The 202,106-nt window shown below is 42.1% G+C and overlaps 1 protein-coding gene across 4 annotated transcripts; it reads left to right on the plus strand.

Annotated features, from left to right (window-relative positions):
- Positions 1 to 34,002: 34,002 nt before the first annotated feature.
- Positions 34,003 to 168,292, plus strand: MAP2K6 (mitogen-activated protein kinase kinase 6). Of its 4 annotated transcripts, none has more exons than XM_036836778.1 (13): positions 122,047 to 123,226; positions 123,351 to 123,417; positions 133,677 to 133,725; positions 134,303 to 134,416; positions 135,766 to 135,885; positions 136,703 to 136,819; positions 137,492 to 137,543; positions 140,244 to 140,371; positions 141,525 to 141,602; positions 143,049 to 143,188; positions 150,636 to 150,681; positions 156,629 to 156,744; positions 163,555 to 168,292. In XM_036836778.1, the coding sequence occupies exons 1-12, from the start codon at positions 123,046 to 123,048 to the stop codon at positions 156,704 to 156,706; spliced, it is 1,170 nt and encodes a 389-aa protein (XP_036692673.1). In that variant the 5' UTR covers positions 122,047 to 123,045; the 3' UTR covers positions 156,707 to 156,744; positions 163,555 to 168,292. The 4 variants fall into 4 exon arrangements, with proteins under 4 accessions (XP_036692674.1, XP_036692673.1, XP_036692672.1 ...); XM_036836777.1 differs by lacking the exon at positions 163,555 to 168,292 and having other exon boundaries at positions 122,047 to 122,544; positions 122,641 to 123,226; positions 156,629 to 156,966; XM_036836779.1 differs by lacking the exons at positions 122,047 to 123,226; positions 163,555 to 168,292 and adding an exon at positions 34,003 to 34,284 and having other exon boundaries at positions 156,629 to 156,981.
- The last annotated feature ends 33,814 nt before the right edge of the window (positions 168,293 to 202,106 follow it).

The raw sequence follows: 202,106 nt of genomic DNA on the forward strand, positions 1-202,106 counted from the left end.
TTGACAACATTTTTCATATAGAATTTTAAAAAAAATTTCAGACTATCTTTTATAATAAAACCATCTTTGAGATTTCCTAGAGGGCCTCTGGAAAAGCACAAAGGTTTGTGTTTTTATTTTATGAAAAGAGAGATGCTAGAAATAATTGGGTTAAGTTTGTTTGATGTGTTACAATAGTAAGAGCTGCATAGGAATATTTTTCAAAGTAGAAAGTGCACACAGCCTAGCCTAGGTTAAATATGTCTAGGTAAACCCTTATCAGTATAAATATTTCAGAAATCAAATATGGTAGAAAAGCCTGGAGAGTCATTATGCCTTTGCTGATAACGTTTTACACTCAGAGTGAACACAGACAATCAAAATTCTTTTTTAAAAAAATAAATTTATTTACTTATTTTTGGCTGCGTTGGGTCTTCGTTGCTGTGTGCAGGCTTTCTCTAGTTGCGGTGAGTGGGGCCTACTCTTTATTGCGGTGCACGGGCTTCTCATTGCGGTGGCTTCTCTTGTTGCGGAGCACGGGCTCTAGGTGCATGGGCTTCAGTAGTTGTGGCACACGGGCTCAGTAGTTGTGGCTCACAGGCTTAGTTGCTCCGTGGCATGTGGGATCTTCCTGGACCAGGGCTGCATTGGCGGGGGATTCTTAACCACTGCACCACCAGGGAAGTCCCAAAATTCTTAAGAAATAGTAATTTAATGTTCCCTGATAAATTCAGTATCTTCCATTATGATATCACTGGTTATAGTAATAAATTAGTGGGACAATGGCTTGGACCAAGGTGAGGTAGAGGTGACAACAAAAGTCTGTTTCTAGATAAATGTTGAAGGTGGAGCCTACAGATTTATTCATGAATTGGATCTCATTTGTGAGAAAAAGAAAGGCTGTATGGTCTACGTCAACTAAACATGGAACTCAGGCGGTCTCTGCATTTACTGAATCACTAACTCAGGATTAAAAATAATTTTTCTCTTCTCTAGATTAAATCCCAGTTTCATTTAACCTCTATAGTCTGTATACTCAAATCCCAATTTGCAATTTTAATAAAGTTTTCGACAGACCCAAAGTGCTCAATATGACATTCAGATGGTGGCGTCTAAAACTCGTCGTGGTGCTGGAAGGAGAACCAATTAAAATTGCAAGTACAGTGAAGAGATTTCACAGCAGTCCCTCCAACATTTTTGATTTTTCCAAATGCAAGATGTACCTGAAGAGAAAATCTCATTATGTTGGGAATGTTTATGCCTTTGCCAGCACAAGTAATTTTTTTAGCCAAGCATGTACTAGCCCAGGACAGATGATCTCTATTCCAAACAAGAGATTGCAACACTTTTTCCTTGTTCACCAGATATGCTCCAGCCTTTAGGTCATAAAAGACCTAAACAATCTTTCTCCGACACTAATGTTGACTGATTAGTTGCTACTTTGGTCAGAGGATTGCTTTCTCAAAGTCAGAGTGAATGGTTTTGGAAAACGGACATGGATTAAGTAGAAAAAACATTTATGTGATTCAGTCCCATGCAGGAGCCTTTGCTTATTTCCCACAACAGTAAGTTATGGTATCTGTTTACTTACTGTTATACAGGCAGAGCTTGTTTTATTGTGCTATGCTTTATTGTGCTTCACAGATACTGTATTTTTTAACAAATTGAAGGTTTGTGGCAACCCTTCATCAATCAAATCTGTTGGTGCCATTTTTCCAACAGCAATATTTTTAAATTGTTATCCACATTATTTTTTTAGACATAATTTTATTGCATACTTAACAGACTATAGTATAGTGTAAACATAACTTTTATATGTACTTATTTTTTCATTTTTTCACATGAAAAAATTCATGTGACTCATTTTATTCCAATATTCGCTTTATTTTAGTGCAACTGAACATGCAATATATCTGAGGGTCTGCCTGTCTTGACAACTACAATATGAATAAGCAGATCAATGGATCTCCAGGACTTTCCCACTTCTGAAAGTATGTTAAATCAAGCTGTATTGATTACCTATACGTGCATTTCAGTAGCTTAAGTAGCAAAGAAACACTGTAACAAACTGATATGTTTATATATACATATACTTATATATATATATATGTACATATATATGAATCAAATCTGAACATGACTTGATTTTTAATTTAAATATTGTAGCTCTCAGGTTGCTTTTCTGTTGGATTAAATGTCAAGTACATCCTTAATTTACTAAAGCAGTGTTCAAGTCTATAACTGAAGTAATCTCTTTGATAATGTGTACTTAAGGCAGGGGAATCCTTTGACTTAATTAAAAAGAGACCATCAGGTGATGAGCATGCCTTTTCAGAGAATGTCTCCTGGCAGATATATTGAATCAAAGAAATAATACTCAGTTCAGTGAAACCTTACAGTTAAAGAAAATATTTGTAATCTTAAAATGAATATACCATTTTTGTCATTAGGCAATGTGAGTTTGTCACTTTTGCCCTGATGGGAGAAAATAGGTTTTCTGATACCAACACAGTCCCTGATCTTATCCTGAACTATGATCTTAGGGAACTTTCCTAACTGATATTTGCTTCAGTTCATTTTTATCATAGTGAAACTGAGTCCCCCTAAAACCGATTCCCCTGCCAAGTTTATGATTAACTTCTCTATCCAAAACTGTATTCCTTTTCTTGTCCCACTCCTGGTCCCCCTAGGATTGAGGAATATCAGAGAAAAGGGGGGATTAAAACTGACCAGGACCCTGCAGGGCCCCCCTGGGTACAAAAGGTCCTCCATGTCCCCTGTTTCTTGTTTGGAGAAAGAGGCTTAATCTTCTAGGCCTTCCCTGAGTTCCATAGAGCAGACCCAAGCAGTTACTAATTAGGCAAGTGAGGGAATGCAGAAACAAAGGAAAAGCAGCCAAGCAAGAAAAGGAGTGATGGTTTAAACAACAGTTCAGTGATGAAGCAGAGCCTTACTTCCCCCTCAAGGTCTATACATAACAATCTGACACTTATCTTTGAGTTGTTCTGCAGAAGTTAGCCCCCTACCCAGGTGGAGGGTGGTGACTGCATGCTGACCACAAGCACATGGACCCCAGCCTGGCTGGAACCAGAAGGTTGATGATTAAGATTCCAGAAGCATCACCCTGTTACCTCACCACCCACCAATCAGAAGAAAGTCATGCACCCTGCAACCCTCACTGAAAACATGGCCTTTAAAAACCCTTCTGTGAAAGCCATCAGGGAGTTGGGGTCTTTTGAGCACGAGCTGCCTGTTCTCCTTTCTGGGTGCCCTGCCGTAAACGCTGGTCATTCCTTCACCACTGCCCAGTGTCAGTAGACTGGCTTTGCTGTGCCATGGGCAAGCAGACCCCAGTTCATCTTGGTAACGATAGAGGGGTAATTTTTTTTTTTTCGGCCGTGTGGTGCAGCATGTGGGATCTTAGTTCCCCGATCAGGGATCGAACCCGGGACCCCTGCAGTAGAAGTGTGGAGTCTTAACCACTGCACCACCAGGGAAGTCCTGAGGGGTAATTTGTTAAATGTAATATATCTAAAGGTAATTCTAACACACAAGGTTTTAAAATTTTTTTGTTTCTCTTTATTTTAATAATACTCTAGGAGAAAGTCCTGGTTTCTCTGTTCTTCTCTTGACCTGCCAACACCCAGCTTTATGACTTTAGGCAAATTACTTAACCTCAGATTCTCTCACGTATAAAATATCAAGTTTTATCTGCAACGTTTGATCCAGATCTAATATTCTGTGATTACTTGCTTTATTTAAAGATCATCTTTTGTTTACCAAAAATTTGAAGATTTTATTTATAGTAAAGTGATCTTTTATTCCTATGCACTGAGTTCTAAAACCTCCAAAGTTGGAATCATACTGTCAGGAAAACACTGAAACAACAATAGTAAAAGACTTTGAAATGGATGAAGAGTATTGGGTGACCTGTCTAGCACAACCTTCTGGGTTATCTCTACCTTTCATTGTCCTTGAGCTATTTTTTTAAATTTAATTTTTATTTTTTATGGAGTATAGTTGATTTACAATGTTGTGTTAGTTTCAGGTGTACAGCAAAGTGAATCAGTTATACACATACATATATCCATTCTTTTTAAGACTCTTTTCCCATATAGGTTATTTCCTTGAGCTATTTTGTAACTCCACAAGATGTAAAATACTGATAGTAATTCAAATGAGTCTTGTCCATATGCAAACTGTCTACTGAAATGTAATTGATCATTGTCTTTGGATATTAACCTGTTTTACATTTATTTGTAAGTTCATTTCAGTATTCCTAATTGACTACATGTGTGTAGTTCTTTGAACTGTTCTTTGAATCAGTTATAACACCTTATTGGTTTCCTCATTTATTAATAAGTTATCATTAAATAAAATACGTTAAATAAATAAATGGACATGTGTGCATTTTATATTTGTATTAGGGTTATGATTTTAACCTTTAAAAAATTACCCTTCTAATTACCTAAATAGATTTCTGGGGGGGTTAAATGAGATGACACATGTGAAGTACTTGGCATATAGCACCTGAGACACAATGATGATGATTTTTCATGTTTAGTCTAATGATCAAGTGAGCTTTGATTCTAGTGAACAAGTGTCTTCAGAGTTAACTGGTAAGAGTTCAAAATAACACAAAGGATTTAGCTGAGGTGGTTTGAAGCTAATAAGACTACAGAGTTCTTGAGAGACAAACCTATGTATCATTAAACTACATATATTTTGGTTATGAATCTTCAAAATCAGTATCTCACTTAAAATCGTGTTTTGATTTCATATTAAATACCTTCAAAATCTGCCAAGGGGCTAGCAGAGATTTAGTTATCACCGAAAGTGCCTAAGGATGCAGAGGCTCAAGAAAAAACACCTGGAAAAATATGTAGTGGAGTCTGAAGGGAACCCCCTCCTCACTGCTCGTAATTCTGCCACTCACAGAAGTCACCCACTTGCCAAAGAGGCATTAATAATGTGGGGGAAATAAAAGAAGGAATGGCAAATAAATGAATCAAAACAAGGGAGTTAAAATAAACTTCCGGGGCTTCCCTGGTGGCCTGCCAATGCAGGGGACACGGGTTCGAGCCCTGGTCCGGGAAGATCCCACATGCCGTGGAGCAGCTAAGCCCGTGTGCCACAACTACTGAAGCCCACGCACCTTAGAGCCCATGCTCCACAACAAGAGAAGCCACCACAGTGAGAAGCCCGCACACCACAACGAAGAGTAGCCCCTGCTCGCCGCAACTAGAGAAAGCCCATGCGCAGCAGCAAAGACCCAAGGCAGCCAAAAATAAATAAATAAAATAAATTTTAAAATAAATAAACAAAATAAACTTCCAACTGCCCTATCTTTCTCCTCCTAGACTACCTTACCACCAAAATAGATAGACCTTGCAATGCAGAGAGTGAAGGATATTTTATTTCGGTATGTATTTCTACGTTACTCCATTGAACAAAGAAACCTGAGCTGAGATGCTTAAAAATGTAGTTGGGTAAACTGCTCTACAAGGAAGGAATCCTGCTTAAGAGCTTATTACACCCTGGAACAGGTTGACTGCAAGCTTATTACACCCTGGAACAGGTTTTCTAGAAACAAGACTGCCTTTCATCAAGATATATGAAATAGGTTGTTGGAGAAGACTGAGTGAGAAGGATGGAAGGGGCAGGAGAAACATCCTCAAAGAACTTCCCTCTCTCGATGTCATGAGCAAAATAAAACAAACAAAACAAACAAACAAATTCAACCAACGTTTATGAAATGCTGTGTGCCAGGTGCTATTTTAGAAAATCTCTGCCCTCGTGACGCGTATCTTGGGAGGGAGAAGAGCAGCAGGACAATCTGTAAATAAAATGAAGAAGGAAACGATGCCGTGTATTAGAAAGTGACAGGTGCTATGGAGGAAAACGAAAACAAGCAGGGGCAGAGCTGAGGGCTGTAGTTTCAATGAGCTCGGTCAGAGGTCACTTTGAGGGGATATTTTAGCAAAGATTTAAAGAAAGAAAAGAAGCAAGCCCTGAGGATATAGGAAGGGGTGGAAGGAGGGAAGAATGTTCCAGGTAGGAGACCCTGAGGCAGGTAAACACCCGGTGAGCTTGAGGACTAACAGGGAGGCCAGCGGGTCTCAGCAGAAAGAAGGAAGAGGAGAGAACTGGACCAGGTTAGGGAGGTACTGGGAGTGAGGATGCAGGCAGAGCCTTACGAGCCCAGAGAGCCAGTGAGAGACTTCAGCTTTCACTCTCAAAGAGGTGGGGGGGGGGCACTGGAGAATTTTAAATGGAGTGATATGACCTGACTTAGATTTTAAAAGGACCACCAGGAAAAAAAAAGAAAATTCAAGAGTCAACACGAAATAGAAGCGTCTACAGAAAAAGAGAGGGAAGTACTGAGTCTAAACTGGCTCCTGTGCTTTCGCCACCCAACCCCCTACAGCCAAAAAGCCATATTGAAAGATTTCCTTCCCCCCAAACCTGGAGACAATCAAGTCGAGCTGGTTCACTTCACTTTTTTCTCTGAGGATTAGTAAAACAGTTTATTTTGGGTTCTGGACCCAATTCCAATGTGAGGAGGGGGGCGTTTCCCCTACGCCACCAATCAACGCTCAGGATACTAGCTGGGTGTACTACAGTTCAACCCAATTCTGACACTACAGGCATACCTGCTTTTATTATACTTTGATTTATTGCCCTTTTTTAAAAATACATATATAAATTGAAGGTTGTTGGCAATCCTCCATCCAGCAAGTCCATCAGCACCATTCTTCCAACAGCATTTGCTCACGTCATGTCTTTGTCACGTTTTGGTCATTCTCACAATATTTCAAACTTTTTCATTATTATTATATTTGTTATGGTGATCTGTGATGAGTGATCTTTGATGTTAATGTTGTAAAAAGATTATGACTTGCTGAAGGCTCAGATGATGGATCGCAATATTTAACAATAAAGTATGTTTTATAAGGTATGTGCTTTTTGTAAGACATAATGCTATTGCACACTTAGTAAACTACGGTAGTATAGTGTAAACATAATCTTTATATGCACTGGGAAACCAAAAAATTCGTGTGACTCACTTTCTTGCGATAATCGATTTACTGCGGTGGTCTGGAACCGAACCTGCAGTATCTCTGTGGTCTGCCTGTATCTACCTGGAGATAGCCTGAGATTCCATGAGATTCTACAGATAAAGGACTCAGTCCCACAAGACTGCCCTCCACTTCAGGTGCCAATTGCAAGCCCAGCTCGTTACTTGTTCTTCTGACCCACTGGCTACAGATTTGAGGTTTCCAAGACCCCCTCCTTGGGTTCAATTAATTTGCTAGAGCGGCTCACAGAACTCAGAAAACCCATTGACTCACTAGATTACTGGTTTATTACAAAGGATATTAAAGGATTTGAGTCAACAGCCAGATGAAGAGAGAGATACACAGGGCAAGGTCCCGAGCAAAGGAGTGTCTGTCCTCCTGGAGCTTGGGGCCTGGTGGCACGTGAAAGCATTCTGGTTCCCCCACCTGGAAGCTCTCTGAACCCCTCCTTTTTTGGGTTTTTATGGAGGCTTCATTACATAGGCATGATTGATTGGATCACTGGCCATTGGTGATTGATTCCTCCAGCTCCTCCCCCCTCCCCGGAAATCAGGGAGTGGGCTGATTGGTTTCCCTGGCAACCAGCCCCCATCCTTAGGTGCTTTCCAAAAGTCACCTTCTTAACATAAACCCAGTTGTGGTGGGAAGAGGCTTGCTATGAAAAACAAGACACCAATTCCACTTTTATGACTCTGAAGTTTTGCAGGAACTGAGGACAAGACACCAAACATTATAACAAAAATGCTCCCATTTCTCTTATCACTTAGGATGCTAAGTCCAAGGATTTGGGGAGTTGTGAGCCAGGAATTGTGGACAAAGAACAAATATATATGAGAAATATATTTTGGTCATCTGAATGATCAAAAATATATATTTTCCATAAATCACAATATTGCACTGCTGCTGGGGGCGAGGAGTGAGATCAGAGAAATGAACAATGAGCCTCACTCTGGCTGATGGATACAAAGGATCTAGGGCTATACTGTGAATTAAGGGAAGTGGTTCAAGTGTTGAATAAACAGCTGTAATGCACGGTGGGAAAAAGTCAAGAGGTTACCTCATTATATCAGGTGAGACAGAGGTACCCAGGCCTTCAAAAGCAGTCGCCTCCTAACTATGCAAATATCCTGTAAGGGGAGAGGAATGTAGCTTGCAAGAGGCACGGAGCTGCCTTAGAGGAAACATAGCTCAAGAACAGACCAAAAAGGGGTATTATTGACCTAAGGAAACCCATCACAAGCTTCAGTACAATGTAATTAGAGAACTAAGTAAAAAAATTTAGAAGTAACAATTAATAGAATAGACACTACTGAAAATTGAATTACTGACATAGAGGAGCTTCAAATAATCAGAGTGAATGCATATAAGAAATACAGAGAATAAAGCAATAAACAAAGCTAGAGATCCAGTTACTGGGGGCATCGGGAGATAAGGATAAACTGGGAGATTGGGATTGACATATACACACTACTATATATAAAATAGGTAACTAATAAGGACCTACTGTATAGCACAGGGAACTCTACTCAATACTCTGTAATGGCCTATATAGGAAAAGAATCTAAAAAAGATTGGATATATGTATATGTACAACTGATTCACTTTGCTGTACACCTGAATCTAACACGACATTGTAAATCAACTATACTCCTTAAAAAAAAAAAAAAGCTAAGAGGTCCAGAACGTAGACCAAGGTCATTCAATAAGAATAATTTCTCCCCATGAAATAGATGGACCCCATCAGATGGTACAGAAGATGTATTTTAAATTATAATTCAAGAAGCATATCCCATAAATGAAGAAAAAATTGCATCTCCAAATTTAAAAACACATTTTTTTTTTCTACTTAAGTCTGATAGAGAATGCTCAAATCCAATGTGATGACTGAATCTCAGGATAGACGAATTCTTCAGGCATCCAGACAGAAGAAGCAAATCATTTTTAAGAGGGGAGAAGTAAAGCAGGTGTTAGACTTCTCTGTACCAGCATTTGGGATCCAGAGATAATGAAGCAAAATCCACAAACGTGGTAGCATGAACAATAATACCTGGGTGCCTGTTAGAAATGCAGAATCTCAGGCCCAATGTCAGGCCTGCAGAATCTGCATTTGTAACAAGTTCCCAGGTAATTTCGATTGCAGATTAAAGTCTGAGAATTAGTAATCTACAAAGATCTCACAGAGAGAAGGTGCTGTCAGGAATATCCTATTGCAGTTAGTATGTCATTCTATTATAAGGTCGTATTTTCAAATATGAAATTATTTAGAGAAATAGCACCCAGGAGCCTTTCTGAAGTCTTGATAACAAAATTCAGATGTCTCAAAGAATTCAGGAACAAAGAAGCAAGAAGTGAAAGCCCGGTGTTAACTCTGAATCCATTTGAACAAAGAGCAAAACAACCACGAGAATTATGGTAAAGAACTGAGTTTCAATGCAGTAACCTGGATAATGTAAAAACAATATAACTCACAATGGGGAAAATGGGAGGAAGAACACCCTATCTTGCATATCTTTCACAGCAGACAGGCTATAAAGACTTTCTAAATTTGAAGCATGTAATGTTTTAAAAAAGCATAATGACTCATATCTTTATGTTTTTAATGTTTACATCTCTGCTTTTTTTTTCTTTTATATTAACCTAAGAGACATATTTTAGGAAATGAGGTTCCTTGTGGTAAAGAGACATGTGAAGTTCAACAATTCCCTCACTTTCACTTCCTTTTATTTTTCTTACACTAAATTCAAGAAAATCTAATATTTTAATTACAATAACATTTATAGTTACCATCTTTACAAAAGTAATTTTATCTTTCTATCTACCCATCCATCATCGATATTTTCTCTTACCCTTATGCAGAAAAAAGTTGCACATGCGTTAGCAGTGTCTAGAATGTCGGTGAAGGTTGACAACACAAGTTTTAAAATGCTCATATATTTACATTTCTTTGTTGTCTAAATTACTTCAAAATAGCATGAATAATTTTTAAAAAGTAATATAGCGAAACAAATATGAGAGGGTATAAACAGTAATTAATTGTAGGTGGTGGAAATGAAGTTGATTATTTTTTTCTTTGGATTTTTATGTATTTTTTACTTCAAAGAAAATTTTTAGCTAACCTTTACATTAGAGCATCAAAGACATTTTGGATCTAAAGAAGATATTTGCTGATCCCTCGTACTTGGGCTTCAGTTCCTTTGCCTTAAGTGGAGTAAAGGTAGATGCCAATGACCAAAGTACATCTAAAGTAGAGTGCTTTAGAAAGAACCCTCTCTCACTATATGAGCTGGGACCCCCATAAGGGTACATTCTCAGGGTAAAGATAAACTACAGCTGATCTCCCCAGGGCCCCAACTTTAGGGCTGCCCTGGCACGAAGGCTGCCCTGGCATGTCATGGGGACAAAACTACTATTCTCGCCACAGACCAGCCTCACGCAGATCTGCACCCTGGACATGCAGAGCTGGGATGGGCCAGGGAATCCCAAGCCTTGAAGTCAGTCTGAGGTGGTCCTCAGTTGGTAAAATACACTCAGGTATTTTGGCAGATGTGAATGGCAAATCTCTTTAGAAGGAGGCCACCATCATTAGAGGCATTGGAGAATCCCTACCAAGTTTTTCAAAGACAATGACCAGTATTCCATCAATGATGACCAAGACACAAGGTAACAGGGAAACATGAATGATGACCAGCAGAAACAAGAGACAGCAGAAACAGCCCCACAAACAGCCAGATACAGATTATAAGACAAACATCCTCAGTGTTTAAAGGAATAAATGACAAGCTTGGAAAATATCTGCAGTCAGCAGGAAACTAAAATCATGACCTTGCAGTTTTTCAAAAAGAACCAAGTGGCGTGTCTCAAAATAAAAAATATATATAATAGCTAGAATTAAAAGCTCAATAGGGAATTCCCTGGTGGTCCAGTGGTTAAGACTCTGCACTTTCATTGCTGAGGGCCCGGGTTCAATCTCTGGTCAGGGAACTAAGATCCCACAAGCTGCAAGGCACAGCCAATAAAAATTTAAAATAAACTAAAAGCTCAATAAATGTGTGAAGAAGCAGACAACACAAAGTAGAAGAATTAGTTAATGGGAAGATTGAAGTATTTACCCAGAATTTTAATACAGAGTAAAAAAAAATGTGGAAAATTACAGAAAAGAGCTTAAGAGAGGCAGAGAATTCTAACATATGTTTGATTAGTTATAGAAGGAGAGGAAAGACACAGAGGCCATATTTGAAGAGATAATGGCTGAGAATTATCCAGAACTAATGAGGTCACTAATCCATAGACTTAAGTGGCTCAGTAAATCCCAAGAAGGGAAAATAAGAAGCTAAATATACTCATATGCATTTGAGTGTGTAAACCACAAGGCAGCTGGGGTAGTCAGATTGATATAAAAAAAATGTAGATGTTAAGATAAAAAGCGTTACTAGGGATAAAGTGGACCACCTCATAAGGATAAAACATTTAATTAAAGGAAGGTAACCATTTTACATTTTGTGTATACCTAATAACACAGCTTAAAAATATATAAGGAAGAATGAAGAACCACAGAAGAAAGAAAAAGATCCATAGATCATATTGTGGGACAAAAAAAAAAACACTTTAAGTAATTGATGCAACCAAAAAATTAAAATGTCAGGACAGATAGAAGATTTAAACAACATGATTAACAAAACTTGAACTAACAGATATTTGCAGAACAGTGCTCAAAACAACCATGGGATGCGCCTCCTTTTCAAGAGTAAAGCACTCCTTCAGAGTGTTGATATTTGCGTTTCAGCAGGCAATTAACTGGGTTTTCCTCAAACTGCAGACTGTCAGCCCTGTGTTAGGTGGTGCCTCGGCCCTCAGTCCATACGGACTTAAGTTTGTTCTGCTCATGTGTGATCCCAGGCTGAGCCCTGGACGTGGCAGGTGTTCACACAGACGGTGGGGTCCTGCATCTCTCATCCTCTCCTTTCTGGGATTCCCTCCCCACTCTCTGAAAGCTCTGACTGCCCTGAGTCCCTTCCCTGGTTCCCCTGACCAGAAAGAGGAGGAAACTTCTATGAGCATTTCAGCCTTCCTGTACTTCCAATGGGACTGCCCATGCCCTCAGGGTAAAGCGACAAAAACAAAAAAACAAAAAAACCCAAACAAACAAACAAACAAAAAAATGGGAGCCTTCCACCAAGCCATACACTACCTCCAAGTATTGACTCTCTTCCAAAATCTGCCTGCCTTGGCTTGTTGACAGTTTTTTGTATTTTGCTCAGAGTTTATCTAAAGGAAGTCTGGGTGGGCTGTTAACGCCACCATGTTCAAAGCAGAAATTCCCTGGAGGGGAACTTTGGTGTGCTAGTTTTACATAAGTTTATGTAGGCTGGATTCCTCAAGTATCATTCGACATCCTTAGAGCTTATCCTATCACGGACTCTTGCACACACTCGTGAATTGAATCCAGTAGAATCCCTGCCAGTTTGGGCTGCTGTTCTCAGTGAGTACCTGTTCATGATTGGCGGTCCTCCTGTTACCAAGGTCATTAGATGCTACATTGCTTCCCTTGCTTCATCCCACACAGATGGTGATTCCATCTGAATCTCGCAGGTTTCTGTGAGACGTAACACCCAGTGTAGGACTGTTATAACAAATGACCACAGACTGGCTTCAAAACAACAGAAATTTATTCCTTCATGGTTCTGGAAGCCATAAATCTGAAATCAAGGTATTGTTAGGGCCATGCTCTTACTGAAGGCTTTCTTGCTTCTTCTTTACTTCTGATGGTTGCTGGAAATCCTTGGCATTCCTTGGTTTATAGATAGATACATCACTCCAAACTCTGCCTCTGTCATCATATGGCCTTCTCCCTGTGTGTCTTCTGTGTGCCCCAATTTCCCGTGCTTTACAAGGGTACCACTCATTGGATTATGGCCCACATTAATCCAATATGACCTCGTCTTAACTTGACTGCATCTGCCAAGACCCTATTTTCAAATAGGTCAACTTCACAGGGGTTAGGACTTGAGCATATCTTTTGGGGAACACAATTCAACCCACAATAGGTGATCTGCCCCCAGTGGATCCTACTGGGAGTAGAAAGAGTGGGGATAATTTGTAATCTAGTTTTTTTATAGAGGTCAACTGTGGATCTTTGGTCTGCTTTTCTAGTTTTTTTTGTTTTGTTTTGGTCAGGAAATTTAGAGAGATTCCAAAAAGGTGAAAATGTCAGATATTGAAGTAAGAGAGTGAGTTGCATGGGTTTTGTAAGTGGGAGGAGGGGTGTTGTTACAAGAGGACAAATGATAAAGAACAAGATGGCAGGACTATAAACAGTTTCCCTTCAGCATAAGTATCACCCAAGACATGAATTATAGTCTGACTTCAAACAGGCTAGAAAATGCCTATTTTAAAATTAATGAAAGATTGAGGTGAAAACATTTAAAATATATATCTTGGGATCCAAATTTCTAAATTAGGGTACTTATTTCATACATAGTAAAAATACTCTAAATGTACAGAATGAAGTGACTTGTGTAACACCACATAGACAGTAAATAGTTAGAATCCAACCCACTGTGTTCTTCTATGAATGAAATAGTAAGTTTCACTTACTTTACATTTGTTTCTTTTAAAAATTGGAAACCACTAAAACAATACTGAACATTTGAAAAAAGGGGAAAAAGCATCCTGGCTCCCCTGCTCTCCTAAGACCAAAAATATTTTCTTTTTTTGCCTATCACCTTCCAGCCCTTTTCCACGTGCACCAATATTTTTACATATTTGCGAGAAATCAGTTAACCTTTAAATAAAAATAAATAAACAACAGAAAGCATGTATAATTAAGGAATTCAGTTACAAGAAAATTAATTGCCTTGCAGTTTCACTTAAAATTAAATCCATAATGCCCAGGGGAATTTTCAAAGTCTTGTCAGTTGCTTCTTGGAATCATCCTTCAGGAACTGCTGATACTGGTCTTCCAACTGTTCAGTCTCATAAAGGCACATTATGTCATTAAATATCAAGGCTCCAGTACACCTGCCCAAGCTAACAATTAGGCCACCATTATTACCAGCCATTTCATTAATCTCAATGAGTTTAGGGTGTAACGATTACAAACTGAATAAATAATTTCTGTGACTAACCATGATTCACGACACATAGATTACCATCAAACTCTGCATGCACTTGATGTAAAAGATGATCCTCAATTCAGAAACCAATGCCCTGAAATGAAATCACCCAGAGATGCAGCACAGAGGCAGATGTGCATCGTAGCTAAGAATGAGCTTTGACTTTGGAACAAATGGCGTTCGGGTCTTGAGACCTCTTCTTGCTGGCTGGTGAAGGTGCTTGAACCTCCCTAAGTGTCAGCTTTGTTATCCTTAAGTGGAGAAAATACAACTTAATTCATAGGTTCTTGAGAATGTTACAAGAGCAGAACAATGCCTGACACTTGGGCCTTCAGTTACTGAATTATTCAACTGAATGTTGATTGAATATTGAATTATTCAATTATTGAATAAACAGTCAAGAGTAACAGGTACTACAGAGATGCCATTTTATTTTATTTTTTAATAAATTTATTTATTTATCTATTTTTGGCTGCATTGGGTCTTCGTTGCTGCGCGTGGGCTTTCTCTAGTTGCGGCGAGCAGGGCCTACTCTTCGTTGCGGTGCGCCGGCTTCTCATTGCGGTGGCTTCTCTTGTTGCAGAGCATGGGCTCTAGGCGCGCGGGTTTCAGTAGTTGTGGCACACGGGCTTCAGTAATTGTGGCTCACGGGCTCTAGAGCACAGGCTCAGTAGTTGTGGTGCACGGGCTTAGTTGCTCTGCCACGTGTGGGATCTTCCCGGACCGGGGCTCGAACCTGTGTTCCCTGCATTGGCAGGCGGATTCTTAACCACTGCGCCACCAGGGAAGTCCCCTAGACATACCATTTTACAAAGCATGCTGCTCACCCAACTGGTTCGACTCTGGTCACTGGAATCTTGATTGTAATCACCGCTCTGGTCTGCCTGATTGAGGTATTTACCTTTAAAAATACTCAGCGGGGCACTTTCTATCCACGATTTTATCACGATAATAGGAATAAGTAGTTATAGATTAAAAACTCAAAACATGAAATAAACTTTATATAGTTTACTAAGATAAATATATAAATTGTATATATACACAATTAACACGTAGTCATAAGCATAGTATAGTCCAGAACTTAATGCCCAGATTAAACTTCAGGCTGAAGAGAGCTATGTTTTGATCTGGTACCAACCTTCCTCTTCTTTTATTGTCCGGGCTCTGGTCCTGTTCTGTCTCCTTGTTTACACTGATCTATGACAGGTCTGTCACGTCTTTGCTCCAGGAATGGGGATCTCAGACTACAATTACTCCAAGTTGACGCACAGTCTTGACTGACGGCATTTATTTTTTGGTACCGTTTTCCAAACCTCCAGACTAGGTTCATACTCTTCAGAAATGCCTACTCTTCCCAGCTGTCTGACGCAGCTGCCCTTGGCCTTGGGTGTGATAATTTGCCCAGATGGAAGATGACATCCAGGAAGGCTTCATAGAGGCTATTCCATTTCAGCAGAATCTTTTTTTTTTTTTTTGCTATTTTTAATAAATTTTTCAGTTAATTTTTATTGGAGTATGGTTGCTTTACAATGTTGTGTTGGCCTCCACTGCACAACAAAATGAATCAGCCATACGTGTACAGATATCCCCTCCCTTTTGGACTTCCCTCCCATTTAGGTCACCACAGTGCATTAGGTAGAGTTCCCTGTGCTATGCAGTGTGTGCCCATCAGTTGTCTATTTTATACAGAGTATCAATAGTGTGTGTGTGTCAATCCCAGTCTCCCAATTCCACCCACCCCACCACCTTCCCCTGTGGCATCCATACATTTGTTCTCTACCATTTCAATGGCATCTTGAAACATGCCAGGTGCAGCAGGCGGGGCTCGGAGGGCATTCCAGGAGCAAGGGCAGTGTGACAGAGAAGTGTGGGCAGGTGAGCCATTTGACGACCAGCCTCACACACCACGCCCAAGAGCAAGCGTTCCAGCCGGCAGGGGAAGGTGTGCAGTGACGAGGGGCCGCTGGTAGAGCAGTGGCTTAACGTTGCAATTCCCGCTCTGTTTGCTTGGCAGCAGCTACACAGATAACGGAGTGAAACCGACTGGGAAGAAGGAACGTCTTAAGTATGAGCCCTTCACTCCCCCAACTTCCTCCTCAACACACTGCAGTCCTTCATGATCTACCACCGGCTCCTCTCGGCCGCACGCGCGCATCCCGTCCCTCTCGGCCACATCCCTGCGTCCTGTCTCTCCCTGCCGCATCCCTGCGTCCTGTTCCTCTCCGCTGCACTCGTGCATCCTGTTATCTCTACTGCATCCGTGCATTCTTCTCTTTACTGCAGGCCTCTCACTCTGCTGTTGTGATTTATTTACACGCATGTGTCCTCTACGAGATCGTAAGCTTCTCTCTTTTTTCCCCCCTCACAGCTGAAAGGTTTTATTAATCCATTCTTTGAAAAGGCAGCTATACCCACTGCAGACCTACCAAATGAGAGGATGTTAACCTATTCAGCGGGTTGTACGTTGGGGGCTGTGGCTGGAATTCAAGCTCACGTTAGGGGCTTGGCTCGTGGTTGCAATTTACACCGTTCATCAGTACGACTGCTGAAGTGCTAAGGAGAGCGTAAGCTTCTCAAGGGCAGGGGCAGGGCTGCACTCACTTTCCTATACTCAGTACTCAGCCCGATGCCTAGAGGAAAGTAAGTAGTGAATACATTCATCATCACATTCCTTCAGTATTTTTTGTGTGCCTACTACGTGCTTCCTAGGAAAACTGCTAAAAGCACTGATTGCAGGACAGTGAACAAAACAGAAAAATCCCTGCCCTCGTGGAGTCTGTGAAAGAATTCTGAGAGACACGCAACAAATCAGGAAGTGAGTCAATAAATAAATGGGTAAAATTTTAGTATGTCAGATAGCGATAAAGGCGATGGTAAAAAATAAATCAGAGGAGATGAACTAGGGTGTGATTTGAAATAGGGTGGTCAGAGAAGGCTTCACTGTGAAGCGGATCTTAGAACGTAGACATGGGAAATGAGGGAGGAGGCTGGGTGGATACCTGAGTGGGGCGAGGGGGGAGGTTGCAGGCACACGGACTGACAGCAAGGCCCTGAATCAGGACATGCCGGGTGTTCAAGGCGCAGCAGAGGCCAGTGTAGCTGCAACAGCGAAGGGACAGTCAGAGAGGCCAGCCAGAGCGGACGGTGGGGAGGAGAGCAGGGTGGGGGAGGCGGACCTTGTGAGGCTACGTTGAGGCCACGGTAAGGACTCCGGCTTCTACTCTGAGTGGCACGGGGAGCCCCTGAAGGATTCCAAGCAGAGCAGAGGCATGGCTGGACTTGCTAATTAAACAGGACAGCTTTAGCAGATTGATGAGGGACACGTACTTCTGGGTGACAGAGAAGGTAGCCGGGACCAGTGTGGCATCAGTGGATGTGGAAAGAAGGGCCGGATCCTGTTTGAAGGTGGCTTTCTTCAACTGGATTTGCTAACGGTGGACCGGGGTTATGAGAGGGTGGGCAGAGCTAAGGATGCCTCCAGAGGTTTGGCGTGAGCAACTGGGAAGGTGGAGCTGCTGTTTACAGAGACACGCTGGCTAACAATTTAATTCCCTGTCCAAATTAGGACACTTCTGAGAGAGAAAGGGATGCTATATATTTGGGAAAACATGTAAACTTGGATTATCTTGGAGCATCTGTTCACCCTAGAGCAGTGGTTCTCAATCAGGGGTGAGTTTGCCCCCAAAAGGGGCATTTGGCAGTGTTGCAAGACACGTTTGGTTGTCACAACAAGGACGCTGCTGCCAGCACCCAGTGGGAAGAGGTCAGGGATGCAAAGGACAGCACCCTGTGACAAAGAGCTACCTGGTCCAAAATGTCAGTAGTGCCAGGGTAGAGAAACCCTGCCCTAGAGATGGAGAAAAGAATGAGAAGGCCAGGTTTGCTGATGTGAACTGAGATGAAGAGCGATGCAATCGAAGAGATAAACTATGAGGGTGCTTGTTTCTTCATTTGTTTATCATTTCTATCCAGCCTACTTCTACAAAATACATAAGGTCCTTCACCAAAAAAACCCAAAAAACAAAAAAAACCCAGGCATATACCCTTGAACACAGCAGTGTATTAAGAAATTGCACAACTGAAAGAATCTACGGAACTCATTAGCCTTAACATTAAAGAAGGTTTGAAAAACAGTACAAAGAAATAAACGCCATCAATTACTATTAGGATCAGGGTTTTACTGGGACCCTCACCCACTCCCCGGCTACCCTTTCCTTTGCCCAAGGCTCAGTTCAGCTACAGCATCATTGTTGGCTTCTTGGATTTCCAAAGTAGATATATAAGGAAAGGAAGTTTGAACGCAACCTTAAGAAAAATGATCGCCGTGATCACCACCCATCTGAATACGGTTCGCTGACACTGATTTTACCAGCAAAGTTCTTCCTGTTCGCCACAGACGGGTAAATCTCTCAGGAGGGTGATCAAGGGAGATAGCCAGGCTTGTTCTCATCCTCACTCCATCTTCCCTCCAAAGCTGAATGAATGAATGAAAACACCATTAAAACGAGTGGCTGACTGCCAGATCTCTGTAGCCATCCTTTCTCCCCTTCGTCTGTTTGGACCATCTGTGAAGTTATAACAAAAACTTCACCCTAGCTGACCTAAAAGCATCCTTTTAGTCCCAGTTTAGGTTCTTGCATTTTTATTCTCCCCTTCGTTTTTTTTGGCCAGTTAAATGTAGTCATAGAATGAGGTGACTCCGATAGTTGGATATATCTGAATAAGCCTGCTGGCTTCTGAGCAGCCAGAAACGAAGAGTAGCAGCTCAACCATTAAGCTAATGAAAGAAATGAAAACTTTCAAACCACCCCTCATTTTCTGCACTCAGGTCTAACAGACAAGGGTTTAGGATCTCAAACCCTTTCCTGTCTCATTTTCCTCTGTGATCTTATAATGGGGTCCCAAGCTTTAGCAAAAGGAGAAAAAGCACCTTTCTGCCTAAAATACTGAGACCACAATGTTTTATTTCTGGCAGAAATTGTATCAGGGCTTAGTTCTGCACCAGCCCCTTTCTCCTGGTGGTTTATATGCAGGCACACAAGAGCATTTACAGCTATTATATAATGTGACCAGTGGGCAAGGGTTTGTGCGTACACATTTGAGAACTCTGCCCTCGGTCTGGAATGTGACAGAAACAAGTTGAAGCAGGACTGTGCCCCCGAAGACAGGGGCACCTGAGGGGGGGCACGTGGAGACCGTCAGCAACCAGTGTCTGTGTTCTGTTCACCCAGGTGAGATGTCGCGAAAAGGCAGGAAAGCTGAAAAGGATCTGTGTTTCTTGCAATCTGTGGATTTCCACATTTGATTATCTGTCAGGTAGCTATGAACGTGTTAGACACAAACACTGTTTCTACCTACGTCGTGAGGGAAATAGTTTGCCCATAAGGCACCCTTGGTGCCTAGAAGAATAAACAAACCCAGTAAACATTCAAGGAAAAAACAGACAAGCAAAGATACAGGCCTGCTTTTGAACTTTAGAGGCTCCTGGCTACCACAGGCTCAGAGGCCACAGTCACGGGTAGAATCACACGAGGGGGTCCAAAGAGGTGGCATTTCTACTCTCAGCCCTACACGTCTCCCCAAAGTACAACAGAACAAGCAGCCCGGCTAGGAGGTGCCAGAAGGATTAATACATTGTCCTTACTTGACCTTTTCCTCACTTCCATTTGAAGAGAACAGGTGGTTCGGTCCAGCGACGCAGAGATTCAAGAACCGATCCGGAAACCTAGACTGAGGATCCTCACAGATCAGCTGGATACCTGTTTTCTCAAGAATAAAAGACACTCCTGTTCTGAATGGTGCCAAACCCTTCCTCTATCTTGCACAGCACTCACTGTGAACCACTACTTGTCAGTGCTTGGTAAGAACTGCCTGCATCCACTTTCTGAATCTCGGAATAAAATAGATGCACGGCGGGCACACTTCCTGAGGCTCCTCGTGCGCGAACCCAGCACGCTTCGTCATCTCAACGTGACAACATGAAAATATATATATACATTTTTTGGCATCTGTAAAATCCAAGAGTGCTCATACCCTTCAGGGAAATTGGTCCTTGTTCTTGGAGTCTCACAAGTGCACTGCATAAATTGCCCGTTCCAAGGGATACGGAAATAGAATGAAGAGGATGCACATAGAGTCTCCTGAAAAGTGATTTCACGTTACTTGCTGTTCTGCTTCCAAAGCGTGATACAAAATTGACTGAAGAGACAACTGGAGCAGCATCCACCACGGCTCGGCTCTTCATCTCCCTTAAGACTTATTTTAAAAATACTGCTTTTTAAGATACGAGGCTCAATTCACTTTTTGGAAGGTGCTCTGATATAGATGTTTGCTCAGCTCTTGCTGCAGAAACTTTTTTCTCTGAAGGAATCTCAGTCACTGTGAACATGGGATCTTAAAAATACTTTATTTTCTTCACTTTCTATCTACTCAAAAGCAGCGCTGACCATAAATGGCTAAAATAATTCACCCATATCAATTAAAGTTAAAAGGTTAAATGTATACTCTCTTAGTAAGGTCAAAAATTTAGCTTTATGATTCATAATACCTGGAGAAAATAGTAATAATATTATGGAAAGAAAGCAATAGCACATCCTACTTACAAGTCAGACTTTAAAATTTTTCTGAACTCTGAAAACTTCAGTATAATCCTAGGTATCCTTTTGAAATCTCTGCAGATTCTTACAGGATGATTTTCATGTCTGGACCTCTCTTAACACTGATAAAGGAAGAATATGCACTTATTTTTTATGTTCATTTTTTTAATTCACTATGACGGAAAAGAAAATATTTCGACTAATAAAAAAATTAATTTGTCTTTGTTTTCTGGTTCTTTTCTTTTACCCCTGCCTAATTCCAAACTATCCACATGGATCACTTTGGATAGGTAGTATTGAACAGTTATTTTAAACATAGACTCAACTAATAAATGAGAATTAAAATAGACTCAATAAATGAGAATTTCTCCATTTTAAAATTATAAAATATCTCCAGTACATGCTTAAACTCCTCTACTATTTAGTTATTAGGTAACTAGGCCACCACAGAAAATGTATTTTGGTGGTTTAAAAAATATGCCTAAGGTAAATTTTAAAATTGAGCTAATTAGTTAATTAGTAAAAAGGTAGCAACCAGTAGTAACGGTCACAAGAAAAACGTTAGCACAAAAGCAATGAATAAGAAACATGCAGATGGAATAAATAAAATGGAAGGACTTAGGATAGTAAGGTCCTAATGCGTTCAAATGATTGGAAAGAACCAAAATGTTATCAGTCTATTTCTTTCATAAGGAAAACCATATCATAAAAGCTGATCACTGAAGTCTGACAACCATTTCCACCTCTCATTAACTACCACTCTGCCCCCTGCCGTTTGCTTTCCAAGGCTGTGACACGCTATGGTCAAAAGCCTACATCATTCATGCCCTAGCTATTCAGCCGTCCTTCGATCCAGTCCACACAGTGGAGTGGAATTGTTTCCTCCAGATGGTCTCCGTTCCTCTTCACAAGCATCCAACAGAGTTCTGATTTGCCACAATAATAAAATATGTCTTCTCCCTTTCTCTTTCATTAAACTAAGCATTTCTGTTCGTATGTCCTTAGGTCGGTGGAAACATTCCTCTAAGATCATAGCTTTCTTATCTCCTGTCTTAAAAGGTTTTTTTATTACCATTCGGTAGGACACATGTTCTTACATCTCAGTGTTCTTCTTCTATTTCAACTACAGTGTCTTCATTCTCAAGAAAGGGACCAATGCTTGGAAATGTAATAGCCATAACAGTAAGAAAAGCTCCAGTAGCTAATAGCCACTGAGCATATATCATGGATCAGATACTCTTCTTAGAGCTTTAAGTGTATTAATTCAGTTGGTCTTCTCAACTACCCCATGAGGTAGGTACTACTATCATTGCCTTTGTACAGGTAGGAAACTGAGGCATAGAAAAGTGATCTGTTTAGCCTGTCACAGAACTAGTAATTGGTAACTAGTAATTAGTAACAAGTCACAGAACTAGTAACTACAGCTGGGAGTCCAACCCAGGCAGTCTGGCTCCAGAGTCTGTGGCCAAACTATGTAGGTATAGCATAGTCAAGTTACACCTACGAACAACTAGAAGAAGATAATGGAAACTGGAATTGATCATAGAAGCAAGGACTAGAGTTGTCAATTTATCTGCTTCTATGGAATACTGTACAGAAAAATATATATTCCAATGGTATATTCTTGGCATTTGACACTTTACTATTTCTACCAAAGTCTTCAGAACGTAAAACTGGGGCCCAAAATTCACATTTACTTGAATGTTTACTGCACCTAATTCTTCACAATATTTACAGCCTAAATCACAACGAATGGTATCCCATCAGCTGAACTGTCTTTAAGTCCTCAATCAGCAACTGTTCAGTTGAATGAAAACGATGTCGATTATCAGTGAGATAACAGAGAAGCTTATATACTTTTCCACCATATATACCTGAAATAATTTATTTAATCTAAAATTGATGACACTGCTTTTTTTGTGTATGAATTTAGTGTTTGAGGTATAAGTTATAAATAGATCAAATACACTCCAAATTATCCGATTCCCTTTCATTTTTCTCAGAGTCTGACCATATTTACTAATTCTCATGAAATACTTATATTGTAATGTAACATGTGAACATTCTGAATCTTTCTATCTCTTCCAAACTAAATTGGTTTCAACAGAACACTTGAATTTAAGAAACAGTCATCATATTTGACTCTTCCATTAACATAACTTTTAAAAACAGGTAGGATAGGTATTAATTTACTTACTCAAATTCCCTTCCCAATTTAAATGTGAATGGCTGAGAAAAGAGCTAGCAGGAATCCTTAGAATGATTTTTTTTTAAATGTAATATCTGTTGATACACTATCAAAAATGGGTATGGAACAGAACACATGAAACACAGAATGAGAAGGGCACTTGAATGGCATCACTGGCCAGTAAATTCCATATTTCAGAATCATCATTGCCCTTGAAAAATAGTCCATGGCTACTGGTTATAAAAAGACTTGAACGTGAAATAATTAAACAACTTTATAGAGCACAAGCTTTATGTATCTGAGTTGGGAGGTGTATTGATATGTCGGTAACATCCAAATAAGTGTAATCTTGTTTTAATCATATTTTGGAAACCTCTGCTTCTCTGGTACTTAATTTTAAATATAACAGCGAAAATAGCTAGTAATGGTTTCAGTTTCACCTTGGTATTGCTCCCAGGTCAACATCATATAAATTAGGTCACTTAAAACTGTGACAATGAGGGTTCTCAGTCTGCAAACTAACACAGTGCCTTCAGCTCACCAAACTAAAATCTGAATTGACTTGACTCCTCCGATGTTGAGGAAAAAAGAAACAGGCGTTAACAGACACAGGAATACCCAGAGCAATGCATTTTACATTTGAGGTGTCTTTTTACTCACTTCCTGTGAGTTATAATGTTTTTTATCCTAGCTTAGTAGTTAGATGTCATAAGTATGTGTAGAAGTGTTCTGCTTCCTTTCCTGATTATACCTGTAACATCACAAACAAACACATATTATGGATGTACTTCAGTTTCCCTAACTTCAAACTGAGAGGCGCTTTGCTTTGCTACCTCATTAAGATAAGAACTAAAATTACGATGTAGCATATGCTCTATTTTACACAAAATTAATGAGTCATTAAAAGCTAAGAGCCAAGCATTGTATTTTTCACAAAGCACTATCTGGGTATTAAAAAAAAAAAAAAATCATTGAAATGTCTGTTGAAACCCTACAGAATGAGTTTCCTAAATCATGGGTCTCCTGGAAATACGTTTAAGAAAATTATACGGGCTTCCCTGGTGGCGCAGTGGTTGAGAATCTGCCTGCCAATGCAGGGGACACGGGTTCGAGCCCTGGTCTGGGAAGATCCCACATGCCGTGGAGCAACTAGGCCCGTGAGCCACAATTACTGAGCCTGTGCGTCTGGAGCCTGTGCTCCGCAACAAGAGAGGCCGCGACAGTGAGAGGCCCGCGCACCGCGATGAAGAGTGGCCCCCGCTTGCCGCAACTGGTGAAAGCCCTCGCACAGAAACGAAGACCCAACACAGTCAAAAAAAAAAAAAAAAAAAAATCACAGAGACTATGAATTAAATAACACAGAATGGTTAAAAAAAAAAGAGAAAATTATACACAAAATCTCCTAAATTTTCCTTTGAAGTTTCCACAGCATTCCAAAGCTCACTCACAGTGCCAGACGGTGTGACCGTAATCCACAGTTTCCTCACGTACAGTAGCATCCGATTTGGCAACATGTCCCCAACACGTTAATAAATGCATTTTGATATTTATTTGGATTAAAAAAAAAAAACAGCAACAGAAGGAGAAATAAGGCCCTGTGAAATGGAAACCTCTAGTCTTCAGCGAATGAGCAGGCTTTGGGGTTCACTTCAATTCCCATCTAGGTAAATTCCCAGTAGGTAAGCCTGCTGGAAAGGGCTCTAGAATAATTTCCAAAGACTTCCAGCGGCAGTAGACTACTGTCTCATGTATCTCTGCTGTTTCACTCCTTATACTGTAGGAAACAAAGTTACGGACAGGTTCGAGGCATGTAACTCACGCCAGTGCCCAATCCATAAAATACCATCAGGTGTTCATTATAGCCTCAAATAGCTTATTTCTAATATTATACAATTTCATAATACTTATACTATTCAGTTATGCAATATATTAATTTAAAGAATACATTGAACCCACTGTTTTTAGGAGTTTGGCTGACAAATAAAATGATTAGTCTACCCACCTCAAAAAGAGAGTAAATATGAAAAATCGGTAATATTTTCCATGATCCTGCCATAGGCTGTTACTAATAAAACAATCCCTTTGGACACTAATCCAAATGGAATAATTTAAGAACAAGCTGATTTATTATATTGACTATAATTTTTTCTACACCACTGTAGTTCAGACAGTTTCTTAATTTTCTGTGGACTTCTGAACTTTTTCTATAACTTGCATATATCACCCATCTAAAATATTTCCCAGAATATTTTATAGTTTTTTAAAGCAGTGCAGCAGGTCAGTTTGGCCTGAATTATTCAGGCCTGTGACTGAAGCCCAGAACCATCTATTAATATCAATGTAAACAGATCAAGGAGCCTTGAAGGGCACAACACTGCCTTATATCAGTGTTTCTAACTCATCCTCAAATAGTCCAGCATTTACCGAATTTTCAGTGTATCGGCTAAGGTGCAGCGTGTAAAGGAGATATACTGATGTACTAGCGACTTCGTAAGTCCTGAACTGTGCTTGTCCCGTTAATAACGCATACAAAATGAGGCAAAATGTTACCAGACTACACTTAGCCTGGGGAAGGCACATATCTAGGGCATTTATTAAAAGTCACTTAGCTTAAGACAAGACTGGACCGCTTAAAGGAAGGAACTTAAAGGGATCAGAAGACAAGTTTTTACATCTGCAGTCAGGACAGTTTTAAATCACGTTCTTCCATCTTGGCCAAAGGAAGCAACGACATGAGGTGATCAGGATAAACTGAGATGTTGGGACAATGCATTTCACAGTGTCATTGTAAGGATAAAATGATGTAGAGAGGACGGGAAGAGCCTGTAAACCTTAAAATATTACAAAAATGTTATTAAAATGAGCCACAGGATTTTAAGCTTCTCAGACCAGGGATCATACTTTGTCCATTTTCTTTCTTTTTATAAAATTTTTTAAAATTACTTTCGCATGTTTTTTATTTATTTATTTTTATTTTTTGGCCACGCCATGTGGCATGTGGGATCTTAGTGTCCGGACCAGGGATCGAACCTGAGCCCCCTGCAGTGGAAGCGCAGAGTCTTAACCACTGGACCGCCAGGTAGGCCCCACTTTGTCCCTTTTCTTCACCCATACCATACCTGTCATAACTGTAAGCCTTAATAAAAGTCTATTACTTCTTAAAATGAGACATGATAAACTGGGTGCTTCCCTCTTCTGTTTTCTTTTGGTCCTGGGGATAAAAAGATTTGTGAGGTGTGCGTTTTATAGCTGGCATTGCCTGTATTTTATATTTTGATTTTTCCTAATCCTTCTCTAGTACATAGACATAGTATTTAAAAATGTTAGGACTTGGAACATTCTGAGAGATAGGTAGGGAAGGCAAAATAGGTGGAAAGTTGGATACATGCAAAGAAAACTGAGAGCTAATTTTTTCTTATGTTACAAGATTCAAAATTCTTACAATAAATGTTCAATTTAATCAATCTATCAAGAAATATTTATAACAGCCTTGCTATGCACCCACTGCTGTGCTCTATAGGATTTCCGGGGTATACGAGAGTATTCTCAAGGATTTTGCAGTATAATTATGGAGTTAAAACTGTTGTATTAGAAACAGTTAAGTACAGGGTGATTCCAAACGAACTGAATGCCAACAAAAATGCACTAATCAGTACCTGGGGTTTACAGGAATACGGAGAAAAGACCAATTTGTAAAGCTGGGTCTGCACACTTACTCTGTAAAGGGACAGACAGTCGCTGTTGCAATATTTAATTCTGATGTAGTATAAAAGCAGCTATACACAATACATATGAGAATGTGTGTAGCTGTGTTGCAATAAAACTTTGTTTACAAAAAACAGCAGACCAATGGATTTGGAGCAGGGGCCATAATTTGACAATCCCCATTGTAAAGAAATTCTCCCAGGTGTCTCTATAATAAATGTTCAATATACCCCTTTCATGTCACTAGGGCATGCGTCAATCACCTTTGACCCCTTTGTAATACATCACCTTTGACAAATCAAATGGCAGCGGCAACAAGATTCTCATTTCTTTAAGGTTAAAACAATGAGGGTGCCGTACAAACACGAAGTGCTGGAGGTATCTTCCCTGGAAGAAGTTTCAAAGTGAGATATCTGGGGATCTGGGTGGCCAACGTGCAATTCTTTTTGAATCTTCAGACTTTCAGAAGCCAGATGAGGCAGGACCAGAGAAGAAAATGAGTGAGTGTTGTATGAGAGAAAAAAACCATATAGGCACACACAGACACATACACATACACGTGTGTGTGTGTGTGTGTGTGTGTGTGTGTGTGTGTATGGAAAAAGAGACTGACTGATTTGCTTACGGTAGAAGGCGGAGGAAAGTATACAATTGGCACTCCATATTGATGGGTTCCACCCACATCCTCAGGTTCAACCAACCTCAGATGGGAAATATTTTTTTTTAAATTCCAGAAAGTTCCAAAAAGCAAAACTTGAATTTGCCACACACCCCAGCAATTATTTACATAACATTTACATTGTATTTACAACTGTTTACATAGCAATTACACTGTATGAGGTATTATAAGTCATCTGGAGATGATTTAAAGTATATGGGAGGATGTGCGCGGCGCCATTTTATATAAGGGACTTGAGCATCAGAGGCTTTGGGTGTCTGGGGAAATGGGGCAGGGGAGGGGGTCCTGGAACCAATCCCTGACAACTGTATGCATAAGTGAGATTAGACAATATTCCAATTTCCTCTCTTGATTTAGCAGGATTTGAAATCTTTTTTCTTCCCTGTATTACTTATATCTAATGATCTAAAGTAGTTACTACTAGCCAGTGCTTTAATGCACCATCCAGATAATCACTAACACCGTGATTCGGTTAATGCTAGGCTGGAATCATTTCTAGTCTTGCCTTCCTAGAACGTACACTTTTTTTGTCAGTCAGCTCATGCTAATAGGTCTGGCCAAGAGTCAACACTGCTTGGGGCAAAGGTTGAAGCAGCTTCCCACTGGGGCTCTATATGTCCCTTCATTGCTCAGAAACAGTGAACATTCATATTACTTATTTTTTATTCAATGAGAATGCAGTCCAGTAAGGATTCTGGATAGTTGGTTGGCATTTCCATAAGATATATCAGACACTATTAATTTTATTTTTATTATTTTTTAAATTTTTATAGATGTATAGTCAATTTACAATGTTGTGTTAGTTTCAGGTGTACAGCAAAATCAATCAGTTATACATATATATATATATATCCACTCTCTTTTTTTTTTTAAAGATTCTTTTCCTGTATAGGCCATTACAGAGTACTGAGTGGAGCTCCCTGTGTTACACAGCAGGTTCTTATTAGTTATCTATTTTATATATAGTAGACTCTATTAATTTTAAAGGTTATTCATATGGTTTGAAAATCTAGAATCTTAATAGGAGTCTTAGTAAAGTATTAGCCAAAACAGTTTTTAGATAATTAGATATCACAGTTAAATAAAAATTCTTCTTCCTAGAAAATCCCTATGCCAGTATTTCTTTAACTTTCAACAAAGAACTCTAAGATAAGCTAATTAACCTGTTCTAGATGAACTCATTCATCAGTAATAAATCCATCCATCAGATAAACAGGTATTGACTGAGCACATATCATGTGCAGGACATATAGTAGACCTGGGGCTACAGGATGAAGATGAAACTGTCCTGCCCAAGTTTAGATTCAAGGGCCAAACACAGATGAGCAAAGAGGGTCTGCTCAAGGGGAGTGGGTTAGGAATGTGCAGGGAACAAGAGACTTAGCAGAAGAGGTAAGATTGGTACTCAAGTAATAGTACTGCAAGTTATATTGGACATACGGCTCATAAGAGCAAACAGATGCCTTCAGAACTTAAGGGGAGGGATGCTCTTTGACAAGACAGGAGGATGTGATCAAAGACAACTTCAGGGCAGAGATGACCTGGAACCCTCGAAAGGTAGAATTTGGAAAAACGAAGGCTCAGGTGGGGACCAGAGAAGGGTGAAGACAGAGAATAGCACAAGTTAACAAACAGGAATGGTAACATGTAAACTCACGTCTCCAGTAAGATAAGTAATCCTGTTTTGATCAGACTGTTTAAACAAACGAAGCGCAGAGTAGATGAGAGAGAGAGAGAGAGAGAAAAAGAGAAGGCTAAACAGGTATGGTTGCACCATACTGGGGAGGACAATGGAAGCCAAGCTGAATCTATTTTGGGATTTCTAGAATTTCTGCCAGTAGTCATAATTCATTGTGATATTTTGATACAGTAAAAAAAAATGTCCTTAAAGATACTGTAGGGCTTCCCTGGTGGCACAGTGGTTAAGAATCTGCCTGCCAATACAGGGGACACGGGTTTGAGCCCTGGTCCAGGAAGATCCCACATGCCGTGGAGCAACTAAGCCTGTGCGCCACAACTACTAAAGCCCACGAACCTAGAGCCCACGCTTTGCAACAAGAGAAGCCACCGCAATGAGAAGCCCGCGCACCGCAACGAAGAGTAGCCCCCGCTCGCCACAACTAGAGAAAGCCCACACGCAGCAACAAAGACCCAACACAGTCAAAAATAAATAAATAAATTGTTTTAAAAATTAAAAATAAATAAATAAATAAAAAGATACTGTATAAGCACAACTCATCATCCAGTCCCCTAAACCAATCCCCCATGCGGGGAGATCCTCAACAGACTTCATTATATATTATACATAACATACCTATTTGTACCACAATTTTCTAAAATCTAGAAAAGCAGATATTCAGACCTGAACTCTTAGCTTTACCTTTGGTGCCTTCCTTTCCCTTGTTCCTGAGACCTAGTGGACACTGTTGGAAAACATTCACAAATGTCACATGCAGGTGAGTATTGCGACCTGAGCGGCAATGTTTCAAACTGTAATAGGAGTATTTCCTGTCTCACCTCCAAAGTGATATCGTCATGGTGCTCACTGGCTGTCTTGCTAGAGCAGGGGATCAGGAACCCTTCTAGTTCCTGAACAGAAGGACATGTAGCCAATGTGAAAAACGGGATGTGTGATCACGACTCTCTTCAAATCATGAGTGGTCTTAACCAGACATGTGAGCTGGGTTCACAGACATGAACTGTTAGAACAGGAAGGGGCCTTAGTCTGACCCCCCCTTATTTTAGTGGAACGAGAAGAGGTCCAGAAAGGTGAAGAGCTTGCCTGAGAAGGCACAGCTAACTTTTCTACAGCCAGGACTCGAATTCACATCTCCTAGATTCTAGGTTTCTTACGTCAAAAGTTACACCTTGGGAATTCCCTGGCGGTCCAGTGGTTAGGACTCAAAAGTTACACCTTGGGAATTCCCTGGCGGTCCAGTGGTTAGGACTCCATGCTTTCATCACCAAGGGCCCAGGTTCAATCCTTGGTCGGGGAGCCAAGATCCAATAAGCCGTGTGGCTTGGCCAAAAAAAAAAAAAAAAAAAGTTACACCTTACCAAATCTCATTAGCTTTAAATTAACTTAAAAAAATAGAGCATAGGTAACTTCTCATGGTACTACTACCCAGCAGGGTTTCTCAAATGCAGTACCAGATGATTTGGACCTGACGATTCTTTGGTGGTGGAAGCTTCCCATGTACTGCAGTACAACTGCCAGCATCCCTCATCTCTACCCACTAGATGCCACAACCACCACCACCCCTTGGCTGTGACAACCAAAACCATCTCCAGACATTGTCAAATATTCCCTGGGGGTCAAAAGTCACCCTCAGTTGAGACATTCTACCCCCACCCCCCGCCTTCTCCAGCTCACGTAACCCTCTAGAGCAACTCCTTCACAGCCAGTCGGACCTAACCTAAGGGCCTCCTTCCAAGCGTCTCATACCTCTAACCTGACAGCAAAGGGCTCTTCCCAGGTGTTCCAGTTTCCCCTGCAGGTGTTAACTCTGTCGCTGGAATCTAGTTATTCCAGGTCGTCGAGGTGACAGGCCCTCTTCCATCTACTCCATTCCCTACTTCAGCGTGCACTTGAGTGAGCATTGTATGCTAGATGCTGGGCACGGGGAACACAGAGATTAGTCTCTGATCTCCAGCAGTTCAGTCTCCTGGGGGAGACACATACGAAAGTGAACACCTGCCTGCCTTAGGGTGAGTGTTGCGAGACAGCTGTGGGCAGGGTGCTACAGAATTAGGGAGTACTCTCATTCACACTGAAGGTGGCCACAGGGTGACGCATCCCCGGAGGTGACCAAAAGGAGGTGCCTGCTAAGCAGAGTCTTCAAGGACAAATGCGAAGGAGCTAAGAAGAGAATGGATAAGGCTTGCCAGGCAGAGGGAGCAGTGTATCTGGAAGCAAGGAGGGAGCAAACCTGGCTTCTGGCTGTAGCATCAACACAGGGTGAGAATGAAGTGGCAGAGTAAGCAGGAACCAGGTCTTGAGGAGCCAATTATACCAAGCCCGAGAGTTTGGCAGTGATCTCGAAGGTAACTAGAAGCTGGGGGGAGAGTGCATCAAACTTGCATTTTAGAAAGATGGGAAGTACAGACAACTTCAAAGATGAGGGATTCGAAGTAGGAGCACAGGTCACCTCAAGATAAACACCTAATGTGCTGCAGATTTGGCTCTTGCCATTCCCACTGTGGGAGGGATTCTCTTCCTAGGAGCATTGCCACAAACGGGCAAGAAGAAGAAAGGCTTACATCTGTAGGGAGGTACAACCTCTTCTTCCACCCAGGAATGAGGTGGAGGAAACCTTTTACCACCAAGGCAAGAAGAAGAACAACTTTTTCTCTGGGAATCTAAGACTTTACAGAGAGGTTGAGGTCCCTGTGGAAATTCAAAATATGTTTTTCCCAGAAAGAAAAATGATACATGTTGCAATTTTTAAATGTATGGTTCAGTTTATGGTCAAAGGTATTTTGCATAGGTGTGGGTGTGTGAGCGTAGACGTGCACTGGCTATTAAACATATCACTGTTTCCATGGGAAAATGAATTACAGACTCACTTGCAGGACACAAGCCATTTGCCAGCTGTGAACCGTGCACGCCTGTGCAGAGAAACTACAAGCACAATGGCGGCAAAATGCACCGGACATGATGTGATTAGAGCTCTTTCATAGATGGGAGCCTGGGGCGATTTAAGAGCAATGCTTTTGAGCACATAAAATGCAAATGGAAATGAGTTGCAGGCGGCTGTTCAGGCCTTGCCTGGGCTGAGTCTCTGAGCAGCTCCAGGAGCGGACCCAGGGCCCGCGCACAGCAGCTGCTCCGTCGATGCTTAGGAAACTGACCTGGATGCATTAAAGTGGATCTCCATGCCCACACGTCTCCTGCTTAAATGAGACTTAGAGGAAAAAATACTGCTTCGATGAGGCTGAGATTGCGTGTGTAAGAAAGGGAGGAACAGACAGCATGGATTCGCCCAGAAGGAGAGGGAAAGAAAGTGAAGTAGCAAGTCTTCCCGTCTGAGCTCAAGGAACAGAGATCTCTGCCTTTCTGAGGCAGAAGCTAGTATGAACATGACGTGACCTTGATTAATTCTCATTAATGTCAGCAGAGGGGATCAACTTAAGTAAATTAATGTTAGTTCCATGACCTATTGCATATTTGTTTTAAGAGCTGATTTGCTGATTTGTAGCTGAAACATGGTAGCCTTCTTCCCTCTGATTCATCCATTACTCAGAAGGCCCTGGCTTCTTAGAATTCTTAATAAAATTCCAACAGTGTTCATCAGCAGTCATCAAATACAGCCGAACCCTCTTTCAAAGTGCGTATTTTGCCTTTTGCTACTGACCTGACCTATCTCCAGCCTCTCCCAGTTTCAACTCACCTTGATCGCTGAGGGCAAATTTACCTTCTTAAAACAATTCTTTGATTCAGTTACACCCCTTTTCAAAGCCCTTTCACCACCTTGCAAGTATCTGCAGAATAAAGTCCAAACCTCTGGCCTGACTTTAAGGCCCTGTTCAGTCCCCACTGGTAAATTCCACCCACTCCCACTTCTGCGTACAGTGCAGCAGGCAGCCTTGCCGGCCCCTGAAGAGGTGCTCTGCAGACTTCCACTGTGCTTATTCACTCCTTAGCAGCCCCACACCCTCAATTCCTCCCTCTGTACCTGACAAGCACATTTCTGAGTCCGGTCCACTCGATGAAGTAGAAGTCTGAGCTCATTTCAGCCCAGGGCCCCTCACTAATGGAATATTCTATGCCTCTCTGCTTCCCTGAGAAGGGGTGACCCTATTCTCCGCCAGGATGGTGCCCAGGCCCTAGCTGTGAGCAATACATGACAGTGGGACGACCCAAGGTCCTAGAAAGGTGCCTGGCACACCCTGGGAGCTCAACAAAAGTCTGTAAATTTTGTTGAATAAATTCAAGATATTTGATTTTGTTAATTTAAGATGACCACCCACTTTCTCCCTGAGGCCAGGGACTTTCCTCCCACCCAGGTGAGAAAAAAACATGGAAACATTTGAACTCTGATAAAGTTTGCTTTGACACACCAACAGCGGAACTTTCTCTTTAACCCTTCAAGAAATGAGAACTCCCCGATCCCCCCACCTCCACTCGGCCCCGGGACTGAACTTCAGATTTCTGGCTCGTAACCGACCCGGATCCTTTGCATCTCCTCTGCAGTAACCCCCGCCCAGCCAAATCACCAGCGAATTCTCCAGGCAAGAAAAAGATTTTTTTAAATGCACGTTTAAGAGGAATACAACGTCTACAGGCAGGAACAGTCCAACAGGTGCTGCCCTGCAAACACTTGAACCCCGAAACTGACTTTCTGAGCGGGCCGAGTGGTTTTTAGCCAAACTGATATGTTTTTTGGCTGTTGTTTCAGGGGCTTTTGGAGAACGTAAATGCCCGCTCCCCTGGGCCTTGCCTTTTTCTCCCATCACTTAGTACCCAGTGCGTCTATGACTTGTTTACCTGGATGCAACCTATGTTGCTCCCAATCACCCCGCTCAGCGACCCGCGCGACCACGTGTCCTTAAATCAGAGCCCCGTGGACTCCGCTCGGGAACTACATTTCCCAGCGGCCCCCGCGCCCTTCGCAGGAAGGACGTCTGCGCACTAAGATACTCAGTTCCAAGTTTGGAGCTTTTAGCTGCCAGCCCTGGCCCATCATGTAGCTGCAGCACAGCCTTCCCTAACGTTGCAACTGGGGGAAAAATCACTTTCCAGTCTGTTTTGCAAGGTGTGCATTTCCATCTGGATTCCCTGAAAGTCCATCTGCTGCCTCGGTCAAGAGAAACTCCACTTGCATGAAGATTGCACGCCTGCAGCTTGCATCTTTGTTGCAAAACTAGCTACAGAAGAGAAGCAAGGCAAAGTCTTTTGTGCTCCCCTCCCCCATCAAAGGAAAGGGGAAAATGTCTCAGTCGAAAGGTAAGAGCCTATTTGCATTACTTGCAAAAATGCAAAGGGTTGTGCATGCATTTATGAATGCATGGATGCAATTTTCGCCTGGCGATTGCATTTTTAAGTTTGAGGTTTTCCACATCTCAGTTGCATTTCCTGTTTAGTATGTGTCTTTTTTTTTTTTTTTTTTTTTTTTGCAGACACAGAGAGTTCCTGTAAGGCAGGGCTTGCAGTTCAGCTGTGCATTGACGTTATTTGCATTCTTCTGCTAGGATTACTGAGCTCTTTTTGCCTTTTGCACAGTCAGGAGAGATAGAACAGGTTGGTAGCGTCTAAATGTGCAATGCTTTATATAATTGTAAAATTCTTTAGTATGCACACATATAATAGGTAATTTTACGTGCAACAGGAATACAAACTTTTAAAAAGTCTGTAGATGAAAATGAAAGGTAAAACTTGAGTTAAACTAGTAGGAAATTAATGTAATCTTATATTCCTTTGGGAATGAATTGTTGGTGCTAGTATTTAGTTAAATTTCCATTGGTATCGTTTTGAACATTAAGCAACTTCTGATCTTTAAAGGAAGTAAAGGTGAATAATAGCATTTTACAAAAAAGCAGACAAGAAGTCTTTCTCTTCCGAGATTTTGCACTTTACACCAATTGCTTATTGGTTCGCAGTATTTAGAAGCAGCAATGAGGACATCGAGGTTTTATGTCTTCCCATTTGGGAGATGCTTTGCATCTCGAGGGAAAATACTGGGAGAAAAATTGTACTTTTAAGCATTACGCCAATGTGGGAGGACTGCACTGTTTCATTGACAACCATAATGAAATCTTTTAAGTGTGTAATTGCATATATTTAGTCAGCTGTAATAGGTCAGAAGTTCAGGGTTATGGTTGTTTTCTTTCTTTCTTTTTTTTTTTTGTTGTTCTTAAAAATATTCTTTTTACACAGTTGTATTTTGCAGGCGTAATGTCATGCTGGGGAGGGGATTAAAAATATAAAAATCCTGACATGGCATTAGAGAGCTGAGGGGGTGTTGTCAGGTGGCCCTAGGACTGTAAGTCACTTGTTTTAGAACAAATCCCTATTGAGCATAGAGAAAGCATATGCCCGGTGAGAATGTATGGAAAGGCGAGGTGAGCTCAGCACAAGGTGAGATAGGCTACCCAGGGCATTAGGTAAGTAAGATCCAGTGAAATTCAAGTGTCTCATCAGCGTTCTGCTACTTTTGGGAGAGTTGTTGTGTCACTTTTTAGTTCTACCTGATGGGAATCAGACATCTCAGCCCCAGAAGGAAGTAATATATATTCTCAAGAATTCAAAGTAGGGCTCTTCTTTTCTTTGGATATTAGGGGGAAAAAATGGAAATCTGAAAAGCTAAGAGTGCCGAAGTACCTAGGAATTGGCATTATGAGCTTCCAATGTTCCTTAATATTGGGAAAACCGACAATCTTTTAATTGAGCAGAGAAATAATCGCTTAGGAGGGCATTCCAGGCTTTGATGTGTGAGAGAGATTGCATCTAGTTACTTTGTATTTGGTGTGCATTCACTCATTCATTCAGGTCAGTTTAATATATGAGTAAATATATTACGAGATGTGTGTGTGTGTGTGTGTGTGTGTGTGTTTGTAGTGCACAGGATTTGGGGACATACAAAAATATTTTATATGTAGTTGTTTCCTTCAAGGAATTTACCATGTAGTTGGTGAAAGAAAGCACGTATGCAAATCATTGTGATATAAGATAATTGCATAGATAGTGAAGCAAAATGGTGCATTTGGAGTTTAGAGATGGCAGTGATCTCTCTGGGAGAGAGAAAGGGGGTGCTCTAGTGATCTTATCTTTGGACCTTAGGGTTTAAACTCAATCAGGTTTCTTTGTGCATTTTGGGGGGCTCGCTCCTAAGGCGGCTCTCTCCTAGCAGAAGAAGTTGGGAAACTGAAAAACATATTAGCATGGCACTCTTCCATTATGGGTGCACCCATAGTAGATCAGGTACTGGTGGTTCTTTACATTAATTCCCATTTATCCAAATAGTTTTCTTAATTGGGTCCCCTTTGGAAGGTGCATCTGGTGTGAACATGGGATTCCTGTCCAAAAGGAAAGTTTTTGATAGAAGGAAGTGTGTGATCATTTCAGAAATGGCAAAGACTTTTGGCCTGGGCTTTAAATGTGGAACTGGCCTAATTCAGCTACGGTATTCTCAAATGGCCAAGATAGTGTTTTGTTTTTGTTTTTGTTTTTGTTTTTTTGCAGTACCAAACTTCTTTGTAATACTATAAGCAAATGAAATGGAGGAAAAGTGAAAGGTGGTTATAACCTCATAGTATTGAAGAATTTAACAACATGTTCAATTCAAGGACCTTTATGAACTTTCTAGATCACTATAATTCCGTTTTACAGACCTCTAATTTAAGGCACAGCAGAGGCAAAAGAATTACAGACTCCCTGCGAGCTGGAAGGACTGGGTTACTTCTTTCCAGCCTTACCAACAGTGAGATTCCGAGAAAGAATTTCTTAAAAAGAAATTTTGTTTTCCACAGTTGTAACTTTAGGTGGTATGCTTTTCAGCTTGTTTATATTAGCTATCTGGGGTTGAGCTGACATTTTTCAAATATTAAAGTGGTAGAATGCCTTTTGAGGAAATCTGAAATGTAAGTTAACAGGAAGGGCACCCAGAAGGTGCAGGAATTCCTGCACTTTACAGGAAGACAGGCTACAGGAAAAATGTGTCATCTACATTACCCGGGAAAGTAAAACTATTGTTATCAGCCATAATGATCTGAGGGAGGGAGGGTCGGGGGAGAGAGGTCTGGCATCCCCCGGTTCACCTGAAAATATACAAAGAGTTTGACCCTGTTACAAATGCACTTTTTCTCACTTCTCCTTCTATTCACCTTTAAAAAATATTAGTTTATCTTGGTTTAAAATAGTAATAGGTACATTGTGTCATGGGAACTGTGTATAAGGCATAATTCAGAAGCATGTAGGAGAGTGACAGGCAAGGACTTAACCCTACTGTGGGTTCTTTGCTTCTGTAATTCATTCTACCCTGGGAAATGAAATGTGTAAATTTCTCATTCTGTAAATTCCTTTGTTAGGTTGCACCAGAGGGACTTGTCATGCTTAGCCTGTAATCTGAGCCAGTATGTTTTATAACCTCGCACATCGCAGGACACAAAATCAGAATAGGTACCCTGGGTTTCCTGAGTTTGTTTTGCATCAGTGTGGCATTCATTACTTTACAACATGCTGCAGGTCAGCTGCAGGGGCTTTCCGGGGGTCTCTTGGTGGTAATTTGATGCTGGAGCAAAGGGCTGAGATTCTCATTCCTTTGTTTTTCACAGATTAGTATCATTATAACTACTTTGCATTATTTTAAAGTCTGAAAGGTCTGTAAGGGATGTTTTTAAAACTTAAAAGAAAAAAGTACATAAATAATACTTGTTTATCGTGGAAACATTTGAAAATGTAGGGAAGAAAAATAAGAATCACTAGTTACAACAGTATACATTTTGGCATATATCCTTTCAGACTTTTTTCTATTCTATATATATGTGAATATGAATAAATCCAAAATGTGTATAAAATTATTTAGTTGCCTTTTGTTTCACTTACCAATAATACTGTGAAATATTCCAAGTTAATATATTTCTACATTAATAATATCTAATTCTAATGTATTTATTTAAATAGAACATTAATGTTTATTAACTTTCAATATTATGAATATTGCTATGATAATCATCCCAGTTCATACATTATTACGTATACTGTGGTCTTAGAGTAAATTCCAGGACACAGAACTACAGGTTATGGATATCTAATTCTTCCTCATGCCCAATTCTTTTCTTCACCTTTTAAAAATAGTTTTTTTATCACTATAAAAACAATATATACTCACTGAAAAGAATTCAAGCTGAAGAGAAATTCATAATAAGAAAATAAAAATCACTCAAAGTCACACCACCCACAGCTACCTACTGTTAACTTTTTAGTGACTCTTTGCATTTGTACATGCATACATATGTTTGCATACGTGCTCTTTTACACACTCTATATGATATTTTGCAACTTGCTTCATACTCCATATATCTTGGACATCTTTCTATACTCATGCACATACAGTTTCCTCATTCTTTTTAGCAATTGCTCATTTTAATTTGTAAGAATGTAGCTGTTTCATCAGTCTCCAACTGGACTTTCACAGAGTTCCACTTTTTTACAGCTATAAACAAAACTGCAAGGAATACCTTGAACACACATTTTTGCACATTGGCCCAGTTATCTCCTTAGGAGGAATGAATTCCTAGAAGTGGAAGTGCTGAGCAAAGGGCGGGCATGGATGTACTGGCCTCCAGAGTGCCTGCAACTAGTTCTCATTCTCACCAGTAATGTGTGGAGGTGCCCATTCTCTCCTCTTAAGCATCCTGCTAAGTACTGCCAAATAAATTACTCTTCAGAAGGGTTACACACACTACTATATATAAAATAGATAATCAACAAGGACCTACTGTAGAGCACAGGGAACTCTACTCAATATTCTGTAATAACCTAAATGGGAAAACATTTGAAAAAGAATGGATATATGTGTATGTATAACTGAATCACTTTGCTGTACACCTGAAACTAACACAACATTGTAAACCAACTATACTCCAATATAAAATAAAAACTAAAAAAAATAAAAATAAAAAAAGAAAGAAAAAGAAAGGTTATGCTCACTTTCCTTCATCCTGGGTATAATAATTTGAAAAAATTTTTTTGCCAATTTGATAAAAAGTATCAATATTTTACTATTATTTGCATTTCTTAGTGATAAAGAAGTTGAATTTTTCTTTTCTTTTGACATTTGTGTTTCATGTGTTTTTGTTTCTTTTTTTCCTCATAAAATGTATCTTTAAAAATTTAATTTGGGGATCAAATTATTTTCAAAGTTAGGCCAGAACATTCCAAGATGGCAGAGCTTAGGTAATCATGGGTTGAAAGTTGGGTTCAGCTTTAATGCATCTAAACACTTTAATTCCCTGGTGAGTTCTAATTTTAATTTTAACCAAAATGTCTTAAGTAAACTTCTACTTTATAAACTCATTTGTTATACTAACTATAGCTATCCAGATCTTATGAAAATAATAAGAAAAGTGTAATGATTTGATTTAAATTCCATCTGGAATTTACTAACTTCTGGACGTTTCTGCATTTTCAGTTATCTCTACAGGCAAAAGTAGTTTTTCTTTGGTTTCATAAATAATTCTCACATAAGCACCTGGTTGTGTTATGTGCATTGTTGCAGAATAATTCTTTTTTTTTTTTTCCCGCTTCATGTGTAATGTCTAATCATAAAAGGTGGCTTACTTTACTAGATTTGTTAGAAGAATTAAGGCAAGGATCGACTTTGATGACCTCAGAAATTCTATCAAGTCAATCACACTTCACGTATTCTTAACATAGCCTTCCTTAGTAAACGTGCCTATGTATGCATCTTGATATTAAGTAGTAGAGTTTACAGCTTTGAAAGGAGTTTTATAGTCTAATCATCTCATTTTACAAATGAGCAAACTGAAGCTTTGGAAGAAAGTGATTTGCCTGAAGACAGAACCATAGGTGGAACTCACATCTCCTGATTCTCTGCCCCAATGTTCTTTTCACTAAATCACACACAAACACTAGTAATCCACATTCATAAAACATTTTTCCCCCCAGAATCTTTAGTATATTTCACATTTTTTGTTTTGTTTGTTTTTGTGGGGAGCAGGCTGGTAAGGAAGGCTGACAGTACAATCAGCAGGGGTTCTTTTTCTGTGCCCAAGAAATGGTGATACATCAATCATGGTGGTGGGGTTTCTTACCAATTTTCTGCCAAAGGATATTTTGCGAATGCTCTCATTTTAATTCCCAATGCCTACACTATACAGCTGCAAGTTTTAACCACTGTAATTGTTGTTTGCCTTTTATGGACCATCTCTGAGAGTCCCTGCTGGGTAGCTCATATTTCTTCTTACACATCTTTGCAACTCTGCCTCCTTGAGCATTGAGCTTATAAATACTAGGTGCTCAATAAATGTCTGACAGTGAAAGTATTTTTCATCCGTGGAGATGTCTGTCATTTTGCCCCACATTTCATAAAAGGTGTGGGGTAGTTAAATTATAATGCAGTTTTCCTGTGCTTCCTTTTTTTGCATTAATATTTCCATTCTATCTTTGCTTGATGATTTGGAAGTTGCAAGAACAGCAATAAAAAGCAACTTAACAATGGCTGAAGAAGTGTGATTTCTCCTGCCTAGGCCTTCTAAACAGATTTAAAGGTTGCATGAGCCTTGGCTAACTCTTTTAAAGATATGCAGAGCTAAGGTGAGCTGTCTGAAGGGTCCAGTGGGGTAGGACTGAAGTGAACTCCTCCACACTGTGCTGGTTTTAGGGGCTGGTTTGTACGTTACCTTTGAACTTGAGCCTCTGAAGCGTTGTGAGAGATAACCTGAAAGTTTTTAACAGCTGGCTGCCCTATGACAAAACAGGGAACTCTGCATGGATAACCCCCCAATGAAACAACTTCCTTCTCGACCACCTACCACTGTCTCTGCCGCCCCCTCCACGCACCCCGCCCTCGGTTCTGTTTCCTACTCTGCTTCCTCAGATGGTCTTCCTTTCCTGAGCTGGTCCATAATGTTTGGTACACAGGTCATAAAACCCCCTCTTTCTGCAGTTGAAAGGGTAGTCAGGTTATAACCTACACACACGAAGTCTGTTACAAATCATCGTAATTTAGTCAACTCAGTTCTGAGTTGAAGCATTAAACAGGCTCTTGCTGAATCTCTCTTCATCTGTTTTATTTTCTAGTCTGTATATCCCTCCTTAAGTTGGATTGGGGTCAGCCTAGGTTGTTTTTTTTTTTTCCCAGAGACAATTAGCTATAGATCTGATGCCATCACGACCCACACCCAGACACCTAATTCTATCACCATCATCATCATCACCACTTATTTTATGTCAGTCACTTTTCAGGTGCTATGCTTTTGAACTTCACATAAATCCTAGGGGGACAGATACAGTTATCGTTAACTTACAGATGAAGAAGCTGAGGCTCAGGTGAGTTCACTAACTTGCCCACGGCTGGAGAACCAGCAGGCAGCCCAGGCAGGATGCAAAGCCAAGCCTGTTTGGCCACGGGGCCCAAGCTCACAACCGGGGGCCAGCAAACTACAGCCTGGGGGCCAAATCCAGCCCCTCCTGTTTTAAGTACAGCCTGTGCGCTAAAATGATTTGCACATTTTCGAATGATTGGGAAAAGAATAAAAAGAATAATATTTCATGACACATGAAAATTATGTAAAATTCGAAGTCAGTGTCTACAAATAAAGTTTTATTGGAACACAGCTCTGCTCATTCATTTACAGGTTGTCTAGGGCTGCTTTCCCCCCGCGGCTGTACAGTCCAATAGTTGTGATGGAGATCGTATGTCCCGCAGGGCCCAAAACATTTACTCTCTGGCCCTTTTCAAAAAAAGTTTGGTGACCTTGCCCTTTGTGACTTTCCTCAATCACGTAATGACTCCTGGTCCGTATTACGTTCCTCTTTGGCTTTAACTGGAAGTTGTTAACCTGGATAACTACTCGCCCATGACTCAGCCAGCGACCTCTGGGGCCCAGCCCACAGGAAACGTCTGAGTGGTGTTTCTCCTGGTTGTGAGATTGGCCGGCCATTGCTCATTTCCGCTCAGCGGAGCTACCCGTCTCCTTTGGCCCATCCTGGGGTCCTTTCCCCTCAGCTGCACTCTTCCTGTTTGCTTGACGTTTCTTTGCCTTTCTTGCCTTTCTTTCCTCTCCCGTTGAGAGGCTGTTCATTCGTTCTTCTCCTGGTCCCTTCATCCTCCCCTTCTTCGTCCCATAGTGTGTTTAAAAAACAAACGAACTAAAAACACCTCTCATGCTACCACCATTGCCTGGCTTTGTTGATTCCTGCCATGACCCAGGTCAGAGGTGCCATCATGTCGTCTGTGTGGAATGAGGATGGAAGCCCCCCTTCATTGTAGGAGCCTCCATCTCACCCAGACGGGTTTCCGGTTGTCACCTCCTACAAAGTCTAGAGCCGTTTTCTCACATTAACTGCCCCAGCCCTGGGGACAGTTTTCTTTTGCGTTATGAGTATCCTTTTGCTTTCCGAGTCACTGATATTGTGGGGATTGTGCATATTTAGCAGGGAAGGTCCTGGCACAGGTTCTGGAAATGAAGGGAAGGGAGGATGGGGATGGAGGCTACCTGAGGACAGAGTAGCTTTGGTAGGATGAGCCCAGATTTGTTCACCGTCTTCCAAATGAGGTCCGTTCAAGTCCCATACAAGGAGGTGCCGTCATTCCTACCATCTTAGGTGGTTGCATTGCTGGAGAGCCCTTCTCTATGCCAGATACCGCGCTTAGTGACGAACATGAGTTATCTCATTCTCCCCTCACTAGGGCCCGATGAGGTGATGCCCCATTTTGTATATGAGCAAACTGAGGCTAGAGGTTAAATGTCAAGGTTGATCATGGCAGAGCAGTTGCTTTAATCAAGGTCTGTGTGACCCCAGTACCTGAGCTCCTGGCTACTCCACTTGAGATGTCACTCCATAATAAATGTCTGAACCCATTTCCCAAAGGACATGGTTGGAGATGGAAAACCTGAATGGATGCCATGGGAACTTGTGCATACCAGGGCCAGGTATGGTAATTAGGAGGGGCTGACCTGTGTCTACCTATACATGGGTTCCTTTTGACTTGTTCCTTTAAGCCTCTGTTGATCATAGAATATTGAGCCTGACTCATTCTGAGTTTTAAGGTTGAGTTCCAAGTACAAACTGCCCATTGGTTAAAGGAAGCTGGTTACAACTGGTCTACTGGTAGATACGGGTGTGTACAGACAGGAAGTTTATGTTAAACGTCAGTAATGAATGTTGATTCCATTAGCTCTCTGAGAGGCTGTAACTAAGCAGATCTAAACTTTATGTGTTTCTCTGCACATCCAAGTTGAATTGTTTTAAAACAGTAATGAGAACATGGCCCGTTTGGTAACATACCTACGTAGAGGAACAAGCCTCTTTGGCTTAGCGATTTCCTTTTTTCTTGGTTATTTCTATGTAAAGGTAACAAGTGCAGTTTCCTTGCAACTGGGCCTGAACCCGCATCTTCACTGTTTCCCTCTTCCCCTGGACACAGTGGAGGAAACCGGAATCACGTCTTTTTCGTGTACAGGAAACGGGGGTTTCGCAAAGAGTTTTCTCTCTCTTAAACCGGTGAGCCCTCTGCCAGCTGTCTCTCCAGCCACGCACAGCAGCCAGCGCCTGTGTGTGACTCCTTCCCTTGATCCCTCACAGAAGCCATGGGAGTAGGCGGCCTGGGTGTTGAGTGCCGAGTTACTTACGCCCCTCCTCACTCAGGCCCACTCGGGAGGGATGAGTTCGAGATAAGGGAGAGGCTGGAGTCTGGGCAACCAGTGGGGACAGAATGGCAAAGAGTCTGGGAATTATTCCGTAGTGAATGTGCAGAGACAGCCTTTCTGTGACATCTGAAATCTTTATAGGAATCTTCTCCCCACTTTATTTACTCCTTCCTGTGCCCCAAACTTCTTAGCCATTGGAAAAAACCACCCCAAAGACTCCAAACACATCTAAAGAGAGAACGCGGATAAAGGGCCTGTCCGTATCAGTTCAGCAAATAACTTTTTACCGATTGCTATGTTTAAGATACTGTGCTAGATGGAACTAAATAAAAATGCATGCTGCTCTACTTTCCCACTTACTAGCTATGAGCCTTGAAAAATCTACTTGACTTCTAGCTTCAGTTTCCTGACCTGCTAAATGGAGAGACTGATACTCATTCACAGGATCGTTATAACGATTAAGCAAGGCTATGTATGTAAGGTGCTTTGGCCAGTGCTTGGCATTCATTTGTTCAGGAACTATTTATTGAGAGCTCTTCTGGGTTTGAGGCATTGAGCTATAGTAAGCTCGCCATAAGCAATAACTTTGCTTTACTCTTTCTTTCCCTCTAGCCCTTAAGGAGCTTAGAGTCTAGTAGGAGGTAAGATTGCACAGAAATGCACAGAATACAAGCTAGAATCCTAGATATGCTTAGAATAGATACTATGGGTTAGAAAGCCCTGCAGGTGAGGGGGATCAGGAACATTTTTTACAATGAGCGCGCAAGTATCAATATGATTTTCAGAGCTGTTGAGGAAATGGTGTCCTAGATCCAAAGTAAATATGGAGAAGGATCTTGACTTCAAGATCAATAAAATAACCAGCACAATGTTGATAGAGGCAGAACAATTCCTTAGAAGAATAAAGAAGAGAAGATGCCCTAGGAAAATCTCTGGAGCTTCAAAGACCTTATGTGTCTTTTCTAAGAACTTCCTTTTCTTAGCAAGCTCAATATGGTTTTATCACTTATGATCACAGTAGGTTAATAAATGGAACATGTCATATCTCATACTTCTAGGTGTTTTTTTTTTTTTTTTTTGGATTGTGGAAACTCCAGGAAATCTAGAGGTTAATAGTTAAACAAGTATATCATATCTACTGGGTTTATAGGCACACTGTAATTATATAAGCAAGCTGTTGGTTCAATAATCAACGTCTACCTAGGTCAGGGAATAGTTTCCAGAGCATGGCCACGGCTGTAATTTTCATTTTTTATAACCCGCCAACCTGCCTTTTCCACTTCTTAGTTCCTTTTCTCTTTTCTAGAATTAGCTGAAGTCAGTTGAAAAGAAGGAAAACTGCACTTCTGAATTCTCATTTTACTTTTACCTGAAGAGAAGTGCTCCAGAAAGTTCTTTTTTTTTTTTTTTAAAGATTTATTTATTGATTGATTGATTACTATGTTGGGTCTTCGTTTCTGTGCTAGGGCTTCCTGTAGTTGCGGCAAGCGGGGGCTACTCTTCATCGCGGTGCGCGGGCCTCTCACTATTGTGGCCTCTTTTTGTTGCGGAGCACAGGCTCCAGACGCGCAGGCTCAGTAGTTGTGGCTCACGGGCCTAGTTGCTCCGTGGCATGTGGGATCTTCCCAGACCAGGGCGCGAACCCGTGTCCCCTGCATTAGCAGGCAGATTCTCAACCACTGCGCCACCAGGGAAGCCCCTAGAAAGTTCTTTGTTTTACCACACTTACTTTCTCAAGCATGATACCGGGTACTGGCAAGGGAGTTCATACATTTTTGTGTGTATTTTTAATTTCAGAAAAATTCCATTTAAAAGGTGAACAGATTTAATACAATTGATATTTTAATACAATTGTTAGATTAAATCCGTGTTTCTTTCATTATCTTGGTTTCAAAAACACAGTGACCTACAGCTCTGGAGCCCACAATAGGCTGCTTCTCAGTGTAACTATACTAAGTCACCTTTTTCTCCTTGGTGACCTCATTCAGCTCAGGGTCCATAGAGTGAGGTGAGTGGGCTGAATCACCCCCAGTCTGAGTCAGGAAAGCCAGGGGGCAGTTTTTGCCTCACCTTGCTGGGCAGTTAAAGAGAACATACAATCAGCCAGGGGGCTAGGACCGACCTGCCAATTCTGTCATCTCCTTCAAGTGGCTTGCTAAGTCTCCTTGCTTGGGACTTTGATCCTGAATGAGCTTCTATTTTTATAGGTAAAGTAGGGGGAAAAATGCAGATTTAGTTCTGGAGTTGATTTAAGAATGAGATTGAGAAATTTTGATACACTAGGGTTAGGATGACTTTTTCTGTCTTAAATTTCAATCTTTCTTTTCTGGTGTGACCTGTCCTTAGGCAAGACCGACAGCAAGTCAGTGTTGGCGGGGCAGGGGGTGGGGTAGATGCGTGAGATTGTGTGTCGGGGGCAGAGGACCATATATTTCTTGGTTGAATTTAACAAGCGTTATTGAACAATCATATAAATAACCTGCACCTTGCGCTGTGCTCAGTGGCTACAAAGGTGCATAGAATTCCATCTCTACCCTCAAGAAGCTCACCGTCTAGGAGGATGTGTTAGTTTGCTAGGGCTGCCATAACAAAGTACCGCAAAGTGGGTGCCGTGCACAACAGGAGCTTGTTGTCACACAGCCCTGGGGGCGAGAAGTCTGAGCTCAAGGCGGCAGCAGGGTAGATCCTTCTGAGGTCTGTGAGGGGGAGCCTGCTCCGTGCTTTCCTCTTGGCTTCTGGGGCTTTGCAGGCGATCTTTGGCATTTCTTGGCTTGTAGAAGCATTGCCCAGATCTTTGCCTTCATCGTTACACGGCCTTCTCCCAGTGTGTGTGTGCCATCGCCAAATTTCTCCTTTTTATAAGCACACCAGTCCTATTGGATTAGGGACCCACCCTAATCCTGTATGACCTCATCTTAATGATATATGCAACCACCCTATTTCTAAGTAAGACAAATTCTCACGTTCTGGGGCGCTGGAGGCTAAGTCTTCAAGTTAGGAATTTGGGGGAGGGGACAGAGTTCAACCGTAGCATGAGAAGATGAGCACGCCAGCAGGTGAACGCTCCTGGGTGTGATGCGCGTGTAGCTTTGGTACAAGGTGCGGCTGGGGTACGGAGGAAGGAGGAGGGCACCCTTCAACCTGGGTCAGGGCCTGTTGGTAGAGGGAGGACATTAACTTGGCCAAATGGAACTTTCGGTGTCGTGCTTCTCGGGAGAATAAGCAAGTAAAACGGGAGACTTGCCGTCTGGTCCTTGAGCACACTACCGGCTCTTTCTTCTGATTTTCTGTTGTTAGTGAGAGACTGGATGCTTCTAAACTGGGGGGCGGCGGGAAGGGGGTTGTTAAATTCACACACGCACACATATACGCACACACACGCATGCACACACACACACGCTGTTGCTGTCTTGATTCCCAAACTTAATTAGTGTTTGCTAGTGAATCGGCCGTGGCTGTCACATGCCCCTTCCGTGCACACAGACGGAGGCCTTTCCCTTTGTAACAAATGGTTCCAGTCCTAATGGAACAAAGCTTAAGAGGGAACGGCAGTGAGTAAGAACCAAGGATCTGTAGCCGGGCAAAGCTTATTTTTAGAAAAGGCCTGTAAGCCTCAGGAAAAAAAAAAAAAAGTACTACTCGAGTGTTAGCAAGCTCTTCCAATATTGATTATTAACAACAGGTCTTTTCAACTTGTGTGTCTTACTTATTCGTGTTAATAGGCAGCTTTATTTTATGTGGTCTGAGTATGTTTAGCATAAAATTCTGGATAAAAATATCCGCATCAGCTTCAGGAAGAGGGGACAGTAAGGGATGAAAGTGTCAGGATGTGTCATATGGGGTGGTCAGGGGTAAGGCCAGTGGGAGGGAACTTTCCCAGCTTAGGACAGATGTCCATCGTCGGTCAGATTGTCCTGCCAGGGTATTGAGGGCAGCCTCCTTCAAGCGCACGGCCAGGTGGGCAACCCAGAACAGGCCACGGGAAGGTAAGGCGTCCCTCAGAGCTGGGTGGACGGTCCCGGGGCAGGTGATCCAAACAGCAAGAGAGCAGGTGGGCAAGCAGTGGTGAGGCAGAAAGTCAAGAATGACATGAGCCAACATGGAAGAGGAGTAAAGAAATCAGCAGCAGGGAGGTCAGCTGGAAAGCGGGGATCAGAGAGAGAAGGGGTCTGAGGGCCCAGGGCGCAGAAGCCAGGCATGAATGTAAGTTTTTATTCCATATTGGCCCTGCATACAAGAGATAAGCATCCACCTCACCTGTTTCCTGCAGCTTCGGATGCAGTCTCTGTTCACCTGCCTACGGTGTGATGCCGCCTGCCTAGGCAGCCAGGGTGTGTGGATATGAGGAAGAAGAGCAACAGGAACTAGCTTGGGGCTTGTTTAAAGCGAGCCCAGACTCCTCTCCTCGCTGAGTACCTGCACACAGCTCTCCAAGTGGGACCAGCAGAGTCAGAGGAAAACAGGAAGTAGTGCATCAGTGGATGGTCAGACCACTGGTTTTAGAACTAAAAGCAGCCTCTGATTTTCCGTCTCAGATTTGGAGGCGAACACGATCTCATGTGGAAAAGCAGCCCTGACTCCTAGACTTCCAATTCCAAGGCAAAGCTGGGAAGGAGAAATGAAACTTCTAGAGGAAAGTTTGTGCTGCTTTTCTGTTTTAAAAAGGGTATCGGTGTGGGGGGGGGGCACCTGAAACTAATATAATATATGTCAATTATAATTCGATTTAAAAAAGTATATCGGGGGATGCAGAGTCTTTGTGAAAGCAATTGGGCAGTGTCGAGAACCCGGACAGTTTCGTTCCCATTTATGAGACTCTATCCTAAATAGCGAGTGATTTTTGAGTGCCTACTGTGTGCAAGGCTTTGTGATAAGCACTAAACTTACTAGGGCTAATCTTCATAAAAACCTGAGAGGTAGGTAAAATTATCCCCATTTTACAAAGGAGGAAATTGGAACTTGGGTTAATAACTTGCCCAGAATCATACAGTTAGTGCTTTGCAGAGCTGGGATTTGAATCTAGTTCACTGAAATCCCAAAGTTCATGTTTTTCACTATGTAACTGCCACGTGAAAATAGTGAAAAACAGAAACACCCTATTGCATAATAATAAGGGAATAGCTGAAGTTACAGATGCCTACCTGATGTAATAGGTAATGAAGGCGGACGAAACCACTAATGGAAAGATGCTTATGACCTAGGAAGAGTGTATACAATATACAGGTAGAGTGATCACAGGTACGTGTATGCATTTGTGTATTTGTGTGTGTTTTGTTTTCCCTCCAATAAAAGAGTCTTTATGAAGGAGAATTTTATTGAGTCCAGTTGCAGGAGGTACAGCAGAGCCTGGTGGGAACTGAGAAAGGCATCTTCTGACTCCTTTCTCTCTCCCTTTGCAGGGGCCTCGTTCTGCTTTTCTAGAAGAGTCTTTACTCTTCTCCCCTGCAGACCAGGCTTTGCTACCTTATCAGTGTGTGCATGGTGTAAAAGAGCCCCTAGCCCTGCATCTGTGTGACTTTGTACTTGAGTCCCCACCATTTTTTGACTAGTTGCAGTCTCTGGTCTGAGATCAAAATCTCTATTTTGCAAAAGAAAAGATAATCCTGACGACGAGTGGGTGCTGGATTGAGTGGATCTGAGTCAGATGTTCACATACACCAGAGGCACGAGGATTAAACACGTGGCCCGCTGCCCACTTAGAGGGGCTGTAGGAACAGGTTATCTGAGTACGGGCCTAAGTGAGACAAACGGATCGACATAATAAATCAGGAAATACATGAGAAAATAAAAACAGCGAACACGGCCGTTTAGCCTTAAGCTTGAATGGAACTTTGACAGTATTGTGACCTGTGGCATTTTACATTTGCGTAATATTTTTAAAATTTGCATACTGTTAATGATGAAGAACTTAATTATTAAGGAAGGAGCTGTGTCTACTCATATTCCCTCATATTCTCTGTGAGGGGAGGAGACTCAGACCGTATACACCATCATTTGCCTTTATAAGGAGGCCAGTTGAGCAGTGAAAAGAGCAATAATACCATCTGGTGAACAAACTGAGTCAATGCCCTGGAAGTGAAGAACAGCACAGAAAAGGCGCCCTGGTGCTCTCTAATGGCTGAGTGATAAACACATGATTAACTTTCTGCTGATGTGACAGCTGCCCAAGTATATTGGTACAAAGAGTCTGGGCGGTAGATAGATACCTGGCAAAACGTAAAGAGTTTAGAACCATGGCACGTTACATCTAGCGGGGACCCTAGAAATCATGTAGGCCAAGCACTTCATTTTATAGACAAAGCAGTTATGATCAAGAGGGATCAAGTCACTGGGAAATCCAAGGTGACGGTGGATCAGGTCGGGAAGACAATCTCCTGACACTCACAGGGGCTGCTGTTAGCATCCTGGGCACATCCTGACGCTAGGCCAACCTCTGACTCTCTGGGAGGCCCTTATGCTCATCCTAGAAAGGCAGAAACTAACGAACCCTTGAGGCCTAAAGATAAAAAATAAACGAGAGCACCAGGCCCAGGATATCAGGACCTCTGTTTATTCAGTCGGTCATCAGATGATTGAATGGGTCCGTTCAATCCTGCACGCAGTCATTCATCCATTTATTCATTCCCTGACCATTTATTAGATGCTCTTGGTGGGGTTCACGGCTGGGTGCCAGGGAGGGTGCAGAGAGATGATTCCTACTGGCAAGAAGCTCACGTTCTAATGAGGGACAGACGTGTGTACCAACATTTGTGACTTCATGAGAGCTCAGAGGAAAGGCTGAACAACTGCTTAGATCTTGGAAAGGGAATGGGAGGCTTGGAGACTGGGTGGGAGTCAGGAGCCTGAGCAGACCCAGCTCTGGTCTGAGGGGCGGCGTGTGCAGGCAGGAGCGTCCAGGAGATCCTAAAGCCTCTTGTGGCTGCAGTGTAGGGGGTCATCTAGCAGGGCAGTGAGGTGAGGGAGGAGAAAAGGCAGGGACCAAGGTAGGGAAGGCCTTGCAACTTGGGAGCCGCTCATTGCCGGACTCAAATCCACAGTATGAAGTACTGCTGAGAGAGGGTTTCTTCCAGCAGCTAGCTGAATATAATTTTTTGTATTTTAGACTCAACTCTGCATCTCTGTCCCTTGGCAACAGGTTTTGTTAATATCCTGAGCTGGGTTTAAAGTGGAGAGCCAAATTGGCCATGAAAAGCTTTCCTTTGGCAAGTCGACGACTAACTTTCTCTATCAGTTAGGAAAAAAAAAAAAGATATTGAGCTTTATGGGAAAGAGTTTGCAAGGGTTGATTAGTATTGGTAGTTTTCTTTCACTACCATTTGATAACTCAACTCATAATGACATTTTGTTGGTAGTTCACCAGCTCGCGCTTGCCTCTGCACCAGGGCATGCCCGGAGGCCTGATTCTACGGTTTTCGTTCATAGGAGCATGTCTCCCACCCTGCTGTTTTTAGTTTTTAGCTAATGAACTTGACATTCCTGCCTGCTAAGCCCCGGGGAGATTGTCTGCTTACCCCATTCGCTTTCCTCCGTGAAGGCAGGCGAGTGCTACTCACATCTGAGGGCCTGACATTCTGGAGGTTTTACCGACGGAAACCCCAGTCTCGGTTCTAGAGCCTGAGATTCTAACCATCCGGACCTCTGGAGGTGGGTCCTGCTCTCTGAAAAAGGAAAACTGCTCCATGGGTCCCAGTGTCTTAACAAAAGTGCTAGAGGGAGCACCTAGGAAATGGAAAATCAAACCTAAGATGGTTTCTTCCAAAGTTCATGAGCAGTTAATATTATTTTTGTGTTATTTTCAACTTGCTTTTTTTTTTTAACTCAAAATTTCCAAAGTCTACATCCACAGCGTTGCATAGTTCTTAGCAACAAACTTAGCAACAAATCAGAGAAAAAAAATTAACCAGTTTTCTGTATTTTTTCACTAGATGTGTAATCTCATCTATTTCCTCTTACCTCCTTGGGGCTTGGTTTCATCTTCTTGTAACTAGATGGTCGCTAATTCTGTTGTTTTAAAGAAATGCCTAATTTGATTGGGAAGATACACGAAGGCTGAAACGTGCAGAGAATACAGAGAGATGGTGCAAATTCAGAAGCGTGAAATTAAGGCAGGTGCACCCTAGTGGGTGAGGTATCAATATTTCAGACATTTCACCCTTCCTCTACTCCGTTTGGGCTCAAGGAAGTCATCCATGCTTTTACTGTTTGTGGTAGAAGTTTGGGAGAAATTAACTACTTAAACCATACTCTAATAGTAACCTGAATTTGTATGTAACTGGACTCATTTGTTTTCCAAACTGCATTTATCCATTTTAAACGCCTCTGAGAATAAAGATAAATATGATCCTGCAATCCCACTCCTGGGCATATATCTGGAGAAAACTCTAATTTGAAAAAATACATGCACCCCAGTGTTCACGGCAGCACAATAACCAAGACATAGAAGCAACCTAAGTGTCCATTGACAGATGAATGGATAAAGAAGAGGCGGTACATGTATACAGTGGAATATTACTCAGCCATAAAAAAGAATGAAATAATGCCATTTGCAGCAACATGGATGGTCCTAGAGATTATCATACTAAGTGAAGTAAGTCCGACAGAGAAAGACAAATATCATATGATATCACTTATATGTGGAATCTAAAAAAATGATACAAGTGAACTTATTTACAAAACAGAAACAGACTCACAGACATAGAAAACAAACTTATGGTCACCAAAGGGGAAGGAGGGGGGAAGGATCAATTAGGAGCTTGGGATTAACATATACACACTACTATATATAAAATAGATAAACAACAATGTCCTACTGTATAGCACAGGGGACTATATTCAATATCTTGTAATAGCCTATAATGGAAAAGAATCTGAAAAAGGATATATATGTGTTTATACATATATATGTATAACTGAATCCCTTTGCTGTACACCAGAAACTAACACAACATTGTCAATTAACTATACTTCAATTAAACAAAAAAAGAAAAAGATAAATAGTGGAGATTGAGGAAGAACTTTGTTTTTCATATAAATTGTAAATGCAAGAGTATATGATCAAGAAAGGTAAGGAAGTCTTTAAAAAAAAGGACAGACTCAGCTTTATGGATTGTTTTAGATCTGAGGTTCCTAAAAGTTAAAAAAAAATCTAAAATGTATTTTCAATCATTTGGAATTGATTTAAAAACAAAATACACGTGCTGCCAACAGTGTTAGCTTGTTAGACTGCAAACAGCACTTTAAAAGAAGTACAGCTGTCACATTTTCTGTCCTTTGTAGAGATTTAGCCTCGGGAAGATAACAAGTTTGCAAATTAACAGATCTCATCGAAATTCCATCCTTCTTCCCTGGAGCTTCCACTACCCCAACTCCACCGCCCCCGCCCCCCAAGAGCACAATCCTGTGGTTCTCTTGATTCAAAGAACATTTTTTCCTTTTTCTCACTGTTGGATATGCTAGTTATCAGGCAGGTTTAAAATGAGAATCAATGAAGAAATGCTGTCATTTTAAAAACGGTATAATAATGACTCTACAGTAAATATTCTGCATATTTTTTTTTGCAAAAATAACTGGATGGGGGCTTTTGCTCCAGTTAATTATAGACTGGAAAGAATTGTAAGAAACACTTTTCTTTCTTGTTTTCTGGTTTATCCTCAGAGCCAGGCTCAGTGCCTGGCACGTGGTAGGTGCTTAACAAGTACCGTTTGAATAAATTGTGGATTAGCGACATGCAGAGTGAGCCTGATGCAGACTTGTAAGGTTGGCTGAGACGGGCTTTGACGAATTCAGTCTCCCTTTTCTAACCTTTCCTCTTGCTTCTCACAGGAGAACTTCTTATCACACCTGTGGAATCCTCATGTGTCTTCTTTATATATGTATAGTTTTTATTGTGGTCAAATATCAATACATATAACATAAAACGCACTATTTAAATCATTCTAAAGTCTACAATTCTGTGGTTTTACTGTCTTCACAAGGTTGTGCAACCGTCACCACTGTTTAGTTCCAGAACATTTTTGTCACCACAGATGGAAAGCCGTCACTCCCACTCCCCGCCCCTGGCAACCACTGACTTTCTGTCTCTATGGATTTGCCTATTCTAGATATTTCCTGTGAATGGAACCATACAACATGTGGTCTTCGTATCTGCCTTCTTCCACGTAGCCTAATTTTTTTTCAAGGTTCGTTCGTGTTGTAGCGTGTTGTCAGTACTTCATTCCTTCTTACAGCTGAATAGCATTCCATTGTTTGGATATATCACATTTCTTTCCTCTTTTTACTTCCTATCAAAATCTAGTGTCTAAGAGAACCTCTTAAAAAGTAGTTAATAAACTACATAATAAATATAACTTAAAAACTCATCCAAGGGGAATTTGCGTTGTTCAAGTGGAAAACAGCTGAAAATAAAGTAATATATTTCTGATGGGGGAATCTCCAAGATGGGAAGGCATTTCCAAGGGGATAGGGGATTTTTTTTTTGTGCCACTGAATTACATATTCATGAACATCTGACTTCTTGTAAAACCAAGTCTCCCGGTGGTTGCAGGACTGGAAAAGGTATTGAACTGAGTAGATGGGCACAGGGTTCTGACCCTGGGTTCACTGTTAGTTGACACTATGTTGCCTAGTGTTTTCTGTTTGTTGTTTTGGTTTGATTTTGAACCAGGCCTTCTCCTCAGCTCTTTTACATACCTTTTTATCTCATGTAACCCTCACAGAAATTGCGTGGAGTAAGTCTACTTTGTCTCCACATTTTATAAATGAGCAGTCTGCGTGTAAGGAAATGTAGGAAGACTAGACACCAAAGCTGAAGTTTCACCTGTAGTAAACTGGGGTGCAAGACGCAGGCTCACGTCTGATTATCTGTAGCCTGAGCTCAGAACCACTTTCTTTTACATTATTATTATTCTTTTTTATTTCTTTGGCTGCGTTGGGTCTTCACTGCTGCACGCAGGCTTTCTCTAGTTGTGGCGAGCGGTGGCTTCTCTTGTTGCGGAGCACGGGCTCTAGGCACACCGGCTTCAGTAGTTGTGGCGCATGGGCTTAGTTGCTCCGCGGCATGTGGGATCTTCCCGGACCAGGGCTCGAACCCGTGTCCCCTGCATTGGCAGGCGGATTCTTAACCACTGCGCCACCAGGGAAGTCCCTCAGAACCACTATATGGCAGGGGTTGGCAAACTACGGCTCACTGTGTGTTTTTGTACAGCCCACGAGCTAAAATGGTTTACACATTTTTAAATGGTTAAAATGATCAAAAGGAATGTCTCATGACCCATGAAAGTTATACAGAGTTCTAGTTTCTGTGTTAGAACAGTCACGCCTGTTTGCTTTATGTATTATCTCTGCTTTCATGCTACAATGGCAAAATTGAGTTATTTGGACAGAAATTATGGCCCACAAAGCCTGAAATATTTCCTATCTGGCCCTTTATGGAACACATTTGCTTGTTTCCTCACCCGTAAAATGGAGACAGGGAAAGAATTCAATTAAATTATCCTTCAGGTCCCTTTCAGCTTTAATGTTCTGAGAGTTGCAGAGAAAGTTGTTTAGGTCTTCTGCTTTCCTGGGAGGTCTCCAGCCCCCTCTGCCTTCCTCACTGTCAGCAAATGCGTTTGCTTCTTTGAGGAGAAAGACTGAGTCCATCTGGAACAGACATTCCTCCCGCCCACCCCACTCCTGGTCATACCCATCCGTGCCCTGACCTCACATCTCTCTGTGCATCTGTCCTTTCACTGATTCATCTAGTTTGAGTAATAAACAAGGTTATGGTTTATCCCATGCCTGTCATACTCAGGCACTCCGTGGGACAGTGAAGAAGGTTCAGAGATGATACGTGTCAAGTCAGGTGTATTATGTCCATTTTAGGGATGTGAGAACTGAAGCTTAGGGCGGTGAAATTGCTTCTCCAGGACACATCGGTTAGCAAGTCGTGGTGCTGGCAGAGGGACCCCAGTCTTCCTGACCCCAGGGCCGCTACTTCTCTTGACCGATGTGACCTTGGCTCTCTGTCTACCTAGTTATCTCCCTGACCCCATACGGCCCCCAACCCTCTATGTATACCCTCATTCCCCCACTTTTTCTAATGTTCTTTTCCTTTTTGTATTAAGCTTGCATCCTGAGAACAATATCCCCTTGGGTCAGCTCTTCTTCTGACCATACCTGCCAGCCCTACCCCAATCCCTACCCTCATGAGATTCCTCTCCTCTTGGGTGTAATTAGGGCAAAAAAGCATGAGTTCAGTTTGGTTCTGTCATTTGTAGCCATGTGACCTTGAATACTTGACTTCCCTAAATCTGGGTGTACACATCTGTAAAATGGGATGGTGATCATAGCAGTCACAGAGGCTTGACTCGAGAATTAAACGAGATCACCTATGTGCTGTACCTAAACGTGCCTGTGCCTAACAGACACTAAGAACTGCAGCTCTTGGTCTTCTATTATTATAGAACGGTATTTTCTATCCTTTTTTTTTTTTTTTAAGAGTTTTTACTTTTATTCCAGAAATTTAACACTTTTAATTTGTATGCTTTAAAAAAATTTTTTTTAAATCGGGGTATAGTTGGTTTACAATGTTGTGTTAGTTTCAGGTGTACAGCAAAGTGATTCAGCTATACATATACATATATCCGCTCTATTTTAGCTTCTTTTCCCATATAGGTCATTACAGAGTATTGCATAGAGTTCCCTGTGCTGTACAGCAGGTCCTCATTAGTTATCTAGTTTATATATAGTAGTGTGTACATGTCAGTCCCGATCTCCCAATTTATCCCTCCCCTGCCCTTACCCCCAGGTAACCGTAAGTTTATTTTCTACATCTGTAACTCTATTTCTGTTTTGTAGATAATTCATTTGTACCCTTTTTTAGATTCCACGTGCAAGCGATATCATATGATATTTGTCTTTCTCTGTCTGACTTCTATCCTATTGCTCAGTCCCAAGCCCCCCAATTACCTCACTCGGTTTTCTGGGGTGTTTCATGGTCTCTTTCCACTCAAACCATCCAATTTATATTCAGCTTGTTTTTCCCTCTGTCACATGCATCCTCTCCTCTAGCCTCTTATTGTCTTTTCCCTCCAGCATCTCATACCCCTCCCATAGGCAGTGCCTTTTCACAGACTGACCATCTTCCCCGCCTTTCCTTCAAGTCCTATGTGTTTGTCAGGCCTCACCTAAGAGCTAGAGCCCCCTGTGACTGGCCCCTCTTGTCCTGGTCTCTTCCTTTATGAACTTCCTTTGAACGGGGAGTCACAGAGTCATCAACTGGCCACAAAAGGCACCACGTTGTTCTTCCCACTTGGCCAGGTTACGTGACTTCAGGAAGGTCATCCAACCCGTTGGTGGCAATGTCAGACACTGCCTTCTCTATTTTCGTATAAATAATCTCTGAATCATGTACATGTTCTTACACTATTCACCATTCAATCCACAGAGTCTCAGTACTGATTTTATGATAGGCTCTGAACTGAAGAAAGATAGTAAGGACACGTTTCGTGCACCTACACTTGAGAGCGAGTGCCTCCTGAGGCACCTGGCTTGCCCTGACCTACTCCTGGTCCTGGTAAGACCTCCACTTGTCCTGGGAGCTGATGATCAGGGTGGGGTGGGGTCCGGGGAATGACTAACCACACCAGAGGCTCCAGCAACATAGAGGAAGTAGTGATTAATTTGGAGGCTATTAGGAAAGGCTTCACAATGGAAGTGACAGTGGAGCTGGATTTTGAAGGATGAATAAGAGTTCAGTAGCAAGGGGAAAACATTTTGGTCAGAGTGAAGAGCTTAGGGAAAGCAAAGGAGGCCTGAATACACATGTCCTGTATGGTATGTAAGTTTTGGGTACAACTGGGTTTTGTCTGGGGGGCAGTTTCTTAGGGAGTTGGGGGAGAGGAGGTGATGGAGTGACCAAAATTCAGATTTTTTTTTAAATTAAAAAGTCCATGCTCTTCTTCTAGTACCTCATTGCACTTCCTTCCATATAAAAGGTCTGAATAGATTTGGCCCTGAAACCTTTTGAGGTGCTGCAACGTTGTCTGTTTGTCTTTCTGTGCCCTTGAACTACAATTTTGTTATTTTCAGGCTCCCCCCCCCCCCACCTTTTTTTTAATCCTTCTGCTTGCTGTGTGATGCACATTGTGAATGCAAAGGTCGATAGGGTCATAAGTTTAGTGGTGCCTCAACTGGAAGTTTCTGGATGGAGGAGGGTGCTCTGCTGGTTGATTTCTTAGCCTTGAGGATGATTTCTGAATCAATGCGAGTTCGTTGTGAAAAGGTACAGAAATTGATTCTTACTGATCTTGGCAGGAAATGAATCCATTGAAAGAATTTGGGGTAGTTCGTAGAAGATGCTTAAGGGCCAGAGAACTAGAATCAGACAACAGAGCTTGAACAGACACGAAAATATACCAAAGAAGGGGGCTGGTGCCGACACCACTGCTACCACTAGTGGGTACGGATTCCTAGCTTGTACCACTGCTATTGGACCTGGGGTGTGGTCCTCATGGTAGCTGCTCCAATAAGGCTTCCCTTATTGGAGGGAAGGAGCTGCCACTGCTATTGTCAAGTGCCAGAGTGGATCCTGTGCTGCCCCTGCCTGTTTACATCACTAGGGGCAAATTCCAAGTCTACAGTGGTTGTGCTGGGCCCAGACTCTAGCGCAAAGGGTGCTGAGAAAGTGAGTATCCAGCTCTCTTAGCTTCCGTCACGGGTAGCTGGCTCCGCCTCGTGAGGTTGCAGATTCTCCAAACATAGGAAGGGGACTCATGCTAAATGCAGGACCAGTATCTACTGCCATCTCTAAGCTGGCCATTGTATGCATGCCACCAACTTTCAGACGTATGGGAAATTTAAAGTGTATTTGCATCGGGAAAAGATTTTAACCAACAGTCTGAGATAGAGGAAGGAAACTCAAACTCGGAGGAGTTCAGTAGTGGAGTGAAAACTCTCAGTCTTAGATTACTTACTGACCTCAAAAGCAAAAGGGCTGGCTCAGCCTTAGTTAGGTCTGTCAGGGAGCTAATTCTGTTTCACTTAAGAGAAGTGAGATTTGAAATGTGAATGGCATTGCCTTGATTTGTGAATGATTTTCAGAAATCATAGACAAAATCAGAGAATAAAGTTTGTTTTATCCTTATTAAAAACTTGAGTAGTAGAATAGGTGTTTTTCTTGTTTCACAGAAGGGAAAACTGTTGCATGTTTGAACGGAGTAGCTCGTTTGGGGTTACGTAACGACCAGGTGGTCGACCGGAGGAGGCTAGGACCTAGTCTTTCCCTTTTGCTTTCTGTATTTTCACCACGCCTTGGGTATTTGCCTGTAGGAACTCCATTTTCTTTGGGTAACAAGTGAATTGTCTGTAAATGCCCGAGTACCATGAAGAGTATTAAAAGAACTCTGATTTTATGCCTAACAGTTGGGTTGGTAGGACATAAACAGTAGCTTTACTTCTCAGGGTGGTTATTTGGATGGGGGATATGTTGCATCTCTATACCCTGGCTTGAAAAAGTAAACCTCGTGGAGGTGTCTCCTCCTTATTTTGAGAAATTTATACCATCAACTTCAGTTTCAAATGTATCATTCTGAGCTTTGGTTCACATTTATTTCGAGTCATTAAAGCATGCGGGTCAGGTGGCCCAAGAAATCAGATAGGTACACACACAGCTAAGGAGTTAAGAGTTTAAGCAAGAAAAAAATGTTGTTTATTTTTTACCCTGCAACAAAGGTATTTTGGGTGTGTGCACGTGGTCTCACCAGCTGCCGTCTCCCTCAATGTTAGATTAGCTTTCATTGCTTTCATCTCTTCTGGGGACGAATGGAAACGGAGCCGGGGGGAGGGCAGATCTATCACTTTGCCTAAGAATATCAAGTTTGTATAATCTAGCCGGTGATTGACAGTTGACTGTTCAGGGGCTGAACGCTGGCGTTCTCCTAGGGAATGAGGGCCCAGTGCAAGGATACAGCCTGGATTTACGTTCGTCAACAAGTGTTTGGAGTGACGCACAGGAAGCCTAAACTCTACTAAGTGCTAGAGATTGAATTGCCGCATATTCAGAGTCGTGTTACACGGGCTAAATCAGTAGCAGCAGGACCGGCGGAGCCAAGTCACTCTCTGTGCCTCAGTTTCTCCTACGGTGTTTAGAGGTATAGCCTAAATCCCAGACCCCTCATGTGTGGCTAGGCTTGGAGGTGGGTGTTTTCTCTCTGTCGCAGGTGAGGAAACCCAAGCTCGAGGAGGCTGAGTACTTCCCTTGGAGGTCACGGAGCTAGTCGGTAGCAGGGTGAGGATGCAGGGATGCAGAGTTACATCCGGGGCCCCTCAGCCTCATGGCCTCTTCTGATCCCCTGCCTTTCAGCATCACATCAGTGCCCCCCACAGATCCTGAAAGACTCGTGTGCACGCCTCCTCCGCCTTTTCACAATGGCTGTGTTTTGAGCTTGTTGGGGAACAGGTGCTTGAAAACACAATGGCTAGACTTCGTCGTGATTTCTTTTTAAAGATATTGAATTATTCAATTCTGTGAAGTAGTCACTGAGTTCGATACCCTTAGCAGGTTCGATGATGTGGGTGATTTATATCACTTCATATTTTATTGTCATCTTTGTTTCCTACCAACAAAGGAGTCCTATGTAAAGATAGGTTCGGGAAGCGGAAATGGGTGATGGCACGGAAGGCAGTTTCGTAAACAGGTAGGGCCTGGAGGAGGGGGGAGATGACGCAGGGAAGAATTAGGGCAGCCGTTTCACCTGGGGCCACTGGGGCATTCAGAAGGGTGAGCGTTAGCCGACCAGAGGGAAGTCAGGTCCTAAAGGCATGATGGGAGTGAACAGGGAGCAAGGTCCATGTTTCCCTAGCAGGGAGCCCGGAGCAGGGAGACTTGGAAAAGAGGGGACGGCTGAGTCCAGGGAGATGCAGACCTGCCAGACTGTTGAGGTCAGCTGGGAGCCAGGGCCCTTTCAACCTGAAATTGAGGGACTTCCCTGGCGGTGCAGTGGTTAAGTGTCTGCGCTTCCCCTGCAGGGGGCACGGGTTCAATCCCTGTTCGGGAATCTGAGATCCCGCATGCCACGCGGCCAAAAAACAAACAAACAAACAAAACCAAACCCAAACCCTGAAATCGCGGGGCAGCGCATGGCTCGCCGCAGAGAGGAGACCTAGGGGCTCGGGGTCGGGAGCAGGCAAGCAAGCCAGGCAGCCGAGGCCTGGGACAGGGAGCCATCCGTAAACGCGTGTTCCCGCGGGAAGCAGGACAGATGCACCAAATATTGTCACAGCGTCTCTCTCGTTTGTGTTGCTCTCCTCATTTGTACGAGGACTCCTTACCCCACCGTAAAACCAAGCAACTGGCTCAGTTATCTAGCTTTGTGGGGAAATATTCTCAGAGCATGTTTTTAAAAAACTAAAGTCCTCTCAGCATGCAGGCCTAATTGAACCCTCTTCTACATGAGACTCTTTCTGAAAAGGCACTGTCTTTTCTTCTTGTCACTTAAATGCAGTCTAACTTCTTTGCGTCAGAAACATGACCACCTTGCTGGCGTGTGGTGCGCGGAGAGCCCGGGAGAGGCTGCTTGGGCGCTGGGCCCGGGTGTCCCCAGCGGGGTGGGCAGCTCTCCGTCTCCCGCTGCTGCCCTGCTGCCCTGCTGCGGCCCCTGTCCCCGTCCTGGCCTCGCGCCCGACGGCAGCCAGCGCTGGCCACTGCTCTTGCCACTCTTCTTCGTACGCTGCTTCTGTTTTTTCCCTCGGCCACGTGCCGACTGTCGGCCCCTGCGGCTGACTTCTGTAGCATCTCCAGGTAACGCCAGGCTCCTGCCTCTGGTTGGTGGATGGGCTGCTTGCAGGGCCGGATGTCCTTTCGGTGCTTTGCTTCATCGTGGCTCTTTTCAGCATGGTTCAGAGCATTTGTTTTCGTTGCTGGCGGTGGAGGTGCTTTCCTTTTCTTTTTCGCCTCTGGTGTCTTCTGTCCTCGGGTTTCACGGCTTTTTTCCACATGGTGAAGTTGCTGAGTGAAAGGCTCCCCTCACAACCGGGGTGTTTGTAGGAGTTGCAGGGCTGGCCGAGCATGATCAGCCATGCGTGCTGTGTCAAGGTCTAGGGCAAAGGCCGGCACTCCTGGGTTACAGCTTTGAAAGTGACATCACCAGTCCTTTGATGACAGTGGTGAAAGGAGCCTGTTTTTCTCCTTCTTTTAGCATGATTAAGAGCATCGATTTTGGAGCCAGGCTGCCTGGGTTTAAATCCCAGCTCTCCCCTAATTAGCTGTGTAGCCTTAGGCACATGACTTAACATTTTTGTTTCTCAGTCTGTAAAATGGGGATAATAGTAGTACTCCGGAAATAAGGCTGATGTGAAGCTTCTATATTATGTGATATATGTTTTATATATTTATAACATACCACATGTAAAAGAACATCATATGTCAATACAATGTATTGTTACAGTTATTATATAACATATATAATAATATATTTATAACATATATGTTATATAATAGTATATTACTCAAATTATATATAATATTATAATATATAACATATGGTGTATAAACCATGCATATAGAGTTAATAAATTTAAAGCCTTTAAAACAGAGCTGGTATACAGCAAGCAGGTGCTGTGCGAGAGTTTATTATGATTGTAACAACATTTAATGGAGTATAATCTGTAAAAATACTGAGTCACTATGCTGTACATCTGAAACTAATATAGTGTTGTAAATCAACGATACTTCAACAGAAAAATAAATAGAAAAAGAGAGTCTATTCTTCTGTGTTTCTGTGGAGTTTTTTTTTGGGGGGGAGAGGGGAGTGCATTTTTGGTTTTGACTTAAAACCAAGGCTGATTATTATTGCTCAGACTGTCCTGAGTGGTTAGTTGTCATTTCTATCCTTAATTTAAAGATGTAGTGTTTTCCTAGGAGTAGGTGCAGAGTGAATATGTATAGCTTGATCTAAATCTGAAGCACAGCAAGCACCTGGACGGCTCTGGGTCTGGGGCAGTAGCATTTGGAAAGCCTGGTCTCCACGTTGTCTGGCCAGAAGGTAACCAGTCGGTCACCTGCCCGTCTCCCTGGGCCTCCAAACGTCTCTCTTGTTTTCAGTGCTTTTCAGCTCCCGTCCGAGACTCTTGGGTTTGGGATGCCGCCGTGGAGGTCATGCTCTGGCCCAGCCTTCACCCATGCTCGGCCTCTCTGTAGCATTTCGGAGGTCGGGGGCAGGGGGTCAAACCCATTGTTCCAGTTTGGGGTAACAGAGTATTTTTTCCTTGAGAAAAAACTTCTTCCAGAGTACTTTTTCTCTTAAGATCTGTGTTTCATGATAAAGTTGAGCTAGGAAGTTGAGGCCAGTTTTTTAGTTCCGTCAAAAAACACATTTTGTGAGCACCTTCGATGCAAGAAAAATATAAATACGATCCTGCCCTCAGAGTAATTACAGTCTAGACAGTACAGTTTTGTAAATACACACATGTACATATAATGAAATATAATAGGAAAGTATTTTTGGTACTTGTGAACACAAAACCAAGAGGGTTCTAGTTAACCTGTGAGTGAAACGGGATGGGTAGGGGTGAATCTTGAAAAACGTTTATGGAAGGGACTTTATTTGAGCTGAATCCAGAACACGTGGTCGGTTGGCGTGAGTCAGTCAGGGAAAGGAAGCATAGTCCAGACAGAAAACCACGTGAATAAGGGCACAGAACCTCAGAGCCTCCTGGTGGCCGGAGAATGGCAAGAACTCGCCCTGGCTGAAGTGGAGTGTGAGTGCAGGACAAGGAGAAGGAACAACAGTGTACAGTCAGGGAAAGGAAGCATAGTCCAGACAGAAAACCACGTGAATAAGGGCACAGAACCTCAGAGCCTCCTGGTGGCCGGAGAATGGCAAGAACTCACCCTGGCTGAAGTGGAGTGTGAGTGCAGGACGAGGAGAAGGAACGACAGTGTACAGTCAGGGGTTATCAGCGGCATGCTGGCGCTGGCTTGTGTCTGGTTCACGAAAGCCATTTATTAAGTAGCCAGTAACTTTGCAATCTGCTTGTTAAACTGTGGGTAGCTTGAACTCGACAGTGGTGGGTATATTTACACCACGGAAATCGGCCAATATCAGGGCTTTTCTCCCCCCGAGGAGGGCTTTCTCAGTGCCCTGCTGATGCTGATGCCCTTGTGTGCCCCTCCGATCGCTATTCTTTGGGGCCCCTCCGTGTGGGCCATGGGAGCCAGTGCAGGCTGCTGGCAGGGGAGGGGCACGACCAGCTTTGTAACTTAGAAAGAGATCTCTGTGTCTTTGGTTTTGTCCCTCAGGAAACAGACCCAGAGAGGGAGCTTTTCATGCAGGAGGTTTCTGGGGAGTGTGCTCGGGACTAGAATTGAAGGGGAGTGAACGGAACATGGGTGGATAGAAGGAAGAGGGGACCGACTAAGCTGATGAGGCCCGGGCCACAGGGATGCTTCGGAGCTGGAAGCGTTCACCCCAGGGCTCCCGCCCAGAGGCCCGGGGTCGGGCCTTTATGCGCCCGCCGTCACTGGACGAGGCTGGCCCTGTGGACCCGCCGTCACTGGACGAGGCTGGCCCTGTGGAGGGCGCGCAGCCCCTGGGAGGCGGCTCTGCAACTGAGGCCGCTCCCAGGAGAGGCTCCGCCAGCGGGGAGGGCGTGCCTCGGGCCTGAAGGCCACGCTCGGTGCTGCTCCACCCCGGCGACCACTGCTCCCCAGCGGCAGCTTGGAGGGTCTGTGAGCCCCACGGGGGGAGGGCGGCCAGGAAGCCAGACGGGAGGGTGTTACTGTCGTCCAGGTCAAAGGTGATGAAGGCCTAGACAGAGGGGGAGCCCCAAGGACGGAGGAGGTGGGGGAGGGGCCGCCAGTGCGCAGGGAGGTCTGTGGGACCGGCTCCCCGCCCGTCGTGGTTTCCAGCTGAGGGCCGGGGCTGCCCCCGAGGCGGCCTTAGGCCGCGTCCGGAAACAGTCTTGGTTGTGTAACTGGGAGGGGCTGTGTGTTTGTGTGTGTGCTCTTGGCATCTTGGGAGCAGAGGCCAGAGAGGCTGGCGAACATCCTACAGTGCACAAGACAGCTCCACAACAGGGCCATTACCAGGCCCCAAATGTCGGTAGTGCCAAGGTCATCGATGTGGTATTATGAGCAAAGGAATGCTATCAGGAGAAGGGGAAAGGAAGAGTGAGATGCCTTCCTTCTCTGTCTCTGCCCAGGGCATCTGGGTATTGCATCCACAATTCAGTACCAGATTGCAAACGTGGAGACAGTCCTTTACTGATGGGCAGAGGAGAGAAGAACTTTTATCGTAGAAGCAAATACACATCATATTGTCTCTAAAACCCTTCCCGTCTCCTATGGAAACTTTAATTCTAGATAGCAATAGATTCTCATGTCTTTCCTTTCCATCTCCCTTCCGAAAAGTTCAATTAGAGCTTCACCCTGTATTTAAAAATACAGATGTGAAGGCAAGCAAATAATAATAAAGGGGCTTTTGGAATCACCCCTGGTTTTTGCTACCATGGTAAAAGTTTTGCTAAGAAATAGTAGAACTATGGGGATAATTGAGAAATGCGTTACTTAGGTTTTAGCAAGGTAGTAAAAGCAAATGAAGAAAACGAAATTTAATCAGGGAAAACCAGAAGCTGATAAGGGAGGTTTGAACTCAGGTTGTGAAGAAGGGCATGTCAGATATCTTAGCTGGCTTCTAGCATGAGGACATTCAATTATAGCAAATTGGTAAGGACTTTGGTGCTTTTTTTTTTTTTTTCTTTTTTTTGCCTGAAAGCTGGTATTGCACAGAGTGACGGTCAGCCAGGCCTCTAAGGTGTCCTGGTCAGAGCCGAGGAGCGGACTCCAAGCGAACTGGAACAGAGGGACCCCTGGAGCTGCTGCGGTGCCCTTGGATGGGCCTGAGCAGGAGAGCAGAGGACTCTGGCAGGAGCAGAGGTGCAGATTTCTAGGATGTGCACGGGTGGGAGAGGTAGAAAAGGCAGGCACATTAACGCCTGGTCCGTTAATGGACAGGATGATGGACAAGAGCGGTGGGCTGAAAACTGCTCCTGTAAAGGGCCAGACAGTAGGTTCTGTGGGCCTAGGGTTTCCTTGGCATCTCTGCTGTCAGAGAGTGAAAGCAGGCAGATAATGAGTGAGTGTGCGGTGTTCCAGCAAAATTTTATTTACCAAAACAGGCGACAGGCCAAATCTGGCCCATGGGCGGCAGTTTGCTGAGCCCCTGGATTAGGGTCTTGAGGAGCTGGGTGCACTTAAGAAATGACTCCGATGTGCAGTTTAAGGAAGGTGCAGACAGGGAGGCGTAGGTAAGATTTACGACCAACGGGGCCCGACGCATTCACCCTCCTTCCTTACGTCTGGTCTCCTTCTCCTAGCCACCTCTCTCCTGTCTCTCTTTATTGTTTATTTGTTTATTTTGGCCGCACCACACGACACGCGGGATCTTAGTTCCCCGACCAGGGATCAAACCCGCGCCCCCTGCAGTGGAAGTGCAGAGTCTTAACCACTGGACCACCAGGGAAGTCCCTCTCTCCTTTTTAAAAATAATTTTTAGTGTGTGTGTGTATTTTTAGCTGCTTATTGATTAACAATAATTGATTTCCTGTTATTTTGGAAGTGTTAAATTGTAGGAGGAACCTCTTCTAGTTCTCTCTGTTAGCCCTTTGTAAATGCAGTTTAGCTATTTTTCTCTTGCGGGTAGCTCTTTAATTACATTTTCTTCTATTTGCCACTGACCTTGGGTCGGTGTTTCTCAACTTTGACTGTATGTTAGAATCACCTGGGGGATCTTTTAGACATCCCAATACCCAGGCTGCATTTGGCACAATTAATCAGAACTCCAGAGGCGGGCCCAGGCATCATTATATTCTAAAGCTCTCTGGGGATGCCAATGTACGGCCAAGGTTAAGAACCACTGCCTTGGATTTAAAGGAAAAAAATGTCCCCGACACATTGTCCTAGATGCTGAAATGAAGAGGGAAATTTAACCTGCATAGATAACCATTTATGGCCCACAGGTTGTAACTATGAAAATGGAATTCTTCAGATTTTAAGGGCTGTATTCAGACAAACTTATTTCTCAGTGCCACAGTCGGAATTCTTTGTTGTGGCAGAGGCAAGAAAAGAAAGATCAGGAAGGTATTGTGACTTGGCTGACGTCTGCATTCCTAGCCAGAAGCGCTTTTTCCATCACCGGGTGCGGTGACAGCCTTTGAGCACGGTGAAAGCTTCCAGGCTCCAGTGATTAAGTCATTATCCACAGGAGCCAGTCTTGACCAGAGTAAATGATCAGGACAGATGCGCTGACTGTGTCCAGAGGGAATAACCTTCTAACGTAGTCATGGCGCGTACATATTTGATGATGTTTCTTACAGAGAACCTACGTGACCGCTCAAGGTGATTTTTGTTTCATGTAGGGAGACCCAGGGCAATTGAAAAGGTAAATTCAAGGAACTTTTATTAAGATATGTCAAAATTATTTTGAAAATATGTATCTGGGGATAATAATACTTTGTAAGTAGCAACATTTTTAAGGGATTGTGTCAACAGCATATGGTTCACAAATTTTTTTTTTTTTTTTTTTTTTGCACTTTATAAATGCAAGATTCTAACCTTGTGATGCTGGAATTGCTCAAGTATTTACTATTCAAGGCTGAACTTCAAAGATTTAGAACTTTCTTTCCTAAGCGAGAGTTAGGCGAGAATCATGATTCTGGGGGGCGTGGGGGGCAGCCTACAAGGTTCTGAAGAGTATTGCGGCTGGGAGCAGAGAGTCTAATAACTACTGCAGCTTCTCAAGTTCCATTATATATGCTGGGGATGTGACTTCGTTTACTGAGGGACCATGGAAAGAGAATAGGATTCTGTCCACTGCAAGTAACGGAACACCAGCAAAAGTGGTTGCACAACGGGGGTTTCTTACTCCGTCTACAAGAATACCTGGAGAGGCATCCCTCCAGAGTTGGTTAATTGACCACTTTAACCCTGCCCGGGCTTGGGAGGGTATCTCTTCAGTTCGTGATTTCCTTGACTTTTTCTTTCTGGTCACAGGATGGCTGCTCTGTAGCCCCAAATATCATGACGTCACATGACAACATCAAAAGGCAGGAAAAGAAGGGGACATTTCTCCCCTGGGTCTTATTATTATTTTAATCAGGAAGGAAAAGCTTTCCAGGAGCTCCCAGAAGACTTCTCAGATTTCAAACCTGGAGCCAAAAGCTGTGTTACTTATTCCCCCTCAAACCCATATTGGCAAAAGGCGTTAATTTACCGCGGTTGGCATAAAATAGGGGTTAGCAAACTTTTCCTGTAAAGAGTCTGATTGTGAATATTTTGGCTTTGTGGGCTACATATGGTCTCTGGTCCATGCTCCTCTTTTCCTTTTCTTAACCCTGGGAAAACGTAAACAAGCATGATTATATCTAGGGGTGTGTGCCAGGCATACACTAATCAATTGCTTTTCATCTCCTGAGGCTAGTGGAGGGGCCCACCAGCCCTGCCACCCATTTTCAGAACAAAACTGTGATTTTGTTAGCAAACTGAGTGGGCAGCCAACTGTGTTTGCCTCAATATCTAATTTGTAAACTTGTTGTAATGATTATTACATGTCATAACTAAATAAAGCAAATAATGTAGTTCTGGGCACATCTTAGGCCCGCAACCAAAATACTTATATTATTATTGTTATTTTGTATTATTGTCGTTGTTTACTAATCTTGTTTCACCCTGTGGAATTCTGTCATCTAAACTCGGCTTAGATGCATGCATGGAATTCTGATTAGACTGTAGTAAAACATTATTTGGTGATTTTTTAGTTGATTCAGTTTTCCTCTATTGTGGGGAAGTGTGGCCTCTGAATTCCATATCTCATCCATTTATACAAAATTTTAAAGTTCTGAGATTATCATAGTAAGTGAAGCAAGTCAGACAAAGACAAGTATCATATGACATCACTTATACGTAGAATCTAAAAAAAATGATACAAATGCACTTATTTACAAAACAGAAACAGAGTCACAGACATAGAAAACAAACTTATGGTTACCAAAGAGGAAAGGTGGGGGGCAGGGAGAAATGAGGAGATTGGGATTAACATACATACACACTACTGTATGTAAAATAGGTAACCAATGAGGACCTACTGTAGAGCACAGGGAACTCTACTCAGTACTCTGTAATAACCTATATGGGAAAAGAACCTGCAAGATGATAGATATATGTATATTTATACTAAAGCACTGTGCTGTACACCTGAAACTAACACAACATTGTAAATCAACTATACTCCAATATAAAACAAAAATTACAAAAGAAGTAATTTGGCAATGGGCAATTTGATGAAGAAAAATTGGGATTTGAATTCTGAGGACTTTAGTAGCCTTTTCATTGGAATGGAGGTATTATTCTTACTATGTTCGTCAGCTTAGACTAGGTTGCAAAACACCTCCAAATTTCAGTGGCTTAATACAAGAAAAATATTATTCCTTGCCCAGGCTCCATGTCCCTAATGAATCGCCAGGAAACCCCACCCCTCTCAGAGACTCAGTGACCTGGCCCGATGGAGGCTCTGCCATTGATGGTTGTGCCGTCTGGAGAAGATGGCCTTGTCACCAGTCTCCATGACGAGGGAGCGCCTCCCTGCCTCAGCCTGGAAATGACATATTTCACATCTCATATTTCAGTGGCCAGAACCGACCACATGGGTCAATCCAGCTGCAAGGAGGGCTGGGAAATATGGGGGAGCAAATGGAATATTGGGTGCGTATTACTGACCCTTTCACCATCCCATTGCTCTATTCATTTTCTTCAGAAGGAGAGAGTTGATGAAGTCGGACCATTTTAACACGTGTAATTCCTAGTCCTTTACTTTCTATCTTGTCTTACACTCTTGTGTATCCCATTCTCACTTGTTTTCTCTTTAATTTTTTTTTTTCATTTTTGGATTACATTCTTCTTTTTCCCCACGTTTTTTTCCCTTTTCTTATACAGTTTAGAATCTTGTCAGGAGTTTCTAAAGGTCATAATGAATGAATTAGAAAGTGATAGAAGTGAGAAGGTGTGTCCCAGCTGGGTAACTACAGTGTGGAAATCTGACAGGACTTATCATTGCAAATGTCAAAAGCACCTTCTTTTGCTCTCTGCACACTCCTCTAACCCAGGGAGTCTCAACTAGGAGAGATGTTGTTCCCTAGAGAATATCAGGCAACATCTAAGAGCAGTTTTGCTTGTCACACAGGATGGGGGTTGCTGCCAGCAACTGCTGGGTAGAGGTCAGATAGGCTATTAAACCTTATACGATGCACAGGACAACCCTCGGCCGCAGAAAATTATCAGGGCCTGATATCAACACTGTTGAGATAGAAAATGCTGCTTCTGTGTGGTACGTATATATAATGGAATATTATATAAAAATAAAAAAGAATGCAATCATGCCATTTGCAGTAACATGGATGGATCTAGAGATGATCATACTAAGCGAAGTAAGTCAGACAGAGAAAGACAAATACCATACGACATCACTTACATGTGGAATCTAAAATATGACACAAATGAACTTATCTACGAATAGAAACAGACTCAAACTTATGGTTACCAAGCGGGAAGGGGGGAGAGGGATAAACTGGGAGATTGGGACTGACACATACACACTACTATATATAAACTAGATAACTAATAAGGACCTACTGTAGAGCACAGGGGACTCTACTCAGTACTCTGTAATGACCTATGTGGGAAAAGAATCTAAAAAAGAGTGGGTATAGGTATATGCATAACTGAGTCACTTCGCTGTACAGCAGAAACTAACATAACATTGTAAATCAATTATACTCCAATAAAAATTTAAGAAAAAAAAAAGAAACGGACTCAGACATGTAGTTGTCAAGGGGGTGGGGGAGGGGTGGATTGGGAGTTTGGGGTTCGCAGAGGCTAACTATTATATACAGGATGTAGAAACAACAAGGTCCTACTGTATAGCGCAGGGAACTATATTCACTATCCTGTGATAAACCATAATGGAAAAGAATATGAAAAAGAAGGGATATATATATAGGTATATCTGAATCACTTTGCTGTACAGCAGAAATTAACACAATATTATAAATCAACTATATGTCAATAAAAGAAAAGAAAATGCTGCTTCTTTCTCTTACTAATTACTATCTTGAACCTACTTATTCTTGAGCAGCCTTTACGTATTTACATGAGCCTGACTTACTTCACACCTTTGTGGACTATATAAAGGTAAAAATGTAAACCCCCCCTCCCTCCCCACCAAAGCACAAGTAGCTAGTTGATTCTTTTACAGACTTTGTGATTATTAAGTAGACTTTCTCAGGGTTCGGGTAGAATCTCTGAATGCAGTTTTCAGTTTTACTTTTGTCCTTCTCAAACTTTATACGTCTGTGGAGTTCTAGAATATTTCACGTTGTTTATCCAAGTCACCATTGTCAAAGTACGATTTCTAAATGGTTAAAAATGTGACTCATACAAATACGTAGGGAACATATATTGAATAATTATGTAATTCGTTAATGAGGACAGCAAAGCTGGTTCATGGGAGAAATCAAGACAATGAGGCTTTATAGACCCTGAAGAAAGATGGTTGGCATAGGGTTGATAGTTCAGGTAAAAAACTTGCTGATCTTTCAGGGCCATAAGACTGTAACCGTTGAGGTTATTTTTGGTACCAGACAGAAGTCATTTGCATCTGTACAGATGTTAATGCAAGTTAACACACAACTTCATGGAGTCTGGGCCTTACTCAGTAGAAGATACCATGTCAAACAGTTAGAGAGTGCTCTGGAACAATGGTTCCCACATCTGAGCCTGCGTCAGCATCACCGCCAGGGCTTGTGGAAACTAGATTTGTGGGCGCAGCCTCAGTTTCTCCTTCCGTAGGTGTGTGGCGGGAGCCCCTGGCGTGTCTAACGGACTGGTGATCCAGGGGTCACGCTTCAAGAACAACTGCTCTAATGTGTCACTGAAAGACACAGTCGACCTTCCGCCTTCTTTTAAATTTGGATGTTTTTTTCTTAAGACCCACACAAGAAATATCATAATTGAGAGAAAAGAAAGAAAAAAAAAGAAAGTAGCCAGGGTAAGCTATCAAAGTAACTGGCAGCTCTCAGTGACCTAACACAAAATGCTGTTTCACTCATTTTGTATCAGATAAAATTGGATGAGTCTTAGACTACCCTCCTTCAGCAATGCCATGTAGGACACGTGGATTTTGAAGGTGTTTATGGCAGGAGAAGAGAGAACCAGAGATCCCAACGTGGGCTTTTCACTAACTAATTCCTAAACCAGAAGTGGCACCTGTCACTTCTACTCACATCCCATTGGCCAGAACAAACGGCAAGGGAGGCTCAGAAATGTGGGGGGAACTCATGTGTATTCAGAGAGCATCTGATGTCTCTGCTGCATGTTTCAAAAATACAAAAAAGTTTGTAAATGTGTGCTTACCGTTCAAAGGACCCAAAGTATTTTAATGATGGTAATGATATTCTTGCTAAAATTATATTTGGATGTGCATATTTCACCCTTAAGAATTTAGATTTCTAGGAGAGCAAGTAAGGGATAGTATAACCAAAGAAAAAGATGAAGTTGACTTAGGGAAGATTCTAATGTTTGAAATTGCTGTTAATGATTTAAAAAATATGTCTGGGGAAGAATAGTGATTAATTACATAGACAAACATTGGTAGCCCCAAGTAAAACATACTTAAAGAGAGAGAACCATTAATTCTCTTACTATGATGATAAGCTTTTCTATTTCAGGATGCAGCAGGCTGTAGGTTTGGTGTTTGTAGGATGGGGTTCTAACTCTTGCCCTGCCCCAGTTTCCCTTATGGGAAAAACCTCTGCACTCACCAAACATTTACTTAAGGATTACAAGTTGCCATACTCAAGGTGAGAGGAATCAAGTGATTCTTAAAAGCTTTCCGTTTGGGACTGGTTGTTATGTAGCCTTGTGCATCACTCAGCTTTCTTATTCTCAGTTTACTTATCTTTAAAATGGACCCCATTGAAATACTGTGAAAGTTAAATGGACACGAACACAAAGTTCCTAAAAATCCCTGATCTAATGGTTCCTTTGTTCTTCTTTATCTTATACTTGTTAACATAGGCTAGAAAATCTATCATCTGGATCTTTGTTAGTTGTGGGAGGACCAACTGTATAGATCTGCCTGGGACTGAGTGGGTTCCCAGGGTGTGGATTTTCAGTTTTAAAGCCAGGAATGTCCAGGGCAATGTGGAATGAGTTGGTCACCATATTTAGTGGAGCATTTTGGAACCTGACTGTGGTCGGCCTGGGGGAATGCCTATACATCTGATCTCTGGGGGAAAATAGTATCCAGGCTTTACGATGACTCTCCTGTTCTTTTACAGGGAAAGAACTTGGTTGGGAGTGGCCTGGGATTTGTGTTGAGTCTTATTTTAAAGTAGGGCAGCCTTACGTCTTTAGAACTTTAAAATAATTGATACTAGAGACTGTCCTGAGTTAACCTTCTCTACTGTAATAATCAGATCTTTGAACTCATTCTAGTTTGGTCTGCTGAGCACTACACACCTATGACTTTCCTAACGCAGAGCTAGTCATCTGCGGGTGAGAAGTTGCCGTCAGTGTTCACAGAGATATGCTTGGTGGGACCGAGAGCTCTCCCTGCGAGATACAGACATCTGGGGTGGTGTCTGTCCTGAATGATCTTCCCCCTCGCTCCTGCCCACTAAGTCCTGCTATTCTGCCTTCATGTCTCCCCTGCCCGGCCTTCTGTCTTCATCTGAGTTAACTGCTTTGTTTTGGAGGCTACCATCTCTCTTGTGGGTACTCTGACACCACCTGCTCCCTTACACTGCCGCTAAGTACCTTCCTACAAAACATTTATCGTCATCCTCCTGCTCTAAGATTGCCGTCGCTGTCTCCTTCTGGCCGCCGCGATGAAAGCCAGCTTCTTAGCTCGGAAGCTCTGCCTGACCTACTGCTTGACGGGCCGCTGGCTCGAAGCCCTTTCACAATCCACACCTTTGCACCTGCCGCTCCCTTTGACAACACCCTTTTCCTTTTCCACCTGGACATTATGGACCCATCCTTTTGGACCCAGTTCAAGTGCTCTCTTCCCTGGGAGACTCCCCAGCAAGAGTTCCTGCCTCCGAGAGACCTTAGTACCTTTCTGTAGTGGTGGTTTCTTTTGTTGAAGGATACAGCTTGGGGATTTAGAGAGTGAGCTTGTGACTCCCTACTCTGCCTGGAATTACCTTTGTGCACCAACAATGAACACTTCAGGAAGGACTCCCATTGCTAAGCCCTGTAATGGTGTTTCCCCTCTCTTATCCAATGCCTGTTGGCATGTTTGTCCCCCATGTTGAGCAGTATTCATCTGGGAATCCTCAGTGCTTGGCCCACCGTTCTGCATGATGCTTGAGTAAATGAAGGAGCCCAGTCTGGCACTTTCACAGGGCTTCCTCTCCTTTTCAAACTACATCCTTTGCTGGGGCTTTGTTATCCCTAGTGTGGTCCCTGGACCTGCAGACTAGCAGCCTGGCAACAGCAGAGAGCTTGTTCGAAATTCAGGGTCTCCAGTCTCCCCCGAGACCTGCTACATCACAATCTGCATTCTACCAACATCCCCAGAAGATTCATAAGCGTGTTAAAGTTTGAGAGATACTGCTTTAGGCTGGTTTCAAGTTATGGTCCCATTACCTCCTCTAACACAATCACCCCTGAATGCGGGGTCCTTCAGAAAAACTTACAATTCTTCCTTCCTTCCTTCCTTCCTTCCTTCCTTCCTTCCTCCCTCCCTCCCTTCCTTCCTAAAATGCACATTCATAGGAACTGCCCTAGACCTACTAAATCAGAATCCCAGGGAACAGGGCCACAACCTTTGAAACAAATACCCCAGGAGATTTCTATCACCCTGAAGTCTGAGAACCACATCCCAGGGCATTTCTTAGCTGTGTAGCTGTCTCTGATTTCCACCAAACTGTGGCCTTATGAGGCCTGTCCTCATGCTTAGTGTTAATTCTGCTGAGGTCTGCGTCCCTGCTGCTCTCGGCAGTGCTGCCCTTCTCCTGTTGCCCCCAGGTCTCCACCTGGCTTTCATCCCGTTACTGGAGTGTTCCTCTATCTTGCACTAAACAGTGCAGCGTCTCCCGGTTCCAGGGAAAGAAAGAGACGCTTCTGTTTCCATCTGTTGCCTCTTCTGGTCGTGGCCCATGTCTCTGCGGGTGTCACTCCTTTTAAGTCCATCCTATGTTGCCACTGTCTCTGTTCTCTTCAGTCTCTCCATTTTCTCTGCGCCCGTGCAACTTTTAGTGCCTCTGGTCTGGCTTCTCTTCCCACTTCACCACCAAAACTCTTCTTACAAAAGTCACCAGAGACGTCTTTATTTTCATATTCACTGACCTTTTTGAGTGCTTTAAAGCAGACCTCTTAGAGGTTGGCAGCCCCATTAAAAAAATCACGTATCATGGTTCTGACTTGCTTTGCTGGTGTGCGAAGCTGAGCGTGAGTATCAGCCCCTAAGCCAGGGAGAAAATGGACCTCACTCTCGCTTTCCTTGCCAACCCTCAGGGTAGGAGAGTAGTCAGTCACTCAGGGTTTTTATGCTTAAAAACCCTACAGGTTTCCAGGGCAATTAGAACTTCTATGTGGGGCTGAGACTCTGTTTGTGAATTATCATCTTTGGTTATTTTCAGTGATACAGATTAGTGTGTACGACCAGGGGAGCATGTTTCCGAAGGAATATAAATTAAAAACTGGTTGACATTCACAAACTAATATTTTGTGAATATAATAATATTTTGGACCCTTAAATATAAAATGACTAAAAACATAGCAATATTGTTACATACGGGCTATATGTTAACTCTGTTTGAAACATACTCGAGAAAAAGAGCTGAATTGCCTTGATTATTACAGTATGGTATGCATTAAAAAAAATCATGTTTTACAAATTCAGGTTTACTGCAAAAACTTCTTTTTAGCATTAAGCTAGTTATTTTAATTCCTAATTCATTTAATTACCAAATTTCTTCAGGTAAATTCTTGCCTATATTATTCTTGTAGAACTGATTCTGACTAAAATCTCCCCTTGTTTTATAGAATGCACTCATATTTGGGGGAGCTAAACAACTCATTATCTTCTCTTTGAGAACTGTAAACTAAACCTTTAAAATTCAATGGAAGAGTAGGTACTGAGGTTGAAAGGAAACAATAAGAAGGCACCAAATGCAGGACATCTTTCTTTTTTTTTCGGGGGGCACCTTTCAAAAAAATATATACATATTACCTTCCTTCTTCCTTCTCTCTCTCCCTTCCTTCTTTCCTTCTCTTTTTCACATATTCAGCAGACATATTCCAGGTGGTCCATTCGGTACAGTACAATGAAACAAACATGGTCCTTGCATTTAAGATACTAAGGGTTTAGCAGGGGGCAGTCTTGTCACCAAATAAATGACACAACTTGCTAAATATACAGGAAAGGTGAGGGTCCGATGGCCGGGGAGGGAGTGATGCAGATGGGGTGAGTGGTGAGCAGGCGGAGACGTAATAGGAGGGATCCTCCTGGAGCTGAATCTTGAAGGGTGAGCAGGTGTCCTGGGCTGCAGCATCAGGAGGGCAGAGGCAGACGTGTTTCAGGTACTGCACCCTCACCAGCAGGACCCCGAGGTGTCTTGAGGGAGTACTGACAGATGAGGCTGAGGAAGCCAGGGGGAGTAAGGGGGACCACAAGTCTGGATTTTAGTGCCCACACGTCTGTCACAGCTACGAGGACCGTGGATGGGAGAAGCGCGGTCCTGAAAGGTGGGAGATCATTGAGAAGATCCGAGCAGGCCGCAGCTCAGGCTCACGTCTAGCCTGGGATTCGGTGTTGAGAAGTGGCCGGGCGCCCCGGAAAACGTGAGCGCGGGCGAGGGGCACAGAGAGAGGACAGGCTGGGGATGGACTCTTAGGTCAGGGCAGACTTTGATGGGGAGAGTCGAGGCAGAGTCGCTTAGAGAACTAGGAGGAAAACCTGTGTGGCACAGATTTGAAACGCCCACTACCTTGTCCAGCTACTGGTAAGAAAGCCCTTTTTCTAGCGACACAACTCCTGCCCCCTCATTCCTTCACCTCCCGGCGGCACGCAGAAAGGGGAGCAGCGCGTTTCGCCGTGACAGCTGTTGAAATGACGAGACGAAGCCTTCGTGATTTCCCACCATCGTTTGCCCCTGTGTTACCGGCTCCCCGTGGTCCCCACGGGCCCGCGTGTGACATGGTTTCTGAACCTCCAACCTGCACCGCGGGCGCAGCCAGCAGCACGTGGTCGCAGTGAGACGGAAGGAATGAGAGCAGCGACTTCCCCTTGACCTCATCCCTTCCGCCTTCCACAGACGTTTCTTTCTTCCACGTTTTACAGCCGACTCTGCGTGCATTGTTGGGTCCCTGCTCCCGAGGGGTGGGAGACACAGCTCCGGGGCCGCTGAACGGCCTTGCTTTGTCCAGAGGCATGTTTGTCCGACTGTTTCTGGTGCCCGACAGGGTCGTCTTTGTTCTGGGGAGAGCTGCTTTGAGAAAGCGGGCTGCTGAGAGGGCCGTCTCCGGGGCTCCCGGGAGCTGCCTTTCACCGCCCCGAGGCGGCCCTCGCCCGGCAGAGGTCATCCGAGGTCGCTGCAGTCTGTCCCCAGCCTAACTCTGATAGTCACGGAAACTGTCACCAACTGAACCGGCTTCGTAGTAGCCAGGAAGGAGCCCAGGCCAGCAAGGTTCCGTTTTAATTGTCAATCACACATTACCAAAAAAAAAAAAAAAAAAAAACCCATCTGTGTACCACCTTTCAGAACTTTTCCTCCGTGGTTGGCAGTCAAATTGCTTTCTTTTGCAGAAAGCACGATGTCAGTTTTAGTCAGAATTTACGTGTAGCAATTTGAAATCAGGCAGTTTGGAAAGGAAGGTGACCTTAGTGAGGTTTTCAGCTCGCGTTTGGAATGAATCACACACGTTTGGGATCGCAACGTGCAAACATCATGCTGAATGTTCCTTCTCGGGCCCTCCTGCTTCCTCGCAGACCCCTGGGCACATTGCAGAACCCTTTACGGGCTGGCTTTGGATACAGCCAGGAAGAACGTGAGGCCCTCTGCCTCAGCTACCAGCAGGGAGCAGGTCAGCATCTTCTTTATGGGGGCATGGACTCTGGTCTGCTGACCTGTGTCGCAAGAACACTCCAGCAATGAGGAGATGCTTGGCTGCTCTCCGTGGATTCCAGAACACGCAGTCCTACCGTAAAATGACAGCAGAACACAGTGTGCTATTGAGTGCTACTGGGTTTGTGTTGAGCCATCTTCTTTTCCCCCAGGGCCATGATAAGGATGGTTTCTTCCAGTGAATTCTAGACCCGCAGCCTAAAGGACTTTAGGTTCAACTCCCAGTTCTACCCTGTATTAGTTTGATGGCCTTGGGTAAAGTTCTTAACCACTACGAACTACAGTTTCATCTTCTTTACGTCTCTATGCCAGGGATGTTTTTTCCCTGTATGTGTCGCCCTGTGTGACTGAGTCCCGGCCTCGTTTCTGGGCATCTCTTGCCCTTCATGGAGTCTGGGCTTCCTTCCACTTAGACTTTCCTCCAGTGCCTCACTTCCCCACATCTACGCTCTTGTCCTTACTGCTTTCCTTCCCTTTCCCCTTAGAATGTTCTGCTCTCCATATTTGCCTTTAAGAAATCATGTTTTTAAGACTTAGCTCAAATGATATCTCATGGATACAGTTTTCCCCAAAGGCTCCTTACTATTCAGGAAGACATGCTGAACAACGTACAGATGAAATTATATGATGTCTGGGATTCACTTTCAAGAAGTCTAGTGGGGGCAGGGCTGTAGATGAAGCAAGACAGGCCCAGAATCGATAATTGTTTCATCAGGGTGATGGGTACTTAGGGGTTCATTAGATTGTTCTCTTTTGTGTATGTTTAAATTTTCTTATAATAAAAGGCAAAAGAAAAGTTATTTTGATTACCCAAACCAGGGGTGATCTACTCCCGCACATGTGTGACGCTTGCTTGTGGCAGTTCCTTCTGACATCTGCTTCCTGTTAGGGCAGTTGATTAACTCGCTCAGTAGTTAGAAGACCATGCATCCTCATTTGTTCAGGACAGTCTTGGACAACTCCTTTGTCCTGCATTCCATCTGGTTTAGCATTTACCCCAGATTTTTTATTTTTATTTTTTAAAGTAAACCATCATTATTTAGTAGATGCATTAACACAAGCCAGGATGAGTTTTACAGGCGACCACTTGTAGTTCTGGCTTCTGCCATGATCTCAATTCGTGCGTGGGGTTTAATGCAGCAAGCGGGATTTTATGTTAATGCACAGACACAGCAACGACTTAGGTCTCTTGTCCTTGCCTTTTCACGGAGAGAGAGCCTGCAGGGTGCTTGCTTCCTGGTAAATCCAAGCGGTCAGGGTTGGCTAGTTCCTGCCCGTCCTGGGGGGAGGCGAGCATTTGTCATCACTGTGGTCCAAGCTGTGGTCTGTGAGGCCTAGCGTTAGAGGCTTGAGGGCTCAGAAACTGACTTTTAAGTGAACACGTGCCGAGAAAAATAATTCTGCTTGTGTCATTTATAGTGTTCGGCTAATCAGTATGAAGTATTTTTCTACATTTTGCTTTAATGTACATATGTATATACATACATATGCATTTTAATATATATTTCGCAAAAAAACAGGTTTGAATTGTATAGGTTCACCATCATGAAACCCATCTGCTGATCAATAAACAAATATTAACATATTGTATAATTTTTATTGTTTTTCATACTATCTTTCAATCACAAAAGTGTCCCTATTTAGGTGATAAAGTACGTGATCACCATACTCCACAGTCAAGAAAATGGACTCTGAAATTAAACTTTTGACCCCAAACCCCAGCTCTGGGGCATGTGAACTGTTTCCCCTTAGAGACTGGTTTTCTCATTTGTAAAATGGAGATGGTAATAGTTGACTATAGAATTTTCATGAAGATTAAAGGAGTTGTTACATGTATAATATTTAGTATAGTGCTTTCCCATTTATAAACACTCAATCACTGCTAATTATTATTTTTAGTTTGGTATCTCCTCTGCTAGATTATATGCTCACTTAAGAGAGGAGACGTTTTGTTTACTTTTAGAGACCCCCTCACAGAGCCCGGCACGTAATAGCTCCTCCTTGAAAGTGTTTGTTGATTGAATGAATGAACGAATGAATGAATGTCAGACAGCTGTTTTAAATGACTGGGACCATTTTTGAGCCGCAGTCTGTGCGTGTGAGATTGAGCAACGTCCACGCAGGAATTCCAGATTCATTCCATCCTCGTTGGGACCCCAGCTGAGCTAACTGAACTGACTACCACAAACACCAAGTCTTAAATAAAATGCTGTTACTACATTCTATAAATTGACAAGTTACAGCCTGCCCGCTTAGTTCCCTTATTTACGTTTTTACCATCCTCTTGCATTTTCTATCAAAAGCAGCCTCATTTGACCTTTAAAGCTCAGCAGAAGCAAACACTTCTTCATCTTGCTTTAAGATCCCCAGTGTATGTGCATTCATTCAGATGTTTGCTAAGCACCCTACGATCTAATTAGCAGCAGGCTGGAAGAGGAAAGGCCACCTTCTGATGCCTCCTCGTTGCTGGTTTTGCTGATCACACAGGGGAGGAGCAGGGGCTCAGGCGGGGGGTCCACCCATCCTGGTGGTGCTGCCCGGTGTTCCCATTCCTCTCGGCCCTTTTCTCTTCTCCTTAGACCTAGGCTGCCCTCCTCTTTTACCCCCTCCCTGCCAGCATTTCTTTGCCTCTTATGTTAAAGGCATTTCATAAACAGTGGTGCTAAAAAATTGTTAAGAGGATAGTTAGTATGGTTACTTTTATTAGGATCTCTGCTTTCCCAGCAAGTTTCTGGATCTTTCTCCCCATCCCGTACCTCGATTCCTCGGCTGATTCCTTTCTGGAATTCATTTCTCAAGCCATCCGTGCCACATCCCTTCCAGTGGTTTGAAACTAGGAAAGACCTTGCACCCACTGTCAGAGCAAAAGCAAAAATCCTGTGCTCTCAGCATCCCACGTTGAAATCTCACAGACTTGGTGTATGGGTTAAACGCATTATTCACAGGACTAATTATATGTCCTACGACAGCCTCAGTTTGCTCATCTGTGATGGATAAGATGACTTCCACTCCCTTAAGGCCTGTTTCAGCTTCAAAGATCTATGACTCACTTATGTTATCAGTTAAATGGGCATTTTGTAGCAAACTCCCCGTTGGAATATTGTGTATCTATAAAAGTAGATTCAGAGTTTTAAACAATCAGGTTAACAAGTGAACTCTTGATACACCATCTGTTTTGTTAAGGTAGATTCTGCCATGAAATCTGTTAAAGGTACTATTATCAAAGCAGAAAAGTGCATCCTAGTATTTACATGGATTTCAATAAGAATCAGTAATGACTCATGAACTGATCATCTGACTGGACACCATTCTGTCCTTCTGGTCACTGCTTTACTTGAAGCTGGATGTTACTCAGCCAATTATTTCCTCATACCTGCATTATCTGGCAGGTATACATGTTGCTCAATCAGGCAAAGAATATGGGATTAAGAAAAGGAAGAGTGATCATATATAACAAACACACATAGGAAGAGACTAGAAAGTGTTGGCATCTGTGTTTCCATACCTCTCAGGGGGGAACCCTGAGCTGCTGTTGTATCTGATACTGAAAAGTATCTCCTTGGTCTGCTCTGCAGGCGTCACGGCCATTTGGTGCTTACGGGCTGATGTTTGTTAGGAAGCGGGAAATCTGTAGCCAGGAAGGTTTGGGATGATCGAGGGGGAAGAGGAGGAAAAGGGGTTGTTTGGAGCTCTGAAATGCCATTGTGGTGAGTTTCCTTTCATTGTGTAATGATTGGTTCTTCTAGAGGAAGGCTCTGGGCTGAGTCCCTTTCCATGTTCACTGCTGCTAGGTTGACGATGAAGCCACGGTTTTAGACTTGGACTTTTTGGTGAGACAACTGGGACCATCCTGGAAACACTATACTATAGAAATGTGAATGTGCTCATATCTGTGAATAGCAGTAACTCTCAAATCTTGGTTGCCTGTCCAATCCTTTCCTGAAGTTTTAGATTTAAACAGACACTTGTTTGCTGGGTCTGTTTACCTGGGTGCTCCCTCAGCCTCACTCTACTCCAGCCCAAGCTCATCTCTTCCCATCTTTTCGAATTTGCCTCTCCTGTGTTCTTGTTCTCAGTTGGGACCTGCCATTCCTCTTAGGAAGACCTTTTCAGTGCAGTTCATTTTTCCGGCTCTCCATCTTTACGGTTTACTGATCAAGTCCAGGCTCCTCTCTTCTCTCATTTGGACCTCCACGGTTATCTCTCAGCCACTTTTTCTGTCTCCAGTCTTGTTCCCCGTCTCCATCTGCTCTCCATGTGCCACCAGAATGATTAAAGAAGTAATTCAGCAACCACTTACAGACCAATCGCTCTCTTTTCAGGGCTAAGAATGAAACAGTGAACCAACCACTGTTTCTGCTCTCACGGAGCTTATTTTTTAGTACTGAAGACAAACAAAGCCATGTCATGTACACAGACAAATAACTAACATGTTTATAAACTGCATTGCATCACAAAGGAAACAAACAAGGATTCGAGGTGGAGGATAAAAGGGTGGACTTGCTTTGCTGTGTAGATAAGCAAGGCTGTCCTTGACGATGACATTGAAGCTGAGATCTAAAGCATGAGGAGGAACTAGAATGGAAAGACGTGGGGAAATCAATGTTCTGGGCAGAAAAATGGTTTGTGCAAAGACCCTGAGATGTGTGAAAGTTTGGGGGGGGGCTCAAAGAACTGGAAACTGGAAGAGAATGAGAGTAGTTTAAGGTGGGATCAGAGAAATGGGCAGGAATTGGATCACACAAGGCCTTGTAGCCTATAGGAAGGAGTGCATTTTACCCAAGTTCCATGCAAAGCCGTTGAGGAACCCTAGGCACAGGAGCAGTCTCATCGAATTTACATGTCATGATTGCTCTCGCTTCACGGAGCATGGGTTAGGGGAGGATGAAAGGAAAGTGCGGAGGCCAGGTAGAAGGTGGCTCCAGTCCAGCTAAGAGATGACGATGGTGCAGACTGAGGCGCTAGCCAGCGAGGTGGAGAAAGGAGCAGATCTGGAATCACTTCGGGAGGTAAAGTCAGTGGGATCTCCTGTTCGACTACGCATGAGGACAAAAGAACAGGAGGAGGTTAAGGACAGCTGGGTGTCCTTAAGAAACTGGGTGGAGGAGGTCATCTCTTGAGATGAAGAAGATTTTGACCCTTCTGTCTTCCTCGTCCACTTTTAAGGACTCATGTGTTTAGATTGGGTGAATCCAAACAATCGAAGGGGTCTCCCTGTCTCAAGGTCTTTAACCATCAACACAGCAGCAAAGTTCCTTTTGCCGTGTAAGGTCACATGTTCACAAATTCTGGGGATTAGGACCTGGAAGTCTTTGGAGGGTGGGAATTATTCTGCCTACCCCAGCAGTTGATTAGAGTAAAATGAGAAAAGTATCCACAGTGGTGTTTGGTGACCTTGACAAGAGCCTTATTAGGGGTGTGATGGCAAAGGACAGCAGATCGTGGTGGGTTGAGCAAAGAAAAGAGAAGTTAGGAAGTAGAAACAACGCAGTACAGTGCAGACAGCAGTACTGTGTAGACAGCTCCTAACCAACTGGAGTTCTGACTGAAGGGGGATGTGGAATAAAGAGAAGCGTTTTTTACGGCAGGAGCAGGCACCTGGTTGTTTATTTACAGGCGTAAACCAGACAAGAGTAGCATGATGGCAATGGTGGGGAGCACTGTCAGAGAAGGAACACCTGAGGCGCTGGACTCCTTCCTAGGACGGGAGTGGATGGATCCAGAGCCGAGTGGAGGAGGGGGCCTCAGGTGGAAAGGACTTGCCTACTTTGTAGAGAAGGGAAGAAACAGCAGATGGATGCTTCGTGACCCTGTGATGGGAGACAGGTGAGGTCTCATCGTGCACCTTCCATTTCTTCAACGACGTAGGACACAGGGTCATGGTTGAAAACAGAATTGTGACCGTACCAATTCGTTGCTTCTAACTTTTCCGTGGTTCTGCCTGCTTACCTCTGTTTTCGTTTCCTGGCACCGTCGCCTCACGTGCTCCTTAGAGCCATACCTCTCCTCTCTGCTGTTGACCAGTGTTTGCTCACTTCCTTTACTGGAATGCCTTGCCTCTTCTTTCTCCCCCGCCCCCTCCCTCGACCTCCGATGCACACTTCCTCTGCGGGAACCAGCCTTGAGACACACCCTCACTTAGGTGAGTGAGTTGCTCAGGTTCTCTCAGAGCTCCCCCTCTATGCTCCTGTCACTCCTACTATAATTACTTGCTGTGTGTCCGTCGTCTCTACTAAAATGTGAGTTCCCTGAGGGCAGAGGTGTGTCTCTTTCATCTTTGTTTCCATAGCACCTAGCACAGTGCCCACACATCATGAAAGTGTTGGTTGCATTTGATAGTCTCCTAGCAGGTGAATTGATTGAACATATATCAAAAAATATCAAAGGATAGAAAAATAAATCCATTCACTGTCCAGGAACTGTTATGCTGCTCTTCACTGACTTGTTATAACTTCATTCTGCCCACTCCTCACAGCTGGATCTCAGCGAGCTCAAGCATCCAACTAAAGATTACGGCTTTGTCATCTTTGTGTTGCCGTTACTTGGCACATGGCAAAGCCTGTCGGAAGCTAAAAATGTTTAATGATTTCATATTATTTTAAAATTATTTTCTGTTTCTCTAGAAGCTGTAGTATCTAGCAAATCTTCCTTTCCAGGGCATGTTCTCTGATCAGCCTTTAGAGAAAATGTGTCTGATACAACCCTCATTTTGATCTCTGTTCGTTTCAGAGGTCTTGGTTTATTCTAAGTGGGTTGACTATTAAGTTCTGTGAAGCTGAGTGACTTAGCATATTGTTTTTCAGCTGGTTTTTTTTTAAGAGTCAAACATTTCACCCTTGCTACTAAGCCATGCTAGCTATACAATTGGTCACTTAATAATTACGTATAAATAGACACCTTCACAACCGGTGTTTGTGGTGCTTTGAATGAAATATTTTGCAACTAAAAAAAAAAGTTTACAAAACTATGGTTAGTGTCTGCAGAAAATATTCACAATAAAATGCTAAGGGATAAAAGCAGTATTAGAACTGCATACACAGTGGGGTCTTAATTTTATGAAGAAACTCTATATCTGTGTTAGTATATATAGTTATAAATATGTGTACCAAAATGTCTGCAAAGTCATGCACCAAAATATTAACATTGGCTTTGCCTGGGTGGTTGGAATTCATTTGGGTAATTTTAATTTCCTTCTTTGCACTTTTCTTTATTTTCTAAATCTTTATAATAAATATTTTCTACTTTTGAACTCAGGAAACCTATGGTATTTGTTGTTAAAAGTAACCTATTATTCTTTAAATCTTCATGGTAAGGTATCTTTTTAAATTTACTTTTATTTTTTATTTTGGCCAGTGATGGAGAGAGCAAGAAACCAGGAGTCCTAGATTTGAAATGTGTTTTTAGCCAAGAGGACTTAGAGAATGAAGGTTAATGTACATAAATGATTTTTGACCCAGGAGAGGATTTGTAGGCGACTTAAAATATAAGAATATGATCAGGGCTCAAGAGATTTTCAAGCGGTGCCTGATCAGATCTGCTGGATTCCCCAGCCTCAGCAGATGTTCCAGTGGTTTCTTAGGAGGGCCTCTGTCTACCCTGGTATGTGTGATTGCAGCAAGACTGTCTGAATACAGCTCGATTCCCAAGACCAAAATAGTCCAGTGAGTCACTTGGATATATTCTGAACCAAAGATTTAAAAACCAAAGCATGCAAATGGTCCTCATGCCTTAGCTCAGAGCAAATGTCAGTTAGTTTTGATGGCAAGGCTACCAAAGTGGCTATTGCTCAAGACAGTCAGAGTCTTGTTGGAGTGAAGATAGATGGCTATCAACTATACTTCAATTAAAAAAAAAATTAAAAAAATTAAATTAAGAAAAAACATTAAAAAGAAAGATAGATGGCCCCTTCCTTGTGGGTGAGGACTCCATGTTACAGTGTATTATGGTATGCTATGTTATTTTCATTACTTTTTTGCATTCTCTGTGATGTTTAACACAATATAAGCAACATGCAAAGCGCCAGATGAAGGACAGACACCAAAGCAGAGGGGAGCAGTGTTAGCAAGTGCGGGCTGAGCAGGGTGCCATGCCTCTGACTGGCTGGGACTGCCCGTCTTCACACCTCTGGTCTTGGTTTCATCGCGAACAGTATCCTCTTTCACTCTCCAAAGTGTCCCGTTTGGGACGGTCATTTTATTGGGTCACCCTGGGGCCGAGGTGGCTAAGTAAAATCTAGAGTCCATGTTTTCATCTCTGTCTGAACAGCAGTGGTCTGCCTGGCAAAAATTTCAGAGCCATGCCCAAGGGCACACGCTTTTTAGTGCCGCACCCTCCTCCCTACCCCTCACTGACTGCAGTAGATGCCTTTGTATAAAGCCTTTGCAGATAGATAAACAGAACTGTTGAAGGAACCCTGGAAGATTAAAGCTCTGGACAAGTTGATCTCTTTCTGTAACCACAGCTGTGCCAGATGGTGGTCATACTTCTAGGACTCTGAGCACTGCATTTGGAGCCAATGGGATAAAACCTGAAAACACATTGAAACTGACAAGCTGTCTTGACTTTTGTTCTTTGGCTTTTAAACCATAGATTTTCTTCTTCTTCATAACAATTTGCTCTTCTGTTTCCTCCATTCCTTTGTAGACTCCCTCTCGGTCCCCTTTTCCTTTAGAAGAATGAGTGTTGAACAGCAGCACGGCTAATTCGCTGAGGATTTAGCGTCCCTTAATTGCCCTAGAAGCCAGAAAAATCAGTCTCTAGGAACAAGCTCAAGGAGGAGTCACACTGAGACAAGCATTTGTATTCTGACAAAGCCTGTGCACTTTTCTGTTCCTGCCCTAGGAGCAGAGGTGTAATAAATGAGATTGGGGAAAACATTTGCATATTCTGAATTAGGGTTTAAGTTCCTGGAAACCTCTTGTGCTCTGTAAATTTAAGGTTAATAAGGATTGTGCTAGTTTAAAACAAAAATCGTTCTAAAATTTTCTTGGGTCCATGAGCCCTCTGAGAAAAGATGATTGCTGAGGATCCTCGCCCTGGAAAATTATGCATGTGACACACAAAGAAAATTCTTTCTATAATTTCAGAGGATTTGTGTTGCCCAATCCACTCTATGGATTGTAGGTTAACGCAGCAGATCCAGTTGGCTGCCGTTCGGATATCCATGCTATGTCGCCGCCCTTCCTTCTTTGTATCAGGAGCCCTATTTTCTTCTGGTATGTCACCTCCTCCATGTGTTTTGAGGGGAGGCCCTGACCCCAGCGCCTGGGTGGAGGTGATAGGGAGGATGGTTGTTCTAAGCCAATCACGACGGTCCCACGTCTTTTTCCAGAGATGGTTCTGGCACAGGTTTGTGACACTTTGTTGGCGTTTTTAGGCTGGGGAGCTTTGGGGCAAAATTTCATCTCTCTTAAAATGAGAAACATACAGTAGTATGCAGAAAGCCATCTTGACACTCTTTCTGAGGTATTATAGGATTGAGCAAATGAGAGAAAGCAAGAAGAACTCTGTGGGAATGGATTGGAATAGGCCATATTGGTGTCAATTCATGATTTCTAAAAGATGCACATGGATGTGTGTATGTGTCTTCATATGCAGAGGTGAATACATATGTGATTTTTTATGTCGGGGTGTATGTATATTTGTATGTTTGTATCTGTATATGTGCATACACATTCATATATTTCCTGCCTCTGACCGACTGATTGATGAAAGGGCCAAGAAGAAGTGATACAAAGTAACAGTGAACACACCTAGTACCCAGATCTCAACACCATTGCCCACTGACAGGAAGCAAGTCTCCTTGCAGAAATTCCAGGGATGGGTCTTTACGGGGAGGGGGAAGGATACGCTGGGACGAAGTGAAAGAGTAGCACTGACATATACACGCTACCAAATGTAAAATAGATAGCTAGTGGGAAGCTGCTGCATAGCACAGCGAGATCAGCTTGGTGCTTGGTGACTACCTAGAGGGAGACACAAGAGGGAGGAGATATGGGGATATACATATGCATATAGCTGCTTCACTTTGTTATACAGCAGAAACTAACACAACATTGTAAAGCAATTATACTCCAATAAAGATGTTAAAAAAAAATTCCAGGGATGGGGCATGAATTGAGGTGTAACTAGAGGAGCAGGTAGTTTTTCTCAGGCTGGGGCCATAACTGAGCCTTTAAAAGGCCATCCCACCATTCAGCTAAGTGGCTGCTTTTGAACAATGAGGTTTGTGATCAAGCCGGTGGATCCCTTGGTCACACACTCATTGTTGCACCTCCTTGGACATAAAATCAGCCCCTTGGTTTGCCACAGTGTGGTGTGGGCTACCATGCTGGTAGGTCAGGCATTCTTATGTCCTTGGGTTGTGTGCTTGCAGAGGCGTTCTGTGCAGAGAAGGCAGACCTGCATTTGGCGTAGGTAGGTATGGATTCCAGTAAGCATTTTGCTCTCTCCTCCTTCCCTTCAGGGTGCAAGTGGTCTGTCAGTAATTAACCTTCCACCAGGGTGCCGGCTGACACCCGTGAAGGTGCTGTAGGGATTGACATCCGTCTCTGCTGCTGGTTGGTCAGACATCCCCAGTGGCAATGGCTAGGTCGCTGGTAAGCGGGGGCCCGTATTCTGGACCCAGGCATAGCCTCCCTCCCTGCCACCTGAGCCGTCCCATTCACGGGTCCCTTGTGCCAGCACCGGAGAGACTGAGAGCGGGAGGCTGGCTGACGTCCACAGGTGAGTCGCGCTTTCTTCCAAGCGCCCCTCAAGCACCGGGGCTCTGCTGATTCCCACGGCTCCAGGGCAGGTCCGACTGCACCACAACCTACACATACTGACTCTGAACTCAGAGCTTGAGATAGAGGCTTGTGTACAACAGACTTGTTTGTCAGTGTGATCTCAGTAAGTAGGAGGGGCTGGCGGATGGAATAGGGATGGAGGGAGAGCAGCCGTCACCGCTGGAGACGACTGATGTTTAACACCATCTTCTAAGAGCCTTGGAGACGTATCTCAGAGTCGTGTGCCCTGGGGACGATAGGGTTTTCATCACTCCTGTCCACCGTGGTTCGCTGATCACAGGTGGCCCCAACATGCTTGAGCCCCAGCTTCTGCGTGTCAGCAGGCCCAGCAGCTTCCTCGGGTGTCAGAGAACTCTTCGAGCAGGAGCCCAGAGACAGAAGAGGAGGTACTTTGGCTCCATCCGTTTGGAAGCTGGTCAAAACCTGTGCTGAACTGGAAAGCCACATGAAGAAAGGAAGTGGGGGGGAGGGTGGAGAGAAATGGGAGGGGGCGCCAGACTTGTCTCATGCACACACTCCACTCCAGATGGTCAAGCAAGGAAAATTCAGGGTTTGAGCAAAGCACACCTTCCCCCGCTCTTATCTAGCCGTGATACCTTGGATTTTTCCCCGGCCATTCTGAAGTTCAGTCGTGTGGCGTCAGGCAGCCCGCAGCCTGGCTACCACGGAGCTAGGATATCCTCCTGCGTCCCGAGGATAAAGACCGGAGGGGTTTTGAGCTGAGCTTCATGTTAAATGTATGTGTCTCCATTTTTCCTCCTGGGTCAGATCAAGCTGTGTTTCAGCTTGTGCTTGCACACATATTCAGTTCACTGAGAAGTGATGTGGTCGGTGAATGTGCAGAAGGGAGTGTGGCGTGGCCAGCAATCACAGCCTCCGCCAGAATATCCAGAACAGGTTGCTTTCTGCAAGGAAAGAGACTACTCCAGTAGCCGTAGCGATTTATTCTATTTCAACAGTAAGTCTCAGCCCTAGTTAATGGCCTACGTATTCAAAGCAGTGTTAAATATGACAGAATTTCAGTACCGCCTTCGAATGTGAACAGTTTCTCGGAGCCATATGTAACAGATTCTGACTGATGGTGAGACTATTTGGGGAGCTAAGCCCAGGAAATGTGCTTTTACTTTCTATAATATGTCTTTGGCTGCACAGTTACTTGGTGTTTGCTCTTCCCCAGCACAGAAGGGTTTGGAGAGTTAACCTGATATTCCCAAGTTGAAAGTTTTCATACTTGATTTTGCAAAATTTAAGAAAAAGTCATTTAAAAGAACCATTCAGCTGTCTATGGGGCTTATATTCTTGATAGCTAAGCGTTCTAAAGGACTCAGTGTCGTTTCCTAGACTTTTGCGTCTCCCTTTGGCCCCTTCATTTTCTTTCACTTTCATTCCACATCACGTGGAACACCGTGGTTGCTTGTGGCTATCTCTGTGCCCCTCCTCTTTGTCATAAGACATTCCATTCCTCCCACCAGCCCCAGCCTGTTTGCACCTTGGCACACGGGGAGAACAGGACTCTTTGCAGAATCTAACCCCTGGGACGGTACTAGTTTCAGCTTTTCAGAGACCAAAGCCCTGGCCCAACAGCTTTTGGATACTGAGGCAATGGGGACAAGTAGCGATGCATTTAACTTCAGAGATGGTAGTCTGTGGCATAGAAGGAGGAAGCTCTCGTGGCATCTTTCACTATATAGCCCCTGGGAAGTTTGGAAAAGTTCCATTTCATTCTTACTTTTTTGGATCCTGAAATAAGAGGCTGTAGTACAAGTCAGGAATATAGAGATTGACAGGAGAGACAAAGAAAGGGAACAACTCAAGTCTCCCTGGAGAAAACTTATACCTCCAGAGCAGGTAAACAAAAATGCTTGTTGGGAAAACAAAATCATCCGAAAGTAATATGAAAAAAAGAATCTAAAAAATAGCATTTCTTCCTGATTTAAAATAAAAAGCAATTAAGTGTTAGGGTGGAAAAGTTGGATCTCTAGCTTCGGCTTTGGGTTCAGACCTGGATGGGAATACATTCCTCTGTGTTTGAGTGTCCAAATTTCCTAATGACCCATCCACATGACCATATTTTAACTTAATTACCTCTTTAAAGACCCTGTCTCCAATTACGGTCTGAGATGTTGGGGATTAGGACTCCAACATATGAATTTTGTGGAGGGTGTCATTCAGCCCGTTGTACCCTCTGCTTTCAGCTGTTTTGGGTATAAACTCAGAAGAATTCCTAGGTCATACAGTAATTCTCTTTCTAATTTTTCGATGACATAGCTTATTTTTGTAGAGTGGCTATGAGATTCAAATGCATATAAAGGACGTGGCATAGGGTTGGGCTCAGAAAATGTTGACTGTATTAGTTGTATAGGCCATAAACTAGTCTGACCACAGAATTTTCCGGCAAAGAAATTGAGTCCAGAAAAGTTAAGCAACTTATGACTCCAAGTTTCTAGTTAGCAGCAGACTCAGAAAAAGAACCTAGGTTCTGACAACATCAAGAGTCTGGATACCACCACGCACCACTTCTTTCTAGTCCTTTAAAGACTGTTCTGTTACTTGTTATTAACTACTTACTGGCTTTTATGGCATTTGATTTTATTCTTCATTTTTTAAACTTAGTTTTCTGAATAGGTAATATATTTACATGGGTCAAACTGAAAAAGTATACAAAGGTTTAAAGTCTATTGTCTTTCTCCCACTTTCGTCCTCCAATATCCTGGCTGCCTTCCCATTTGCAACCAATATTGCTATTTTCTAATGTGTTCTTCCAAAGACTTGATGCATGTACAGGCAAATCTGTTTGTGCATTTTCTTGCCATTTTTAAATACAAGGGAGCATATAGTCTTTTGCATCTAGATTTTTTCACTTAATGTATTTTGGAGGTATTTCTATATCAATATATTAAAAATTCCAAAATTTTTTTTTTTTAACTACACAGAATTTCATTGTTCGAATGCCCTACTCTTCACTGAGTCCATCCCCTATTGTTGTACATTTGATGTTACAGGGAGTGCCGCATTGAATAAATTTGTACATACATCATTTCCATAAGAGGGAGGTGTATCTGTAGGATATAGGTCTAGTGGTGGAATTGCTAAGACAAAGGGAATGTGCATTTGTAAGACAGATTTTTGTCAAACCACCCACAATAGGGCTTACACCAATTTACACTTTTACCATCATCTTAGGGAAATTTAAATAACAAGGAGAAATTACTATACTATACCAGACCCTACTTTATTTATCTAGTGATGGTTGTCTACATGAGGCGTTGGCAGGAGTCAAGGCAAAATCAGAGGACATTCCCCTCAGATCAGGAACAAGTCAAGGACGTTCGATTTTGCTGCTTCTATTCAACAGTATATTGCCAGGGCAGTTAGGCAAGAACATGAAATAGAAACCATCCACATTGGAAAGTAAGAAGTAAATATATCACTGTTACACATAGAAAATCCCAAGGAATCCACTAAAAAACTATTAGAACTGATAAGCAAGTGCAGCAAGATTGCAGGATACAAATTCAATACACAAAAATCAATTGTGTATTTGAAAAGCAATTTGAAAATGAAATTAAGAAAAACAATTCCATTTATGATAGTGTTAAAATGATAAAATAATTGGGAATAAATTTAACAAAATAAGTGCAAGTCTTATACTCTGATGAAAGTTACATTGTCAAGAGAAATTAAAGAAAGCCTAAGTAATTAGAAAGATATACCATGTTCAGGGATCAGAACATGGAGTATTGTCAAGATGGCAATACTCCCAAATTAATCTACAGATTCAATGCAATCCCATCAGAACTCCTGCTGGCTTCTATGCAGAAATTGACAAACTGATCCTAAAATTCATATGGCAATTCAAGGGACACAGAATAGCCACACAACCTTGAAAAAGAAGAACAAACTTTGAGGAATCACACTTCCTGATTTCAAAACTTACTGCAAAGCTACAGTAATCAAGACAGTTCATACTGGCACAAGGATAAACATAGATCAATGGAATCAAATTGAGAGCCCAGAAATAAACCCTGATTACAATCAGTTGATTTTCAACAAGGGTCCCAATATAATTCAATAGGGAAAGAGTAGCCTTTTCAACAAATAGTGCTCAGACAACTTGATAGCCACATGCAGAAGAGTGAATTTAAACCCCCTCCTCACACCACATACAAAATTACTTCAAAGTGAATCAAAGACCTAAATGTAAGAACTAAAACTCTAAAATCCTTAGAAGAAAACATAGGTGTAAGTCTTCATGACCTTGGATTAGGCAATGCTTTCTTAGATATGACAACAAACCCCCAGGCAACCAATGAAAAGAGAGAAATTGGACTTCAGCAAAATTGAAAACTTCTGTGTGGCAAAAGACACCATCAAGAAAGTAAATAGACAACGCATGAAACAAGAGAAAATATTTATAAACTATGTATCTGATAAGGGACCTGTTCTAGAATATATAAAGAACTTTTACAACTTAATAATATAAGACAAGTAATCCAATTAAAAAACAAGAATTTGAACAGCCATTTCGCTGAGAAGATATATAAATGGTCAATAAACATGAATTATGCTCAATGTCATTATCAGAGAAATGCAAATAAAAACCACATGAGATATCACTTCATATCCGCTAGGATGACTGTTGTCCAAGAAAACAGAAAATAAGTGTTGGTAAGGATGTAGGGAAACTGGAACTTTCATACATTGCTGATGAAAATGTAAAATGGTTTAACTGCTTTGGCACTTTCAAAAAAAGGTAATGTCTGGACCTATTGTAGACCTTGGGGTTTGCAACTCTGGAGATTAAGAATTCCAACTCTTTAGTAGCAAACTTTCTAAAATTTATTGAAGAGTAAAATGCATCGTGTACTCACATATGGCCTTTGAGACTCATGGATGGTTCTTGAGCTGGGAACCACTTCTGACTCTTTTGTTTCCAGGTTTTATGATGAGCAGCTTTGGAATGGGGAGGTTCTGAGAAGAAAAAAGGAGGGTTTAGAGCACATCTGCCTACTTTCCAGCCTTACATAATTGAGTTGCTTGTTGGAATTTTCTCTTATGTTTCTCATAGAATATTAGCTGCTTCCTCAGGAGCTCATATACTGCAAGAGTCCTTGGTAAGATTTCATTTGAAACTACAGGAACTCCTCTGCTGACCTATTCTGGCTGTTTCTAATGTTTCTTGGCCTCGTGTTTCCTGGACCCCATGGGAAGTCGTGGCAGAACCCCCGTTATGTGTCAGTACTTCCCTTCACATAGAATTTTGTCTTTGTTGTCACTCTTAATGTCCTTTTTTCTTGTCTTAAAGAGGGACCCTCCACTCCTTTCTCTGGGTCTTACCTCTCTCCTCTGGGCTACGGATCCCACCACCTCCCCTGGGATTTTGCCCCGTCGGTGCTGTGTGTTTGTGTGGTCTCTGTCTCCCACTGGCTTCTTTCTTTGGCTGGATTCTTGGTCAAATTTCCCATCATTTTTTAGAAAGCAGTAACAAAAGTACAAAAAACCCCAACACCAAAACTTCCCTTAGATCCTGATTTCTTCCTTAATATACTATGTTCTCTTTTTTCCCCCCATAGTAACCTTTTTTTGGAAAAGTCTGTGTCTTTTCCTATTTTCATTGATGTGTACTTTTGATGAAGAGCCTGAGGTTTCAAAGTTACCAGCCCTGTGCATACCTAGAACAATTCTGGGTGGGAAAGTAGAATGAGACTGCAGCAAGGAGGAGAGAGAATTCTCTAAATGGTTTTCCCAGGCATTGTGCTAGAAGCCCAATGACCACACGTGGACTTGTGTTCTGGTTACATGGACAGATGCAGGGAGAGTGTTATTTGGTATAAGCCCTAGTTTGTTTGTTTATTTATTTTTTAGGCATTGGAGAACAGAGTGGTTTCCTGGAGAGAAAATACTATCCTTAGTAAGAGACAGGAGTTCTTCCTACGCAGAAAGTGCCCCAAGATGGTTGTGGAGATGTATTTGGTTTTGTGCATTTATTTTATTTTGAATGTTAAGGTTTCTGGCATGTAGCTAGATTTAAGAGGCTCAGTGGCCTCGAGTGTTTAGTTTAGCCTGAGACTGGTGAATCCGCCAGGAGGAAGTAAGAAGCACGAGGTGAGATTACTGTCAGGATGAGGTGATCAAGGAATTCACTAGTGGACTAAGAGCCCCTTCCTTGTTATTGAGAGGAATATCACCACACACAGCACAAGTATCACTGAGACACAGCATTTTGCAAACAGCAGCCACAGTCACAACTTTGAAAGAGTCACTTGACCGATACCCTCCTGCTAAATGTAATTTATGGGAATAGGGAATAGGCTTATCAATTTCAACAGAAACCCCCTTAGGGAAGGGGTGTTAGTTTATAAACACACCACCGAGCTCTCTCATAGTAGGAAACTTTATGATGTTATCAATAAAGCTGGAATAGTGCTCCTGTCAAATACCAGAGCGCCATTTAATGAGAAAATTACCTAGTTTACAGATGGAATGTTTTCCATTTTAGCATCAGGGGAACTAAAGTCCAGAAAGGTTAAAATATCTTGGGCAAAGTTCATGGCAATATGGCTTTTCAGTTGAGTCTGGATCTCCCGACAGACCTAGGTCATGTCACAATAGTTCCTGGTAAACAGCTTTATAGCTTGCATTTCTTGTCTAGAGAAGTCTCCACACAGAAGTAGAAAATCTGTATAGGAGATTTAATCCAGGACTTTTCCCTCTGTCTCTCAGATATTTTTTTTCCCTTTTTTTATTTTTATTTTTTTTAACATCTTTATTGGAGTATAATTGCTTTACAATGGTGTGTTAGTTTCTGCTTTATAACAAAGTGAATCAGCTATACATATACATACGTCCCCATATCTCCTCCCTCTTGCGTCTCCCTCCCACCCTCCCTATCCCACCCCTCTAGGTGGTCACGAAGCACTGAGCTGATCTCCCTGTGCGAAGCGGCTGCTTCCCACTAGCTATCTGTATTACATTTGGTACTGTATATATGTCAATGCTACTCTCTTTGTCCCAGCTTACCCTTCCCCCTCCCCATGTCCTCAAGTCCATTCATTCTCTACGTCTATGTCTTTATTCCTGTCCTGCCCCTAGGTTCTTCACAACCATTTTTTAAAAAATTATTATTCCATATATATGTGTTAACATACGGTATTTGTTTTTCTCTTTCTGACTTACTTCACTCTATGTGACAGTCTCTAGGTACATCCACCTCACTACAAATAACTCAATTTCATTTCTTTTTATGGCTGAGTAATATTCCATTGTATATATGTGCCACATCTTCTTTATCCAGTCATCTGTCGATGGACACTTAGGTTGCTTCCATGTCCTGGGTATTGTAAATAGTGCTGCAGTGAACACTGTGGCACATGTCTCTTTTTGAATTATGGTTTTCTCAGGGTAGATGCCCAGTAGTGGGATTGCTGGGTCGTATGGTAGTTCTATTTTTAGTTTTTTAAGGAACCGCCATACTGTTCTCCATAGTGGCTGTATCAATTTACATTCCCACCAACAGTGCAAGAGGGTTCCCTTTTCTCCACACCCTCTCCAGCATTTATTGTTTGTGGATTTTTTTATGATGGCCATTCTGTGAGGTGATACCTCATTGTAGTTTTGATTTGCATTTCTCTAATGAATAGTGATGTTGAGCATCCTTTCATGTGTTTGTGGGCAATCTGCATATCTTCTTTGGAGAAATGTCTGTTTAGGTCTTCTGCCCATTTTTGGATTGGGTTGTTTGTTTTTTTGATACTGAGCTGCGTGAGCTGCTTGTATATTTTGGAGATTAATCCTTTGTCAGTTGCTTCGTTTGCAAATATTTTCTCCCATTTTGAGGGTTGTCTTTTCGTCTTGTTTATGGTTTCCTCTGCTGTGCAAAAGCTTTTAATTTTAATGAGGTCCCATTTGTTTATTTTTGTTTTTATTTCCATTTCTCTAGGAGGTGGGTCAAAAAGAATCTTGCTGTCAAGATCGTTGATTGATGTCATATAGAGTGTTGTGCCTATGTTTTCCTCTAAGAGTTTTATAGTGTCTGGCCTTACATTTAGGTCTTTAATCCATTTTGAGTTTACTTTTGTGTATGGTGTTAGAGAGTGTTCTAATTTCATTCTTTTACATGTAGCTGTCCAGTTTTCCCAGCACCACTTATTGAAGAGGCTGTCTTTTCTCCATTGTATATCCTTGCCTCCTTTGTCATAGATTAGTTGACCATAGGTGCGTGGGTTTATCTCTGGGCTTTCTATCCTGTTCCATTGACCTATATTTCTGTTTTTGTGCCAGTACCATACTGTCTTGATTACTGTAGCTTTGTAGTATAGTCTGAAGTCAGGGAGCCTGATTCCTCCAGCTCCATTTTTCTTTCTCAAGATTGCTTTGGCTATTCGGGGTCTTTTGTGTTTCCATACAAATTGTGAAATTTTTTGTTCTAGTTCTGTGAAAAATGCCATTGGTAGTTTGATAGGGACTGCATTGAATCTGTAGATTGCTTTGGGTAGTATAGTCATTTTCACAATGTTGATTCTCCCAGTCCAAGAACATGGTGTATCTCTCCATCTGTTTGTATCATCTTTAATTTCTTTCATCAGTGTCTTATAGTTTTCTGCATACAGGTCTTTTGTCTCCTTAGGTAGGTTTATTCCTAGGTATTTTATTCTTTTTGTTGCAATGGTAAATGGGAGTGTTTCCTTAATTTCTCTTTCAGATTTTTCATCATTAGTGTATAGGAATGCAAGGGATTTCTGTGCATTAATTTTGTATCCTGCTACTTTACCAAATTCATTGATTAGCTCTAGTAGTTTCCTGGTGGCATCTTTAGGATTCTCTATGTATAGTATCATGTCATCTGCAAACAGTGAAAGTTTTAATTCTTCCTTTCCAATTTGGATTCCTTTTATTTCTTTTTCTTCTCTGACGGTTGTGGCTAAAACTTCCAAAACTATGTTGAATAATAGTGGTGAGAGTGGGCAACCTTGTCTTGTTCCTGATCTTAGTGGAAATGGTTTCAGTTTTTCACCATTGAGAACGATGCTGGCTGTGGCTTTGCCATATATGGCCTTTATTATGTTGAGGTAAGTTCCCTCTATGCCTACTTTCTGGAGGGTTTTTTAATCATAAATGGGTGTTGAATTTTGTCGAAAGCTTTTTCTGCATCTACTGAGATGATCATATGGTGTTTCTCCTTCAATTTGTTAATATGGTGTTTCACATTGATTTATTTGCGTATATTGAAGGATCCTTGCATTCCTGGGATAAACCCCACTTGATCATGGTGTATGATACTTTTAATGTGCTGCTGGATTCTGTTTGCTAGTATTTGGTTAAGGATTTTGCATCTATGTTCACCAGTGATATTGGCCTGTAGTTTTCTTTTTTGTGTTTTGTCTGGTTTTGGTATCAGAGTGATGGTGGCCTCGTAGAATGAGTTTGGGAGTGTTCCTCCCTCTGCTATATTTTGGAAGAGTTTGAGAAGGATAGGTGTTAGCTCTTTTCTAAATGTTTGATAGAATTTGCCTGTGAAGCCATCTGGTCCTGGGCTTCTGTGTGTTGGAAGATTTTTAATCACAGTTTCAATTTCAGGGCTTGTGATTGGTCTATTTATATTTTCTATTTCTTCCTGGTTCAGTCTCGGAAGGTTGTGCTTTTCTAAGGATTTGTCCATTTCTTCCAGGATGTCCATTTTATTGGCATATAGTTGCTTGTAGTAATCTCTCATGATCCTTTGTATTTCTGCAGTGTCGGTTGTTACTTCTCTTTTTTCATTTATAATCCTATTGATTTGAGTCTTCTCCCTTTTTTCTTGATGAGTCTGGCTAATGGTTTATCAATTTTGTTTAGTTTCTCAAAGAACCAGCATTTAGTTCTATTGATCTTTGCTATTGTTTCCTTCATTTCTTTTTCATTTATTTCTGATCTGATCTTTATGATTTCTTTCCTCTGCTAACTTTGGGTTTTTTTTGTTGTTGTTGCTCTTATTTCTCTAACTGCTTTAGGTGTAAGGTTAGGTTGTTTATTTGAGATGTTTCTTGTTTCTTGAAGTAGGATTGTATTGCTATAAACTTCCCTCTTAGAACTGCTTTTGTTGCATCCCATAGGTTTTGGGTCTTTGTGTTTTCACTGTCATTTGTTTCTAGGTATTTTTTGATTTCCTGTTTGATTTAGTCAGTGATCTCTTGGTTATTTAGTAGTGTATTGTTTAGCCTCCATGTGTTTGTATTTTTTACAGATTTTTTCGTGTAATTGATATCTAGTCTCAAAACGTTGTGGTCGGAAAAGATACTTGATACAATTTCCATTTTCTTAAATTTACCAAGGCTTGATTTGTGACCCAAGATATAATCTATCCAAGAGAATGTTCCATGAGCACTTAAGAAGAAAGTGGATTCTGTTGTTTTTGGATGGAATGTCCTATAAATATCAATCAAGTCCATCTTGTTTAATGTGTCATATAAAGCTTGTGTTTCCTTGTTTATTTTCATTTTGGAGGATCTGTCCATTGGTGAAGGTGGGGTGTTAAAGTCCCTTACTATTATTGTGTTACTGTCGATTTCCCCTTTTATGGCTGTTAGCATTTGCCTTATGTATTGAGATGCATAAATATTTACAATTGTTATATACTCTTGGATTGATCCCTTGATCATTATGTAGTGTCCTTCTTTGTCTCTTGTAATAGTCTTTATTTTAAGTCTATATTGTCTGATATGAGAATTGCTACTCCAGCTTTCTTTTGATTTCTATTTGCATGGAATATCTTTTTCCATCCCTTCACTTTCAGTCTGTATGTGTCCCTAGGTCTGAAGTGGGTCTCTTGTAGACAGCATATATACGGGTCTTGTTTATGTATCCATTCAGCCAGTCTATGTCTTTTGGTTGGAGCATTTAATCCATTTACATTTAAGGTAGTTATCGATATGTATGTTCCTATTACCATTTTCTTAATTGTTTTGGGTTTGTTTTTGTAGGTCTTTTCCTTCGCTTGTGTTTCCTGCCTAGAGAAGTTACTTTAGCATTTGTTGTAAAGCTGGTTTGGTGGTGCTGAATTCTCTTAGCTTTTGCTTGTCTGTAAAGGTTTTAATTTCTCCGTCGAATCTGAATGAGATCCTTGCTGGGTAGAGTAATCTTGGTTGTAGGTTTTTCCCTTTCGTCACTTTAAATATGTCCTGCCACTCCCTTCTGGCTTGCAGAGTTTCTGCTGAAAGATCAGCAGTTAACCTTATGGGGATTCCCTTCTATGTTATTTGTTGCTTTTCCCTTGCTGCTTTTAATATTCTTTCTTTGTATTTAATTTTTGATAGTTTGATTAATATGTGTCTTGGCGTGTTTCTCCTTGGATTTATCCTGTATGGGACTCTCTGCACTTCCTGGACTTGATTGACTATTTCCTTTCCCATATTAGGGAAGTTTTGAACTATAATCTCTTCAAATATTTTGTCAGTCCCTTTTTTTTTTCTGTTCTTCTTCTGGGACCCCTATAATTCAAATGTTGGTGCATTTAATGTTGTCCCAGAGGTCTCTGAGACTGTCCTCAATTCTTTTCATTCTTTTTTCTTTATTCTGCTCTGTGGTAGTTATTTCCACTATTTTATCTTCCAGGTCACTTATCTGTTCTTCTGCCTCAGTTATTCTGCTATTGATTCCTTGTAGAGAATTTTTAATTTCATTTATTGTGTTGTTCATCATTGTTTGTTTGCTCTTTAGTTCTTCTAGGTCCTTTTTAAACGTTTCTTGTATTTTCTCCATTCTATTTCTAAGATTTTGGATCATCTTTACTATCATTACTCTGAATTATTTTTCATGTAGACTGCCTATTTCATTTGCTTGGTCTGGTGGGTTTTTACCTTGCTCCTTCATCTGCTGTGTGTTTCTCTATCTTCTCATTTTGCTTAACTTACTGTGTTTGGGGTCTCCTTTTCGCAGGCTGCAGGTTCGTCGTTCCTGTTGCTTTTCGTGTCTGCCCCCAGTGGCTAAGGTTGGTTCAGTGGGTTGTGTACGCTTCCTGGTGGAGGGGACTAGTGCCTGTGTTCTGGTGGATGAGGCTGGATCTTGTCTTTCTGGTGGGCAGGACCGCGTCCGGTGGTGTGTTTTGTGGTGTCTGTGAACTTAGTATGATTTTAGGCAGCCTTTCTGCTAATGGGTGGGGTTGTGTTCCTGTCTTGCTAGTTGTTTGGCATAGGGTGTCCAGCCCTGTAGCTTGCTGGTCATTGAGTGGAGCTGGGTCTTAGTGTTGAGATGGAGATCTCTGGGAGAGCTTTCACTGTTTGATATTATGTGGGGCTGGGAGGTCTCTGGTGGACCAATGTCCTGAAGTTGGCTCTCCCACCTCAGAGGCTGAGGCCTGACGGCCGGCTGGAGCACTAAGACCCTGTCAGCCATTTGGCTCAGAAGAAAAGGGAGAAAAAGAAAGAAGGAGGGCTTCCCTGGTGGCGCAGTGGCTGAGAATCTGCCTGCCAATGCAGGGGACGTGGGTTCGAGCCGTGGTCTGGGAAGATCCCACATGCCGTGGAGCAACTTGGCCCGTGAGCCACAACTATTGAGCCTGCGCGTCTGGAGCCTGTGCCCCGCAACAAGAGAGGCCGCGACAGTGAAAGGCCCGTGCACTGCGATGAAGAGTGTCACCCGCTCACTGCAACTAAAGAAAGCCCTCACACAGAAACGAAGACCCAACACAGCCAAAAATAAAGAAAAAAAAAAGAAAAGAAAAATAAATAAATAAATAGTTATTAAAATAAAAATTAAAACATTATTAAGAATAAAAAAATTAAAAAGTAATAAAAAATAAGAAAGAAAGTAGAGAGCAACCAAACGAAAAAACAAATCCACCAATGATAACAAGCACCAAAAACTATACTAAAATAAAACAACAACAACAAAAAAAAACTGGACAGACAGAACCCTAGGACAAATGGTAAAAGCAAAGCTATACAGACAAAATCACACAAAGAAGCATACACATACACACTCACAAAAAGGAAAAAATATATATATATAAAAAAAGAGATCAACCAAATCAATAAACAAATCTACCAATGATAATAAACTCTAAATACTAAACTAAGATAAACAAAAAGCCAGAAACGAATTAGATGCAGAAAGCAAACCCCAAGTCTACAGTTGCTCCCAACGTCCACCGCCTCAATTTTGGGATGATTCATTGTCTATTCAGGTATTCCCCAGATGCAGGGCACATCAAGTTGATTGTAGAGATTTAATCTGCTGCTCCTGAGGCTGCTGGGAGAGATTTCCCTTTCTCTTCTTTGTTTGCACAGCTCCTGGGGTTCAGCTTTGGATTTGTCCTCGCCTCTGCGTGTAGGCCGCCTGAGGGCGTCTGTTCTTCGCTCAGACAGGACGGGGTTAAAGGAGCAGCTGATTAGGGGGCTCTGGCTCACTCAGGCCGGGGGGGAGGGAGGGGTACAGAATGCGAGGTGAGCCCGTGGCGGCAGAGGCCGGTATGATGTTGCAACAGCCTGAGGCGCACCATGTATTCTCCTTGGGAAGTTGTCCCTGGATCACTGGACCCTGGCAGTGGCGGGCTGCACAGGCTTCCAGGAGGGGAGGTGTGGATAGTGACCTGTGCTTGCACACAGGCTTCTTGGTGGCTGCAGCAGCAGCCTTAGCGTCTCACGCCCATCTCTGGGGTCCGCGCTGGTAGCCGTGGCTCACGCCCATCTCTGGAGCTCGTTTAGGCGGTGCTCTGAATCCCCTCTCCTCGCGCACCCCAAAACAAAGGTCTCTTGCCTCTCCGGCAGGTCCAGACTTTTTCCCGGACTCCCTCCTGGCTAGCTGTGGTGCACTAGCCCGCTTCAGGCTGTGTTCACACAGCCATCCCCAATCCTCTCCCTGAGATCTGACCTCCAAAGCCGGAGCCTCAGCTCCCAGCCCTCACCCGCCCCAGCGGGTGAGCAAACAAGCCTCTCAGGCTGGTGAGTGCTGGTCAGCACTGATCCTCTGTGCGGGAATCTCTCCGCTTTGCCCTCTGCACCCCGGTTGCTGTGCTGTCCTCCGTGGTTCCGAAGCTTCCCCCCTGCTGACCCCCCATCTCCGCAAGTGAAGGGGCTTCCTAGTGTTTGGATACTTATCCTCCTTCACAGCTCCTTCCCCGAGGTGCAGGTCCTGTCCCTATTCTTTTGTCTCTGTTTTTCCTTTTTTCTTTTGCCCTACCCAGGTACATGGGGAGTTTCTTGCCTTTTGGGAAGTCTGAGGTCTTTTGCCAGCGTTCAGTAGGTGTTCTGTAGGAGCTGTTCCACATGTAGATGTATTTCTGATGTATCTGTGGGGAGGAAGATGATCTCCACGTCTCACTCCTCCGCCATCTTGAAGGGCCCTCTGCCTCCCAGATTTTATGTATCGTCCTGACACAGTTCAGCAAGAATCCTTCTACAAGCCAGTGGAAATAAGACTCGTACTAAAGAGTAATTGTGGTTCAAGGACGAAATGTAGTTACATGGGAAAGCTGACTGGTCAGCTCTGTGTAAGCTCTGTGTATCGGGACAAGGCCCTTGAAGTGGAGGTAATACTTATCCCTTGGAGTTGTAGTGACCATTAAATTAAGAATTTATGAGAAATGCTGAGCACTGTGCCTTGCATGTTATACATTCTCAGTAAGTATTAGTTGCGTTTATTATTCTCACGAGCTGCTACTTGTTAAAAAGAAAGCACCTGCCTGCAACATGGATGGACCTAGAGATGATCATACTAAGTGAAGAAAGTCAGAAAGAGAAAGACAAATACCATGTGATAACTCTTATTTGTGGAATCTAAAATATGGCACAAATGAACTTATCTATGGGACAGAAACAGACACACAGACATAGATAACAGACTTGTGGCTGCCTAGGGGGAAAGGGGGTTGGGGAGGGGTGGATTGGGAGTTTGGGATTAGCAGATGCAAACTATCATATAGAGAATGGATAAAGAACAAGGTCCTACTGTAGAGCACAGGGAACTATATTCAGTATCCTGTGATAAACCAGAATGAAAAACAATATGAGAAAGAATGTATATGTATGACTGAATCACTTTGCTGTACAGCAGAAATTAATACAGTACAACACTGTATATCAACTATACTTCAATAAAATAAATTAAAACAACAATAACAACAAAGAAAGCACTTGCCCCAAATAGCAGTGCAGCTGACCTGGCAACTTTCAGTATTTATTTATCCAACACATGTTTATCCTGTGGTCCTGCCTATATTGCTTTTGCTCCTTCAATCCCACCAAGGTAGATATTGGTATTCTCATTTTAAGGATGAGGCTTAGATTAATAACTTCTTAAGATCTTACAGCTAATGAGTGCTATGGCCTGGTCCCTTCCCACAAGTCCTCTTTTTTAACAGTGCCATGTTGAGTTGTTTTCCAATTTAACCATCTAATTATACATAGATATGAGTGGGCACTTCCCTCAGGCCTTCACTCTGCTCCCCAGTAATAAAGACTTGTGAGAAATGCCATCCATACTCTGCAATTGAAATCAATCCAATACAGACTTGTGAACTAAAGAAAATCTTATTTATTTACTTTTTGGTTGGTTAGTTTTTTTGTTGTTGTTTGTAGATTTCCTGATGATGCCCATTCTAACTGGTGTGAGGTGATACCTCATCGTAGTTTTGATTTGCATTTCTCTAATAATTAGTGATGTTGAGCAGCTTTTCATGTGCTTCTTGGCCATCTGTATGTCTTCTTTGGAGAAATGTCTATTTAGGTCTTCTGCCCATTTTTGGATTGGGTTGTTTGTTTTTTTAATATTGAGCTGCATGAGCTGTTTATATATTTTGGAGATTAATCCTTTGTCCAATGATTCATTTGCAAATATTTTCTCCCATTCGGAGGGTTGTCTTTTCGTCTTATTTATGGTTTCCTTTGCTGTGCAAAAGCTTTTAAGTTTCATTAGGTCCCATTGTTTATTTTTGTTTTTATTTCCATTACTCTAGGAGGTGGGTCAAAAAAGATCATGCTGTGATTTATGTCAAAGAGTGTTCTTCCTATGTTTTCCTCTATGAGCTTTATAGTGCCCGGTCTTACATTTAGGTCTCTAATCCATTTTCAGTTTATTTTTGTGTATGGTGTTAGGGAGTGTTCTAATTTCATTCTTTTACATGTAGCTGTCCAGTTTTCCCAGCACCACTTATTGAAAAGACTGTCTTTTCTCCATTGTATATCCTTACCTCCTTTGTCATAGATTAGTTGACCATAGGTGCGTGGGTTTATCTCTGGGCTTTCTATCCTGTTCCATTGATCTATATTTCTGTTTTTGTGCCAGTACCATATTGTCTTGATTACTGTAGCTTTGTAGTGTAGTCTGAAGTCAGGGAGTCTGATTCCTCCAGCTCCACTTTTTTCTCTCAAGACTGCTTTGGCTATTCGGGGTCTTTTGTGTGTCCATACAAATTTTAAGATTTTTTGTTCTAGTTCTGTCTGTAAAAAAATGCCATTGGTAATTTGATAGGGATTGCACTGAATCTGTAGATTGCTTTGGGTAGTATAGTCATTTTCACAGTATTGATTCTTCCAATGCAAGAACATGGTATATCTCTCCATCTGTTGGTATCATCTTTAATTTCTTCCATCAGTATCTTATAGTTTTCTGCATACAGGTCTTTTGTCTCCCTAGGTAGGTTTATTCCTAGGTATTTTATTCTTTTTGTTGCAGTGGTAAATGGGAGTGTTTCCTTAATTTCTCTTTCAGATTTTTCATCATTAGTGTATAGGAAATGCAAGCGATTTCTGTGCATTAATTTTGTATCCTGCAACTTTACCAAATTCATTGATTAGCTCTAGTAGTTTTCTGGTGGCATCTTTAGGATTCTCTATGTATAGTGTCATGTAATCTGCAAACAGTGACAGTTTTACTTCTTCTTTTCCAGTTTGTATTCCTTTTATTTCTTTTTCTTCTCTGATTGCCATGGCTAGGACTTCCAAAACTATGTTGAATAATAGTGGTGAGAGTGGACATCCTTGTCTTGTTCTTGATCTTAGAGGAAATGCTTTCAGTTTTTCACCATTGAGAATGATGTTTGCTGTGGGTTTGTCATATATGGCCTTTATTATGTTGAAGTAGGTTCCCTCTGTGCCCACTTTCTGGAGAGTTTTTATCATAAATCAGTGTTGAATTTTGTCAAAAGCTTTTTCTGCACCTACTGAGATGATCATATGGTTTTTATTCTTCAATTTGTTAATATGGTGTATCACATTGATTGATTTGCGTATATTGAAGAATCCTTGCATCCCTGGGATAAATCCCACTTGATCGTGGTGTATGATCCTTTTAATGTGTTGTTGGATTCTGTTTGCTAGTATTTTCTTGAGGATTTCTGCATCTATATTCATCAGTGATATTGGTCTGTAATTTTCTTTTTTTTGTCGTATCTTTGTCTGGTTTTGGTATGAGGGGGATGGTGGCCTCACAGAATGAGTTTGGGAGTTTTCCTTCCTCTGCAATTTTTTGGAAGAGTTTGAGAAGGATGGGTGTTAGCTCTTCTCTGAATGTTTGATAGAATTCACCTGTGAAGCCATCTGGTCCTGGACTTTTGTTTGCTGGAAGATTTTTAATCACAGTTTCAATTTCATTACTTGTGATTGCTCTGTTCATATTTTCTGTTTCTTCCTGGTTCAGTCTTGGAAGGTTATACCTTTCTAAGAATTTGTCCATTGGCATAGAGTTGCTGTAGTAGTCTCTTAGGATGCTTTGTATTTCTGCCATGTCTGTTGTAACTTCTCCTTTTTCATTTCTGATTTTATTGATTTGAGTCCTCTCCCTCTTTTTCTTGATGAGTCTGGCTAATGGTTTATCAATTTTGTTTATCTTCTCAAAGAACCAGCTTTTCATTTTATTGATCTTTGCTATTGTTTTCTTTGTTTCTATTTCATTTATTTCTGCTCTGACCTTTATGATTTCTTTCCTTCTGCTAACTTTGGGTTTTATTTGTTCTTCTTTCTCTAGTTCCTTTAGGTGTAACGTTAGATTGTTTATTTGAGATTTTTCTTGTTTCTTGAGGTAGGCTTGTATAGCTATAAACTTCCCTCTTAGAACTGCTTTTGCTGCATCCCATAGGTTTTGGATCATTGTGTTTTCATTGTCATTTGTCTCTAGGTATTTTTCGATTTCCTCTGACTTCTTCAGTGATGTCTTGGTTATTTACTAACGTATTGTTTAGCCTCCATGTATTTGTGTTTTTTACGTTTTTTCCCCTGTAATTGATTTCTAATCTCATAGCGTTGTGGTCAGAAAAGATGCTTGATATGATTTCAATTTTCTTAAATTTACTGAGGCTTGATTTGTGACCCACGATGTGATCTATCCTGGAGAATGTTCTGTGCACACTTGAGAAGTGTAATCTGCTGTTTTTGGATGGAATGTCCTATAAATATCAATCAAATCTACCTGGTCTATTGTGTCATTTAAAGCTTGTGTTTCCTTATTAATTTTCTGTTTGGATGATCTGTCCATTGGTGTAAGTGAGGTGTTAAAAGTCCCCCACTATTACTGTGTTACTGTCGATTTCCTCTTTTACAGCTGTTAGCAGCTGCCTTATGTATTGAGGTGCTCCTAATTTGGGGGCACATATATTTATAGTTATATCTTCTTCTTGGATTGATCCCTTGATCATTACATAGTGTCCTTCCTTGTCTCTTGTAACATTCTTTATTTTAAAGTCTATTTTTTCTGATATGAGTATTGCTATTCCAGCTCTCTTTTGATTTCCATTTGCATGGAATATCTTTTTCCATCCCCTCACTTTCAGTCTGTATGTGTCCCTAGGTCTGAAGTGGGTCTCTTGTATACAGCATACGTATGGGTGTTGTTTTTGTATCCTTCAGCAAGCCTGTGTCTTTTGGTTGGAGCATTTAATCCATTCACATTTAAGGTAATTATTGATATGTATGTTCCTATTACCATTTTCTTAATTGTTTTTGTAGGTCCTTTGCTTCTCTTGTGTTTCCCACTTAGAGAAGTTCCTTTAGCTTTTGTTGTAGAGCTGGTTTGGTGGTGCTGAATTCTCTTAGCTTTTGCTTGTCTATAAAGCTTTTGATTTCTCCATCAAGGATCTGCATGAGATCCTTGCCGGATAGAGTAATCTTGGTTGTAGGTTCTTCCCTTTCATCACTTTAAGTATATCATGCCACTCTCTTCTGGTGTAGGGTTTTTGCTGAGAAATCAGCTGTTAACCTTATGGGAGTTCTCTTGTATGTTATTTGTCGTTTTTCCCTTGCTGCTTTCAATAATCTTTCTTTGTCTTTAATTTTTACCAATTTGACTACTATGTGTCTCGGTGTGTTTCTCCTTGGGTTTATCCTGTATGGGACTCTCTGAGCTTCCTGGACTTGGGTGGCTATTTCCTTTCCCATGTTAGGGAAGTTTTCAACTATAATCTCTTCAAATATTTTCTCGGGTCCTTTCTCTCTCTCTTCTCCTTCTGGGACCCCTATAATGCAAATGTTGTTGCATTCAATGTTGTCCCAGAGGTCTCTTAGGCTGTCTTCATTTCTTTTCATTCTTTTTTCTTTATTCTGTTCCACAGCAGTGAATTCCACCATTCTGTCTTCCAGGTCACTTACCCGTTCTTCTGCCTCAGTTATTCTGCTATTGATTCCTTCTAGTGTAGTTTTCATTTCAGTTATTGTACTGTTCATCTCTGTTTGTTTGTTCTTTAATCCTTCTACATCTTTGTTAAACATTTCTTGCATCTTCTTGATCTTTGCCTCCATTCTTTTTCCGAGGTCCTGGATCATCATCACTATCATTATTCTGAATTCTTTTTCTGGAATATTGCCTATCTCCATTTCATTTAGTTATTTCTCTGGGGTTTTATCTTGTTCCTTCATCTGGTACATAGCCCTCTGCGTTTTCATCTTGTCTATCTTTCTGTGAAGGTGGTTTTTGTTCCACAGGCTGCAGGACTGTAGTTCTTCTTCTGAAGAAAATCTTATAAAATTAGTGTATTCAGGGATCATTATAAATTATCTCCTTGAATTTTCGGTTAGCCATTAAAACCAGTTTGGGGAAACTGTATAGGTAGCTGTGTGTAAGGCATCATGATGCATATTTAAATTTATACCTTTCACTCCCATTTCTGATCACATAGGCAGGTGGATCATTCTATGGATGCAACAGGGAATTTATGTACAGTTGACACTTGAACAACGAAGGGATTGGGCACTGACACCCCCTGCCCCCACCCCCCACACAGTCAAAAATCTGCAGACTGCTATCTCTGCCTGAAAAACAAATGAACTGATCGGTGACTCACCCAGGGGCAGGAAGCTCACACAGTTTGGATAGAATCAGGACTCAAACCCTAGTTCTTTTGGTTCCACATATTGTGAGCTCTGAATGAGCACAAACTTTCCCCCACACTTAGTTCATTTAAAGAACTATAAAATGAAAATACAGATACCATATTTATTGAAAAAAATCCACATATAAGTGAATCAGTGTAGTTCAAACCTGTGTTATTCAAGGGTCAACTGTACTTTTTTTTTGCAATTAGTCTTAGAGATGAACTGATTTACAAGTTTCAAGGTGACTGTCTGCAACAATTTCTAGACATATTACCAAGACACGAGAACTCCACTTCTTTGACACCCAGAGTTATGGCACTGCCTGAAGCAATATTTGTTAATTATGGTGAGATAAGGACCTAAGTCCTTCTATAGGACTGTGGAATTTTCCCTTAAGGGTTCCATGAGGATCTGAAATAGTAATGAAATATGAGTAGACATGCATAAAAAAAGTTGTTTGCTTTCTCTTTTCAGAAAACCTCACATTTATGTTTTGTGGTTTTCTTGAAGCTATTTCTTAGTCTTTGTTTTTTTAATCAACCATCCTGAACCTCTAATCAGAAGCGTCACCAGTGGGGGATGCATGAAGCCAGCAAAGTATGTGGCAGAACAAAAGGCAGAGGCCACTGGTTTTCTGCCAGGCTGTGGTTTGTAAAACATGACTCTCAAAAACGTCCAGTCTCCCTGGAGAGAAAAGTGAGAGATACTGCAGAGACAGCCATGGGGCAGAGGATGATCCTGAGTTTTTTGAGGCTGCAGGGTTGGAGTGTCAAGGTGAGGAATCTTGCCATATTTTCCGAGATTGCTTTGGCCCTGGTTTCTTTACCTTCTTGTTTCTTGTTGACAGGGGACATGAAGAATTTCAGAATGTGCCACAGGCCTGGGGAAAGGGTGCATTTCTTCCTTGGCACCAAGCTAGAAAGAAATGAAAGGAAGCCAGCACCATCTCCTTTGTTCCAGAGAAAGGCATCTACCAAGGACCATTTACTAATACCTATTCCTTCTTGTTTGCATTTCATTTCTTAACTTTGTTTTGCCCCCTTTTATTGTCAAGTTAAGACTTTCTAGATGTTTCTTGACTCCAGGGATTAGCAGGTTCTAAGTTTCTACCACCACAGGCAATGCAGGAACACAGGATCCTCAGGAAGGCTTAGTGGCAGAAGCTGCTGAGGAGGAAATAAAGAGAGTGAAAATGAGTTGGTGAAAGAAAGAAAACAGAAAGGGAAAGAGTAAGAAATCCATTTGTTAGAGAGCGTGGCAGCTTGGGTATAATAGGAAGGACACTGGATTATTTCAATAAATGTTCAAAGGGAATTTGGTAAAATTCAGCATCCATTTCTAATACAGGCATACCTTGTTTTTATTGGGTTTTGCTTTATCGTGCTTCACAGATATTGAATGTTTTACAAATTGAAGGTATGTTGCAACCCTGCATCGAGCAAGTCGATCGGCGCCATTTTTCCAACAGTATTTGCTCACTGATGGTTGGCATTTTCTAGCAATAAAGTATTTTAAATTAAGGTATGAACATTGTTTTTAGACATAATGCTGTTGCATGCTTAATAGACCATATTGTCAACATAACTTTACCATGCACTGGGAAACCAAAGAATTCGTGTGACTTGCTTTTTTGCGATATTTGCTTTATTGCCCTGGGCTGGACCGGAACCCACAATATCTCAGAGGTCCGCCTGTAGTGTACTAGTTTCTTGTAACTGCTGTAACATAACAAGTAACCATGAACTTGGTGGCTTAAAACACCATAGATTTATTCTTTCACATTTCTGGAGGCCAGAAATCCAGAATCAAGGTGTCAGCAGGTCAGGCTCCCTTCAGAGGCTCTGGGGTAAAGAATCCAGCTTTCAGGAGCTGCCAGCACTCTTGGCGTTCTTCAGATCGTGGCTGAATCTCTCCGGCCTCTGCCTCCATCTGCTCCTGCTCCTCTGTGTGTCTCATGTCTCTCAGCCTCTCTGTTATCAGGAAGCTTTTAGGGTCCAACTGGATAATCCACGATTATCTCCTCATCCCAGAACCCTTCCTTTAATCACATCTGCTGAAACCTGAGCATGCTAACACTCACAAATTCTAAGGATTACGGTATGGGCAAGTCTCTGGGAGCCTTGATAAGACATTTCACTCAGTAAATATGGATGGCTCTATACTTCTTCTGTCAAACTGAATCTAAAACCAGCATTTTTTTTCTTATTGGAGCATAGCTTTACACTCCTGTGTCAGTTTCTGCCATACAGCAAAGTGAATCAGCCATATGGATACACATATCCCCTCTTTTTTGGATTTCCTTCCTACTTAGGTCACCATACAGAACCGAGTAGAGTTCCCTGTGCTATAGGGTAGGTTCTCATTAGTTATCTATTTTATACATAGTAGTGGATATATGTCAATCCCAATCTCCCAATTCATCCTACCCCACCCACCCCCCTTTCCCCCTTGGTATCCATATGTTTGTTCTCTACATCTGTGTCTCTATTTCTGCTTTGCAAATAAGATCATCCATACCATTTTTCTAGATTCCACATACATGCATTAATATATGATATTTGTTTTTCTCTTTCTGACTTAACTTCACTCTGTATGACAGTCTCCAGGTCCATCCATGTCTCTGCAAATGACACAGTTTCGTAAAACCAGCATAATTTTTTTAAGGTGAAAAGCTAGAAAGAGTTCTCTTAAAGTCAGGATTGAGTGAAGTTGCCTTTCAATGCCATGAATATTTAATAACTTTTAGACATAGCAGCCAATGAACTTATATAAGAGGACTATATAAGAGGTGTAAATATTAAAAAGATGTGTAAAATTAATGGAGAAAAAAATGGACAGATTAATAGGTGGTATTGGGACAAATATCTAGCTATTTGGGGAAAAGGAAAGAATGTTCCTGCCTTGTAAAAGTGCAGAGGCCATGAAGTAATGTAAAAGTTTTAAATTCTGTACAATCAAAACCCAACCCAAGTGGGTAGACACACTCACATGTGTGTGTTCTGTGATTCCAACTACAAAAGGGGCAATGTCTTCTCTTACAAATAAAACAACAATAATAACCTAACATGAAAATGAGCAAATGGCTTGAACAGGCAGTTCATAGAAACATAACTACCGATGTCAGTGGACATGGTAAAAATATTCAACTTCATTAAACATTTTTAAAGGGTGATTAAAAACAATGAGGTACCTTTGTTTACTTACCAAATTGACAAAGATTAAAAAGTTTGTTGACTACCCAGTGTTGTTGAGGGGTTATTCATGTATTTATTTATTTCTTCCTTTTTCCATTAAGAGTTTAGGAGCGTTTACTAGGATGCAAAGAATTCAGCAATTTAGTTAAAAGTAGGTGAGGCCACCTGTGATGCCGCTGTGCCAAACAGAGCAGTCGAGTTTCCGTCTGATCGCGCTCTAGCTAACAAAGGGGCACGCAAGCCCACAAGGCGCGTGCTCAGCAGAATTAGTGGGGAACTGTATAGGGCAAATGACCAGATTTCTTCAGCAAAATAATCGCATTGGGTGGGGAGGGGTGAACAACAAGAAATGGAGGGAGAGCTTATAGATTGACAGGGACCTAAGAAATTCTATCAACTAATCTTAAAACATTGTATTTTGACTTCTGTGTGCACTGCAGTCTGCTCACCATCAAAATTTAGTTTCCATCCATCAGCATAGGGTGGATCCCCTTTACCCATTTTACTCTCCCCTTCCTTTCTGGTAACCACTGCTCTGTTCTCTGTATCTACATGTTTGGTTTGGTTTGGTTTGTTCATTTGTTTTTTTGTTTCTTTGCTTTTATTTTTAATTGATGTGGACCATTTTTTTTAAAGTGTTTATTGAATTTGTTACAATACTGCTTCTGTTTTATGTTCTGGTTTTTTGGCTGCGAGGCATGTGGGATCTTAGCTCCCCAACCAGGGATCAAACCAGCACCCCCTGCATTGGAAGTTGAAGTCTTAACCACGGGACTGCCAGGAAAGTCCCCTTTGCTTTTTATATAACAAGGACCTAATTTTGATCCTGATTCAAACACAGCGTAATTTAAGAGTATTTAGAATATTTATAAACAAGATAATTATTTATCTTATTTATAAGGAGACAATTAGAATTATTTATTTATTGGAGTATAGTTAATGTTCTATTAGTTTCAAGTGTATACATAGTGATTTGATATTTTTATAGATTATACTCCATTTGAAGTTATTACAAAATTTTGGTTAGATTTCCTGTCCTATACATTAATTACATTCTTGTATCTTATTTATTTTATACCTATGGTTTGTACCTTTTCATCCCCTTCTCCTATCTTACCCCTCTCCCAACCCCTCTTCACAAGGCAATTAGAATTTTGAACACTGAGTACATATTAAGAAATTACTTATTTGTTTCCGTGTGATAATGGTATGATGGTTATTTTTTAATAGTCAATTTCTTTTAGAGATATTTGATAAAATAGTTATGGATGGAATGATTTGATGTCTGGGAACGTGGGTGGGGTGTAGATGAACCAAAATTGGTCATAAGTTGATATTTGTTGAAGCTGGGGAATAGGTACACAGAGGTTGATTATAACTGTTTTGTTTACTTTCCCATATATAAAAAATGTTCCACAATAAAATGTTATTAAAAGGGTGGGTAAGACAGAAACAGAGCCACAAAAAACACTGAGTCAGAAATGAGTATGAATATGAGTCCAGGTTTGGCCTTAAGCTTTTTAGCCATCAACCCAAAGAAGGAAACACATTAGAGGAACATTCACATCATCCATAGGCAGAGATTATACAGGAGAAACCAACCCTTCTTGTTATTGATAACACATATTTTTACCCCAAGAACCTTTATAAAGAAGACATTATGGTTATCAAAGGGGGAAAGGTGTGCGGGGGAGGGATAAATTGGGAGATTGGGATTGACATGTACACACTGCTGTATATAAAATAGATAACCAACAAGGACCTACTGTAGAGCACAGGGAACTCTATTCAATATTCTTTAATAACCTAAGGGAAGAGAATTTGAAAAGGAATAGCTATATGTATATGTATAACTGAATCACTTTGCTGTACCCCTGAAACTAACACAACATTGTAAATCAACTGTAGACCAATAAAAAATAAAATTTTTTGAAAAAGAAGACACTATATAAGGTAATCAAAAACAACCTTACAGAGATGATTTCAGAGTCCCCTTTTTAAGGTGACCTCAACATGGGTCAATGACATCATGGTAGAATGCAGCTCACTAAAAGAAATTAGGTAAATCTGGGGGAGAAGCAGAATGGACTGTACTGGTAGCACTCTTAGAAGACATATAGATCAAGAACTTTCCTCTGTATTTCTCTGCATTTCTTAGTCTTTAAGCAGCTGGTTGAATCAAAATTATGACCCTGTAGTTTTCCTTGGCTAAAGGGAGGTGATCACAGTGCTATTAAAATTGTGATCTTAGACTCTATTCGATACTCTGTAATGGCCCATATGGGAAAAGAATCTAAAAAAAAAAAAAAAAAAGAGTGGATATATGTCTATGTATAACTGATTCACTTTGCTGTACACCTGAAACTAACACAACATTGTAAATCAACTCTACTCCAATAAAAATTTTTAAAATATTGTGATCTTAGACCAAAGGGAAAAAAGAATCCACTTCTCCCAAGAGAAAAATGCAGTCTTCTTACTATCCCTCTTTTTTAACTATTAAAAGAGACTTTTCTATGATTCAGTAGCTCTTCAAGAAAATCATTATATTTTGTAAATTTTCAAACATACTCAAAGACAGACATATAGTGAACACCGTGTATCCATCACTCAGCTTTGACAATTACTAGCTTATTTCATCTCTATCTCCACCCCACCCCACTCCCATATTATTTTGAAGCATATCCTAGAATCATATTATTCCACTTGGGAGACATTTCAATATTTATCTCTAAAATATAAGTGCAATTTTTAAACCTAACCAGAATGGAGCATGCATTTTGAAAAGATGAGACACATCCCTCAATTTCTTTGCCACTGCTGCCATATTTTTATTGTAAAGTGGTATTTTTAACGCCCTGTGACTGCGTTTCCTTTTGATAAGACTCATGAATGAAGCGGCATGTAAATGAGGAAGGAGATGAGTACAGACGGTGGGCACTCCCCGCCTGACCCCCACCCCCACCCCCTGCTTTCACTGGGCCCCAGACCACAACGGGAGGGCCTTGCCTGCGATTTGCTTTTAGGTTCTTTCAAGAGCACAAAGTCAGCACCAAATGGTTAACGTGACTAAGCATATACTTCAGCTCGACCGGGTCTGAAAAAAGAACTTCAGTCCCAGGAAGCTATAAGAAAACTCTCTGAGTGCTCTCATCCTTTGAAAATAGGACCTCTTCTGAATAGTGGATGGTGGTGCTCTGAACTCGCTGGTTTTTCTCCTTGGACTCCTCCAGAGATTCTTGGTGTCCTTCGCTGATTCTTCATTTACATCTCATTCTCTCAAAATGTTCTTGCATAGGCTGCTTTCCGTTCTCTTTCTCTTCTTGTTTCCCTGCCTGTCTCATTCACCTTTCTACTTCTCTGTTTGTCACTCACAGATTTCCATATTCCCACCCCCCCATCCCTCTCTGAAGCTCCACGTGCTGCTTGAAATCTGCCAGGTGTTCCTTCAGCTTATCGCTGGCACATCTAAGGACTGGAGCTCATTACCTGCCTTCTCCCGCCTCCCACCCCAACTGGCCTGACTTTCCTTTTTTACTTAATTTTATCTAGGCGGGGAAAAGCCAGATTGCTTCCACTGTTACTACTACAGCTTAGCTTCTGGTCTTCTATACTTCTTATCCAGGAAATTACCAGAGCCTATAGATTTTGCCTCTGCGAAGTTTAAGCAACTTAAATTTATTAGCCAAGTTGCTGTGGTCTCTGCCTCTCATTTTTTGGGTCTAGTGCTTACTCTGCGCCTGGAAAAGGCATTGGGTCTGGCTCTGAAGAGCTCGCCTTCTAGTGGAAGAGATGGGTGAGCAGGTAGGTTCAATCAATCAGTGTAAGAAGGAAGACACGGAAGATAATGTGTAGAGTCCTGTGGCCACACAGATAAGGGACATTTATTGCATGTTTTTCATGGAAGGTTTCCTGGAGGAGAACACACTTGAGCTGAGGGTGTTGCAGCTGACCAGGGGAGAAAGATGATAACACTTCAGGGAAAATATGAGCAAAGACCCAAAAGCTTAAACCACCAAGGTGTGTGTATGTGGATTTGTGAGTGTGTATGCAGGTGTTGTGTGTGTGCATGTGTACCACAGTTTCAAAACATTCTGCAGATAGTAGATTAATCTTGTTACATTATTTGTTTTTAAAACATAAATAACATGGCATGATACTCCCCTACTAAAAAATGGATGACTTCTCTTCCTAAATCTGAAAATTAAAAATGGTTAGTTACAATCTTTCAGTCTTTGGCTCCAACCTATCCTTCTCTCTACCACCATCCTTCACTTTGTCCAAAGTAGACAACTCACAGTCTTTGAAGATACCACAATATCCTTCTCGCCACCATTGTGAGCTCCTCCTCCTCCTCCTTGGAATCTTACTGTTGCCTGTTCATGTTTTATTATGGAAACATTAAATATATATAAAAAGAAGACATAATAGTATAATGAGCCATCATGTACCCTCAAATCCTACCATTTATCAAAGGACCATGTAAAACACTACTTCCTCTGTGAGACTTTTTTTTTCATTTCCTTTGCCTGATTTTCTCTCTCCCTCTTTGAACCTCCTGTGTATTCATGGTGCGATACTTTTACTGCACATCACACATGCTCTCTGATGTTACAGGAGTTGGTTTGTCTTATTCTCTAGCTCTTTCAATACAGCAGTGACACTACTTACGTTCGTACAAAAACCTGCGCACAGATGTTTATAAGCAGCGTTATTCATAATTGCCAAAACTTGGAAGCAACCAAGATGCACTTAAGTAGGTGAATGGATTAGTGAACTGTGGTATATCCAGACAATGGAATATTATTCAGTGCTATAAAGAAATGAACTATTGGGCTTCCCTGGTGGCGCAGTGGTTGAGAATCTGCCTGCCAATGCAGAGGACACGGGTTCAAGCCCTGGTCTGGGAAGATCCCACATGCCGCGGAGCAACTAGGCCCGTGAGCCACAACTGCTGAGCCTGCGCGTCTGGAGCCTGTGCTCCGCAACAAGACAGGCCGTGACAGTGAGAGGCCTGCGCACTGCGATGAAGAGTGGCCCCCGCTCGCCGCAACTAGAGAAAGCCCTCGCACAGAAACGAAGACCCAACACAGCCAAAAATAAATAAATAAATAATTAATTAAAAATTAAAAAAAAAAAAAATGAACTATTAAGTCATGAAAAGACATGGAAGAATCTTAAATGCATATTACTAAGTGAAAGAAGCCAATCAGAAAAGGCTATACACACACACACACACACACACACACACACACAGTATGATTCTAACTATATAACATTCTGGAAAAGGCAAAACTATGGATACAGTAAACAGATCAGTGGTTGCCAGGGGTTGGGGGGCAGGAGGGATGAACAGGGGGAGCACAGGATTTTTAGGACAGTGAAACTACTTTGTATGACACTATAATGATAGCTGCATAGTATACATTTGTCCAAACCCCTAGGATGTACAACACCAAGAGTGAGTGGGTGATGATGTGTCAATATAGGTTCATCATTTGTAACAAATGCACCACTCTGGGGGGATGCTGATAATGGGAGAGGCTCTGCATGTATGGCAACAGGAAGGTATATGCGAAATCTCTGTACCTTCCCTTCAGTTTTGCTGTGAACCTAAAACTGCTCTAAAAAATTAAAGTCCTTTACAAAAAGCATGGATTCTGAGGGTTTGCTCTCAGAGATCCTGATCCTATAGAGCTTAAACAATTCCCATAGTCAGTGGGAACCAATAGAATACGGTTCACGATTGATGAGATGTGTGAAAATGTCATTTTCACATAAATAACACAGGAAGGGAAGAACAGAGATGGCATTTGAAGAAATAACCTGCCCACAGGGGGGACATTGTTTCGTTCCTATTTGAAAAATGCAAGCACAGACGTGGAAGGGAGAAAAGAAACTGCTATCTGGTGAGTACCTGGTGTGTGCCGGACTTCTTCCCATAGGTTATGCCAGCTAAAGCTCTCAGCAACCAGTCTCCGTCTCCAGCTTGTCGCTGTGGAAACTGAGTTTCAGAAGCATCCTCAGGGTCCCAGTGTTAAGTGGCACAGCGGGGACTTAAAACGAGCTCTTACGTATGCTCAAGGTTGAACTATTTCTACTCCATTCTGTGCTTTTTTAAAAAAATTATGGTTGATATACAATATTATATTAGCTTCAGATGTACAACATAGTGATTCAATATTTTTACAGACTACACTATTTAAAAAATTTTTTGAAGACCTCAATACCAAAGTTCAAAACAGCTGAGAAAGAACAACAAATGTTCAGTCAACAAATACTGACGGTGTACAAACCCTGGGCAAAACTGCTGCCATAGCTGAACGTTTCTGGGTGAGACAGATAATAAATAAGTAATAAATAGATTCAAAAATGAACACATAAATGCAGAAGTGATTCAAGATTGTGAGACAAGGTATGAGGAATATAAATGGAAGACGGTCGTGGAGATCTGTCTTAGGTAGAGTGGACATTTTAAATTAAAATAGTGGGAGTTTAGTGAAGTTGCGTTGAGTTCGTATTGTGTTCGAGACGCCGGCCTGTGGAAGCTGGCGGGTGTGGCATGAGCTCCTTAAGTAGTGTCTGGGAAGGTCTGGGAAGGTTCTGTGGGGCGTGTGATAAATGAACTGAACTTAGAAGGTTGAGCTCCCGTCCACAGGAGGGCTGGAGCCCCCTAAGCCCAGGGACACAGAGGTAAAGCTGTGGTTTCAGGAGATGCATCTGCCTGCTTGAAATAAAAATGACTGCACGTTTTAAAATGAGCTTTGCAGCTTTCCTTCTCTAAATTTTCTGTAATTCCAAAGAAATCTGGCATCCTGGTTGGAGTCTCAGTGGTGGGTGAGATCCAGTGGTTTGGGGGAATTTTCTGTGTCCACTTCCACGTGGCTGTTGTTAAGCCAGCTCTCTCTGTTCTCCCTTCGCTCTGCCCTGCTCCGTGAGCTGCCTTACATCTGATCATTGTGACTTAATAACATTTAATGACACTTCTCCGCCACTTTTAGTGCCAGCTACCCGTGGAACTGAAGCCTAGATGCAAGTATGAAGGCAAGGGCAGCCAGGGCCTTCAGGTTGCCAGTTACTTGGCTGGAAATCCCACTCACATTGGGAAACAGATTTTTAAAATAAATTTGGCGCCAGGAGCAAAGCCATCCTTTTGTAAAGCTGTGTCAATAATCGTAAACCCTCATAATCATGTCCCAGGACCCTTGGCCAGGCTGACAAACATTTAGGTGTCAGGAGAGCCTCCGGATTCCACCCCTCTGGTTTCTCTTGCTGTTTGGGTTGGCGCTGGAGCGCGATCTTCTGTTTTATGTAATAAGGCACATGAGAGAAGCCCTTTGTGCTTAGCTTCTCTGAGCGGCGCTGAGCAAGAGGTCTTGTGTACCCCATCATTTTCAGTACGGTCAGAGCTGGTGAACATTTCTGTGGCTTGGTAAATGTTTTCTAACTACTGGCAAGGTTTTTTTTCTTTTTTTCCCTAGTGCCGTTGGGGAAAAGCTTTGGTTTAAGATGAATTTTGCAAATACATGTGTGTAGTGGGACTAGTATATTTTTGGAGAAAAAAGGCATGGGTGTGACACAGGCTGATGTAATATGGTACCACATATGCTCCATCAGGCCAAGGAGGTTTTTACCCTTTGCAGATTGTGCCAATAAGAGGGCACAGCTGGTTGAGATCTGCAGACGTATACAGAATTCTCTCCTTCTGAGAAGGCTTGTTACTAGCATGTGACATAACATAGAGCTTATTTTCTGACGTATTTTTCATTTTTGCTTTTGAATGTCAAGCAAAAAGGCCACTTATCATAGTTGGTCACTTAGTTTTATCATTCATTTTGCTGCCTCTAATTTTTTTTTAACACAGTGTTAAATGTTAACAGTCAGGTGTTGGCAGCCTTGCCAAGGGGAACAGATTGCTTTGAAATAAACACAGCTGGAAACTGATCACATATTGTTTTCCTTTCTTTTAAGAAATGAAAGAGGCATTTATAGAAAAGCTGGAGAATGCTGTGCTATCCAGAATTACTTTATAGATTTATTCCTCCAAGTCTGGTTAATGATTAATGTCACACCTTGGTGTTCAAATGGACCCACTTAGACTCTCCCTTCCTGAAGTGGGAGTTTCCTTGGGAACAATAAACTTGCAGAGGTTTGGGGTGATCGCACTGCAGGAGGGGCGGAGTCTGTGCAGCTCTGTTTTGCTCGGCTGAAGTGCGGTCTTCCGAGCTGAGTAAAGAAGCCTTCTCTGGGGTTTTCTTCTGCTCGCTCTCCCAGCAGCCCTGAACCCTTATTAGAGGCACCTCTGCTGGTGTTTTACGGGGCTGTTCTTCCAGTGATGGTCAAGTAAGTGAATTATGGAATGTTGGTGCGTGCCTTTGTGATTTTTGTTTTATTTTATTTACTGTTAAAAAATGAAGGCAGGGTGTTTTCTAATGGTGATTCAACTAGGTTTTGTGTCTGCTGGAACTCTTTTTCTTGTTTTTTTGTCAGTGGAGAACCAGGGGTCTTCTTTTCCCACACCTAGAATACTTTATTATCGTTTGGGTCATTTCTTTCTTTAGTCTCTGTGCCAAAAGTTTTCTTTCTTTTGCTATTTCTTTGTATAGACGTTTTGATGATTTGTTGAGTTATAGCTTAATAGTCGATTGCTATTAATGAGCTACGAATAATTAATTCCTAAGGTGTAATAATTCACTGCTATGTTAAAGTTTTTCAAAGGTGTTCCTCCATAAATAAGTATTTCTCTTGACATCCATCTTGTAAGAGCTGAGTTAGAAATGAAGAAGAGAGATGTAGGAACTTAACAGTAACGTTTGCTTTTGGCTTGCTTAAATGGCATCTGGGGAGGCTTTTTCGCAGGAAAAATATATTTTAGTTTCATTTTGTTTCGTTTTATCTGGGAGAACTAGAGGGTTGTATTTGTCGGGATTACCTGAATTCTCTGTCACCTGTGTTAGAATCTGCATGATGTTTAGACAAGTCAAACTTGTTCATTCTTCCTTAGAGTATCTCATTTAAAATAGCCTTCCCTATGTATTGCCTGAGGCCCATGGATGGGAATTGTTGGAATTAGGCCATTTATCTATTTGGATTCTCACAATCAGATCCAGCATAGTACAGCTCTGTGTATTGTCAATAACTAACTCAGTGACATGTGCTCAATGGCCATATGAGCTCCAGGAATAGGAAGGTAAATGGTGAGTTTTGAATTTTTGTAAAACGCACAGGTAAGTCCAAATGAGGAGAGAACTGAGAAGACCTGTTACAATGAAGGTGGTTCTTTTTTTTTGAATTTTATTTTATTTTTTTATACAGCAGGTTCTTATTAGTTATCTATTTTATACACATCAGTGTATCCATGTCAATCTCAATCTCCCAATTCATCCCACCCGCCCACCACTTTCCCCCCTTGGTGTCCATATGTTTGTTCTCTACATCTGTGTCTCTATTTCTGCCCTGCAAACCGGTTCATCTGTACCATTTTTCTAGATTCCACATATATGCATTAATATACAATATTTGTTTTTCTTTCTGACTTACTTCACTCAGTGAAGGTGGGTCTGAAAGGCTTTCTCTGTGTTGATTACTGCCAAGCATGTTGCTTCCTGGCTTTATGCAACTTGGCAGAATTGATCTAGATTTTTGGATTTTGAAGGCATAGAAAGATCGCAATTATACATTACATTGGACTATGATAATATGCCAATTCTGTTCCTGAGTTTCTAAATATTTATTTATTTATTTTGGCTGTGCCGGGTCTTAGTTGCGGCACACGGGATCTTCGTTGCGGCATGAGGACTCTTGGTTGCGGCATGCATGCGGGATCTAGTTCCCTGACCAGGGATCGAACCCGGGCCCCCTGCATTGGGAGCATGGAGCTTTACCCACTGGACCACCAGGGAAGTCCCTGTTCCTGAGTTTCTTAAATGACTCATTTTCTTTTATGAGACTGTGCAGCTTGTTTTTAAAAAATGATTATAATTATTATTTCATTGCTCTTTCATATGTGTTATCCCATGGTTCTCACATCAGTCCGATAAGGTAGGTATTGATGTTACTACACCGTTTTATAGTTGAGGATATCCAGAGTCAGATGAAAAGTGACCCTGGAGGTCTCTTGGTGAGTGAAGGAACTGGATGTAATCTGGTTTTTAAAAACTCATAACCCCGTACTCCCCTACCTCATTCTCTCTGGTCACCTCTAAACTTCATCCATTGTGGCACAGAGGAAAGAGTTCCCACCTGAGTGTTTGGAGACCTGGATTCTGATTCTGACTGGGTCATTGCTGGCTCTCTGGTGGTGAGCAGTCACTGAAGTCTCTGGATGTCATTTTCCTGCAAGAGGCTACAGAATTTGATTTCTGCAGTTTCTATGCAGCTTCAGAATCTCTATTCAGAGCCTTAAGCAGGGTTTGTGTCAGCTCTGTAGTGCTCCCTGCAACGTAGAGAAGAGGTGAGAAAGAATGTTCCCGAGCCTTTACAAGACTGGATTCTCTGATCGCTTCTTGAGCCGTCATTTTTCAGTCTGTTCTTTTAAACTCATCAACAGGAGTATTTGAGCCAAGCTCTCCGGTGGTTTCAGCCCGGGACTGATGGACACGCTGATTGCATCCCCATTTGCCCCCAAAGAAGCGACAGCCTCCTCGCATGGGCCCGTCCGTTGTCATCATGCTTTTTGGAACAGGGCAGAAGTGAACAAGTATTACTCTACCCTTCGCTTAGGTGTTTTAACTTACGGCAGGAGGTTGAGAACAGGAAGGGGAGAACGGTGGGAAAGTATGTTTTAGTCTACCTCCGTGGTTAACTCTGTCAGCTAATCACAGATCAATTTAGAAAACTGTGGTATACTAAGACAAGTGTGAGTACATCTGACTAACATTATAAAGGAAAAAACCCTATAACTAACACCGTCTACCATTACCATTGTTGTGTACAAGAAAATAAAGAAGTTGGAATGCCGAACTCCCAGCAGGGAGAAAAGGGCAGGTCTTCCTGGGTAAAGAGAATTGGCAGCCTTATACTGACATTTCCCCCTGGACTGGTGAAAAACCTCACCCGTGACCTCAGCCTGCACTTGGGAAGCTCTGCTCAGCCTGGTGACTGGAGCTTGTCATTCACAGCCGTCCTGGTAGGAGGTGGGGTTCTGAATGCAGAAATGAGACCTGCGTTCCCAGTTCTGCCCTTTTTTCTGCTGGTCTCTGTCCCTGCTCTCATACTGTGACTTAGACCTTAACTGTATCCTTCCATCTTTCCCAACAGGCAAGAAGCGAAACCCTGGCCTTAAAATCCCGAAAGAAGCATTTGAACAACCTCAGACCAGTTCCACGTAAGTCTGGCAGGATCATCGTCTTAATCCAAATGCTTGCACTTTACAGATTTCCAGGGAATGGGAGTTCATTTTTGGACTGGTGAGCAATACCTTGACTATGGAGATAGTTGTTAGAAAGGAGAGCCTTTTAAAGGCGGAAGCCAAGTACTTACTGTTCTGAGACCTGAAAAAAATAATCAGAGTCGGTCAGTCTATATGGAATGGGTAGCTTTGAACTCATTACTAGTTGGCTAAAAATTCTACAAATGCGTTCAGCAGATGGGGTCCTATGTAAATCCAAAAAGGTCACTGGACATGGACTTTTTACCTTTTCCATAGAGATCTGAGCAAACAAGCAAACCCCTGAGAGAGCCACCACTATAAAATTTGGTTTGAGGTGGAAAGATGGTATTTGGTGAGAACTCAGCATCCTGCCACCTAAATCCTGCCCATATAAACAGAAGGCAAACATGAGACGAAGGACCACTCCTTTGTTAGCTGAGCCTTTGGCCCAAATCCCTAAGGGAGCTCAAGTCCTGGTGAAGCAGGGCACCCTCTCCTGGAGCCTCCATCTTGTTTCTTTGTCTCTCTGTTGGGTGGGGAGGGTATTTCCTGCCTAGCTGTGGGTATGACCACCTATCAAAGCATCTGCATGGGAGGAATGGAAATTCCAAGAAAAACAATTACAGCAGAGCAAGTACAATGAGAGGCCATCCCAACGGAAACTTAAATGTTTCAGGCTTCTGCTCGTCTATAAAAAAGCACCTCCCTTGGCAGAGGTTTCTGACCTTAACCGTGATCACTCCGTATCGGACAGTGCACCCCTGGTGTTGGAATGTGCTAATAAAAATGATCATGCTCTGTAAGGCTCTGGTCATTGCATCTTGTGCAGCCATGTAAGCACACTTTCCACTGAAGCACCTCTAGGGACAGAGCAGAGGGGAGGGCTGTCCTTCAGCGCCCGGGGCTGCAGAGCCAGATTCAAGCGAGAGTGCTCCTGTCACGAGGATCTGCAGGAGGAATTCTTTCCGTATCTACCACCAAGATTGGGGTTTCTTTTCTTTTCTTTTTTTTTCGGTCCCTCTGGTTATTTTTCTTCCCTTGGACCTATGAACTATGTAATTAATAACTTTTCCTCTCTGATTGGTTTCTTCTCGTGAGCTTAGGATCAAACACGTGGCTTCCCTATACGGGACTTTAGGGGGTATACTTTTAAAACTTTATTTTGAAGTAACTGTAGATTCACAGGAGGTGGCAAAGAAATGTACAAAGTCCCCTGTACCCTTCCCCCATCTGTGTCCCCCTCAATGTTAACATCTTACACAACCCTAGTATCATATCAAAACCAAGAAAGCGGTATTGGTGCAAACTGTAGAACATGTTCACATTTCACCAGCAATATAAGCCCTCGTGTGTGTGTGTGTGTCGCTCTGTGCAGTTGTATCACACGTGCAGCCTTGCATAATGACTAACGCAATCAAGATACCCAAGTGTATGGCACTACAAGACCCTCTCCTTTTACTCCCCACCTCTGACCCCCACCCCTGCCGTCCCTAATCCCTGGCAACCACTGATCTGTTCTCCTTTTCCATTTCATTACTTCTTGATTGTGGTGCACATGGAATCATGCATCTCCTTTCTGAGATTGGCCTTTTCATCCAGCATCATCTCCTTGAGGTTCATTCAAGTTATCGCATGTATCCATAGTTTATTCTTTGTTGTTGCTGAATACCATTCCATGGTATGGATATACCACAGTTTGCTAAACCCTTTAGCCTTTGAAGGAGATACAAGTAGTTTCCAGTTGGGCTGTTATGAATACATCTGCTGTGAACATTCATGTATAAGTTCTTGCACAGAAATAAGTCTCTGTTTCTCCGGGATATATGTCCAGTAGTGCAACTACTGGGTCATATGGTAAGTCCATTTTTAGTTTTCAAAGAACTGCCAAGTATTTTCCAGGGTGATTTTCCCCATGTACATTCTTACCAAAAATGTATGAATGACCCAGTTTCTCTGCATCCCTGTCAGTGTCATCACTGTTTTACATTTTAGCCATTCTGGTAGATGTGAGATATCATTGCAGTTTTAATTTTCATTTCTCTAATGGCTGTTGATGTTGAATACTTCTGGCATTTATTTCCCATCCTTATATCTTCTTCGGTGAAATGTCTGTGCACTTCTCTGCCTATTATGTAATCAGATTTTTTTTTTTTTATGTTGAGTTTTGAGAGTTCTTCATATATCCTAGATGCACAGAGTTTGTCAGGTATATGATTCAAGAACATTGTCTCCCAGTCTGTAATGGGTCTTTTCATCTATTTTTTTAAAAAAACTAATTAATTAATTAGTTCTTGGCTGCTCTGGGTCTTCGTTGCTGCACGCAGGCTTTCTCTAGTTGCGTCGAGCGGGGGCTACTCTTCGTTGCGGTGTGCGGGCTTCTCACTGCAGTGTCTTCTCTTGTTGTGTAGCACAGGCTCTAGGCAGGCGGGCTCAGTAGTTGTGGCTCGTGGGCTCTAGAGCGCAGGCTCAGTAGTTGTGGCGCACAGGCCTAGTTGCTCCACGGCACGTGGGATCTTCCTGGACCAGGGCTGGAACCCGTGTCCCCTGCATTGGCAGGCCAATTCTTAACCACTGCGCCACCAGGGAAGCCCTTGTCTTTCTATTTTGATGAAGTCCAATCTATCAGTTTTTCCTCTTATGTGTTATGTTTTCGGTGACAAGTTTAAGAACCCTTTGCCTAGTCCTGGGTCCTACAGATTTTCCCCTATGTTTTTTCTAGAAGTGTTTTAGTTTTACATTTTAGATTTAAGGCTATGTTACATTTCAAGTTTAATTTTTGTACAAGATGTGAGGTTTAGGTTGGGCTTTATTTTTTTTTGCCAATGGATTTCTGGTTGCTCCAACACCATCTGCTGAAAAGGCTATCCCTCCTCCGCTGAATTGCTTTTGCGCCTTTGTCAGATATTAATTGGGCGTATTTGTGTGGACCTATTTCTGGGTTCTCTATTCTGCTCCATTGGTCTCTGAGTCTGTTGCTCTGCCAGTCTGTCATACTGTCTTGATTCCTGCAGCTATATAGTAAGCCTTAATATTGGGAAAAGTGATTCCTCGCACTTTGCTTTTCTTTTCAAAACGATTTTGGTTACTCTAGGGCTCTTCTCTTTTCATATTAGTTTTAGAATAAGCTTGTCTATGTCTACAAATAAGCTTGCTGAGATTTTTGGTAGGAATTGTGTTTCACCTACAGATCAGTTGAGCGAGCACTGACATCTTCACTGCACTCAGTCTTCCAGTACATTAATGTGGTAGATTTCTCCAAGCATTTAGATTTTCTTTGATTTCGTCCAACAGTATTTTATAGTTTTCATCATACAGATTCTCTCCATCAGGTTTTGTTAGGATTTATACCTAAGTGATTCCTTTTTTTGAAGCAATAAAAATTGTATTCCACTTTTGATTTTGATTTGCATTTGTTTATTGTCAGTATTTAGAAATGCAATTGGTTTTTGAGTTGATTGCATACTCTGTGACCTTGCTAAACTCAATTATTAGTTCTAGGAGCTTTTTTAGTAGATTACTTAGAGTTTTCTGTGTAGACAGCCATACCTTCTGCAAAAAAGATAGTTTTATTTCTTCCCTTCCTGTTTTTTTTTTTTTTTTTAACCTTTATTTTCTTACCTTATTTTAGTGGCAAGGATATTCAGTACTATGTTAAATAAGATTGGTGAGAGCAGGCTACCTTGCTTTGTCTCCCATCTTAGAGGGAAAGAATTCAATCTTTCACCATTAAGCATGATGTTAAGTCCTCATAGATGTTGTTTATGAGGTTGAAAAAATTCCTCTCTGGTCGAAGTGTACTCAACATTTTTATCATGAGTGTGTGTTTGTGCATCAATTGATGTCATCTTGGAGTTTTCTTCTTTGTCCCGTTGATATGGATTACACTGATGGATTTTTAAAATATCGAACTAGCCTCGCATACCCCAAATAAATCCCACGTGGTTGTGGTATACTACTTTTTTATACATTGTTGGATTTAATCTCCTAAAATGTGAATATTTTTGTGAAGATTTTTGTGTCTTAAATTCATGAGAGATGTTGACCTGTAGTGTGTGTGTGTGTGTGTGTGTGTGTGTGTGTGTGTCTGTGTGTCTGAGCTATTATGTTCTGGTTTTGGTATTTAAAGTAACACTGACCTTATAAAATGAGTTGGTAAGAGTACCTTCTGTTTTCTGGTAGACATTGTATAAGATAGGCGGTAATTCTTAAAAAAATGTTTTTGAGCTATAACTGACATATAGCATAATATTAGTTTCAGGTGTACAAAATAATGATTCGATATATGCAATTCTTTTCTTTTTTAATGTTTGCTAAAATTCCCCAGGGAAACAAAGTGGGCTTATATATTCCTTTTTCTGGAGCTTTTAAATTACCATTTCATTTTCTTTAATAGTTATAGGGCAACTCAGATAATCTATTTCATTGTGGCTAAGTTTTGGTAGTTTGCAGTTTTCAAGGAATTTCTTCTAAGTTGTTGAATTTATGAAGGTAAAGTTGCTCATAGTATTTCCTGATTATTCTTTTAATGACTGCAGGATATATTGAGATATCCCCCTCTTTTTTTGCTGATATTGATAATTTGTGTCTTCTCTCTTTTTATCTGTGTTGGTCTTGCTAGAGGTTTATCAATTTTTATTGAATTTTTAAAAGAGCCAACTTTGTTTTCTTTCTTTTCCTGCTTTCAATTTTATTGATTTCTGCTTTTTTTCTTTGACTTTTCAAATTGACAATTTTATTGAGATAATTGTACAGTCAAATTCAGTTGTAAGAAACAATATAGAGAAACTTTATATTCTCTGCCCAATGGTAACATTTTGTAAAACTATAGTATTATAAGCTCAATTGATATTGACAGTGATACAATGTACCCATCTTATTCAGGTTTTCCAGTTTTACTTATATTCACTAGTATGTGTGATCTTAAATTTCTGTACCATTTTTGTCACCTGTGTAGGTTCATACATTCACCACTACAGTCAAGAAACTAAATGGTTCTGAAACCAACAGATCCCTCACGTTGCCCTTTTATAATCACGACTGCCTTCCCTCCTCACCTCTCCCAATACTGTTTCTGACCCCTGGCAACCACTAATCTGTTGTCTATTAATTTTTCTCATTTAAAAAATATTATTATATAAGTGGGATTAGTGTGTAACCTTTTGGGATTGGCTTTCATCACTCAAGCATAATTTCCTGAAGATTGATCCATGTTGTATACATACTTTGCTCCTTTTAATCGCTGAGTAGTATATCTTGCTGAGTTATGCATGTACATCTGTAAGTGTGCATGCAGACAGCAGAGTTTAACCATTCACCTATTGAAGACATATGGGCTGATTCTAGTTTTTGGCTGTTATAAGTAAGGCTATGAACAATCATGTACAGGTTTTTGTGTGAACATAAACATTTATTTCTCTGGGAGGAAAATACCCATTAGTGGAATTGCTGGTGGCAGTGCGTGTTTAGTTTTTAAGGGATTGCCCAACTGTTTTCCAGAGTGGCTATATTATTTTGCATTTTCACCAGCAATGTATAAGTGATTCAGTTTCTCCACATCCTGTCCAAGATTTGGTGACGCCACTATTTTTTGTTGTAGCCATTTGAATGCTGTATTGATATTGATTTCTGCTCTTTATCATTTCCTTTGGGATATATTCTCATATGCACTTTCCACCTGTCTTTTATTCCTTCCCTTTAAAATTTGCTAGTCTTCACCTTATAATTTATATTAATTTTCTGTTTTTTTTAATGAATTTTTGAAAACCACCATAAATCCTTGCTTGGTATAAAAAAGTGAATAAAAATTTATGCAAAGGTAAAAGTAGTTTCTTTGTTGTCTTTCCCTCATGTGGTAGAATAAGCCTTGAACGTACTTTTCTGTTTCATCCTGTAAAGCCAAGGTCCCTTCATGACTGTAGACTATCCCACGTTAGCTCATGGACAGGATTACTGCTGTTGTTATTATTATTATTTTAATACTGAGGCTGAAATATGTACTCCTAAAGAAGAAGCTTCCTCATTTTGAGTTTTTCTTGGCAATTTTGTGAGGTTGGCTTGGTGACTCTTGCCATTTATATATACCCTGCCGCCTTCTGCTGGACTACACACAAATAAATAGACCGGGACAGAGCCCCATTCTTTTTAGGGCTGCGTGTGTGGTCTCTTCACTTGAGTTTTTTCTTTGAGTCACTGATGCCAATGTGTCTTTGACTCAGGTTTCTGGGCTGTTCCCTCACTTGATTGGCAGCAACTAATTCTAAATCGATTCCATGCTAGTCAGTATTCTTTCACTTAATCCTCACAAGAAACTCAGAGGCAGTTGTTATTCCTCTCACTTCGTAAGTGAGAAGACAGACCCGTACATGGGTCAGGGGCCCTGCTCAAAGCAGTTGAGCTCCAAGAGCCCAGGTTCTGGTGCTGGAATGCCTGGGTTCACATCTGAGATCTGAACTTCCCCAGTTGGATATCTTAGGCAAGTTACCTAACCCTTCTAAGCCTTAGTTTCCCCTTGTGAAAAACGGGAACAAACATTGATGGGGTTGCTATGGGGATTAGATGTCACAGTCCACATTAAGTGTCAAGTTTAGTGCATTTTCCAATGTAATTTCTCAATGAATGTCGCTCTAAGTGTTGTTGTTATTATCATTATTATTTCACTTAATAAGTGGAAGAGGTGGCATACAAACTGAGGGTTCTCTGACCCTCAAGCATGTGCTCTTAGCCACACGTTAGACTGCTCGTGACTACAGCCAAATAGCCCATGGCTATCCATGAGAGGCAGGACCTTTTACTTCTGCAGCTGAGAAGACTTCGTGGCGTTGCTCTGTGTTCCAGTGTCACCATCTCTTTGATGACCTCTCTTAAATTATTTAGTCTGTTTCAATGTCAATTCTTCACATTAAAATAGAGCTAACACCTCTAAGAGTTGTGAAAATTAAAGAAGATATTTGATGTAAAGGGTCTCGCATGGTCTCTGGCCCAAGTAGATGCTTAATAAATATTACCATTAGGTAATAAGTACATATTGTTATTAATAAACATTATTATAGGTGAATAATAATTATAATAGTAACCAGTAAATTCATTGCTCATGTAGAATTATAAATAAATAATTATTTTAATACACCGAAGCTGGTTGTTTATATAAAAAAGTAATAGCAGATGACCTTTGGAATACCTTTGGCCTTCCAGGGTTAGGAGTTTCGTAATAAGTTTGGTTCTTTCCCCAGAACACTGAAATAGTGAATAAGCAACAGAGAACGTCCACCCACAGTTTAAACCTCCTGCACAGACTTGGTGCCCCAGGCAAACGGATATGCCCAGCCCTGGACAGGATACAGTGTCAACTAACCCAATACAAGCTGTCTGTCTCAGTCCATCATTTGATGCTTTTGGCAGACTCGCTGAGCCCGCAGGCCTCATGGCGGGTGGGTGGTCATTTTCATTAGAGGGGGCCTGGGTGTGGGGGAGGTTTTCTCTGATTCAGTCAGACTTGCATTGAATCATAGCTTCACCGCTTGGGAGCAAGTTAGCTCAAGTCGACGCCAAACAGGTTTTCATCTGGAATATGGGAACAATGACACTTATAGGTAGGTGTGTGTGTGTGTGTGTTTTAATGACAGGAGAAGAAGGTAAAGCACTTAGCCCAGTTTTCAGCCTCTACCCCCTTCTCCTTGGGTCAAGGCCGAGACTTGGGGGACATCAGTTTTATCTTCCGCTCTGTTGAGGACTGTCTGTTCAGCATATCACTGAATTTTTCTGGGTTTCGTTTTTCTCTTTCTGGAAAATGGCATGAAACCCTCCTGTTAGGTAAAGTTGTCATGCAAGGTTAGAATAAAGCTGGAGTCAGCAAACTTTTTGTGCAAAAGACCAGATAGTAAATATCTGGGGCTACCCAGGCCACCATGGCCTCTGCCGAAGATGCTTTGTTGTTTGTTTTTTTCCAACCCTTTAAGTGTGTAGAATTCACCCACAGCTGGGTCATGGACTGTAATTTGCAGAGCCCTGGTATGAATATTGGAATGTCAGACCTGGAGGAGGTCTCACCCAGCACTTGCGCTGGACGGCAAGCACGTGGACGTAGCCCCGAATAACTAGTGACCTTTTCTGTTACTTCATTCTTTTTAAAAGGAAGGGTCCGAACAATTGCAAAGGATTTTTTACTGTTTAGATTAGTCACATGTTTCAAATAATATTTGTCTTTATTTCAAGGTTCCATTGCAATTACTACAAACAAACTGTGACAACTAAAGAAAAAGAGCTTTGGAGGTTTTAAGAGTGAGAAATCAGGTTTTCAGAAATTTAATTCCTCTGGAAAGTGTTTCTGAAGAAAAATCCCCTGCTCAGAAACACAAGATATATGAAAACATCACTGCCGTGTGTGTGTGTGTGTGTGTGTGTGTGTGTGTGTGTGTGTGTGTGTGTGTTTCTCTTTATTCCTCCCTCTCAGTCCTGGTTTTAAGTTATTATAGAAAAACTTTACTTTAGGTTTTCTATACGTTTCAAAGAGATTTTTAAGGTGAGGGAAGGCTTGCCATTAAAACCTTAGATTCATGTGTGTATCTGTGTTTTTGTTCCTACATTTTCCTTATTGTTTTATTTAGTCAGTTTCAGCAGGAGGGGTAGAATTATAATACACTAGGGATGGGGAAAATTGTCGTTGGCCAAGGATTTTTTTCTCTCTTCCTTTCTTCTTCCCTTGTATTTTTCTGTATAATTCTGACCTGGAACGTCCCCTTGGGGACACCTGCATTTCCACCCTTTTTGGTCGCCCTTTGTTCAGGCAACACCGGGATTCTTTTGTCTTTAGCCTCCTATCGCTTTATTTGTTTGATCATATTAACAAGTTTGTTATGTTGTGTTTGTTATATGTGTTCTGTTTGTTGTATGTTATGTTTTCTGTGTTTCTTGGCATTTACTACTTTTGTCAGGATGCTTTTGGTGTATTTATTTGAAGAAAGGGCTTCTCTAGGCTCATAGTCAGGTGCACAGCCAAAGCCAAATATCTTTCTCGTACGTGGACTGTTATCAGCCAAGGTAGCAATGAAGTAGGGGAAATAAATACACATGCGAAGACCGTGTTTTCTCTAATCGAGACACAAAAGCAGCAAACCTCAGCTGCTGAGATGACCCCTGGATAGTGAGTACACTATGTATAGAAGAAATACCACAACTGGGTATGCCAGCCTAGTAGAACAGAAAGGATTCTGACCTGAAAATCAGGAGGCCTGGGTTAGTCGTGACCTTGGGCAAGTCACTTTACCTGTCTGGACCTTTGTTCCATCTTAAAGGCAGGATTAGATAGATTTGGAATTCCTGTGATCTATGAATTTTGTGAGTTAACAGAACCATATTATTGTTTCTTTTTGTTAAAACAGTTGTGGAAAAAGTGGTGGGATAATTGGGCACATGGATGCTCTCGGATGAAAGAAGAGTCTAGTACTTTTACTTCCTTATAAGAATATAATTACTTATACAGGGGCTTACTAGAGTAGTGTAATTATCCACATAACTATATATATATGGCTCATATTTATTGAATATTTACTGTATGCCAGGCATTCTGCTAAGCATGTTACTTAGAATATCTCATTTAATACCCACTCCTACTCCATGAGGTAGTGTACTAATATATTTGTATTAAAGAAGAAACGGGGGCTTCCCTGGTGGCACAGTGGTTAAGAATCCGCCTGCCAGTGCAGGGGACATGGGTTTGAGCCCTGGTCTGGGAAGATCCCACATGCCGCGGAGCAACTAAGCCCGTGTGCCACAACTACTGAGCCTGCGCTCTAGAGCCCGCGAGCCACAACTGCTGAGCCCGCAAGCCACAACTACTGAAGCCCGTGCGCCTAGAGCCCGTGCTCTGCAACAAAGAGAAGCCACCGCAATGAGAAGCCCGCGCACCGCGAGGGAGAGTAGTCCCCGCTCACGGCAACTAGAGAAAGCCCGCACACAGCAACAAAGACCCAACGCAGCCAAAAATAAATAAATTTAAATAAATTAAAAAAAAAAGGAAGAAATGGAAGTTCAGAGATTAAGTGATTTAAATGCAAATGTATTTTATTCCAAATCCCACACTATTAACCCCTTTATGCTGCTTTATTTTACTCATGAGCTTTCACCTTATTCCTAAGATCTCTCCAGTCGCATCTGATTTGGGAAGGTCATATTTGACTAAATATCTCATGTTTTTTTCCTCCCCTTCTCTTTCTTAGGCCACCTCGAGATTTAGACTCCAAAGCTTGCATTTCTATTGGAAATCAGGTGAGAAAAATTATGTCTGCCAGTTAATATCGTGACCATTTTACATGGATGCTTTCCAACTGGCCAACGAAAAAAATGCATTTTCTGTAACAGGCTGTCAGGGGCGGTGGGTCAATAAAGTTTGAATGTAAACGCAAGTGGTCTGTGGAGCTCTTGCTGTTTTGAATGTCGAACTGAAATCGGGCTGTTGTGGTCCTGAGGGAAGGTATTTGAGGCGAGTAGGTGGTTCTCTTTGGGGTAGATTTGTCGAAGTCCAGGCCTAGATCTAGCCGCCATCCGTCAGCAAGCGAGGGGCAGGGCTAAAGAACCACGGTGCAGAGTCAGCCTTCACCAAGCACCGTGGAGGCTGAGTCGGAGCTGGATCTCTGTAGTGCCCGTGACAAGCGGTGCACTAGGGTCTACCCATCTCCCATGCACTTCTCGCTTTCAGTGGCTGCTTGGAAAAGCTTCTAGACCAGAAGGTTCTGGACTAGAAAGAACCCTTAGAATGCTGGGAGAAACCAGAGAGAGGACAAGGTAGCCTGTGTCCAGTTTATTTCCCTTTTTCCTATTGTATTCTTGCTTTTCTCTCCTGCAGAACTTTGAGGTGAAGGCAGATGACCTGGAGCCTATAGTGGAGCTGGGCCGGGGGGCGTACGGGGTGGTGGAGAAGATGCGGCATGTGCCCAGCGGGCAGATCATGGCGGTGAAGGTAGAGTTCCCCTTCCCCAAACATTTTCCATCCCTGACTTATGAGTTTGTCCATCTCAACTGCAAACCAGCTCTTTTCATATAAGCAAAACAATCCTCCGTGGGGTGAAACAGAAAAGCTTATTCGTAGGGAACAGTATTTCCCTCCAAATATGTGAAAAGTGCTTCCTTGGCATGAGCTGCATCAACCAGGTTTTTTTAACTGATAAATCCGACCCCTCCTTTCAATTTCCTGTGCAGCCACCGCATCATCATCACACGCCAAAGAATCGATAATAGCTCTTCAACGTCATCTAATAGTTGTTGCTGTTTTTTCTCCTGCTGGTTTTTCAAATCAGAATCCAAACAAGAGCTCACATATGTCATTTGGGTTTTGTGTCTCACAAGTGTCTTTTTAACCCTTATTCTGTTGCTTTTAAAGCATTGTCCCTGAAAATCAGGAAACCCGAATTGAGGGAGGAAATTGTCTCCGTTTGTGGGAAAAAGGAGGGTAAAATCATCTTGAGCAAATTTGCATAGCTTTGGAGCTATAAAAAGAAATTTAGAATCATTGCAAATTTCTTGAGTAGATGTTGGCAGGACCTTGGAGAATGACCCATGTATTAATTCTAGATGAACTGTTAGGAATGTGGGTGGCCAGATGACTGGGATGCCTCTTTTTGTGGAGAATGGAGATATCTTTCCCTTACCTTGTAGATTTTTCAGTTTCTTCTTCTGCAGGCTCTTTGCTACATAGGCAAAAAATGTGAAAGCCTCGTGATATTATATCGTCTTGTCATTTAATGACATAAGCGTGTTTCTATAAGGCTACATTTGCTGGTGTGACAGGTTTCTCTTCTCTCAGAAGCCCTGGGGTGGGAATGGACAGTTTCTCCATTTCGCTTTGATTCCTCCTCTTTCCTTTCCTGAATCAGCTCTCTTACAGTTGCTGTTTAGTCCAAATATTCTTACTTGTTCACAAAGAGGGGCTTTTGGCTTTTTTTATAGGACCCCGAATCAGCCCCAAATCAATTAATACTCTGACCTCTTTGCACTAAACCCACATAATAAATCAGACTGTTTTTGTAACTTGGAGATGCATTCCCAAACACTTGCATACTCTCCAAAATATATTATCAGTTTGCTCCTTACTGGGGATTATTCGGGAAATCAAATGAATAACAGTCTTCCTTACTTTTCATTCGTTACAAATAGCTAATCCTTTAGGGTAGATATTTGAAGGGTTGTTTCTGGAAGTTGTGCCGTGGATTTTGGTACTATTCTCAGGATGTGACGCTTCAAGGTCCCTGCCTTATTACCAGACTCATCCTCGGAGCAGTAACCATACATTTTTCATGCATTCCCATTCAGCGGATCCGGGCCACAGTAAATAGCCAGGAGCAGAAAAGGTTACTGATGGATTTGGATATTTCCATGAGGACCGTGGACTGTCCTTTTACGGTCACCTTTTATGGCGCACTCTTCCGTGAGGTAGGTGATCCTTCCCTTCAAACTCCAAGGACAGCAGTAGCTTAACAAGAAGTTTCCCTGATCACATAAACGCCATACACAGTCACAGCGCTCTTTCTTGTCTGACATGTCTTCTGTAGAGTTTCATGCTTGTGAAATGTTGGTGCAAAGTTGGCTTGAAACCACGATACTTTCAAATGCGTTTAGCCCTTTTAAAATGCTGAGGCCCCCTTTCTCCTTTCTGTTTTGGTTTGTCTGTTTTGCCAGAACTGTCTCTATCAAGAGTCTGTAGACTGATTTGGATAGATTCCTTAAAATCTGAAATCCTCTGGTCTTTGGCCTCTTGCTATACTTCAGGTAGCCTTGTGTACCATGTGGGCTTACATTTACCTCTTTGCTCTGCCTCTCTTTTTCACTTCACGATGATGTGGGTTACGATGCTTCATCTCCCTCTTAAAAGCAGCCTTTTGATAAACTACCACCAGCGGTCAGCATGGGAGGTCAGACCTGGAGCAGGTATCTGGACTTAACTCCCGGAGGGCAGTGACAGTAAAGGCTTAGACTTCTGAGTTCTATTGCTTGTGGCTATTAGTGTGTAGATCCTCCTTTTCATTAAGGAGTGGGTGATCACCGGCAAGTCGGCTTGGCTGTCTGCTAGTTTGTTCTTTGGAGGTAATCTTGCCTGTTTGTAAATCCCTTTGAGAGCTTGAAGGGATTAGTACATTTCCTCCAAAACTCAAGCAAGAAACGGTCCGTTCTTCCTGACAGGTGTTAACTGTTTCCGCCTTTTTTCCCTTTTCCATCCTCTCTAACCACCTCTGAACCGACCGGCCTCTAGGGGGATGTCTGGATCTGCATGGAGCTCATGGACACGTCCCTAGATAAATTCTACAAACAAGTGATTGATAAAGGCCAAACAATTCCAGAGGACATCTTAGGGAAAATAGCAGTTTCTGTGAGTACCTCATGAACCCTACTTCAAGGAGCATGTGAGGAGTCTGGGCCTTATGTGTCCTTGTACCCCCAGTATGGGCAAACACTACCTGGACCATAGCTCCCATCCCGTACGTGTCTGTTGAAGGCATGAGTGCATCTGTGGATGGATCAACTAATGCTTTCCTTTCTGGGCATTATGTAAAAGAATCTACTCCTGACTTGGTTGGGTAAACTCTCAGTTAAAGTGCCTCTAAGCAGTACATTCATCTGTTATGACCACGTTCCTGGTGTCACTGTCCTGATATTGGTTGCTTTTGATTTTCATTTGTAGAGTTTTAAATGTTTTCTTAGGATCAACAGGCATAGGAGGAAGCAGAAGAAAATGAAATGAAGGGCTGCTCCCTTTATGGTTCCTGAGGCCCAGGAGGGTGGAGAGAAAAAAATGCTGGAGGCCAAATGAAAATCAAAATGTATGAGTGAGACATCCTCTCTGCTATGGGGTATAGTCCTCTCTGGTGTGCGGAATCCAATTTGTATGACTTCCTGTGTGTTTTGCTGGATAGGAACACCACTATCTGAGAAGATACTTCTCCTTGTGACCTTAAGCCAGGGATGATAAACCTGGATATGCTTAACATTCAGTTTTTTCCAGTGATGGGGGGAATAAACCCACCTTGTGTTTCTCTTGCAGATTGTAAAAGCATTAGAACATTTACACAGTAAGCTCTCTGTCATTCATCGAGGTAAGTATCCATGGAGCTGCCTTGGCTGTTCCTTTTATCAATTTTATTTCTTTTACCTGAGTTTTATCTTTTTTTTTTCTTCCCCAGTGGATGGAATTGAGTCAGGCAAGAGAACGGAGGGGCTTTCCTTTGGGACTGGATAGCAAATCATATACGAGTAGCTGTTCTTTAACTTGTCTGAGGGCATCAGAAGACGTGGGCTTTATATTAAAACTTGAATATAAAATGCCTGTTACGAAGCAGAGCTGTGGTATTACCCATTGAGAACTTTAGAGAATAGGATAAAAATTCACCTAGTATTGGCCGTCACTCGAGAGCTTGTTAGAAAAGCAGAACCGTGGGTCCCAAGACCAACTGAATCAGAATCTGCACTTTAACAAGATTCCCAGGTGATTCTTGTGCACATGAAAGTGGTATAAAGCACAGCCCTTTCAGACAGCAGGAGTCAGGATAAGATGAAAAAATTGGAAGATATGGCTCTTCCTCTTCTCCCTCCTTCCTTTTCTCCCTTCCTGTTATCTTTTCATCCATCCATCCCTCCATCCACCCATCCATTCTTTCTTACATCTTTCTGCCATGCCTTCAACCATCCGTATACCTTTTGTAATCACTGTCCAACATTTACACAGCACTATGTTTACACAGCACTATAATAGATGCCCTGACAGGTATCTGAGAAGAAAATATATTCTTATTCAAATTCTACATAGGGATTCTTGATAGGGAAATAAGACAAATATATAACAAACACCTGGGGGAAAAACCACATTAGAAATATGAATGTACCACATATGGAAGTAGTAGAGGTAGAATACAAAACAAGGAAATGATTAGTACTGGGTGACCATAGTCAAGGAAAGCTTCTTGGAAGAGATATGTTTAATCAGGTCTCTGAAAAAATTTATGGAAAGCACTGATCGCTAATAGGGTATTGTGATTTGATAATTCTTACACTCTCTGAGCCTGAAAGTAATGTAAGATGCTTTAAACAGTATGCCTATTATGATTGTTATTATTATTATTATTCATTGTTATCATTAAAAATGGGGAAAATATGGAGGAAGAGGAAAAGAAGAAAGTGGGGAGGAATTCAGATAGGAGGAAGAATGTGGATTATCCACAAATGTGAAACTGACTTTTAAAGGCTTATTTCAAAATTATAAAATATTTCATTCATAGTAGAGAATGTTTATAAAGTATAAAAAATAATAAAATGAAATTTGTATATCTGCTGTTTAGTTTAAGGGAAAAATTATAAAGGATAGTTTTTAAAGTTCTTAGAATAACTTTTTTCTTTTGAGTACATGCCCTTTGTGAAGAGTGTCACTAGGGAAAAAATTAACTGTCATTTCTAATTCCATTATCGAGACATAACAATGGTCCATCTATTTGGGGAGTGCGTTAGCTCTCTCGAGACTGAAGGGTTCATTTAAGAACTGCAGAATGAAACCTCTTTATCCACATGTATATTCTGTGACCTGCCTCCTGGTCTGGAATATCTGGGTTTACGATGAGTTAACACCTTGTGACCTCTGACACACTTCCGGCAGAAGCATCCATCAAAACTGGTTGCTTTGATCGTATTTGGTGTAATGTTATGTCACAGTCTGCCTTTTCATTCCACTAAATGCGCAACAGATCATTATGAACCGGGCTTTTAAAACACTCTTTTACTGTCACAAGAACACTTAGCATGAGCTCTACCCTCACAACAAATTCTAAGGGGCACAATATAGAATTGCTCATCACAGGGGCAATGTTGTAACGGCCGATCTCTAGAACTTATTCATCTAACATAACAGAGATGATTGGCCCATGGGGCTAGGCGTTTGATTCAATCATCAATTTTTAAGTTCTTACTGCATGTACGAGGGCAATGAAGATGAGAAATTAGATAGAGGAAACAGTTTTTTCCATTGATGGATTCCCAATCTGACAAGAAGGACACAACGTGAAATAGAACAGGGGTCCCCAACCCCCGGGCTTTGGACTTGTACCGGTCCGCGGTGCGTTAGGAACCGGGCCGCACAGCAGGAGGTCACCAGCGGGGGGGCGGGCGAGCGAAGCTTCATCTGCCGCTCCCCATCGCTCCCCACGGCTCGCGTTTCGGCCTGAACCATCCCCGCCCACCGCCATCCCCCCCGTGGAAAAACTGTCTTCCACGAGACCGGTCCCTGGTGCCAAAAGGGTTGGGGACCGCTGAAATAGAAAGCAGACTACTAACCCAAGATTCAGTAGAACAAGAATTAATGACATAAGACTGAATGAACTAATGAAAAACATTTTTGTGACTATTCATTTTGAATACTGTTGATATCATTTTATGGTCTATCTTCCATGTATATAAGAATGTCCTTTCTCTTTCTTCCTAAGCTTTCCGTAATCCAAATCAACTTAGTAAATTCTACTTTTGTAAATTGAAATAAAACATTTGAAAATGATTAAAAAAAAGAAAAGGAAGAACATCAAGTTGATTTTTTCCCCCTTTTCTTAGCTTTGATGTTTTTCTTTTTTTAAAAAAAATTTTTATTTTATGTTGGAGTATAGTTGATTTACAATGTTGTATCACAGGGGTGGCGGTTACTTCTGCACTGGGTCTTGAGGAGAAAGTGAAGGGGAAGGAGGAAGGGAGGTTCCGGGGCCCCTGGTGGTAGAGGGATGCTGCTACCACCCTGGGCTCCTGACTGTTCTTGCTTTCAGATGTCAAGCCTTCCAATGTGCTCATCAACACCCTGGGCCAGGTGAAGATGTGCGATTTTGGGATCAGCGGCTACCTTGTTGACTCTGTCGCTAAAACTATTGATGCAGGATGCAAACCGTACATGGCTGTAAGTACAGCAGCTGGGGGTAGCATCGAGAATGTAATTGCCTTCAAACCATGCCAGGAAATAGGAAAGGGACAGCCAGGGAGGGAAAACAGAGATGTGCCTAAGATGCAAGAAATATTCTGCATCTTCTTTTTTCTTAGTATTTCCTGTCTGAAATACTGAATCCCTTGCTTCATATGTATTCTTTAAAAAAAAAAAAAATCAGGTAAAGGGGACTTCCCCGGCAGTCCAGTGGTTAAGACTCCACACTTCCAATGCATGGGGTGCGGGTTTGATCCCTAATTGGGGAACTAAGATCCCACATGCTGTTCGGTGTGGCCAAAAAAACAAAATAAAAAACCTTACACAATGTTATATGTCAAGTATATCTCAATAAAGCTGGAAAAATAAAATAAAATAAAAAAATATGCAATGAATTACGTTGCCTGTGTTTCTACAAATTACTCTTTTAAAAAAATCAGGCAAAGAGGTATATTCTTTGAAAAAGCAGGTGGGTAATACATAGAGCCCACACAATTTTCCACACTGTGTTGCAGGGAAGTGCTGCCTTGTTTGTTGAGAACAGAACAGAAAAAAATTTAAATTCCCCAAACAAGTCAGTTAAGTTAGTCCTGAAGGAACCTCATAGCTATGAAGGTTCATTGTCATTAGCAGAGACCTTGGGACTCCCTTTAGCTTATGGGACTTCTACTGTAAATATTCTACTTGGAAATGAACTTGCTCTTGGAATTTGAAAGCTTTCTGTCCATGTTTAGCTAAAAGTTGTTGAGGTCTATTAACACCAGACAGTAGCCCAGTGACTCTGGTTGACTCTTTTTACTGAGTTCTGGACCGTTGGTCTTTTAAACAAGGAAACTTCTAGGCTGACAAAGTAATTTTATAATGTATATCATGTTCTTCATAAGGCAGAATTGAAATTGCTTTTGAATTGAGAGGGGACTTTGATCCATTATTGTCTCCAATAAAAGGCGTGTGGAGAATGAGGAAAATCCCATGGAGACGCTGTTATTTATTGCAGTTAGTGAGCCTCTTGGCCTGGGAGGTATGTTAACAGCTCACAGCAACTCACTGGGCAGCTGGGGACACTCCCACCCCTGAGCCTTTATGGAGCCAAGAATGTCGTCTCAGTTGTCTTTTTCTGTCTCCTTTCCAGCCCGAGAGAATAAACCCAGAGCTCAACCAGAAGGGATACAGCGTGAAGTCCGACATTTGGAGTCTGGGCATCACCATGGTAGTGTATGATAATCATCGTGGACCAGGGTGTTCGGGGCATGAAGCTGAAATGGGGTGGGCCTGGAGAACAAGAGGCAGATGCCTGAGACGCTGGTCTGAGAGAGCAGGAGATTTGGAGCGACCATTGTTTGCAGTGTGGTGTAGCAGAAATACTGAACTGGGATTGGACAAAACCCAGTTCTCTTGATTCTACTTCCAAGTAGTGGTGTGCCCTTGATTCACTGATGGAATCACACAGACTGTCTCACTGTCCTCATCTGTAAAATGAGAGGGTCTGACTACCGTTCCGGATAGTTTTCTTTATGGTTTAAAATTAAATTATTCTAATCAAGGCATGCAGAAGCTTAAGCTACTCAAAGAGCGCTAATGTGTGTGGACCCTGATAGAGCTTTTTTTTTTTTCAATTTTTATTTTATATTGGAGCATAGTTGATTAACAATGTTGTGTTAGTTTCATGTGTACAGCAAAGTGGTTCAGTTACACATGTATCTATTCTTTTTCAAATTATTTTCCCATTTAGGTTATTACAGAATACTGAGCAGAGTTCCCTGTGCTATACAGCAGGTCCTTGTTGGTTATCTATTTTAAATATAGTAGTGTGCACATGTCAACCCCAAACTCCAAATCTATCCCCCGCCCAGACCCTGATAGAGCTTTGTTATCCAGCACATGGGCTCAGCTTCCCAGAATATGGTTATGACAGAAGTCTTGGCTGTTGAGTACAGGTATAGCCCAAACACATAATAGCGCATAGGATTATTTCCTCAGGCACAGCCCTAAAAGTACACAGTGAGTGCCTGATTTGTAACTTTGCTGACTATAAATTTTCAGTGTATCACCGAGGTCTGGAATGATCCACGGTGGTCCTGTTTCCCTCCCAGACACAGCAGCTGATTAAAGCCTGTGAGTTATTTCACATCCCTGCCCAGAAAGCACGTGATCTTGTCACAGCAAAGTGGCCTTTACTCAAGTCCAAAAAAAGATCAGTCATTTGGTCCTAGTTTTTTTTGTTTGTTTGTTTGTTTTTTAATTCTAGCATACGCCCAGCAGATGGCAGCAGATGTACAGCTCTGTAAGAGTCTTAGGGCGAGAATTACTTTTTAGACTCAACATTTGAAAACCTGGTCGCTTTACATCCTGAAGTTTCATACTGCTGGCTTACAATTTTATGAAGTGCCACCCCCGGTTTTAGGGAGGACCCAGTTTTAAGTAGGCTTAAGTGGCTGTCTCCGGTACGACGTTATCTGAAAACCCCTAGCACTAGGACTTGGAGGAAAACTGCTAGAGAACACAGCGTTAGTTTCCGCCCCCCCACAGTTCACTCGATGGTCACCATCGTGCCTCCCTCTGGCTCTCCTGGAGCGAGTGGATTCCCTAGCGGACCCCCTCTGTACCAATCAGCCCCGTGTAAGCGCCTGTCTCCTTGTCTCCCTCCCCCCTCTAGATCGAGCTGGCCATCCTTCGGTTTCCCTATGACTCGTGGGGAACCCCTTTTCAGCAGCTCAAACAGGTGGTGGAGGAGCCGTCGCCACAACTCCCCGCAGACGAGTTCTCCGACGAGTTTGCCGACTTCACCTCGCAGTGGTAAGAGAGCCCGTCTCAGAGGCCAGCGTGAAGGGGCAGAGGAGTTCTCGTGACCTCCCCGTCGCTTGAACCCACGATGCACACATCTGTCCCCAGAGCACTGGCGGCGCCTGTCCTTGCTGCTGAGCAAGAAAGACGGCTCTGCCCCTCCCGCGCTGAGCTCAGAGCCAAGGAGGGGGTGCCCACAGTCAGTCACTCTAGGCCATACTGCGAGTCCAGACATAGAGACACGCACAGGGTATTCGGGGAGAGCAGAGGACAGCACTGGGTTGAGTTTCTGGAGGAAATAAATGCTGGGCTGGGACCCTGTGAGGTACGTCCAAGTGAAAGGGAAACAGGGGGAGGAAGAGGTATTCCAGGCAGAAGGGACACCGTGCATCATATCGCAAAAGGGAGAAACTCTTTTATGGGAGTTTTAAGCCATGCGATGTTGACCAGAGCATAAGGAGAAAGGTGGGTGGACCCACCGGAGGATTAGGGATGCAGAGTAGGTACGACACACAGAACGACCCTGGATAGAAGACAGAGGCTACTTTCAGAGCCTTCCTTAGGCACCTAGAAGTCTTACAAAGTAGTTCTAGTGTCTGTAGGCTGATTCTTACAGAACACTTGCTAACTTACGGATATGCTTGCCCGTAAGCGTACAGTGGACAGTACTGGGTGGTGGGGGGGGTCTGAGAAGGGAAAAAAAAAAAAGTTGGAAGGAACCGTGCTAATGCTGTAAACTTTGTTTCCATGGAAATTGACAGTGGAATTGAGGAAACCTGGAGAGGGGATTGTTTTCTCCAGAAAATCTAGTGATTTCTGTCTGCGTAGGGACCATGGTGCTTGGCATGCTTTGATACTAATGATCATCGCAAGCGATGCTGGAAAGAGGCGGCTGTGTTGGAGCCGAGGTGGCTTTCTGGGCGCCTCCGGAGCAGATGAGCCCTGGAGGAAGGGACTCAGAGGTGGCGAGAGGCCCAGCTGTGATCCTCAGAGAGGAGCAGTCTGGCCACTGGCTGCTAAGGAAGGGGCTGGGGTTCTGAAGGCTGTTTGAGAGTCTGGCTTCCTCAAGGTTATCGTTCCTTGGCCTCCACGCCCTTTGGAAGAAGCCTTCTGAATACGGCTTTTATTAGGAAACATGAGTAAGACCAAGCAGCTGCCTATTGCTTTTGAAACTAAGGCCTCTAGACTTTCCATCAGCTCTAAGCCCATGTCACCCCGGGTACTTTTCCCTAAGGACGTATGAGGCTGAGGGGCCATTGTTTGTTTCCGGTGTAGCTCTGGCTGAATGGCCAGAGGGGGCTGTAGGACAGTGTGCTGCTGGGTCCTCCGAATACGTGCATCCTCTGGGCCCTGGGGATGCATCATCCTCTCTGCTCTCCTTGCCTGAGTATGCCGGGAGTGGCGGCACACCTGCCAGGCTGAGACGGCTTCCGGATTCTGCCTTCTGCTTTTGAGAACTTGGTGTTTGTTTTCCTTATCCTCAAATGTTTAAAGGTCGCCTAGGAAAACGGATTGAGTCATCCTGGATAGTTCACACTGATAGTTTTCAAGAAGGGTGATAACGGAGAAGGACCTTCTGTAAGGAAGCCTTTTCAAGCTCTCTACTTTATAAGCTGTCTCCCACCTGGCCCCCTTTCCCAAGATTCTGGGAGCTTCCGGAAACCTTGCTAAGAACAAGGCTGGTGTGAAAAGTCTGAGAGAGCCACGCGGCCTGTCGTGAACCAGCAGTTTCGTCTGACAGTTCTCAACTCTGGCTGCTCGTTTCTGAGATGTGCCGTCACCTAGGCCTCGGCCTCAGAGACTCTGATCTAACTGGCCTGGGCAGCGTCCTGAACATCAGTCCTGCTCAAACGTTCTCGAATCATTCTACTCCAGGGCTGCAGTGAGAACCCATGATTTACATCTGTGCTCTAGGGACCCGCTATTAACTGCTTCCTATTCAGAAAGCTCCTTTTCATCTGCAATTTATTGAAAAATGGTTGGATTACTTTTTCTTTTACCAGTTTTCTTCTCTTACTTAGAACTTCCCCTGAAGAGTCAGAGTGTTAAAGCTTTTTACAGATATTTTAAAAACGAAAGCTTTGGAAAACATACATGTTTTCTAATTTCAACGTACGCACACATTTGTGGGAACTGCAGATACCTGTACTGCTGCTCTTTATATAGCGACCGCCCTGGCCCACCCTCCCCGCCACGGAACATGAGAGTGTCTTCATGGCCACCCCGCTGAGGTCTCTGTTCCCCTCTCGTTTTCTCTCATTTTCAGTCCCAGCTACTATGGTTCATTAATCTAAAAATTTTGAGCCACAGACATTTTCCAGCTTTCTCGGAATTGTTAATTCTGTTAATACTGCTGATTCTTTGTCATTTCATTTGCACTTAAGTCAGCCAGTCTAGCTTGTTTATGGGCTTACTTAAAATAATAATAATAATAATAATTGAAACAAAACTCAAATCACTTTAACTTTGAAGTTGTCAAAGAATAAATTCTTCCTCAGACTTTTGAGTGTGGTAGCTCCTGTAGAATCTGATACCTAAGATCAATTGTATAAAATAGTCATTTTTGTTCGTATGAGAATTGAGAAGTTGAAAGGGAGCATTAATTCTGAATTTTATGAGCATTCCTACTTATCCTCGGTTGGATTTTTTAGGAGTCCCAAGCTCTCCTGTTTCAGATGCCAGGTGCATTGTTTTTTGCCTACTATAAACCACCAATATATTTTCTTTGATACCCCCTTAGTGTGAACATTGTTTTGAAGTCAACTGAGTTGGGAAAGTTGCCTAATACTTCAAAAAAGAGTATTGATTTTTTGGGGGATTTTATGAATGGCTTAGATCTTTATGGAAGCAATTTTATTTTTCACATGTATTAGCATACAGATACGCACCTGCCCACAATAGCAGTCTAGGTATTCACTTGTTTTATTACTGACAGTTTTAAGTTTGATTTGGGGCTGGGTGGAGAGAATGGAAAAATGATCATTACCTAAAAAACACCTATTTTATTTCTTGATGAAAGAAAGATGTAGCCTATGAGTGTTATCTACCTTTTATACCTGGTTCCTCCATTTTCCTGTGTATTTTTGAGGCACATCTTCATGAAAGGACCCCTTTTTGAGTAACCTCTGTGTGTTTTTTGTATTTTTATGATATAGTCAGCCTATGATCCTTCAGGACTTCTCAAAAAGTCCAACTCTTTGTGGAAAGTGGGGAAGAAGGACTACAGATTTGGACAGTGAAAAACTTAATCTCAAATTTTGAGAAAGATGCATCTGTGTTTTTATTTCCTACGTCTGTCTTTGGGTTAAATGCAGAACTAGAAGAAAAAGGGTGCATTACTCACGGCTTAGGTGACCTGTCAGGGTATCTGTGACCTTCCGTGGGAAGCATCCACCGTAAGCATCTGATGACGTCGCAGTGCTGCTGCAGCCGTGCACCTTCATCCAGGGCATCAACTTGGTAGTCACTTTCCTCTGGTCACTGCTGGTCAGTTGACAGTAAAGTGTGGTTTGCTGGGTGGAGTAGAGGCATTTACTGGCTATCACTGTCGTATCCAAAGTTATGATATGATAGAGCCCAGAGATCCGGCTGGTATCTTTCCTTTGTAGCAGCATCAGAGAAACGTTATCCTCTGGGTTGGGGTAAGGGGTGTGGGGAGGAGAGAAAAGAAAAGAAAAGAAAGTTAAGGCAGTTATTTCTTATGAACTTAAGAAAACAACAACAGCAATGATACCTTACAAACCCCTCCTTTCTGTACTGATTTTGAAATAGGACCAGCGAATGACATTTTCTTCCTCTTTTTTCCCTACACCTGGCTTTCTTATCTTAGGGCTTTTGAAGAGTTCCTGGAGCCAGGGAGGCTCAACATCTAGGCCTTGTTTTGGGATTCAGGGTAGAGAAATCGAAAAGCCTTACATTCTAGTCCTACAGAAGGTTTCACAACTGACCTTCTCCAGAAAATGGAATCTTGGCAGGCTTACAGTTTTTCACCATAACCTCTTTCGATAGGTTATAGGCATGGGGACTGAGGGAAGGTCATTGGGGACCAGCTCTGCAAAGGGCCCAAACAGCCTGACTTCCTTCTTGCTGTGCCTTTAGGCCTATTTAAGAGCTCAGCGCCCAGCCCACCAGCCCGATGTCCATCGGAGATGGTTAGAGGCCCACCTAGATGTTGATACTGTGTGAACTAGTACAAAAGAGACACAATCAAATATAGTTCCTGACTTGTTCAGGAAGGACAGGAAAAAGAGGCACTGGATATTTATTTAGCTTATGACAAATGTATGGTTCGGGAGGCGCATTGTGTTTTTATTCTGTGGACGCACCAAAGAGCCCTTCTTGGAAACAGTCAGGGGGAATTCAAATAGGCAGAAATCCTCTGGTCAGCACAAACTTCAAGCTAGCAATTCTCAAGGCGGCACAAAGCTGTTTTTTAGTGTCAGCTACGGTCAGGAGTGTGTGTTGTGGCATTTGGAAGAGGAATTAGGGCAGTTAGCTAATTGCACGCTTGAAAATGACAAGCCACTTGAAAATCAAAAGTCTGACTCAAATCCAAAAAGAAATTGGTGTAGCTTTGAACTCCACAGTTGTTATTTTGTACTGAATTTCAAGCACTTCCTATTAAACGTTGAAAATTTGCTTTTTTTCCTAACCTTATCCTGAGTATTTTGCTATTCTTAGCCCATGTTTTGAAGTGTTCTTGATTTAAAAGATGGAGAGAATGGGTTATATCAGTTATATTAATTCAATAAACAGCCTTGGTTTGCTGTGTATATATTTTCCAACAGTACTCTGCAGTATTGCTTGTGGTACATTCTGAGATTTCTAATCAGAGGCCATAAGTCAAGAAATAGTCCATTGACAGCGATCTCTGAGGTTTTAGGAATTCTTAACGCTTTATGACGGTCAACTTGGGGTATTTTCCCTACATTTCCTTTATACAAAAAAATCTGGAGAAATTTTCATCAACTGTTCCACAAGTGAAAAGATAAGACATCCTGACTTAAAATGACCTCTCCTTAAAAAAAATAAGTATTTAATTTCTTCTACGTGATGAGAAGAGAGAGTATCATTTCATTATGTACTAAATAGAAGGTCAAAAATCAGCTATATCACAAAGAACTCAGGTTGGTAAAAGAGGGCATTGTTTGAATTATTTGAGAGGCAAGCTTTTCTTTCTATCATTTCCTTGGTTCAGGGTTGACCAGTGAGAGGTGGGAATGGAAAGTTGGGATGTGGTCTTCAAGGAGACTTTTTCAGAGTCTGTGTAGATTTAGGGTTTGATGCTTGACTAATGGTCCATCTAAATAGGACACTTGAAATCAACCACTTGACTACTGAGTGTGGATTTAAGGAAAAGCATGTGTGCTTTTCCTTACTGATTTTAGGAAGATAAATTGTTCAGATTATAGAGAAGACTTTCTGGTTCTTGATTTGATTTGAACAATAGCCGAAATTCAGGGCTTTTGTACGTGAGTCTGTTTGCTTTTTTTCCTAGGGTCTCTGTGCAAGTCAGCCACGCTCCTGGGATCACATTTCTTCCGTGTTTCTTTCTAGATGAACTAGCTCTTGAACTTAGAAAGAAAGACTTTTGTTTCCTGGGGTGGAAGGCAGGGAGGGGAGGCAGACATGAGGATATGCCCAAAGGAGAGATGAACCAGCTGGAGATGACTGTAAGCCAACTTCATTTCAGAGGAGGAGCTAGAGGGGGCAGCGAGGAGGAAAGCCCTAGGACACACGGCCCAGGGTTTCCCGACCTCGGCACTGGTGACACTTTGGACTGGATCATCCTTTATCGTTGGGTGTCCTGTGCATCACGGGGTGTGTGGCAGCATCCTTGGCCTCTACCTATTAGTACCAATAACCGCCCCCCCCCCCCACCAGCTGCATCAACCAGAAGTGCCTCCAGACATTGCCGCATGTCCCCTGGAGGGCAAAACCACCTGCAGTTGAGAACCACCAACAGAGCCTTTTAGAATCTCGGGATATAGGTGCACATGGCGTCATCAGGGGGAGCTACAAGGTCTTTCATTTCACTCAGGCACATCTTCCCATGTCAACCCAGCTGTGACAGTTGATAGCCCTCTTCCTAATTCGCTCTTATTTTTATCCTCAGTTGAGATGAAACTTTCTCTCTTAGGTTGTCTGGGCTGTGAGGTCACTAGGGTCCTAGATCTGCCCTCAGTTCCAGGTTGAAACTTCTGTCCTCACATCTACCTGTACCCGGTCTCAGGTTCCCTGGCTTCTACCCACAGCATTGCCTGGAGTCGACGGGTAGGCTGCTTTAAGTTGTTCTGGTTCAAAGGCTTCTTTTTTTTTTTTCTTTTCATTTCGTGTTGTTTTAAACCATAGTTTTTCCAAGCATCTCAGCTGTTTCACTCTCTGGTTCTGTATCTGGCCCTCCCCTCAACTGTTAGCCTCTGTGGGTGGAACAGAGTTCATGTCACACATACTAGGTCTCATTTCCTCAAAATGATCCATTAGCACAAATCTCAGCCACCCAATAATCAGTTACTTTTTGGTTCCTTCAACGCCAGGCAAACTGCCTTTCCATTCATGTATGATTTTATGGCCCAGGGCAGAGGAGTCTGTAGGTTGCCTTGCAAATCATACTTTTCAAAATCATTCTTTTCTCCATTCTGTAACCTGGGATTCCAACTCCAAATAAACTGCTTCTTTTCTTTCTTTTTCCATTTTAAGGCTGTGGGTGGATAAAGGGGTGGGTCAAGAACAGGGGTGAGGGTTTGGTCTCTTCATACTGCAGTTTTATTACTATTGCCTCCACTATCAAATGTGATTAAAATGTCTGTGTGTACAGACAGCTAAATGAATGGGAGCCACTTGACAGTGGTGTATGACCACCAAGTATTGATATTTCTAAGAAGAGTAACTGCTAAGTCCTTGGCTGCGTGTGCTTTCTCTTTCTTCAGCCAAGAGGTCGTAAACCAGCAGCGTGACCTTAGACATTTTACGTGTGTACTGCTTCTCTCTCAAGCAGGTTCAGCAGGGAGTAGATAAAAGCAAATTATACATGCAAGGGGCCAGAGGCAAAGAGAACGAGGTATTGAAGATAGTGAGGAGATAATGAATGTAATATAAGAAATACCTGCCAATTTCTTTGCAAGTGGGGGTGGATTAAACGCTGTTTTGAAGGAAAGGAGACATGTATTTTGATATATAATAAAAGTTGGTTTTTATGTCATTGGTAAAGTGTCATAAGGAAAGTAAACACACACACACACACACACACACTCTTATTCTTCCCATTAAGGTACACCCAGAGTGATTTAAAACATAATTGGTAAGACTAACCAAAGAGGAAAGTCAAGACGGGAGATTTATGTTTTCAGTACATTTTTAAAGGTGGTTCTGTTTAGTCTTCTACAGGTTCTGAAATCCGAGTCTAGTGAAAATACAGATGGTTTCTAGATTTTAATGTGATCTTCTTTTTTTCTTTAAGCTTGAAGAAGAATTCCAAAGAAAGGCCAACATATCCAGAGCTTATGGTGAGTATTGTTAGTAGTGTAAATGTGTCCAGACTAATAGCGAGTACAGGGAAAATGACTGACACCTAAATTATAAACAAACAGCTGTACTGAAGTGCTGATTCACTGAGACATTGGTAAGTGAAGTTAAACCAAGAAAAAAAGAGCTGAGGCTTTCGTGTGCCCTATATTCATCCTAAGTATAACTGGGCCGTGTCACCAGTCTTAGCAATTTTTTACATGATAATAAAACCTGTCATCGTATAGACCAAATTATGTCTGTGAAATTTATATTTTCAAATTTTAAAGACATTAGGAGTCACCAAGGAATACAAAATGAAGGAAAGCATAATTTAAAGGATTTCAATAATGAGAGAAACTTAAGTGCTATATGACTGATCAATTTTTGATAAAATATTTAGGATTCGTTGGATGAACCTCTTTTTGATGGGAGTTTAGGGGGGAAAGAATCACTTTGTTTTCTCCTGGTTTCACTTTAGTGGAAAAAAGTACGACAAAGCCTTTTTAACTTGAATTATCCTACCTCACCATTCACAGTTTATTATTTGCGCTATCCGTAAAAAAGGTGAAAATAAGACCTCAGGCTTGTTGTTTTTAAATAGTTTCTTTTAAATCATGGAGACTGCAGTTCTAAGCTAGTTACAGATGATTCTTTAATAGACATAGTAGGGACCTATACTTGGCAATTCTTATCTACGAATATGTTGAATGCGGGAGAAACATTTTTTTTTGAAATATAAAATTTAGACTATTTACTGATTTGTGTTAATCCCTCCCTCAATGTGTTTCAATTATTAAGGTTTTAATTTTAGCAAGGAAAGGAAGAATTCTGTTTGTGCACAACTGCAAAAGACATAAGAGCAAACCTTGGCACCATTTCTAACTGGAGTGTGGTTATTCAGCAGGCGTCAAATGCTTGCTCCCATCCCATCCCACCCACAAGCAGCGCTCAATCTTCAGGACCAACTCCGGGCAGGTGATAGAAGTACAGGTTCCTGATGTCTCTTAACAAATGGGGTGGTGAAGTGGCTCCAACCTAGAAAAGTATAGCTTGTTACCTATTTGTACGCCTTCTTTGGAAAAATGTCTAGTCAGGTCCCATTTTTAAACTGGATTATTTGGGGGGTTTCTGCTACTGAGTTGTATGAGTTCTTTTTTTTTTTTGGCTGCACCATGCGGCATGCCAGGATCTTAGTTCTCTGACCAGGGGTGGAACCTGCACCCCCTGCAGTGGAAGTGGGGAGTCTTAACCACTGCAAATATTTTCTCCCATTCCACAGATTGCCTTTTCATTCTGTTGTTTCTTTGCCATGCAGAAGCATTTCAGTTTGATGTAGTCCCACTTGTTGATTTTTTCCAACAAGTACATGGAAAGGTATCACTAGTCATCAGGGAAATACACATCAAAACCGCAGTCAGATATCACCTCACACCTGTTAGAGTGGAGTGAAAGATAAGAGATGAACACTGGTGAAGATGCAGAGAAAAGGGAGTCCTTGTACAAGATTGGTGGGAATGTAAACTGGTACAGCCAGTATAGAAAACAGTTACGGAGGTTCCTCACAAAATTAAAGACAGAACTATCTTATGATTAACAATTCCACTTCTGGGCATATATCTGAAGGAAATGAAATCACTATCTTGAAGAGATATCTGCACCCCCATGTTCATTGCAGCAGTATTTATAACAGCCAAGATGTGGAAACAATCTAAGTGTCCACTGATGGATGAATAGATAAAGAAAAAAAAAATATATATATATATACACACACACAATGGAATATTATTCAAGCATTAAAAAAGGAAATCCTGCCATTTACAACAACACGGGTGAAGCCTGAGGACATTATTCTAAGTGAAATAAGTCAGACAGAAAAAAACAAATACTGTATGATCTCACTTAAATGTGGAATCTTAAAAAAATCGAACTTAAAGAAACAGAGAGTAGATTGGTGGTTGCCAGGGGTGGGTGGGTTGGGGGACTGGATAAAGGTGGTTAAAGAATACAGATTTCTGTTTTACAAGATGAATACGTTCTGGGGGTAGAATATATAGCGTGGGGACTAGAGCTAATAACATTTTATTATATATATTTGAAAGTTGCCAGGAAAGTAGAAAGCATATCTGGTTAGTCACAGCTTATCACGTGGATTTTTAGTTCTGTTGGTTAAGCTTGGATTTGAGTCTGAACCATGCATCGACTGGGTGACTGTGAAAGAATTCTGGGAAGAGTCTGACAAGAGACAAGGCATCTTTCTTGGGCTTCTTTGTCCTCTTTAAAAAGGTAGCCCCTGGGACTCCGCATTCAACTAAGCTTTATTCAACTAATACCCGCAATTGAGGCAGAAAAGGAGATGAGTAATGCTTGAAAAAATCTTAGCATACTGCATGTTTGGGTTAAATATTTCCTCTCTGATTATGTTTATAATAGCCAGTCAGGGGCCTTTTCAACCCTGGCTACTCTTTCTTGGTATTCTTCTGCAACCCCCAGAGTTATTTTAAAATTAATTTCACATAAAGGGCAATAGGCATATAGAGCGACTCCTGTGGGGTCCTATGCAGCCTGTACTCCCATTTTAAAGTTGCCTTGTTTGTCACTCTTTTTAGATAAAAGAATATTTTCTGTATATGTCTGGTGATTTAAAATGCATGACATTTTTTTTTTCCCCTTCCAAGTGACTTCTTATCAGAGGTTTCAATGGAACACCCTTGAGAAAAAATGCTGAGTCCTAGCTTAATATCCACTGGTAGCTGATGCTCAATTCTACTTTTCCAATTTATTCTAACACTATGGTCTATTATGGTCTACATATTAATGTTGTAAGATCATGTGGGTCTCCCCTCCCCGCCCCCCCCCCAACCGCCTTTTATGGCATTCATCTTTGTGGTCCTGGAAACGGACTTGCCTTTTAAGGCCATAACTGCTCCTTGCTTTTCTGTGGAATTGAGGAAAATCTGAGTCCAAACTCTTTGACTGTAGCTTTGGGAAAACACATGCTGAGAGGCTATTGTTTAGGTTGTGGGAGTTGGTGAAGAGGTAGAAAGGAAAAAAAACCTCCTTTTTTCCAGGTGAAGAACAGTATAATTAAGGCCCCAACCCAGACATGTACCTCTTATAGAAATTCCATAAATTTTGCTCCCTGTTTGGATTGAGGAGTGGACATGCTTTAAGATCATTTCATTTGCTTATTCTCTCAAACGTCCATGGGGGAACATGACTCAGTAGGAATTGTTCTTCTGGGGTAGGGGACCAGCCAATGTTTTTGTCAAGGATTAGACAGTAAATATTTTAGGCTTTGTGGGCTGTCACAAAAACTTGACTCTGTTGTTTCAGTGTGAGAGCCGCCATATTCAATAGGTAAACAAAAGGGTGCGGCTGTGTTCCAATAAAACTTTATTTCAGAAATAGGCAGTGAGCTAGACATGGCCGCTGGTCCATCAATTGTTGACCTCTGTCCTAGATGATAACCACCAGAAATGAAAACCAGAAATGACTGCCCAGTGAGGTGATTATGTTCTCTGAATGTCCTGGGAAGTCCTAGATTGAATCACAGTGCTAAGCAGGGATGACCGAACACAGAGAAAACCATCGTCTTGAGGGATGAGGTGTCTGCAGCGGATCTGGAGACTCTTGGTGATGGTAGCGATGCTCCCGGAAGTAGGTTCAAGTGCTCCCTTCCTGCACCTGGCCCCTCTTTTGAGAACCTCAGCCTGGGCCTATGGTCTGGGGATGATGCCATGGTGCCCCTTCGCTGTCTCCTGGTTGCTGTCCTTGCTATTCTTAGCTGATTGCTTGTAGAAGGGACTGGTTCCCTCCCAACCTTTTACAGCCTCAAAACCCACACAAGAAGACGAGCCACACTTTCCATTTTCGCATGCCCGCCTGCTTTCCCCTGCCCCTGCCCTCTGGCTCTCACAGCATTTTCCCAGCCTGAGAATAAACTGAAAGATGCCTGAGGATTTTTTTTTTTTTTAAGGCTCCAGGTCAGGTTATTGAATTCAGTCACAGACCTGGGCTACGTACACTGAGCTAATAACCACCAGTAGAACCAGAGGTAGGACAGAACTGGCAGGCATTGGAAGCAGTCACTGAGACAATCCAAGGCTTGACGTGTTCTGTTTTGATAGTAAAAAGCTTTAAAGGACATAAAATGATCTCTAAATGTCAAGATGATGTGGGAAAGCTAATAAGCATGATGGTAAAACACTTGGTAAGTGTGCTGTGTAAGTGGTTAGTAATCAAAAGTAATGCTTCTATTTATTTATCCAAGGAGCTCAAGAGGAAGGGCCCAGCATCTAGAGCTTCAGTTAATACCATGGATATGAAACTCTGGAGCAGCACCCAACCTGTATCTTCAGATGGGCAAAGGCAGAAAACCTTTTTTTTTTTTCAGTCACGATACTTAATGGTGACCACCTACCTTCTTTGGGGCTTTATTTCTTTGTTCCTTTCCCATTTGCATTGTTTTCTAAAACTTCCATGGGTGGGCATTCAGTTTCCCACAGGGCTGACTCATCCAGCCCTCTGCCGTCAGGTTTAAAACAAATATAATTAGAAAACCTACAGCTAGGCAACATGAAGGTTGTAAACTAAAATCCTCAAATTCAGGGGAAACCGAGTGAGTCATCTACATGTCTGTGTGCAAAAATACTCGTATTTAGCTATTCAACTAGTCCTTGAGAACAATACCCCCAGACAATCCGGGAGAGGGCCCTCCTAGCTCAGGGGGCATGTGGCACTGGGTTCTACCTGAAGGAACTGTCCTTTTTGGTGTGTTCGGTTTGTTCTGTCTCCACTGGGAGAACTGTGGGTCACGAGCTGATGTGTCTACTTCTAACTAGAGGTGTAAGGCTCCAGTGTGGCAGCCAGGCGCTTCCTGTAACAAAGTTGAGCAACGTGGGGAGGACTGCCCTGCTGCAGAGCAAATGGCTTCGTTTCCTTCAGAATTGTTTTGAAATGTGTGGCTTCCAGTATTGGACCGTGCTTATTCCCCCAGCAAAGAACAAGACTTGATGTAAAGTTTACTTAATCGGAGCTGCATGAATAGACCATTTTTTGCTTTTCAGTTTTTAAATTCCAAGTTGAATTTTCTCTGCCCATACCTCGAGTTGGGCAGGCTACATTATTTTCCAAATGGATCAAATCATCATGGAGAGACATATGTATCACTTGTAGATGTGGCTTAAAAAGTAGCATTGTTAACTGTTTCAGTCCAAACCAGCTCGCCTGGTATTTTAAAAATTGGTTTCTCATTCTGCCACCGATTTCTTGAGAAATGTACATAAGCCTCTGAAATTTCTAATTATTTTACTACTGTATCTGTCTAAAAATTACTTTCTAAGGGACAGGGTTATTTGTAAATCGGAGCCTTGGACCATCTTTGCTATTCCTTGTATTTTACCAGGGATGGATGTATATAGCTAGTTACACGTGTATATTTTAAAGCAGTAGATACACTGTCATGAAAGTATATACCAAAATGGGAGGAGCAGCAGCCAAGCAATATCTTTAAAAAGTTTGCACAGGGGAGGGTGGGATGAATTGGGAGATTCGGTTTGACATAAATACACTACCATGTGTAAAATACATAGCTAGTGGGAACTTGCTGTAGAGCACAGGGAGCTCAGCTCCGTGCTCTGTGACGACCTAGATGGGTGGGATTGGGAGGGGGGAGGTCCAAGAGGGAGGGGATATATGTATACATATAGTTGATTCACTTCATTGTACAGCAGAAACTAACACAACATTGTAAAGCAATTATACTCCAATTAAAAAAAAAAGTTTGCATCACTAAATGTGTACTTGGTTTGGGAGGCAGTAGGAAGAGTCCAGTTTAGCCCTGATAGGGGTACTTAATTTGTTGACTAACCAGATCTGTTAATTTGGTAATCTCATGCATTGTCAGTGAGAGGTATTAATACCAGGTATTTTTCTTTTCTCTACCAGCACCATCCATTTTTCACCCTACACGAATCCAAAGCGACAGACGTGGCATCTTTTGTAAAATCGATTCTTGGAGACTAAAAACAATGGACTCCATCAGTTGACCCTCCTGTGGATTGGTGGGTTTACGGGGTGAAGCAAGTTCACTAAAGCGCCAATAGAAACTCATCTTTGAGATAATTTAACCCTGCCTCTCAGAAGGTTTTTTTCTCCCCATTTCCTTTTTCTTTTTCCCCTCCAAAGGGGGCCTTGGAATCTATAGTATAGAATGAACTGTCTAGATGGAAGAAATATGATAAAGGCTTAGGACTTAAAAAGGTGATTAAATATTTAATGATGTATCATATGAGTCCTTAGGCTTTTCAGACTTCTCTTGTTCTTTACAAAATGAAAGTATTGGCCCTGGTAAAAAGGTGCTACAGTGGTGATGAAATTGTAAGTAGATCTGTGGTTTGTCCCACTTATTATTTTAATATTTATGTTTAAGCGCTTGGTTGAAAAGATTCCATTTTATGCGAGGAGGGAGAGACAAAAGACAAGATTGGGTTGGCAGTATTTATAGGCTTTTTCATTTTTTAAGTTCAGTCGTGTCTGTGGTCCAGAAGAAGTTATTTAATGTGCATCTTTAAGAGTATTATACAAGTATCCACCAGGAGCTCTTGTGAAGTATCTGTCCCAGCTGTTGTGGCTGCTGCCGTGTTCCTAAATTTCTGCTCCATCCTGGGTAATAACCACATATTCTGGCGAAGTGGCAAGGTATCCTGGTCATACTCTTCTCCCAACTCTGGAAAACATAAAATCACTTTTATCACAGCTCAAAGAGTCACAGATTTGGTTCTCTTGACATCTGTATTATACTATTAACGGAATGTGATTTGTGATGTGATTTTCTATCATCTGTCTATCCTTCTACATGTGCGTGCACGCATGTGTGTGTTTGTATTTGATGTCACAAATTCTGCCAAATGGCTCTTATAAATAACGTCTAATATCTATAAATAACATCTAAGGAGGACGTTTGTCAGTCCTAAGGGGAAATATGTCAAACCACACAGAGAATCAGTGCCTTCCTCTGCTTTTCCCCCTCCTACAATGTATAAGCCCCAAGGATTGCCTTTGTCGCTACTGTACTCTTGCGCTTTTTTTTGGTTTTGTTTTCTGTTCAATGAAGAAGACTTACTATAAATGGAAGGGCTGCAGTAGAAGAAAATTAAAGGCAGTGAGTCGTTCTCTGATAAGGTGAGAAGATAATGGGAAGGGTTGAATGAATTCCTGGAAGTAGAGGCCACATTTCCACAGGCTAGGTTCAAGGCACGTCCTTCTTCAGCAGTGGATTGCTCCACGGTGGGAGGCCAGCTCCATGGTGGATTCCTAACAGGTTGACGAAGCAACAAAAGCTCTTTCTCATGGCCAGATACACCCATGGGTTCTCTGATTTGGGGCTCGAGGTTCCTCAAAGGTCAAAGAGTGAAGTGGTCCACAGGGAAAATACGACTGATAACCACCAGGAAGCATTGCTTTTGGACACTGTTAATACAAAGCTACTCTTGCAGCACAAGGGCAGAGGATTTTTATTAAAAGAAAAAAGAACACACTCTGTTCCTTTCTTTGCCTCAAGTTCACAAATATGGAGAGAAGACTGCTCCCTTGAATACTCTGCTTTTTTCCTTTTAGATTTTGAAGTGCAATCATATCTTTTTCTCTCTTCGCATGTTTCCCTTGTTCTTGGCATCCAGTTCATGCCCAGAGAGGGTATGGCTCGTCCATACGCTTATTCATCTTCAGTTCCAAGACATCCTGTTTGATAAACATCAAATTCATCTGCTTTGATGCTACCCCGGTCTTCATCTTTTTCCAGCCAGAAAAAAAGGGTATTATTCCAGTTATTATTGCCATTCACTTTCCTACCCTTCTTTCTAAATCTGGAAGTTTCTCTCTTTGAGACCCAGAGAAAAAAATCACAACTGTATTCATTCATCTTCTGAAAAAAGAAAGTAGCAGAAAAAAATCTGAGGCCATTTCATGACAGTTTTTGGTGAAATATGTAAAGCAAGACATCTATCTGGTCTGGGTCAGACTACTCTTACCTCTTGTTCAGTGTGATTTCTACTTTGAAATTTTCTTAACTAACTGTGTGTCTCATGTGTACCCCTCTCCAGTCTGTGAGCCCAGGGTCTGGCCTTGCAAAACAAGCACACTGGGGAGAGGAGTTAGTCAATGGTGCTCAATCCTGGCGCACACTGGGATCACTGGGGGCTGGTGAACACTGTTAATGCCAAGGTCCCAGAGATTCGCACTCAATTGGTCAGGGTAGGACCTGGGGGTTGGCATTTTTTACAGGCCACTATTGTGATTCTGATGTGCAGCAGGGTTGAGAACATGGTCTACTACCCACTAAGGAGAGAGATGGAATACTGATTTGAAATTTGGGATACCTTTTCCCCATAGAAACGATGTTTTACATGGTGATTAGGTATCTTATGTACTAAAGTAGAGTGGCCTGATAGCCTTACGAGTCTAAAGTTTAGGATTTTTTTTAGAACTGTGTTATAAGTTCTAAACAACTAATTTTAAAATAAATATAGAGATGCATAAACTATATTTAAGTTGATGTAAGTTGGGAGTCTCCTGTACATACATACGTGTGTGTGTGTGTGTGTGTGTGTGTGTGTGTGTAGAGAGAGAGAGAGAAGACACCCCTGTCCAGGGATGATACTCAAATTATTTAATGTGCTACCAGCATGGACCATCTGAATATTAGCCTTGCGTATAATTATCAGTGTATCAGAAAGTCGATATATCTCTATAAAAGAGATCATGCTCTTTTTTCCACAAATGTATTTGATTTGGTGTGATATAATTACCCACATTATATATTGTCTTTATGTTGATAAAAATATCCATTTCTCTATATATTGTTGGCTTCAGAGGTATGCTAAGAAAGTAATGTGAATGACTTTTAGGACAATTGCCATTTAAGTGTGTGTATCAGTAAGGATTGCCCTTCAGAGGAAGCACTTTCAGGATTATTTATGTGAATAATGCTACTAAATATCTTGGCCACTTCTCTTTCAGAAAAGGCTTCAGAATCCACTTCCTCCCCCATACATGTTACATGTGGAATCATCATTTTATAATTACTCCTTAGTTGCTTGTTTGTTTTTACAAAAATCCTTACCAGGTATTTTCCTCTTTGTTTTACCCACCTTGCATATCAGACTTAGCACCAAGCGGTGCTTGGCAACTTCTAGAAGTCAAATTTGCCTTCAGAGCTGGAGTTTTACCATGAAAACTTTTAAATGTCTTTTTAAAAGACCATGCATTGGCTCTGAAGATAATTTAAAATGTAGATTTCTCAAAAAAGCACGTGTTCGTTTTTAAGCAAAGTCAACCTCCCTGGAATAAGTGTAGAGCCTCCCCAGTGGTGACTAAAGGAGAAGGAACTCACATAGATGTGTGTATTTCATGATAAAATATCAGATAGTCCCCGATTTCCCACCTGGCAACTTCTATCAGCCCCGATGTGGAAGAACCGTCCGTTCTTCTAGTGTCTGTGTTTGCTCACACTGATGTAATCAGAACAAATTGGTTACATAAGCCGCTTCTCTTCTGCTTACACAGTCTGAGATGGAAATTGAGTATGTGTGTGTACAGCTCAAAATTGTTTGTCTTTTACCGTGCTTGTATATCCTCCAAGCCTAACCCAAAAATGTATATGCCAGAGATTTCCAAACATCCTCTGTTCAGGGTGCCATTGATTGTCTTAGTAACTTTTTCCACGGTGCCCTAGGCCAAAAGAAATACTTAATATTTCCATTTATTAAGTTGTTAGGTCCACACAACTTTTTTTTTTTTTTCATGTTAAAACAATTTATTAAACTAGTAAGGAGAAGTTGGTAATTGAAATGACAATAAACAGTACCATTTACAGGAGCATCAAAAACCTCAAAATGCTTAGGGACAGATTTAGCAAAATAGACACAACACCTGAACAGTGAAAACTATACAATGTTTCAGAGAGAAACAAAGGAGACCTAAATAAATGGAGCGAAATATTATGTTCCTGCATTGGAAGATATTGTTTTCATATCAGTTCTTTCCAAATTGATTTATAGAATCAATGCACTCTCAATAAAAATTCCAGCAGGTTTTAAAAATATATAAATTGACAAGCTGACTCTAAAATTTATATAGAAGCACAAAAGATCTGTAATAGCTAAAACAGTTTTGAAATAAAAGAGCAAAGTTGGAGGACTTACACAGTTGTCCTTGGTACCCTTGGGGGATTGGTTCCAGGACACCCCATGGATACCAAACCCCATGGATGCTCAAGTCCCTTTTATAAAATGGTATAATATTTGCATATAATCTGTGCACATCCTCCCATACTAGGTTTACACAACTTAATTGTAGTAGTATGCAGGATGTCCTACAGATGCCGCTGTGGTTCCCTCGAAAAGTTACGATATCTTGTGTCCCTAGGAGTTTTCTGCGGAGTCTCAGGGTGTCTCAGCACACAGTTTGGGAACCACAGATGTATGTTTTACTGATTTTTTTTTTGCTCTGTCTACAGTTCGTGACCCTGAAAACGCAACTCTTGGTTACTCAGTCCTCTGTACGACTTCACTTTTGTGTCTCATTATTGTTGCTGCTTGCCTCTCATTGATTAGGTTTTTAATTGAGGCCGTACCCTTCTTTGCTGTTCGTCAGCCCTGCAACCCTGATGTCATGGTCTAGAAAGTGAAACATTCCTTTGCCCCAGCATTGGAGGAGGTCAGCCTTGAGGCTAAAGAGGCACTGTTTTCTGTGAATGCAGTTGATTTAGTATCTTTGGAACAGAATCACAAAGGAGGCAGAGAGGGGCGAATGTTTTTGTAGTTTAACTCTAAAAATGCTTCTGTTGACCAAGAGGCTTCACCAGCTCTGCTCAGAGAAACTACTGTTTCTCCCAAAGGTGTCGAACAAAACACTTTATCTTTGGCCTGAAAGTGCAGTGGATACCTACTTCTTAATTTCCCAACCCCAATGCTTTTTTAGCTATGTAATGTCCTCTAACCTTGAAGAAGGATTCTTATTTTCATAAAATTCATTGGAGCTGGTGGTCAGATCTAGTAAAATGAATTAAACCTCTACTGTGCTGGGGATTTTGCCTTCTTAATGTCTATCTATGATTTAAAGGGAGATTTCCTAGCTTAAAGGAATCTTCCAGTTTTAATAGCAAGTAGAAGGTGCAGTTTTCAATCCAACCCCTGAAGATTTACATGTTCAGATGGAAAAATGCCAGAGTAAAATCTAGGAAGAGGAAGTTAACCAAACCTGATAGAATAGACAAAAGGTATTTTACTGTAGAAGGTCCATGTTCCTCTTATCTAGGGTGTGTGTGTGTGTGTGTGTGTGTGTGTGTAGCACTGTTTAATGAGCTAAGGATACTCTTTGGTTTTCTTTGGCTTTAAGTGGGGTACTCTGGATTGCTTTGAGACTCTCTTGAAAGCTAGGACCTCTTCCCTAGGAAAATGTATGCTGTACATGAGCACATAGTTTTGCAAACATTTTTCATTGTGGGAGAGGCGAGGAGAGTACAATCCCATATGATCAATAACTTCTGGCTCTGTAGAATGTGGACTGTGACACCCGAGACCAGGGGTTGGCAAACTTTTTCTGTATAAAGGGCCAGATAGTAAATATTTCTGGATTTGTGTGCCATGCAGTCTCTGTTGCAACGATTCAAGTCTGCTGTCAGAGAGTGAAAGCATCCATAAACAATATGTCAATCGATGAGCACAGTGCCGTGTTCCAATGAAACTTTATTTACAAAATCAGGCAATGGGCCAGGCCATGGTTTGCCATAACCTGTTCTAGACCATCAAATACAAAACTCCAATTGATTAATTCTATGTATAGAGTTCTTCCATTTAGTGAGTATTTAGTTCAACTGCTGTTGAGGCAGATTAGGAAGATGGACATAGGAAAATGAATTCTGAAAAGATGGGGACTGTTCAATCCCATGAAAATTGCCTCTTAATTTCCTCAGGTAAATATTCTGCTCTGGAAGCCAATGGGACAATTTTCTTCAGATTAAATTGAGTATCCACCTTTTGCATTTCTATGCAATAACTTACTTCGTAACATGGAAATAAAGGCACACTTCTCCTACACGTTCACTGCATTCTCGTCTCTTAGCTTTGCATTTTGTTTCTCTTTGTGGTGTGATTCATGTGCAAGGAGAATCATGAACCCAGACACAAATCATTCGGTTTTCCTTCTTCCTGAACTGCATCAGGATTTGAGAATTTGGGAGGCCACATTAACCTCAGAAGTAGAAGGTAGATAGAATTCTTAAAATCTTCCAATTCATCCACCTCATCTGTTCGGCTGTCTTTGAAGAGAGTGATAAAGAATAGTTTGGGGTCAAAATACTTGTTCTCAGGTAGACTTAGAGCTATAGGAGACGCAGACCTACCCCTTGAATGCTATCCCTGGGCTTGGAGAGAGGAGACCGCTTTACCTTACTCCTTTTTTACGGGGCCTATGCTGGATGCCTCCTTTCTGATGTGACTGTCTTGGGTTGCCAGCCTTGCTTGAAGCTCTGGGCTCCACAGCCCTTGGTGAAAGTTCTGTTTTCTCCATGGGACTGTAACAACTGTATAATTTGCTTTGCTTCTGTCAGTAATTATCCTCTTTGCTGTACAGAATGCTATACAAATAACAGTCTGCCAGTTACCTAAGCTGTCTCTATTTTCTTCTTCCAGGACAACACATCTTCCTTAAAGCTATAGTCTCTTTACTGTCCAGAAACATTTTTTTTTTCCTGCTACATCATCAGGCGAACATAAAGTACACTTAAAATGATACCCGGAAACTCCTTAAGAGAGCATATTTAAGTATTTGATCTGGCAATTTACCTAAAAGAATGTTTTCTCTTCACCTAGGGAAATAAAACCTGAATTCCAGAGCCTTCAAAATGAAACTATCCTTCTGGGGGAAGCATATTGCCACCAAATACACCACTCACCACCTGTTCCTGGTGTCTGCAAAGAAGATGTGTCATTTTTCTGAGGTTTAGAGAGTCTGTGTTTACAGGTCTACAAATATCATTCTACCATTGCAGGTTTTCTAATGGAGCCATTTGGAATCAAGACTTCAGCTGGGGTTTATCTTTTCAGTTCCTGACCCAAACTCCTTTTGCAAGCAACGTTTCTCTAAAAGCTTTTTTTGTATCTGAGGGAAGAGAACTGAGGGAAGAGAACTGGGCCTCAGAAAAAACATAAAGCAAGGTCAAGGACTTTGTGATAGGGATTCTTTTCTTTAAAAAGAAGCCGACAGCACCTCATAACACAAACATGTGTTAACAGAATTTAAAAATATCCAGCCTTGTTCCCTTGGACTGTCAGTATCTTGACATCACTTGTATTTGTCATTTGAACTAGGATATCAAGCCCTTTATTCTTGGGAGTTTACAGTTTGATTTTGGGAGATTTGCACTGTATTTCTTTCTTACAGTTGTCAGTATGGACATATGTCTCTGTGGACAGTTAATCTTGACACACGTGAGCTTTGCCCAGGTCACACTTTTGCATTTCTGGGTTTCAAGGTCTCTTTCGAGGAATGAGGCTAATGCTCTTATGACTTGGAGACTGAGTTCAGGGAAAGCACGGGGCAGTTTAAGGCACTTACTTGTGTCTTAATATAGGAGAAAACAAAACAGAACTTCCTAAGTAATCCCCAGGGTTTGTGGTTTCGGCCAGGCCATCAGGGTCTTTTCTGTTTTTCTTGAGTGCATTTGCTTGCTATTCCTCTGCCATTTACAGATGCCCTGGGCTGACTTAACACTTCTGTGGAAAGGAAGTGATCCAACCATTTTCATATATCAAAAGTCAGAATCAGCAGTTTTGCATTGGTCTTGCCTACACGGACTCTATTGTTCTCAGATCGTGAAATGGTGAGGGACAGCTAAGAGAACTTGTAGCAAAGCTCTCATTCACAGTATAAGACCTTATAATAAAACTTCCATTTGGCCTTTAAAGAAGAGCAGCTGGGTTGGATATGTCTTCCTCCGAAGTCATATTCTACTGTGGCCAGAAATTAACAATTAGCATCATTTGGTCACTACCAGTGTTTTTGTGTTGGAGCCTGCAAGCTATTTCAACAGAGCAAGTCAAGCCACTGCCCTAGGGGATTGTCACTGGACTTTGTAGTTTAAGGCTGAACAGTGATGTGAAATTGTGCTTGGGGGCTCGAAGAAAAGATAAATGCAAAGGGCTGGCACCCCATGGAAGAGCAAGCTGATAAGAGAAGCAGACAGATATATCCCTTAATTTATTTTCAGTAATACTATAAAGATGATCTCCTACGGGAAAATCCATCAAAAAACCAAGCCTTTATTATTTTTTTTTTTCTTCAAAATACTGAACTATAAGAGGATTCAGAGAGTGGCATAAATTTGGATATCAGAAAATTTTCTCTTGTTTCCCTAGTGTTACTGATTCTACAGAGACCATTTAAACTGATGGCACCCAGAAAAAAAGGTAGATGATTAGAGGGGTGATAAAGCATTTTGAGAGCATGCAACCCATCTATCAGCTGCCTTCTGGGTAAGGAAAAATGAATACAAACCCGAGCCTCCTAACGTTTAGTTCCGGGGGAAACGTTTTTAAGAAAGGTGGACACCGAAGGTTATCTGACGAGCATACTTTTCTCACAATGCAGAGAACCATGCATGTTCACAGAAGTACACTACAGGTCTTCACCAGAAGAGCTAGAATTTATAATTTAAAACAAACACTCAAAGCTAGTTTGAATTTTCAGAAGCAGTGTGGAAGAAGTGGTTGCTCTATTTTCTTTTCTTCTGATCTCAAGTTGCCTATTGTATGTTCAATTCTCGGGGAGGTAAGAGTTAAGGGCACAGAAGTTGTTTCCAGACTATATTCATTGGTGCTTCTGGGGGGGGGGGGGGGGTCTCTTGTCAAAGAGGGAGGGAAGAGAGTGTGATAAAGGTCAACCTTGCCTATCTAAAACCCCTGTCAAACTCCAATCAGAATATCTGGCTATCAATATTGTTCCCTTTAACTGGAAGTCTCTGTGGCTATTAAAGTCTTGGGCACTTAGGATGAAATGACCCATTGAGGACCACAAACAGCCCAAGAATCTGGGAGCTGTCTTCAACAGTATCTGTGTGTCCCTGATGTTTGCTGTCTTGAGTATGCTAACGGGGCTTGGAAGCGGAAGGGCAAGAGAGGGTCATGTATTTGCATTTTTAGGCACGCATCATTTGAAAGAAAATGCAGACACTCATCTGTGACAGCCACGCATATAGATCCTTCAGTTGGTTATTACTGTAAAGTGGTTGAGAGTAACCTGACCTCAGTGACAAGGAAGTGGTGTCACTGGGATCTTGATGGGCAGTGGAATTTCTAAATTTCTACATTTGCAGAGGCGGGAACTGTCATTTTTGTTCATTGACACATAGGAAAAAAATAAAGCTCTTTGGACAGTGTTAGCACAGGGAAGGGTGCGTTCTGAGGCTCAAGCTGAAGGCCCCCACTGCTGGGTTTTACAAAGGTTGCACGTGGAGAACAGGAGTGGGTCCCTGGGGAAGCCCTTGGGAGCTGGAAACTGAGATAGTGTACCTGTCGTGAATGGAACGCAAGGGAACATTCAGACATCAGACGGACCGTATCAGGTGACTTCTGCACACTCATCAAAAATCTGCGGTGAATTCTGACAGTGGTACCTTTGCCATCAAACCAAATTTAACAGCTGGGGTTCCACAGCAGCCATTTCAGAACTATTTGTGTCAAAATGTTACATTTGACAACAATTTGTCGCGTTCGCAGCCAATCTCTGTGTGAAAGCCACCCGAGGAGGCTCGATTAAGAAAATTCAGACAATTTATCCGTCATCTTATCCATGTGTTTGTTTTATTCTCTAGTCTCAAATTTATTTTCTGAGTGGAGTGATTTTTCCCTATGAACTGGAATGATGAAGTGATGTTTTAATAAAATAGGTATTTTTAGAGGAAAAATGTTTTCCTTCTGTAATTAACTTCCACAATTGGGACATATTTCCTACGCTACGGAATCATCACATGGGGTCATTTAAAGCTGAAAGAGGGGTTGGGGTATATCAACAGTTCAAATTGTTTATTTAAATACATGAACATTTTTCTATATATTTTGTGAAAATATTGATGAGATGCTAGATATATACCTACTATATGGAATTGAACTTTACAAGAACTTTAGTTTTATAAGTGGGGTTCCCAGCTTCTTTTACTGCTGAAAATGCTGCTTTCATTTATAAATCTGGTTTCATATGGAAAAAAAAAAACCCCACCTTTTTCTTACCTTGTGTGAATTTTATGAGAGACCTTTTTTTATTTGTATATATATGATTGATTGTTTTCCTGTGTTGCACCCCAGCTTTGGTGTTAAGCCATGTTTACTGTAAAGACAGCTGTTGGGCAAGCGGAAACATGCCTGGTCTTTACAGTCCCTTGATGCTAGAAGAAAGTAATTCTAGATGCTAGTTAGGAGGCCCTGCTATCTCTTCCTGGAACCTGATATATTCTGAAAGGAGATCGGAGAGGTTGTCACCCCTATCCTTCGAAACCCGTCTCTGGCACTGCGTCTCTGGAGAGTGTGAAATAGAAGACTGACTCCCATTTTGTGGATCCCCTCATCTTTCCTGCCATGTAGAGCACACTGCTGCCTTTCCTGGTGAACTTCATCTCTTCTCTGTGGATTGCCATATCTTTTCTTTATGGCTGAGGTGGGCTGGGCCGTAAAGTATGGAATTCATTATAAGTTTATACAGTAAAGACCTCTGAAGACTGTGGGTAGAATGTTTCCATGCCTTTGAGGTGCATGTTACATCTCTGTTTTGGCCTTGGGGACTTTTTGCTTGTGAGCTGAAGAAGGAAAGAAGAACTCGGGGGTCTATCCCTAACTCTGTGTTTTTCTACATGGGTATGTGTGGGGCAGCCTCCTTAAGGGGAAAACCTTCCTAACCATTGTATAGGGAAAGGGGAATTATGAATATCAATTGATAACTTCCAGGCAAAGCTTCAGTAGTGTATTTAAAAATACCTGTTTTGAGGGGACATGTACCTTTTGTCGTCTTTCCCGTGTCAGCTTTGGGGGGGCAGGCGTTTTCATTTTAGCCTAGCTTTCCTGCTACCCAGGTTGTGTGCATTGCTGCTGTTGTTTTCGTTTAAACTACCGCTTATTGTAATTGGTGATGTTATCTCAAAATCTCGAAACCAAGGAAATATTGGGTTGGCCAAAAAGTTCATTCCCGGAAGCTAATGCGCAGGACTTGAGGTAGATGCAAGTATTAGCGTTGATGTAGGTTAAGTTTTAATAGAGTTACCAGAAATATCCTGGATTGAGGGATAAAGTGGCCTTAAAGAGGTCATGGTTGCTTTTAATATTGGGAGAAGCCACCTGTCCTAGGTCCTTATTCTTGAGAAACTCATCTTTTCATGTAAATGCTGTTGGTGGGCATACTTCACAGCCTGGATGGTTGGCCCCTAGCAGTCAGTAAACAGGGAATTATAAAAATTGCCAAAGGTGGGAGTAATTTTCTCTGACATAGGTCATTCAGTGGTGAAATTTCCAGACTATCGTGCACGAAGCATAACTTTATAATCCCCCCCACCCTTTCTGATCTGAGAGCACAGTAAACGAAGAACAAGGTTCTGATGTGCCGCAAAGCAGTTCTTGGAATCTGTGTTCTTGACCAAGGAGATAGCTGAGGTGTCGAACCACGTGATTATTACGCGGCTCGTACGGCGACCGCTCTGGCCTCCCTCCCACCACCTCAAGGAAAATGAGAATTTTCAAAGGAAAATGAAATCGGGAGATTAGGTCACACTTGGACTCCTCTGTGGATGAAGAGCTGACACTGATTTCCTATCTCAGGATACTCTTCAGTTTCCTACTGCTGCTGAGGAACGGGTTGCACACCCTGTATCTGGTCTCCGGATGTTTGTGTTCATGTGTGTAAGGCTTCACTCCAGGGGTGTTGTTTTCCATGTCGGGTCAATCTATGAACTGACTCGAATAACATGATGAAGATGGAGAAGATAGTAACAATGTCAAAAGACACCCCGCCACCTCTTTCTGTCAAAGTGCTTGCCCTGCGTTCACGGCTAGAACAAAGAACTAAGTCTTCAGGAGCCAGGTGTCCTCGAAAGAAAGGGTGTGTTGATCTCACAGGAAAATGTACAACCAATAAAAGACATTTCAAAAAGGGCAGTGAATCTATATTAATTGGGTTGTTCGTGGAAATCCTTTGTTCCAGAAGTGCTGCTTTTATGTGTAAATGCCCTGCAGGTAAAAGCTTTGCTGGAGCTCTGTATTCTCTTGTTCGCTCATCCATACTACCCCACTTCCCAAACATATGGGACAAAACATAACAAAACAACAGCATCACAGTCTTGAAGACTCATTAGAAAGCCATTTCATCTGCAGGGAACTTCAGACTCGATAGTCCTAGGTTAGAAGTGAAGGCCATTATTTCATTATTAAAATCAGATGGCTTGTGGTGGGGATGAGTCCAGATGGCTGAAATGGAAAGATGAAGACCAAGACTTTCTGGCTTCCATGTGTTCCTGACACCGAACAATAGTGAACAATAGGCCGTCTAGTTATTTGAGTTTTTCCTGGTCCTATACGTAATGCATGTAATATTAGGAAATCTGTCTTACACCTTTGGGTAGTGCCGCTGCCTGCAATGTAGATGTTCTGGGAAAGAAAAGGTTATTACATTACAGGTAAACGGGGCTGGGTCTGCAGAGTTCTCTGATTTCTCCTGTAAACTGAGTGGCCGGACCTAACCGGCTTGCATCCCCGTCACCCCAGTTTAGAGAAGAGTTGCCAGACCTTAACGTTGACAGTCTGAGTGGATCACCACTTACATCTGGAGGCACGCACTCACCTCTCTCTTGCTTGTTGCTTAAACAAGTTGGTGTTGCTGAATCAGGAGGTGACTCTTTTAAAAGTCCCTAGTATTTCACCTCAGATTTACATCACTTCTACAGTTTATTGGAATACAAAGTGGAGGGCTCACCTTACTTCTGCCGATATCATTCAAATGACTTTCCAATGACAACACACTCTATTATGCTGATATTGAAGTCCTTCTCCCCCTGGAGTGTATTAAGATTGCTGCAGTCCATCATCTTTCTTAGGTGATGGGCCTTCCTTGGCTTTAGGAATTTTAAGTTCCTCTGAGGGGTGAGGTGTGTGGAGGGGAACGGCATGAACACACACAAGATTCTCAGGCATCATATATGAAAGCTATTTTACCCATTTCTCCATTTTCCACAGGAATTTACAGCCATTCCATATTTTCATACCTTAACATATCATCAGATAGTTAAAATGTGTTTCTTTTGATGGGGATAAGGCCTTGTTCTTTCTTTCTGATTGTCTTGGGAAAGTTTTAAAGAGCTGAAGGGCCTCAAACACTTTCCCTAGTGCTGAATATCAACAAAGATTTCACTTTGCCTCAACACAGCTCTCTCCTTCCATTATTCTGGTGCTCACCGCTCTCATCTCTTAGTTTAAGGTCCAGCCTTAAACTAAGAGATCAGACTTGTCCGGCAATAAACCCAAATTAGAAATGTCTAGTGCTGGGGCCTGCCCACACAATGGTGTCCTGATGGTCATTCAAGAAATAAGCTGGAGTGTAAGAAATGTCTTTCATGAATATCCACAGAGGAAGGTAGCAGCGTGAAGAACTTAAAGAAAAAGGACAGAGTGTAAGGACAGGGAACCAGAATCTGCCTCTAAGAAGCAAAAGGTTGCTTTAAAAAAAAAAAACAAACCTTTTTGCAGTTTTGGTATAATGATTATACAATGCCAGGAATAGGCAAGAGCAGACTTTCCAGCTGGTCTGGTGGGCACTCTTCATGAAGTTAGAGCTAGAACTCTACAAGCAAAACCAATCCTCACTCACCCAATGGGCATTAGCTCTGGAATCCCTTTTCAGAAGTGAAGTAGCCATGCTAGTTTTGGGAAGCTTTGCCCTACCCTAGAGTTTGCCTTCTGGGACCTTGCTCTTCAGTGCCATCGCCCGGGAGCTTGCTGACAACCCATGGAAGAACCTGGAGGGCAACACTATCCCCAGGTGATTCATATTCACGTTGTAGCTTGAGAAGGAGTCTTGGTCTATCCAGCTCATCCAATTTTGAAGTTTCAGTTGTCAGACCTCAAATGTCGTTGCAATGCTTTCAACATTTACCCCACGTTACAGACAAAAGATGCCTCAGGAAGTGATCACCAGATTTATAGAGTATCTATATTGGATGGAGGAATATATGTGTGAAAGTGTATTTAAATATATCAGCACTCTGATGTTTGGTTAAATACAGCTCCACCCCCCCCCTTTTTTTTTCATTGCAGGATTATTGAAAGGAAGTATCATGAAGGGAAAAAATAACCCTTATGCTTGAACGCCTTTAAACCAGTTATAGACAAACAGGGTTTTATCGATTCCAAATGGAATGCTGCTTTAGGGGTGCAGAGCATTGTGTAGGCTTCATAGTGAAGGAGGTGGTGAGCATGAAGTTAAGAGAATGACCAGAAGAATTTGCTTCCAAGTTTCCAAATTCAGTGACTTCCTGGTATTATCTGGGCCTTCATGCACCTCACCGTGGGTTTCTCTGCACTGACAGTGTATCCAGAAACTTCTTAGGTAAGTGGTGGCTCTCTGTGTCCCAAGGGAGGTGGGGTCAGCGCTTCATGCTACTCGCCTTAGTCAGCTGAGCTCAGGGCAGTTCATTTTCCTACATTCTAGCGTGAGCCTGTGGCCTGGGAGGCAAAGAGCTGTCCGTAGACAAGAACTTGCTAAACCACTTGACCTTTTCAACAGCTGCAGAACTGCTTACTGAGAACATGCCATCTCTCTCGACTCCTCCAATATGTCAGCCAGGAAAGTCAAGCCAGTGACACTGCGTGACTTCGAGAACTTCTGAACAATTCACAACTTTCACTGTAAAGGGGCTAGATTGGTCTCGCTACTCAGATAGTGATCTTTGGATAGTCTCTCCTCTCCTTGACTCATTCACTGGAATCAACAAAAATACCGATTTGCCAGATTCCCTAAACTATAAACAAGAATAGATGAGGTCAGTTTCAAGCCACAAACCTAGGGCAAGTGGCAACGTCTGTTTGCCAATAGCAAAGAACATAAATTCTGTTCATGCATGTAAGCAATTTCTTGAAAATCAAGGAGCCCGTGAGTTTTAATTTAGCTTATCTGAAAATTATGCTTGTGTGCAAAAATATCTATGATTCACGACATACTTCTGCAGGATAATCTGAGTTGAAGTACGACTTGATCATGCTCATAAAATGGGTAAAGAATTATTTTAAAATAGTGAAAAAAAAGTGTGAAGCAACTGAGCAAGAGATAAGCTTTGAGTTGGTATGGAAACAAGGAGAATGTCCCCAGGCTACAGCCACGTTGGCTGTTTTAAATCTTGGCTCCATCTCTTACTCGCTGTGTGACCTAGGACACATGTCCTCAGCTCTCTGTCCTTCAGTTTACTCGTTCTTAAAACAGAAATAATAATAGGGCCTACTTTAGAGAGTGCTTGTGAGAATTAAGTGAAATGTAGCCTGTAAAGCACTTAGTCCAGTGACTGCCACATCGTCACTCAATAAGTTTTTCTTAATGTCATCCTCTGATCACATCCTTTTTCAACAAATACAATTGAACAGAAATGCGGGTATTTTAGACCATCTAACCCAATGCATCGCAATAATACTTGGCTTGTGTTGGCGGAACATGCAGGAGTTCATACACTGAAGCCAAATCTCATTTTGTCACAAACAAATGTTCATATTTTTCAGTTTGTATATCAGATTAAAAACTTTGCTCACCTCCTCACATCGGCGAGAAAACCAGCATTTTTACTTCTGCAAACCTTGCTTTGTGAGATTAAAACAGTGACATAACCACGTTTAAATGGCAAATCCAACATATATTGAAAGAAATTTTCAAGGTATTCATTAAGACTGAAATAAGATATATAAGGAAAAAAGGCTACAGACAATAAAATACTATAGATTGCTGGACTATGCTTTAAATACTGAAAACATAGAAATAATTTTAAATAAAAATTTCTTTGCAGTTTATCCAATACTTGAGAAAGCCTTCCATGTGGGTCAAGACCTTAAAAAACTTATGTATTTTGTTTTTTTAAACTGAAGTACAGTTGATTTACAATGTTGTGGTAGTTTCAGGTGTAAAGCAAAGTGATTCAGTTATATATATATGTTCTTTTTTGGATTCTTTTCTATTATACGTTACTATAAGATATTGAATATAATTCCCTGTGCTATACAGTAGTAGGTCCTTGTTGTTTATCTATTTTATACAGTAGTGTATATCTGCTAATCCCAAACTCCTAATTTATCCCTTTTCCCCTCTTTCCCCTTTGGTAACCATAAGTTTATTTTCTAAGTCTGTGAGTCTATTTCTGTTTTGCAAATAAGTTCATTTCTATCATTTTTTAGATTCCACATATAAGTGATATCATATGATATTTGTCTTTCTCTGTCTCACTTCACTTTGTATGATAATCTCTAGGTTCATCCATGTTGCTGCATTATTTTATTCTTTTTTTATGGCTGAGTAATATTCCATTGGTATATACCATTGGTATATGGTATACAGCATATCTTCTTTATCCATTCATCTGTCAATGGACATTTAGGTTGCTTCCATATCTTGGCTATTGTGAATAGTGCTGCTATGAACATTGGGGTGCATGGGTCTTTTCAAATTAGAGTTTTCATGTTTTTCGGATATATGCCCAGGAGTGGGATTGCTGGATCATATGGCAACTCTCTTTTTAGTTTTTTAAGGAACCTCCATACTGTTCTCCATAGTGGCTGCACCTATTTACATCCCCAGCAACAGTGCAGGAGGGTTCCCTTTTCTCCACACCCTCTTCAGCATTTATTATTTGTAGACTTTTTTAATGATGGCCATTCTGATCAGTGTGAGGTGATACCTCACTGTAGTTCTGATTTGCATTTCTCCAGTAATTAGCAATGTTGAACATCCTTTCATGTGCCTGTTGGCCATCTGTGCAGACATTGTTATTCTACTTTATTCTCAGAGAAAGCACCAAGCATATATCAGTGGGAAGCATGCGGTCTTTGATGCCATCTAGACTTGGGTTTGAATCTCAGCTCTACTAACTGCTAGCTTTGGGGTCTAGGAAAATTTCCTAAACATCCTAAGACTTAGTTCTCTACCAAAAAAGGGGGAAACCAGTATGAACATTATGGAGGGGAGGAGTGAGAATTGTAAGGATATGAAAGAAAGAATCTAACACTGCACCTGGTGTATACAGATAGTCCTGGTTTGCTATGGTGACATCAGGGGTCAAACAGCCATGCAAGGTGAGGACCGGGTTCCCACATGCATGCATGTGAGTTAACACAGCACCAGGCAGAGTGAGAAGTGTCTGGAGCAAAATTTCAACATATGACGGCTCTACGTAATTTTGATACATTGAAAATGTCCATAAGAAAGCTTAACATTTTGCTTTAAAAAGAAACATATCTGAAACAACAATAACATTATGATGCAGCATTATTTCATTAAATCCTTACAAGAGGTCAGGCAGGTGTGCACCGTGGGCACTCCCACCTTACAAGTGGAGCAATGGTGTTGGATGAGGTCACTGAGAGGGTGTGACCACGGGGTGACCCTTGAGCTGGACCCAGGAGAACAGAGGCTCCTCACCCCTCCCCCATCCCTGGAATGTACACCCTCACAGGGTTCCCACCATGGGAACCATTTTCAAGGATGCAGCCCTGAGAGACAACATGATGTTGAGACCATCAGGACTCAATATGTGACTGAACCCCATTAAGGGCTCTGCATAAACTTTTAAGATTCTGCCAGGCAGGTGGGTGCGGAGGTCTCCTGGTCTCTCTGTGCCCAAGACAAGCCTCGTATGTAAGTTCTCTTCCCTAAACCTGCCACCTCCCAATCTGGAGGGGCTGCCCTCTTTCTTCCATCTCTCCTTGCCTTCTGTGTTCGAGGCCCAGTTTCAGATTCTACCCCAAAGCTCCTGAGGTTTCAAACCAACAGAGACCAGCAAGTTCAGTGACTGGACCTCGTTTACACAGCCATGTGGAGGCGCTAGACATCAGACTCCCTCCAGAAGGGGCTGGTCTCTATCGTGTACCGTTTAGATTTGCATTAAAACAAAGAAAATGGGTTCTAATTTTTTGACCCTGAGAGTAATTTTTCGCTCTTTCCATTGTTGCCAAGGAAACCAGAGTTTTAAATGGTCCAATCTGGGGAGCTGGGTTAACCAGGACCTTGGAGCTCTGTGTGATCCCGAGAGGGCAGAGGAAAGAGTTGCAGACCAAACTCCAGAAGATCCAGGACTGGCCTGGCCAGTCAAACTGCAGGGGTGGGATGCGGGGAGTCAGGTGGGCAGATGTTATGCTAGTGGGCAGGGGGGCAGATCACCAGGACTTTAGCGGTTGGACTGGCTTTAAGGTGGAGCCTTGTTTTGTTAGAGTGGAATCTGGTAGACTAGAGATTTGGATCCTGGTCAGGACTGAGGAAAGGGAGTGTCAACAGAAACCTAGGCTGGGGGGCCAATCGAAGAGAGACAGAGGAGAACGGTAGGCAAGCCGGGAGAACTGAACTGTCCCTGTGTGCTTGATCCCATGTAAGGATGCAGTGCAGGAGACTGTGGGCAACCCAGTAACTCTGCGGTTGCTAGGACAGCGTCACCACGTCTGGGAGTGGGGCTGTAGCTCAGCTCCCCGGTGTGAAGGACTGCAGAGAAGCCAGACGCAAAAGAGGCCGGCCACCCAGTTATTCTGCTCTTACGACGGGGGGGGGGGGGGGGGGGGGGGGGGCGGGGACTGAACCTTAAGGTAGAAAGGATTGGTGGATCCAACTAGGAAAAAGTAGGAGAATGGGGACCGGGAACCAGAACCCACCATCTTAAGAGCCTGAAGCACTGGCAAAAATTTCTATTTCCCCAGCTGGAGGGGATGAACGATCTCACACCCACCATGTGTAAAGTGTAGGTCAAGGTGCTTGGGAGGAAGAGATCTCAGATCATTTGTTCTTCACTTTCAGGAACGCCTTAAGAAATGTCTAAGGCGGGGGCTGTTGCCTTGCAAGGTGGGCTTACCCTTCGGAACTCGGGGTTTGTTAGTAGGCAACTCTGTTTGTGCCATTCAGATGGAACATGAAAAACCAGTCCCATCTGTTGAAACCAGTGGCTGCAGAGCATATAAACTACTTTTATTCCCTGATTCAAAGGACAGAAAGAAAGAAATGCATTCTTTAAGGGCCATGTCAAAGACAAATTCTACCGCCATTCAGAAATGCAATCATGCTTCGAGGCTGGGAAAATACCCCTTTGGCTCCTTTAACCTGTGACAGTGACTGCCTTTTTCTAACATCAGATTGACAGATCTGGGACAGGAGAGGGTGGAGGTGGGGCTCAGCCTCCCCAAACACACAGCCCTCCCTGATGGACACGGAAACAACCTCCTGTGTCACATGCAGGGCGACATGCAGTGAGTGAAGGTCTCTGGTGCTCAGAGTACGTCACGGGAATGTAAAGTTAACATCCTTTGCACGTGAACAGAGAGCTCACTCAGAGCAAAGCGACACCAAACGTCTACTAGGTGTGTGGGGGGTGGACAGGCAGGGAGGGGCAGGAAGATGTGGCTGGGAAAAGATCCACTGCAACTCCCCACTTACCCTCTTGTTAATCTGTAACAGACTTTTTTGGCCTTCTCGTATGGAAACTTCAGAAGCAGATGGAAATATTTTAAGATGTATAATACACGTGGGCCTGTTACTGGAATTTCCATTTTCCTTATAAGAGTCAACACAGGGAAGTTCTGCATTGTCCTTTGGAGGTTAGCAAAAATTCAAAGGGGAAGTAATATTTTATGCTAAGGGCTTCTAGGCAGTTTGGAAATATCGTCTGATTTGCAAACAGTATAACAACACAAAGTGCTTCAGTTCTTCCCATTATATTTCAAAGGTCAATGGTCAGCTTTAGATCAGGTAGTTGATACTCCTAACCTTGGGCAACAATTCAGCGAATTCATCAAACTTCTTTTCCCCCCCAAAGAATTAGATCTTTTGAGGCAAGAAATTATCAAGCTCATAGGAAATAGAATAGCCATCTCAATTTTTCATCAGAGAACGAACTGTATCCGTTTCAGATTGTAAAATTATCTTTGTTAAGCTGTCCTGATTTCGATGACTCACCGAGGGTGTAGCGCGTTCTTAAGAAAAAACAGAGTTTGTACTGGTGTATCAGCAGCATCGCCATAATAATACCTACAAATAAAATCTTTACGCAGCACGCTCATGGACCTCTGAATAGAGAAATAAGACCACCTGAACACCAGAAAATGATGAATGAAATTCACACTTGCCATCCAACGAATCACGGTCAGGATGCTCAGCTTTGCACCTCCTATGACCACTTACCAGTAACTGAAATCCACTCTCTTCCTCAGCCTGCGGGGCTTGCGTTCTCCTGGTCAGGTCAGCGTGAGGGGCCTCATTGGTGCTGAATGGACAGCTCTGGATACGGTCAGATCAGGCTGTCACGGGTGCTTTGGGACCCATGGGTGGTTTCAAACGGGCTGTGACTGTGACAAAACAAAATGCAAAACTGTATGTGTAGCATGTATGCACATTTTTCTGAGAGGATCCATAGCAGTGAAACTTCGTAATCAAAAAAAAAAAGGATTAAATCTGTTGCTTTACTCCTATCAAAAGAAATGCTATTTTCATAGAAATTACAATATTTATTTTAAATTTTAGTAATGTGACCGGTCTCATATCCAGATCAGATCGCTAAATGATTTTAACCCATTAACACCCAAATATCTATGTCAACTTTTCCACTGGGTCAAACAAGGTCTCTTTATGTACTACGTATAGGCCTTATGTTAAGTATAGCTTATAATACTTTTGCTGACCCAGAGGCAGTTTATCCCCAAACTTAAAACGTTTCCCACTTTTTAGTATCATTATTATTATTTTGTGGCCGCACCACGCGGCATGTGGAATCTTAATTTCCCGACCAGGGATCGAACCCATGCCCCGTGCAGTGGAAGTGCCCAGTCTTAACCACTGGGCCACCAGGGAAGTCTCAAAACGTTTCCCACTTTTAATGTAAGTTGGAGTGAAAGAGAGTAAATTTTCACAAAAGAGAGATCCACCAAAGAGCAAAAAAATCATTTTCAATGTTTGATTACTGGTATTTCACAGTACACAATTGTAGCTCTTAAAAAATTTGTCTTTAATGTGCTTGGTGATTCTGGGGGGAAAAACCTTCCTAACGTTAGGGTATGTTTTGGGGATGGTGAGAATGGGAATAAACATTAAAAAGTTGTAGAGAAGAGACTGATAAATGTTTAACTAATGGTTTTAAACTAGTCAGTAAAATTTTCCTCTTAAAAATTTCAGGTATATTTTGGTCAGTTCACACTTTAGTAGTGTTTTGTCGTTCCATTTTTCCATGTCTCTGTTAACCTCTCAGTGATGGTGGACCTCACTAGCAGTTCTACAGCACTGATGAACAAACTATATTAAAATAACTCATAGCTTCTTTCTTATGCCTTCTCTATTTAAAATATTAAAATTATTTAACATTTTCATAAAAAGCAGGTTACACAGTGATAAGTTTATAATTCTCCTCCTGACCCTTTCAATATAATGTTCTATTTATGTTAATAACATGGTGAATGCTCAAGCTCCAATACTAAACTCTGGAAAAAAAGAAATAACTTTACGTGTATAAGTTTCAATCCAGAGATCCCTTTTGAATGCAGATGAGTATTCAGTCATCACAGTATCAGTCATAGCTCAATTAAAATTCAGTGGGCTAGTGTATACATATACTTTTCTACACTGATGACGATGGTACAAAGAACGCATACTTGGTCCTCTGAAGAGTGGAGTTTTAATTGGAAATTTAATTGGAAATTTTTTTATCACTTGAAAGAAAGAAATTTAAGATGGCCACAAGGGGACAGCAAAATACACTGGATTTCCTTCACGTGCTGAAGCAACAATCTGCTATCTGGCTCCAGGGATACAATGAAGGCAAATGAAAAAACTAATTGAAGTACCTGGGACATGAGCATTTCTAGTAAAAGCACAGTGATACAAATACAGGGGACCATACTTCCTAGGATAACTGAATATGTGAGACACCAGCTTTCTCAGTATATCCTATAAAGGGCTACTGGTGATGTGCACACAGAGAGGGCTAAAACTTGGCAGTGGTTCACTGTACTTCCCATCGGAGGGAGCAGGTTATGAATTCCTCTTCCCCTATTAATATTTTCCAGTATTTAAGGGAAGAATAACAATAGGGTAAAATTTCAATAAGATTTAATTTTTGAAAATAGGGAAACAGACTCTCTTCAGAAGAAGCAGTAAACACTTGTGAATCACTTACTAATTATTAGGCGCTCTTCAGCAGGGAGCCTTACAAAATGCAGTAGAGTTCAAGGTACTGGAAAACCCTGAATTCTGTGGTCAGAATTCCTGGGTGTGGAACAGGTAACCTTGGGCACATTTCTTAACCTCTGGCTGTCTTAGTTTCTTCACCCATAACATGAGGGTAATGCAAGAGGTTGTTTCAAAGATTCAGTAAAAGAATGTATGTCACCCACTTAGCTCAGACCCTGGCGTATGGTAAGAATTCAATGAAGTTAGCAGCTATAAAATTATTACAATAAATGAGTGGCACACAGCAGTGCTTGGTAACTATTTCTTGACTACCTGATTATACCTTATCTCATTTAATTCTCACCGCTAGTGTGAGAGCTAGGTGTTACTTTCTTCCATTTTTATAGATGAGAAAATTGAGGTTCAAAGACACCAGTCACCTGCTAACATCATAAATTAAACAGAAGAGCTGAAACCTGAACCTGTGATTTTCTGATTCTAAGCCCATGTACTTTTTACCACACTTGGACAGACAGACTACCATCATTTTTTCCCCCTGCTTTGGTAGCTCCTACAGTCACCTGACAGTTCCTGGAAATGACTCAGCAGTTTGGCTAGGCCAGCACGGGACACAGAATCGTATGACTTTTCCCATGGGCTAATCAGACCAAGAGAGGTTACGGGGATTTCTTGAAATCATGGAGGAAGAAATTGTTACTTAAATGTCTCAAATGTCCAAACCAGCCTCAACTAGGAAATCAGTCTAAGGCAACGTACCTCAAACTCATGATCACATGCATTTGTGCATCTCTCACTTTATCCAGAACAATTCCTGTCTATAGGAACAAGTGATTGTTGAAATAAGTTGACCCATCTATGGTAAAAAAATACATGGATGTCTGGGATCAGAATATGGTCTTGAGCTCTTTATAAGAAATGTAAAGTAAATTCATAGAATTTGCTGTGGCTGGTCTCTCTCAATATGGTGTATATAACCCCTCTCTTTTCATGAATGGAGGCAAGACTCCGCTTTCCATTTTTAACTGGAGATGCCACCCTCACTTACAGGCTTACAGACACACACCCCTCCCTGTGTGCACTGGAGAAACACACTGACTGTACCTTCTAAATTAAAAATACAAACATACGAACAAACAAAAATCAAAACAAAACAAGGGGCTTCCCTGGTGGCTCAGTGGTTGGGAATCTGCCTGCCAATGCAGGGGATGCGGGTTCGAGCCCTGGTCAGGGAAGATCCCACATGCCGCAGAGCAACTAAGCCCGTGTGCCACAACTACTGAGCCTGCGCTCTAGAGCCCGCGAGCCACAACTACTGAGCCCACGTGCCACAACTACTGAAGCCCGCATGCCTAGAGCCCGTGCTCCGCAACAAGAGAAGCCACCGCAATGAGAAGCCCGCGCACTGCAACGAAGAGTAGCCCCCGCTCATCACAATTAGAGCAAGCCCGCATGCAGCAACGAAGTCCCAATGCAGCCAAAAATAAATTAATTAAATAAATAAATTAAAAAACAAAACAGAACAAAAAAGCCAAATCTCCTCTGGTTAAAATAGCTTGATACTCCACAAACTCTTGTTATTTTAGATCAGAAATTTTTCCCATGAGAGAAGGGGACAGCACAAAACTACAAGCAGAAAGGCCACTAACCTATATACACTCTTATCCCCTGAGAATAGCATTATGGAAATGACATGAGATTTCCTTTAGTACCATTTATTTTCAAAAATTATTTGATGAAAATCCTGGTGTGCCCCCAAAAGAATAAAAGCTGTTTTCAGATCCCAACTTCTTCATGTTGTAACATGAGCATCTGTTGGAGAAGGTCGTCAAGAGGATGTGTCCATAGGTGGACCCATGAGCTGGGCCAGGGCAATTGGAGGCACCTCACCCCTGCACATGTCCTTGGAATATATGTTCTTCCCACCGTTATCACAGTGGCAGCCGTTTTCAAGGATGCAGCCTTGAGAGAACAATGTGTTGTGGGGACCATCTGGATGGTGTACATGACTGAACCCCATTAAGGCCTCTGTACAAACCTTTAAGATTCTGGTGGGTGGGTGCAGAGATCTCCTCCTCCTCCGGTGCCCAAGATAAGTTTCATACATAAGTTCCCTCTTTCTTAAGCTTTCCACCTATCAATCTGGAGTGGCTGCCTCTTTCTTTGGTTTCTCCTTGCTTTTCCAGTGTGGGGTTCGGTTTACAAACCAACAATTGGCAAGGCAGCCAGGAGACCAAAAAAAAAAATGGGCCTTGGGAAAGAGGCCTCTGTGGAGGAAATCCCAAAGTGGCCATTGACCTGAGAATGGGCAGGAGTGGCCAGATGTCAGGTGCTTGTGGACTGCCAGGTGAGTACCAGGATGCCCCGAAAATGCCCGCTGGCCTGATGCACGTGTTTGGGGAGCTGTACACAGCGCACTGGGGCAAAGGTGGGAAAGGAATGGCTGTGCAGTGCGCTGGTGTCTGCTGTGGGCAGTTCGGGTGGACACCGATACCCAACGAGAGCTGGAGTTAGAAAGCTGGGAGGAAATAATTTAGAGGACACGTGGGTGTCCACGACTCTGCTAGCTTTTGGGGCTGGCAGACAAGGTGGGAGACAGGATAGTAAGCTGGAGAGCTTAGCATGCCTTTTTGCAAAGCCAGGAGGACACAAGCTGACACAGACTAAGGTCCGAGCGCTCGTGACAAAGCCGACTGAGATGCTGAGAGGCTGAACCTCTGAGAAAGTGAGGAGAGGGAGGGGGAGGACGCTGTGGCGATTGGTTGTGAAACACACCAAGTGCCCCATGCAGTCGGACCCCTAATACGAAGGAAGTGTGTACACTGTAATTACCCTAGACTTCTGGTAATAGAGAAATAAACCCCCAAACTCCTAAGAGAAAATTTGTATTCTTTCTCCATTTCTTGAAGAGGTACATCTTATCAGGTCTTTGAAATATAAACACCCCAGGAGATAATAAAACACTGCCCACAGAGAAAGAAAAAAAAAGAACAGAGGCTTTTAAAAATACAGACTGGTATAGAAATCTAGTCCACAGCCTCCGCAAGATTACCTGTCAAAGGCAAATACAAATCTAAAAAGCCTTCTCCACAAGGAGTAGAAACTTCTAGCCATTTGAGTGAGTTGGAGTCAACTATTATTTATAAACTAATGGGTTTTGTATTATTGTACATGATTCATGGCTAAAATTTTGGAATGAAAGCTATAGGGTTTCTGTGTGTGTGCGTGTCTGTTTATGTATATCTATAAACGGCATGTTATGTATCTGTGATATTTTTCTACCTCTAGATGATATCTTCAAAATTAAATTTTAAAAGAGGTCTATTTAATTGGCTTAAAGAAAAATAAACTTTAATACCAGTAGTGTACTTATGTAAAACTAAATTTTCTTTCACCTGCCAGAAGGACAAGCTTTTCTTGGAATATCCATCTGTTTTTGATAAGATTGTGAAAAGGTACTCTTTTTCAAGTAATTTGCCTAGAAAACAAAGATTCTGTGTTTTATTAAAATAAGTTCCTGTGTCTTTGTCAGGTCTTTGATTACTTAAGAAAACCGAGTCTTCTCTATTAAAAAACCTAAGTTTTTTTGCAAGTATGTAGCTTTCTGTATTTGCCTTCAAAGTCATTGTCACTTTTGGTTAGATGGATAACTTAGTATGCTTCACAGTGACCTATGAGCCTATTTAATCGAGTTTTTAAATATTTTGATACTTTTGATAAACTTCTCCAAAATCAAATTCTAAAACAAGTCTTTCTGACCTAGAACTAACTTTGGAATTTTCCAGAAGGCTGATGGAACATCTCAAAATATTTGTTCTCTCTCCTTATAAAAAAGAAATATTAAACAAGTTGGGCTCATTTGATATATTAAATTACATGGAAAGCATTGTCAAATAAGAAATGATGCCAAACTTCAAGTTACATTTATATGAAATTCCTAAAAATCTGATATGTATAATGTTATCAATCATAATTCTAATTATTATTTTAAAAAGGATGTAAGAGAAATAACCAAATTCCCTTGTCGGTTGCATTATAACGAACTCTTATCAGATCTTTAACTATGGCCATTTTTAAGCCTTTTGTCATTTACAGACAGTTATTGTTTTATTCCGATGCTTCTGCAAAAGTGTTCCTAAAAAGTGCTTCATTTTCAGGGAGATTCATAAAAAAGACTCTGATGAGTGTAAGCTTCTGATAACTCAGATCAACTTGCCTTCACGTGGCAGGGGCAACAACGCACCTTTCAAGTGCTTCTCCAAGGCCACCTGCACAGCCCCACCATGTGCCATGGCATGGCAGCCTGAGATCTGTCCCTGTTCTCCTTCGACCACATCAGTAAAACGGGCCCATTACACGGATGATACAATGTTAACACGTGGAGACTGGCCTCCGCTGCAGGACCCTCTGCAGACTTTGCTGGAACATCGGTGAGGGAGAGGATGGGTGGGGACCCCACAGAAAATCCAAGGCCCAGCCACCCTCGTAAGGTTTTGGGGGAGTCCTTCGGTTGGGTAAGATGTGTGCTGTCCCAGAAGTTGTGATCGGTAAGATGTGAGCCTATTCAACCCCTATGAACATGAAGGAGTTGCAAGCCTTTGTAGGGATTTGGGGGTTTGGGAGGCCTTTTATCCCCCACCTGGCACAGGGCCTCCATCCCTTTACCACTACATAAAGAAAGAGCACGTGTGGGACTGGGGACCAGAGCAGCAAGCTGCCTTTTAGAGGGCAAGAATACCAGAGAAGCGGATGAAAGCTCTGGGCATCCCCCAAGCAGGGCTACCATCGGAGTTAGACGTCTGTGACTCTGGAAAGTACAGGTGAGCACAATGGCAGAGACAACAGACGGAGAGAAAACCCCCAGGACTGCCCTCTGGAAGGTGGCAAACACCTGATACATCACCATAGAACGACTCCTAGCAACCTACACAATTGCTAGAACCTCTCACAAAGGAATAGCACATCATGGTAAGAACTTTCCTTCCTATCAAGGGCTGAACTGAAAATAGGTTCCAGTGATCCCCCTCTGCCATGGCTCCAACTCGCATTCTAAGTGGCCTGTTTACAGCAGAGGAGCACGCTGCCTGCCAGCCCACTGTCTCTAGAAACGCAGGTGCTACGAAGCCCTGTAGATCCTCCAAACGCCCTATTCCTGTGGTGGTCCCTGTGGCTGCAGAGACGGAATGGAAGAAATTCTGTTCGATGCCCTTGAAATACAGTGACTTGGTTAATGCTTGTCCTATGTGTTCTAAAAAGTGCCCAAGGCAACTGCCAAGAGTGTGGGGCCATCCACGGGGAATTTCCAACCAGTGAGGGATTGGCAAATTGATTACATGGACCCCTTCTCTCTAAATATGCCTTGGTTTATGTGGACACTGCATTTGGCCTAAACCAAGTTTTCCCCTGTCATTGTGCAAACCAGGCTCTCAAGGGAATTAAAGAAGCTGAGTATCACGTACAGATACCTTCACCCAATAGCCAGTGATTGGGGATCACATTTCAAAGGTCATGCTATGCAACACTGGGCAAAAGAACATAGCATTGGAGGGTCCATCTCCCGCATAACCCACAAGCAACAACACTGACAGAAACGGAGAATGGGCTATTAAAGCAGCAGATTAAATTACTAACAGGTAAAACCACCTTGTCTGGGTAGACTAAAGTCCTTTCCCAGGCTTTAATACATTTGAAGGATCAGCCAGTAGGGCCTGTTGTCCCAGAGGCCAGACTGGGAACCCCTGCCAAGACACCCAAGGCTGTACCGGTATGGAAGTCACAGAAGAGCCACTGCCCTGACTCTCACCGTGGATCAACGCGCTGTGCTGCCGAGAACACCAAGCCCCATCACGCCTGGGAAACGCAATGGGACGTTTGCTGGGATTTGCAGTGGGACGCCCCACTGGGATGGGTGAGTTACTTCACACCCCTGGGTGAGGGGGAACCAATCTCCACCGGGACCCCACCGTCCGGCTGCAAGCGGGTCTGCTGGAAACACACTGCACCTGGCATGGAACACGCACCTTGGAAAGAGGGGAGGAGATGGGGGTCCCGGTCGGGCACATCCCTCCCCCAGTCCATCTCCTCTCGCCGGGCAGAGCTGCCTCCCCAGGCCGACGTGCATGGTCTGCACCACCAGGTCACGTCCCTAAAGCTGCCACCTCCCGCCCGTCAAGGGCAGCTGAGCATCTGTTCCCACGCGGATGACCACTGGCGCCGTCTTGGTTCCTCTCTCGGCCTAGAGGGCGTCATGGCGCACACACAGCCCCTACCGAATCCACCCAGCCAGGCATCCGTGACAGCCCACCAGGCTCGTCTTTACCACACACGACAGTGTCTCTAATGAGAAAGGCCGTCCTCCCAAATACGATGACCTCGGACGTGATTACTGCCTTGCCAGGAGGTACCTGTGCCCTCGTCCAAACGATGACGCCGGCAGAGCTCATTAACAACTCCCGGGAAATACAAATAGAATCTGGGTCATAAAGCCTAACCTTGTTTTTTCTCTTCCTTCGGGCTTAGTCTAGTTTCACGTGCTCAGCCGAGACCTTGCACCCGGACAGGAGTTCCTAGCACAAAACGGCGGCGCGCACACCTCCGCTCGGCGGCCCGTGCGCAGAACCTGCCCAGGGCACCTCAATCCAAGATGGCGCTGGCGGGCCGTGCGCAGAGAGGCCGCGCCCATCGCCGTCTGGAGGCGAGAGCCGCACAGCTGCTCCCGTCCCGCGAGAACCCCGCCTTCTCCGCGAGAGAACCCCGCCCCCTCCCCGCTGACGGAGCCCTGCAGAGCAGCCCCGCCCCCGGCCGCGCGCGGGAGGGCGTGTGCTGGAAGGTGCAGCTCACATCACTCCCATCTCTGACCCAAGAGTAACGCTTTCCTTGGCTTCTGAGCCGAACTTGGTCTCCTTCTGTTGGCGCAAAGGATGCTGGGCAGGAGGACCCTTGCTGGGCCCTGACGTGGGAGGGCTGGTAACAATCCCTGATGAGTCCGCTCGGGTGTCATCTTTATTCAACCCCACGAGGACGGTCGTGAACACCCTGCGTGATCAGACCCCCCCAGCCTAGGGGACTTAAGAAATCAGTGGTTCCGGTCACGGGGCTCTTGGTGGGAGAAACCGTAACTTATTTCGGGAATCAGTTATCTTCCTCTGTGTTTCCTCTCGCCTGGGCCTGTATTTTTGCTGTGGCGTCCGCCTCCCGTGCAGCCGCATGGCTGCCGAAGCGGCCACCTCCGTGCTGATGAGACCCCTCGCTGATGGCTCAGGGCACCTCGTGGGGGGCCGGGGGGCCGTGTGAGACTGTGGGAGCCGGTGCGGAGCTTGGAGGGGGCCGCGGAGAGGGTGTGACCACCTGTTGACCCCCGGAGCTGGCTCCTCACCCCTCCCCCGTCCTTGGAACGTACATCCCGCCCACGCACGGGTCCCGCGGTGGGAGCCATTTTCAAGGATGCAGCCTGGAGCGAGCGGTGTGTTATCACCTATGGACTGAATACGTGACTGAACCCCGTTAAGGCTTCTAGACAAACTTTTAAGATTCCGGCCGTGGATGTGAAGACCTGCGCTTCTCTCTGTGCCCAGGACAAGCCTCGCATGTAAGTCCCCTGCTTCCTAACCCTGCCACCGCCCAATCTGGAGGGGCTCTTTCTCCGGGCTCTCCTTGCCCTCTGTGCCCGGGGTCCCTTTTCAGACGTCCCCCGGGAAAGCTCCCGAGGTTTCCGAACCAACAGCATCACCCATGCAAACCGGGTCAGAGGAACACCCATCCTGGTAAATGTTCTGCTGGGGAGTGTGACCCCCGTGGGACTTGGCCACCCGGACACCAGTTTCCAAAGGTGAGGGCCAAATGGAGAATGCCCTTAAAATAGCTTCTGGATTTTTATCTGTTGACTTTAAAAAAGGTATTTACGAGAAGTCTTCATTTTAATCCTAAACGTAAATGATCTTAAACGCACTGATCTCTTCAGTGCGGTTGGCATCGACGTGCCCTGGTTTGGGGAAAATTCTCAGTGGATTCTGTTCTTACTGAGGATGAGCCTGGGGGAAGCACGACGCTTTCTGCACCTTTGTCTTTCTCCAGGGGAGGCGGTCTCGGCGATCATGTCGGCAGGTGCTGGGGGCGTTAGGGAAGCGGAGAGCTTCAGGTTTCCCTCCACTCGTTAGCTTATTCTAGAGCTAGGCCTATACTCTGAAGAGTACCGAATCTTACTCTGAGGAATAGTTCCCTAATGTTTCTTTTGGTGTCAGATATTTGCAAATGAAACTACATCATATCACGTTCAGCATATAACGTTCGGTAGATTTTTACATGACTTGTGTCTGCTTAAGTCTATGGGAAGGAAGTCTGTCTACAGCACAGGTACATGGCATAGCAGATATGGGAAATATATAAATTCCACTTTGTAGAGAGGGTCTTGTACTCATTCTTGTTACACTGTAGAATCCTGCTTCCCGTCTCACCTTGGGCTTTAATTTCAAACATGCAATGATACACTTACAAATTTTTGTGAAGGAGATTTTTAGGTCAGCCTTTGAAAGGGCAACATGTTCCTGCCCAAAGAATAAATCAAAACGGATATTTGTTTATTTAATCAGAAATGTGTCTGTACAGCTCTCCCCTGAAGCTGCCTGGAGTGCCTACTAGCATAACTAACACTAAGAAGTAGCCTTTGTAGGTGAACTTCAGTAGAAAAGGAACCAGGGAGATAATCACTGATGGTTTTTCCTCCCCTCCCCTCCCTTCCCCCCCCCCTTTCTTTTACTCCTTTCTTTTCTTTTCCTCCCCTACTGTTCCCTTCCCTTTTCTTTCTTTCCTCCTCCTCCTCCTCCCTCTCGTCTTTCTCCTCCTTCTTTAAGAAATGACAATTTAAGGCACTGCCACAGATGATTTAAAACATGTACTTACCTTCCTATTTTGGAAATGACCTAAAAGGAAAAAATGATGTAAAGGAAGAAAACGACAGATTAGAATAGTTCACCTTCTCTCTGTGAGAATGAATTTTCTGAGCAGAAAGAATGGTCTCTAGTAGCGTAACAAGACGGTAGCTGGAGACTCTCTGTTCATTGTCAGGGTGATGTTTGGTCCTGGTTTAGAAAATGAAAAGATAATTTAATCGTGTGCGCGTGTGTGTGTGTGTGTGTGTGTGTGTTTTAGCAGAATCACCCCCATAGTGCCATGGGGCTGGCAGAGTAAGGCTCTCGTCCCAATGGCCTAAGGACATACAATTATGGAACCGGAGGGATGTGTGGTGACCGCCAGCCAGTCTGGAACTTTGGCTGTATTCACAGCAGTCCATTCAACACCCTTAATCCTTGCCCAGGCGGTAGACCTCTTCTGTGTTATTTTGACTCTCCCATCCGAGATGGTTTTCTTCCCCCAAAGGCAGGTAAGAACAGCTCCAACAGGTCAGCAGGAAAACATGAACAAAACGGGAGAATCTGGAGTTCTATTCGGGAGAGGTCCCATTTGTCTATGAAGTTACACGTACCTTGAATAGCCTGACCTGTAAAACAATGAGCAAACAAACAAAAAATAAATAAGAACCAGAAACAGAGAAAAAAATAAAAATATTAATAACCAAAACAAACCAATAACTGTCCTCTGCTTCTCTGGGTTGCTAATTTTTTAACATAATAAAAAATTATTTTAAAAATAAGAGATTTTCATGAAGGAAATGTAGATAAGCAAGAAGAAGAAAATGAAAATCACCTCTAATTCTAGCATTCAGAAAAAACATATAGTGTTTACATTTTGGGGAATGGACTTTCAGTATGTTTGTGTGTGTTTGTGTGTGTGTCTTTCTCTCCTTTACACATCCAATACACACAATATATAAATATATAAATATATAAATTTATATAATATATAAAGTTTACAAAATACATACATTTATAAAAATAAAACATTTTTGCTTTTCTTCCTCTTAATAAGCATACCCATCCTTTAATAACTGCAAAGTATATGATTGGATATACTCTTGTAACTGGCCATTATTATTGGATAAGGTGTTTTTCAATTCTTCCTTCTCATTAATTATTTTATAAAAGTGTCTTGTAGCCACATCTTTGTGACATGACCAATGTTTACTTAGGATAAATTCCTAGAAGTAGGATTTCTATGTTAAAGGTTAAGAATATTTTAAGTAGCATTGAAATCTTTAACATTCTCTCAGGAGCAGTGTACGAGATGGCCCGGTTTCATATGCTATTCCTGAGTATAATCATTAAGGTTAAAATGTCTAAAAGTGAATTGTTTAAGGAGAATAACCAGGCAGCTTAATGCTGCCATTTTGAATAGTCAGGCTTCATAGCAGAACCAAAGGTCTCTTTCAAGAATTCACTTGTTACCAGATGACATAGAGTCATATTCAAGGCAGAAGTCCACAGTGGTCTTGCCAAAGGGTTGTGCATTCATTTGTAAGAAAGGTCACGTCTTTCTGGCTTAATTCAAAGGAGCGGAAGCTGGCTTGCTTCCAGGTAGGATATCCTGATTGGAAGTCAGCTCCAACATTCAGCTTTGCTCCTTCCTTACCATCGTTTTGGTGTAAATTCCTTAAAGAGGGGTGTGGTGTCTACACATGCTGGTTTGCACACACACGGTGTGACAGACACATGATCTGCTTTAGTCACCCTTTGCCACTTCGGGGCCCAAGGGGAGGAGGGGGATAGGAAACAGGCTGAGAGAACTGGAAGTTCTTCCTGGTAAATCCATATCAAATGTTAGCGTTTGGCCCACAGACTGTTATTCCATGGATTATTCCTATCAACAACAATGAGTAGTAATTTAAAAAAATCATGTGTGCCTGCCAGCACTACATTACATGCTATACGATATGCTTAGGTCAAAGTCCTTGCTAGACCTTTTATTGTAGCCTTGAAAAGGATGTCTTAAACATTTGCAAAGCTCTATAGAGTTGACAAAGTGTTTTCACATTAATAAGCTCGTGTATGGTGAGTTGTCAGATTTGGTGGGGCTTTCTGCTTTTACCTGTCTTTGAAGAATGCTCCGTTTTGGACCTTCTGGAGATTCCTTCTGTTTCAGGTTTGTGATTTAAATCCTTATGGAAAAAGCAATGATGGGCTTGAATCTTTTATCCTATTTCTTAACGGGCTGCAATAAACTAGCAGATGTGAGGAGCTGTTATGACACATTTAAATAAATAAAAAAATACATAAAAGTCAGACTGGGGCAAGATATGCTTTCATTCAGTGCCTTGTCCCCTGGAAGGCAACAAGAAAAAGTCCTGTGGGCCCTGGATTAGAAAAATCCCCAAACATCTTTCATGCATGGCTGGAAGTGTAAGACTTGGTGTCCTGGCTCTAGTCCAGGGCAAAGGGGAATTTCAAAAGCTGGTTCACATATTTGTAATTTTCCAGTTTGAAGCACACACTTCCTATCCTGGCCATTTGTGCTGTCTGAGAGCAGCCAGCACACTGGTTGTGAAGAGGGCAAAAGCTTCTTGATATCGTAAAACCGTAAAGTGCTGTGGGATGTTTTTGGACGAATAGTTCACGGAGATGATTAATTTTGTGACCGCTCCGTGGTCATTAGTGCAGTTCTAGACTTACAGTGTTTCATTAGTGTGGTTTGCATTATTAGTTTACTTGGAGAATCATGAATTATTGATGTGGTCATTCTACGATGGGGAAGCCTAGTAAACTGGAGGAAATAAAAAGGCATAGATTTTTGTTGTTGTTTTTAATCCTAGTTTATGAGCTGCAGTGCTCTAAGTGCTTGGGAAAGCTACAACAAGATTTGTTAATTCCCAAAAGGAGATGCTGGTGCAGAGGGCAAGCAGAGGAGTCCCAGAGGGTCTTCGAGCAGCAAAATAGTAGCAGGAGCCACAAAATGATTGAAATGGAGGATTCTTGCAAAAGTTAGGAGGCAGTGGGTTGAAAAGGTAAAACCAAGAGCCATTTGACTCTGCAGGTTAGGAAGAGCTTTTAAAAAGCCTGAGCTGGGGCTGCCCTGGTGGCGCAGTGGTTGAGAATCTGCCTGCTAATGCAGGGGACACGGGTTCAAGCCCTGGTCTGGGAAGATCCCACATGCCGCGGAGCAACTAGGCCTGTGAGCCACAACTACTGAGCCTGCGCGTCTGGAGCCTGTGCTCCGCAACAAGAGAGGCCACGATAGTGAGAGGTCCGCGCACCGCGATGAAGAGTGGCCCCCACTTGCCACAACTAGAGAAAGCCCTCGCACAGAAACGAAGACCCAACGCAGCCATAAATAAATAAATAAAATTAAAAAAAAAAAAAAGAAATGGATCAGTACTTTCTCCTTTGAAAAAACTTACAAATAAAGCCACAGCCTTGTTGATCGCTACCCTCAATCCCAGCATTCTCTCCAGATCTGCTTATCCTTCTGGCTGGTTTCTGTGTTCTTTTGTGATTTTGGCTTTCTGTAAATGGTACCATACCACACCCATGAACTAAAACTTGCTTGTAGCACGGCCAGTGTCTCACGAAGCTCTTTCCATGTCGGTTGATACAGAACCACGTTTTGTTTGACACTGCTGTGCTGCATTCCACGGAATCCTCTATATATGCGGTCGTTCTCCTATAAATGGATATTTAGGCTTTTCTGATAATACCTGTCCAATAAGAACAATGTTGTGGATTCCAGGTGTGTGCTGTCAGTTATTTTCCGCCCAGGCAGGGAGAGAAGAAATGATACTCCAGGAATGTCTAAGATTGGTGGGCTGGGACCGTCAGACACATTGTTTGGATGTTTATTTGCGTGAGTAGACCTTTTACTTAGCCTGAGAGGCAAATGACCCCGCTAGAGTATTGACTGCTTTGTATGTGACCAATTAGAGGCCGCTTGTATAGGACAGTTAGACGATTATATTAACATTTTTCTGTTTTCTCCTTTCTGTAAGGGTGAGAGAAAAAATAATTTTTAATGTCTATTTTAGACTTCAGTGAGAACTTTCTTTTATACCCACCCTTTTATTATTTCTAGTTTTCAATACAGGTATACCTCCTTTTGCTAAAATTCTCTTTATTGTGCTTCACAGATAATGTAGATTAATAGAAACACCTATGCAAACTTAATGTTTTGGCATTAGTTTATGGCAAAGCTTAGAACACGTTCTTTACAGCCAAAGGTGTTCGTGTTGATTTCTGATTTTAATGACTGTGTTGCCTTCTTGTTCTGTGGCTGACGCTTGACTGATATCTGGTTACAACATGTGAGGATCATTTGAGCAGCCATAGAAGCTGTTGATTTTCCTCCTAAAGTCATTAAAAGAACAAATCCGATTATGGAGAAAAATGATTTGATCACAACATCCGTGAAAAATAGAGGACCCATGGATTAAAATGACCTGGTTTTAAAATATTTATTTTGTTCATGGGTTTAAACGGTTTATGTTCTCATCTGGCAGAAAGGGAACATTTGCCTACTACCAAGATGAAAGCATTACGGGTAGTGTTATTATTACACAATGACCTATGCAGGGGGGGATATTTCATTTAAGGCTCTACACCTTCAATGTCATAAAATAAATATTAGATGTTTCAAAAATAATGAAAAATAGGCTTTGCCCCAGTGACTTTGCTTGGTGGCTACCATTTGAAAAAGAAGAGCGAGTTTAGTTCGGGCGATCTGAGAGCAAAGGGTACAGGCGAAAATCGACGATAAAATTGAAGATAAATCCCACCCTCCTGAAATCTCTAAGGGCAGAGTGCATTTGGTCTGGTCTAACACGTTTGGAATTTCAGATTTCTGAAAGGTCCTGATTGGAGTGATTAATTGGCTTTGAATTTTGACACTCAGATGTAACTTGGAGTTTTGGGGGAATTTGATGATGACGTTTGATGACTTTCTTATCTGGGAAAGAAGGTGTGTTGGGGACTGCTGTTATGGAGTGGGGTGATGCTTTCTGGAAATATCCAGCTTTGATTGTACTCATGCTAACTTCCTGACCGCTGCTTGAAGTCGTAACATCATGGCAGATTCGTGTGTTGCTCCTAAATCTGGCAGGGGATCATTGCCTACTCCCTGGCAAAGAGGTACGGCATTTCCAGTTACCCAGGTGTAGGAACAAGAATGCTCTTCCACCCATGGGGCTCAGCTCAGCTCAGCCCTGTGCAAAGGAATTGACCCCTTTGGAGTCCTTTTTGATTTGCTGTGCTAGTTTGAGCAAGGGGCACTTGAGCAGGCTTGATTTATTTTTGTTTATAAGAGACAAACAAACAGACAACTCCCTGCCATTGATCAGGTAATCAACAAGTGTTTATGGAGTGTTTACTGTGCACTTTGAGTCCTGCCACGTGCTGTTGGGAATGTGACAGTGAACAATCGGGAGCTGCTGGACCACCTCCCTTCCCACCCCATCCTCTTCAGGCAGGACCTTCCACTTATCTCTCCTGAAAGTCCCAAGTCAGATAACATTCAGGACCACATCCTGCCTTCTCAGAAACATCTAACACATCAGGAGGGAATACAGAGGCTGGCTGGCCATGGGGCTCTGGCCTTGGGACCGCTGGAACTTGGCTCCTTGCCCGTCCTTCTTGTCTGCGTCCCAGACCCTTGCTGGACAGCTTTGTTGCTCTTGTTCCTGAGTCTCCTTCTGGCCGGGTTCCTGCCTGTCCACGTGTCGCCTCCTGTCAGTTCCAAGTCAGATTCCCAGCTCCACTGTCTTTTGGATTCAACTCCTGTCAACTCCAGAATCTGCCCCTGTCTTGGCCTCACTTTGGTGACCCCAAGTTTTGTTTTGGGCTCTAGAGTGTGCCGTTCTTTCAGCTCACAGCCTGATGCTGAGCCATAGGTGATATCTGTTAAGGCTTCATCCAGCTGGTCCCAAGGGGAGGGTGGGCAAGAGGACGTGAATGTCTTGTTCAAAAATTATTACCTCTTTAGGGAAACTGGTCCAGTTTCCCTAAGGGATCTAGCTTGTCTCTTGAGGGATCCACCTTGTCACTAAGTCCATGTAGGCTAGATTCTTTTTCATGCTTCTTGTATTCAGTATTACTTTTTGCACCATGCTTCTTAGCATCTAATGCCAACTTTCCCATTTGGAGGTCTGCCCGATGGTGCAGTTAGAGAAATAATGATACTGACTGGCCTCTGTGTGTATGTGATTATTATAGCTTAGTCTATAAGGATACATACAGTCCTTTTAAAAAAAGTTATAATTAATTTATTATATATAATTATGCATAATTATGCATCATATAGTAAGGTGCTATGATAGGAGATAGCAGTCATAATATATAGATATATGATTAAAAATAGAATGTATAATATGATCCCTTTTTTATAAAAGTAAATTATGAATGTGCATATGTATATACATTTTCAAAAGCGTGGAAGGAAATTAAAAAACGTGATAGTGACTATCCTCAAAGTAAGGTTACAGATGACTTTTCGTTTCCTTCCTGTTGATGAATATAGTTTTAAAATTTTAAAAAACCTGTATAACTTTGTAATAAGACTAAATAATAAAACTCATTTTAAACTATTGATCAAGCCAAATCTTTTGCTTGACCAAACAAAATCTGGCTATTTTAATTAGGACACATACAGTCCTTTAATTTATCTGACCTCAGTTTCCTAGCTTGTAAAATATGGTTAATAATAGCCAGCTTATCTATCTCCCAGGATGGTTATAAGTCCAAACTAAAATGTTCTACAAGTACCTTCTAAAGGAATTAGAATTAGAAAATTCTAAAAGCACGATTAAAGTGCTATAGAAATAAAATAAATCATCTTCATTCTCCGAAGTCGATAATGGATGTCTTTAGGGCGATTTTTGAACCCATCCTCCCATTGCTTCCTATAAAATAGGAAATCACCCAATGAGAGCTCCTTTTTTTGAGGGGGGGGGCATTAGTCTGTGAATCATAGATTTATTTCTTCTAAAGTGACAATTAAACGTAAAGAGAAAGAAAGCCCAACTACATAAACACATCTATTTCTATTTTAAACTCAAGTGCATCACCCAAACCACAAAACCCCGGGATCAAATTTAGCTCCTTCCCAGCCCATGCCCAGCCCTCGGGCTCTCCCAGAGGTGAACTGCTGGGAAGTGTCTGGGCTCTAAGCCCAGGCTGTCTAAATGGTTTCTTCCTCTCCTCCCCCCACGCCTTCCCTCCAGCACACCTGTTTGCAGATCCCTTTCCTCTCTGGCCCAGGCGTCTTGATTCTGGTCACGACCACCTGTTAAGGATGACGCAGATTTAGCCCTACGCACATCCTTGCCTTGCTGCTGCCTGCAGGGTCCCAAACTGTGTTGATTCACCCCACAGGACATTATTTTTAGTCTTTATCTCTCGGCGGTTTTGTTTTCTTTCCGCCACCTTTTGACCCGAGAGCTGGAAATAAAGTCCACCTTCCATAAAGACGAGAAAGTTGTCAGCCTTTTCCTTCCTGCTCACATGAAAGGCCTGCCCAGTGGAGCCTGGGGAAGACGCTGAAAATGTCTATTCCCTGGTCCCGAAAACAGCCGCGCTTAGGAGCAGGTTGCATCCCTTCCTTGTATACTGAGCAGAGCAGTTGTCTGGAATAGGCAGCTGTCCTTTCAAAGGGTCATGAAGACTTGCAAGGGCAGTGAAATAAAAGAAAACCACATTTTTCTCTCCTTTTGATCGTGCTTGCTGGATGCAAACATCTGTGTGAATTTGAGTAGCCTACTTCCTTTTTTTGAAGTAATTAAAAGAAATTCACAGGCAAAGAGAGAAATGATTGCTTTTGGCATAAAACTATGTGAAACAATGGCTTCCTTGGACTGGAGACCTAGTTTTTACTATGGAATAAAATATGGGAAGGTGCTTTGTAAATTGTAAAGGGCAAGGTGTATTAAAGGGCTTGAAAATTATAGTTTGTTATCCCTGATTTTGAACTGAATGTATGTGTGTAGATAATTCAAATAGAATAGAAAGATATAAAAACAAAAGTGAAAAATGTATGAGTACCCTATATCCTTTTCAATCCAGGAATCCATTACAGGGCTATTAAAATTCAAACAATTGCTTTTTGATGAACTTTTTTTTTTTTTTTTTTGCTCATCAATATTACTGCAAATAATTTCCTTGTACTTTTACTTTAGTGAATTTTTCTATCATTATTCTTCAAGTTAAGTTATATATGTGAAATTACTGATGCAAAGGCATACACATTTAAAGTTTTGATATACGTTGACAGTCCATCTCCCAGAAGACTGTAGCCACTTACAATTTCTTCAAAAGTATGTGAAAGTTTTCATTTCCTCAAACTCTTGCCAATGGAGGGTTCACCTTCTTAATCTTTGTCATTCTGACCATCTTTGTTATTGGGTAGCTTGAATGTTCTTACGTGTATTTATGAGCTATTTATATTTTGTCCTTAAGGAAATGATTATTTTTATCTTTTTCCATTTTTCCCCTGTGAGGTTATCTTTTACTAATTGATTTATAAGAATCATTTTTCTATTGGATATTAGTTTTTTGTCTTCTATATGCAAGTAACTTTCCAGTTTGCCATTTGTCTTTCAACCTTATAATGGCTTTTTTGTTGCCGTACACTTTTCTTTGTTTCTTTTTTTTTCTAAGTAGCCACACCTATTAGTCTTTTATGATTTCTGCTGTCTGTGTTTTCCGTTTGATGGCTTAACCTTGTTGCTGAATGTAAAGCTTGTTTCCAGACAGCTTTTGGAGCCAGGCAGAACAAGTTGAATCCTCTCCTCTGTCTCGTATTGACGGAGACTCAGAAAGGTTAAATCACTTGCCCACATTTGTATATGAGAATAATAATACCTACTTCACAGCGTTGTTCAATGAAGTAAAGTGGGCTTAGGTCTTAGGGTTCAGCACTGGACTGAACCCTACGTTCAGTCCTAACCCTAGGTTAGTTTCCTTTTTTGCTTTCAACTCCAAAATGAACTGGAAACAGTCAGTTTAGTTCTGCTAAAGGAGAGAATGACCAGGCCAGAAGATCTTTTTCACTAATCTTGCTTCCAATTAATAAATGCCCTGCAGAAGTGGCTCTAAGGATAGATACCAAGGAACTGCCCATCTGTTCTCTGTTTTAGCATCTTTCTCTGAAAAAGAAATAGGTAATTATGTTCCTGTATCTTCATCAAAATATCCATTTTTGAAAGAATAATTATTCTTAGGGTAAAATGAAACTCTCCTTGTAGATTAAAAACTAAAATAATTGAATGTATCTGTGCTCATGTGAAAATCGCAGGCAAAACAGAAAGAAAGGAGGAAGCTGAGATGCTAAGGAGATTCTTGGGAAAAAGGGTTTCATTGGAACTCCCTGTGGGAGGAAACCCTTTAAGAATTTTCTACCAATTTATCACTTGTAGGGTTACCTTTATGCTAATGAAAACTAGGCTCAGTCATTCCTAAAAAAAAAAGATGGTCTCTGCAAGAACAGCCATATTCATTATCATGTTCAAAGCTTTAGTTGTATATTATATAGATAAAACAAAATATGAAAAGATATTTCACTAAGAGGTTTATTTCATTTCACCATCTAATATCTACCTTCACATTTTCATTCTCCCCAATAAATAATGAAGTTATAACTTTCATCTCCTTACAAAGATGGTAAATTTCCAGGGAGGTTCATTTTCTCTTGCCACGTGTAAATTTTAAAGTACTCTTCAATTATGTCTGCATGCACAAAATGATGGAGGGAATAAAGCCAATGAACAAGGTAATCCAAGAACTAGGAGCCCACCTTCGCCTTACTTATCAGAATATCTAAAATCGACATAGTTATTTCAGCCTGAATTATACAGGGTTATTGAGTCATTTGTAACTAATTTTGCATGTGTAAGCATAGTCTATTTTAGGGCTCTATTTTTAAATCCACAATTAGACAAGCTAATGTATAAAATATTAAGCTTTGCAAGATAATGTTTGTTTCCAATTCCTTAATATCTATCTTCTGCTCCTCATATAATAGAATTTAAATTTCACAAACTTATTTGAAACCATAACTACAGTAGGATTAAGGATAAATACAACATCTGTCATTAAAAGGTGATCCAGAGGAGGTATAGAAGTCATTTTAAAAGACTGGAGTACAAACCATCACCACAATAAAGTATACAGATTAATTATTTTTTTTTTAAATTATTTATTTATTTATTTATTTATTTATTTATGGCTGTGTTGGGTCTTAGTTTCTGTGCGAGGGCTTTCTCTAGTTGCGGCGAGCAGGGGCCACTCTTCATCGCGGCGCGCGGGCCTCTCACCATCGCGGCCTCTCCTGTTGCGGAGCACAAGCTCCAGACGCGCAGGCTCAGCAATTGTGGCTCACGGGCCTAGTCGCTCCGCGGCATGTGGGATCCTCCCAGACCAGGGCTCGAACCCGTGTCCCCTGCATTGGCAGGCAGATTCTCAACCGCTGTGCCACCAGGGAAGCCCAGATTAATTATTAATAAAAATAATCAGATATTATATGAGCACCTAGTATTGACTGGTTGACTGATTCATTCAGCAGTTCTTTATTGAGTGCCTACTATGTATTAGACACGGTTCTAGATACTGAGATTAGAATGCTAAGCAGACACGATCCCTGCACACGTGGAGCCCAGAGCTGGGAGAGGAAACAGATAACAGGTGATTGCATAGCCAAGATGGTTTTAGATAGTGACAAGTGTGTAAATAAAACAGGATGGGGAGAGTTAAGAGATTGTGACTGGGGTAAGCAAGGTGGCCAGGAAGCTGTGATACATGGGTCGGGCAGTGAAGGTCTCTGAAGAGGTGATATTTGTGCTGGGATCTGGGTGATGAAGCATAAGAACAGATGGGGAGAGGCTTTCTAAGCAGAGGCAACAGCTAGTGCAAAGGACCTGAGGCAGGAATAAGCTTGGTGATTCTCCATGTGATGGTTAATTTTATGTGTCAGATTGACTAGGCCATGGTACCGAGATATTTGGTCAAACACTAGTCTAGATGTTGCTGTGAAATCTCTCTTTTTAGATCAGATTGCATTGAAACCAATAGACTGAGTAAAGCAGATTAACTTCCATTATATGGGTGAGCCTCATCTAATCATTTTAAGGCCTAAAGAGAAAAAAGATGGATGTCCTTCCAGGAAGAGGAAATTCTACCTTCAGACTGATTTTTGGCTTATGCTGCTGGACCCTGCAGATCTTAGACTTGCCATGCTCCCCATCATGCAAGATAATTCCTTAAAATAACACACACACTCTCTGTCACTGTCTCTCTGTTTCTCTGTCTGTCTCTCTGTCTCTCTCTCTCACACACACACCCTGTGGTTTCCATTTCTCTGGAGGACCCTGACTAATGCGTTATGTGAATAACATTATAAGGCAAGACAGAAATGGCAGAAGTAAAGATGGGAAGAATTAGGGGGCTTTGGTATGTGTTAAGGGTCCTGGTTGCTCATGAAATGGTTGTGCATGAAGTGAGGGAAGGATTGAATCAGGGGACATTCCTCTGTACGAGGATCTCTATAGATTACCTCTCATTTTCACAATCATGATCACTTTGTATATGAGGAAAGCAAGACTGAGAAGAGGTAAATAACTTACCCAAGTCACGAGTCTGTTAGATCACCACGTTTGTGGATTTCCTGAGGATAATTTGAAGCCACATGACAAGCATAGATTTTCCAACTGGTTCCTGTTTCATGACTTGAAGTTGGGTCTGGGGAAAGATCCTCTTGGCTTGTTATAGGTCAGTGTGTCCTACTAAATATTGACCCAGCCTTCCAGTGATCTTGTTTTTCTCACTCTTTCTTTACCTTCTTACCAGCCAATGACTCCTCACTTAATTCTGTGTATTTCAGTTAGTACTCAGTTTCAGTCTATTGTTTGACACATATGTGGGTGGTCAGAAGATTTTCACAATGATATTGATGGTCTATCCTTGAGAGAAGAAAAATGAGAAAAATCTTTGGTCAACTCTGTGTCATTTTACACATATTATGTTATTTAGTCCTCCCATGTATCTTATAAGATCCATACTAGCATTCCCATGTTAGAGAGGGTCAACCAGGGGCTGGAGGAAGTAATGTAATTTATCTTGGTCACAGAACTAACAAATGGTGAGAGCAGGAGACAAATAAAAGATGTGCTGGAACACTTCCCATCATTTCACACCCTCAGTGTTTTCTTCTTTTTTCTACTTTTTTCCTAGTACCTCTTCCTTTTGACTGCCTCATAATTAGAATCTTTCCCGTTTGCCACAGTACATATACATTAAAAACATTCCAAGTAATAACTCACCAATGACATAAGATGTTATTCCAGTAAGTGTGTGTGTGTGAGTGAGAGCGAGGGGGGGCGGGGTGGAGAGGGAGAAATTACCTGCCTATGAAGCTGAAGCTTAATTTTTAAAAAATGCTTAATGGTGAAATTTCAGGAATGTGTTCTCTGCTTATCTAGCAAAACCTTCCTGGGACTCTCTGAATCATAAGATAAGAGGGACTTTTATTTATTTATGGAGGTTTAACAAGTTAAAACCACCGTCATCCCTAGAGATGTAATTTTTACACCATGGAAACATTTGAATTTCGAGGCAAAGCTTGGTTTACTTCCTTTGCCTCTGTGTGACATTGGTCCTAGTAAGGATTTTCCTTTCATTTAATCTAGATTTTTTTGAGTAATGACTTTTCATCATTTTTGCATCTTTGAAGACTCTCAGGATTCCCTTTTTATGGTTTTTAGTGTGTATAGGGGGCGGCATGTTTGTTTGCAAATCACTCTGTAAATCTAGTGTTCACCTGAATTAAACAGCCACCTTAGTGTGATAGAGTCTTACTGAGGACTTTCAAACTAGGGAGGGAAAATGTTCAAGTCTTTACGTGCTTTAGGATACAAGAAAACATCTAAAATAGACTTTTAATTGCATTTATTTTTGAGTCCTGATAACTTTGTAGGTGACCTCGGCATGTGTGAACAACATGGGCCAAGAAACTGTTTTTTTCCGGCTTTCAGACGTCAGATTGCTTCCTTTCACACCTTGGAATGTCAGAAATTTATTAACTTCTCTTGGAATATTATTATGGTGACAGTGGTATTCTGTTTACTTGTCGCTGAGTAGTTTTCCAAACTCAGTTACCATAAAAATAAAAAGGCAACCAACTCCCCCCCACTTCCACCACACGTCACATCAACAAGAACAACAAAATCAACCCTTGCTGTCATTTCTGTCACAAAGAAATTTTACACGAACCTTCTCAAAGGCTAGAGATTTAATACCAAAGTGCATTGTGACGTTTGTAGGATGTGTCTCACAGCATAGACCATGGAAGTCAATTCCCTAAAAATTTGGGAAAAAATTCACTGTCTTGTGGAGTAAACTTGATATGTTCCATTATCTATTATCTATTCCATTTCATTATCTGTTAAATTCCATTGTCTATGAAATAGCAATCTTGATAGAGGGTTACAGGTTTGTTTTTTTTTTTTTAAACAGATGTAACTTTATTTATTTATTTATTTATTTATTTATTTATTTATTTATTTTTGGGTGTGTTGGGTCTTCGTTTCTGCGCGAGGGCTTTCTCTAGTTGTGGCAAGCGGGGGCCACTCTTCATCGTGGTGCGCGAGCCTCTCACTGTCGCGGCCTCTTGTTGCGGAGCACAGGCTCCAGACGCGCAGGCTCAGTAGTTGTGGCTCATGGGCCCATTTGCTCCGCGGCATGTGGGATCTTCCCAGACCAGGGCTCGAACCCGTGTCCCCTGCATTGGCAGGCAGACTCTCAACCACTGCGCCACCAGGGAAGCCCTGGTTACAGGTTTTTATTGAATAATTAAACAAAAGAGATACTGGTGGCAAAAGTATTTAGTGCCCAGGGAAGTAATGAAGTAATGTAATTTATCTCAGGTCACAGAACTACCAAATGGGAAAAGCAGTGCTCCATTGCTTCCATTTTTCACCCTTGTTTGCTTGTAAGTTGGAGCCATTGACCGGTTTTAGCCAGTGGGATGTGAGCAGCAGTGCTCTCGTGGTGCCCTCATGCCTGGCCAAAGAAGCTCCTCCGTGACTGTCCCATTCTCTCCTCCTGTGCTGTAGAGTCTCTGGGAG

The sequence above is a fragment of the Balaenoptera musculus genome, chromosome 20 (genome assembly GCF_009873245.2).
Source record: "Balaenoptera musculus isolate JJ_BM4_2016_0621 chromosome 20, mBalMus1.pri.v3, whole genome shotgun sequence".
Lineage (NCBI taxonomy): Eukaryota > Metazoa > Chordata > Mammalia > Artiodactyla > Balaenopteridae > Balaenoptera > Balaenoptera musculus.

What these genes read in the sequence shown, in the direction of transcription:
- MAP2K6 (XM_036836778.1), top strand. Translation starts at nt 123,046, where the DNA reads ATGCCGAACTCCCAGCAGGGAGAAAAGGGCAGGTCTTCCTGGGTAAAG. An exon ending in CAACCTCAGACCAGTTCCAC is followed by an intron (nt 123,418 to 133,676) that starts GTAAGTCTGGCA and finishes TCTCTTTCTTAG; the next exon opens with GCCACCTCGAGATTTAGACT. An exon ending in ATGGCGCACTCTTCCGTGAG is followed by an intron (nt 135,886 to 136,702) that starts GTAGGTGATCCT and finishes ACCGGCCTCTAG; the next exon opens with GGGGATGTCTGGATCTGCAT.